We start from the raw sequence: 267,071 nt of genomic DNA, 5'->3' as shown, positions 1-267,071 counted from the left end.
TATTGTGTCCACCACAGGCCATGTGATGATGTCACTTAACGTCTCAAGTGGAGGTGACACCTCCCTCTCAAGCACTGTGGTGAGGGTTCAATGGCATTGTGTGCATGGAAACAATTCACAAAATACTCTAAAAATGTTGGCGAGGCATTCTGGGCAGAACTGTGTCCCCTCGAAATTCACATGTTGAAGCCCTAACACCCAGGAACTCAGAATATGGCTATATCCAAAGATGGGCTCTTAAAAGGATGAGTAAGTTAAAAATGAGGCCATTAGGGTGGGCCCTAATGCATTCTGACTGGTGTCCTCTAAGAAGAGATTTGGACACACACAGAGGAAACACCTTGTGAGGACACAGGGAGAAGACGGCTGTCTGCACGCCAAGGAGAGAGGCCTCAGGAGGAACCAATGCTGCCCTTGATCTTGGACTTCCAGACTGCAGGCTGGGAGACAATAAATTTCTGTGGTTTAAGGCACCCCATCAGTGGTACATTGTTATGGCAGCCCAAGCAAACTAATACTAGAGTCAAGTAGAAAAAAAAACAGAAGTAACGACTCTGAAACATCCATTTATTGATAGGGAGCTGCAGAATGATGCCATAGAAATAGGAGAGGCTGGAAATCGGAGCTATTTGTTTCCTGCTCGGCCACCGAGTTACTTGGTGACTCGCGAGTCTTAGGACCTCTCTGCACCTCAGCTTCCTCGTCTGGGGTCTCGGGGTTGGATTAAAGGCCTCATTCTCTGATTCCAATCCCCCAGTCCTCTATTTTACAGTCATATTGGTGACATCAGGGAACGAGGGGAGAAGGGTTTTGTCTGTCCTGAGAAGTGTGCACAGCCGGCAATTACAAATAAGATGGTTTAGTTTGATCCAATCTCCAGCTGCCTTTATAAGTGGGGTTTTAGAACAAACACCAATCCATTGCCAGGTCTGCACCTCAGAACAGAAGTTCTCTCTCCTTGGTTGTTTCTAAGGCAGGATTCACGACCTTCTCCAGACCCACCTCTCTGGAGAAATGGGGGCAATCTCACATTTTAACCCAAATATCACTTTCCAGCCTGCTCACCTCAATGTGCTGAGCTCATCCACAACCAGAACCAGTTTGGATAAGAAGCCATGGAAGACACGCTGACAGTTGCTGAACGAAATTTTTCATCTTCTCCCAGAAAATGCTGGTGGGCCAAATCCTCTGCAGCTAAAACACTGATGGTGCAAAGTCGGGGCCAGCCCCTAGAGCATGTCCATCTCTCTGTGCCGCAGCCAACGCCATTCTGATAAACCAGAATTCCGGTGCAGTGAAAATTACTTGAAAGTGGGTCATTCCTGGGGATTGGAAGGCTTTCTTCTCTGTAGAGATCTTGGTTTCACTCAGGGATCAGGTGCAAAATACTTAAGCACCCTCGGGGTCGGACCGTGGCCACGCGGCCACGGGGAGGTAGGATGTCAGCCCCGCCTCTGTGAGGGTCAAACCACGTGGCTCCCTGGACAGCTGGTTCAGCTCCTCACGACAGAAACCCAGTGTGCGCTTTCTGAGCCTTCACAGAGCAAGGGAACGTACTCTGTGTGTCTGCGTACTTTGTACACGTGCTTGTGCACCTTGCACGATGCTGCGGCAGGAGGGGGGGGCATGGAAGGGATGGCTGGCAGGACTTCATAGGCTCTGGTTCTTCACGGACAGATCGGACAGACGTGATAGTTAATTTTATGTGTCCACTTGACTGGACCACGGGGTGCCCAGATACTTGGTCAAACATTATTCTGGGTGTTTCTATGAGGTTGTTTCTGGATGAGATTCACATTTAAATCAGTGGGCTGAGTAAAGCAGATTGCCCTCCCCGATGTAGGTGGGCCTGATCTGAGCAGTTGAAGGCCTGAACAGAACAAAAGTCTGACCCTTCCCCAAGTAAGAGGGAACTCCTCTTGCCAGATGGCCTTCCAACTGGGACCTCAGCCTTTTCCTGCCTTTGGACTTGAACTGAAACATCAGCTCTTCCTGGGTCTCCAGACTGTCAGGCTTCAGACTCAGACTGGAACCGCACCATCTGTTCTCTTGGGTCCAGATGGCCAACTGCAGCTCTCAGGACTGGTCGGCCTCCGTAATCACGTGACGCAATTCTTCACAATTATTGTACAATCACTCTTTCTGTATTTATATGCACATCCTGTTGGTTCTGTTTCTCTGGAGGACACTGGCGACTGCACAACCTCTGAGGTTGTTTCTCTCAGAGCTCGTCCTGGTAGACAATAGAAACTTTGGACACATTATTCAGGCTCAATTAGATTTTAATTTCTTTTTTTGTTTAAGGAAAAAAAACACACTGCCTCTAACTTAATAGTTAAATAGGTTCATTTTATTTGGCACTCCTTGAATAAAACGATTCTCCTTCACACAGAATGGTTAGTAATTCTATTTTGTTTTTCTGCCTGGAGGCGGCGGGTGAGTGAGCAGTCCTGGTTTCTCAGGCTAGGTTCCGCATCCCCTTGTGGTTTTTGCCTCCCTCGAACAAACTTTTACACTTCTTTCTTCTTTGCTGGAGAGAATTTCCTGTTTGGAAAGAGGAGATTTTCTTGAGAAATTCTAGGTGTCCCTATGAGCCTGCATTGCCTCCCTGCATAGGCTCCCACGGTTCACTCACCCCTGTGAGCCCCAGTGAGGCTGGGGAGTGCGGGACCAGGGGCAGCGCTGATCCCCTCTTTTGTGGTCCTTGACTCAGAACAAATGCCTTCCTAGGGCCGCTTGAGGTGCGGCCCTCCCACAGGTCCGGGTGGGCGGGTATGTGTGCAGATCGTGGGCTCAGCACTCAGCTAACATCACCTCGTTCAATCCCCTGCACCCCAATGAGACGGGTGCTCTGAATACCTCACTTTGAGGACGAAGACGCTGTGCCTTAGGATGTGCCCAAGGTTACCCCAAGGTCACAGAACTCACTGGGGGTCCGATGGGGATTTGAACCCAGCTTGGGGCGCTCTAAATCCTGCACTCTCAACTGTTACCCAGCCCCACCAGCTGGGAGTCAGAACAGCACCTTAGTGAGTCCTTCTCAGTTTCCCCAGAGGAGCCAGGGGACTGGAAGGACACGGGAGAGGTGGGCATCCAGTGGGGGAAGGAGGCCAGCCGGGGAGTTCTGAGTTTAAGGTGCTGGGCCTCACCCTGGTCGGGCTCAGAGGATGCTAAAGACGCAAGACAGGGCTTCCCTGGTGGCGCAGTGGTTGAGAGTCCGCCTGCCAATGCAGGCGACATGGGTTCGAGCCCTGGTCTGGGAGGATCCCACATGCCGCGGAGCAACTAGGCCCGTGAGCCACAGCTACTGAGCCTGCGCGTCTGGAGCCTGTGCTCCGCAACAAGAGAGGCCGCGATAGTGAGAGGCCCGCGCGCCGCGATGAAGAGTGGCCCCCGCTCGCCGCAACTGGAGAAAGCCCTCGCACAGAAACGAAGACCCAACACAGCAAAAGTAAATAAATTAATTAATAAACTCCTACCCCTGCCCAAAAATTAAAAAAAAGACGCAGGACAGAGCCCCAGGCGACCCGGGCGTGTTTGCATGGAGGGAAGTGGGGCGCGTGGGCTGAGGGGAGACGTCCAGTGAGCCAGGAAGGGAGAGAGCCGGCAGGGAGGTGGGGGGCGCCCCAGACGAGTTCTGGCCCCAAAGTCCAAGGCGGGGAGGCCCCACTTCAGAGCAGCTGGGCCTGTGCCTGGTGACACCTTGAACCCCTGGGAGGTCCCAGCGCCGAGCCTGGAACCCCGTTCCCAGGGGCGTTGAACCGAGGACAGGATGGAGGCCCTGCTGTCTGAGGATGATGGGGGCCTGGGGGAGCAGCCGATGGGAAGCGTCAGGACCCAGAGGCTCCCACAGGCTGGGCCGCTGAGGCCCCCTGAGCCTCCCCAAGGCCCTGGGACGAGAGCTCGGCGAAGGCGGGGCCCTGGGTCGGGCTTGGAGGTGGTAAACGCCGGGAACTGAGACAGTGCCTGGCGTGAGGCAGGTGCTCGGGGCTCGTCAGGTGAGGCCGGTTGCGGGTGACAGGTGCGCTGGAGGAGTGGCCTGGAGCCTTCACGCGGCTGCCAAGTCTACCTCGGAGAGGCCGGGGGGACAGGAGGCCAGCCTAGGGGACAGGCTCATAGGAAGGCTCCGGTGACAAGTGTGGGCCCAGGGCAGGAGGCACGGGGGAATGCGGGGACCGACTTCAGCGGTGAGGGGGTCGTAGCTGGAGAGGCCTGGGGGGGGGGGAAGCGGGGTCCCAGGCGGGGTGGGGGGCGCCTGCAGAGGACGGCACATCCGACAGGCCGCGCGGGGCCTCCCTGGGCACGTGGCTGTGTCGTGGGGCCCCGCGTCCCAGTTCTTCCTGGGAAAGAGGCACGGCCTCGCTCGGCTCAGCGGGAAGGGAGGCGATGCCCGCAGGTGGCCCAGGACTCCTGCAACGCGCACGTGGTAGGCCAGGAGACCCCTGCGCGCCCACGCTGGTGCCCCCGGGACGGCGCCGCCTGCTCCTCCAGAGCTGCTCTCAGGGCACGCGGGGCCCTCCAGTGGACGCCTTATGTCCCTTCTCACCAGGGAAGAGAATCCCAGCACAAGGACTCGTCCTCCACACTTATCCATCGCCGGGTGGCCCCCAGTTCCCTTTACCTAAAGCCTTCAGAAGACTTTCAGTGATTTTTTTCCAGAGCTGCTAGGCTTTTAATCTGATAAAGTATTTCTTGGTCCTCTTCTGTAGGAAAAATTAAGCACAATGATCAAGATCAAGAATCACACACAGGGCTTCCCTGGTGGCGTAGTGGTTGAGAGTCCGCCTGCTGATGCAGGGGACATGGGTTTGTGCCCCGGTCCGGGAAGATCCCACATGCCGCGGAGCGGCTGGGCCCGTGAGCCATGGCCGCTGAGCCTGCGCGTCCGGAGCCTGTGCTCCGCAACGGGAGAGGCCACAGCAGTGAGAGGCCCGCATACCGCAAAAAACCCAAAAAGCTGACTCGGGCTGTGGGAGGAAGTAGGAGGTGGTCAAGCAGTAACTGCAGGTAAAAGGTCCCCAGGGGAGGTGACACTATGTAGCTCAGGCTCCATTTTGTTGGCACTTTCTCATGGCTGGAAGGTCTGCATTTCATGAAACTTTAAAAAAGCCCAAGTGGGAATTAGGTATCCTCTTGGTGCTCTAAGTCCTGTGTAAGGTCTGTGTCATCTCTCCCGACGATCACAACCGAAACCTCCGCAGAGTTCACATAGGAACGACCTGAGGCTTTGGAGAAGAGAGCAGGTGTGGAAACATTACCCACGAGGGGATGAATTTCATGTGTCTGTGTTTATTTCTCTCCTGGCTTTGCCCCAAGGCTCAGCCTCAGTGGTGGTGAGATGCTGTGTCATGCGAACCAAAACTCAGATAGAAATCCATCTTCCTGGCCGTAGGAAACAGGCTAGGAGTCCCTGGGAGCAGAGAGTACCTGAGGGAATTCAGGAGGGGAGAACGCAGGAAAAGTGGATTTCCTAATTCTATGTACGGAACCCCGCAAGTCCCAGCCTCATCCTCGAACTTGTATATACACAAGACACTCAAACCACCAGAGCAAACACTTTGAGAAGTGAAAGATTTGTGGGACTTCCCTGGTGATCCAATGGTTAAGACTCCGAGCTTCCACTGCAGGGAGCACGGGTTCAATCCCTGGTTGGGGAACTAAGACCCCGCATGCTATGGGGCCAAAAAAATAAAAAAGTGACAGATTGAACCACCACCCACGCATGGCAAGACAAAATATACCATGTGAACCTAATCAGGTGGAATGATGGCTAAAATAAAAACATCAATGGTTCTCCAGAGGATTAAATCAAAACAACATAATATTTACAATGTCTAGGCTTGATACCCGACATATAGGGACCAGGAAAATATCACCTTGTTATCACAAACAGCACATTGTTAGGATGGGAACAGTGTTCTTGGTAGCTTTCTGTAACCTCAAAGTAAGAAAAAGTTCTGAAGCATGCTCATTCTACACTGTGAAGTTGTTCCATTACCTGAGTTTCCTGTCTGAACCTGCTATTTTTACTCTCCCCCGTGGTGCACTGCCTCCTTACATGTTTCGTATGTGAATTATAAGCTCATCTCTGGTGGTGCTTTTGGCTGAGGAAATCACGTGTAGCTTGGTTGAGGCTGTTTCTTCAAAGTAGTTTTGCATTTGTTTCTACCAAGTGTCTCAGCAGTGTCAATGCCAGGGCTCTAAAGCTATGTTTCCCAGCTTGACCAGAACATGCTGAAAGGACCAATTCAAACCATAACCCCCCCACACAAGCCTGTGTTTATAAAGTTTCAGGCAACATCAAAAGACAATTGACCAACTGGGAGAAAATGTTTGCAACGTACATCACAGACAGAGACCAATATCCCTCATGTATAAAGAATTCTTAAAAACGAAGGTATAGAAGAATGAGAAAAAGATGTCAACGGATAATTCACAAAAATATATAAAAATGACCCATGAACATGAGATGTTCCCACTCATTTATACTTAGAGAAATGTGAATTTAAACAACTCCGAAGTACCATTTCTCACCTGTCAGGTTGGCAGAGATGGAAATGTCTGATGATTTACTCTGCAGCCCAGGCTGTGGGGAAATAGGTTCTCGCATATGTTGCTGGTGGGGACACAAACCGGCACAGCCTCCTGTGGGCTGTTTGGTGGTTCAGACACAACCACACACGCACTACACTCATCTTTTGACTCAGCAATCCACTGTAGCTATCTATCCTGAAGATACCATTCCAACAAAATGAAAACACACACGCTTCAGTTATCCATCTCGACACTGTTTGCAAAATATTGGAAATAAGCTGAAAGCCCATGCACAGCAGGGTGGTTGAATAAACTGTATTAACATCCACACAGTGGGGAGCTATGCGACTGTAAAAAAAAATCATGAGGACGCTTTCTACAAACTAACATGGAGCGCTTTACAGTATATATTGTTAGGTTAAAAGAAGGAAAGTACAAAATATCTACAGTGTGCTACCTTTCATGTAAGAAAGGAGAGGTTATGAGAAAACATACATGATCATAGCTCAATAAAGTGGCTTAAAAAACACTGGATAAGAAGATATATACTATGATGGTATTATGCTAAGTGAAGTAAGTCAGACTGAGAAAAACAAGTCCTTTATGATGTCATTTATATGTCAAATCTAAAAAACAAAACAAACAAACATAACAGAATGAAAATAGACTCCTAGATACAGAGGACAAATGGGGGGTTGCCATAGGAGAGGGGTGTGGAGGATGGCAAAATAGGGGATTAAGGGGCACAAACCCCTCGTTATAAAATTAATAAGCCACAGGGCTGTAATATGCAGCATAAGGGATATGGTCAATAATACTGTAATAACTGTTTAGGGACAGATGGTTAATAGACTTGTCCTGATGATTGTTTCATAATGTACTCAAATGTCAAATCACTATGTAGTACACTTGAAACTAACATAATATTGCCTGTCAACTGTATTTCAATTAAAAAAGAAAACATACAATATAAAACAGTAAACAGAATAACCTTGTACCCAAAAAGGAGCATTTTCATGCACCTGCTCATTTGTGTCCAAGACAATACTGGAAGGACAAGCCAGGAAGGAGTGAGGCTGCTTAACTACAGGAGGCAGGAGGGGACGGGTGGAAAGCAGGGGGCGGGGTGGAGCGAGACTTCCCAGTGTCCTACGTTTTCTGTTAGAACCAGGGTCACGTTTCACACACTCCAGAATAAATAAGTGAGATCAACCATGATGGAGAGGGACCCAAAATGGAATACAAACCCCAGATGGAATATTATAGGTAAATAAGAGAACCCCATGGAAGGGGATGGGAAGAAAGGAACCAGTAAGGAACTTTGGAAAGCAGTACATGACGGTATACTGTAAGGCTGGGAACAAAAGTCTGTACACAGCTCTTGTCTGATAGGAAATTTGTTTTTCACAGGGGTGGGTATACGCTAGGACGTCAGCAACTATTTCCTGTGATTCTAGGACTGAGCAAGGGGGTCAGCTCTTGTGACGTCTGAGAGCCAGGTTTCTGGCTCAGTTCAAAGGAGAGGATGAAGCTCAGAATTGCCCGGTGGTACAGGCCTGGGGTCAGCGGGCTCATCTGAACAGATGGATGTAGGATAGATGGATCTGTACGCACAGAAATCTTCCTGGCTTTGTCCATTGGAAGGGCCTGGAAACAATGACACGCCAGGAGCAGTGAACACTCCCAGCCCCAGATCTTGACTTCTAACTACCATTCTCCAATACAAGAGACCAGGGCTCTTTGGAGACATGGCTGGTCCCAGGGCTGGGCCAGGGAAAGTGAGGGAGGGGCCTGGAGTTTCTTGTGTTGCCAGAAAGCCAGAAAGTACTCAGAAGCGATGGCAGCATGCCAAGCCCCCAAGAACCAAATCTGAGAGTCCAAGAGACTAAATATTAGTGGTTTGTTACCCACTATCAGTATCAACTATCGGTAAGTTCACACTGATGTAAACACATAATGGAATAAACAAGTAAATAAAGGGAGGAGAAAAAACAGTTCTTCCTTACAATAGAATTCTAACCAATAAATGTAGAAGGAGAGATGACAACAGAAAATCACCTTTTGGCAAATACTACAGTGATAATTTTTGCAGGTAAGAAGCAAAGGATGCTAAATAGGTGAAAATAGGATGAGAAATAAGATATTTTCACAGTCTGAAAGTATCTCGCCACAAGATACAAATTATTTACAAACGCAAAAAATATTAATTTCATTATGGAGAAACCTGGTATTCGCCACCTTAAACAAGTGATGAAGTGAACATCCCTGGTAATGAGATATGTCTGCATCACATCTTTAACATTCTTGACCAAAATGCGTAACCTGGATCTAGTCTTGGGGAAATTTCAGAGAGACTCAAATTGAAAGAGATTCTACGAAAGAACTAGCCAGTTCCCTTCAAGGTCATGAAGGGCAGAGATAGACTAGGGAACTTCCCAGATTGGAGGAGGCTAAAGGGACATGAGAGGTAAATGCAATGTGGAATCCTGGATGGATCCTGGAGCAGTAAAAAAAAAAAAAAATTTAGTAAGATAATTGGCAAAATTTGAATCAGGTCTGTAGGTTATTCGATAGTATCACATTGATGGTAATGTCCTGGTTTTCGTGATTGTATCTGAGTTGCTTAAGATGTTCACAGCAGGGGATGCCATGTAAAGGGAGCACAGGAAGCTCTCTGTGCACATTTGCAGGTTTTTTATGTCTAAAATGATTTCACAATGGACACTGTTTTAAATGCTCGCATTGTCCTTGTTTTACCCACGCTATTGTTCCCCAGACACGCTGCCGCGCGTGTCTGTACACTCGGGATTACGGGCGCGCACACAGCAGCAGCCCACTTCCATTTATAAATAGCTGGAGACAATCTGCCTGTCGCCGAGAGCACTCTGCAAATAAATACCTTTGCTCAGATGCACCATCATAATCTCTGCTGAGGGTGACAGCCCTCCATCCTGCTCAGCAATTTCCTTCTGTTTCCGCTCCAGCCAGGGGGCTCTTCCATGAGCCTCGGAGACCTCACCTGCACCCAAGGGTCACCCATACCTCCTGCCCAGTGTCACCGCGCCCTTTTTGGAGCTCTCCAACCAGGCTTCTACTGTGACCAAACTAAAATGTTAATAAGGCTTTTATCTCCTCTTGCAAACCTCCAACTACCTCTTTGCACCATCTCCTGTCCTGCCTGGGGGTCAGTTCCCCGTCTACCTATACCCGCTATGGATACAGGGTAATCCCTCACTGAGCAGTGCCTCCTCTTCTCCACCTGAAAAATTCAGGATACAACTGAGTAATTTTATTCTCTAGCTGGGAGAGGTGCAGTCTACCTTCACCACACCCAAGCTCTTGCTAATGTAGGAGACCTTCACTAGCTGAATCGCGCTTAAAATAGTCTAAACGATGAAGATGAAAATGCCGCCATGAACACGATGTTCGGGCAACCTTGGTGCTTCATCTGATCTGCCCTCCACCAATGCAGGACTTTGCTGTCGTGACACCTTTCCTCACGTCCTGCAGCTTTGGGCAGGGGGGCAGGACATGGCGTACAAAGAGGAGGGGCAGTGGCTAAGGGACGGCTCTGCCTGCGTGACGGGGAATCACCAGCGCTGCCTGTGTGCTTCTAAATCCATCACCTGCACCTTGCAAGTGGCCACTACATGCACGCGCTGTTTGCTCGCTCCAAGAAAGCCCTCATGCCGTGGACACGGGTCCTTCGAGGATCACAAGCTACAAGCCTTTCCAAAGACCAAGGGATGGACCCCTTTGCCATCCAGTCCAAGCAAAAGCATTTCCAATGTGAAAGGAGGGGCAGGCTGTTGACCCCGAGGTGCCTGACTTGCGGTCCCCTGGCCCGAGCATTCTTTTAGGAGCCAGAACAACAAAGGTCTAGGTACCCAGCCTTGTAACACGAGGAGGCTGTTCAAAGCCAGTGTCTCAGAACCAGACGCGCCATGGCAGCTCTGCCGGTGACAGCATCACTCACTGGAACCTGGCAGAGGGACACGGCGTGGCAGGAGGGGGACGCTGGGTCTGGCCCCCTTCCATTTGTCGTACGTGGCTGTCTGTCTCACGTACACGTCACAGCTGGCCCGGGCTTGTGCCAGTGAGCAGTCCCTGACTCTCACGGGACAGTGGCCATTTGTCAGGAAGCTTGTGGACCCAACAGATCAGTGGGCCACCAGCTGCCGCTGCTCACGGGGAAACACCTGAAGGGCAGCTTCAGGGTCTTTGCGCAGCAAGCACAGTGAGCAGCCCTGAAGTCGCAACTCAGAGCTGCTGCGGGGATGGATGGCCGCCCCCCGTGGTGCCCTGGGCCCTGGTTCCATCGGGGGTCACATGCCAGGACAGAGTGGAGCGCTTCTTCACAGTGTCAGCCCAGGGCCCTGCCCTCTGCCCCCACGTTCCCTCCTAGGCCAGCCTTTGCCTGCCCTGCTCCAAACTCATAACTTATCTCCGTCTTCTCTCGGTCACGCTTGGCGGTTAGGAGCAAAACAATTCCATTAACAGATCCGCTGGCGGTAAAGCCTGGCACCCGCCTCAGGGTCTGGATGAATCTACTGTGGTCCCAGCAGCTCAAGGAGCTGCACAGGGGGGAGGGCCCCCCAGGTCCTCAGGTTGGTCTCAGGATTGAGGGGCGACCAGGGATGAACACAGCGGGGGTGTGGTCCCCTCTGCAGCCGTCCGCGCCGCGCGACGGGTTTGGGAAGTTCATGGTCGCTCTGAGGACCCTGGTGGGCCTGCGCTTCCTCTGATGCAGACTCCCTCACCCCGTCCCCCCCCTCACTCCTGACCCCGACTCAACCCCTCCCTCGACTTGATCTCAGCCTGTCCCGGGATGTTAGGTCCATCCTCACTTCCTCCCACTTCTTCAATGAATTCGATGCGTGTGATGCAGAGACGCTGTGTCCCCAGGCCAGTCCAGCTCGCGGCCGGACCTGACTCACCCTGTAACCTCTCCCAGTGTGGGCCCACCACCAAAGACATCCAGCTGTATTTAATTTATACCCATCGGGCTCTTTGCAGAAGTAACGGAGCGGGACGCACCCAGAGGTGTTAGGAATATTAGCTGGAACTGGAACCCTATTCCTGCCCAATCTTCCAAACACCAGAGGCTGGCTCACTGGAGAGACTGGGGAACAGACTGAAACGCAGGCTCCCGGGCCCTGCCGACGGAGAAGCTCGGGGGGGCCCGGGAATGAGAAGCTGAGCCAGCTCCCCTCCCCCGTGACCTGGTCTCGCCTCCATGGCCCAGCTCGGGACCCAGCCGGAAGCCCCAGGAGCTGTGCCGTGCCCCCTTTCCTGTGCTTGGTCTTCAGGGCAAAGGGAAGCTCTGTTATCCCGCAGGATGCTGGCCCTGCAGCCTCAGAGCCTTGGCTCCCCAGCAAGTTCATTGGTTGGGGAGACGCTTTTCCCATTCCTTGGGGGCACCCCTGGGGGACACTCTGGGCTCTCCCTGTCCCGCCCACTCCAGGGAGGAGCAATGACCGGAGTAAAAGTCTGGGGAGGAACGGGCAGAACCGCAGCACCCTCCTCGGCTGGGGCGTCCACCTGCTTGCGGGACAGTATGTCTGTCCAGTGGTCCTGGGTCAGACCCACAGGCAGGAGGTGGAGGCTTGGGTCCCTGAGCCCCGACAGAGGTGGGAAATCTGCCCGACCCGGGGGAAGCAAGCTCGCTCTCTAATCATGTGTTCATCCCCAGTGAGGGAGGCGTCTCTGCCTGCATCCTCCTGTCTTCCCACCTCGTCTGAGCTCGGGGCCGGGGGGACCTGCCCGGCTGCATTTACCATTAAAGAAGAGTTCATTTTCTTTCCTGGCAGAGAATTGATCTTCATGTTGCATCGTCTTAGTGTCAGTCTGATAATTAATTCTAATACGGGCTTCTTTGATGAACAGCATGGGAAAAAAATGAGGGAAAACATAAATGTACACTCCCGCGAAAGTTTTCATCCATACTGTACTTTAAAGCATTAGCTTGGGATGCTAACACAGTTTTCAACTTCTACTGAAAACGTGCTCTGGCCACCTAGTATGTAAACAGTCAGGCTTCATCTGACCTCCTTGAACCCAGCTGTTTAGCAGATGTTCCATGAGGTATTGGAACTTCCATCTGGATGTAAATTTTCAAGAAAATGCTGAACGTCCCTGCTGCTGAATGCGTTTTCACGCGCTGCATGTAGATTTCTGCCATGCTGCTCTCTCCTGAGCAAGGGTCAAATGCTCCGTCTTGGGTCTCAGGGTGCTATTTGACTTATCTGTGTGCATTTGGACCACAGGAAGCTGCACTTTGGGAAAGCACATTGTTTTGTTCACTACTAGCTCTGGGGCCTCGGGCCAGTCCTCTTCCAGACCTTACTTTTAGCCCCTGTCGGATGGGGTCGTAGTCACTGCCCTGCTCTCAGAGGTTTAGGTGAGCATCAAACGTGCTGGGTGGTCGAAAGCTCCTATTTCCGTACGCCCCGGGTTCCCGCAGTGGCTAAACCCCACCTGCATCCCAAGCACGAGGCCCTTCTTGCACGTGCACCCAGAGACCAGCCGGGATAAAGGGACTTGTCTCTGCCTGTCTAGGTGTGACCTCCCCAGTCTAGGGAAGATTACAGCAGATGTTTGGGACGACTGTTTCATCCACATTTCCATCTGCTTTTGCCCCAGAAGTAGCTGGCCTCAAAGAATGCGACCATGATGGGATTGTGCATATGTACCACAGACCTCTAGGAACACATGTAATTAGGCTTTAAGAAATGTGTACTTGCTTTTTTTCTTTGTCAGAGTCTTTGTCGATGTTGGTGGGAGTCTTTGTGTTTGAAGAAATGATGATTTATTTGGCTCCAACATCTCTCGGACCAGAATTTCATCTTGGAAAAAGCACACAAGGACAGTTAAACCAGCAATGCAAGACCCTACCTACATGCTTCTGCTCTACGCAGACCTAAGGCAGGCGGCGAATGCTGGACTGGACACAGGGACTCAAGGAGCTCCGTGGAGATGGACCTGGTTTCTAAAGAACCTTGTCTCGGGGGGGAGACCACCGCCTCCCTAAATAAGTTCTGAAAACCTGAGATCATCCAGGTACCCTGGACAAGAAACAGGCCCCCGGAGATACGATGCTGGAAACCCGGCCCGGGCAGCGTCGTAATTCTCCTTCCCGCCCCTGCTGCCGTCTGTCCCCTCTCTGAGACTCCTCCCTCTAGCTGTCCCCCGGCAGGCAGGCACGAGCATCTTTCCTGATTTCTACCTGATGCGGCAGGGTTTCCTTTCTGTACATCCTCTGACCTCTGCCAGGGAGCTTCTAACATAGGCGTCCTGGACTGTGTCGGGCAGCCCCGGACCACACTCTGGTTCTGCTCTCACTGGCTGTGCTCTTACACATGTTTCTCTTGAACCTTGGGTTTTCACGTCTGTAAAATGGGGTCTGTGCTTATCTCATCGGGACTTTTACGAGGTTCAAATGAAGCAGGGCATGTAGGGAGCACTTAACATGGACTGGGATGGAGTTGAGGCTAAATGAATACACGGCAGCGCTGAGCCCCAGCTGTGAGCCCGGTGGTCATGTGACCGGCCATCCACGCGCTGGGTTTGTATTGACTCAAGCCCTGATTTTCCTGGTTCAGCGTGAAAGTCCCAAGTCCCGGGAGCCCCTCAGTCCCAGCCAAGTTGAAGCTGTCAGCTGGTGCCCCGGTTCCAGCTCACGTGGAGACACACGGAAAGGGGAGAAGCCCGCAAGCACCACAGGAAGCAGAGACTTCGCCCCACACACGGGGCCAGGCTCTCCCAGTTCTGTGGCTCCCTCCCCAGAGAGCCTGAGCCCGGCCAGGGCCTGGCTGTGTGCACCCAGGGGCGCTCTGAGACCCCTGCAGCCGCGGTGGGGGGTACAGGATGTGCGGAGCGTCTGGACCTGCAGCCCTGCTTCTTTCCGACGACCTGGCGGCAGCCCTGATGTCTGGAGCTGTGGACGCCCCCCGGGACCCCGGGGCACAAGCTGGAGGGCCGGCCAGGGCGACCTGAGGGGCGCGGCCTCGTGGTGGGGCTGCTGGGGACACAGGAAAGGACCCCGCGGGGCAGGGTTCCCCACCCCCCATCCCCCCACCCCCGGGCTCTGCTCGAGCGGACGCTGCAGCTGCTCCGCAGTACCTCCCCCACCTCGAGCCGGCCTCGGCCCCTTTGCTGGGAGCTACTGTGCAGAAGGACCACTGCTAAGTCCCGAAGACGTCATGGCGTCAGGCTAGACCGGGGGTCACGGGGAAGAGTGGACACTCAAGGGAACCACAAGCATTTACTGAGCACCTACTGTGTACCAGACACGGTCCAGGTGCTGGAGGGTCAGGGACGGCCCAGCCCTGGTCCCTGGTCTCTGTCGCGAGGCATCCAGCCGTGTGTGAGGGCAGGACGAGGTGTGCACAGACCTCCGGCTGTCACAGGGCCCCTACCCGGGGCTGGCGCGGCGGCCAGGCAGGGGACAGGGCTCGGCCGACCAGCGCAGAGAAGCGAGGCCTCCTGCGGTCAGTGTGACGCGCAGGACGCTGGGGTGGCCTCCGGGGACCCCCCGCGCCATGACCCACAGACATCCTGAGAGGTCCCCGGAGCGGGTGGTGACAGCCGAGCTGCAGCAGGACACACTCCCTGCCGGCGGGCAGGGACAACCTTGGGTGAGAGGGGCCGAAGTCGCCCTCAGGGCTGGGGGCTGGGGACGCCCCAAAGGTGGGCAAACCAAGACCAAAAGCTGCCGGAAACTTCCACACCTCTGTATGTTGTGCGTATAATCGTAGCTGGAAGAACCCTCAGGTAGACATGAGCCGACCAGGTGTGCAAGGTGAGAAAGCTCTGTGGTTTTAAACCTTGTCCTTTTCTACTTAAAATTTTCCTTTTTGAGAAATGAGATATTGAACGTGCAATCGGACGATGACCTACATAACATAGAAAACACTCTGGCTGCTGCGTGAGCGCCCTGCAGGGCAGCCAGCTGGCCACCCAGACATCACAGGAAGCTGACGCTGGAGGCCAAACACCCGCCCGCAGGGATCGGCGCCCCCCTGACAGCCGGCCGGGCCTCATCAGTGACTGATGGCTTCCCGTGCTCCTCCCTGCTTCCAACTCAGGATGCGAGAGAGTCAGACGTGCTCCCCTAACCCATCACACGGAGCCGCTTCTGGTCAGCACCTCCCCCAGGACACCCCTGAGTTGTCCCCCCAGCCCCTCCCCCAGGACACCCCTGAGCTGTCCCCCCAGCACCTCCCCCAGGACACCCCTGAGCTGTCCCCCCAGCACCTCCCCCAGGACACCCCTGAACCCCCTTTCCCACCATGAGCTCTCCCCTCCCCATCTGCCTGAGTCTCTGCCACACGCCAGTGAAGGTGGCTGACGCTGCGCAGCGAGCTCTGAACCAGCACCTCTGCTGTTCTCATGTGGGTCCCGTGGCTTATTTCCAGACACAAGGATTTTCCACTTCTAAGGCTCTCCACTTTCTGCCTGGGATGTGAGGGCGGGGCAGGGGCTGCAGTTCCCCTGCAGGGTTAGCTTGCTGAGCCCAGAAAGTCATCAGAAATCCCGGTGACTCCATTGTTTCTGACCTTTTCCCAAAGGTTGTCTGGGGCTCTGGGTGGTGGGCCGCCCAGACAGAGCGGGTGCTGGTGTCGGACTCCAATTCTCCGCTACAGTAACTGTCAGACCCGCCGGGCAAGTGTGAGTCCTCGTCCCAGCCACTCCCTGACCTGGTGGAGTCGGATTCTCCCTGAGAGCTCAGCTGACCACCGTCCGGCCCCAGAGCTGCGCGTCCTAACCAGCAGCATCCTGAAGGGGGTCTCACTCCGCCGCAGCTCAGGCCTGCGCGGGCCGTGGGAACGTGATCCTAGCCTCAAACCAAGTCACCTGGCTCCACCTTGCGCGGCTGCCCCAGCTTATCTGGGACACACCCACCGACGGTCACCCACCCGCTCCAGGCATGGACCAGATGTGTGATAAGAGGACCCTCCTTACCAAATCCTGTATCCACATCGTCATCCAGATTTCTTAAATCTGCTGGCTGTTCAGTGCCTGAAACTGGGGGGGAAAAACCCAATAGTTTAACAACGTTCCCTGAATTTGCACCGACTTGTCCGTCGGCCGACTGGCTTTTGCGGGGCCGACCACCTGCTCGAGGGGGAGGGGCCCTGCACGGGGCTCCTGGGACTCGGGGCCCGCCGGGAGGGAGGGGTGAGGACGGGTGGCGCGCCGGGACATGGAGGTGACACCCGTGCTCCCGGGCCGCGCTCACTGGCGCCGCCCCTCGCGGGGGGAAGGAGCTCGGGGCGGGTGAAGAGGGACCCGCACGTCCTTCCGTAAAAAGTCCACGCGGCTCCCGTATGACCGGCGGGCTGAGGATGTGACGTGCGGAAGGGACACCATCACGGCCACCTGCCCTGTGCCTCTCTGGACGGGGGGGGGGGGGGGGGGCGCAGAGGCACTGGCCCCGCCGGCTCCTCTTCCGTAAGCGAGAAGGGACACCGTCACGGCCACCTGCCCTGTGCCTCTCTGGACGGGGGGCAGAGGCACTGGCCCCGCCGGCTCCTCTTCCGTAAGCTCCTCTTCCGTAAGGCGGGGACTCTGAGTGCCGGCCCCCCGGCAGCACCGCCCAGGGCTCCTCCACCTCTTCTTAGGGCTGGGTGTCCGGCTCCAGGTCCTCCATTCAAGGTCAGGGTCGGCCCCTTCCTCCAGCCCCTGCGGAGAGCAGAGAGCAGACAGCCGCCCCCAGGGGCCGGCCGGGCAGGGCCCCCGTCCCCTCGGGGCGCACAGAGCGTTCAGGTGGCGCCTGCAGGCGCTCAAGTTCCAGCACTAAAGCAGGGACGACGCTGATTTTCCAACAGTTTTAATGATGGGCAATCTGCATACCGATCGGCTCATCTGCGCGCCCGCGGCTTCGAACAACACAGGAAACCGGCATAAAGAGGGCCGTGCTGTGATGACAATGGCTTCCCAGTGTGCTGACCTCCGTAAACGCAGCAAACAAAAGTACAGTCCTCTTTGGCTGCGACACTAACGAGTCATTACGAACGGGCACAGCTGCTCGTGCAAGCACTTTGTTAAAAATATTCTTCTCATTTTGTGTCTGTCCCCAATTATAGCGGAGCCATTGTGCCAGCCAGCCAGCGAGCGCAAGCAGAAGAATATTTACGTTCTGTGGTCTCGGCCGGTTTGCGGAGCGCACTGTCAAGTGTAGCCGCCTCGCCGTGTGGTGCCTGTTGACGCCTCCTCCCCCTGACATTCTCAGTTTTCCACCCGCCCTGTGCCCGCGTTAGGATGACAGAGCTGGGACGCACTTGACGGTCACCTGCGGACGTCTCTGTCTGCAGGAGGAGACGGACCGACTTGGGGCTGCGTCAGGAGCGCTTGGGTCAAGCCTGTGTGGGAGCAGCTCCCGCGGGCACCGGGGGCCCGACAGTCGTGAAAGGAACGGGCAGCCGGGGGAACCCAGCGGTGTGGGGTGACCGCACGTCCCCACCTGTCACAGACCCTTCGACACCCCAGCACCCAGAGGATGCCGTCCTTGGTCGGCGCCTCAAAACTCAAAGTTTCTTGCAGGAAAGCAGCTGGAAGCAGCAGCTTCTTCGTGACGAGGTCAGGCAGGGTGACCTCCAGACCCAGGCTGGGCTGGGCCGCCCCCCTGGTAACTCTGGGCCCGGCCTGGGCCACGTCCTGCTCTCAGGGGAGCCGCATGGGCCCTGTGCTGACTCTCCAGGGCCTGCTCGTCCGGCCTGGGAGCTGGGCCGGGGGTCTGTCGGGACCCCTGTCCTCGAGCTCGCCCTTGGTGACCTCTGAGGGGGGCAGGAAGGGGAGGGGTGAGCAGGGGGCCCGGGTTGCAGCCTCCTGCCAGGAAGAGGGGGTCGGGGAGCCCCGCCCCTGTCTGCACCTTCGGCCTCCTCGGCCAGCGAGTCACATCCCAGCAAGGGGGGCGCGTCCACTGTCCCCTTCCTCAACTCAGAGGTCAGGACACAGCAGCCGGAGCCAGGTGGGGCCTGCTTGGGTGGGGTTCGAACCAGCCACCTGTAAAGGACATTCTGAGACCTGGGGGGAGGCCTGAGTGTGGGCCAGTACTAGCCCTGCACGGGAGTTTTGTTAATTTCATTAGTGTTTCAATGACACTGTAGGTATGTAAGAGAAAAATGCCTTTATCTTAGCAAGAAGGCGTTTGCATAAAATCATAAGACATCTTGGACGATGCTAAAATGCTCCAGTAACAACTAAAGTGTGTGTGTGTGTGTGTGTGTGTGTGTGTGTGTGTGTGTAAAACAAGATGGCAAAACGTATACGATTGAAACCGGGTGATGGAGTTCCCACGATTCCCCCACTTTTGGGTGAGCTAGAAATTTTCCATAATTAAAAGTTAGAATATATAATGTATGCTACTCTCCCATGGAGTATTGGATCTGAAAAAAGCTTCAAATATAGAACAACACTTCAACTTGCTCCATTCCCCCGGCAACAAACGGTAAATCTGGGGAGGCATGAAGGGGAGGGACCCCAGGAGAAGGCCATGGCCAGCCTGACTCAGCCCGGGGAGGCACCCGTGTTCTCCTGCCCACAGCAACGCCCCGTGACTGTACCCGTGGTCATGTTTATCGGCTGGAACTCAGCTCCCTGCCCGCAGCAAAGCAGCAGGACGAAGACGGCCACTCCTGTATTAGCCGCCATGTTCCTCCAGCTGCAGAAGGAGGGCGCTCTCCTGAGGTCCCCTCAGATTCTCCCGCGTGGTCTCCAGGACACTGTGGAATGTCCAGGGTGTGTGACATCACGGCAGGAAGCGAACCTGGTCCTGCCCTGCCTGTATGGGGTGACAGAGAGTTGTGCTCAGGGTCTGTAACTGGGAAGGAGATGGGAGGCTGGCTGGGGCCTTGATCTAGTGGAGATCGCCTCTACTCACACCTGTTTCCTGTTCTGGTTCCTTCTTCAGTCCTGGAGATCATTTGGCTATTTCCACAGCTCATCTAGAAGCTTGTTAGAAATGCAGAGCCTGGGACCCAGCTCAGATCTCCTGAATCAGAATCTGCATCTTCACCAGAGCCCTGGAAGATACATGTGCACAGTGAAATTCTGCCTACAGGCCATCTTTTTAAGATGCTACTATGGCTCTTGTGGGCGAGGAAAAAGGTTTCTTCCACCCCCTTAGGTCTGAAAGTTAAACTGGGTCTGAAAGTTAAACTGACAAAGACAGATGAATGAGACAAGCATACACATTTATTAAATATATTTTACATGAAATGGAAACCTTCGTAAGGAAATGAAGGTCCGAAGAAACAGTTGGACCTGAGTGTTTTCATGCTGTGTTTGATGAAGAATGGAGAGTCGTGGAGGAATGTGGAAGGTCAAGGGGTAGGAGGTTAAGTGTCATGAACAGGGAGACTCAGCAAGGCCCGTTCGTTGGGATTCTTCTTGGGATCCATTTGTCTTCAGAGATGAGGATGCTCCTTTCTTCTGGGTATGGGGTGGGCCCTGTTTCAGGGAGGGAGGGTAGAGAGGAGCTCAGAAAAAAAAAGCTTCTGCCTTTCCCTCAAATTCCTCAGCTTAAGCTATGCAAAACGCCATGGTGCCGTGTTTTAGAGTAGCATTTCCCAAGCCCCATCATTCTCCCATCTGGAACTTTCCCAAGAAGACTCGTAGTCCAGAATAGATTGTCCCCTGCACGATGACCCAGTCTCTCAGCCCTGCGCATGTCTGTGGAAACAAAACAAACCGAGAAAGGCTAACGGTCAGAATAAGCTTTAAATTCGCGTCCAGAGGACAGTCACTGGAGAAGATTCTAGATGTCGGGCTCAAAGCATCTTCAGATGGAGGGAAGGCAGGCAGCCCTGACAGATTTTCCTGGTTTGCAGTGTGAATGTCTCTGATGATGTCATCAGATACTCTGGCGAACTTGAACTGAGTGGCCCCCAGAGAAACAGGCATGGAGGTTGTCCACACGTGAGCTGCTGTGGTGAATTCTCTGAAGTTTTTATCAAATGGTCCAGCTTCAGCTGGCGGAGCTTTAGGAAAAGGGCCGTTTTTATTTTAGTGATTCAAGTTTGAGGGATGGGAAAAAATTGGAAGCATTAGTTTGGAAAGTTGTAGCCAGATATTGGAGGAAATGAGAGGAATTTGGGATCCAGTCCAGTTTTTATCTTTTCCAGCTCTGTCGAGATATAACTGACATAGAACGTTGTATAAGTTTAAGGTGTACAGCATAGTGATTTTATATATGTGTTTAGTCCAGTTTACAGGTAGGTAACAAAACCTTAAAGACAGTAAAGTAATAGAAGTTAATACCCACAGGGGTGTGCTATAGTTTTCCACTGAAACATAATTTTTCTTTCTATAATCACCCCCGTGTCTATCAAAGAAAATCAAAGTAAGACTAATTTGTTTGCAAGATAAGACTAGTCTCATTAAAATTGGCCTGATTACTTGCAGAAATACAGCAAGAAGAGGGATTTTGAGTTTACCTCCCTGGAACTTTTCACAAGGGATCTCCGATTGGGCTGTGAATAGTCTCTTGAGGCTAGTAAGCGAAGCCAAAGGTCACCATCCAGTTTTGCCTTCAATATCTATAATTTGGGTGAATCCTTTCTTCTAGATGTCCTCCAAACCTTCTGAGTTTCCTGGGCCTGCGAGGAAGTGACTCACCTGGTAAAGTTGCTGGAAACCCTGTAAGAAACTCACAAGGCTTGTCTTCCAAGGATGTGTATTGGCTCATAAAATGAGCCTCAGTTCCTTAGAGCCGTCCGGCTACATCTGATCACGTGTATAGCTTGCATCAGTCTCAGCGTACTGAAAGTGATGCTCTTGGCTAGAAGTGCCTGGGGCACTCATCTGAGCCCATATTACCTGTGGCAAGGACCCCACAGATGGTCTCCCGACTGGAACCGATGTTGCAGCTGGACCGGTCCTTGTGGTTCTTATTATGATTGCAAGATGCACTTTAGCAAAATCCATGAAGGAACTTTAAAAAGACAAAGTTTATTGCTCGCAGGTCCTGGCGGGTACATGGCCACACGTGGTCCCCCTAGGACCGCGCAGTGAGGTTGTGGGTAGAAAGGGAGAGAGATTGAGCACATGTGAACCTGGGGCTCTGCCTTTGTTAGGGTCCAAGGGTGGAGTGCTTGGGGTTTCATGAGTTCACTCTTTTTTGGTGAATTGAAACATAGGAATCAGGACACAGGACGGGAGAAGCAGGTCACTCACATGGTCAGCTATCCAGGTCACGCAGGACTTTTTAGTAGGGACACTTGATGGGCGGGATGGCCTGGCCCCTTATCTAGTTGTTTAGCTAGTGACTGTGTCATATGGCTGGTAATATGTTTATTTGAGATGAATGTCTTTGAAGTGGATGCCTTGGCAATGAAAATCTCAGTGTCATGCGCTTACATGACAATCAAAAACCTTAATGTCAGTCACTTACACTACAGTGTACATTCTCAAATACTACATCCAGTCGATGCTTTGTAATATAACCAGTAATTCCTACTGTGTCCTGTTACAAGGAGAACAGATTCTTTCTTTCTTAATTTAAAAAATATTTTTTGGTCATGCCAGGCAGCAGGTGGGATCTTAGTTCCCCAACCAGGGATGGAACCCACGCCCCCTGCATTGGAAGCTCAGAGTCTTAACCACTGGACCACCAGGGAAGTCCCAGGAGAACACATTCTTACTGACCTTATGCAAATAACCAGATTGCCATGAAAATAAGAATACCCACGAAGAGTTTCAGATTCTGGAGAGATCAGGTAGAAAGAAAAGATAAATGATTCAACTCTCTTTACAAAGGTATACTTCATCAAATTGCTGTAAGGTATAGATAGCTTAAGAGAAAAGAGGAAAAGGTTTCCTTAAATCTGGAAAAACAAAACATTAAAGAACCTGCAGTTTCAAACAAAAAAAGCCATAAAAATCATAACCACTGTTCATCGATTCATTTAGTCCCACGTAATTGATTCTTGTTCTGCTTGATCTTGGGTTAGAAGTTTTATGAATCTGTCAGATTCTCCATTAGTTCTGAAAATTTTTACCCAGTCCAATGGTATGATCTTAAAGTTATTTAAGCAAAGGTCACTAGGAGCCTGTACTCCCAGAGTACCCGTCCTTTCCACAAGTCTAAAGGATGGTGCTTTTTTGTTCAAGATGAACTTTGGCCTGTAGTTGATTGCAAGAGCATTTGGGAAAATATCAGAGTAAAAACTAGCGGCCTGTGAATGACAAAAGGCTTAAAATGACCATAGTTAGAGATGTGATGAGAGTTTGCAATTGACAAGGCAATTTGGTTGTTCCTGCGGTGTACAACATGTTAAGATAACTGGAATGACTGATAACATTATTTTAGGACATACCATGGAAAGCAAGGATATTGACAAATTTCTAGGAACTTCACACAATTTCTGAAACAAACTTTTATCCGTATAAATATAACCGAAGGAAGACTAAGCATCACTTTGTTTTTTTTTTTCTCCTTTTTTGCGGTACGCGGGCCTCTCACTGTTGTGGCCTCTCCCGTTGCGGAGCACAGGCTCCGGACATGCAGGCTCAGCGGCCATGGCTCACGGGCCCAGCTGCTCCACGGCATGTGGGATCTTCCCGGACCAGGACTCGAACCCGTGTCCCCTGCATTGACAGGAGGATTCTTAACCACTGCGCCAGCAGGGAAGCCCAGCGCTAAGGCTTTTTTTTGTGTGTGTTCTTCTTTCAGTCTGATCCATAGGGACCAATAGAACATTTGTTTTAGGGCGAGCTGTCACTAAAAAATCTTTTTAAATATAAAAGCTTTTCCAATTCCAAGTATGTCCTCTAGCCATTGATAATTTAAGACCTCCAGAGATACCTGTTCCAAAATGGGACTCAAAACCAGCGAGCCTTCTGATGGCTTAATCCTGGACGCAAGAGGTGTCCTCACAGAGGCTGCAGGAGATGCGGGCCCCATGATCCAGGTCCCTCCCAAAGAGCGACCTTCTTTATTTCACGACAGGCAGTGAGAATGGTGTTTGTGAAATCGCCTGTCTCTGGTCGGCCACAGAAGTGAGAAGGGACAGCTAGTCTGTGATGCTGGGCCAGCAGCACTGAGATGGTACTTGCAGGGCTGACAAGGGAAGGAGGGAAGAGGCAACAAGGCGACCAGGGCTGAGAACTGAGTTTAGACGAACACCCCTGAGAGCGGGCACCGTCGGACAGAAAGTGCTGCTGTGCGCCCAGCGTCCCGAGGCCCAGCTGATGGCTCCTCTGCTGCAGGGGCAGCCCTGACAGCCTGTGCACCCCCGCAGGTGGAAAACCTGAGAGAGCGTCCTCTCGCGAGATTCCAGCCGAGCTCTCAATACACTAAACGGGATGGAAGGAGAAGCTGCTTCTGCTTGTGAATCGCAGCAAAGTCTATCCAAACAGGTGCTGGTGTGGCGAAAACCGTAAACTCGCTGGCCTGTGAGGCTGCTTCCAGGACCTATGTCTATGTCCTTCCCTATGATTCTCCTTCTTACGACAAACGACACAAAAGACAGAGACTAAGGAAAACGATGGCTCTCCTTGGGAGGGAAAATAGCAATAACAAGAGTGCTGAAACCCTAATTCATAAGACATTACGCTCCAAGGACTAATTACCACAGACGTGTTCTCTTTCTGATCCAGATTTGGAAAGGAAAAGACAAAGGGTGGCTCTTGTCACCCACACTCGACCAGACTCTGAGCAGGAATCCGGGATTCTTACTTTGCCAGGTTTTTCAGATGTCCCACGATCTCAGGGACTGCCTACAGAGTGATGGAGAAGTCCCAGCCCATGCCAAAACTGTTGGGGAGGAAAAACATTTCCTCAACCCTCTTAGGAAATGTCACTAAGGTCTGCAAATTAAACCATCAAAAGACAGACCAACAGGAGGAAAGGTATGCAATTTTTATCAATATTTATGTGCACGGGAGTCCACAGAAAAGGAGCAATACTCACGGAAGCAGTTAGCCTTGGGGGCTTAGATACCATTTTAACAAAGGAAAGGGCGTTTGAACATCAGGGGATGATAAATCATGGAGAAGCAACTGGGAAATATTGGTACAGGGCGGAGTGAATGGAAGATGACGGCTTGTTCTTTTTAAGATTTTTTTTGATGTGGACCATTTTAAAAATCTTTATTGAATGTGTTACAATATTGCTGCTTTTTTATGTTTTGTTTTTTTGGCTGTGAGGCATGTAGGATCTTAGCTCCCCGACAAGAGATCAAACCCACACCCCCTGCATTGGAAGGCAAAGTCGTAACCACTGGACCACCGGGGAGGTCCCTAGATGAGGGTTTCTATGGTGAAGTCTCCAGTATGATTCTCTGCCTCCCACGATAAGAGTGCTGTCCTCTTCCTGGTATGGGGGAGAGAGTTACCTTCACAGAGAGAGATTTATGCCCTGACTTTAGGGACTTAAGGAGAGGCCGGAGAGCTATTCCTGCATCTGCTGATTCTTGATCGTCTTCAGCTCAAAATAATCCTTCTCCGTAAGTGGCATGTTCTGCTACCCTTCAACCACTAGACAGTATGTCTGTAGGTCACCAGATTCATCAATTAAAGACAGCTCTCAAAGCACATTTGCAGTTGTTTTCACTTATGAAAATGTCCAGTGGGTCCATAATTTGGCAATAGCCATATAATCAATTGTTTTAAAACAGAAGTGATGCTGGCTATTATAATGTAAACTGTTCTCTAAATGAAAGAATTAAAGGACTGCAGTTGGAGAAGTGCACGAGCAGCGGTTAACACGCTGCTTCTGGCAAAGACGTGTCCCAGCTTACAGCCTTCTTCCGGGTGTGTGTTGCTGTGTTTAATCAGGCGCGTGCGTGCGCTCAGGTGCTGGGCTGTCGTCCTATCAGCTGGGACGCTGCCCTGTTAACTGCTGAGCTGTGAACTTTCCACTGTGGTTGTGTCTCTCCGAGCTTCTCTTTCTCCTGCTCTTTCTCTGGTCTCCGCAATCTGTATAATTGTCTTCTTACTTTTGTCCTCAGAAAGCTTTAAACAGAGTTGCTGGGAAAGATGAACTGTCAGAGTCACCAAGTTCTGATGCTTCACGGATTAACTGTAGGGACTGGTTATGTGGATGCTGTAAAGGCAGGAAGGGACCTGGGTCTTGCACGGAGGCCACGTGGGCCGTGGCCAGTGGCCTTTACTACCTGGGGAGGGTCCACGGGAGGCGAGTCCGAGCAGACCAGCCCTGCGACTGCCCAGCCCGAGGCTGCTGGTGGTGCCAGGCGCTGCATTTGGGGACCCCAACCTTGACCTCAATGGGCCAAAATAGCTCTGCATTCCCAGGACCCCTCTACAGGGAATTCTAAGCGTGGGCGAGAAAGGTGAAATGCCCAGGGGAAATGCCACCTCTGCTGAGGAAGCAGCAGGGAGGATTTGCCTGAGTAAGGGGACCCCTGAGAACACCGCTGTATCCATCCATCCATCCATCCATCCATTCGTTCATCTGTTCATTCATTCATCTTCTTTGTCTCCACATGGGCTGCATTATCTGAGAGGATCGTGTTTCAGTGTTGCTGTTAAGGAAATCAGATTGGTTACATATTTCTAATCACAAGACATCAGAGCCTCTGGCCCCTCCCTTTTGTTCTCAGCAGCTAATCAGCTAAGAAGCTCAGCTTTGAAACGAGTGGCATAAAATTGCCAAGCAGTTTAAGAAAGCCAAGACTTGCCCAAGTTAGTGCCAGTGTGTTGGCCAAATTCAGTGTGAGGTTTTCAGATTCTGTTTTGAATCGGTCTCTTCCCGTTAACGAAAAAAAAGGCGATAAAAACTGAACAAATTGGTTTTTTCTGCAAAATGGAATATAATACATAGAACACATTTTGAGGCAGCTTCAAAATAAAGGAAAAAAGAAAGAAAAGCGTTGGAAGAATTAGGCACTAATTAGCACTAGGGGCACAATCACCAGGGTCAGGTATAAATCTTCTAATATCTGGCCAGGAACATTTCCTATGTTAACCCAATTCTTTCTTGTACATCTTTGTGGCTAAATGAGAAAATCATGCATTTAAAAATCACATCACAGTAATGTGATGACCTGGAGCAGAGAGAGGAAGCTGAGACATGGTCACAAATGAATCTTTTTCAAGTTGAAATCAAACACTTAAAACCAATTTTGAATTTTCTAATTTTTTTTTTTTTTTTTGCGGTGCGCGGGCTTCTCACCGTTGTGGCCTCTCCCGTTGCGGAGCACAGGCTCCGGATGCGCAGGCTCAGCGGCCACGGCTCACGGGCCCAGCCGCTCCGCGGCATGTGGGATCTTCCCGGACCGGGACACAAACCCGTGTCCCCTGCATCGGCAGGCGGACTCTCAACCACTGCGCCACCAGGGAAGCCCGAATTTTCTAATTTTTTTATCTAGTAGTTCTTGGAGGTCAATAGGCCAAATGATTCCATTTTAATAGACCTTGTCATTCATGTCTGCTCATAAAATAGCTTCGTTACATTCGTGGCCTGAAGCGGGAGTGCAGAGTTGTTCTGGAGTCTCCAAGTGGTCCAGAGGGTCGATGCAAAGCTGCTTTGCACAAAGCGAGCTGCAAAAATAATTCTGGCCTTTTCGTTTTGATTTCCTTTCTATTGATTTACACTCAGTACATCTGATTCCAAATCTTATTGATGGCCGAGTCATTCAGCTGAAGTTTTGTAGTGAAGGAACCATTAAGAAAGTGGAGAGGGAAGGTCATACAATTTCCACCTGGATGAGGAGTCGAGGGATAATTTTATTCTGAGATCAAATTCATGCCGAAAGCTTAGCAGAGCGTTGGTCAATGCCATCGTTTAAGTATAAAGAGACTGAAGTTTTAGGCAGGAGAAGAAAGATGCTGAAAGGGTCCAGATTTTGCTGCCCCCAAATATGCCACTTTGGCACAACAATTATTTCGATTAAAGGCAATTGAGAATCGTCATACACAGGAAAATTTCTCTGCCCTCCCGTTTTCTGCCTAAAAGCAGGGCATAAGTCTCCCTTGGTGAAGGTGGCATAACTCCCCGCCCCATCATGGACCAGGACAGAGGGAAGCAGCCCTGTCACCAGAGACAGAGCCACCGTGAGACGAGTCTGCACAAACAGGTCTTGCTGAAGTAACCCCTGTCTTCCGTTAGTTCCCCATATATCTCCGGGTCACTTTTTCACAATTTATCACTCTTTGTTCAAAAGATATAGAAGCTCCCAATTCTAACCACTTCTGTGACTTTTTTAACTTCCTTTTTGCAAAGCCCTCGTGCATGTTAACTTAAAAATATTAGTAGAATTTGTATGTCTTTTCTCTGGTTAACCTGTCTTTTGTCAGTTTCGTTTGCCGGCCCCAAGCCCTGAACCTGAGAGAGCTCCTAGAAACACAAACTATCAAAGTGACTCATGGGAAATAGAAAATCTAAATAGACCTATAACAAGTAAAGAGAATAAATCAGTGCTCTAAAAAGCTTTCCAGAAAAGAAGAGTCCAGGGCCAGATGGCTTCACTGGCGGATGTGACCAGAGTGGGGCCGGGGCCATGTCTGCCCCTGTCTGCCTGGCGGGGCTCCTGGACCTGCTTTCTCTGGCCCGCCGTCCACTCCTCCCCAGTAACTTCCCTGCGTGCAGCTCCTGTCGGTCTTTGTTGACGGCTCTGCAGAGCTCACTTCCTGTGTAACGTGGCTTCATCCTGTGGTCCTTCCAGGAAGCTCTTTGAAACGCCCATGTTTACCTGGTTACCCGGAGGCTTTTCTCTCCCCCTCCTGCTGCAGAGCGACTCTCAGTGTCCCACCGCGGCTGCCTCTGGGTTTGATTGACTTGCAGCCCAAGGATGAGTTTTCAGTCCTTTTATCTGAAAGAAAACTTCCAGGTGGCCTCTGAGCTTTGCTCTTTCTGTGGCGTCATTAAAACTGCCTCTGCGTCCACCAGTTGGGATTTTACTTTTAATTGTTAAAAAGATATGATCCTTTAGTCCAGTGGTGCAGGGACTGGCATGCAGCTTTTATTTTATCTTGTATTAGGTTGAAATGCAAAGGCAGGCAAGAAGAGTCCCCTGTAAGAATTCACAGATGTCCTGAACCATTAGTGTAGAAAGTGCTTGCAATGTTTGGGAAGAAGTTTCCAGATAGTTTTGGTAGGAAAAGCAATATTATATAAGAAAGCTATATTTTCTATCATTTGTTATTAAATACCCAGAGAAACCATATCCTAAGGCTTCTTTTAACAGGGCTTTTAGCCCCACAAACTGACGGAGGTAAACAAGTCTGCATCCTGTGGGTGAGAACAGGTGCGCTCAGTGTTAAGTGGATGGGAGGGTGGAGAGGTTTTTGGATCAACTAGCAAGAGCTATAAAGGATCTGAGCTTCACACAGGGGCAAAGAGAAGGGCACAGTTAGGATAAGCATGCCTGCTTTCCAATTAGAAAATTCTCACTTGCTTCAAATGTTAGCTGAAACGCTCTGCTGAGGCTCCCAAACCTGCATCCTCGGATCGGAAGGTCGGTGCCCTAACTAGAGAGAATGCAGGGGCTGCTTTTTGGACTATCTCTCTGGACGCCTTCAGCCCTCTCCTTACTTTGTTCCGCTTACACTTTTGCTGGGAATTACTGGATTTAAAGGTTGACTGTGTACCTGTCTTACGCTTCGGCACTTTGACGCCCGCCCCTGAAAGCTGTCGTCTGCCAGGCTGCCTGGTTGGCTCCAGGGCCTTCCCCTGGTCCAGAGCCTCCGGCTTCTCTCCGCGTGGCCAGAGGCGGGTCTCTTGGTGGCGGCCTGCCTGTTGACCCGTTGAAGTTGGGGTCCTTTGTGGTCTGAATGAATGGATCTGGTCTTAGAAGATAAGTCGCTTGCTGAGGAAATTACCCTCTTTATTTCTCTTCTTAGCAGGAAGACCTTGGCGTTCGTCCAGCACTTCATGAGAAATCATGGTTCAATTATGCTTTATTTTTCCCTCACTTCTTTCTGTGTTTGACATAGTGGTGAAAATTAAAGAACCTTGAGTGGAAAGTGCATCAGTAAAATAAAAGCATATTGCAATTATATTCTGACCTTGATTCTTTTCCTCCGTAGCTATATTTTTCGCAAGATTAATTATATCCTAAAGTATGCCCAGGTCTCTCGGTGTTTGCTTCTAGATGTTTGCCAGTAGGTGATTGAGTGCTGCTTTGCCCTCGGATGAAGTGATGCTTTCATAACTTCTAAAGGTGACTGAATGCCTGAGACTTTATATATTAAAAAATTAAATTTTCTTGTTCATACTGATAAAAATCTGGCTGCATTCCCATTATCAGGATAAATTAGTGTGTTGTCGGTAGAAACCAGATCTCCTGTTTAAATGAAGAGCAGATAAAAACTATACATGCAATTCATCTACTCTGTTCAGTGAAGATGACAGAATGATGAGGCTTAGCGTGGTGGTGAGGTAACCTTTTAGATCATTCATGTTGCACTATAAAATGTTTGGTTTCTATCAGAAATGTTTTCATTTAATATTAAAGGGATGATAACCTCATTCCAGTATTTTTTTTATTCCTCAAAGCAGTCATTAGTTATATGTTTAAAAATTAAAAACGAATGTACACCCAGTAGTTACAATTTTTAAAAAGAACATCAGCTAATAATTTAATAATTTTAATTGCTCTCTAAGATTAGATACATTAATTGAAAGTAAATGTAAAAATCTCTTCCCTGTGGTCATAAAAGTTTTGACGTTTATCCATATGCCCACTGATAAAGTAGGTTGATGGTACATAGTTGATAACATCCAGTTCTTACTTAAAAGATCGAATGTAAGAACTTGACATCATTAGTTCTGGCTGAACACACATAGCATCTGCCACTGTGCACGCACACACACACACACAAACACACACACATGTGCACAGACACACACACCTTCAGAACGTTTCTGGATGAATTGACCCATCTAAAGTGGCTTCTCCCCACTCTCTCTGTGTACTTTCCACCTGATTTACTAAAGCGTATCCCTGGGTAGTGCTAAGTGCATCCGTTGTTTATGTGTGGGTCTCTCTCCCCTCTCAACAGACGCTTCACAGGACAGGGACTGTTCCTGAGTTGCTCACCTCTGTATGCCACCGAGGACACAGAACAATGTCAGCATGAAGTACGTCATTTGGGGAGTGAAGGAAGAGTGACTTTCCTGTTTGCAATCAGGTCCTTTCTCTGAACCTCCGCGATATTTAGCTTTCACAGTGCCCATCACCTCGTCTTATTGCCACGATTCATGGGTCCACTGCATCTCCTGGGGCTCCTGGGAGTGGGTACCGTGTTAGATAGATTTGTTGTTCTTCCGGCCCCCAGCTCAGGCCCTTCACCATGGAAGGTGCTTAAACATTACTGACAGGATGAGTTCCCCTACCCAAGTCCTGTTTCCTACGGACTGTTTTAGGGCAGGCTAATGTGTGAAGATGTTCAGATGTAGACTTGTGTGGCTGTATGCTTGGTTATAGCCAGGAGTCTGTGGCCTCATGGGAGGGTCCATTCACGAGATCCGTACACGTTTTAGTAAAATCAGTCCTGACACGCCCAGTGTGTGTCCCAGGAGTGGTGGTGAGTGAGATCTAGCCTGCTGCATTGCCCTAAACATCTGCCCCATTGTCCCAAACGGGGAGGCCACCTCATATTCACCTCGACTTCTCAGGCTAAGTTCTCTGTGTCTCTGGAACTTAGATCATTTTAGGCCAAAGGGAAAAGATGAAAGAGGCAGAGTTTCTCTCTCTCCCTTTACTTGCAAGGTGTTTCTATTTCAATGGTGGTGTCGTGGGGATACAACCTTAAGCATTGTCTTCCCTTCGGATTTACATCAACTAAGAGGAGAGAGTGACTCTGTACGGCCCAGCCCCGGGGGAAGTGATAGGGCAGGCTGGGCCTTCCTGCATCCTTCAGCTCACCCTATGAATCGCCTCCCTGCTGAGCAGGTGTCTAGGGAATTCCGTGGTTGTACAGCAAAACTAATTTTGATAAATTTGAAAAGTGTCTTATGTCGCAGGTTGTTTTCTAGGAGGGATGTGGTGAAGACGGCGGTTTCATTAGAACGTTAATAAAGTCCTGTGTGATGTGCTGTGTAGTTCAGTGTGGTGTTTTTTATGGTTCTGTGTTAACTCCCTAGATTTCAGTAGTAATTTTAAATGTAGGGTAATCATAATACTGATTTCTGTACCAACCAGTAATTTTATGTTAACTTGGGTTGTTTTTTTTTTAATCTCACATCATGGAGACAGTATTAGATAGTTTCAGAGAATTGACCATGAGGCCAAGAAAATGAAAGGCTATTTTTTGAGTCATGTTTTAAGGAAACTTGAAAGAAAACAAGTAGACTACTAGATCCATTTGGAGCAAGTGTCCTGTGACTTCTAAGGTCATAGAGTTGGTCTCAGCTTGGAGAGGTTGACGTGCTGAAGGTGACTTAGATGTGCACAGGGCCAGTCTGCTGAAGATCAGAAAATGGTACCTAAATTTTGGATTCAGTGGCAGCTAACAAAATTGTTAAAGAAAGGCCTGGGTTGATGGACCCGGAATGCAACACTTAGTCCGCTGGTACCCTAAAGTTAAGATGTAAGACTCCATTTTCTAAACATTTTTAATCCATGTAATCATTGTTTTGATCAAAATGTCTTTATAATTGAACCTTACTTTAAAACATTTGTTTTCTTAAATATTTACCATAGATTTCTATGAAAGAAAATAACTCTCTTCTTCTTGGCTGCCATTGTTCATTTCAATTGTGGGAAAATCATGTTAATTAAAAGAAAATTGATACCATGGTTCTCTGGCACTATGAGTTACTATGTTTGACTTACTTGATTTAAAATAACTTTTTCCCCTAATTTTAAGATACTGTGCCTTTTAGAAATTTTCAAATATAATAGAAATACAAAAGAAAAATTTTAATTCACCCGAAATTCCATGACATCACAGGTAATCTCTGTTCGTATTTTTGTATACGCCCTCCTTTTTTCTGGGTCTATAACATTTTTAATAAAATAAGATCATGCTGTGCAGAGTAAATATGTAGTGTTTTGTAAGCTGTATTATTTTCAAATTGAAGTAGTTAATGAAGATTATTTCATGCCATTGAATGTTATTCTTCTGTATCAAGGCATCACAACACATGGTCTATGAACCCTGTAAGGAGGTGATGTGGCCGCACTCTGCCCGCCCTCGGGGGTAACCACAGTCCAAAGCTCGCAGAGGCACTGGGACTCCGAGCCATGGTTTACATCACGTGTCTGTTCCTGGTGTTCTCAATTTGTCCTCCCGTCAGGGCTTTATGATTAAATACTCTTTCATAACTCATGTGAAAAATGAAAAGTGTCACACTGAAGTTATCTATTCAAAATTTTAAAAATAGGGGCTTCCCTGCTGGCGCAGTGGTTGAGAGTCCGCCTGCCGATGCAGGGGATGCGGGTTCGTGCCCCGGTCCGGGAAGATCCCACAGGCCGCGGAGCCATGGCCGCTGAGCTTGCGCGTCCGGAGCCTGTGCTCCGCAACAGGAGAGGCCACAACAGTGAGAGGCCCGCGTACCGCAAAAAAAAAAAAAAAAAAAAAAAAAAAAATTAAAAAAATAGGAATGTTTTCCCACCAGTTGCTTTGCTGTTTTGCTAATTCTTATAGAACTTAACGGCAAAAAGGAAAAATCTGTTGGTTAGTTCTTTTCCATGAAATTACTGTTGTGAATTTGCGTTTGTGGAAATGAGCATCTCTTCCCCGTGGGGCTGCCCTTGACTGGGTGAACTCTGGTCCCAGGAACAGCCGCTAGGGTGGGTGTTGGTGGAAATAACCCCGGAGGGGGTTAAAGGCGGGGCGGTGGTGTGGGCAGCTCCTTCCTGGACCTGAGATGGGCGTGTGTCCCCCGCGTCTCTCCAGGGCATCGTGCAGCAGTTCCTGGTGTTGCTGACGACCAGCCCCGACGAGAGCCTGCGCTTCCTGAGCTTCCGGCTGGATTTCAACGAGCATTACCGCGCCCGGGAGCCGCGGCTCCGCGTGTCGCTGGGCGCCAGGGGCCGGCGCAGCTCCCACACGTGAGGCCCCGGCCCTGCCTCCGGGCGGCAGGTACCGCTGCAGGCGTCGTCATGGAAACGCTCGCATCGCATCCTCGGGGACCGCCTGCTGCCCTCGATCCTGGCAACCTCGACAGCCCGGCGTCGGGCGGCGGCAGAGTCGTGCTTTCCTACGTTGGAGTTGAATATATTCGTAATATCACTACGTTAAAGAGGCTGGCTTGCACTATTCAAATTTATTTTTTAAAGTCTTCATATTTAAAAGATACCACACTTTGTTGAGGCTTTTAAGCTCTCCGTGATATAATTCATATTTGTCACTTTTTGAAAAAAACCACAGTTTCTTTTAGAGAAAATGAGGGTGGTGTATATTCATCAGTTAGGGTGGTAACATCGTTGCTGTTTTCTTGGCATCCTCTTCAGAAGGCTTTTTTGGTGATATAAAAATAAACTGAAATACATAGAAAAATAGAGAGCATTTTATCATCTTGGTAGTCAAGTTCATCAACTGTTACCTGTATGAGAACCTTGTAGCTTAATGCACCATGTTTACATAATTTATTCTTTTTTCTCTTCTTTCAAGGTCTACATTTTCACAATTAACTGTTTTAGATAACTTCAGAAACTGTGTAGAAAAAGAGCAGGAGTGATATAGAACAAAACATCCTTAAGCCTAGATTTCTTGAACCATCAACTGAATCAACATGTAAATATGGATGACTAAGAAAGGTAATGAAGTATTTTATTTTCAAGATTCTGAGAAGCATTGGAAAGAAATTGTCTTGAACCATGAAGATTTCCTTTTTCCTTGCCTATGTTTTCATTGTAAATATTTATATACTACTGCCCAGATGCTGGGGGGACATTTTTTGTAAAAATGTCATATCAAGTCGCATAAATCTGCCTTTATCATGTTGCGTAAGTGAAAACTTAGAAAATTAAAAGCGATTATCTTTCCGATGTGTTGGTTCTTTCCTGATTGTCTATGAAGAGACATAGTTCATTTGCCAGGTTCGGGGGCTGGGGGTTGGCAGAGTTCGTGCTTCACTATATGAATTATTGAATCAGTGAAACCAAGACATCAGACCGTGTGCAACTTCCGGGGCAGATCCAGAGGGAACGCCCCCCTTGCCGCTTGCGTGATGCGTCCTCTCAGTTTTTACCCACGTCCGATTCCTTTGGGTGCAGAGTCCCCGTAGAAGAAAAGGGGCATCAGGGGCGCTGGCTGTGCAGAGATGGACCCAGGGCGAAGGTCGGAACTTCTTAGGATGTACGTTTAACTTGAGTTTAAAGATTCATACGATCAGAATTTTGAAGCAGGTTTCTGTACTGCAGAGCTTCCCAGAAATGACGATGTATCGTGTATCTCCCGGAGAAACTGCCCGAAGCTTTTTGACCTTGGAGCCTGCTTTTAATTTATCTGAAGCGTTTCTCCAGAGATGACTCCTCAGTAGAAGCCACTCTAGAAAACGCCACTCTAGATTTGGGGACAGAAATGCCCTTTGACGTAGGAGCCATCAGGTAATCAGGCCGAGTCGTGGGTTGTGGAGTCGCTTCCGACAGGAACCCGGGCCGGGCCGGGTCGAGGGGCTCACTCAGGAGGGGCTGTGGGCCTGGAAGATGGGGGCGCTGACTGCGGAGGGTCAGGCAGCCTGTCACCCCCGAGCAGGGTCTCACCAGTCAGAGTCGGCAGCGGCTTCGGGGAGCGGGGGGCTCCGTGCTGGGGTGGGGAGGGGAGAGCCCACTGCAGGCTGAGCCATCTCTGGAGGCAGGTTCCCCGCGCAGCCCCGGGAGGGCAGGGCCGCCGTTTCACCCAGAAGATGAAGATAATACAACACATGACTCCATATTTGCCAGTGAATGGATGGATGGCTTAGCCAGGATGACAGTTCATGTGTAGGATGATAGTCTCTGTTTCCCTCGCCTTGATGAATAGGGCTGTTAACTGTCCGGATGTAGGGCTGGCCCTGGGATAAGGACGATTCTGGAAATCACTGTCTGTCTCTGCCCTGAAGTGAGCTTCCAGGGGAGGCTGGAGAGATGGGGTGCAAGTGTGGCGGCCCAGGGGGCTTCAGAGCAGTCCCCTCGCTGCCCCTCTCTCTTTTCTTGTAAAGGTGCTTGATCTGCACTGAAGGCACCTTCTTCCTTTTCCAGAGTGATGGGCAGATAACCCGAGCCCTGGCCTCGTCCTGACCAACTTGGGTCTTTATTAGGGTTCTCAGCAAGGACCCGCCTGGACCAGAGCATCAGCATCTTAGAAGGAAAGCCAGGGAGTGGTCCCTGTCCCAGGGGAGAAATGACACAGCTCCGTGAGAGAGCGGAGTGGTGGGGACACGCCCCGAGCGCCTGGGACCAGGGTCCAGCCACCCATCAGCCTGCCCTGCCCATGGACTCACAGGGGAGCCCAGTGTTCCCCCAGGACCCCCCTTCTGCTTCTGCTGGTTGGGGATTGCTGGACGTCACCAGCAGGATGTCTGACAGATACGGCTCTGGCATCACTAAGATTTTGGGAAGGGGCAGAGCCTCATGTAAGCCAACAGGCTCATTCTGAACCCCCAGAAAGACCCATCTGTGTTGCAGCAGGAACGTGCGCCCAGGCTCTCCTGGGCATTTCGCCACTAAAGCTGAGGCAGAGCAGAGCTGGGTGGGAGTCTGGGATTAAAGGACAGGAAGGGGCAATGAGCTGACCCCTGCTTTGGAGAGGTCACTGCGGCCGGGAGCAGGGTCAGGGCGAGGCCTTCACTCCTGCGCTCACTGGGGACCCCGAGGGGAGTTACTCCAGTGACCCTCTGGGGGAGTCAGTTTCAACCACAGATCTGCACATGGTGCTAGCCTCTTTTCCCTTCCTATAGGAAACAGATACAATATAAAAATATAGGGAAAGTTCAAAGGTAAACATTTCCAGTTAAAAGTCCCATAATATGGAAAGGATTCCAAAGTCCATCTCCGGCCTGGATTTTTGACTCTCTTGTACCTTTCCAAATATGATCCTCTGCACATGTACACACACACACACACACACAGAGGCTTCCCCACTGTGGGTGACTTTTCAGAGTTTCACAGGAAGGGAGCACACCTATTCCTGTCAGAAGAATTCAGGTGACATTCATTTTCTTTCTTCTGTGTTGGTGTCTGAGGTCTGGTCTCTACCCCGTCAATCTGTTGGTTTCCGGTTTCCAGGTTTCTTCCCTTCAAGGCCGTGTCATTGTTCACCCTTGGACCACAGATGCTGCTTACAAGAGAAAAACACAAACACCAGTTCTGCTGCATTAAATGTGAGACTGGGTGATAATAATCCCAGACGTTCCCCGCATAGCTGCTTCCTGATAGCTGGAGTTGACCGTGGATCTGAACACATCCCCAGCTGCCCCATTTCTACCCTGAACTTCGAGTGTTTCAGACTCTGAAGAACTTGCCAGATATTAAAACTTATTGCTAGATATAAACTTTCTTTGGCTTTCCTCGAAAGTCAAACAGAATTAGACGATAACTTTCATTTTCAGAAGTAACTTTCATCGGCCCCCATCCATCCTTTTGGGTTCCTTTGTCACTACTTTCAATTTCTCATCTTTCTTGGTGTCATCTTTCTTTGGGGGCATAATTCTTCACAATGAATGTATTGAATCCAAGTTTTATTTGTACAGATTTTGACTAATTCAGGGACCAGGAGGTTGTATTTACAAGGATAATTCCTGTCTCATATTCCAATGCCATAACCACCGAGTTAGGCTGGATTCCTTATAAAGAAAGTGTTCCTTCTGATTAATGACAATTTGCTTAACTAATAATCTTTTTATAGTAGAGCCCCATTGAGAATAATCAGTGTCTTTTGCACGTGTGACATTGTGACTCTGGAATTCATTAAACAAGCACTAATTTGCTCAGCGGCACATGTTGGTGGAAGGCCTACCACGCCCCACACGTTGGTTTCGGCACTTAGTGCAAACGCACACAGTTCCATTTAGAAGCCAGTAGGCTAGACACCAGCTCACTGTGGTTTCCTCCCTTGCTCTTCCTTTCAGTTGCTTTGTGCATTTCTCGAGCAGTTATAATCATTCAAATTAGGTGGCAGTGGATTTTCTTTAGCTCCGGGGGGCCAGGGTCTGTATCTGTCCTGTCTGTAATTATTTCCACGGACCACATGACCCTCATAGACACGCCCGCCTCCCTCCTGCCCATCCTCCCCTTAATCCCCAGCAGTCATTCATCGTTCTCCATTTCTGTACTTTTGTTGTTTCGGGAACACTTGATAAATGGAATCACGCGGTGTGTAACCTTTTGGGATTGGGTTTCTTCACTAAGCATCGCTCTCGGAACATTTCACCCGGCTAGCTGTGTGCGCTGGTAGCTTGTTCCTGTCGATTACTGATGACCCTTCCATGACGCGGATCAGCACGGTATTTAACGTCTGGAGGATACCTGGGTTGATTGCAATTTAGGGCTATTCTGAATAAAGTTGTTATAAACATTGGTGTATGGGTTTTCTTGTAGACACACATTTTCATTTCTCTGTGGTAACTGCCCAGGAGTGAAATTTCTGGGTCACATGGTAGTTGCATGTTTAGTTTTTTAAAGAAACTACCAAGGCATTTTCCGGAGTGGCTCTGTCTAGCATCTATGTAGCTATGTATCCATCTATCTTTATTAAAATATAAGTCATATGCTGTAAAGCTCACTCTTGTAAAGTTTACTGTTCAGTGTTTTTAGTATATTCATCAAGTTGTGCAGCCATCACCACTATCTAATTTCAGAAGATTTTCATCCCCCCCACAAGAAGCCTCACACTCATTAGCAGTCACTCTCCACTCCCCACTGCCCCCCAGCTCCTAGCTACCACTCACCTGCTCTCTGTCTCCATGATAATGTCTCTATTCTGCCCATTTCACGTAAAGGAAATCATGCAGTAGGTGACCTTCTGGGCCTGACTTCCTTCACTTAGCATCATGCTGTCAAGGCTCATCTAGGATGCAGCAGGTGTCAGTACTTCACTCCTTTTTCTGGCTGAACAACATTCCTTTGTATGGAGGGACCAGCCGTGTCTATCCATCCATAAGCTGATGACATTTGGGCTATTTGCATTTTTTGTCTGTTATGAATAATGCTGCTGTGAACATTAGTGTACGCATTCTGGGTATGTGTGTGTGTTTCAGTTCTCCTGGGTCTGTACCTAGGAGTGGAATTGCTGATCGTATAGCTGTTTAACATTTTGAGGAGCTGCCAAACTGTTCTCCAAAGCAGCTGCACTATTTTACATTCCCACTCGTGGTGCACAAGGGTTCCGATTTTTCCACATCCCCGCCAATGGGTTACTATTCGTCTCTTTGGTGATAGCCGTCCCAGTGGGTGTGTAGTGGTACAGTACCTCATTGTGGCTCTGATCTGCATTTCCCAAATGGCTCAAGATGTTGAACATCTTTTCAGGTGCTTACTGGTCATTTGTGGATCTTGTTTGGAGAAATGTCTATTCAGATACTTTGCCCATTTTTAGAGGAGTTATTTGCCACTTTATTTTTGAGTTGTATGAGTTCTTTATTTTTTTGGATACGCATCCCTTATCAGATATATGACTTGCACATATTTTCTCTGGCAGTACCTTTTAAAATTCCCAGCAGCAATGTATGTCTGAGTGGTCCAGTTTTTCTGCTTCCTCACCAGCATTTAGTAATGTCACTATTTTTTTTTTTTTTTGCGGTACGTGGGCCCCTCACCGCTGTGGCCCCTCCCACTGCGGAACACAGGCTCCGGACGCGCAGGCTCAGCGGTCATGGCTCACGGGCCCAGCCGCTCCGCGGCACGTGGGATCTTCCTGGACCAAGGCACGAACCCGCGCCCCCTGCATCGGCAGGCGGATTCTCGATGCGCCACCAGGGAAGCCCCAGTAATGTCACTACTTTTTTTAATCTTAGCTATTCTAACAGGTGTGTTGTAATATCTCATGTGGTTTTAATTTGCATCTTCTACAGAGACTAATGATTTTTGAACATCTTTCCACGTGTTTATTTGCCATCTTTTGCTCATTTTTTAATTGGATCGCTTTTTCACTGTTGAGTTTTGAGGGTCCTTTATATGTTCTACTTAATCCTTTGCTATATATGTGCTTTGCAAATATTTTCTTCTTCCACTCTGTAGCTTATCTCTATCCTTTGAACAGGGTTTTTCGTAAAACAAACATGTCTAATTTTGATGAAGTCCAATTTGTCAATGTTTCATTTTGTAGATTGTGCATGTGATGTCAAGTCTAAGAACTCTCTGCCTATCTTTTGATCCCAAATATTTTCTATGTGCTCTTTTCCCTGAAAGTTTTAGAGTTTTCTGTTTTATACTTTGAGTGAATTTTCATACAAGGTTTGGGACTTCAGCTTCGTTTTTGTTGGTTTTGGGTTTGTTTTTTGCCTCCGGATGTCTGGATGCCTACCGATGTTTCGGGGGGCTCTTCACGTGGGAGTATTCCTCGACTCTCCATTGGGCTTGCTCTGCTACATATGTCCGTCCCCTGCCAGAGGGGGCTGTCCTCATCGCTATCTCTACCTAAGAAGTCTAGAAGTTGAATAGGCTGGGTTGTTTAGTCACTTACTTAGTTCCTTGTCCTTTCCACATACCTTTAGAATAATCTTGTCTGTATCTACAGAAAAACTTGCTGGGACCGTGATTTACGTTTAAAGTTACTCCAAGTGTGCTTTATCACAAAAGGCACCTCTTCCCAAAGGAGGGAGGCCCTGCGCAGTGTCCGAGACTCACCCACCGGTTCTGGCCCCGCGATGCCACACTTACCACCGTCGAGATTCCAATCGCTTAAAAAATGTGCGTCCTAGTTAACTGTCTGCCTGTGTGACTAAAATGAAAACTCAAGGCAACGCCTTGTTTAAGGAAGATGGGAAAGAGTGAATAACTGAATGAACTCTGGGTAATTAGCTAGGATGACAAGCCAGTCTTTGAAATAGATTCATGAGAAGTAATATTGTCTTTCTTTCTTGCCTGTGATGAATTGTTTTTATTTTTTAATAGAAAAATTCCTAACTGTATTTAACTTTTAGGCTATTAACTGGAATAAGAAAAAGGATAGAAATTTTTAAAAAAGGTCATTAAGTAGATGATTATATAACATTTGAATTAAAATTGCTTCTTAAAAACTCTACTCCTAGGCTTTAAAAAGCCCTATTACCGTAGTTTCTTTTTTCAACCTGTACTTTGAAGGGAGAAGAATGAATAAATATTAAAAGATATTTTTTTTACACACCAGTTTTTTAAAAATTAAACTTAGAATTCCTGCTTCTATATGCTTTCTAGGTAACTTGTTCCACACCTGTGAGTAATTCCAAACATCTAGTAACATTTGGGAGAACAACAATATTGCACTTTAATCCTGGCCTAGTCCCCGTGGCGGCCAGTTGTCTGTAGGGGGCGCATGGCGCCAGCCCGTGGGCTCGTGTTCTGCTGCGGCCTTCGCTTGGGCCTCTGAGGCTGGAGTCAGGGCAAGAGCGTTTGGGAGGAAGGAGGAGGTGAACTCCATCCCTCGCCCTCTCAGCTGCTCACCTATGAGCACAGGTGCACGGTTAGCCGTGGAGTCCGCAGGCCTCGGGCTCTGCCTATCGCCTTGCTCTCTCCTTTGGCTTCCTGGCCATGTGAGCGGAGGGCCCTGGGCGTCGGCCTCTGATGTTCAGCAGATACAACTGTCCCTTCTGATGGGGGTCCCGATTTCTGGCTGAGCCCTGGTGGTGGGTGAGCGGCACAGGTTGGGAGCTCAGGCCACAAAGGTGTGATGGGGGGACGCGCCCGAGTGTGGCGGAAGCGCCGGCGCTGCAGCTTCTCCCCTTCTCCCGCCTCTTCTCCCCGCCGACTGGGACGACTTAACTCCCCTTCGCCTCGGTTTTCCTGCCTGTAAAGTGATGACAAGTGCTGTCTTGTAGAGCCGTTGGGAGATTTAAGCGAGGAGACAGGTGTCAATGCCTGGCACAGGGTGTCCTTCCGGGGGACCTCCTACACCCCGCCTCCTTTCCTCAGCTCTCCCCGGGCCTTTTAGGACAGGTGCCTTAGGAAGCTGGGGTGGACCTCACCAATACCCTGGGAGAAGCTCTAGGGACTGTCACACAGGCGGTCATCCCCACGCCCTTGGAGGGCACCCGGAGAGCTCGGGGAGCTAATCTGAGGTGGGAGAGGGGCTGGGTTCCAACAGCATCTTCAGTAGCCTCTGGTTGGTCCTACGTTTCCAGCAGGAGCAACAGTGAGGGCAGCTGTCACTTACTGATCAAGTCCAGGCCACTGGGGGCTGATTGTCCCAGAGTTTAGCCTCCTGGTGTCACAAGATGTGGTTGTCTGGCTCCGGTGGGTCTGCTGCACAGCAGGCTGGCTTCCCGGCTGGCCGTTTGCAGACAGGGGGCTGGTGTTGGGCCACTGCTGCAGGTCACGGGCCAAGGTTCTATTTTTGAGTACGTCCTGGTCATCGTCCATCTGTCTATTCAGTTTCTCAGTGTGTGTGAATGACATAAACTTCTGAAGCTGTGACTAAACTGCTTTAGGAGACCAACGCTTCATATTTCTTAGTAGAGTCGTCCTAAAGAGAATCTCCAAATGTGACCTGAACCAAGCAGACATGTTTCCAGAAACTTCCCTGAGAAAAGCAACAGCTGCTGCTATTTAAGGGTTTCCTTTAAACCCACTGCCCGGAAAGGTGAGTCGGTTGAGGCGTGGGGCTCTCTCCCCAGCTCCTGGCTCAGAGCAGGTGGAGGGGGCGGGGCGGGCAGCTGACCGGAACGATGTCCCCAGGCGCTCTCTGCTCATTGCCTAGTTTTTAGGTCCAGAATCACGGAACTGGAAGGGGCTCCAAAAGTGAGTTGTCCAGCCCCTGCCCTGGAAGAACATTTGTAAACAGTGTTTTCAAAAGTTTAGCTGAGACTGAGACACGATAATCTTACTTGGCAGCAGCTGAGCCAGGATTAAAACCTCCAAAACGTCAAAGGAAAAAGCAGCCACGAAAGGAGATGGGAGGCCGTGACGTTACAAGGAGGAGCACGCAGCTGCCTGAGGCCGACAGCCTGGTGTGGACAGCGGTGCTGTGTAGGGGGTTTTGTGTAGATGGAGGGAAGTCAGTGAGCCACTCGTTGCCGGCCGCCAGTGCCACTTTTCCGAATTGGCCAACATTGCAGCTACATTCAGAACCTCTTGGCTAAAGACTTTCATTCCTAGCCTCTGTTTGAGTTTTCACTCTCTTAGCAGCAGGCATCTCCAATTATTCTTTAAAATAAAAGAAACCTTAAACCTATGTAAAGATTGCGAGAATCAGAGCAATAAGCATTTTTCCTGTGCCATCTGAGAGTAACTTGAGGTCGCGATACTCCATCACCCCCGAAGCGTTTCATTATGTAGTTCTTACAAATGATACCTACACAACTGTAAAATACCTATCAAAATCAGGAAAGTAGCATTGATGCATTATGTGTTGTGCAATAACACATTCCTTACAATTACCACTATCTAACCCTCAAGCCCCATTTAGCATTTACCCTTAAACTTCAAGTTTACAATAGTAATACAATCAAATAAATAGCTTTTCTGTATCTTAGTAATAACCAGCTATAAGATGCGGTAAAAATATTCTTCACGTTATAGCAAAAACTATACTAGATGAGGGCTGTAACCCTAACACACTCAAACTATACAGACTATTTTGTATATACAAAAGATGTCTGGTGTGGGGAAAATGTAATAAAGTTAGGTATTTCCTTTCATTCATCCAGAAATGGTCTCAAAGTTGAAAGGAGAATAAGAAACAGAAATGCAAACTCCATCACATAAAATATGAAGACATTTTAAACCCTAACGCTTTAAACAGGAGAAAGTGCTACTAAAAGTAGTAAAGGTCTCAGGAGGTGTAGGGATTAGAGTGTGCTGTTAAAAAATAAAATACAAAGGGACATTACAGAACCTTTTCTATCATACCATTAAGTTTATGTGTTTAAAAAAACCCACACAAAGCAACACTACATAGTTTAACCATACTATGCATTTTCTCTGAGGACGCATGCATGGAAATGCATAAAAGATCTGAAAAAAACCCAAACATATCAGGGCTTCCCTGGTGGCGCAGTTGTTGAGACTCCGCCTGCCGATGCAGGGGACACGGGTTCGTGCCCCGGTCCGGGAAGATCCCACATGTCGTGGAGCGTCTGGGCCCGTGAGCCATGGCCGCTGAGCCTGCGCGTCCGGAGCCTGTGCTCGGCAACGGGAGAGGCCACAACGGTGAGAGGCCCGCGTACCACAAAAAAAACCAAACAAAAAATCATATCAAATTGATAAGAGAGTTACTTTCAGGATTAGGAAGTAGGAAGGGTGTGGGCATTGATCTATTATGTTTTACTTTTTTGGAATTGTTTAAAATGCCCTTGTATCGCTTATATAATTAACATTCGATTAGAAAGATAATTTTTAAAATTACTGATTCTTTCTTTCTCCTGTTATCAAGCAGTAGAGATCAGAGCAGGCCAAATTCTTTTCCTTTCATGTGTCTCCTGCTGGCTAAAGCTTGCAGAAATGTAGTTGAAGATGGTCTGAAGCTATTAAATGACTCTGGGGAAAATAGAAAGTAGCTATTCTCTTGTTACTGGAGGAATAGTTACTACGGCTACATCCGTGTACAAAGAAGTTCACGGCTCAAATCACCGTGAGACACAGGCTGGATGCCAAGGAACTTTGGTAAGGATTTAAAGCACGGGGGGCCAGTCTGGGCTTCCTCACACCATGGTGGCTGGGTGCCCAGAGCGAGCGCCTCAAAAGAGCCAGGTCAAAATGCAGGGTGTTTTTACGGCATCATCTAGCCTCAGAGGTCACCTCACATCAAACCAGACACGCTCTGTTGGTCGAGACTGTTATAAAGTCTGCCCAGATTCAAGTGGAGGAAACTACTGACTTGACAGAAGAAGTGTTGAGGTCGCATTTTTTGGGAAAAAAGAAAAAGGCCGTGGAATGGGAGATATGTGGCTATTCTTGGAAATGACAGCCTGCAGTTGAACCATAGGCAAAAGAGCATTTGCAGAACATTCCAGACATCTGTGCTTCCCAGAGAGCGGAAAACGCGAGATTATCCTTGTGAAGCGAGTTAGTAAACCGCAAGACATTTCAATGTATGTTTAGTCGTCGGCTAACTTAATAGGCAATTAGAAATCTAGAACAGCGTTCACCTATCTGGGGCCCTCGCCCCACTAGAGGTCCTTTATGTCGGTAATAAGGGTCCTCTAGATATTTTTAATATTTCAAAATGCCAACGAGAAATTGTACAGTGATTGGACATCAATGCAACTGAAGTGTAACTAAAAGGTTCATTCCTTTTTTTTTTTTTAATTTGAGCTAACTTGTATCGAAGTTGTGCTTCTCAGTTATACATGTTTTTATTAAATAGGAAAACAAATGATCACTTAATGAATTAATTTTATTTGGTAGGTAAATATTCCAAAACACGGTAGCCCATGAAAGAAGGGCAGGAACTGGAAAGAGAAATAATAAAGGGTACTTTGTGATGGAAAATGTGCTGAGATTTTCTTTGGTTAGTCGAGGTGACTGAGCCCAGGAAGGAAGACAGATTTAAGAGCTGTCTGCATAGTGAGGGTAGTTGTGAGGTGTCAGAACAAGAAAAAAAGATGGAGTGAGGACCTTGGGGGAAAGTCTAGTGGGAGCCAGATTGCTGTATTTGCCTGGAGATATCGAAATAAAAACAAGAGAAAACAAAATGAAGTCATCAATTATAGTTCAGTGACTTTTTCAGATTTTACAAAATGGGTAAAAAAGTTGGGGGGTGGTAAATAAAATATTGTTGTGTTACTGCAGTTAGGACTTCTCAGGGCTCTGCTCGCCGGCCCTTTTCCCTCTGCCGCCGGAGCGGGGAGGGCAGCCCCCAGCCTGGGTCATCTCTCTGAGGTTCTCAAGGGCTCCAGGGAGGGCTGACCTCAATTTAACAACAACGTAGGAAAAGCTACAAAAACGTACAGGCTCCCATGTTTAGAATCTGGCTTCGGTGGCATGAAGAGTAAAGAAAATACCACGTTCTGAAACAGATACCAGTATTGTGCCCGTTGCTACATTAGTCAGTATGTAACACACGCAAAAGAAAGAGTTTCTCTGAATACAGCGACCTGGGTGTGGGGAAGACTGGGGTGTGGTCTACTTTCAGATTTGTAGCATGTTAACGCTACTCATTCCTGCTATATGCCTCTTTGCATTAGTTCAGTGTACACCGTCTGTCCCTCCGCTGTCTCTGTCCAGCTGCTTCTCATCATGGGTCCGGCTCTTCCTTTTCTTTGACAAAATGCTCACTGGCTCCTCCCTCCCTGACCTAGAAGTTGCTTTCCCACTCTGTGCCCCACAGACCAGCTCTGCAGGCTGTATTTCTGTAGATGAAATTTGGGCTAGAGTCCTCTGGTGGCATCGAGGTCACACGCCTAGATGCGGACTTTGTGCCTTTGCCTCCCAGCGTCTCTGTGCGGCTGCCTTCAGCTGCCGGGACAGTGGCTCTGCGTTCTGCTCGCTGTCATGGTAGATGCTTGCCCCCCACCCCTCCCGCTAGGACCTCCGTGTGTCCTCGGCCAGGGGCTCCACGGGCCCCCACTTTGTGAAATCAGATTGCAAGGGTGTGACTGGGGGCAGAGAGCATCCTCTGGCCAGTGTGCGGGGGAAGCCAGGTACCCAGCTGATCAGATGCCATCTCCGGGGCTGCCTCCTTGCCTGGCTCCCAGGCCACAGGGGTGACCAAGATTTCTGTGGGCACGGTGCCCTCTCTACAGAGCCCAGGCCGCCCAGAGGACGCTTATGGGCCAGTGGCATTTGGGACAGACACTCTTGCTAGGCCTGGTTGTTAACCTCTTCTCTTCTCTGTGTGGGGTAGAAAAATGAGCTGATCTGCCCCCTGTCCGGACCACTTTCAGAGCTCAACTCTAGCCTCAGAAGCATTTCTGAAGCACCCTCAGATGATGCTGGTGTAAAGACTGAGACCGTTAGGCACATGCTCTTTGAAATCCTTCGCACCTTGCCCCCGACCCCTTTACGCTAATGACAGCTATGGCCCCAAGACAAAGTCCTGCTCTGAATGAAGCAACTGATTTCGGCTTCTGAAAACTGACAGAAATTAGGACTCTAGGATGAATCACTCATTAGACCCAATGAATTTACATCAATCACCTTTGACGGTAGGTGTCATTTTTAGAGAGAGTTTAAGTTTACATCTGTCGTCTTCTCTTGATTATCCAGTTTTTCAAGTTCTGTACATCGAAGCTTTAATCCCAGAACGAGCACAGACTGCTCTGAGGCTTCTCCCCAGAGATCACCCTGTGCCCAGAATGCAGGGGACCTTTCCAGCAGGGCCTGCTGTGAAGTGATCACTCTCACCAAAGCCCTTCCCCTCCATTCACAGCTGTCCTCTGATGAGAGTCCGCTTTTGCTGAATGACAGACCGCACAGCTGTGCCCCTCATGCTGGGTAACGCCAGGCGCCGGCCCCGCTGGAAAGGAGGCAGAGTTGCTCCCAGAGGCCCGCTCCGGCTCTGGCCTTCCTGGGTGACCAGGGTGTTGGGATGGACGCAGCTGTCCCACAGGAAGTGGCAGAGATCCCAGCTCACTCATGTCCTAACTCGGTCCTCGGCATCACAGGCCCAGCTGTCCCCAGTCCTGATCTGAACCAGTGACCTCAAAACCAGAGTCTTGTCCCGGCAGCTGGAATGTCCTGTCACATGGCCTTTTTATTTTAAACTTTGGCTTCCCTTGCAGAGTCCTGCACGCTCAGACGACCCCGCCATGGTCAGAAGGCGGAAAGCACCCGACTGCCCAAGGGCCTTGGTGTCATGCCGTTCCCACTGTTCGTCCAAGCCAGTGGGCGGGCACCTGCGTCGCCTGGGAGAACGACCGCCCAGCAGTCCCAACTTGGGACTGGCCGCACCTCACAGGCCTTGGCCTGGAGACTGTCGGGGCTCGAGGAGAGCTGCCCTTTCCCCCAGCCTTCACCCAAGGCTGCTCCTCAGCTGGGCCCGCCTGACCCCTGCCCAACCCGCCCTTCTGCCACCCCCCAGGGGGACTTGGGTGAGAACCGTCAGGACAGCAGTGACAGGAGGGGCTTCCAGCTTGCTTCCCTCACACGCTGTTCCTTCCACCTCTGGTTGCGCGCCCATGCCCCCCTCCAGGCCTCCCATTAAGGCTAATCCCTGGCCCTGGAAACTGGTCCCATCCTTAGGGCCCTGCTCCCAGGGGAGATGCTTCAAGGGCAAGGGCAGGCCTGCTGGGCTTTTGGAATTCTCTCTTTGCTGTCACGTCCTTCCCCTTCCGGGCCCCAAATCTGAGGGGTGTGCACAGGAGTCGGACAGATTGTGTTACTGGCCAGCCTGGACTTGAGGCCAGGGCTTGGACCTGAGCCCCGATCTGGGCTTCCTACACCACCCCGCACCCTCACCCCGGCTGAGTCACGGGCGAGACAACGGCAGGGTCAGCTTGTGGGCATCCTGGTGAGGGAGGGGCAGACACATGTCTGAGACGGCAGATCCCTCAGACCAAGAGCCCCTAGCGCATCCATGGTCTGGGATTTCTTTTTTTTCCAATGTTACTCTTCCTCTCTCAAGAAAGAATGACCAAGAAGGGAGAGAAAGCAGAGGTTTCTTCCCCCAGACACCTCAAGAAGGCAGAACTTCCTACGTCACAAGCTGTAGTGGGTTGAATAGCGTCGCCCCGTTTCATGTCCACCCAGGTCCTCTGGACGTGTCCTTATTTGGAAATGAGTTCTGCAAGGGATCAAGAGATGAAATCTCTGTGGAGTAGGGTGGCCCTAAATCCAATGACAGGTGCCCCTATAGGAAGAGGAGGACACACAGACACAGAGGGGAGACGGCCGTGTGAAGAGGGAGGCAAAGATGGAGGGATGCGGCCGCAGCCCAGGGACGCCTGGGGCCCCGGGAGCTGGAAGAGGCAGGAGGGCCCTCCCTGGAGCCTCGGGACAGAGCGCAGCCCCACCGATACCTGGATCTCAGACTCCTGTGCTCCACACCTTTCAGAGAATAAACCTCTTCTGTGAAGCCACCTAGTGTGTGGTTCCTTATTATGGTGGCCTTGGGAAACTAATATACAAGCCAAGACAGAAATAAGGACAGGAGAGAGGGACACAGAGACAGAGAGAGACAGAGACAGAGAGAGAGAGAGGAACTGTGTCCCCTGTCAAACCTCAAGGACCTGCAGCCTGGGTCGTCAGGCCAAACACCTCCAGCCACGTGGACACACAAAGGTCATGTGACCCTCGGTGGGCTTTTGGGTCTAGTGCCCACGCCTGCCCCTCCTGGAAAACTTGTCTTGCCATGTGTCCCACAGGGTGGCTCTGCGGAGGGCGCCGGGCTGGTCACTGCAGCCTCAGGCCCCCTCCTCAGGGGACAGGAAGAGGGAGGTGAGTTGTGTCCCTCCCCGCCCTGCCATGTGAGGTCCTCATTCATGGATCCACGGGGCCTGCCAAGCCCTCAGAATTACTTCCAACAAGCAACCTAAATGCCCATCGACAGACGGATGGATAAAGAAGATGTGGCACATGTCTACAATGGAATATTAGTCAGCCATAGAAAGGAACGAAATTGGGTCATTTGTTGAGACGTGGATGGATCTAGAGACTGTCGTACAGAGTGAAGTAAGTCAGAAAGAGAAAAACAAATATCGCATATTAATGCATATATGTGGAATCTAGAAAACTGGTACAGATGAACTGGTTTGTAAGGCAGAAATAGAGACACGGATGTAGAGAACAAACATATGGACACCAAGGGGGAAAGCAGGGGGCGGGTGGGATGAATTGGGAGATTGGGATTGACATATATACACTAATATATATAAAATACATAACTAATAAGAACCTGCTGTATAGCACAGGGAACTCCACTTCGCTGTACAGTAGAAACTAACACAACATTGTAAAACAACTATACCCCAATAAAAAAAAAATTAAAAAAGAAAAAAAAATACCATATGGTATCACGTACACGTGGAATCTAAAATATGGCACGAACCCATCTACGAAACAGAAACAGACCCACAGACACAGAGAACAGACTTGTGGTTGCCAAGGGAAGGGGGAGGGGGGAGGGATGGAGTGGGAGTTTGGGGTTAGCTGATGCAAGCTATTACATTTAGAATGGATAAACAACAAGGTCCTACTGTAGAGCACAGGGAACTCTATTCAATATCTTGGGATAAACCGTCATAGACTAGAATATAAAAAAGAACGCATTTATATGTATGACTGAGTCACTTTGCTGTATAGCAGAAATTAACACAACACTGTAAATCAACTGACTTCAATAAAAAAAATTTAAGAAAAGCATTATTTCCAACAATCTGTTCCATGAAACTGTTTTCCCTGTCAATCGTGAGTCATAATACTGAGTCACAATTTTTATTAAACTTCTGATTTCTAATTCCAAAATACTTGAAAGTTTAGAAATCCACCCTTAGAGCTGATCTGAGGTTTTTCCCCGTAAGAATCCAGCTCCAGGACGACATGACTGGCATCCTGGAGGCGATTTATCTTGGTAGGAAAAGAAAAGAAAAACTCAGGCAGAACAACTTTTTCAGGGAAGCGTTTTCTTTTTTCTTTTTCTTTTTTTTTTAACATCTTTATTGGAGTATAATTGCTTTACAATGGTGTGTTAGTTTCCGCTTCATAACAAAGTGAATCAGTTATACATATACATATGTCCCCATACCTCTTCCCTCTTGCATCTCCCTCCCTCCCACCCTCCCTATCCCACCCCTCTAGGTGGTCACAAAGCTCTGAGCTGATCTCCCTGTGCTATGCGGCTGCTTCCCACTAGCTATCTACCTTACGTTTGGTAGTGTATACTCTGGTTCCCATCAGATCTGCCCCTTGTCCTGGGCTGGTAGGAAGCGAGAGGCCCCCCTGCTGGTCCGGGGGGACAGGAACACTTTGCCGTGAGAGGTGCCGGGGAAGGGAGAGGAGCCCATGGATAAAGGGAGGGTGGTGGGGGAGTGTCACGCATTTGTTGTTGTTGTTTTTTGTTTGTTTGTTTGTGGTACGCGCGGGCCTCTCACCGCTGTGGCCTCTCCCGCTGCGGAGCACAGGCTCCGGGCGCACAGGCCCAGCGGCCATGGCCCAGAGTGTCACGCATTTTAAACAAACTTAAAACTGTGAGCGTTGTTCATATCAAACAGCGTTTTCCCTGTGACTGACACTGTTCATGTTTACGTTTGATCACAAGGCCACCTGCGTGGGTCTGTGTCGTGTCTTACTTCTTGCCACGAATGAGCTTGTATTTACCTGTTTACTGCTCTGCCTCTCCCCCTCCACCTCGAGAACAGGACCCTGGACCATCCTCTCTCCTGCAGCTCCTAGAACAGAGTAGGAGGGGTGCAGAAAATACCTGTTATCCAAACGTAACTCATGATTTTAAAAAAGCTATATAATCAAATCCTGAGGAATTGATTGAGGGAATATGAAAGCATTATGAGAGAAATTATTAAAGATGCTAAGTTGTGCTATTCACACGTGAAGGTAGACTCCATGAGGGACAAGACAGACTTAGATTTAAGAAAGAATTTATTCCATAAATTATATTTAAAACCAAACAAAAGATTGGAAGGAAAATTACAAGGACAATATAATTAATACCTAAAGATAAATAAAAAAGACAAATGTACCAGTAAAAAAAGAGCAAAGGACGTGAACAGACAATACACAAAAAAATACAGAAAATTCATACCCAATAAGCCTATGGAAAAAAGTTTGTTCTCACAAGTAATCAAATTAATGAAATTAAAATATTAAGTCTCTCCCAATCAAATTAGCAAATATCAGGTAATTACTAACACACATTGTTTGCTAGGCTGGGATTCACACACCAGTGAGAATATATGCCAGTGTACTCTTTGGAAAGCAATTTGGCAATACTGTAATAGTCTTGGATCCATAATTTTCACTTCCAGGAATTCATCCTAAGGAGTTATCATGGATGTCTACATAGATTTACCTATTGTTATTTTAATATGCATATTTAAATTAGTAAAAAGATGAAAATTACCTGTATATTCTACAGGTTTTTAAAATAAATGATGGTGGGCTTCCCTGGTGGCGCAGTGGTTGAGAGTCCACCTGCCGATGCAGGGGACACGGGTTCGCGCCCCGGTCCGGGAAGATCCCACATGCCGCGGAGCGGCTGGGCCCGTGAGCCATGGCCGCTGAGCCTGCGCGTCCGGAGCCTGTGCTCCGCAACGGGAGAGGCCACAACGGTGAGAGGCCCGCATACCGCAAAATAAATAAATAAATAAATAAATGATGGTATATCCAGAAGATGGAACATTGTGTACCAATTTCAGAAAATAAATATTTTAATCATCCCAAGAATGTATTTATTGATATGGGAAAATATTTACTACATATCATTGAATAATAAAAGGCAGATTATAAATCTGTATTTATAGCATGATCCTATTTTTATATTAAAAAATTCTGTACGTCGAAGGTAAAGTTTCAAAGTATATACCTAAAATCTTTGAATAAATAGGCTTATGAATGTTTTTATTTTATACTTGGGCTTTTCTGTGTTCTTAAACTTATAAACAGAGAAGCACTATTACTTATTAACAGATCAAAACTATGATTAAAAAATTAAGCTATGACAGTGTAATAGTAAAGGAAATAGGAAATAGAGTTATTATTTAGTGATATTTAGGGAGGTGACTGAGCTAATAGAATGTTCAAGAACATTCTTTTGTTCCCACGCTAATCAGTGCTTATTCTTTCCAAAGCAGTTTCACAAGGTGTCCAGTCTTGAGTCCTGTATTCCCCTAACTGGACAATAGCACGGCTCTAGGAAACTTCCACCTTGGTTCCTTAAGCTCTCTGGAAGATGTACAATTATTGGGTGATTTAGAGCTTTGTAATTTTGGACAGTTTTGAACAAGGATGATTGCCTCTGCTTAAGTTATGCAGATGAGCTGTTCGCTTCAAGTTCTGACGTAATTATCTCTCAGCCAGTTAACTTTCTAAAGCAGGGTCTCTCGACTATTTTCTGCCAGGTCAGTCTCTGTCCTGGGGCCGTCCTGTGCACCGTGGGCTGTGCAGCAGCGTCCCTGGTCGCTACCCACTAGAGTGGTCCAGATCCACGGCTCTAAGAGATGCATTGTTTTTACTAAATAGAGAAGCTGGATTACCCATCTTTACCTAATTTGCATATTCCATTTTTGAAATTGCCCCTAATTTTGTTATACTTTTACCCACAGACATTCGACACAGGAAACATTACATGTGTAGAATCAGATGGAGAGTTATATAACCTCACTGAACGTATATGAGTGAGCAGTTCCATCCCATAATGATAAAATGAGGTTAAGAGTATTTATTGTACTTAAGGTGCCCCAAATGCAAGAGTCTTTTGACAAAGACTTTTCTAGCAAATATTAAAACTCAGTAACATTCTACTACCAGTGTTTTTATAAAGCCCAGACGAACGTCTCCTACTCTGGGTCTTAACTTGAAATGCAGCCAAGATAGAGTGATTCTTTCTTCCCATTTGAAAAGAGTGACGAAAGGAAGGACCTGCGGCCATTAGGAAGGCCTGCTGCCCATCTGCAGGTGTTACTCGTGGGTAAACACCCAGGTGGAAGAGGACAAGGGGCCCTCGTTACCCCGTGTAAAGGGAAGCACCTCTCTTTTTTCTTTCTTATTCACCCAGTAAACTCCCTTACATGGACATGTAAGTAAAGGGCTTTACAGAAGCAACCGTCCACCGGAAGGGCTTGCTCCATGCTTGCTTTCCACCTGGGAATACACTTCTTTGCAGGACTGTCATTTGCTCTTTCAGGCTTGTAGGTTTTGACGTTGTCAATTTAAAAGAAGGTGACAAAGGCATGTAGGCCAGGGGTTGCCAGTGGCACTTGGAAGTCGGGGGCGGGGGGGCTCCTAGGCCGCGTTGGTGACGGGGAGTTTCGACACGGGTGCCGGCCCAGTATTGCCAGATGACTCCGGTTCTTCAAGGCAAACAGAAATCCATATCTTCCGTGAACTCTTCCTGTTTTTAAACATGACCAACCAATTGAAAAGAGCTTAAAAACACTGTAGTTGAAACAAAACCTTTCCTCAGGCCTGACCTAGTCCGCTTGGTGGGCGGCCCCATCTGTTCGATAGGAAACCTACCTTCCCTTTGTCTACACCAGTTAACACCCTTTGGATGGAAAGGCCCAGCATTTGGATACATGAGCATCTTGCCAACGTGACGTCTGAGAACTCTGCAAACTCAGCCTGTCTAGAGGCGCTGATGTAGACCTGCCTTCCTACTGTGCAGGTGTAGCTCTCTGCTCAGGTCCCACCTCCATAGCTCACCTGGGGCTCTGCCGGCTTTACCTTGACCGGCCCAACGAGGCGAGCCTCCCAGATCCACCCTTGGTGAAAGCCCAGGGCTCTCTGCCAACCCAGGAAGCTGGGCTCATTTCCTGCCATCGAGAAGAAATGCTGCAGCCGGACGGGGCGGCCACAGGCTTGGCCCGTCTCCATGCTTGTTTGCTTCCAGAATTCCTCGGAGACACCTTGCAGGGAAAGCTACAGCTTATTAGCTGGTGTGGACATAACTGATGATTGACATTCACATTCGAACCTTGAGCCCTTCAGAGAAGGACAAGAGCATATAAAACCATCAGCTACCTGGAGTTTAGATTCCGGGCCTCGGCTGGGACTCAGGTGTGCTCAGATCTCGTTGGCTGGTGAAGCGCCCCGTCTTCTGGCAAACATCCGCTTCATTCTTTACCCCGAAGTAATTTTTGCCTGAAATATGTAGTCCTAACCACTCTATTTTGTCTTATGCATCTTACCCTTGCCCACGAATGGTTGTAGAAGAGCTTCCAAAGACAGCTGAATTTATAAAAGCTGCTGAACTTCTGGTCAAAAGTGACACGTTATAGGGAATGTGAACTCTAAGCCAGACAGGAGCAATGGGTTCGGAGCAAAAATCCGAACTCTCTGGGTGTTTTGTAAATGCTTTCATGTCAGCATGTGCATGAGACACTATCTCAAAGAAATACACTTGCTGCTTGTTAAATGCTAGTCTGATGGGGTTTTCTATTTGAGATATTAACTGCGCCATCCAGTGGAAAAAGAAACCGCGCTCAGTAACCTCTACAGCTTTAAAGATCGTGTTCCCCAAAGGGATTATGGTAAGACCCTCCGACCTCCTTAACTCTGGCTTGAAATGTTCACAAGTGTGACATTATCGTGTTCATATTTTTATTTCTATACCACCAGTAATTTGAACGAAATAAGTAGAAAGGGTGGGGTGACAGTGAAGCTAGTGAGAGACAGAAATATATGAAATCAACGACATTTTAGGCCAGGCTTTCTCAGATGAAATCTTGTAGGGAAACTGGTTGATTCTAGTCAAACACCTAGACATTTAAAAGTAACCAATTAACAATTCATTCCACTTTCAAACTTGTTCAATATATTTTAACATTAAAAAAAATTAGTTTGAATGATATAAACAAATGAATAAACATATCTCTGGGGAAACTCTCAAAGTAGCAGGAATAATGGAGTGAAAAGTTCATGTCCAACCATCACCGTAACCAGGCCGGTGGGTCAGCTCGAGAAGTTGTGGGATATTTATCTACTCTCAAAGTACATCCCCACAAAATAGTTATCGATTACAGAGGAAGAAAGGAATCTGGCAGACACCCTCCTGACCAAGTGACCAATGTTCACGCCACGGCAACAGGACAGACAGAACCATGTGCCACCTGAAGGAACACAGGTGCAGCACTTCTGTGAGTTACCTGCCCAAGAAGCCTAACCTAGCGTCAGGTCATGAGGAGTGGGGGACGTCCTACAAAATGACCCGCCCATAATCTCCCAAAATGTCAAGGTCATGGGAGTCAAAGACGATGAAGGAGGTTCCAGGCTGAAGAGATTAAAGAGGCATAAACCTGGGTGTGACACTACTATATATAAGATAGATAACCAACAGGGACCTACTGTAGACCACAGGGAACTCTGCTCAATATCTTGTAATAACTTATAATGGAAAAGAAACTGAAAAAGAACATATATATATATATATATATATCTGAATCACTGTGCTGTGCACCTGAAACTAACACGATATTGTAAATCAACTATAAGTCTGGATCCTAGATTGGGTCCTTTGTCATAAAAAGCCATGGGGCAACGGAAGGAAATCCGGACAAGGGTCTTGGGTGAAGAGTCAGCAGGAACTCTTGTACTATTTGTGCAACATTTCTATAAACTCGAAACTGCTTCAGAATAAAATTTAAAATAGCACCGAGACAGCAACGACAACAAGGCTTGGAGCTGTGGCAGCGTCGCACAGAGCCCCCGCCTGGCCGACCAGGACTCACGTCTCGGTAGCGCCCCTGAGTCCCCTTCTTACGCCTCATCTGGAAAGTAGGGATAACACTAGTACCTCCCCATAGGGCTTCAGGAGGATTAAGTGTGATGACCTACATAGCAGCTCAGCTCCCACAGAAAGCGCTCAGTAAACAATGACCACGGTAAGCAGCATATTGGTTTCCCAGGGCTGCTGCGGCAAAGTACCTGCCACACGCTGGGCGGCTTCAACAACAGACGTTTAGTGTCTCTCAGTCTGAGATCAAGGTGTGGGCACAGGCAGATCCTTGTGAGGCCACGAGGGACGATCTGCCCAGGCCTCTCCCAGCATCTGGTCATTTGCCGGCAACCTTTGGCAGCCTTGGCAACATCACCTGCTGCATCCCCTGGATGTCCGCCTTCAACCTCATGTGGTGTTCTCCCTGTGGGAATATCTCCTTTGTATAAGGACACCAGTCACATTGGATGAGGGCCCAGCCTGACCCACTATGACCTCATTTTAACTAGTTACATCTGCAACCATCCCACTTCCAAATAAGGTCACACTCTGAGGTGTAGGGGGTTAGGGCTTCAGCATACGGATTTGGGGGCAGGATTCAGTGCATAACAAACGGTATGATCATGTAAGAGAGATCCAGTCCTTCCTCCCTGGATCAGTAACTGCAAGAAATGTCTGGAGGGGTGAAAGTTTGTCACTCTTTGTTTGACTTTGTAACACTTTACAAAACACTCTAGCAGGCCAGTCTGACCTTTCGACAAAAGTAAAATTATTTGTGTTTCAGAGAAGTCTGCAATGGTCATTTGAAGTACCACGGAAACACCATGAACATCCCACCAGAAACAGGTTTGTTCTCCTGAGAAGAGGGTCAGTTGGGCTCTTCCAGGCTCTCTCCTTGGAGAAGTTTGCTTCTGTCTTGGTCCAGAGTGAGAATCTAATCAAGGAGTCGGGGCCGCCGCCAGTCCTTGAGGTCTGGACGCTGAGTGGTCCTGATGCAGGCGGCCCTGGGCTGCTGCATCCACACAGAGGGAGAGCAGAGGCTCCGGTTCTCCAGGAGTTCTTGGGTGTCTCATTTGGCCAAGAGCCGGAAGCACGGCTTCAGCTAAACTATGCTCTGGCCTAGGCACACTGGTCTGTTTGCACATCCTGTGGGTGGACACAGGTTCAGCCTCCAAAAATGAAGCCGCAGGACAGCCATGGAGGAGACTCAGGTCAGTTCCCCAGACGCATTTACCCACAAGTGGGAGGGGTAAGCCGGTGGTTCTCAGCCCTGCCTGGGAGCGTGTGCGCGTGTGCGTGTGGGTGTGCTTGAGCACTTGTGTGCTTCCTGTGACCTTTTAGTTCAAGGTCACCAAAAAAGGACTATTCCCTATCGATTTCTCTTCCCTAGCCTGTTGACAATCCCTGACAGTTTTGCCCAGAGCAATGTCTTCTCTGGGATAAGCTCTCCCTCTGAGCCTGGGAAGGGCGGCCCATCTACTTGCTCATCAGGCATTACCTGAGGTCTCTTCCTGCCCTTCTCAGCTCCCCGTCTGGACGCCGTCCTCCACTGAGACTCTGAGGCCAGAATCGTCAGGCAGCTGACCTGTCGCCTCAATTTTCTCATCTGGAAAATGGGTCTGACTGATTTACAGCAAGAACAAGAACCCTTCGGGGTTTTGTGAGGGAACATGAGTTAATACGAGTGTGTTCGATTTATAATGCTGTTTGGTATCTTATGGAAGCTCCATTAGTGAACCAGTTCAGTCTCAGGATTTCTTGCCTCATAATTTAAACTTTAGCAACAATAGAAACACTTGTCTGCTCCCCAGGAGTCCTGGGGACTCCTGGACTCTGGCTCTGAACTGACGCTGATTCCAGGAGACCCCAGACTCAGCGCGGCCACCCGTCAGAGTCGGGGCTTCTGGAGGGCAGATGGCCGATGAGCTTTAGCTCAGGTCCCTCTCACAGTGGGCACCGGGTCCCCAGACCCGTCCTGTGGTTATCAGCCCAGGTCTGGGATGCGTCCGTGGAATAGACACTCAGCCTCCAGCAGAGTCCGCAGCTGGGCTCACCCAGCACGATGCCGTGCACGTCACGGGTTCTCAGAAAATTGTGGGACAGAAGAGAATCAACAGGGCTATGATGTTTTTGAAACGGTTGAGAGCACAGGGGCCTGTCACCCCTGAGTTTTGCTTGCGGCTGGTGGCTCAGTGCTGAGCGTCTGTCCTGGCTGCGGTCCTGCTTCGTCTCGCCTGATCCGGGCGCCACCCTCAGCGAGGCATCCGTGGGGCCTCGGCGGCTCGGGTCCACGGTGAGGTGGGCTTCCTTCCAGAAGCTGCAGTTGCCACAGCTGCTGCCCTACCCTCACGTCTAACTGTCTCATTCATGTCGTTTGGATTCTTCACCGTGTCCCCAAACCACCCCCGTTAAATTAGGTCATCTTAGAACATTTGCTGTTCTCTATCAACCACTTGGGAAGAAAAGATTCTGAGGCTGTGACTTCACTTGGGTTCCATTTCCTCTGTTTACTGCTCCCTCTATCCTGATGTGGGGATGTCACCCCATATTTTTAGGACACACTCCTGCACAACAATGACACGTCAGTTTGAACTCCTCTGCAGTGGCATGGGGCTGAGACTGAATTCTCCTGTTTCATCTTAAGGGCTTGCAAAGAGTAAACAGAAACTTTAAACTGAAAGATGGCAGGTTAGCAGTTTATTTGATATTTCTTGTTCCATAAAATGGAAACCATCACATTTTATCTCTTTACTTATTATATACGTACTTTTCCAATCTCCTATAAATACGTAAGCAACTTCATTATAAATCAAATATGAACTTCATGTTTAGGGAGAAAAGCCTCCAAGATGTTCTGCATTCTGCCGTCAGAATCAGAGAGCCTGAGGCCAACTCTTGTATTTCAACAAATTGAAAAGCAGAGAAGTAGGAATTTGCCCAAGATTCCATAAAACGTGATGTCACGTCATTGATTTTAAAGCACTCAGTTTACATAGGAAATGTGTAATGAGACCTGAAAAGGGTAAAAGCATGAACAACAATGTGGGTAAAACACGGGCACCATGAGGACACAGACCACGTCCCGCTGGTCCTCAGGATGCGCCCAGCCCTGGCACCGTGCCTGACACGTAGCAGGTGCTCAAGAAAGATTTGTTAGATTGTTACTTAATAGACACCAGAGAATAGCCCAGTCACCAGCTCAGCTGCTATCGCTCATCTAAGTGTTGACTCTGCAGAATGGGAAATCCCATTTCTTGCCCACAAGAAAACGCTGATTTATTGCGATGATCGGTTATAAAATGGAGATACGAGCTGAGAAAACGCAAAGCACAGCAGGATGCATCTGGAGCGCCTTGTGTACACCTTCTGTGCTCTGCTGTTTAAAATATGTTTTAAAAAGCCTTTAGCTTTCTCTCTTTGTTGGGAATAGAATTTAGACCTCAAGATATCTACAAGGTGGGAAAACTCACCTTCCACGCCAGTCACATTGGACGAAGGGCCCACACCGCTCGGATATGAGCTCATCTTAACTCATGACATCTGCGGAGACCCTCTTTCCAGGTAAGGCCATATTCCCAGGTATTGGGGGTTGCGACGTGAACACATCCTTTTAGGGACAGAGTTCAGCCCATAATTTGCATCATGAGGGCCCCTTACCCCTCCCTTGGGTTGTGCGGGGACCTCAGAGGCTCCCAGCTCAGGGCAGCCCCTGCCCTCCCTCAGGACCAAACTGGCCTCAGGTCCCTCAGTGCCCGCTTCTCCCCCATCCTCCGGAATCTGCCGCTCCCCACCCGCCAAGTGTTGACCTGGGACCCCTTCCTTCTTCGCAGCCCCGGAGGGTCCCCTGGGACCTGTTGCTTTTGTCTTGTCTCCTTGGAAAATAAAAGATGTAGTGGCCTCGGTGAGGTGTCTTCACTTTCTTCAAGGTATCTCCTCCCCCTCCGCTCATGCTTTTTTGTGGAGACATGAAGGGTGACTGCCCCCTGGGGGTCAGGGGGCACTGGCCAGTGAGCCCTACAGTGAGAGCTGGCACTGACCACTGGGGGCGCCCGAGGATGACTACCCCGGTTCCCCATGAGTCATCCGTTACACATGGTTCCTTAGAGTTCCCGCCCAGTGATGTCGTGGAAAATGGGAACGAGGGGAAACCGGGAAAGGGAGAATAAAATGCACTGAGAGCAAGAGGTAGGAAGAAATAGTAGAATAAAGGATTTAAGCAGAGGGGAAGAGAAGAAATGTCGCAAAGAGACAGAACAGGGGAAGCGTTCATGAAACTAATTATACGGGAATAGGCAGAGTTTATTAAAAACTCCTGCAAGGCTTTCTTGTTAAAAGTGAACATAAAACAATAAGCCAATCACAAAAAGACAAATCCTGTATGACTCCACTTTTATGAGGTCCTGTAGTCGCTAAACTGAGCAACTGACGCATGAGCGGGCGGCAGAACAGAGAAGGATGCAGCCACGGGCTCCCCTCTGGGGCGACCGCATCGCGTCCAGCGTGGGGGCTGAGGGGTTTGGACCATGACCACGCAGACGGTGAAATGAGGGAAATAGACGTTCTGAAACGAAGATGCAGTCAGTACAGCTCTTTCCACTTATCAGATATCATTTTTATAACCCTGACCTCTTTTCCACCTTTTCTACTAAACTCTAATGCTGATTTATAACTCCTACGAGCAAAGATGGGTGTCAGAGCTCCCAACCATTGATCTATTCTCCTGTATTGATTCTACCTGCACTTACTGCTGACGGCCAATAGGGGGTGTTAATCAACAGCTTTATTTCTAGTCTGCTCATTGATATCTTAATTAAAAAACATAGATATGTGTCAAATTTCAACACATTTATTAAAACATAAATATTTAACTCCTTGAATCGCATGGGACTTTTATCACTCTCATTAAATTCACTTATGCATTCTTTAGTCTCAAAACTAATTTTCCTAATGTCTACAAATACACTTTGAAGGATATAGATGTATTTTAAAGTCAACATTTAAATGGAAACATAGCATGTGTACAGAAAAGTTCACAAATCCCAAATGTACCGCTGGAAGAATTTTTCCAAAGGCAACACATCTGTGAGACCACTGGGGCAACATACAGGATGCTACCTGGCAATCCCCTCATTACCCCTTCCTAGCCATCACCCCCTCAAAGTGCTCTTTTTCTTTTTTTGGCCACACTGTGAGGCTTGCGGGATCTTGGTTCCTCAGCCAGGGATTGAACCTGTGCCCTCGGCGACGACAGCGCAGGGTCTTAACCACTGGGCCGCTGGGGAATTCCCAGAGTTAGTGATCTTCTGATTGGCTTCATCATAGGGTAATCTTAAACATTGAATGAAGTGTATTATATTGTGTGTCTGGATTCTTCTTAATATTATGTTCATGAGATTGTCCATGTTCTGAGTGAAGCAATATTACATGGTAGTATGTATGTAGTATACAGGTAGTATGTATGTAGTATACAGGTAGTATGTATGTAGTGTGTAGTGTGTTCATACATCATTGCACTATAGCGTTCTTCTGTCTGAATATACTGCAGTCATTTATCCGGCTACGGCCAGCAGGCAGCTGGGCTGCCCCCAGGCCGGGCTGTTATGACTGACGCGGTTCTGAACATTTTGCACACATGTTTCGGTGCACGTATGTTTGCATTTCTGAGAAGTGTATATTTAGGAGTAGAACTGCTGAACAGGTTTCCAGAAAGGTGGTACCGATTTACATTCCCACCGGCTGCAATTTCTGTCTCTCCACACATCCTCACCAACATTTGATATCGTAAACCAATTTTATTTATTTATTTATTTTTTTATTTTTTTGCGGTACACGGGCCTTTCACCGCTGTGGCCTCTCCCGCTGCGGAGCACAGGTCCCGGACGCGCAGGCTCAGCGGCCATGGCTCACGGGTCCAGTCGCTCCGCGGCATGTGGGATCCTCCCGGACCGGGGCTCGAACCCCCGTCCCCTGCATCGGCAGGACTCTCAACCACTGCGCCACCAGGGAAGCCCAAATTTCCTTCCTTTTTAAGGCTGAATAATACGCCACTGTATAGATGGACTACCTTTTGTTTATTCATTCATCTGTTGATGGACACTTGGGTTTTCTCCATCTTTTGGCTGTTGTGAATAGTGCTGCTATGAACATGTCAGACAAGTATCTGTCTGAGTTCCATCTTTAAATTCTTTTGGATACATACCCTCAGAAGTGGAATTGCTATGGCAATTCTGTTTAATTTTTTGAGGCACCACCATACTGTTTGCCACAGTGGCTGCACCATTTCACATTCCCGTGTTAAGAATCCTAATTGTGGGGTTTCCCTGGCAGCGCAGTGGTTAAGAACCCACCTGCCAATGCAGGGAACACGGGTTCGAGCCCTGGTCCGGGAAGATCCCACATGCCGCGGAGCAGCTAAGCCCGTGTGCCACAACTACTGACTGAGCCTGCGTTCTAGAGCCTGCGAGCCACAACTACTGAAGCCCACGCGCCACAACTACTGAAGCCTGCACGCCTAGAGGCCGTGCTCTGCAACAAGAGAAGCCACCGCAATGAGAAGCCCACGCACTGCAAGGAAGAGTAGCCCCCACTCGCCACAACTAGAGAAAGCCTGTGCGCAGCAACGAAGACCCAACACAGCCAAAAATAAATAAAAATAAAATAAATAAATTAAAAAACAAAAGAATCCTAATTGTGTTCCCAGGGCCTTTCTTTTCTTTCTTTGAAGGTTTTTAATTATAAGTTCAATTTATTTGATATAAGGCTATTCAGATGATTTTTTTTTTTTTTTTTTTTTTTTTGCGGTACGCGGGCCTCTCACTGTTGCGGCCTCTCCCGTTGCAGAGCACAGGCTCCGGACGCGCAGGCCCAGTGGCCATGGCTCACGGGCCCAGCCGCTCCGCGGCACGTGGGATCCTCCCGGATCGGGGCACGAACCCATGTCCCCTGCATCGGCAGGCGGACTCTTAACCACTGCGCCACCAGGGAAGCCCTCAGATGACTTCTTGAATGAGTTTTGTTAGTTTTAGTCTTTCATGTAATTTGTCCGTTTAACATACATTATCTTTGCATATGACTCATTGCTGTTTCTTTCTGTGAACAAGGTTCTTCAGCCCTCGCACGGATAAAATTAGTGCTTGCGATGCCCACTAGGGGGTCTTGGGCGCCACAGATACTTAGACTCGTGAGGGTACCCGGGGCCTCGCGCAGAGGACGCGGGCAGGAGCGCATCGACACGGGGGCCCAGAGCAGAGTCTGGCACCGTCCCTCGGGAGGCGTCCTCGCGGTGGCCCACGCAGCCGTCTGGGGACTGTCCTCTGCCCCGCCCCACCCCCCAAGGCTCAGTTCAAGCGCGAGGAAAGAAGACTTAGGCAGGCGGGACGTAGAGCAACGCAGATCCTGCACAGGCACTGCTGTCTCTGTAACAGCTTAGGGGTAGTTTCCAGGGCGTTCTGATCACCCCCGGGTCACCTTGTTGGTGAGGAGAAGACACGTGCCCTAAACCCTGGGCAGCGGCTCACGAGTCAGCGATGCTCCCAGCAGCGGTGGCGGTGGGAGTGGGGGGAGAGCACACAGCCGGCAGGGCCCCATGGGGGCTTCACGAGGGAGCAGAACGAATCAGGGGGCTGGGAGAGGCAGACCCCGCAGTAACAAGACGCTGGCGACCCCTGGTTCCCGAGGGGGACGCGACTGACTTGTTTGAATAATCCCAGGGGCGGGCAGGGAGGTTGAGGACCGGGGCGGGGTGCAGCTGCTCCAGCTGGTGGGGGAACTAGCCGGGACGGGGGCCTTTCCTGCCGGGGGGGGTGCAGGGGGCACAGCTGGTGAGGACAGGGCAGCTCATGATCAGACCTTTGGGGCCCCGTGAGGCTCAAAGGCATGAAGGCAGCACGTGGAATTTTAGGTCTTGTAATACACAGGGCGCCGACACGCCCAGTTAGGTGTCACCCCGCTGGGGCCCCCAGTCCAGAGGCAGGGCAGTGATTTCCACCATAAGCGATGTTACCTGGTGACACAGGTGACACCCGGATAAAGCTTTCAGGGGAGCACAGCTGGGAAGTTAACCCAAGGTCACATTTCCACAGCAAGGGAGAAACCTTTAACAAAAATGCCCTGTGTCTCAGGCTGGCGATAGGAACTATCTATACACAGATACGTAAATTAATCGAAAAGTAAAATGGCCCCATCCATCTCCATCATTTCCAGAAGTATTTTTTTATACTTAATACTCAGTTATAAAAATTGGTACGCTGCGTTGTTCTCATCAGTTGTGAACTAAAAAAAATTATAATGATACAATCTAGAATAAATGTTTTTGACACCTACAGCTTTTTGATCACATTTAATAATATGTATCTCTATTTATATCTGTATTTTGTATGCAGAGAAGTCTACTCGAGTGATTAGTAAAAGTCTTTCTAATATACAAGTATATTACATTAAGATTAAAAGTGTATTACATCAGACAAACGGCAACATCAGCACACATTACACTTTGTTGTACAGCCTGCCTGTTTCCCTTATGTTTGGATATCGTATCCGGGCATTTAGTGTTTTTCTCTCTCTCTTTATTTTTTCTTTTTAGGGCTCCAAAGCAATTAATTATTTCTAATTTTTGTTATTACAAATAATGCTATAATAAGTAACCTCTTACATATGTTATTTCACATTTGGTGAGAATATATCTGAAGGTTAAATTTAAAGTCCTAGAAGTGGAATTACTGATTTAAAGTGTGCTTTTGTAATTTTGAAAGACATTGCCATACTATACTGGTCAGAAGTTGTGTCAATATACTCCACTTTCTGTGGAGAAAGTATATTAAAACATACAATTTTAAGGGGAAAAAGTAAAATTAGACTTTTAAAGAACTTGTCAGTGCATTTTTTTTAATCAGTGCATTTTTTAATGGATATGGTGGGTGTTTATCTCTAACTATAATTTTTATTGTTAGAGATTCCATTGAATACCATTAAAGGAGTGACCTGATTTTATTTTTAAGCCAGTGTTTACGACACACTGAACATTACACCCTTTGCAACAATTTTAACTTACAAATAAACTTTTAGAAATCAAATTAAAAGTTTGCAAGGCTATACTAATTTTTCATGAGTAAAAGTATATGAAAACCACTGCTCCGAACCCCAGCTTATACCTGGTGTGGTGGCTGGGTTTTGGGGTGTGACAGGGCCAGTACCAAACACTTCAGCAACCAGCCGTGTCTGGATACAAGTGCTTCACCTTTTCTCAACTAGCTGACCCAAGGGTCTCCCGGCCTCAGGACGGCTGTAAGTGCACCTGTGCTGGACGCATCTGTTATTTTGTAACAGTAAACATTAGCTTAAGGACAGAACATTAAAAACTATTAAGCTGTAAGATATACAGGCACATGGAGAATAATTTACTGTGCCAATGAGAATCAATTTCAAGTCTCATTCCGTGAGTCTGGGTTTTGGACGTCTAGGTTACTAATAAATTCCTTACGTAAAAATGGGTGTACACATCTTAGCTTTGGTATATCCTCATTATGAAGATTGCCCACATAGCTTGAGTTTTCTTCTACATAACAGAAAAGTCACTGAGCTGACCAGTAGGTCAATCCAATACGTTTACCCATCCTATCAGCTTGTTCAGAAGCTGCAGTCACTGCCTCGTACGGAATAAGGTAAGGTGTTGCTAGGACTGAAGATAGGTTCTCTTGCTCTTGGGTCTGCGTTGAAACACGCGCCCCTGCCTCTTTCCCCGACACCCTCATACCCACCAGCCACCCTGCCCTCGAGGATGGAGGGGTTCCGTGGTGCCCAGGACAGGCGTACTCCCCCTGGTTAATGACAAAGAGCCGAGAGAGGCCAGACGCAGGGTGTGCGCCGCTCGCCACCACTGGCTGCAAGCCCGCCGGGGGGTCCCAGTCTCCCCCACCCCAGGCCAGTGTCGAACTCTTCACAGGAGAAACAAGAGGGCGGGGCCCGTTTTCAGCCCAGGGCGGGGCAGAGCAGTCTTGGTTACTTACCTGTAGAAACACTCTGAAGCGTGGACCCAAACTTCCAGGACCAGAAACCAGACCTTGGCCGTGGGCAGAAAGGGGGGCTCCAGCCGGCCACACCTGCCAGGCGCACACTCGGAACGCCAGCTTGTTCACTAAGCTAGAAGGTGGCGCGTGGCGTGTGGGGACCAGCCCTCAGGTCTCCTCGCCGCACAGGAGTCCCCTCTTGGGAGCACGACCCTCGCGCCCAGTGGCCCCTCGGTCCCCTGTCCCTGGCCACGCCCACCCCTCTGGTCCCGAGCCCAAGACAGCTTCCTGCTCATGCGCCCACGTTCCAGCTTCGTGCTGACCATCCCATGTTGTCAGAACGTTCTCTTTCACGGAAGAGAGTCTGCAGTTTATTAATAAGTTGGCTTCAGTAGGATGAAAAAGGAAAGAGCCTTTATTCCTTCTCTCCAGCCCCTTTAAGCCGCTCTGTCTGCCCTCTCTTTGCGGGCAGCCCAGAAACACGCTGCAGGAGATCTAGGGCAGAGGGCGTCGCTTTTCTGGTCCTTGTCAGGTGTTAACAAAGGATCACATTTTTGGGGCATAAAAAATTCCCGGTCCACTCTACTATGAAGGCTTCCACTTCTTATTCAGCTAGAAACCGCTCTCCTCCCCCAGCCTGGTCCCAACCGTGACCCAGGATGCAGAGGGGTAGAGGCGCTGTGCTTCTAGCAGGTTCCCACCTGGATCCCCTCCCCTCCCCTGCCACGCGCTTGCAGGGGGAGTGGTATCTCCTGCCAATAGAAGGGCCCGGGTGGGTCCTTTGAGATGGCCCCGAGGGAACCTCCTGCCTACAGGTCCCTGGCGTGCACCTGGCCTGTTCCTGAGCCTCAGAAGGACCCCCTCCTTCCGCCGAGACCACACTTTTGCTGTCACCTCACCTCTCCAGAGGTCTGCTTCAGAGGTGAGCCTCTCTGAGGCACCAAGTCCGGACACAGGGTCCTGGTCCACCGCCGGTCTCACCACTCAGATGAGTCAGCTTGGGTGCCTGTCGCTACACCCCCCAACCCGGGGAGTGGATGAAGCTCTGAGTGGCCCCAGGTGCCCTTTCTTGCCTTCAGGCAGAGCCTCGGCCCCCCCTTCCAGAGGAGGCTCCCCAGCTCTCTCTGACCCCCCCCCCCGATTCCCGGCCTCCCCTTTTCGGCCGGGATGAGGGGGGCTGGCAGCACCCTGGCTCCGGGCGCCCCCAGCACCTTACTTTAGAATGTGGGATCCCTACCAGGCGTTTCTCTGCAGCAGCACAGCTGCCCTTGTTTCTTCCCTTTGCTTGCCGACGTTTCCAGTGGGCTCTTATCCTACCCCACACAGCCCTGCTCCGTATTTCCTGTGGAACCGTCCTCAGCTCCCTGCGTCTACACCACCCTAGGCCTGACTTGGACTGGATGTCTCACTCTCCAGGATCCTGTGTCAGCCCGGGTGCTGCAGGAGGATGAAGCCACACAGGCTGTCCGAACGGACAGGATGAGTCTACGGGATGGGCTGCCGAGTAGGAGGTGTGGGAGGATGGCCGAGGCACAGGGGTGCTGGGGGGAGGGGCAGGGGGGCTGTGAGAGGGACGCGGGAGGGACGCGGGGCTGTGGTGGGCGGCCCAGAGGCTCAGCCCTCTGGCCGGGGTCTGCCCAGCGGGGTGGTGCCCGGACAGCTGGGAGTGCTGGCAGAACTGAAGACGGGCAGCAGCCCACGCCTGGGGTAGGGGTGGCAGGGGCAGTGGGCGCAACGTGCCACCTTCCAGCCCTGCTGGGCCAGCCGACCAGGGTGCACTGCAGGTGCAGCAGCCCCGGGGCAGGGAGGATCCCTTTCTAGGGAATCAGGCAGTCCCGCTCTCTATCCGCGTGTCCCCAGGCACCATCCACGGTGGCAACACCCGGGCTGTCTCCCGACCTTGGGAATGATTACACGCTCATGTACTGCATCCCAGCTCCTCGGGAGCGGTCCCTGTGGCCCTGTCCCACTGCTCAGCAGTCACGGTGGCCACAATCTGGCTTTAGTTCATACACACTTGGTTCCCACTCTTCGCATTTCCTATCTCATGGATGTTTGCCAAGCTCTTTCCCAATCATGTGAACATCTTTCTGCTTCTTACGTTAATAGACGCTGCTGCTATGAAAGCACGTGTGTCTGTGTTATGTTCCCCTCACTGGACGTGTATCCTAACCCTCACCCTTTACTCGGAGGCCATCTCCACCTTCCAGTGAGGTCACCTGGTACCCAAACCATGTGTCCCTGCAACATCCCTGCCAGCCTGTGCTCTGGGCCTCTCCATCTGCCCCACCACCATTCTTTATTTATTTATTTTTTTTGCGGTACGCGGGCCTCTCTGCTGTGGCCTCTCCCGTTGCGGAGCACAGGCTCCGGACGCGCGGGCCCAGCGGCCGTGGCTCAGGGGCCCAGCTGCTCTGCGGCACGTGGGATCTTCCCGGACCGGGGCACGAACCCGTGTCCCCTGCATCGGCAGGCGGACTCTCAACCACTGCGCCACCAGGGAAGCCCCATTCTTGATCCTTGTGGTTGATTCCTGTTCTACTGGACTCGTAATTCCAGGCGTATTTTCTCAACTCTGCTGTGAATCCACATTTTACTTCATCACCTTCCTCTCTGCTTGGTTTCAGTGAGCTAAGAGGACCTTCTCCATCAGAAACTGCTCTGTGGGGACTGAGGCTTTTCCACACCAGGGTAATTCGCTCACTGTTCAGGCAGCATCTTAATGAAGTTTAGTAACTGGATAAGCACGTAAGGACTTGTTCCCTAAGGGACTTCTCTATTTGCAATCTTCAATAATTTGTGGCTTCTAAAAATTGGGTTCCAATTAATCAAACCCATGATTCATTTGAGGTGCTTTTTTCTGCAATAAGTCAAAAGGACAGAAAATGGGGCAATTAAAAACGTTTCCAGGCTTCCCCGGTGGCGCAGTGGTTAACAGTCCGCCTGCCGATGCAGGGGACACAGGTTCGTGCCCAGGTCCGGGAGGATCCCACATGCCGCAGAGTGGCTGGGCCCCTGAGCCACGGCCGCTGGGCCTGCGCGTCCGGAGCCTGTGCTCCGCAGCGGGAGAGGCCACAACAGTGAGAGGCCCGCTTACCGCAAAAAAAAAAAAAAAAAAAAAAAAAAAAAAAAATTTCCTTTTGGAAGTAGACTTTACATCCAAATGGATGAAACCATTTATAAAGCAAAAAATGTTCATGTAAGATGGATTTTGTTGCGCTCGTATAAAATATGACAGCAGCTAATTACGCCACCAAATATTTATTTGTTGGCTTCTGTTCTTTTTCAAAAAGTACTTCTCCAACAGAAAAATATTTTTAGGTTTTGCAGGAAATATAGGTTAAAAAAAAATCAATGGGTATTTTAAAATAAAAATCAAAGCACCGCCTACTTTTAGGGTCACTGTTTATTTCAGGCTTATAGCAGATTCAAAGAGCCCTGGCACCCAGATCTACTCCTGTCTCTGGTGTTTTGTATATATTTTATATTTTTATATAATATCCAGGCGGGGGCACTGAGAACGATACCCACTGGTATCCCCAAAGTAACTTCACATGAGGGAAGAAACAGATTTGTGAAACATTCTGTTTTCTAAAATCCTTGTCTATTACAACCTCATCACAATTTACACAAACAAAAATGACTGGAATAGTTTAATCTTAGTGCCTGTTGCTTTTGTCTAAGTAGGTTTGCTCAGCCACAGAAGCTGTTAGGCGTGTGTGTCTTCTGCTCACAGTTGCTCTCGAGCCAGCATGGTCTTGACCTGAGGCCCGTGGACACACTCCAGGGAATCCCACAGCCCTCTGACATTCCCTGCCTCCAAGGAGGGTTTCTTAGTTTCCATCAGATCTCAAAGGGCTTCTTAACCCCAAGACCTTACAGAGCCAGTGTGAAAAGCCTGCCTGAGAACCTCGGATTCATTCTCCTCCTGGAGATAAGAAAGGTGTGGAAGTCTTTCAGCTCCGGTGAGGTTCTGATACCAGCCAGAGAGTTAACTCTGTGCCCAACATAAACTGTGCTTTGTTTCCATGAACCCGTGACAGAGACTCACTCAGTGCAGGGTGACGGGGGGTGAGGGATTGGTGCAGGGAAGGAGATCACAGGACAGTGAGGTGAGGGGAGGATGGGGTGCTGGAGGGATCCCTAAAGGCTGGGAGTGCGGTGGGGGTGATGGGTGAGAGGGTGGGGAGAACCGAGGATGTGTTAGCGGAGGACAGGAAGGGACCAGTGGAGGAGAGAGGAGATGGCAAAGAGGGGGAGGTTAGCAGAACACCGTCCAGAGGACGGGCAAGAGCTCAGTGTGACAAACAGACTGCAAATCTGAGTTAGTACGACACGCACGTTCCAGGAAGAAGGGAATGCAGAATCAGAGTGAAGCGTTTGAACAGGGCGGAAATACCAAGAGTGGCTGTGAAACGAGAAGAGAGGGCTGCCAATCCCCAGGAACCTCCTGAATCTCCCGTTAGCTCTCTGCTTGGGCCACAAAATCATGCAACAATCATTTTAGCCACCATAGATCCCCTTATTGTGAAGGGGAGTATGTTTCCTCTCAAAATATACTTTCTTTCCTAAAATGATAAACATGAGACAAAAACAGGCTTAAGGAGTTTCAAGTACAACACAAAAATGACTTCCTGAATCTAAAAGAAAAATGTAATTGCTGAATCGGAGGAGAAGAACACCCACATTGTTGGACTAGAATATAAAATGGAAGACATACCTCAAAGCACAGAGGAAAAATATAGAATAGAAATCACGAGGGGAAAAAAGCAACATTGAAAATACGTAAAGAAGGGTTAACCGGAAAATAAGAGAGGCTCCAGGATGTTTAAAAAAAAAAAAAAAGAGGAGATGAAGGAAAGGTATTAAATATAAGTAATTTAAGAAGATTTCCCTAAGCTGCAGAGAGATGCGAGTCAGGAGTTTGAAAAGGCCATCAAGGTCCAGGCAAGAATGAGGATAAATACATGTGTGTGTACACACGCACACACACACACACACACACGGGGAGTACACACACACACGGGGAGTACACACACACACACACACCTTGATCATATCCTGATGAAAATCCTAATCTCTAACAATAAAGAGGAAAATCCTACAAGTTTCTAGACCAAAAGAAAAAGTTACCTACGAGAATAAAAGGATCAGACTAGCAGACTCCCGCTCTGCAACACTAGAAGCTGCGGGACAATGGGAGAGCACCTGGATGGGATACTTCCACCCTAGTATTCCATCCAGATACTAGGATCAAAAGAGGACTCATCCTAGTAATTCTATACCCAGCCAAGATCCCATTCACTGTTGGGGGATAAAGGTATTTTTACATGCATGGGTGAAATAAAATAGTCTATCACCTGTGCCCTGTTAGAGGTAGATATCTGAGACATGACACCAACAGCACACAAACCTTAGAATGCATGAAGGGAGGGGTAAACAAGTGGTGATGAGCAGTGACATATAGACACAAACGCACACACGCCCATGTGTGTAATACAAGTGCTCAATAAAGACTCCTGGAAAAGAAGGTATATCCTACAATAGATAGCTAAACTGATTGCAAAATATGGGCATTTGGGGTAAAGGAAGGGGAGCAGGCAAAGCTCTCCAGTGGTTTCTGTGAAAGCGCGGGGTTGAGGCAGATGAAGAGGATGTGGCACAAGCATTATCCGAGTCTCATCTTTAAAAAAAAAAAATTATTTATCTGGCTGCGCTAGGTCTTAGTTGTGGCACACGAAATCTTCATTACAGTATGCAGGATCCTTAGTTGCGGCATTCGGGATCTAGTTCCCCAACCAGGGATCGAACCGGGCCCCCTGCACTGGGAGCGTAGAGTCTTAACTGCTGGACCACCAGGGAAGTCCCCCAAGTCTCATCTTATGGGGCGGGTGGTGAGCAGGTAGAAAACAGAGAGTGTTGGTGGGGAAATAGTGTGTCATGGCATCTCACCGTAAAAGGTAAGGGTATACGAGCCTGACTACAAGCCAAGATAGGAAAGATGACCATTTGTTAAATGGAAAACGATGATGCAATTTTGAATTTGAAAACAATGGACAAAAAATGGAATGAAGAGCCATTTGGACACACCAGTCAACACATAGAAGAGGAAAAGTAAAGTAAAGTAAAAAATAATTTATTTAAAATAACAGGGACAAAATAAAGTCTGTCAGTACACTAAACATGAATGGACTTATTTTCTTATTTAAAAAAACCAGACACTGTCAGTGAGGCACAAAAAATAAACCCATTTATGCTCTTTACACAATCTAACTTAAAGTGACAAAGTAAGGTTGAGAATGAGGATATAGGTAAAGAGTCATCAGGTAAGTATAAGAAAACAGGAATGGAAAAATATTATCAGATCCAGGGAAAATAAGGATAAAAGAAATAATCAAGAGAAAGATGAACATTATGAATTGACTTAAGGCATAATTTGTAAAAAAAAGATAAACGTTTTCAATTAACCTGTGCTTTGAACATCTCAAATGTGTGACTTGAGATTTAGGGAAAACTTGATCTTAACGTTTATGTCTTTGACAACTAGATGTATCTCATAGGAAAGGCGGGACAAGACTCAACAGTTCAGCGGGGGAGAGTGTGACTCCAAAGGGACAGCGGCAGGGACTTTTGCTGCGGTAATGGATCAGTTCTGCAGCCCAATTGTGGTGGTGATGACACCACCTACACACGCGGTGGAGTTGATAGAAGTACATACAAAAAATACATATAAAACCTGGTGAAATCCAATAATGTCTGTAGGTTAGCTGATAGTCTTATAGAATGTCAACTCCCTTGCTTTGAACTGTTCTCTGGTTGTGTGAAATGTTATCTTTGAAGGAAGCTGGGTGAAGCTACCTGGGAGCCTTCTGTACTATTTTTGCAACCTATTGTGGGTCTAAAATTATTTTGGAATAAAAAGTGCTTTTTAAAAAAGCACAGAAACCTTACATAATACATATAAGTATATAATCTCTTGAACAGAGAATATGCATCCTTTTAAGTTCATGGGACGTTTAAAATCTTAGCACATTTTGAAAAGCAGAGATTCATAGGCTCAGCTGACTAATCACAGTCAATGGCCAACAAACTCTCAATTTCTTGGTAATTAAGAACCATATTCCTAGAAAAGATTTGCTCAAAGAGGAACTCAAAAGGGAAATTGCAAATCCTCTTGGGAGCAATGAAAAAGAAAGTACTTTCTAATAAAACTCATGGGACACAGTGAAAGCCATATTCAGAAAAAAAAAAGGGTAATTGATAACTAATCTTGGGAAATGAGTAAAAGCACCATAAAGAACTATAACGGATCTGGGATTTTTAACCTACTCAAAAGCTAACACAGTTAAGCCAGAGTTTCGTGGCGCTGGCAGAAGACACAAGACTCCCGGGTCAGAGACAAAGGATACGTGACTTGGCAGGGCAGACAGCATAGGCCTCAGGTTCTCACCAGGGCCCCCTGCTCCCAAGTCCAAGGCAATGCACGCTGGGCTCAGGTGGGCGCCACACACACGGTGGGCTTGTGTCACAGCTGAGGAACCCCAGCTTAGCAAACCCCGATCTTATAGGGACTGCAAGTGAACCTGCCTGAACTTCGTCCCGGAGGAGACCTTACTTTTAATCTACTGGTCAGCAAGCAGATTTGTCCTCTGCCCAGGAGGGGACCATATCTCTATCTTCAAAGGGCTTGGTACTTGGTCTAAAACACTCTTGACAAGATAGAACAAAAGCTATCACTACTTCTGCTCAGATATTCAGAAATGTGAGAGACTCCCGGAGAAGCATCTCCCAAACGTACAAAAAAGAGAACCTAGGAAGAGGGAGATAAGCTGAAATGCATCAAGTATGTTTTCCAAGAACCATAATTCATAATGAAACTTACAAAAATCATTGGTCTCCTCGGCAGGGTGCTACAGCACCAACCCATGACCCTGAAAACTGGTAAACGCAGAAAATAAGCGTTTATCTTCTCTGTCCTGTAGGAACTATCTGTATAATAACAGGGCCTCTTTACAGAATTCCAGCTGATAAGTATCGGAGGGACGTCAAGCCATGGCAATTCCAAGTGAAATATGGAATCTGGGAGGGAATTATTGACAGCTACTGCAACGAGTGACAGGGACGGGGAGATTCATCATGGACGGATCGGGATGACACCACCAGAATCTCCCATGGATCCGAGCATCATGTAAAGAGAGATTCTGAGAGTTCGTACTTGCTTTGATGTCACGTGATAGGAAGCTTGGCCTCCCCTTCCTCTGGTGGGATATGTCTGGGGCAGGCATGGTCCTGGTTTCTCAAAGGGTACTATTGTGGGTTGAATTTTCTCTCCCAAAAGATATGATCAAGTCCTAACTCCCAGTACCTCTGGATGTGATCTTATTGGGAAATAGGATCTTTGCAGACGTAATCAAGTTAAGATGAGAATGGGCCCTAATCTGGTGACTGGTATCCTTATAAAATGAGGGAAATTTGGACACTGACACAGAAAAAGAGAGAATGCCATGTGAAGACAGAGGCAGAGACTGGAGGGACGGATCTACGAGCCAAGAAGGAAGGTCAGGGATGGCCCGCCACCACCAGGAGCTGGAAGGAAGGTCAGGGATGGCCCGCCACCACCAGGAGCTGGGAGAGGCCTGGAGCAGGTCCTCCCTCACGGACTCGGAAGGAACCCACCCTGCCCACACCTGGATCTCAGACTTCCAGCCTCCAGACTGTGAGAGAATCCATTTCTGTTGTTTTGAGCCCCCAGGTTTGTGGTGCTTTATTGTGGTCACGGCAGGAATCTCATACAGGGCCCCAGAGGGACCCACATGCCGCCAGCGGTAGCCAGCTTGTTAACACGCCCCTGGCACCACAGCTGGGTGGGATTACCGTTTGAATTGGTACACTGAGTAAAGCAGATTGCCATCCCCAATATGGGTGGGCCTCACCCAATCAGTTGAAGGCCTGACTAGAACAAAAACACCAGTCCTCCTCCAGGTAAGGGAAGACTCTCCAACAGATGTCTTCACGCTTGATCGTCAGCTTCCTGCACGTCTCCAGCCTGCAGGTCCACCTGCAGATTCGACTTGCCAGCTTCTGTAATCACGTGAGCCGATTCCTTGTAATAAATGTCTTTATACATATCCTACTGGTTCTGTTTCTCTGGAGAACCCTGACTGATACAGCATCCACTTTGCTTCTCAAGGCTCCCGGGGGAGCTGAGCCCCGCTGCTCACTGCACACCTTTGGGTCACTTTCTCCTTTTCTTCACTTGTCCTCCCTGGGATCACTCCCCAAGTGAACTATGTTCACCCAAGGTGGCGCAGGATCTGCTCCAGGACCCAAACCAGGATACGTGTCTTGTTGACACTACGTGTCATGATTACTATATCTGTAAATGTCTTCCTGTCCTGAGTAACTTCTCAGCTATATATGTTCAGAAAATATTTTTTCCTGCCTTGCATCTTTAATTTTTAGCATTTGACCATATATATGCCAAATAAATTGTACACTGCTTGAGAAACTGAGGCCGTCGGTAATACTTACATTAGATAGAGTGAGCTTCATAGAACTGCTTCTCGCTGCATTTTTCAATCTAGCTGATGGTCCAATTCAACAAAAGCGACTCTACGGGGTTTGATGGCCAGGTAAACAGCCATCTGTCCGTCTGGCTTCAGGCTGGGGTAGATTTTAACATCTTTGTAACACCGTCCTCCAAATGAGTTAGCACAGTTCAGCTGAGCTTTGGGTAGCTCCTGGTTTGGGGCTATGTGTGGGTGAATCCCTAACAATGGCCTGCGCGTGGCCATCGGGCATTAACAGCTGGCCAGGCTGGACATGAGGCTGACGTTCCCTCGTGAGAAATGAGGGAAGCGAAGGACACACGCCTGACCTGAGAGCCCTTCCATGATCCTTAGGTGTGCCAAAGGGCCTCCAGAGGCAAGGCCAGAGTCCTCCGCCGACGACAACCTTCACTCGTGCCAGCCCACCAGAACAATGAGTTCTCCTCCACAGCACGTGTCCTCTGTAATAGGAGCTTGGAAAAATGTTAAGTTTAACCAAATGCTCACCTTGGATACTCAGCTCAATTAAACCCTTAAAAACATCTAGCTATTTTTAAGATTTTTTTTTTTGATGTGGACCATTCTTAAAGCCTTTCATTGAATTTGTTACAACATGGCTTCTGTTTTGTATTTTGGTCTTTTGGCCACAGGACACGCGGGATCTTAGCTCCCCGAACAGGGATCGAACCCGCACCCCCTGCACTGGAAGGTGAAGTCTTAACCACTGGACCACCAGAGAAGTCCCCCAAACGCCTAGCTTTGAACAATGTTACTTTCTAGAATACCTTCCAAATAAGCTTTTTTGAAATAAATGTACATCCAAGGTAAAAGAATGCCACTAGTCGCTATAAAGCATTAAAACGTTCAGGGACTTCCAAGACCAGTTATAGCAGGTGGCCTCTGGGTCCCCCTTCTGACAATGACTGGCTGCCAGGTTCACTGGCCACCTAAGGCCACTCCCTAGAGCTGCCTTTCTGCAGGACCATTTCCTTGAGTCAAGTTGAATCTTACTCTTGTTTACCAGATGATAAGCGCCAGACCTAATTTAATGGAATCTGGAATTGTAATGACTGTATTCTAAATCACGTGTCCAATTCAGCAGGAATGAAAGTAAACAGGAATCTCAGTGAACAGCTACTCTTGGGTTAATACCCTTCTGTTGATAAAGTGTCCTTGGGCACAAAACTTGACGGAGCTGTGAATCGTCCTGTTTCCCAGAAAGTGTATAGGGAAGCGGTCTGGACAATGGGCGAGGCGGGTTGGTCCTGGAGTTGCAGAGCCCAGGCTTGAGTCCATCTTCACCACTTGTGGGATGTGCAACCAGTAAAATGGGGACGATGAGAGAGACTCCCTAAGGCCGTCGTCGTGATTATGCCACACGAAGCAGGGAGCAAGCGCTGGGAGACACTGGGAGCTCAGGAAGTGGGAGCTGTGACCACCGAACACGTGGCCCTTATAATCCAGAGTTTGTACTGCTCTTCAAATCACTTTGTGTTCTCACGTGGAAAGGAAACTGGACCGCTTAACTCGAAGCTGGAAATAAATGCAATTCACGATTGCAAAAGCAAGCAGAGGAAGGGGAGAGTTAAGCCTTTGTTTTTTGAAATCTTCACGTTTTCTAGCTTTTGTCACTAATGAGATTAATATATGCGCCCGGCACACAGTAAGCTCTCTGTGGGTGACTGCAAATGCTGTTGTAAGTGGCCAGGGCAGAGTCACAGCAAGCAAACAGGAAAGGCACTCGGGTACAGGGCAGAGCAAATGGACACACGTGCACACCCTCGCGGTCCTTCTTTAAGGAGACTCTCTCTCCCTTCCTTAGCATGTACATGTGTCAGGGTCATTCCTGGTTCGAAGAAGCTTCTTCTTTGCCTGGCGGTGGGATGTCTGAGCGCTTTATGTCTGGCCCTCGCGTGGGTTCGCAGCCGGGTCTCCAACTGCGCATCTCTTGCCCACCGTGCGATCTGGCCAAGCGGCCTGTTAGGACTGGGCTGTTCTCACAGTCCTTCCTTCCCCATCATCACCCAGTTCAGGCGCTGCTGTTTTCCTGACCTTCCTCTGACAGTGTCTGAAACATCAGCATCAGTTTAAAGTGGAGCCGCTCCAAGGTTTCTGGTCCTGGAGAGTGGGCCCGCGGCCCCCTCCCGGCCGGGGAGGTCACACGCGCTGTGGACCGGCCTCCCGGCAGGGGGCACACGCGACACTGGCCACGCCGCGCTCCGGGGCGTCCACGTCCCCACGGATCGCAGCAGTATCAGGAAAATCAATTCCTCCCCGAATTAGACCCATCTGGTTACAGACTTAATTATCACCGTGTTCTGTAATTATTGGCTTGCAAGGTAGCGGAGAGAAGGAAGCGTCTCGTTTGCAGCTCCCCTCACCCCCTACCTCTTGAAATAAAACCGGCAAAAATAAAAAGAGCATTCTGGGAAGCACTTAATAATTTAAACACTCATGAATTAAGAATACAAGGAAAGGATTCCAAGTCTTCCAAGGAGGGAAGAAGGAAGCAGAAGGGACAGGACAACGAGAAGAGCCTGGCCGGGCGCTCGCGTCCCAGGGGGCTGCGCTTGGGCCCAGCCAGGCGCCATCCGTTAAGGGCGCGCGCGGCCCGCGGGTTGGGAGGCCCGTAGAGCCCTCCCGGCCGGCAGGCTGTCGCCTGCTGGAGGTCATCGGGCCCTTGGGGCGGGGGCCCGGCACCCGGCGGCGCAGGTGGGGACGCGCGCGCACAGCCGGCCGGGGCGCGGAGGGCGCACGGCGGCGGGCCCGAGCGCGGGGGCGCGTGTGCGGCCGCCGGGTGCCGGGGCGGCCGGGGGTCGGGGTCCGGGAGGCCCGGGGCCGCTCCAGCGCGGCGTCTTTCTTCTCCTCTCGGTGATGTCATCGGCGGCAGCGGCTGGGAGCCGGGAGGCGGCGGCGGGGGCGGCGCCGGGCGGCCGCCGCAGGTTCATGTGCATCTAATGAAAAGGCACTTGACAGTCGGCCAGGACGCACGCGAGGGAGCGCGAGCCGGCCGGACCGCGGCGCCGCCCGAGCCAATCGCCGTCGCCGGCCTCTCCATGGGCGAGCAGGAGGAGGGGGCGGTGGGCGCAGCCGGCCGGGCCGCGGCCGCTCCGAGGTGAACGGCGCCGAGACGGGCTCGCGGCGCGGGGAGGCCGGGCGCGCCGCCGCTATGAATTCCGCCGAGCAGACCGTTACGTGGCTCATTACCTTGGGGGTGCTGGAGTCGCCCAAGAAAACCATCTCGGACCCGGAGGGCTTCCTGCAGGCGTCTCTGAAGGATGGGGTGGTCCTCTGCAGGCTGCTGGAGCGCCTGCTGCCCGGGACCATCGAGAAAGTGAGTGCCCCCCGGCCCGTGCCCCCGCGGCGGCCAGGCCCGGGGCGTTGGGAGGCCCGGCGGCGGGCGCCGCGGGCGGCTGGAGGCCCCGCGCCCCACCTTGCCCCCGCCGCGGCCCGGGATGCGCGGAGGCGCTCGGGCGCGGGGTCGCTGGCGCCGGCACCTGGTGGCCGCGCGGGCCGGGAGAGCGCGGGGCGCGGAGGAGCCCACGCGCCTCCTTTGTGCGCGGACCCGGGAACGCGGCCCGCGCGGGGGGCGCGCTGTTGGCGCGAGGACCCGGTGGCGGGATCCCGCTCGGGGCGCCATTGTGTGCGGGGCCGGCTGGGGAGGGGTCCGAGCCGCGTTCAAGGGGAACGGCCCCGGGGAGGCCGGGAGGGACGGGGAGCTCCGCTCTGCCCCGCCCGAAGGAGGAGTCGCCCCTCTCTGTGACCTGAGCAGAAAACCGCCGTGCAAAGCGTCCTCCCAGGCTTTGTTTGAACAGCTTTTGTTGGTGGTATCGTACGAGAGTTTCGCCCTCTGTTTAATTGACCAATTGCTATGCATTTTTAAAGGATGCATGTATCAGTAGCTGAGGGCTGGGTTGTGAAATGATTTACTGCCCTCCCCATGAAAGAATGCTCATGTCTCCAAGCCCAAAGGATGGCAGACACAGGGTTGGAAAACCCTGGCATACTTCAAGCCTGGCTTAAAGTCCTAGATTTCAGTTTCAGGTTCGTACCTGATTTTGAACAGAATCCCTAGTCCTACAGACCCTGCTTCTCCTCTTCGTGACTTGTGGTTTCCTCGGGGCTGGAGGGTGAACCTTGGCTGCAACTCCTGAGTGATTCAAGTTTGCTTTCCTCTGGCTCAGCTGACAAAGCAGGGGCGAGCGGAGAGAGCGCTTTTTAAAACGGTGGATCCCTGTATCTCAAAGACACTACAGTCTTATCCCAGTTTTTTTGCCAGTACATAATCTTAGGATCAACAATTACTTAAATGGTGTTAAATGTAGAAATTAAAGTGCACCATAATTAGGAAAAACTATTTAATTTTTTAAATGGGGTGTATTGGCCCGAAACGCACAGTATCAATTTGCTAATAATAAAATGTTAATTAGGTGACTTTAAAAAGTAAACTGTTTAAACTTTTAAGTTGCCCATGTTCTGGCACTACATTGAAAAGGTCAGAAAAGATTTTATTTAATATGAATTGTGTACGCCTAGTAGTTTTAGGAACACATTTATGAAAACAGAACCTGCATTTTAGAGTGAACAGCTGCCTGTCTGTCCAGGAGATAAAAATGTTGCTTCTAAATGAACCTGATGTCACAATAAAATTATGATTTCAGACAAGAATAAGGAGCAGCTCTATCTTTCCAGGCACTCAGAATACTCCGCTGTCATCTGGATATCAGGACCTCCGGTAATAAAAGACAGATGTTGAAAGGCACTGAAAATGCATGCTAAGTTTACCAAAATAGGCTTATGTGAAAGACTTCCATTTCTAAAAGTGAAGCTTTAAGAAACTTCAGAGGCTGTTTGACAAAAACATGTCATTATCAATGCATATGTTACTTGGCATATTAACTGCATTCATACTGACCGGCAGACTTCAATAATCGCTTTCTTTTAAATGTAGAAAGATTTTCTTAGAAAACTGTAGCATTCCTTTCATCTCGGAAACAACAAAGAGAGGAATGATTAACATGTTTAATTTGCAGAAGCCAAACTGAAACAACCCAACATGTTCTAAAACTGTGGTCATTTGAAACTTCTTATAGCGTAACTACCCTTTTATTCCCCCCGGGCCCCAACTGGTTTGTTTAGAGGGACACAGTCACAGTGAAAGTTCAACGTCAAAGTAGCAAATTAGAGACAGAGCTACCGATTCTCTGTGGTATGAATGTAGGTTTGGGCAGTAAACTGTTAGCCATTCTCCACCTCTGGAAACCCTGGGTTTTAGAAATGTCACGAGCATTTTCCATTTCCCAAGAAGAGTTATTTAGTTGAACTTTCCGATGTCTGCGTGCACACCGAATGACGTCTGCCACAGAGCTCACACGCTGAACAGCCTTCACCGAATGTGGGAATGTTAGTCTGAGGACGTTTTTCCTTAAAAAGGAACATTTGGGAACTTCACCGAGTATTCACATGGAATTGAAAGGCTCTTAACTTTACCCCAGTTTGCTACGTGAACGCACAGAAGACCGATTAACGAGATGTAAGCAGCCTGCAGCGTAACTTTTGCAAATTCACAAAATGTAACACGACCCATTCGGCCGGCGATAGCATAGTGCAGAATGGAGAAAAGTGTCGAGGTGGCTTGGGTTTCCCATGTGCCTTTTATTAAGAAAACATGTCGTAGTGTGTTTCATGCATTCTGTTGGTTTGTTCTGTTTTAGGGCCAGCGAAGAGGGTGAAGAACGAAGGGCAGGTTCGTTTCAGTTCAGATTGTTCTGCTCATTTTAAAAAGCGTTCTGTTGAGGGTCCCCTCGTGCTTCTGTTGAGGTTCCCCTCGTGCTTCTGTGGAGGTTCCCCTCGCGCAGCCTGCTTTTCTTTAGGTGGAAGGTCAGCCAGGGACGAGAGGGGCTGTGAAAAGAGACACATTGAGTTATCGCCAACGCTGTGTTCTGATACGTCCTCTGCCGTAGGGGAGAGAAAAATGGGTGTTACAAGGTCTCCTGAATCTTCGTGTGTGAGGCTCCGCTGCTTTGATTTTGTCTAGTAGTGGCCAGGATGTTTTGCTGACCTGCCCACACTGTTTGCTTCGTCATTCCTCCCGTGATGAGAAACACACGAAGGCTGGAGACTCCGGGGAGGCGTGTGAGCCCTGAGCTCGTGAGTTAACGCTTTAAACATCCCTGGGCTACTTAGTCAGAGGCGGTGAACTTGAGGGGCAGTCATGTTCCATCCTCTGCAACTTCCTTAAGACTAGGAAGACACATTCAGATGATGGAAGTCATGAAAGCCTGCTTGATTTAGTCAGTCAGTCAGTCAGTCAGTCAGTTAGTCAGTTATCGGCCACACCACGTGGCTTGCGGGATCTTAGTTCCCCGACCAGGGACTGAACCCGGGCCCATGGCGGTGAAAGAGCTGAGTCCTAGCCACTGGACGGCCAGGGAATTCCCAAGGCTGCTTTAATTTTACGTGTAACTGCAGCAGATGAAGTTTCTTGGTTCACCACGAAACACTCAAGGAACCTGGTTCTCTCTCTCTTTGCCCAGGATAACAGAGCACACCGTAACCCGTAAAATGCTGCCCAGGAGACACTCCATCTGTCAGTGTTTGTGCAATGCACAAATCAGGTGCTGCTCTCCGGCCCTGCTAGATGCCCTGGGTGTGCGTGTGTGTTCAGACTGGTTTAAGCTGTTGGCTGTGTTTTAGCTTCCTAGGGTTGCTGTAACAAAGTACCACAGACCAGGCACTTAAACACAGAACTCCATTCTCTCACACCCTGGGGACACAAGTCCCGGATGGCGGTGTGGGCAGGGCCGCCCCTCTGCAGGGGTGGGGAGGGTCTGTCCCGGCCTCCCCGAGGCCTCTCGAGGTTCCTGGCTTGGGGCAGCTCAAGTCCAGTCTTCCCATGGCGTCTCCTGGGGTCTCTTCTGTGTCCAAACTTCCATTTTATAAGGACACCAGTCATTGGATTAGGGCCTCCCTCCCCCAGTATGACCTCAACTGATTACATCGGCAATGACCTTGTTTCCAAATAAGATCATGTTCAGCAGCCCTGGGGCCTAGGGCTTGAACATGTGAATTTCAGGGGGTCACAATCCAACCCATAACAGGTCGGATGATATGTTGGAACCAAACCAACTTATTAAGTGTTTACCTGTCTGCAGGGTGCAAAGCGCTGTTGGAGATAAAAAGACTGAATAACAAGTTCTTAAGCGTCCAGGAGAAAACGTAACTATAAAAACAAGAGCAGTAGAAATAGAGACACAGATGTAGAGGACAAACGTATGGACACCAAGCGGGGAAAGTGGTCGGGGGTGGTGGTGGTGGATGAATTGGGAGATTGGGATCGACATGTATCCACTCATATGTGTAAATAGATAACTAAGAAGAACCTGCTGTATAAAAAATAAATAAAATTCAAAATTTCAAAAAAAACCCAAAAAAAACCCAAGCAGCATGGGGCAGAAGGAACTCAAAAGTCAGGATGTCAGGATGTCAGGATGTCAGGATGTCAGGCAGAGGGAACGGGCGCTGAGGAACGAAGGCCTTGGAGGGACCTGCGTCTGGGCTGCCCAACCTCCGCTGATTTTTCTGACACGTGGATTAGAATATGGTTTGTATTTCCCCAAACTGTGATCTGGCAGTCCTCGCTGATCTTCCGCAGACTTGCAGAAAATCAGTGAATTCTGATGCAGCACGGGAAGGAGAAACTGCTTTTTCCTAATTGATTCCTGACTTGCTTTCTGCTCTGTCCTAGGATTCTGGGGCTGGGCAGGGTGGGGTGGAAGAGAAGTCCCAGTGGCCGTCGGACAGCAGTTCTGAGTGTCCGCTGAGAGCAGTTTGCCTTTTCTAGGCCCTTCGGCCCTGAGAAGGACGTGGTCAGCAATGGCAGTGTGGTGTGTGAGGCCTCACTCAGGACCAGCCGGTTTGGAAGCCGGCGCCCTGCCCTGTAGCTGCCGTAAATACCTGCTCAGCAGCGCGGGTGAAGCCCGCAGGGGGAAAAGTTATAGAACACGTGACCTCCTGTGTTTTTTAAGGAGGCTTCTTTAAAGTTTGCAAACTGAATTATTGGCTGTACTAAGGTGCTTCTAATGAAACTGCTTAAGGTTTCAGAATGGCTCATTTTGTCATGATGAACATCTGCCTTTGAAGCATGTGACTTCCAAGTACCATCTTGACCCTGCACCAGGGTGATTCTTGTTTGGGTTTTAGGCCCCATGTAACTGCATTTGCGGGCTCATTCAGAACAACCCCACCTAAAATCAATTTAAATCGGGACTACCTCCAGAGATCTCCCGAGAGCCACGCTGGAAGTGCTATGGTGTGGACGCTGGCACGCACGCACCCCCCCTCCGCATGCACGCACACACACACCCGTGCGCACTCACACACACACGCGTGCACGCACACACACACACACAACCCCCGCACGCACACGCACGTGCACGCACACACACACACACGCGCGCACGCGCGCGCCCAGGGTGACTTGGGCTTGCAGGGCAGGACGCTGGGGGAAGGGCTGCAGGATGGCCTTTCATCAGGGGCAGCTGCCTCTGGGAGCTCTCCGGTGGGAGGACTCAGCGTCTGTGCTCTCCCAGGACCGCATTCTATTAATAGAAGTGACACCCGTCGTGGCCTTCTTCCCTCATTTCTTTGAGCACTGCCCGCCTTTAGTTACTTCTCTTTTAAAGAAACAACTGTGGGCGCCCTGAGCTGCAGGCACCGTGCTAAACTGCTGTCCCGCTGTCCTCCCGGGTCTCCCCGTGTCACAGGTGAAGACAGTGAGACCAGCAGTGTGCCGAGCCCGGACCCCCAGCTGGCTCAGGGTGGAAGGCTCCGCCCAGGTGTGCCTGCTGCCCTGGTTGGGGACCTTTCGGGCTGCCTTAGGGAGCACCTGCTGGGCACCCCACTGCGCTAAGTCAGGGCTGGTTCCTGCTTCAGGGATTACTCTGCATTTACTGGGAATCTATCTAAACCAAGATCTGAAACAATACTGTGTGTGTGTGTATAATAAATTTTTTGGTAGGGCTGTCTCTAGACTTTTGGACTGGAATCACATGGGAGCCGGAGTCGCCCGTGAGTCTGTCACTGTTGGTAGAAGGTGGCAAAAGGCACACCCTCCCTCTGGGCACTCACCTCCGCCACGGGCAGCACGGGGGGGGGGGGCTGGGAGGTTTAGCGGTCCCTAAGACCGACTGGCCGCCCCCCCCGGGGCCACTGTAAAATGGGGTGGTCCCAGTATGTGCTCCAGAGTCATCCAGTTGCTGTGTGACCTTGGGCAACCTGCCTCACTTCTCTCAGTTGCCTCCTCCTAAAAATAAGATTAACGATTCCTGTCTGGAGGGAATGGCCTATTGGGGCAGTAGGGTCATTATGAGGGGAAACACGTAGATGTGAGGGGTTTTGTGCAGTGCTGGGCACAGAACAGGTCCTCGTAGATGGAAGTTATTATTATTTTATGGATCAACACGGAAAACTTCTCCTGCTATGTCCAGGAAAACTCTAAGCCCGGATCTGAACCGGAACGCTACTCGAATCCTGGAATATTTCCTTATTCTCACAACTGGGCAGATTCTTGCAACCTCAGCGGGCTGGTGGCCCCTCCCTTCCCACCCTCCCAGACTACCATCGTCTGGGGTGGTGGGAACACGGAATGTGGCTTCCTGAGCCCTCTGCTGAGCGCACGCAGCTGCTGGCTCGCGGGGCCAGAGGGCCAAGCTGCGGGCTCAGGTTTCGTGTAGATAGAGTTTCACACATGGGAAGGGCCAGGAGTCACAGATGGGCAGTGAGGGCCCACCAGCCCGCCCTGTGTCTGCAGAGGGAGGGTGTTGGGGCCACCCCTCGGCCCTGTGTATCCTGGGTTCGACTTCTGACTTTTCCCCCCCTTCTTCAATTCTACCAACTGAGGTTAGGAGAATTTGTTTCCCGATGTTTTTATATTTCTAATGTTAGCTCTGAAGTTTTAAAGTTTTATGAACCAGTCTGGTAGTTCTCAGCCTTGCTTCTGTGGGATAGTGTGCTGTGTCTGCTGCAGTCTAAAGGCAGGGAGATAGGGTGGGGACGTTTACACATTTCCAACACAGTTTTTCAAAATAGTTAAATCTAACTGATGTATTTATCACCTACTGTGTGCAACCTAGTGTACGCGTCATATACACAGAAACACATGCACACACATACATGTGTTCTGTACTGACTTTTCAGTCAAGTCATAAGAGAAGCCGTCGGGTCTGAAGTGTAAAGCATTTGTGAATTCTCAGTGGAAGGAATACTCAAGACGTCATGCAGCCCAAACTCATCATTGGGTTCACTGAGGGCGGCACCATATGGCTGTGTAAGTTGTGCACTGCACGGTCTAGGGAGAGTCATTCACACTGTAGACTAAGTGCATGGTGTCTCCAGGACAGTGCTGGGGGAAGGCTCTGGGGCAGTGGTGCATAAAGGTGAGCCTCTATGGAGGTGAGCCTCCTAGGGTACACAGCAGATTAGAGGAAGGTTGTGGTAGTTTATGGAGGTGGCCCCAATTCTCCATCCTCTCTGTAGCCATGCCCTTGTAGCGTGACACTGCAGCTCTTCCCATTGAGAGGTGAAGCCTGTTTCCTCACTTCTTGCATCTGAGCTGACCTTGACTTGTTCTGGCCAATGGGACGTGGCAGAAATGACAGGTGTGGGACTTCCCTGGTGGCACAGTGGATAAGACTCCGTGCTCCCAATGCAGGGGGCCCAGATTCGATCCCTGGTCAGGGAGCTAGATCCCACATGCATGCTGCAACTAAGGAGCCCTGGAGCCACAACTAAGGAGCCCGCCTACCACAACTAAGACCCGGCACAACCAAAAAAAATTAATTAAAAACAAAAAAGAAGTGACAAGTGCTACTTGCTAGCCCAGGCCTGAAGAGGCCTTGTGTGTTTCCATGCTCTCTCAGACCCTGCTTCCACCCTGAGGACCAGCCCGGGCCCCGGATGCTGAGGGATGCAAGACCACAGGGCAGAGAGCTCAACTGTCCGTGCCGAGGCCTCCTGGACCCACCTGCAGCCCACCAACCCCAATTGTGAGAGAGGCTAGCCAAGGTCGGCAGAGCTGCTACCCGGATCAGAGTTCACTGCTGCGTGAGCGAGCTCAGGTGAGCCCAGCGCTGCCCGGTGGACCTGCAGCCCCACGGACAAAACGCAAGCTCACTTCAGCTGCCACTGAGGTTTCGTGGCTGCCTGTCCTGCAGCCTCACCGTGGCAGTAGACACGGTACAAGTCTGGAGAACGGAAGTGGTGTTTTGTGCATAACTTTAATTATTATTACACTTAGAGCAGCTTTTTTTAAAGGGACCGATAAAGTTCCTATCTTTTCTTTAAAGAAGGTGAATGTAATTCAGCGCCAGAAAAAGTGTAGCACTTGAAACCTCTTCCAGTTTCTATCTAGTTTTAGTTTAAAATGGGAATCCTCATTTCCAAGTTTGCTTTGAAGTCGCAGTTTCTGGCAGTGAAGTCATGCTCTGGCAGCATGTTTTTTTTTTTTTTTTTTTTGCGGTACGCGGGCCTCTCACTCTTGTGGCCTCTCCCATTGTGGAGCACAGGCTCCGAACGCGCAGGCTCAGCGGCCATGGCTCACGGGCCCAGCCGCTCCACGGCATGTGGGATCTTCCCGGACCGGGGCACGAACCCGTGTCCCCTGCATCGGCAGGCGGACTCTCAACCACTGCGCCACCAGGGAAGCCCTGGCAGCATGATTTTTTAGCAGTCTAACAAAAATCCTTACAACAGTCTGGTTTGGGTTATTTGTAAACACCCTGGCCTGTGGTGGCCTTTCTCCCTCAGTTCTGAGTGTCTCACTGCTATGCTTCTGCCAGGAAGACACTTTCCCACCGATTTCCTGTGCTTGAGACAGTTTAAGTTCATAAGAGACTTTTAAGTTCCATCTGAAGTTAGCAAATTTGTTCAGAAGTCTTTTGTCAGGAATACAGATTATCTGAAAAAGCCTGTTACTTTCTGAACGCATGCCAAAAGGTTATGACTGTCATTCACTTTACAAAAGAAAGTTAGAGGGGTTTTGACAGAAAATTAGGAGTTTCAGAGAGATCATCCTGGCCCATAGCCTCTGTTGCTTGCTCTCAGGAGGTGTAAGAGGCGTGGGAACACATGGAATCTTCTTCAGGCGATCTTTCTGTGGTGCTGGAGAAATTGCCTTGTTCAACGATGCTCATATGACATTGGTGCTGGTAACAGATTTCTTCCCACGGAAACATGAAATTTTCTGGTCTCAGTTCTCTTATTTGTTAAGGCATTTTTGTTTCTTTTGAAAACAAGCTCCATAAATAGAATGGGGTTAAATTCTCGACAGCCTTGTGTCAAAGGTTAAGCTTCCAGAAAGTACCACACTTTTAAGCCTTGCTTTTAAGTGATGAGAGACTGGAACTGAGTGTCTCCCAGACTTAATCAGTGGATGAGAAATGGAGAAGAAGAGTTTGTTTCTCCTTCCTCTGGCCTCTGACCAAGCACATTTACTTAGTTCGGATTCAAGTAACTGCCATGTCAGCGAGCCAACGCTGGTTCTTCAAATAACTAACAGTAACTATATTTTGTTGGGTGTGAGTCTTTTTTTTTTTTTTGCGGTATGCGGGCCTCTCAGCGCTGTGGCCTCTCCCCTTGCGGAGCACAGGCTCCGGACGCAGAGCACAGGCTCCGGACGCGCAGGCTCAGCGGCCATGGCTCACAGGCCCAGCCGCTCCGCGGCATGTGGGATCTTCCCGGGCCGGGGCACGAACCCGTGTCCCCTGCATCGGCAGGCGGACTCTCAACCACTGCGCCACCAGGGAAACCCGGGTGTGAGTCTTAAGCACCCTGATTATAAATTGTTAGTTCAAACGATATTCTGGGAGTGAGAGAGAACTCACCCCGCATATGATTTAAGTCTTTTGTTGGCTGTAATAGAGCTTCTACCTTAGGAAGATAGAAAAATATGGGCAAAATTAAACCCACAGCAACTAATAGACAAAAGAGAACAATAAAGGACAGAATGGGAATGGGTGACGTGGAAAACAGAAAATTACTAGAGAAAACCAACAAAACCAAGAGCTTGGTCCTCTGAGAAAAATCAGTAAAGTTGATGGGCCTCTTAAACTGGTCAGGAAAAATAGAGAGAAGACAGAAATGACCAATGTGGAGAATCACTATAGATTCTACAGTTATTTAAAGGGTAATAACGGGATATTATGAACGTTTTTATGCCGATACATTCTATAACTTAGATGAAAAGTACAATTTCCATGGAAGACACAGACTACCAAAGCTCGTTCAAGAAGAAACGGATAACTTCAGTAGCCCTGTATCTATTACAAAATTTAAACTTGTAGTTTAAAAGCTTCTCATAAAGAAAATTCCAGGCCAGATGGCCTAACTGGTGAATTCTACCAAGTAAGACTTATATCCAGAATGTATAAGGAACTCTCAAGACTCAATAATAAGGAAACAGTCAATTTAAAAAATGGGCAAACGTTTTGAGCAGATACTTCACCAAAGAAGATATACGGATGACAGGCACATGAAAAGATGCTTGACATTATTAGTCACTAGGGAAATGTAAATTAAAGCCACAGTGAGATACCACTACACACACCTATTGGAACAGCTAAAACTGAAAAGACTGATCCTACCACGTGTCGGCAAGGATGTGGATGGGCTGGAACTCTCATCCACTGCTGATGTGAATGAAAATTGTACAGGCGCTTTAGAAAATGGTGTTTCTTGAAATATTAGATACACATCAACCAAATGATTTAGCAATTCCATTTCTAGGTGTTTACCCAAGAAAATGAGACTTTCTTTTTAAATAGCCACAAACTAGACACAACCCAGATGTTTTCAACTGGTATATGGATAAACAAAGTATTGTATTTCCATAGAATACTACTCAGCAATAAAAGGGAATATGCTATAGCGTGGGTAAAAATTATGCTGAGTAAAGAAGCTAGAAAAAAAGTTCATACTGTATGATTCCCCTTATGTAAAATTCTACAAAAAAGCCATCATAATCTGTAGTGACAGAAAGTAGACCAGTGCTTGCATAGAGACACTCTGAGGGCACAAGTAGTCCTTTGGAGGGTAGGGGTGTTCATTACCTTGATTCTGGTGATGGTTTCACAAGTGCACATGTGTTGCAACTGCTCCAACTGTACACTTTAAGTATGAGCAGTTTACTGTATGTGGATCACATCTCAGTGTGTGTTACATGACAGTTTCACGCTGCGTGTTGCACAGAGTGGAGCTTTAATTCATTTTACTGCCAGCCCTCTACTTCTGAACCTGATTGTTCAGAAAACGTGTACGGAATTTTAAAGTGCAAGTATACTTAGCCTCCTTGCCCAAGAGCTCACTTATTTATCTGTCTATCTTCTCATCAAATCTGTATCAGGTGTCTACTGTGGTTCAAGGATTGTGCTGGGACACTTAATGATTAACAAAAATAGACTCGCATACCATCTAGTGAAGGAGAAGTACGTTAAAGTTACTGTTTGAATTTGCTTTACAAATTGAGATACATGCTCTGAAGGCAAGGAACAGATTTCTCAAAGTGTGTAGCAGAGGAAGCTGATTTACACCTGGCAGATGGGACAGGTGGTGTCTTAGGGAAGGTCTCCTCCAGAAGCAGTACATGAGTGGGCTCTGGCGTGAGTAGAGGGGGTGTGTAATTAGAGGAGCAGTGGGGGACTTCTGGGTAGCCACAGTGCTGAGACCGAGGGAGAGCTCAAGTGCTCCTGGAGAGAGAGCCACGCGCCAGGCCCCACAGGACATTGAGTGACTTTGGGTTTTAAAGATTTTTCAGAGTTTTAAAGGGAAGGATGATGTGATCAGTTGCAGATTTTGAAAACAATACTCCAAACTTCCCAGTGTGGGAAATGGATTAGATGGGGCCCAGAACGGATGCGGAGAAGAGCGTTATTAAGTTCTTAGTGTGGTCCATTGAGAGCCAGCGGGAGCTGGGATTGGGATGGACACCGTGCTGCAAAAACCACGAAGATGGCGGGGGAGAGGGTGAGGGAAGGCAGTCAGTGGGGCTCCACGGTGGGTCCACGGTAACTCCCGGGATTCTGGCTGCGCACCAGGATGGCTGGCAGAGTCTCCTGTGTGAGTGGGAGCCTGGCCTGGGGCCTAGGCTTGGAACAAGAAGGTCATGAATGGATTCAGTGCTGAGGGTGCTGAACTGGAGCTCAGAGAGGACATTTGGGCTGGGTGTAAATTTGGGAGTGACACCATAGAGATGTGAATGCAAGTGTGGGGTGGTGAGGTTTCCCAAGGGGAGATTATAGGTGAGAACTCCAGAAGGCCTTGGGGACTCAGACGTGGCTGGCCAGGCAATGCGGATGAGGCTGAGGGGCTAAGGAAGGTGGTGGTTAAGTCCGGGGGGGAGTGTGGTGACCTGAAGTCAGTGGAGGAGGATGTCCAGTAGACTGCAAGAGGCCAAGGGAGTGGGCTTCAAAACCCCACACCCGAAAAGCGTTGGCAGTGTGTTTGAAGGGAAGAGGGCTCTGTCACTGATCATCCTGGGACAGCGGGCACGCCTGGACTGTGCTGCGCAGGCCTGGCTGAGCGCTCAACCCAGTCATTTGTGATCTTAGCAAGGGCGCCTGTGCTCAGGTAAAGGGGGGGAGTGTGAGCTCAGGACAGACAGAGGAGCTGGGGAGGGGGTGTTGGAACGGAGGCAGCTGCGGACACGGAGGTGGGGAGCAGAGAATGTTGGAGTAGAGTGTGGAGCGTGAGAGAGTGGGGGACAGCTGGGCGCCCACAGAGGGCCCGCTGGACGCAGGGATGTATGAATTTACAGCGAGTTTTCACATCATGATGCTCAGGAACTCGGAAATTCTGTTAAGAGGAAGTTGACCTTCAGCTGCTTTTTCTTGATAAGGAGACTCTAGAAAACTCTGTTACTTTCAGTGGCTTCAGGGAAGTATATCTATGGTGTTTTTTCCCTCATTTCCTACCTATTTTAACATGTGTTCAAGTCCAGAGTGTGTTGAGACTAAACAGTGGTGACTCTGAGCCATCTGAGGTTTCCGTCTTGTCTTAAATGAATTAACGTCAGGTGTTTAATCTTCCCCCTTTGATTCATTTTACATTCATGAATGGCTTTAAAGGTAAAGATGGGGACGTGGCTGAGAACTCACTGCTCTAGGCTGTCTCTGTGTTTTGCCGCTGACATTTGAAAGCCCAGATCTGATGGAGGTAAGGCCTTTTAGGGATGTCAACGTATAATTTTTAGAAAGTTCAGGTTCAAGTTGAGGACTATTTGTTTTATAATTTTATGAGTATACACACATCTCTCCTGGGATTTGCTTTCTCTTTCTCATTTAGAAAATGCTCACAATTAGTTACATATCATAATAAAAGAAGGGAGATAAAGGTAAATCAAGTAGTGTTTATCGGGAATATTGTCCCTAAATAACCACAGTAAGTGTAAGCAGTGTTTAGCTTTTGGGTATTATTTTTCCCAGTCAAAGCAATAAAACCCGCACTATTCAGCCTGTCTCCACGTGTGGGGAATGGAAGCTCACCAGTTATTTTTTCTCCTTAATCCTTCTTCTTTGAGAGGATGGTGGGGAGAGTATTATTGGGAGCAGGGGTAGGGAAGGAAGAAGTCTCTCTCTCTCTCTCTCTCTCTTTCTCTCTCATTGAGGAGCTTATGGCTTGAAAATTTCTGGGTTGGGATGGTTTTCTTTTTCTTACAGCTGGAAGTGGCATAGCTGCCCAACAATTAATTTTTTGTATAAAAATGTTTACAATTTTATGTAAAAATGTTAGTGAAATTACCTGATATCAGAGTTAGCAGTACCTGCATTTCAAGTTGTTTTCAAGGAATGATGGGTTTTTCATCGCTTTGTGCCTTTGGCTTAGGTGGTTATGTGGTTCTTACACTTGAGTGTGCCCAGATGCGCCTGGACGGCTTGTGAAAATAGACTGCCGGACTCCAGCCCAGAGTCTCTGATTCTGTAGGTCTGGCTGGGGCTGAGGATCAGCGCTTCTCACAGGTGTGCAGGTAGGATCAGCGCTTCTCACAGGTGTGCAGGTAGGATCAGCGCTTCTCACAGGTGTGCAGGTAGGATCAGCGTTTCTCACAGGTGTGCAGGTAGGATCAGCGCTTCTCACAGGTGTGCAGGTAGGATCCGTGTTTCTCACAGGTGTGCAGGTAGGATCGGCGTTTCTCACAGATGTGCAGGCCATGCTGATGCAGCTGGTCCAGGGGACACATTTCAGCACCTCTGATGGCCCACTGAGCTCCTCAGCCCAGGAGTACCGTAACCTGGGACTAGCCAGACTGCATGCACGGCAGTGCATCTTTAAGAAGACGGGAGACCGAGATGTGGTCACCTGGGAGCTTTTCCACAGGTGAGCACAGGCTGCTCGCCTACCTGGATGTGGCCCCCACCCCCATGCTTGGGAAATTTCCTAACCTAGTGCCTTTTAGTTCAGGACAGAGCAGACCCCATGCTGCTTCTCTGTGGGCTTTTGGGGCATTGAAACATGGAGGTAGAGAGCCTGGAACGAATCCTGCCTTGGATTGGAAGGGGCACTTGGAGTTTATCTGGAAAATGGGATTCCTCATGTTTCTTTACATCTAGAAAATTGTTGCATAAAACAGAAGAGAGGGACTTCCCTGGTGGTCCAGTGGCTAAGACTCCACACTCCCAATGCAGGGGGCCCGGGGTTCGATCCCTGGTCAGGGATCTAGATCCCACAGCCGCAACTCAAGAGATCCCACACGCTGCAACTAAAGATCCCACGTGCTGCCACTAAGACCCGGCACAGCCAAATAAATACATATTTAAAAAAATACATAGAAGAGAAACACCATCCGTATTGAGGCCAAGCTCAGGAGGTTTGTATGAGATTTAATAAATGTATTACTTAAGTTGAGGCACTTAGGAGGAATCCTTGAAATATTCATATTAGGGTTGGGAGGAACTCTAGCTAAATAAGATGATGAGTCACTAAAAGCTACCAAAAGGTATGGAGACACCTGTGGGTAAGGGTTCTCTTTGAAACTACAGCTTTCGGGGGAGGGGTAAGTCCCCCGCACTGCTGAGCTGTGGGCGGGGGGCATCTGGGTCCAGCGAGTAGGTCTGCTGAGCTGTGCCTCCGTCCCTTGCTGCTCCCAGGGGCCGTGGGCCTAGGGTCCTTAAACTGGGGCCCTGCTTCTCCGCAGGTCTGCAGGGTCTGTGGCGCATGCTGGCCTTCCACCGCCACCGAGGACGTGCGTCTTGAGTTCATTCCAGTCTATGCTTTTCAATTCAGTAGCCAACTAAGAATTCACTTTGTCACTGAATACGGAGAAAACAGAGATGGTTTCTGGCAACCTCCCAGACCCCTACCCACGTCTGGTCACAGGACCTGCTTTTCTAGGTGTCGTGGCGGAGACGAGCTTCAGCGACCGTCTCCTCGCAGTGAATGAGTCTGGAATCACCTGACAAGGGTTTTCAAGCCGCCATCATAAAAAGGCTTCAAAAACGATTACAGATTCTCTTGAGACAAGTGAAGAATAGGAGATCGCAGCGAAGAGAGAGGGCTTATGAAAAAGAAACATACGGAAATTACAGAGCTGAAATACAGAATAACTGAAGTAAAGCTCACCGGCTGGGCTCGGAAGTGGAGTGGGGAGGACAGAACCTGGGGACAGAGAGGAAGCAGGCTGAAGGAGGGGGATGCGGTGAGCGCTGCGCCTCACCGGGGGGACGGGGAGACGAGCGGGGAGACGAGCTAGCGGACCAAGGACAAGCGGCAGCGCTGGCGGCGCCCTTCCTCACTGCTTTCCCTGTCCCGCTCTCCCCGTGTGTCTCTCAGCTCTGAAATGTCAGAATCACGAGAGGGCCTCATCAGCTTGTTCCGGCCCCTTTGTGAAACTTAGGACCCGGCCATAAGGCAAGCCTGTCCCCACGCAGGTCTCGTGGGCGGCTGTACAACATGCCAGCCGCCGACAGGAGCCGAGGCCTGGGGGAGCCAGCCAGCTGGTTCCGGGAGCCCCGCTTCGAGGCAGCGATCTTCCTTAGTGACAGGAGACGGCGCTGAAACCAGAGTGCTGGCTCTCAGCGGCGCCCGGCTGACCGACGCCTGATACCCACAGAGCGAAAACGGAGCCCTGGACGCCGAGCTGGCGGTCCTCGGAGGGCTGGGCAGCAGCCGGGCGGCCGGCCTCAGACGGAGCCGGTGGTAACAGGATGCATCCGTCAGCCGTGACAGACAGGGCTTAGGGTTTATGGTAAAACCCAAGAGCGTCTTTTATGTCTCTGTAATGTTTTGTCTACGGTGATTATATTTCCAAGTGTTTTTCAGCACAGTTCCTGTCTCAAATATTCAATTCTCATATGAGACCAATTATATTACTTTCTGGTTCTAGGTGCTGTCAGCATCACACCTTCACTTCAGGTGGCTATAACCAAGTGATTCTGGTACTGAATTAGTGTCATAGGCAAAGGTCCTTAATTAAACCATTAATTCACTGAACCAATAATATACTAAGTGCTTGTATGTGCCAGGTGTTGAGATGTAACACTCATCAAACAGACTGCCTATGGGGCATATATTTCACGGCACAGGGAGGTATTCTGGACGCGTACATAGTACACAAGTAGATTGCACAGCACGTTAGACAGTGATAGGGCTATGGAGAAAAATGGGGGGGATGCCAGCAATTAGGGTGACATTGCAGTTTTACTTCTGGTAGGTAGGGTAGGCGTTACAGAGAAGTGACATTTGAACAAAGACTTGATGTATATGAGCAAGGCGTGACGTGAATATTGGGGAGAAGGGAATTTCAGGTGGAGAGACTAGGCTGTGCAAAGGTCCTGAGGTAGGAGCCTGCCTGGCAAATTCTGGGAACAGCAGAGGCCACTGTGAGTTGGGGGAGAGTAGCAGCTGGCTGATGATGAGGTCAAGGAGGGAACGAGGGAACAGACCGTGCAGGGCCTGCTCAGCCATCATAAGGACTTTGACTTTAAAAATAAATGAGTAGACTTTATTTGCAGTTTTAGGTTTCCAGAAAATTTAGCAGAAAGTACACAGACTTTCCATCCACCCCTCTCCACTTTCCCCTATTATTAACGTCTTGTGCTAGTGTGGGACACCTGTTACAGTTGATGAAGCAGTACCGATACATTACTAAGTAAAGTCCATAATGTACATTAGGGTTCGCCCTGTGCTGTGCAGTCCGTGGGTTTGGACATGACACGTATCCGTCATCACAGTGTCACACAGGATGGTTTCACTGCCCTAAAAATTCTCTGTGCTCTGCCTGTTCATCCCGCCCTCTCCCCTAGTCCCTGGCAACCATTGATCTTTTTACTGTTGCCATAGTTTTACTTTTTCCGGGATGTTACATTGTTGGAATCATATGGTGCGTAGCCTTTTCAGATTGGCTTCTTTCACTTAGTAACATGAAGTCTCCTCCATGCCTTTTCGTGGCTCATCTTCTTTTATTGCTGAATGATCTTCCATCTTCTGAACCGACCACAGTCTATCTGTTCATTCGCCTACTGAAGGTCATCTTGATTACTTCCAGCTTTGGGCAATTATGAATAAAGCTGCTATAAACATTTGTATTCAGGTTTTTGCGTGGACACGTTTTCAACTCATTTGGGTAAAGCGAATTTACCCAAGAAGCAAGATTTTTGGACCTTATGATAAGAGGATGTTTAGTTTTATAAGTAAGTCTCTTCCACGGTGTGGACCAGTGTGTATTCCCATCAGCAGCAGATGAGAGTTCCTGTTGCTCCACGTCCTTGCCAGCATTGGGTGCTGTCAGTGTTGGATTTGTGTCATTCTTTTTTTTTTTTTTTTGATGTGGACCATTTTTAAAGTCTTTATTGAATTTGTTACAATATTGCTTCTGTTTTATGTTTTGGTTTTTTGGCTGCGGGGCATGTGGGCTCTTAGCTCCCCAACCACGGATTAAACCCACACCCCTTGCACTGGAAGGTGAAGCGTTAACTGCTGGACTGCCAAGGAAGTCCAGATTTGTGTCATTCTAATGGGTGTGCAGCAGTGTCTCACTGTTCTTTTAATTTGCATTTCCCTGATGACATATGATGTGGAGCATCTTTTCATATGTTTAGTGGCCTTGCCATCTGTATATCTTCTTTGGTAAGGAGACTGTTCAGGTCTTTTGCCCATTTTTCCATTGGGCTGTTTTCTTATTGTTGAGTTTTAGTAGTTCTTTGTATGTTTTAGATAAAAGTCCGTGATTGGATGTGTGTTTTGCAAATGCAGTACTTTCGTTCAGTCTGTGTCTTACCTTTTATTCTCTTAAAGGACTTTGGCTTTTACTCTGAGTGAAATGGGGGGCTTTTGAGGGTTTTGAGCAGAGGAGTGATGTGACAGGCAAATTATAAATGTGCAGGGAGATGTTCCAGCTATAGTAGTATGGAAGAAATAGAATTCCTGAGTATGCATTGGCCGCCTTATCTTTAACTAATGAAGCTCAGTTTTTCTAAGTGATCGTTTGAAAACGTAGTTTTGAACTACATACTGCTCCACATCTTACAGCTACGGCCCTATTTCAGCGGGTACTCTGCGGGTACTTAAGAGCTCGGGAAGTCTCGACTGGCTTCTTTCTCGCAAGAGGCTTTTACAGCACGAGTGCTCCGAGCTGTGGTCGCCTGCTTCCCCTGCCGTTCCCTCTGGGGAGGGTCTTCGCTGCTAGTTATAGAGAGGCACACTTGCCACTGAGCGTCCTCCGCTTTTTCCTCTCCCCTTATTCACGTTCCCTCCTCTGGTGAAGGCTCCCTTTTCGCTTCCAGCCTCTCTCCAAAGTCAGCCAGCCCTCTCTGCGCGCCTTCAAGCCTCCCACATGCTAACGTGTGGGTGAAAACAGAACTTTCTCCAAGGTGGTCAGTGTCCCGTCTTCTGGCCCAGAGCCGTTAACTTGCCTTAAATGCAGCTTCTTGGGCTGTTTAGAAATGAAAGACGGGTTCTTTCACCGGGAAGGCTGGTCAGGCATGAGGCAGGGCGCTGCTCCGAAGTTCCCACTGCTGCCCCTGGCTTCACTGCGTGGGAAAGGGCAGAGCGTGCACAGCGAGGTAAACCAATGGGGTGGCAGGCCACACAGGCCCCGCACAGACATCTGAGGACACAGGTTTCATCGGTGCAATCCCAGCAGTGGCTGCGGGGACAGGACTTGACATTCTCCCTTGAGGCGTCTCGGTCAAAGATAGGGGGTTGGGTTGTCCGTGAGGCAAACAGCAGACCCGTGAGACCTGCGGCCACCAGTGCCTCATGCTCCTGGGGGGCGGGGCTCCTCTCCTGGGGGTATTCTCGCCCCTACCTGCTGCACTGACACTGCAGAGGTACATGGCACCCTCCCATCGGAGACCACGAGCCTCTCTACAGGCTTTTCCACCAATGGACACAGGCAAAGACATCGGTAGCCATTCTGAAATGTGCTCAGTAGGAGAGGAGATGGATGTCAAAGGACCAGAAACACTGCAGAAATTGAGCTTAAGAAGAAAGTAAGCAGTGGCTCAGATTTACAAAACACATGTTTCCGTTGGGCTGAAAGCATGAGAATGAGACGAAAAAAGGGATGATTATTCCATATGAACAGGTAAAACTTGTTAAGTTAATTAAGTTAAGAAAAATCTCTGATTTTTAAGTTAAGAAAAATGTCTGATTACAAGGCCCAATCTGAGTTGTCTTAGGAATTCGTACTCCTGTTTCCCTGTATCAAGATCCTTCTGAGGTGTAAGAAATGGCGTCTGCTTAAGGAAGGCACAAGACATTAATGACGGTCTGGCCCGTGCACCTCTGCGTCCCAGGTGTCTGATCACAGCCACCACAGGGCATGTGCTGTTTTCAAGACTGCTCTCATTTGACGATTACTACACACCTACCTGTTTTGATCTAACATTACCGGGAGAGCAAAACACAAATGCAGTGGAGAAATTTAACCTAGGTAGTCTGGTGAAAGCTTATGCCCACATTTTAAAAAATCCATTTTTGGCATTGGTATCAATTTGGGACTGTCGCCACCATCTCTGAAGGACTTAAAATGTGCTTTTGCAGCTTGTGGGAACCGAGCCTCGGGGGACACCCGAGCTAATTTAAGCCACGCAGTCTTGCTGGTCCGCCTGCCCCTGACATCCCCCATGTCTGGGATGGCTGAACTCAGTGCATTCCTATTTCCGATCACCCTTTATGGCTTGCCTAGCTCCACACTAATGGATGACATCTTTATTTTCCCCCAGATGACCATAGCATCCATACAGGAGCTGGGCTTTGGGATATAATGAAGAAGGGAAGCCAAAGAAAAATGCACTTTATTGAAGTGTCTTAAGTGTCTTCCAGTAAACTACTTGTAACCCAGGCCACACACTTTGGGAGCGAATTTACTATCTGGTGTTTAGCTGCCAAGTCCTTGAGCTCTCTGCTGGATGCGTCACTGTTTTCCATGGATTTGCAGGAGGAGCCCCGTAGCCTCCAAGTGGGCTCTGCAGACCTCTGCCTTTACTCCCCTGAAACTCTCTGGCTGCAGAGTGAGCGGAGAGCTATGGACAAGTGTGGTCCCTGATCAGGAGACAGCTGCACTCTAGTTAGAATAAAGCCATGGCTACCAGGTCATTACATTCAGTGCTAATTATTAGGTGGTGAATTTAGGATTTTAAGCATAGTGTTGCATATTGGCATGGCGTGGTGGAGATCTGCCTCACGAGGACCCCAACACACTGAAAGCTGGGCTCTCCAAAGAGGACTGTTTTCTAATGGGGAGGCACCTTGACCTGTGAGAACATTAGAATGGAGTGTTCTTTTTAAAAATGTATTTATTTAATAATACTTTCATGTGGTAAAAAATTCAAAGGGTACCAAAAAGTACAGAGTGCAAAGCAAGTTTTCCTTCTCCCCCTCTGTCCTCCAAGCCCCGGGTCCTCTCCCTGGAGGCAGCCCCTGTTATCCGGCATGTGCTTCCAGAGACAGGGCATGCATTTCTTTTATTATTTTTAAGATTTATTTTATTATATTTTATTTTTGGGTGCGTTGGGTCTTTGTTGCTGCACGCGGGCTTTCTCTAGTTGCGGCGAGCGGGGGCTACTCTTCGTTGTGGTGTGCGGGCTTCTCATTGTGGTGGCTTCTCCTGTTACAGAGCATGGGCTCTAGGCATGCGGGCTTCAGTAGTTGTGGCGCACGGGCTTAGTTGCTCTGCGGCATGTGGGATATTCCCAGACCAGGAATCGAACCCGTGTCCCCTGCATTGGCAGGCGGATTCTTAACCACTGCGCCACCAGGGAAGTCCCAGGCCATGCATTTCTGAACACCCAGGCACATCTTCTTCTTGCTTTTTTCTTTAAACACTAAGGCAGCATGTCCTGCATACTGTTCCCCATGTTCCTTGTCCCACGCCTACTGTAACCAGGAGGTTGTGACATATCAGTATATAAAGCTGACTCTTTTTAAATGCTGTGTGGTAGGCTGGTGGTCTGTTCTGTGGCAGGACTGTAATTGACCTAATCCTTTCCCTAAATTGTTTCTCATCTTTTGCTGTGACACTGTTTTCTATTTTTAACCGTACCACCAGGAAGCTCACTGGGTTAGGGTCCCAGCAGGAAACAGACGGCATGCTAAACAGAAATGGTTGAAGAGAGTTTAACAAAGAGACTATTTACAAAATGAGGGCAGGGATAAGGACATGGAGGCACCCTGGGAAGTCACCAGTTCAGGCCACCACTTCTGGGAACTAGGCTCCTGAGCAGCTGAGTGTTTCCCAGCTGTTACAAGCTGCAGCGGTTTTCTGTACTCTCCATCTTAAGTGTTGCAGTAACACTGAACCTATGTTAATTCTTTGCTTGCTAGAACTGCCTATTCTTCCTCAAGCAGTTTTGGAAACTAAAACTCTAAACTCCTTCAGACTTGGAGAGAAGGCAGCTCCTCTAGTTGGCACTTTATTTGGACTGAGGGTCGAGCTGGCTGTCCCCGGCGTGGAGTGGGTGGTAGAAAGGAGTTGAGAAGGTGGGAGCTGGGCAGCTGCGGAGGTCTCTGAAGTCTGGCCTTAACATTGCCTTGTGATTTAGTTTGTAGCAAATTCTCAGAGTGTCAGACACACCCCTTGCCAAACATTGAGTACAAAAGCCATATTTCAAAGGAAAATCACAATGGTTTGGGGGCTGTCTATGCCTCTGCCTGATTAGAGGTTTTGGCGGGAAAGCCTGGAGTTTATTATCGTGGCAAGTTTGGGAGAGGATTTCTGGAAAGCACATGGGGCAGCTGTTGGTCATCTGAGGCCAGAGCTCCTCTCTGAACACATCTGGAGATGCACTGAGCGGAGCTCGCCTTCAGGTTCTGAAGGCTCTGGTGACTGTAAATAAAGCCGCTGTAAACATTCTTGAACACGGCTTTTTGTGGCCATATGTTTTCATCCCTCTTGGGTAAACACCTAGGGGAGGAATTGCTGGGGCTTAGGTATGTTTAACTTTGCAAGGAACTGCCGGTTTCCCAAGCGCACCACCTGACACTCCCACCGGTCACGCGTGGGAGCTCCAGTTGCTTCCCATCCTTGCCAACGCTCGATACTGTCAGCCTTTTCCATCTCACTGCTCTGGTGGGTGGGTAGTGTTATCTGTGCTTTTAATTTGCATTTCCCTGATGACTAATGATGCTCAACACTTTTTCATGTGCTCACTTACCATTCATACAGCTTCTTCAGCAAAATATGGTGGGAGGGGGAGCTTTTAAATATCTCCTTTTGTATCATCATCACTCCAATGCATTTTTTTCCATTGCAGCTTCACCCATGATCTCAGTTGCCCTGATTATTCACCACCCTTGAAAACATGATGGACTTTTCAAGTGTCACACCCTTGATAATGCAGTCCCATCTGCCTCTTCACCCTTTCGTCCCCAACTCGGTTGTCACTGTTTGGGGTGGCTAAGCCTCTGGCCTGCCCTGTCTGTGCCTCCAGGGTCCTGAGCATACACCTGTGTGGCTGCACTTGCCACACTGTGAGCAGTTCTTCCTCACCGAGGGCAGGGGCTGTGCCCCCCTCTTCTTTGCAGTCACAGTGCTCATCACATGACCTGGCAGGAGTCTAGGTCCAATATTGTCAGACCAATTTATTATGCATCTGATCCTCCCAACAGCCCTGTTGACAAAAGCTGAACGTGTCAGCCTTAAACTGGAGATAGAGGTGTAGACATAGAGGGGTCAAGTGGCTTGTTTGCGGTCAGTATGTGTGTTACAGTTAGGAACTACTTACTATAAAGTTTTGACTCTTTTACATTACAGTTCTCCAAACAGGTATGTTGCTTTAGGTAAAGTTCAGGATAGTTTTAAGGAAATCCATTTCCATTTCTAGGTCCTCAGCTTGCATCCATGCTCAACTAAAACCAAGGAGCCAGAGCAGCCGTCTCTGAGCAAGGAGAGCATCACACTGGTCCGACTGTCCCACCTCCCCTTTCACAATGGCCTTCTCCCACTTCACCCTTTGTTGTCTTCCCGAGGTGCACGCTGCCAGGTGGAAGGCCTCCCAGCTGTCACAAAGGGTGCCGGTGCTGGGAGGGGAGTGACTCTGATGACTGCATGTTGCAGCTCAGGGTTGTACTTCTTAGCTTTCACAGAAATTGAAGGAGACCCCAATCAAGCTGTTGGCTGATGATTTTAAGTTTTTATTTATGACAGATTATATCTGGACTTTGGCTATGTAACTCAGAAGGCTTCAAAGAGGCATCCTAACAAAACTCCTTTCCATTTCCATGTGCTTATTTTTATGAACAAGGTTTCTCAGTTTTTGCATTAAAAAAACCCCAAGATAGGAATAGAATTGGCGCTGGTCCGTATCTCTTTCCAGCAGTAAGTGATGATTATCCATGGGTTAATGAACTAATTAAAAAAAAACCCTATACATCTCATGAAGATATATATTTCCAAATAAAATTTGCAGTTTATATTTAATAATTTTTATCAAGAACTGTAACATATGTTTCCATCATTTGTGAACTCACAGTAGCTGTATTGACTCAATTCAGAAGAGAAATAATAACAATTAGATCCTTATGGATCAATAATTTTAAACGTAGAGTTGATTTCATTATTTGTGGTAGTTACATTCTACAAGGGCACCATGACCACTGAATTAGCAACTACTGAACCACTGTTCATGGAGAAATACAGGGTTAGTTTCCTTTGAACCTCTGGTCACAACATCTGGTCAACCAATCAATACATAATCTTGTTTTTAGGTGTATTTCTGTTTAAAGATAGCTTATTTAACATATATATATATATTTACAAATAATTACATGCAGTATATCTTTATAATAAAACACCATCTCAATTACAGCATTATGTAATGTAGTCTACCATAGTGTGACTTGTTCTAATTTAGCTCTTCCATTCAGTCACATACACAGTACATATGTTCACCGCTCACATACACACACAAATACACACTGTATATTGGATACTACAGCATAATGCAAGAAAGAAAGCCCCCCCCCCAAAAAAAAGCATTAACCAAAGATCAAACATTTAAAATTTATGGAAACCACCTTACTGTTGATGGAGCCATGGGACACGTGATGGGGCAGTGCACGGTGGGGTTAAACCTGGTGACCTCGGCTTGCTGTACGGGAACGGAGGGAGGGTCAGGAAGGAAGATGTCAGGGAGGGTGGCCTGTGAGATCTGGCAGCTCTGCCTCAGGAGTCTGGCTTTCCCAGTTTGGTGACGGTGTCAGCAACTTGCCCTCCCAATCTGGCTTGAAAAACTGCTTCAGCCTCACCCGCTTGGCTTTTTGCCTCAAATCTTTAAGCGTTTCAGCATAAGGGATGAACGCGGTGGAGGTGAGGCGCTTAAACGTGAGGCTGCGTTCGGGCACAGGGTCACACTTTTCCATGTCATTGAAAATTTTTTCCAAGGCAGAATTCCATTCTGCTATTTTGGCTGCTGTGAGAGGGACGATTCTTGGAGTCTCAGGCTGACTATCACCATCCTCATCATCACTAACTCCATTGCCTTGCTTTGCCATCTCGTCCAGGTCTTTGTTGGTGGGTTCTACTGCCACTTCTGCCAAAATTTCCTCCACATCACCCTCCCTCATGTCACTGAAACCTTCTCCACTTATCTGTTGTGCAATATGCATTATGTTTTTGACACTGCTCGTTATATTTTCTGTAACACCTTCAAAACCTTCAAAATTTTTCACACAGTCTGGCCAAACATTTCCCCAACAATTGTTGATAGTAGCCTGCTTGATGCTGTCCCAGGCTGTGCTGATATAACCAATAACATTGCGTATGGTGACTGACTTCCAGTAGTCCATCATGGTGGTCTCCTCATTGGCATTGAGAGCCTCAAAAGCCTTGCTATAAAGCTCCCTGGTGTAGTTTGCCTTGAAAGCTTTTATCACGCCCTGATTGAGGGGTTGGATAAGAGATGCTGTGTTTGGGGGCATGAAGAGAACTTCTATGTTGGGGTGGGCATTTTCGAGTTCTTCACGGCAATGAACTGGGGCATTATCCAAAATTAATAAAACCCTGAAAGCAAGGTTTTTGCCATGGAGATAACGTTCAGCTTCTGGGATGAAGCAGTTGTGGAACCAATCCCAGAATATTTTGGACGCCATCCATGCTTTTTTGTTCCATCTCCAGTGGACTGGCATACAGTTCAAGTTTTTCCCTCTAAGTGATTGTGGGTTTTGTGCTCTGTGTACCATGAGGGGTTTGCACTTAAAGTCACCCTTGGCGTTTGCACATAATAGCAAGGTTGCACAGTCTTTGAATGATTTAAAGCCAGGAGTTTTGGAGGCCATTTGCATTACATAGGTTCGTTTGCCAACATTTTTGTAAAATAAGTCAGTTTCATCAGCGTTGAAAACCTGCTCTTCCATATAACCCTTTTCATGTATAATGCTTAGCAGGTATTTTTTAAATTCTTCTGCAGCCTCCTGATCTGTAGAACCTACCTTGCCTGCAAGTTTAACGTTTTTCATGTGGTATCGCCTTTTGAATCGTGCAAGCCAGCCTGCACTAGCTGAGAAGGGTTTAACATTTTCTTGACCCTGGGTAACATGACCGTAAATTTCTTTGGCTTTCAGCCTCACAACAACGCTGTCCACTACACTCTTTTTATTGCTTGTCATCTCATGAATCCACAAATTTAGTTGCTTTTCCATCTTTTCCATAGCTCCATCACGCACTACAGAGGTTACTTTAGCACTTTCTGGAGCGGCTTCACGTACAGATCTGCGAATATCCTCTTCCTTTTTCTGGATGTACCGTATTGTTGACTCATTAACATTGAATTCTCGGCCAACAGCACTATAACTCAGGCCTGAGTGAAGCTTATCTAACACACGTATTTTCTCTGTAAGGCACATTACAACCTTCTTGCGCTTAGGAATGCCAGACAGTGCTTTAGCACTACGTTTGGGGGCCATTTAAAACAGTGAAATCACCAAGAAAAAACAAAAAAAAAAAAAGTGAAAAATGTGGCACCAGTGGAGTGAAAAGGACATTTGCTTACATTATGAGCTACAAGAAGATGGCAGAGCATGGCCTTGTTCAAATTCAGGGGGGAACGTGTGCATAAGGCAATTCAAATATTTTGCTGCTTTGCACACGTCTATAAATGAGAAAGTGCCGCAAATACAGATTTTGGGGTTACACATAAATATTATCGAGTAGGCAAATTTGCAAATATAGAATCCGTGAATGAGGATTGATTGTATTTGTATGCAAAAACAGTGTGAGGGAGGAGTAAAATGGACTAGAAGGCAGCTTTGGTTTTGCTGTTCCACTCTCTCTCAAGTTCCACCGAAAAAAACAAATCTGTTCAGTATTTGGAGGGAAATATGCTGGCACTCCTAAGAATTTTTAAACTGTAGAGAAAAAAAAGTGTCATTTCCTCCCTCTTGGCACTGCTCAACACCCTGGTTTTCTTTTGTAGTTTTAGAAGACCTGACCACTTTGAAATGAAACTGTATTCCTGAGAGAGGCCTAATGGAATGTCGTGATTTCCCCCTAGAGGACAGAAGGACAAAATGTCTTGAACGTCCCCAAATGCTAGAATTCTGTACGATACTTTAGTGTACAAAAGTCTTCACATGCTGTTCAGAACAACAACAAAAAGCTCTTCTGAGATCTCAGGCTTCTCCCTTGATAGTTCTGTGTAACCGGTGCCGTTCCTGGTTTCCTTTGTTTCTTGCCCTGGGAAGCTGTAACTGCTTACACGTGTGGCTGTGGCCTTTACAGCTCTGCCTCGGACCAAGCACCAGACAGTCTGCAGGAGCCCTTGCTGCTCTTCACCTGTGATGGAGGCTGCATTCGCCACAATCTCTCCCCAGCTGACTTTTCGCTGACGAGGGACCAGCTATTTTGGCTAATCATTGATGAAGCACACGGTCTATATGTAGTAAAAGAAAACACTGCACTCTAATCCCAGCCGGCATAATTTACGTCGCTAATTGTTTTAAGTCATCGTATTAGAATTCCAGCTCCACTCTCCCCGAGCCGGGGGCAGGGAAGAACTGAGAAAACAACAGGTTCTCAACAGTCCCTTCGTGGTTGCTTCAAGCGGAGGAGGCCAAGCTTTCCCGGGTCCCTCCGGGCGGGGCGGGCTGCGCCCCCTAGGCCGCGTCGGAAGGCGAGCGCCGGGTGCAGGGATGGGGAATCCGCGCGTGAGCCGGGCCACGTGGGCCGCGTCCGAGGGCGAGCTCCAAGTGCGGGTAGGAGAAGTCCGCGCGTGGGCCGGGCCAGGTAGGCCGCGTCGGAAGGCCAGCGCCAGCTGCCGAGAGAAGAGACCGCGCCCTCACGGCGGGGGACCGGAAGAGGTTGCGGGCGGGGCCTGCCGGGGCGCGGTCTGAAGACGTCACTTCCGGCGCCGCTCCACTTCCTGGTGAGGGAAGGGGCTGAGATTGGTGCATCCCGGAGGAAGGAAAAAGGGTGAGGAGAGGCGGCGGCCGAGCGGGCGGGCGCCGGGGGCGGCCGGGCTAGCTCCGGGCCGCCGGGGCAGCCCGCCCTGGTCGCTCGCGCGGCCGGCACGCCCGCCGGGGCCGCGTCGCGTTCCCCTCAGGGCGCGTTCGCGGCCTGCCCGCGGCGCTCAGCGCCTGTTCTCTGTGTTGCAGGTCTACCCGGAGCCCCGGAGCGAGGGCGAGTGCCTGAGCAACATCCGCGAGTTCCTGCGAGGCTGCGGGGCGTCCCTGCGCCTGGAGGTGAGTGGCGGGGCCGGCGGGGCGCTGGGGCGCGAGGCGGGCGGGCGTGGTAACGGCCCGCAGCGGCGGCGCCCGGGGCTCGGCTCGCGGGTTCCCCAGGGGCGACTGCGGGCTCAGGGCAGGGAGGAGCCCCACATTTTGCCCGCTGCGATGGGGACAGGTGGTTACAGTAGCTCGTGGTGCAGGTGACAACACGTTTTCGACAGCCGTTTGTTGGGCAGGGGCGCTTTCTGACTCCTTGGTACTTGCCTTAGCTTTAACTCTGCCCTAGGGATTCTCGGGGGACGCGCATCCAGGTCTGGGTCAGCCGTCAGAACCCTAAGCAGGTGATCAGGCGGAGCCGGGAGAAAGAAAATGGGCCCCCAGTCCTCCAAGTGTCACTCCCTTTAGGTGGTTCTTACTCTGACAGTTGATGTTTAGGTTAGGGACATGTTAATCTATGTCTTGGGGCGTGGGTGTCATTTCCATGTTGCTTAGAATTTTGTCACTGTGCTAAATACAGTCTTTCAGTAGCAGCTCTCTGGAAATTTCTTTCTTTTTTTTTTTTTTTTGCGGTACGCGCGGGCCTCTCACTGTCGTGGCCTCTCCCGTTGCGGAGCACAGGCTCCGGACGCGCAGGCTCAGCGGCCATGGCTCACGGGCCCAGCCACTCCGCGGCCTGTGGGATATTCCCGGACCGGGGCACGAACCCGTGTCCCCTGCATCGGCAGGTGGACTCTCAACCACTGCGCCACCAGGGAAGCCCTGGAAATTTCTTTTTCATCTTATGTTACCACGTGTGGTTTTTCTTAATCCTGGGATAGGACTTTAGATCAGAAATGTAGCTGCTTTTTTATTTGGAAATTACAGACTAATGTGGTTATAGTCAGTTGGGGGTTTAAATCTTGCCTTTTCTATCTGCGGCTTTACCACTCTCTGCCTTTGTTTCCTTATCTGAGTACTGAAATGAATTATACCAGGCTTCTAGGTAACAGTATATGAAAGCATCTGCAACAGAACCATTGTATCCTAAAAGAACCGTCTCTTAGGTTTCTTGGGAAATAAATGTAGAAGTCATCAGATCTGTGAGGAAGGCTATATGGAACGCTTATCTCTTGGTTGAAGTTTGATAAGAGTAAATTACTGTCTTTATGAATATGATTGGAAACACTAAGTTGGTAGCATTTGATGTCTGTGAGGAAATCATGTACAGATAAGTGAAAATGCTCAGAGGAGAGTCCAAAGTGGAGATGGTGGCTGTTTAGGCGTGGGAGAGACATTGTTTCAGAAAGGTCTTTTCCTCTGCTGGATGGGCTTTGTCGTTTTATCATTGAGTTTCCCTGTTAGGCTGTGATAATAAATGCTTGTAGCAGTTTTTGCTTTTTTTGACCTTTGTTGAGGAATTTTATTATCCCCTTCAAACTATTGAGTTTAGTTTCTCATTAGACTAAATTTGAAACTCACTTTGCAAGAAGGTATTGTTTTAAAGAATGTTGAACGTAAAAAAAACCAAAACACCTCATCCTTAGTTTTCCAAAGGTTGCTGTTGAAATTTTATATAGCTACTATTTTTGTTAAATTGAGTTTATTTAAAGATGTTCTAGAAGAGACTTTGTTCACTAACACATCCTAAGTATCTAGAGCAGTGCTTGGCGTATAGTAGGCCTTCAGTTAATACTTGTGATTGCCTGATGACCTGGCAGTTGTAGTTGGTAGGAAAGGTTTCCTTTTATATAAAGAAGTCAAGTATGACTTAGTTTGTGGTATTTAAATATCTCTTCCAGTAAATTTACAACAGAGGCAAGTTTAGTTAACATTCTTTCAAGCTCAGTTATAAGTTAAACTTTAAAACTTTCAATTACAGAAGAGGTAACAATTTAAAAAAGCACATCAGAAGGCTCATACATTTGTTAGTCACTCTGTACGGTATGGACTCAACTTGGGCTTCCAGACTTGTAATCTGTGATGTGAAGGGACAGGCTTGTTCACTGAAAGACAGCCTCACACATGGAACGCAGTGTGGCGGGTGGCTTCCCAGTGTTTTTAAAGAAAAATACATGGAAAGGGAGTGAGGAGGGAAGGACTTGGCTCTTTTGAAACACTTTGTAGCTCTACACACTTCATTTTCACAAAATGCTGGAAGACAAGAGACTGACAGGAAAGCTTTTGAAATTACAAACATGAAACTCAAGATGGATAGCTTGAATTCTAGATTAGCTTTTGTTCTATATAAGTGTCAAGGTAGGTTTTTCCAGGGGTTAGTTTAGACTGCATTGTGTTTGTAACAGACTGCCTGTCTTTGGTATATGTATTTTCTTGTCTACCACCATTATAAACTGTCTTAAGGGGCAGGGGACACGGGTTCAAGCCCTGGTCTGGGAAGACCCCACATGCCACGGAGCAGCTAAGCCTGTGCGCCACAACTACTGAGCCTGTGCTCTAGAGTCTGTGCTCCGCAACAAGAGAAGCCACGGCAATGAGAAACCCATGCACTGGAAGAGTAGCCCCCACTTGCCGCAACTAGAGAAAGCCCGCGCACAGCAACAAAGACCCAATGCAGCCGAAAATAAATAAATAAATTTATTAAAAAAAAACTGTCTTAAGATTTCTTAAAGGAAGAGAGGAACTGAACGTCATAATTACTTTATCAGTTATTTTAACACATACACACCTTAACTCGCTGTGGAAAATCAAGTATTATTCCCCTAATGAGTTCTGATTATGAAAGGAGTTTTAATTTTAAAGGAGTATTGTACGATTTGCATTTATTGTTAAACTTTGAGAAGCAATTTAAGTTTTAAGTTGGAAAACATTTTTAAATTCGGAAAATTTAAAAAAACTTAAAAATTGGAAAACTGTGTTTAGGAAAACAGCACATATATCTTGGATGATCTTTTCATCTTTCATATAATGTTTGCTTCCTAGCAAGCATCTTGTTTGACTTTTTTGTTTCCTTAAATAGTATGGAATTTGATAAGAATTTAGGTTTTTTCTCATGTTCCTAATGGTGTAATAAGGATGTAAGATGACCCTGTTTAGAACTATTATGTCTTTTTTTTTTTTTAAACTATTATGTCTTGATAAATAAAGTTGGAACTTTTCTAGAAAGTTAAGTTTACTGATACAAGGAGCCAGGCACCGTGATTGTCTCCAGCTTGGGAATATTGTGTTTGGAAACCCTCGTTTGCCTAGCACGTGTAGCAAGGACAGAACTTGTCCTGGACATGCAGGCAACGTCGTGTGTGAGAGAGAAGGTTGCTCATGCTGACCAGGTCCTGTCTTTGTGTAGTTTTCCACAGTTTCCATCTGACCCCTGATATCAGTTCTCAATAGCACGCTGTTTTTGGTTATTTGTAACACTTTCTAAAGGACTTCCACGTGTTGTCTTAGTTTGCTCCTTCGTCTTTTGAGTTATTACAGTCCTTGTTTTACAGGAAGGAGACACAGCCTGACTCGTCAGTTCTCACTATTAACTGCCTGAACGTTAGCCACAGGGCTGCTCTTGGGCTTTTTAAGCAATACTGATGTGTGGACCCATCTCCAGAGGTTCAGCAGGTCCTGGGGAGTGGGGGTGGATGTGAGAGTCTCCATGCTGGCAGTAAGCAGAAAGGCCAGCCGGGGCTGTGCAACCCGCTGAGGGGACTGGGGGTGCGGAGCTGGGGCACGGAGCTGGTGTTTGGCCCTGAGTGAGGGGCTTTTCCACTGCTGCAGGCAGCCCTGCTTCTTGGACCCTTCCTGGAGAAGCAGGTGGTGTCCGGTTTGGGATGCAGCATTACTCACTTTATACTAATCTGTGTGGTTAGGTAAATCGTCAGCAGTTGCAAACTAATGTATGTCTGTAATGACCACAGGTAAGCCGGAACAGGCAGATCTATGTAAGGGAAATAATGCCGTAGTCGTTTATTAGTGCTTAAAACTGTGAAAGAAAACTGTTCCCTTGACCGTGAGACTGTCGAGGAGGAAACGCTCTGACTTTCGCTCTATGAGACTGTTTTGGTGGCGCTTTGGTGTTTGTTTTGCAGGGTGAATGGTGGACTTGTTCACATCACAGATGTGAGTCTTTGCTGGCTTGGATGCCGTCTTATTTTTTACCTGTTTTTAACAACGTTATATCTGTTCGCTGAGTTATTACTTTCTTAGGCCTCTCCACCTGTATCACCATCAGTGGCAGTTGGCCACTTCACAGAGTAACTTTTCACCGAAAACCCAGTTTGTCTCACTTCCCGGGAATTGTGCACATGGTGCTGAGCAGCTGCGAGCAGGTCGTGCTGGGGCGGCGCTGAACAGTCAGCTGGGCGTGCTCTCCCACTGCGATTTGGGCCTTCAGTAAAAGCGCCCTGTGTACTTGCAGGGCCTTGCTCACCTCCTGGTGGTTGCCCATGAATATCAGCTTTCTGCTTCGCAGGGCTGGTAAGCACATTGGCCTGAAGCCCGCTGGGTTTCTGTCCCACTCTGCCTCTTGCCAGCTCTACCACCTGGATAAGGGGCATCACCACGATGCAGGCCCTTCATATTTGTTGTAGGATTAAGTGAATTAGCATAAATGAATTAGCATATAGCACTTAGAACAGTGCCTCACGTGTTTTTGGTGCTAAATAGACAGTGGCTGTTACTGTTATCGTTTTCTTGTAGTTTGAACGACGTTGGTATGTATTTTTGAAAAACTTTACCCCATAATCCATATTCAGTTATACAGACTTCAGGAAATGGAGAAATGTAAGAAGAAAATAATTATATAATGATGCCATCTAGAGATAACCAATATGAAAATTAGTGTATATTTTTCAGTCTTTCCCCCGCTTTGCACATACGTAAATATGCTTTTAAAATATCCATGACATCATAGTATAAATGTTTTATAATGTGCTTTAACTTAACGTAGTGGCTGTTCTCTTGTGTTCAATATCTGTCGAGTTATCTTTAATGGCTTCTCCGTAGTTCGTGGTGCTAATCCCCACTTTTGGATGTAGAGGTTGTTTCTGAGTTTTCATTGTGGTAGACAGTGATCTGTGTGATGGCCATTTCTGTACAGAATCCTGCATCTTTGATTATCTCTGAAGGAGAAATTCCCTGGTAGGGCAGTGCATAGGTCAAAGGTAGGGGCTTTTAAACATTTAAAGCACTATTGCCCAATTGTCTCCAGAGACATTTTTATCCTTCTGCCTTGCCCGTAGCAGTGTGTGAGAGCACGCCTTTGCAGTCAGTCCTGTGACTGCCTGTATCAGTTGCTTCTCTTGCCCTCGGGAAAATGGAAGCCCCTTGGGGTAAACATTTTGGCTTTTCTTTCTTCTATCGTCTGCAGTGCCCGCATTTCTGCGTAAATGGTAAACAAAAGCAGATATGACGCAGTCAAGGTTTCCTCCATTGGACTCGCAAAGGAGGATGTGAAAGGAAAGCTGCTAGCCTAGGAAATCAAAGTTGAAAACTGTAGACGTTGGCAGAGCTCCTTCCAGCTTTCTGACAAGTAACCTCTGGCTGTTTCGGGGTTGCTCTATAAAGGGGGAACTCTGGCTGGAAGCACGGCTTGAGACTGTGTGCAGAGGTGCCGATTTCCCTCTGTGTGAGTGATGAAGTTTTCATTTTCTGTCTTTAAAGTCGGGAGAGAAGGGAAAGGTATTAGGCGGGCTCTCCAGTGTTGTAATCAGCTAGGCTGATGGGCTGATGAGTTAGGGAAAGAACTTATCTTTCTAAAACGTTCGTCTTCTTTGTGTATTTCCGACAGATAGATTCTTTTGTTAAACTTCTTTGTCCTCGTGCTCAATTCTCTTCTAGATTTTTAACAAGGTTATGATTGAGATTTTCTCCAAAAGAATATTTAAAAATACTATTGGAATAACTAAGCCATGCTCATGTGAAAACTTGAAACTTGTTGATGTAGGCTTCAGGATTAATTGAAACAAAGACAAAGGTATATAGTCCTTTCCCTGGGAATGAGATGCCCCACCCAGGTGTTCCCTTCGACCTAGATTCAGGTAAAGTTGTTTGCTACAACTTTGTACTGAAGGTGTGTTTGAGGTCACACAGCAGTCTGTCATCTTAGCTGGTCACCTGTGCTCCTGACTCCATGGTGAGCTGGAAGTGGTAGGTAATGATGTAGTATTTATTGACCGACTCAATTCTTGAAGTCAGTTTATTCATGTTTTTGCCAGAACTTGCCGTTTAAAGAAGTTGAGACACAGTAAGTAATTAAAAAGTCATTTAGGAGATGAATAACTATTCTCTGAATATCTTGTAGGTACTTATAAGCAGAGAATGTCAAATTGTACTCTGATATTATGATTCTATTTAATTTTTCCTGGCAGACAGTGTCTGCGTTCACCCTCTGTGTTCCATTGTAGAGCCTGGCCAGCTGTCCTGTGGGCGAGTGGTTAGTCCCTTCTGCATCCAGGCTGCTTTCCACTGTGGAGAACTAGACTTCCCTTCAGGTCTTCGGGTGTCTCATTGTCTAGATCAGCACCATCCAATAGAAATATAATGTGAGCCACATTTGTTTTTTTAAAACTTCCTGGAAACTACATTAAAAAAAAGTGAAAAGAAACATGAAGTTATTTTTAATAATACATTGTCTTTAACCCAGTGTACCTATAATGTTCTTGTTTCAACGTGTAGTTAACATTAAAATATTATTGACGTTACTTTGTCTTTTCACATTAAGTCTTTAAAATCTGGTGTGTGTTTCTCACACTCACAGCACCTCTCACTCTGAATCAGCTACACTGGAAGCGCTCAGCAGCTCACAAGGCAGGCGGCCCCACGTTGGACCGCGCGAGTCTAGGTCACTGGAGAGGCTGGGGGTGGGCAGTCAGCTTGGAATTAAATGGGGTTAGCATTTGTCAGGTACAAAGTAGGTGCCTAGGCGTTTCATATGTGCTGTATCGTCTAATCCTCCCAGATTAGAGGAGGATTAGAGGTGGAGCCGAGGAGGTGGAGACTTGAGGTGGTGAGGAGGTCTCGGGTCACAGCCCAGTGGGTGCGAACCAGCGTTTGCATTCTGCCGGGCACCCTGTGCCCGGGCTGGACTAGGTGAACTGAGGATCGCAGGGCAGTCCTCTTAGCCTGACTCCTAGCGGGGGTTCTCAGGGGAGCTTGGTTGGTGGCAGGGCTGGCCTCGTGGGCATGCCACCGAGTCGTCACGCGGAGCCCCGTGCTGGGTTTAATGCTCTGCTGTCCCCCTCTGACGAGCTCTGCAGCTTCAGTTTGCGCTGGGCCTCCCCTGGTGGCGGTGCTCTTAGAGGAGCCCGAGAGGTGGCGAGAATGAGTGGCGGCCCCTGAGTGCCCACTGCATCCTGGGCCCTGCCCCGTAGGCGCGGGTCAGCTCGCTCGGTCTTCAAGCAGCTCTCTCAGGTTGGATCGTCCTGCCCGCGCTGTGACCAGGAAACCAAGGCGCTGGCTTGGTTTAGGGTGCCTGCCTACGTCCGCAGCTAGCGAAGGTGGAGCAGCCCGCCGTCCCGCTCATCAGAGGCCTCCTGAACAGTGACACCCCTTGAGAAGCTTCCCGAAGAGGTCCAGGAACAGAGCAACGTGGAATTAAGGGTGAAATGGGAAAAGTGGAGGTGGCTCGGATATTTTAAGCTCCTGTCACTTGTCGTATCGATGAGGCTAAAGCCCCAGGCTGGTCCCAGGCAGGCTGGGTGAGCCCAGTGAGCTGTGTCCCTGATCCGGGCTGGAGGAGACGGAGGAGCGAGGCTGAGATGGGACGCGGCAGCTCGGCCCGCGTCCGTCCCCGCCGCGAGGGCACCTCCTCGTCTCGTGCACTGAGGTTCAGTGCAGCTTCCAAGGCAGCCGCCATTCCTCCCGCCTGTCAGTAGTAATGACAGGAAGCAGCACATGGACCTGGGGCTGCTTTTCCAAAGGGTCCTTTTGAGGACTGTTGACCACTGTTGGGTGGTGGAGGGTAGGAGGCAGGAGAACTGTGGAGTGAAAGCGGAGGACGGCTCTCTTGGAGGAATTGGAATCATGTCTCTTCACTTTGTGTCTGACTCTTCGGAGCCTCCAGGAAGGGGCTCGGCTAGAGGCTGGGTGTTGGGCTGGGCACGTGTCCACGTCCTGCAAAGCCAGGGTTGCAGTCTTCAGTGAAGCTTCTCCCTCCTCATCCAGCCCACTGGCCTGGGAACCTCGAGGGCACTGTGAATACACGTGGGTCCCAGTGCTGGCACGCATAGGCACTCAGGTCAGATCTGTGTTGAATGCGTGAGACCAAGGATGAACAAGATGGACGGGACAGCAGTAAGGTTTAGTCCGTTAACGTTCACTTTATCCATGTGAACGATTGTGCCTCTACCCTTTTAGCTCATGTTGCAGGGTTCTGATGTGTCGTTCAGATGCTCTTCATGGGAATGGACTGTCCCTTGCAGGAAGGATGGTCTCAGCCGTGGCCAGCTGCCGAGGAGGTGCCAGCATACAGGACAGGTGCGTTCAGGACGCTCTGTAGGGCTTTGAAGGTAGACACCCTGCTGGTCTCCGCTCTTGGGTCAGACCTCAGTTTGGATGTCCATGAATTGGGTTTGTATGAGGGCAGATCCCCAGAAGATGTCTGGAAACGTTCGGGGCAGATAAGGACCCGTAGCCCCTTTGGGACTCAGTTTCTTCTTCTGTAAAATGCGACTTTGAAAAGGATAATCTGTAGACCTTGGAATGGGTCTGTGTGATCATCTGAGAGGCAGAAGATGAGACACCGCGACATCTTTACTTCAGTTTATTGTGTTGATAATGGTTAGCTTGTCGCTTTCGAGGGGCATTTATTAGTAAAATTCTAGTTGTTGCATCTTTCCACAGCTGCTCGTTTTGTCAGAGCTCCCTCTTGGAGCTCCTTCACGCAAGGTGCTCATTTAAGACGGAGGCTACCTGGCTAATGCCCAGCCTGTGCCAAAGATGGTGCTTTAAAATGAGGTCGTGCTTAGCTGAGCAGTAGCTGCAGCATCGAGGCATGCCAGCGGGTCTGTTAGCTTCACCTTGTGACCTGAATTGAGCCTGAAGGCAGCTTCGGATCCTGTGGAGTCGTGTGTCGGTTACTCTGAGTCATTTGGAAGAGTATCTGGAGCAGCTCTTGTGTATCCCAGGGAGTGATATCCGGCTGCCAGTGCGGCTCCGGTTCCGAGGCTAGGAGCCCACCGCCCACTTCACTAAGCCGAGAGGGGAGAATTGATCCCGGAAGTGCTTTCTTTAGTACTGCAGGGTAGCAGATGCATCTCCTGACTTGTTTAAAACAAAAACAAAAAAACTTACATTTTTCTAAGATCGATAAGAGTACTTTCATTCCATTCACTATTGTTTGCATTGTTGCACTAAGTCTCCTATCAGCTGGAATGAGAAAGGTGCCTCAGTTTCTGCCAAAGGGAGAACTGAGTTGAGAGTCTAGATCTCTTACAGAAGTTTTGGTTTCAGTGGGTTTATAGCTACTCTGCGGTAAAATTGATCTCAGTTCTTGCATCTTATTTGTGAGACAGCTGGTGTCGTGTGTTGGTTTTCTGTAGCTGCATAACAAATGACCCCAAATGTAGTGGCAGAAACACTGCCATTTCCTGCCTCTCAGCTCTGCAGTGAGGCTGGCGGTCCGGTGAGCTCGGCTGGGCTCTGTGCTCGTGGTCTCACAGGCCCTGGACGGGGTGTCAGCTGGGTGGGCTCTTGGCGGGAGCCTCGGGGGGGACATTTGTTTCCACGTGCCGAGGTGGCGCACAGGGCTGCGTTGTTGGTCCCCACCGTGTCCTCTGGCCGCACCGTGGAAGGCCGTGGGAGGGCCTGGAGCAGGGCGGGCAGCAGTGTGTTGGAGAAGCCCACGTGCCGCTCTGCCGTGTGCCCTTGTCCCTCTACACGCTCTTTCTCCTGTTGCAAACTGGTCACGGCCCAGTGGCCTTTGGGAAGCGACTCAGGTAGAGCAGCTGCTGTTGGACGCTGCATTCTGCCTGCACATGGGGAGAGTCCTGAGCTGGTGCGACCGCCTGTTTCTCTGGCCGTAGGAAATTCTAGTCGCTTGGGGTCCTGCCTTTTGACCTCATTCCCCTCTTTTACTTCCTATTTCCCACCTTTTTTAAGTCTAGTAAAACAGACTTCTTTGAATATCTTTTAGCTGTCACTTTTCTATTGATATTTTCATTTTAAAACAAATCAAGAAAATCCCCATTGGTCTCTCAGGAAGGGGACCCCTTTTCCTGACAGGCATTTCCCCGTTGGTCTCGCAGGAAGGCGCAGCCCCTTCCCCCCGTTGCCCTAAAGCAGTTTGTGTCCCTGAGGAGTTCCCTTAAGTCCTGGGAACCAGCGAGCAGAGAGATTCCCAGTGAATAATTACAGAGCAAAACAAATCTCGAGGCCTTTCAGACCATGTTTAGATGTGAAGATCTGCATTTTGTATGTTTTAAAAAATGAACTTCCTAGCCAGAATATGCATTTCTGACCTAATTTGTCCCAAATTTTGGACCCAATTTATTTGGTGTGTAGTGGGTATTTTCCCTGGTAGTTTAGAGAAAGTGCCTGGTCCTTGAGCTGAGAAGGGAAGGGCCTCGCTCCCTCCGACCGTTAGCATCTTCCACCGTGCTCTGGGGTTAATGATGTGCGTGCACGTGCTCTTCAGGAAGACTAATAGGTAGATCGTGGTGCCCGCTTGGGCTGTAGACTGTGGAGCTTTTAAGGTAGTGATTCCAGCATCCCCTTGGAGAGTATCTGATTTAATTAGTTCGTGTTTAAAGCTGACCTGGCAGGCCCTTTAAATGACGGTTTGGTGACATCAGGAGCGGTCTGGCCGGGAGAGGGAGCCGTGTGTTTTCCCCAGGCTTGCCGAAGGGCCAAGGGGCCTGGCCAGCTGAGGAGACGGAGAGGGAAGTCTGCTTTCCTCCGGACTTCTTGTGGCAGAATGAGGCCAGCCTGGCTGTGCCGGGCATTTGAGGGAAGTTGGTGTGGCCGCGATTGAAGTGACGGGGGCCTGTCAGGTCGCTGGTTTGAGTCCTTGTTCCATGAGACCTTTACAGGAAAACTGTGGATGGTGAGTGGAGTCTTCGCTGTCTACTTAAAAGTGAAGCCAGAGTGGCGAGGGGATGCAAGAGAGAGCCTCGTAATCTGCCCCCCCCACCCCCCCCTTTTTTTTTTTTTTTTTTTTTTTGCGGTACGCGGGCCTCTCACTATTGTGGCCTCTCCCGTTGCGGAGCACAGGCTCCGGACGCGCAGGCTCAGCGGCCATGGCTCACGGGCCCAGCCGCTCTGCGGCATGTGGGATCCTCCCAGACCAGGGCACGAACCCGCGTCCCCTGCACCGGCAGGCGGACTCTCAGCCACTGCGCCACCTGGGAAGCCCTGCCCCCCTTTTCTTTATTTTGAGAGGTTTAAAACTAGCAGAAAGGCAGGAAGACTAGTGTAAGTGCCCTGTGCCTTCACTCCATCGTTGTGCAGACATTGCTGCACTGACCATTTAACCGTGTGCACACATCGTGCCACTGGCCTCTTCGTGCTCTCAGCACGTGCATTTGTACAACGGGGACCTCCTGCTGTGCAACCATGTCCTGCTGGCACAGCCCCGACACTGTACACTGTTCCAGGGATGCCGTCTCAGACGCGGTCCCAGTGGTCTCCAGGTGACCTTTGTGGCTTTTCTTTAAACACAGGCACCAAACAGAGGTCTTGTGTTGCATTCAGTTTGTCGTGTCTCGTTGGTCTCTGTAGTTTCCAGAACGGTTCCTCCACCGTTATCCTTGATGACTTGCACGTTTTTGAAGAATCTGGGATTGTTATCATGTAGGCTGCCCCACAGTCTGGACAGGATCTGATTCAGGTCAAACGTTTTAGGCAGGAATTCTGCACAGGTGCTGTTCTGTGTTCCGGTGGGTCGTATCAGACCTACGATGTTGACGTGCTCTGTGCTGCCGGCGCTGAGTTCCATCACTTGGCTAAGGTGACGTCCACCAGGTCTCTCCGTTGTGAAGGTGCCCTTTCCCTTTGTACTAGCCATGCTGTCTGTGGGGCGGGGCCCCAGAGCCCTTTGCCCGGGGCTCCTTCCTCTCGGGGTTGCCCGATGGGGACTTGTGGCACGAGGCTGCCTCTGGGACCTCAAGCTCTGGTCAGGAAGGGACATTTGAGGGAGGTGTTGGGATCTGAGCTAGAAAGTTGTGTATATTTTGGCATGTGGGAGAGGAGAAAATGTTACCTCTGCTTTCCAGAATCTGAAGACCGGTACTGTTTGTGAACTTAGCTATTCACTTCTGAGCTCCCATACCTGTGTACAAACTTCCCATACTTTTGTAGATACTGTAGTTTTTACAAATGGAAGGTTTGTGGCAACCATCCGTGGAGCAAGTCTGTTGGTGCTGTTTTTCCGACAGCATTAGCTCACTTCACGCTCACTTCATATCTGTGTCGCATTTGGGTAGTTCTCAACGTATTTCATACTTTTCCATTATTATATTTGTTATGGTGATCTGTGATTAGTGATCTTTGTTACTATTCTAATTGTTTGGGGTTGTCACAAACCACACCCACATAAGACGGCAGAACTTAATAAATGTTGTGTGTGTTCTCACCACCCCACCAACCAGCCGTTCCCTCTCCTCCAGCCTCCCTGTCCCGAGGCACAACAATATTGAAATTAGGCCAGTTCATAACCCTACAGTGGCCTCTTGAGTGTTCAGGTGAAAGGAAGAGTTGCACGTCTCTCACTTTAATTCAAAAGCTAGACATGATTAAGCTTAGGAAGCTGTGTCAAAAGCTGAGATAGGCTAAAAGCTAGGCCTCTTGCACCAAACAGTTAGCCAAGTTGTAAAATGCAAAGGAAAAGTTCTTGAGGGAAATTAAAAGTGCTACTCCAGTGAACACACAAATAAGAAAGCAAAACAGCCTTATTGGTAATATGGAGAAAATTTTAGTGAGCCGGATAGAAGATGAAACCAGCCACAACGTTCCCTTATGCCAAAGCCTAATCTAGAGCAACTCCCTCTCTTTAATTCTATGAAGGCTGAGAGAGGTGAAGCTACGGAAGAAAAGTTTGAAGCTGGCAGAGGTTGTTGCTTCATGAGGTTGAAGGAGAGAAGCCATCACCCTAACATAAAAGTACAAGGTCAAGCAGCAAGTGCTGATATGGAAGCTGCAGCAAGTTATCCAGAAGATCTAGCTAAGATAATCAGTGAAGGCGGCTACACTACACAGCAGATTTTTAATGTAGATGAAACAGCCTTCTATTGGAACAAGATGCTATCTAGGACTCTCATAGCTAGAGAGGAGAAGTCAGTACCTGGCTTCAAAGGTCAGACTGCCTCTTTCATTAGGGGCTAATGAAGCAGGTGACATTAAGTTGAAGCCAGTGCTCATTTACTATTCTGAAAATCCTAGGGCCCTTAAGAATTATGCTAAAGTACTCTGCCTGCGCTCTGTAAATGGGACAACAAAGCCTGAATGACAGTACGTTTGTGTATAACATGGTTTACTGAATATTTTAAGCCTACTCTTGAGACCTACTGCTCAGAAAGATTCCTTTCAAAATGTTACTGCTCATTGACAATGTACCTGGTCACCCAAGAGCTCTGATGGAGATATACAATGAGATTAATGTTGTTTCCATGTTGCTAACACTATATCCTTTCTGCAGCCCATGGATCAAGGAGGAATTCCAACTTTTAAGTCTTATTATTTAAAGAGTGCATTTTGTAAGGCTACAGCTGCCACGGATGGTGATTCCTCTGATGGATCAGTGCAGAGTCAGTTGAAAACCTTCTGGAAAGGATTTACCGTTCCGGATGCCATTAAGAACATTTGTGATTCATAGGAAATGGTCAAAATACCAACATTAACAGAGTTTGGAAGAAGTTGATTCCAACCCTCATGGATGACTTCAAGGGGTTCAAGACCTCAGTAGAGGAAGGAACTGTAGATGTGGTGGAAACAGCAAGAGAACTAGAACTAGAAGTGGAGCCTGAAGGTGGGACTGAATTGCTGCCACCTTACAATAAAACATTAACGGACGAGGAGCTGCTTCTTATGGATGAGCAGAGGAAGTGGTTTCCTGAGATGGAATCTGCTCCTGGTGAAGAGGCTGTGAAGGTGGTTGAAATGACACCAAAGGATTTAGAATATGATGTAAACTTAGTTGATACAGCAGCGGCAGGGTGTGTGAGGACTGACTGCGATTTTGAAACAAGTTCCACTGTGAGTAAAATGGTATCAGACAGCACCGCATCCTGCAGAGAAATCGTGAAAGGAAGAGTCCGTCGACGTGGCAGACTTCATTGTTGTCTCATTTTAAGAAATTGCAGCAGCCACCCCAGCCTTCAGCGACCACGAACCACCCTGAAAAGTCAGCAGCCATCAGTGTCGAGGCCAGACCCTCCACCAGCAAAAGATTATGACTAGCTGAAGGCTCAGATGATGGTTGGCATTTTTTAGCTATAAAGTATTTTAAAATTAAGACATGCACCTTTTTTTCTTAGACATAATGCTGTTGCACACTCAACAGACTGCAGTATAAACATAACTTATTTGCTCTGGGAAACCAAAAAATTCATGGGACTCTATTGTGATATTCGCTTTATCGCAGTGGTCTGGAACCGAACCTGCAATATCTCCAAGGTGTGCCTGTCAAGGCCTTTAAAGCCGCATAGCAGCTTGCTGACTGGCTCCTAAGCACCGAAGCAGCCACAAGGCAGTGTTGCCAGGTAGCTGCAGTGAGCCCCGGTACACAGAGGAGAAATGAGATGTGGGGAGGTGAGGGAATATGCCTGATCTCTAATAGTCACTAAGGGGCAGAGTTGGTACTTGAATCCAGGTTTACAGAGATTCCAGAACTTATACATTTAGAACTAAAGGTCAGCTGGAAGAAGGGGACAGCGGCCCTCCAGTTGGTGGAAGCTCCGTTAAGAGGGAAGACGGTGGGCACCTGGGCATTTGATCTTCTCTAGGGAACCACTGAATGTAGTGTCTATAATTCATGCAATTTGAATTTGTAATAAATGTGTTAATGTAGTTATAAATAATCTGCACCATGCAACTGAAGAGGGAATTACTTAAGATTTAGGGGGTTTAGTTGCAGAATGTTAATTTTCTACATATCCCTCCATCATTTTGGGTGTAATATGTAACTCAGTTAAAGCCATTCAGTGTAATGAAAGATTTATAACTGGAGAATAAAGAAATTAGAACCCATGGCTCACTAGCAACTTTATTTAAAGCCTGAATAAATTCCATCCTTGTTGCATTTGTTAACCGCTTATCTCTTACTTAGTGGTGAATTTATTAAAAATTCAGATTGCACAACAGCTGTCTGGATTTTGTGTGTGTGTGTGTACTGGTTGTGATGTAAAATGCATTCTCTATTGAGGATCGTGGTCAGGAATTTGAAGCCCATCAGTCAAATGGCGATGTTTGGAGGACCAGGAAGGACAGGGCAGCTCAGGGGATGGGATGTATGTATAGGGAGAGTCTCATGTTGTTCCAGCTTCAGATTTGACACCTCTTTGCCAAGAGAAGACCTGGAAACTTCCCTTCTCGTTTTCCAGCATCTTGTTGGCATCTTACTTTAGAGAACCGGCCCTGGGAGAGGAGAGTTTGAATTCTCATGCGACTGGAGCGTTCCTAGGATGACTGGTACACAGCTCAGATAGGATGAGGTGGTGGATCCTTCAACCAGAGCATTTATTGGGTAGAATGTGTTATAGGAGACTGAAGAGTAAGTTTCTATTTCATTGTGCGTGTAGAACAGGGACGTGTTTTTCCAGGTGCTGTTAGTCTGCACAGGATTTATGAGGACATTCCCTGAGCCTTGTTCTGAGGAGACACAGAGGCACAACATGTGTCTGCCAGAAGCATCGTGGAGCGTCGTGTGGCTCATGAAATGAATATATGTAACTGGGCTACAGGGCAGTGACTGTAAATCCCGCAGGAGGGACGGTGACATGGGGTTGGGATTTAGAGAGAGGAGACCCTCCAGTTGGCCAGGTTGGGTGCCCCTGGGTGGGTGGGGCCTGCCGCTGCTTCCTGCTTCCTCCAGGCTTCTCAAGTTGATTTGTGGAGTTGAACCAACAAAACGTCCTAAAATTGATGAACTGTCCTAAAGAGAAATTACAGGGGAATTGTGGCGTTCCGGGTCCTAACTGCTTGGGGGTATGTGATAACCTTGAACTTTGATGGGAAAATTTTAGCGTTCTCTTGGAGATCATAATAGGCTTGGAAGGGAGTGCTCAGACTAGATAGACAAGTGCCCAAATGTTTGAGAAAACTTCTTATTAAGAGAAATTGGGCCCAGCACTGGGGACTCAAATATAGCCCTACAAGGTGGAGTTAAGACCAGTAAGTGGCGAAGAATTCTGGGGAGACAGCGTGCCAGTGGCCACGTTGTCCTCATATTAGCGTCGTGTTTGTGCTGGCAAGCTTTAGTAAACAGTACTTATTTTGAAATCAGTGCACGATGTACACGTACTGGAAACAGGAAGTTAAATAGAGAAAGGCAGAGAGAGATGTAGCATTTTACTGCATTTAGGTAGAAGTACTGGCCCCTAATTTTCAGAAAAAAACAAAGATGTTCTGAATGAAAATGTTTGGTCACAGCTGAGTTTTTCTTGGCTTTATTTCTGTATGAAATGGTCTGAACACCTCCACCTGGATGTTTTGATCTCGCATCTACCCTGAAGTCTCATGTCAAGCACCATCTACGATTCTCACTTTTCTGGTCACTCAAGCTTCCTTTGAACGTCTCGTGTGTGTGGTGAAAGTTAAACTTGCGTAGCGTTGAATAGTTTGTGACGTACTTGTACTTTCTCATTTTCTCACCGTAATAGCTCATTCTTTCAAAGCCCTTTCGTTTTTACCCGTGAAATCCTCTTGTAAGCCGGCTCCTCCTGTCTGTCCTGCTCTGGCTTCCTTTAGATCCGCATGAAAGGACAGGACTTGGCACCCGTGCCCTGAGCCCTCGCAGCCCCTCTGTGTCCCACATTTTACTAACCGCGCTGTTCGGTGATTCTTAGTCTTGCAGTAGCTCCCTTTATAAATAATGAGCCAGAAGCCTGCACCTCTTGATTTATCGTCTTAGACTTTACTCCTGTCTGAAAGCTGAGGAACTCAGTGTGGCTCTGCGGGCTCCTGTAGGCAGGGCCGAGGGAGGGTCTTTGTTAAGGCCTTGGTAGGGTGGGCCGTGTTTCCTGTGGGCTTTGGTGGGGGGTTGGTTACTGTCTACAAGTTTCCTGTCTGCTGGGCTGCTCCTGTCCTGGTGTTCTGGCCGGAGAGGGCAGGCTTCTCCCGGCACTTTGTTAGTCTGCACCCTTTGGTGTGTCTGGATTGCAGGCTTCTCCAGCACCCAGTCTGGGGGTGCAAAAAGAAGATGCAGAGGACCCACTGCCATGTTGTTTCTCAGGTCTTGAAGCCCGTGGGCAGTTGGCCTGTCGTGTCCAGCACTGTCTTGTCCTACATTTGTTCTACATGGACGCCCAGGGCTTTTTGCTGCACTGAGGCGGAGGAATAGGAGAGTGTGTCTGCTGCATCTTGTTCGGAGCCGGAACTCACCTGTCCTCCTCTTTACTATTCTGTCAAACGTGGCCCTGGTTCCTCTTCCTGTTTGTGAATACAGGCCCAGTAGCTGATGGGAGTGTAAAGCCACGTAGGCGGTGGGATGCCTTCACCGTAGGGGCGTGGCTGGGAGCAGGCAGGGGAACTGTGGGTGATGCCCATGAGCAGGGTGGAGGGGTGGACTGTCTCTGCATCCCATTTCCTTGCCCCCCTCCAGCTCTGGGACAGTTCAGGCTTTATTGTGGTTAGAGCTCCTAGGGTATTTCATTTTTGTTTCCTCCTATCAGTGCCTGTTACGTAGGTCTAGCGGCACCTCAAGTTTGTCACTGACGTTGGGAAGCCAGTGCAGGCAGTGGGCTCTCCTCGGTGGGGTCTGGAAGCTTGGCCTCTCCTAGAGGAAGGGGCTGCTGTGCTGCGGTTTACTGGGTGCTGTTATCCTGCCATCCGCACTGTTCCCCCAGGCTCCTCACAGGTGCTGTTTAGAGCGCTTCTTGATCATGCAGAGCCCGTCTATTTCCTGTCCTCAAGGATTCCCTAAGCCTCACTGCGACTGCTCATGGCCTCTCCGCTACCCCCTTTAGCACTGCAGTGGAGTCTTTATTACTGTTTTTTTTTTTTTAATACTTAATCATACCAACTCGTCTCACGTTAAGTTCCTGCCCTCCAACCTCAAGTGCTGTTGGGCATTCATACTACATCAGACCACACTCCTTAACACACTCACTTTCCACTCACCCAGATACTTTTTTTTTAAAAAAATAAAGTATGTTTGGTTATATACTAGATATATTTTTAAAATTTTTCTTTTTATTTATTTATTTATTTGGTTGCGTCGGGTCTTAGTTGTGGCACTCAGGATCTTCATTGCAGCATGCGGGATCTTCTGGTGCAGCATGCAGGCATGCGGGCTTCTCTCCAGTTGTGGCTCGCGGGCTCCAGAATGCGCGGGCTCAGTAGCTGTGGCTCGCGGGCTTAGGCCCCATGGCACGTGGGATCTTAGCTCCCCGACCAGGGATTGAACCCATGTCCCTGGCATTGGAATGCAGATTCTTAACCACTGGACCACCAGAGAAGTCCCGTTTATTACTATTTTTTTTAAAGCCTGCCTTTTCTGTTATTTCAGTGGAACCTTGGGAGGGATGGAAGGTTATGTATGTGTGCAGTTTACTGTCTTGAAATGTTTCTCAAAGTTTGGGTTTTATAACTACTTGTTTTGAGTATTAAAGTTAATGCAAGGTACTCATTGCCCTTTTGGCTCTCTATGTTAGCACCTAAACTAATTGTCAGCCTAAGTAGTTGTTGTGACCTGCCCAGACCCTCTCTGTCTGGCGACCGTGTGGCTGTCCTCTGCAGGCTTGCCTCACTGTCCCTAGGAGTCAGACTAGGAGCCCACGGTGGGCTGAACGGGTGCTGCGCCTGTGCCAGCTGGCTCTGGGACCCGTGGGCCCATGGGTGCTGCCCCACTGACCCATGTGTGTGGCAGGGGGAGCAGCAGTGACTGATCAGGTTCAATTCTTTGCTCTCCTGTGGAACCTGCCATACCGTGTTTTGGAGCCTCATTCTTCCCCTTTAGAAAATAAGATTGCCATGAAATCTGCAGCATAGCACCCAGGGGATGCTTCATCCTCTTCTTCCTCACCTGGTGATGTCTGTCTGGGATGATTGCTCCTTTACGGTGGACAGAGACGTAGCAGCCCATTCATTGCATCAGTCATCTTGCCTCGCTTCTCAGGACTTTGTTCTCCCTTCCGCCCCAGCCCTTCCTGGAAACTACCTAAAATATTTGGTATCTCTTTTCTTGTATAAGTGGTCCCTGTCCTACTGTTTTGGCATTGATACAGTGGAATCCACAAAATTGAATATGATTTAATTGTCATTTTAAACTAAAAGAAATGGGGGGCACATTGGGTGAAAGTGCTGTGTATTGATAGAATCCGTCATCAAACTTTAATTTTATCCCTAGGGCGTAGGAGTAGGTGGAATTAAGTACAAAATCTACAGAAGCCAAGGAGGCGAGAATTCCCTGCTGGATCCCTGTTTTCCACATGTCTATCCCCAACAATGTGGACCATTTGCATTAAACCTAAATAGCACAACTTACTTAAGATTCGTCTTTACTCATCTTGTTCTAAAATCACAGATTCCATCTGACAATGTGATAGGACAAGATTATATTTTTAAACTTCGAGAACCACACTCCAGAACTGTGCCCAAAGTAACAATTTCTTGTGTCAGAAATAGCTTCCTCATGAACTCTTCTGAGGAGCTGACCTGGCTGCTTGCATTTGGAATATTAAGGCTGCATGAGCTGAGAAAGTGCTTGGTTGGTCTGCCTTGCGTTGGTGAGGGGTCTCTCCATTAGTACTGGGGTGGGGGAAGGAAGACTTCTCCACACTGCCTGGTATGTTCTCCTTGGGTACACCCAGGGGTGTCATCAGCTGGTGGTGACATCATTAAGGGGTGAGTCACCTACTTCTGCGTTTGTGTCAGTGTGGCCGGCTGGGTCAGAGTCCGCTGTGGTCGTGATGTCTGGGTTCTGTGAAGGCCAGGTCGCTGTGATTGCCGATGAGGCTCTGGGGCGGTGGTGGTAACAGCTCATTACTGCCGTGTCGTCCTTTACTGGATCCGTCGGTCCGTGCCGGTGCTGCACAGGGCTGCCTTACCGGCCTGCCCCAAGTCGCACGCGTGTGCAGGTCGCCAGGAGGCTGCTGCACGTGATCGCCGGGGCCTTGCGCAGCTCGCCTTGCCGCTCTGCCTCTGGCCGTGTGGCTGTGACTCAGGCAGGGCCAGCCAGGTGCAGCGGAGGTGGTGGACTGGTTGGCTGTGGCCTGGAGCTGCTGGCAGCCGTGTTACCTCCTGAGCCAGGACGTTCCTGAAGCTGCAGCCCACGCAGAGGCAAGCCGAGTCAGGAGGTGGCCTGAGGCTTCTGACTTCAGTGCTTGTGGTCCTGCCGTTCTTGACTTGTTAGTTATGAGAACCAGTCATTTCTTCTGTTGTTCAAGCCAGTTTGAGTTGGGTTTCACTTGCTTACGGTTGGAAGGTCCCTGACTAACAAGATCTTTGTTACGTGGAGTATAACACACTCTATTTTGTGAAGTGAAGTTGGCTTTTCTGCTGTATTGTGTGGAAGGTAGTGCTGATTTCCAGTGCCACCTGTGCATTTGGACTCCAGGGTGAAGCAGCTAACTGATGCTGGGGTTAGGGGAGCCTTTCAGACGGAAGTGTTCGTCACTTCCCGTTACCCTGCCGGGGCGGGGGTTTGCCCCACTTCTTTGTCAGGAATGCCAGCACTCTGCCAAGTGGCTGTGACATCCGATGGGCCCAGTTAGAAGGGTGGCAGCTGGACTTGGGGAGAAGAGTGTGGCGCAGGAAGCAGGACTCCCGTAGGGGTGGGCAGGCGGCTGGTTTCCCAGCAGGGCCACCCCTCCCTCCTGAAGGTGGGGCGTGGCCCCTACCCCCGAGTGGAGCGGTCTGGAGTGCTGGCCACGCCATTCCTGCGATGCAGGCCCCGGGGCTTCCTTCCCTCTCCTGCTGTCGCTGCCCATCACTGGCTCTAGGGCCTTGTCCGTGCGGTGAGCCGCCGTTCCAGAGCCTCAGCCCCGGGAGCTGTCAGGCTGGCCGTGGACACCTGGGGCCTCCCCGTGGGAGACTGAGCCACGTCCCCGCCAGGTGGCTCTGGGCTCCTCTGACATGCAGACCACCTGTGCTTAGGCCTCTGAGTTTTAGTGTGACTTGCTATATGGACGGGATGACCTGGAGTTTACAGGTGGTGCTGTGCTCTGGTCTCCTTCCATCTCCTGAGCCCGCCATCCTTCCTGGCTCTCACGGCACCTACTCAAGTTTGCTGATAAACGGGGAGGGGAGAGGAAGTCTTCTGAGCGAGAATGAGCTCTTTCAGGGCGAGCACGGAGGCATTTGTGTCTTTTCTTGGAGATTTCTGTAAAGCAGCAGCCTTTAGCAGTTACGTGATGACCGTCTTTAGAATTTGGGAGGGAGGGAAGAACTTTGTTTGCTATGGAGTGATAGGTACTTTTTGGGGAGCAGTCTTCTTTTGAATAACGGGGAATTCTGTGACTCAGCCTAAGAGGTTTTAACTTGTACCATTTAGTGTTAAAATGGTCCAACTTTACATGAGCTGACTGCTTCACTTTAATACCGTTTTGTTCCTGCTTGTTGTTTGGAGATGTACTCTCCCCTTCAAGAGCCAGTTCAGTTAGGGAGAATGTGGGATGTGGATGTATCGCCAGCTCTTGCCAGGGGGTGCTGTGTTAGCCAGCAGCCCCCTCGTCTCCGCGGCTGACAACACTGAAGGTGTATCCTGCCCGTCTTGTTGGCTGCAGAGACGGGGTTGCTCTGCTCCGAGTGTCCTCTTTATTCTCGGGTCCAGGCTGGTGGGGCAGCTCCAGTGTGGGCCTTGCCATGCTCACTTAAAGGAAAAGACCGGGGAGGCTGGCTGAAACGCCTGAAGGCTCCTAAAGCTTCGCTTGGGGCCTGGCACGCATTGTCCTGCTCAGAGCGGGTACGTGTGCTCACAGCTCGTTGGCCGGAACCCATGGGAAGGCGTGGCAGTGGGTGGGGACGCACACCCCTCTTTAGGGGTGACCTGGAGTTAGACAGAGGAAGTTGGGGGACTTCCCTGGTGGTGCAGTGGTTAAGAATCCGCCTGCCAACGCAGGGGACACGGGTTCGAACCCTGGCCCAGGAAGATCCCACATGCCACGGAGCAACTAAGCCCGTGTGCCACAACTACTGAGCCTGCGCTCTAGAGCCCGCGAGCCACAACTGCTGAGCCCGAGAGCCGCAACTACTGAAGCCCGCGTGCCTAGAGCCCGTGCTCTGCAACAAGAGAAGCCACCGCAATGAGAAGCCTGCGTACCGCAACAAACAGTAGCCCCTGCTCACCACAGCTAGAGAAAGCCCGCACGCAGTAACGAAGACACAATGCAGCCACAAATAGATAAATAAATAAATTTTAAAAGAATAAAAAAAGGAAGTTGGAAAATAGTGTGATGAACGTGAACTTTCTGGATTGACGCATCAGTTCATATCTTGTGCCTTGGAAACCTCTTTATTTTACAACATTATTGGTGACGCTTCGCTGAAAACCACGGCGGCTCTTTCTGCCAAAGCACAGTCATCCTCTTTCTGGCTAGAGGTTTGCACGTTTGAGAGCTCCGGCCCATGCATGTGGGTCACCCTGATGGCCTCGCCCTGCCAGGTTGGTGCTGGTGACGGTCGACATACGTGCAGCCTCATCTTCCTTAGGTGCAGATGGGTCCTCCTTATTTCAGGTGTTAGTTCTGGAACTAAACCTGAACATCTGGAAATGTGATATTAAGTAGAAGTAAGGAATATGTCAAAATAGGATAATTTAGAGGGCTAGCAGAAGTGAAGGCTGGGAGGTTGAGTTTGGGCCAGGTGCTTGACGTCAGGCTCAGCCCTTTTGGTGGTGTGGCACTGACAGTGTTTTCTGAGGGTCAGTGGTCAGAGCGTTGGGTGCTCTGAGGACCTGGACCTCTGCTGGACAGACGCGGAGCGATGCCGGTGGTGGAGCTGCTGCCGCCTCTGGTGTGCACAGAGCTCTGCGGGGAGCCTTGGCGTTGCGGCGAGTGACGTGGCCACCCGCCCAAGCGCGAGCTGGGGCGCTGCTGGGGGCCCGTGGAGGGCAGCGCCTGCCGCTGTGCGGAGCCGTGTGGTCTGTTCTCTGCACAGGCTCTCGAGTGTTCTTCTCCATTCCCGAGCACCCCACCTTGAGGAAGGTTTCTTTGTTTTGTTTTGTAGTTGTTTGTATTACAGAAAAAGAATTTTCCTTGGTTGAACGTAGTTATCAATGGGTCAGTTTTTTCAGGAGACCTTGAGGTTTGGTGTACAAGATTGAGTATCTGTAATTTCACTCATTTTTGAACTTGGGGGTCATTGGCACGGTGCTGCCTCCCGCCGTTGGCGTCCTCATCCTCAGGCCTTTGTCTGTTCCTTGTTCCGTCTCAAGGATGCGAAGCCGAGGCCCAGAGGGCTTCAGTACACGGAGTAGGGCCGTAACCACGGGGGGGCAGCCTTCAAGCTCGGAAGGACTGTCCACTGTCCACCTCCTTCCCAGCTCGTCCCAACCTCGCTCCCCTTTGTGGGTGACGACAGACACTTCTCAGAAAGTGTTTTTATGTCCCACTTTAAATACTCTGGGTCCCTTCTAGCCTGGTTTCCACATGGTTTGGTATTTGTTGTATTGCATTACGTAGTATTGTTTCTTTTGAAAGTAAGATATTAAAAATGAACTATAACTAATACATTTAATATTATGAGTTTCTTTGGTAGAAAACTGGTAGGATAAGTTTGAGAATATTGGATTAGTCTACTGTACCTTTAATTCACTTAAATATAAAAGTGAGGGTGAGTTTTTGGAAATACACGTTCCCAGTTGGGTAGATTCCAAGATCTTTGGGGTATGTGTTCCCTCTTCTCTGTGCTTATAAGGGATGGTCATGGGTGCGAGGGAGTGAGCCTGCCTGGGGAGAGGGTTCCTGACACCTTCCCTCTCTCTCCAGGGAGGGGCTTCTCACCGTTGGCTGCATGGAATCACCTGACGGGTGTTAACATTCTGATTCGGGGTCCCTTTCTTGGAGATTCTAATTTGTTGATAATTAGTCTGGGATGTGGCTTGAGTGTCTTGGTTTTCTAAGGTCCTGGGAGATCCTAACGTGCGGCCCCTCCTGAGAACCCCCTGAGGAAAGGCATGGGAGCGTGGACCTGAGGGGCGTGGAGGGTGGGCGTGTGTGCCCTCAGGTCCACGTGGCAGGTCCACGGGAGGGGCAGGCTTATCTCCTAAGCATGAGCGCCCCGGGGTCACTGTGTGCCCTGTTAATGAGACCGTCCTCTATTCCCACAGTACAGACTTTCTCTGTACCCTAAGATTTTTCTGTTTTTGCTTTTTGTTGAATAGATTTCTATTTCAGGAAGTAGTCAGTTTTCTTTCTCTAGAGAAGCACCTTAGTCAAAACTTTTTATTGACTCAGAATGTGCATTTTTTTCCCTCTCAGTGGCAAGCGTTTGTCTCATCTCATTGTGTAGCTTCCTGTTAAGAAATGTGGTGTGTGTGTGAACTCACTTAAGTTCTGATGTCACTTTGGAGCCCATTGGTGGGCCGTTTCAGCCAACCAGACGCTTCCTGGTATCCAAGTAAGAAAGATATATAGCTCTGGAATAACAGGAAATTTCAGTTTTCAACATCCTGTTTTTCTGGGTTTTGTGACTCTCTGCCTCACCACAATGAAGGTTAGTGGATGTTTTCATGTATATTTCTTTTTTTGCAGAATACCACGATTTGAATTTTCCAAGCTCTAGAATTAGAACTTGAGAGCTGAGATCACCTGCTCCCACCTTTTATGAGAGAAGGCACTTTTATGTCCTGCGCAGAAGGAAGCTGAGGCCTGTTGAGGGTCCTACTTTTGATAAAAAATGCAACCAGCCCATTACAAAATGTAGCTGGATGTATCAGCCTAGATCATGCTCTCATCTGACTTGGAAATTTCTTTTTAAATAATAGATATCAGAACAAATGAGTTAAAGTCTGTGCTATTAGGTGATTCTAAAGACTGTTCTAAGGGGATACTCCTTTTTACAGGCAGGATCTGGCAGCATGAATTGTTTTATTTTTTGCTCCATCAGATGAGAAATGCGTGAGTGACATTCACAGAGGGCTTTGGGTGTCTGTGTTTACGGCTCGCTTCCCGGCTCTGTGTCTGCAGCTCCTCTCTTGACTTGGATTTGATGGCCTCCTTCCTGGAGGTGGTTTTTCAGCTTCTGGATTTGTCTCTCTCTTGTTCATGTTTAAATAAACATACCTTGTGATGATTTCTACTCATCTCAGAAATTAAGACTGAAGACTTTTGTGGAAGATAGCAGTGGTTATTTAGATTTGGAATGGCTCTTCTCAGCTGCTCTTTATGTGTCTGTCCCATGGTGACATTCAGTGCCACGGGCTGGGTTGGTGCCTTGTTACCCATTCAGCGAACATGTGTGTTTTTACTGTGGGCTGGCCATTTTCTGGATGTTGGGTGTTGTGAGGTCTGCTTGTGTAGATTTCACGGTCTAGGGCAGCGCGCACACATAGACCGAAAGGTTGTGGTGATGAGTGTGCCGGGAGCCTGGCTGGGCCCTGCTGAGCCTGGTCGGGGGGTGAGGCTGGCGGGAGCCGGATGAGTGAGAGGTAGCTGTGCAGGGGGAGGGAGAAGCAGGAAGGGGGGAAGCCGGGGCTCCTGGCAGGGTGTGGGATAGAGGAGCCGCCGAGTCGGGGGAGGGGTGACAGGCGGCCTGCAGAGGAAGTCACTCCTGGGATGACTGGTCACCATAGTTCATTTTTGCCCCAGTGAGAGAACCTTTGAAGAATGTTAACACAGTTTTCATTTGGGCATCTAAACACATCTTTCTGTTAACTGCATCTCAAAGAATTTTTTTCATAATTTTTCTGGCACAGAGTTGTGGATGATTTGACTATTAGATTTTTGGGGGGAGGGAAGGAGTTATTCAGTGATCAGAAGGTGTATGTGGTCTTCAGACAGTGTTTGGGGATGAGCCGTGTTTGCTTTAGCGCGTGTGTTTGCGCACACATCGTGGATCAGCCGTGCTGTGTCTAGGCAGCCTGATGCGCAGCATCTTTCAGCTCCTGGGTGTTGGAGGGTGGGCGGGGAGGGGACTAGCTTGGGCGCGTCCCCGGTCTCTAGGCGGCTGAGATTGCAGCGATGCAGACTAGACGGTCCTGGTCTGGCCTCGTGCTCTGCCCCGAGGGTGGCGGTGTCCCCGCTCCCCCTCTTCTGGAATCGGCCTCTCCTGCCTTCCCTTCCTTCCCTCTCGTATCCTCTCTGATGTCGGCGTTTCCCTTTTGCTGCTGTTGGTTTTGGCATCGGCTGTGGCCAGGAGAGGAAGTCTGTAGTAGGCCTGCCCTGAGGCCTCAGCCTCAGTCTAAGGAGAGGAGCCTTCACGGAGTGCCAGCAGTGCCCCAGGTTATGAAGGAGGGTGAGGCAGGGTGGGGACGTGGTGGTTAGGAAGCTGGACTCGGGCCCAGAGCGGCCCCAGTAAGGGAATCTGGCCTGGCCTCCTGTTCCGACCGGAAGCCGAGCTCCCAGGTGTGCCACCTCCTGGGGTCTCGCCTGCGAAGCCTACTGTCTTCCTATTACTGCGCAGAACTGCCCGACACTGGACTCTGCTAATTCTGCTTGTTCACTTTTCCCTTTCAGACATTTGATGCAAACGATTTGTATCAGGGGCAGAATTTCAACAAGGTCCTCAGCTCCTTAGTGACTCTAAATAAAGTAACAGCAGGTAAGTCTCTTTTTTACTGAATTTGAGGGGAGGGGAAGAAAGAGGGGCAAAAACCTTGTTGCTTCTGTGTTAGTGAGGCAGAGTGAACATTATTGAATTTAAAAAAGGATTGCATTAAAATTCTGGTTGTCACCTTTGCTGCGAGCAGAGTCTTCCTCTTTAGGTCCTGGTAGATATCAGTGCTTTCCTTCCTGTGAGCAGAGAGGAAAGTACAGCAGAGGGGGAGTGCCTTGTTCACAGGGGCAACGCATGGGCTGTCCTGGAGCGTGAAGCACCTTGCTCTGGAGTTCATGCTGATTAAAGCTCAGATCTCGTGAGCAGATCTAGTGCCTGTTTTTGAGGTGCAGCCAGTGAGCTGGTCTCTACAGTAAACACCTACCTGGGCCAGGTTTCCTGAGGGTGACGAGGGCACCTGGGCTCTGTGGGCTGTGGGTTCGAGCCCCAGTTGCACCTCTAGGGAGAGGTGGGCTCCCCGACCGCGGAGAGGACAGCGGGGTCTGTCTGTGCTCCTGTGGGGCTAGCTCGGGCCTGGAGGCTGCCTGAGGCACCAGAAGGGCTTAGAGGCTCTTTTGTTTTAAAGTCATGTTTGTTTTCTACTTACCTTTACGGACTGTAGTTTCAGATCCCTGGGAGGGGCAGTTAGCCCTTGATACTGTCTCTTTTGATCAGAAAAAGTAAGTTTCTCTTGTCAGGGTCTCCTCTCATTTCGCCCCTACCCTTCCTCACTGTGTGGGGACGGGATGGGGTTGGAATGCTCGGGGCTGCAGGAACCGCTTCCGGGGCCCCTCACGCCACTCGTTTGCTGGGAGGGCTGTCTGGGCGCTGCCCCGCTGTCTGCGCTTGCGGACGTGCACCCAGAGCAGCCTGTGCTGCCCGCCGTCCCGGGCAGGGCTTCCCTTTTCATAGCTTGACTTCGGGCTTGAAGTTGAGAATGTCTTGGGCTGTTGAGGTGACAGCACCTGAGGACACGCTAAATTAGGACCCAGGTGAGCGAGTGTAGGAAAGCGTGAGGGTCCAAGTCCAGGAGGAGAGCGAGAGGGGGCGGAGAAGTGGGGGCATCAAGGCGGACATAAGGACATGCAGCCATCGCACCCTCCAGACAGGGGGCTTGTGGCGTTTTGTCAAGCTCGTGCTGCCTCTTCGATCCCTCCGGGGAGAAGCGATAGACCTAACGTGAGCAGACAGATAGTAAAGGAGCCGGCCTGCCGCGGTCGGAGCGTTGGCAGTCGATGAGTGGGCTTCACAGGGGAGGAGTGCGTGCAGGCGGCGGGTGCAGCGCGGGCGCCTCCCCGGCCCCGGCCCGCCTGCAGCACTTTGCCGGCGTCTGGGCCGCAGTTTGACACTCACTGCCCTCCGCTGGGCTCGCTCTCTGGCAGCTGGGGCGAGAGCGGCTTTGGTAGACACAGTCCCCACGTGTGAGGCCGCGGGTGGGAGACGGCAGGTTTGCTCTCGCTCTGGGTGTGTAAGTTCCGGTGGGTCGGAAGGAGAGGGGGAGCGACGAGGGCGGCTTTGCTCCGTCCACCGGGCCGCGAGACCCTCGGTGATCGAGGCGGAGCCCCGCAGGCCATGGGAAGCATGGACACAGGCCGGGAGCTGTATCATCCGGGCATGTGTTACCATCGTTCCCACCCCCATCTGATGCAGAAGTGTTTCTCGTGTGTTCTTGACATCATTGGATATACCCTGGACGCAGAGCATCTAGCGCTGTTCTTTACGAAGACCTGTTTGGAAGTTCTGAAATAAACCTGGTACTTCTCTCTTCAGCTTTTAAACAAGAGGACTGAGCCTTCTCAGGTGAAGAGAACTTTCTGCTTCTGTGTTTGTTGGCTGCTGCTCTTCATTTGTGTTTCTGAAGTCAGCGTGAAGGAGGTGACGGTGCCTTTTCAGCCGTCGGCTGTAGGGGCTGACGCAAGTGTAAGATAGGTGCACCTGCTGACTCCAGGGTCGTTGTTGGGGTAGCCCGTCACTGTCTTTCCTCTGCTTCCGGCACTTCAGGGAGACCCTTCGTGTTCTCCAGGCTTGTGGAGGAATACTTGCCTTTTACTTGGACAGAGGAGAGATTGGAGGTGGGGAAGGAAGGGATCCTAAACACTCCCTGGGTACGGCAGGCGGCCACTGGGGCAGCTTCTTCACGCCTGTCCTCTGGGCGCTGTTTGTGCTCGCAGTTGCCAGGCCTCTGCCACACGGCGGGAGCAAACACTGGCCCTTACTGCCAGCACTGAGCAGGGCCTGAGAATTGGAGGGGCTTCCACACCGAGACGTCAAGGTGGTTTTAGGACAGGGGTTCCGGACGCCAGGTCCGTGGAGCCCGGCAGGCAGCATGGAGGAGCGAGGGGGGCAGAGGGCAGCGGTTGCTCTGCCCGCGTGGGCCCTGCTCAGCTCTGGGTCAGTCAGGGAGCGCAGAGCCAGAGACGCCAGAGCCCCGGTGCTTCAAGAACAGCTGGGAATGCCGGTTTCCCTGGGGAGTCCCCAGACTTCCAGTTGTTGGTACCTAATTCAGAATGTCATAAGACGCTGTGTAAGCCAATCCAAAGGGATCTGCCAGAGAAAGAGGACCTGGAGACCCCCAGTTTCAGGACATTTTTATAGAAGGCCCCCCACATAGCTGTAGGAAATTGCTAGGCGCGTGCATGTCAAAACAGTGATTTCCCTAGAAAACTCTCTCGTGGCCTCATTTTAAAAAAATCACATCGCTTCTGCGAAGTGGGCTGCTGACATTTACGTGCTGGTGGCCTGAGTGGGGTGTGCGATCTTGCAGCGACTCCAGAGAGAGATCTGAGCCGTTAGTGCTGTGTGGTCTCTCGTCCTTTCACAGCCTTGTGAGGTGAGTGAAGTGCGCCTGCCGTCGTGCCGAGGGCATCATCCTCAGAAGGGCCTTTCTGGACGGAAAGTGCCAGGGGGTTCTGTTTGTTTCAAGTAAGAGAGTCTTTTCCGTCTCTGGCACGATCAGGCTTGCGGCTCGCCCACTGCGCGAAGAGCGATCCTGGAGGAGTGGGCGTGCGGGGGGGACGCGGGGGGAGTCTGTCTGCTCAGGAGTCGAGTGTGAGGGGCTTCTTGTTTCCAGGTGAGGGGAAAGTACTGAAAACAGTTACAAAACACGTTGTAAACTCGGAACTTAGCTGGAGAAGGACTGCTAAATAGTTCTGTTCACCTTCCCGGGAAGGTGCCTGGGGCGCGTGCGGTCGTTCGGTCCCGTGGCGGGGACTCTGCTCCTGGTCTCCTGCGCGGGTGGCCCCCTGACCCTCGGAGCCCGGTGCGGGGTGTGGGCGCAGTGTCAGGGGACTCAGCTCGCTCTCTCCCCTGTGACGACCTTGCAGACATCGGCCTGGGAAGTGACTCCGTGTGTGCCCGGCCCTCCTCTCACCGGATCAAGTCTTTTGACTCCCTGGGACCCCAGCCTTCGCACGGTCGGACTTCAAAATTGTTCCAGGGCCAGTATCGGAGTTTGGTAAGTGTGAGAGTTGGTCCCTGAGAATGGGAGTGTGTTGGGGAGCCGGGCGTGTGCAGCGTGTCTGGAAGGACACACGGGCCTCCGGGGAGTTGCTCAGCCAGAGGGTGGTTTGCCTTTGCTGCCGTTGCTCCTATTCTCGGGTCTGACGTTTGCCCATCACCAGATTATCCGCGTGTCGTGCTTCATGACGGCTTCTAAGAAATCTGTGTATTTGGGGCGCTCTATTTTAAGATATAGACCTGTTTATCTGGAGGGATGTGACCTTTAAAATGTTTTCCTGGTCACTTGCATCATATTTTCTTATCTACTCTGCACAAAGGTACGGAAGTTTGGGAATAAGAAATCCATACCTAGTACTTAGATGATGAAGAAATGGCTGGAAGCCGAAGAACCTAGAGGGTTTTTTTCTCTTTATGAAAGCGTGACAGCACCCTACTGAGTCAGGATGCAGCTTGTGAAGGAGGGACTCTCTTATAACGGTGCTGGTGAGGTGGGGAAGCCACCTGAGATGAACAGTCCTCCTGGAAAGTGAGGAAAACCCATTTGTAAATCGTCAGGAGACAGGCTGCGAGCACAGGCTTGGAAATGAGGACCTGAGAAGGTGAAGTACAGGGCCGAGCGGAGACCGTGGGGAGGGGCCGCCCCATCTGCCAGCCAGGGCGCGTGTCCACCTGCCGAACAGCCGAGCCCGCTCTGGACCGGATGGTGGCCTGGTCCTCAGCTCGATCAGCCGGTGCTGTGACTTCGCTTCATGCGACACTTTAGTAAATTATTGTATGTTAGAGAATCAGGGAGCTCGTCCTGTGAGTCTGAAGAGAACCGACCCCCCTGGAGTCTTCAGAGACCACCGCTCTCTACTTTACCACAAGACAGTGTTGCCCAGTAAGCTGGTGTGATCCTCGGAAACGGAAGTTAACCTCGTTGGAGCTGTGTGTTGTAGAGAGAAGTTAATTTGAGTTTGGTCACGAAGCAGCGGTAAAAACAGAGCTGTAGAAGGGATATAATTTTTATGTGGTTTTGAACTTTTTGAACTCGAACTAACTCTCCATGCTGTGTGTCTGTGACTGTTCTTCCTCTCTGAGAAGTCCCATTGCCCTGTTTCAGGCCTTGTGAACAACACAACACACCTGAGCGTTTTTTCTCTGTGCCAGCTCTGGCTGGTTCCGTGTCTCACCTGGACTGACTCATGTGACCCTCATGGCCACCCCGTGAGGCTGGACGGACTTACAGGGTCCCATTGCAAGCTCCGTGGTCCAAAGCAAGGGAAGATGCCCAGGCCACTTGAAAAGTAGTTTCAATTAGCTCTATGAAATATGCAAGGAAAATGCAAGAAAAACCAAGCTTTGGATAAAGAAACCTTTGCTGTCTGACCCATTCGCTTGTGGCAGTTGTCGGTTTTTTTGTTTGTTTTGTTTTTGAGTAAATGAGGACTGGATTGCAAAGGAATAATTTTAGTAAGGTAAAGTTAAATGTTCTGTTGCGATGAATGTTGCTGAGATCACGGTAAGTATAGCATTGGTGTTTCATTAGCAAGAGAAAGTTCAAGTTACATCAGAACTAAAAAGCCCCAGCCACCTTGCCTGTGCCGTGGACCCGGTGAGCCACTCACGAGGCGAATGCGGTGAGACTCCTCTTGACCTGCTAGGTAAGAATAACGATTTCGGACTTCCCTGGCGGCACAGTAGTTAGGAATCCGCCTGCCACTGCAGGGGACACGGGTTCGAGCCCTGGTCCAGGAAGATCCCACATGCCGCGGAGCGACTGAGCCCGTGCGCCACAACTACTGAGCCTGCACTCTAGAGCCCGCGAGCCACAACTACTGAGCCCACGTGCCAGAAGTACTGAAGCCCGCGCGCCTAGAGCCCGTGCTCCTCAACAAGAGAAGCCACCGCAGTGAGAAAGCCCACGCACCACAACGAAGAGCAGCGCCCGCTCGCCGCAACTAGAGAAAGCCCACGCGCAGCAACGAAGACCCAACGCAGCCAAGAATAAAATAAATAAATTTATTTTAAAAAAAAAAGGGAATAATGATTTCTCCACCCCTCGTTTCAGGGGAGCTTTTAGAAAAGAGAGGAAAAGAGCTGAAGCGGTAAGCTAGTGACTGAATACGCCCTTTCCAGCCTCCCAGGGCAGCAGCAGCGGTGGCGGTAGCCCCCCGTGCGGAGGGCTGGGCTGTCTGCCTGGTGCGTGGTCCTCACCCCGCCTGGGCTCGCGCCCGCTCACAGCGCTCCTAGAGCCCATCCTTGAGTGTAGGCCGTGCTCCACGGCTGGGAACCTGTGGCGTCAGAATGAAGGGGTCCAGCCTGGCCGCCTGGCCCTGTGCAGACGTCACCCTGTCCTGTGCTTAGTGGAGTGTCCCTTTCTGAGGTGGGGAAGGCGTCCCTGGTGTTTGCCTGGCCTGCAGCTGTAGGGAGAGTGTAGGTCACCGCCTCGGCAGCGTCCTGATGAGAGCCCCGTGTGCCACCTGGATGCCGCCCGGTGTGCGCCCAGCAGTAGGGGGACAGACAGGCCGGCAGCAGGGCTCCCAGGGCAGTTTGACCTCCTTAGGGGCCTGCTCTGCACCTGTGTTTGTTACGTGTCATGTTCGTTATTGGAATTTGTCACCCGAATCGGCTCTGCAAAGCCAGGGGAAGTCACAAAAAGGAGAATGTCATGGAGATCAGAGTAGACGGCTGATGAGTGATGACAGTGGTCTGCAGAGAGAGAGAACCTGACACAGTGTATGAGCGGGTCATGTTTCTCTGAGCAGAGTGAGGACAGCGTGTGTGTGCTGTGTCCCGGCTGTGACGTGAGCCCTGTCTGGCCCTCACCGCTCAGGTGCCCCTGCCACCCCGCGTTTGAGGGGACAGTGGTCAGCCAGAGGCTTCCTGCCAAATGTGGATGAGAGATTGCTTTATCGAATATTCTAAGTATTAAATGTGAAGTATGCATTAAATGTTTAATCCGTTAGATATTTAATGTATTAATTTGAATTATTAAATAAACATGATTTATAGCAGTTAACGTATAAACACATAAATAGATAAACACACATGAACTATTTTAGGCATTCTATCAGCTCCTCTTCTTGACGTTCTGCCTGAGCACTGTGTTTGTGCTTTATCTTTTTCATCTTGCTTAGTGATACATGAACCTAGTTTAAAGACTCAGGTAACTCTGCAAGACTTGCTATTAGGAAACAATCAGTAGAGACACAACCGCTTCCCATGTTTTCTCTGTGTCTCTCTAAATAAAATGCCTTATATAAAGGTTGGTTTGGGTTTTTTTTTTAAAATAACACAGTGTTGCCACTGTGGACGTCCCACAGTGGCAGGGGGCATCAGGGCTCTTCCACTTCCCCTGGGCCTTAGCTTCACGGGTGCTTCCGGGCCTCCCTTCCCCGTGGCTGAGTCCTCTAGTGGCTTCGTTGGGTGGGTGTTAGTGCAACACCATCATGACCCAGACTCACAGTGGGGCCACCGTGTGCTGGGACTGTGCTTTCCTGATGACCTTCTGTTGCCTCTTTAGTTTTCTGTGCACCTTGTGCAGATTATAGTCTGGTCTGTGGCCTTTCTTGAAGGAATCTTGTCTGCGCATTCAGACGTGTTAGGGTTTTTCAGTTTCCTCTTCCTGGGGGCCGTTGGTGAAGTCTTCTGTCTCTTGGTTGCAGCCAGGACGTGCCAGCTGCCGCCTCTGTGCTTCCCTCATCACCTGCAGACTCCTTTGACCCGAGTCGACTTCCTCCATGTCTTTCTGTGTCTTCACTTTTTTCGTGGTTAATTCCCTGTTTTGGAGGAGTGCATCTTATACTAACTTCTTGAGCAAGGGTGCAGGGGAGGTAAAGTTGTTCAGATCTTGCATATCCGCAGACGTCTTTTTCATCCTGAGACGAAAGTTTTTTTGTCTTTAGTTTTCTGCAGTTTAGTTACAGTGTGACTTGGTCCAGATTTCTTTAGGTGTGTCCTGTGTGGGGTTCACTCAGCTTCTTGACCCTGTGTGTTTGTGTCTTTTGTCACATTTGGGACATTTTTAGCCGTATTTCTTAGACTCCTTTTCAACTCTGTCCTTTCTCCTCCAAGACTTCGATGGTTCCAATCTTAGATCTTTGTCATTTCCCCCAAGTCCCTGGGGCTCTCAATTTTTTTTCACTCTGTCAGTTTGAGTAGATTTTGTAAGTTCTGTTTCATTTCTGGGATTTTCTATTTTGTCTGTTTTGAGAGAGCTTCATCTTAGTGTTGGGATCCATGTCTTTTCTCAGTCAGGCTCCGATTTTCCTTGTTCTTGGAATAAGGGGTGTCTTCAGTTCTATCCTACACACTTGGGAGAGTGTGTTGGAAGATGCTGGATCCTGCTGAGATCTTGCGTCTGCGGCTGCAGCCCTGGCTGATGGGGTTTTGTGTGGCGGTCCTGGCTGAGGGTGGTAGACCGTGGTTCTGGGGACAGCTTGGTTTCCTTGCTGTGGTGTCGGGTCAGATTCATTGACCTGGTGTCACTGGGGTTTCTCTTGGACCCCTGACAGTGCTGCTGGAGGGGGGTCGGGGAGACGCTGGGCCTGGCTCCCCCCACGAGGCTGGGTGGAGGGCAGGGGACACCTGTGTGGGCATATGGGGCTGCCTGCTGCCACCTGGGGGGACTGGACGCTGGACTCCCAGCCTCATCTTGGCTGATGTCACTGGTGCTGGAGGAGCTCTGGGGCTTGGTGGGCCACGGGACGTCCTGCCTGGTCCCCTTGGACACCCGCGTGCTGGCTGAGCGGCCCATGTGCTGTCCCTTTCCCGCCGCTTTGGCCAGGAGAGCAGACTCTGCTTGGGGATTTTTGTTTGTCGACTTCCGTTGGCAGTTCCAGGTTGCAGGCCTCCCCAGCACCCGGTCTGGGATAGATGGAGGCAGACATTCCAGCCAGTCTGCCTTCCTCTGCCCACTTTTCAGAGATCTGCAGTTAGGCTTAATCTCTGAGAAAGATGCAGGTTAAAATGAGGTACCCTTTCTTCCTGTCGGTTTGGCAGTATCCAGTGTCGGTGAGTGTTTGAAGCAGTCAGACGTCTTAGACGCTGCTGGCGGGAATGTCTGGGACCTTTTTGGAGGGCAACTTAGCAATGGGTGTTAAGATTTAAAATGTGTCATCCGTGTTCTCTGACCTGAATTTAACGTATCGGCTCATTTACAGGCGTGTGCAAAGACATGTGCAGACAGTTCTGATGCAGCCTTGTTTTGCAGTAGAAAGCAACTAGACATGGTCTCAAGTCTAGTAGTGAAGACTTGGTTAAGTAACTAATGGCACTGCCGTACAGTGTAATATTAAGCAGTTAGTTAAGACTGAAGTAATTAAGGACTGCTAGGAAAATGCTCACAGTGTATTAACTTGTTGCAAACTGTAGAGAAGTGTGTAGCGTGTAAATGTGTGTGAAAGTGTGTCTCTGCTCATGTAGGCACCACACTGGCAGGAATAAGACCTTTGCAGCCATTGAGGGTTTCCTCCGGGACTGGACCTGGGGCAGTGGACAGGGCCGTGGGGACTTTGGTGTGTCCAGCGCTCCTCTGCCACATGAACGGGGTGGTTACGCCCTGTCTGTCCAAGCGAAATCTGTTCGTGTCATCACAGTGTAGAATGTGTGTCCTTCATGACGTCTCCTCCCTTCTCCCCTTTTTAGGACATGACGGATAATAGCAACAATCAGCTGGTCGTAAGAGCCAAGTTTAACTTCCAGCAGACGAATGAAGACGAGCTGTCCTTTGCGAAAGGCGACGTCATCCACGTCACGCGGGTGGAGGAAGGGGGCTGGTGGGAGGGCACGCACAGCGGCAGGACCGGCTGGTTCCCCAGCAACTACGTGCGCGAGATCAAGCCCAGCGGTGAGTGGCCGGTGGGGGAGCAGGAGGCAGGGCACGTGCCCCCTGTCCTGGGCGGGACCAGTCTCCCGTGTCCTTTCTGCGAGGGGGAGTGGTGTTTGCCCCCGCGCTGGGGAAAGGGCTGCACGGTCACAGGCTAGCTCTTCATTCCGTTGCGACATCAGCACTATAAAATAGAGGCTTACTCTGTTATTTTCCCTTTGTAAGGAGAAACATCTCAGATCTGTTGGGGTTTATTTTTGTGGTTACGCTTTTACATAAGGTAAACCTTATCGCCCTTTGTAGGGCTGCTGTCAGGACTGAGAGCTGGCTCTGTCCCGCAGGCTGTGGCGGCTTCTTGCTGTGGTGGGTTTCTTGCTGTGGGTGCTTTTGCCCGTCATGTACAGTTAAGTAATTTCTGTCCTTTTCTTTGTGCTCATAATAGCATTTTAAAATGCATCGCTTTCCTTAGGTTTTCTGCAATTGCTTAACATTACTGAATTTAAAAAATCACTCAGATGCTTATCTTGTTTTGAAAGGGAATAGTGAGTGGTACTGGCACTGTTTTCATTTCTGCTTAGATTCACGTCGTGGAATCGCGGTTCTCTCTGCGGCCTGGGATCTGTGATTTGTGTCACTCCGGTATGGGTGTGGAAGTTCAGGCGCATGGCCTCTGCGTGTGTGTGTGTGGTGCTGTCCTGCGTGGCGTCACGGGGGGGAATGGCAGGCCTCCCGAGCACGTCTGCCCAGTAGTCCCTCGTTCCCTGAAGCAGCGTTCATTTATCGATAGAGACTGCTGGTTTTATCAGTGCAGTCATGTAGTCCTTGCCTTCATGGGTTCATGTGTGTATGTGTATATGTTTGTATTCATATGGAGCTGGGGTGTAGGCGCTCTGTTGAGTGAGATTTCAGAACCAGCGTCTTAAAGGGAAGAGTGGGTGGCCGGAGACGCAGAGGTGGGGAGGGATTTGCAGGCCGAGTCTGCTGTGACTTGACTTGCATGTCGTCCATTGTCTGGAAAGGCCTTGCTGTGTGCTGCGGTGTTCTGCTTCTGCCTGGGGAGAGTGGTGGTGGTCTGCGGTGCGGGTAGGGCCGCGTGGAAGGAGTGTGATGGGAGCGGCTCCGCGTGGGGAGGAGCCCCAGGGCCCACGGGCGTTTCAGGTTAGGGTGCGGGGACGGCGCTCCCTCGTGGGGTCAGCGGGGCTCCCTCGTGCGCGTTGGTGCAGCCTGTGGTGCGGGCCTGGTGGCACAGAGCAGGAGCCCGGGGAGCACTAATTGCTGCTCTTTGACTTTTTGAGGTAGCAAGAAGAAGAGCTGTCTAAAAGTGAACGTGACAGTTTTGATAAAACGAGTATTTTCCTAGCAGTGACGCCAAACCAGAAGTATTTTAATAAGGCAGCCTGCAGCCCTGATTGGTAAAGGTTTCGGTGTTGGATTTTGGGGGGGAATAACACGTGCTTCTTCTGTCTTTTTTAGATTGTAGTAAAATTGACCATAATGTAAAATTGACCGTTTTAACCGTTTAAAAAAAATGTTTACGGGTACAGTGTAGTGGCACTAAGTACGTTCACACTGTTGTGCAGCCACCACCACCATCCGTCTCAGAGCGTCCTCATCTTCCCAGATTCTCAACCCATCAAACAATCCCTGTCTCCCCTGAGCCCCTGGCAGTCCCCTTGCGACTCTGTCTCGACTGACGTTTGACTCCTAAGAGCCTCATGTTAGGGGAATCATACATGATTTGTCCTTTTGTGACAGGCTTATTTCACTCAGCATGTCTTCTGGGTTCACCTGTGTTGTAGTGTGTGTGTCAGAATTTCACTCCTTTTTAAGGCTGAATAATATGCCCTTGTACGGTTATGCCACTGATAAACCCTCACACCTCTGTGTTTCTCCTCTGTTCTCACACTGCCGCCACACTTGGAGCACTTCTTACACCAGTGTGTGGGCTTTCCACACATCACGCCACTGGATCACACCAGCTAGGTGTCCTGCAGTTCAGTTCAGTTCTGATAGCCATCTGCCTGGGGTCAGTGTCACAGAGGTTGACGGCTCAGGCCCACAAGACTGACCCCACTTCATACGCCACCAGCCCCAGGTTGTCACCTGGGCTTCTGACCAACTGGCTGTAAATCGGGGTTCCTGTGACCCTCTCCTAGAGTTTGATAATTTGCTGGAAGGGCTCACAGAACTCGGGGGGAGCGCTCCTCAGGTTTCCTGGTTTATCCCGGAGGAGAGGACACAGATGAACAGCCGGATGAAGAGGCACAGGGGGCGAGGCCCAGAAGGGTCCCAGGCGCGGGAGATTCTGTCCCCGTGGAGTTGGGGTGCCACCTTCCTGGCACGTAGGTGTGTTCCCCGACCTGGAAGCTCTCTGAACCCCACGCTGTTGGGATTTTACGGAGGTTTCATCACAGAGGCATGACTGATGGTTAACTCAGTCTCCAGCCCTCTTGCCTTCCCGAGAATGGAGCGGGGCTGGAAGCTCCGAGCTTCTAATCACGGCTTGGTCGTTGTGGTGACCAGGAGCCACCCAGAAGCCCCCCTGGAGTCGCCTCATGAGAACAAAGGACGCCCCTGTCACCCAGGAAACTCCAGGGGGTTTAGGGACTGTGTGTCAGGAACAGGGTCAGAGACCCAGTGTTAGAACAGAAGATGCTCCCAGCGGCCTCGTCAGGAGTTCCGAGGGCTTCAGGAGCCTCGTGCCAGGAACCGGGGGCAGAGACCAGTACATATGTGTACGTGTTTTTATTTCACACCCGAATTTTATTTATCCATTCTTCTGTTCCTAGACTTTTGGGTTGTTTCTAGCTTTTGGCTCTTGTGAATAATGTTGCCGTGAACATGGCTGTACAGATGTCTGTCCTGAGTCCTTTCAGTTCTCCTGGGTATATTCCTAGGAGTGGAATTGCTGGCTCATACAGTGACTATGTTCGGTTTTTGAGGAACTGCTGTGCTGCTTCCACAGCAGCTACACCATTTCACATTCCCATCAGCAATGCACGGGGATTCCTATTTCTCCACATCTTTGCTGACGCTTGTTGTTTTCTGTTTTGTTTTGTTTTTTTGATAATGGCCATCCTAATGGGTGTAAAGTGGTATCTCATTGTTGCTCTTTTTCTATAGTTGATATCGTTCTATTGTTGATAATAAAAGCAGTGTATTTTCATTATCATAATAACACAGTTAGCAATAATAGCCAAGTTTTTATGTTCTGGTTCCTGTAGAAAGTGCTTTTCATCTGTGACTTCAGTCCTCACCACAACTCCAGAGGATAAGTACTGTTGGGATATTCAGGGCATAGGGTACACATGTCCTCAGGGGTCACAGAGCTGGTGGTGGGCACGTCATCAGGGGTCACAGAGCTGGTGGTGGGCACGTCCTCAGGGGTCACAGAACTGGTGGTGGGCACGTCCTCGGGGTCACAGAGCTGGTGGTGGGCACGTCCTCAGGAGGTCACAGAGCTGGTGGTGGGCACATCCTCAGGGGGTCACAGAGCTGGTGATGGGCACGTCCTCAGGGGGTCACGGAGCTGGTGATGGGCACGTCCTCAGGGGGTCACGGAGCTGGTGATGGGCACGTCCTCAGGGGGTCACGGAGCTGGTGATGGGCACGTCCTCAGGGGGTCACGGAGCTGGTGATCGGCACGTCCTCAGGGGGTCACGGAGCTGGTGATGGGCACGTCCTCGGGGTCACGGAGCTGGTGATGGGCACGTCCTCAGGGGGTCACGGAGCTGGTGGTGGGGCACGTCCTCAGGGGGTCACGGAGCTGGTGATGGGCACGTCCTCGGGGTCACGGAGCTGGTGATGGGCACGTCCTCAGGGGGTCACGGAGCTGGTGATGGGCACGTCCTCAGGGGGTCACGGAGCTGGTGATGGGCACGTCCTCGGGGTCACGGAGCTGGTGGTGGGCACGTCCTCAGGGGGTCACGGAGCTGGTGATGGGCACGTCCTCAGGGGGTCACGGAGCTGGTTGTGGGCACGTCCTCGGGGTCACGGAGCTGGTGATGGGCACGTCCTCAGGGTCACGGAGCTGGTGATGGGCACGTCCTCGGGGTCACGGAGCTGGTGGTGGGCACGTCCTCGGGGTCACGGAGCTGGTGGTGGGGCACGCCATAAAGAGTGGAACTTGCTGATTGTGCAGACGTCTGTTGAATCTGTGCCTCTTGAATTTTGCTGTGCACAGCTCATTTAAATGGGAATTCTGGTCTGATTTTGAGTCACCATAGTAAGAGTGCAAATGAATTTTTCCTTTTCAGGTATTTCTCCAAAGTTAACCTTTGAAAATTACACTGCAAAGATAGTCCCAGAGGGTTGTTTTCAGGTGGATGAGAGTATGGTCAGTGTCGTCTATTGTTTTCAGGTGGATGTGTGAGTGTGGTCAGTGCCATTTGTGGTGGCGGGTTGTCACAGCTGTTGGCCTCTGAGCATCTAGCAGCCTGGCATGAGTGTTCTGCTCTCAGCCCCACTTTTGGAGGGGGGTTTTGGGGCTGAGAGCCGGGGGTGGCGAGGGGGGCAGATGTGGCTCTAAGGAGAACCAGCCATTGCATGTTTATGAGTGTTTACCTGCATCAGGAGTGACTGCATCACTTTGTTCTGCCTAAAATTCCTATTTCTGTGTCTTAATCCTGTGTTTCTGTGTGTGTGTGTATGTGTGTGAGAGAGAGGGAGAGAGAGAGAGACCCCTTTTCATCGTATGTGCGTAACTGCATTGTTGTCCAAGGGCTGTTTGCAGGGGTCACATGGAATCCCTAGTTTTCATACCAAACTGAGACCCAAGTAACTTTGAAAACTTTCCTTTTTTTCCTGTTTGTTTTTTAAAATAATAGGGAATAACATATTTGCTTAAATTGGTGATCTGTTAATGCTGAGTATTCTTTATTTGACTGTTGAACCAAAGGAATAACCTCTTTTGGTAAGTTTCTATCCCGGGTGTCCTCAGGTTACTCTCCAGTATATTCTAAGGAAAGCTGTCCCCGTCTGATTTTAAACGTGGGCATTTGAGAAGGAAAGACGTGAAACCATGTTTTTACCGTATCACTCTGTAACAGTTGAGAGTGAAACTCTAGGATCACAGTAACATTTCTGTATTGCATTTTTTTTTAGTAATTAATGTGGCTTTTTGATTTTGGAATAGGTTTCCTTTTTGAAAGGGCAAGTTTAGCATAAGTGTTGTAATTCACAGTGTCATTAATGCTTAATTTTCTGTAAAGAAAATGTGCCAGGTCCCAACATACAGACTTCTCTAACTGGCCATCATGTCAGGGTCATTTCCTTACGAAAGACAAACAGCGACTTCCTTTAAACAGTGAGTGTCTCTTCTGCGTTAAATTTTGATTTGATTTACTAATATTTCTATCGAATAAACAAAGCTGAGATTACTTCTCCGTGATATCCCCTGGGCTGCACGTCTCCGGGTGAGTTCTCGAGTGTCCAGCCTCCGTCCGGCTTCTCGGGTGGGGCGTGTGCGCGGCCGCGGCCGCCTGCCCCCTTGTGGCCGGAGGTGGCAGTGCTCTGGTCAGGCTTCACCCCGCGTGTTTGTGTCTTGGACCTGTGTGTGGTTTCTTGTTTGAAATACTCCCTCCTTGAAGACAGATCTCTTCCAAGAGTCTGCCTGAGGATGCTTCACGTTTTGCTGCAAACGCACTGGATGTTCTTCCTGAATACGTGAAACTCATTTTATTCACACAGATGTATATGTGTATTTTGCACGCACGCGTGATAGTTTCTTAAATTCGAGAGAGATGGAAGGAAAGCAGCCAGGAGGCCGGCTCTGTAGTGAGCGGCGCTGCTGCTGCCCTCCTTCCGGGAGCGCGGACGCGCTGGGTCTCCCGTGGGTTAGAACGTGAGCACTGCCGTGGCCGGGCTGCTGCTGGGGGCACCCGTGGGCTCGGGATGCTCCCAGGTCCCGGTTCACGTGTGCACCTCGTGCACCGGGTTTCTGTTAAGCGGTCATTTCTGATGCGCTGAGTTTTCTCGTCAGCGAACAGTGAAGGCACTTCTTGGAAGTGTTCCTTTAGGATCGGGTGAGCTTGGGGCGCTGAGTCATGAGCCGTGCTTGGCAGTGATGTGGGAACTTAAATGGCTCTCACTTGCTACTCTCACTTGCAGCGTGATGTTTAATGAGCATTCACACTGCCATTTCCTAAGTTTCTCATTTTCCAGTATTTTCTGTTTATTTTTGGCATACTAAAGTGACATGAAATGCAAGCTGGATTTTGGACGCAGTTATTACTCTGGCTGTGAAAGAGCAGTGTTTGATAGAAATATAACCTGTGCAGGGAGAGGGACGGGGTGACACAGAACCTTGTTTCATTAGTGTGGCAGGGAAAAGCCTCTGCCCTCACCCCCTTCTTTGGCGTGGAATGGGTTTGGGCGTGTGCATGCACACATGTGCACGGGTGCACGTGATGCTGTGTTTCTGAAGGCACCCGGGATGGGGCTGTGCCTCTCCATGCTCTCTCTTCCTGATGCACATTTTTTGGGTGGGGAGAGTATAAAATGTAAGCCTGGCACCTCTGGGGCATGTGGGGAACCTCACATATGTACAGAGCGGCCTGTGGTTAGGGGGTTGGTAATTTGTTCTGGAATGTGGAAGTGAGTGTCTCTCTAGAGTAACATAATAAACGCACGCTCACACGAACACCGATGTTACTGGGCACTGCAGGGCGTGTTCTGTGAGCGTGGCCACGTCCCAGTGACCGTGATTAACACCCCCTGGTTCAAGGACACGCCCATGGGTCAACTGTCCTGTAGCAGTTTGGGGTCAGGGTCCATAGTCTTCAGTAATAGAGATGCTCTTTTCAAAAAAAGTTTTATTTGTGAAATATTACGTTAAAAGTAATCCAGGCATGTGAAAACAGAGCACGTGGGACAGAAAAGCCGATGGGGTGACGGGCAGAGGTCGCTTGCTCCCCCCTCCCCCTCTCCTGGCCCTCGCCCCGGGAGACCCCGGCCCCCGCCATGAGCTGCCTTCTCCGCGCAGCCCCTTCTGTGTGTGGTGGGACTTCTCTGCCTGATTTGTGTCCTGCAGACTTTCTCTCTGACTTGTCCTCCCTTGCCCTGTCTCCTGTTGGTTCCCTTTATCAGGAATGCTGACTAATACCGTTTATTTCATGTCCACGGACATTGACAGTCATGTCTTGATGCCCCTCTTTGTAACACGAGGACTTGCCCTTGACCTTTCCCACCTTTGCGTCCTGTTTTTCATACTCCAAGGTTCTTAACGATTGCACTGGTTCCAAAATCGCAGCCAACGTCCATTCAACAGATATTTACTTCAGTGGCCACTGTTGTGGGAACTGGGGGACAACAGTGAAAAACAACGGACTGTCTACCCATAAATCAGGAAGCCCACCTGAGGTCCCCTGAACAGAAAATTGGGTAGCATGGGTGATGGGGAAGGGGGCGGTGCCCTGTGCTCCCTGCTGGCGTTAAGTAAAGAGAGGAGGGGCTTTGAGAGGATAAAGAAGGCTTAGGGCAGAGCAGCCCCCATGCACGGTGTAGATCTCATTTGGTTCCTAATTCAGATAAGCCAGCTACAAAAGCCTTGTTGTAACCGACCGGGAAGTTTGAATATGGACTTGCATCAGATAATATTAAGGAATTGTTAGGAATTTGTCAGGTGTGATAAGTGCCTGATGTTAGGATTTTAATTATTAAGAGGAGAACCCTCTGAGTAGGGTGGACACGGAAGTGTTGGTGGGCTTTGCTGTGAGGCTTCCAGGAGGAAAGAGGGTATGAGAGCAGCCGGGGGCTGGCACCTGTGCAGGCTCAGCAGGGGCACACGTGTGTGGGGTTCTCCCCACTCCTGTGCACACTTGGAGATCTCTGTAACAGAGGCTCAGACCGAGGTTCAGGAGAGTCCACAAGGACAGATTATGGCTAAATGAACCAGGAAGATGCTCAGCAGTTGAAAGCCAATAGGAAGGAGTACAGGGTTGAGGAAACTGGCAGCACAGAAACCAGTGACCGTGGGGCTTAACCCCTGGGGAGCCTGACCGGGGATGGGAGAATGGTTTCCAGGCCGGGTGACAAACAGTGGGGACTCAGAAGCGGGAGCCAGAGTTGGAGTTGTCCTCAGGGTTGAGCGTCGCCCGTGGGCTCCGAGGGGTCAGTGCACACAGCCTGGCGGGAGGGCCGCCACCAGCGCAGAAGGCAGGGCTGTGAAACCTTCGGACAGGAGAGGCAGAGGGAAATGAGGGATGACGAGAGGGAGCCCTTACCCTTCCAGAAAGAGGCGGAAGAAAAGCCACGATAGCTGGGCCCTGAGGTGGCCGGGGTGTGACTGCCTTTGCCTCTGGAAGCATCGCCAGCGGCAGGGCCACCCCCCGGGGGTGGAGGGGTGACTGTGTAGGGCTGCCGTGCTGCCCTAGCCCAGGACGCGAGAACTTGCCGTTTCTGGAAAGTCACGCTGCCTGCTCGTTTGCTTTGTTGTCTCCTGAACATCCGGTTAGCTTTTACCTTCCGTGGCTTTTAATCCGCTTTTCATGCTTTCGTTTCTTTGCTTCACTGGACCACACTTGGAGTCCATTCCTCAGATCTTTCCCTTCCCCGTTCCCTCCTCACTGCCCTGTTTACCTGTCCACCAAGATTTTCGTTTTAGTGACCATCGTATTCATTTCTAGAAGTTGTTTCATTCTTTTCCGGATGCTCTTCATTTTCATGATGCCTTTTTAACTCATTATGGTCCTGATTTCTTTCCAGGCATTTTACGCACATTTGCTGTACAGCCTCCTAGATTATCGTGTTAATTTCTGCATCTCGGGGACTGGTCCCCTAGTATGTTTTCTGTTTACACTCCCTTGGTGGTTCACTCTTCGTGAGCTTGTGCTCTATTTATGGATTGCTCTTTGATGGATGGCTGTTCAGTGGGTACCTCTGCACCCTGGGTTGCAGAAGTGCCTACGGAGACGGCTGACATTGGCTTCCTCCGGGCCCCGAGAGCTTTCTTGCCTTTGGCAAATCCTGGTGGTCCTGCAGGAGATGGTGTGGCCTTGGACTGCACGCTTGGCGGGGTCAGCCTTGGTTTGGTTTCTCACAGGCTGTGTCCCCCATCCCTGAGTGGCCAGCACACTTCCTAGCTGCTTCTCTGGCCGGCGGACAGAAGTCTCTAGGCTTTCTTTCATTAGCCGTGCGGGTCACCAGAGCTCCACCCGGTGGGACGGGGCAGTCCCGTAACAGCACTGGTTGCAGCCCGGCCCCAGGGCAGCTCCCACCACTGCCGGTGCTTTGCGGCCTCCTTTACTTGGGGCACCTGGTGGGGGTGGTCCCCATCCCCCTCTTCGTTTAGCACATCTGTGTTTAGCTTCTGTTGTTATCGGCGTTTTTGAACATTTATTGCGAGAAAGGGGGGCACGTGTTGCGTCCGTCGGCCCTGGAAGGTGGCGCTGTGCTGTCTTCCTGGCTCCCCCACCTCGTCCCAGCGAGTGCAATCTGTTTTAGCCATTGGATGGGCCAGAACAATGTCTTGTTTTTCTTAGGATAGTGGGAAGGCTGAGTATTTTCTAATATGTTTCCTGTGCATTTTCCTCTGTTATGCGTGCCCATGACTTGGCCTCTGTTATGTTGCACTGACACTTCAAAGTTTTCTCTGGTGGAGGCGCTAGAGGCCACCCGAGGCTCGCAGGGGTCCTGCGCTTCTCCTCGCCCCGCCACCACGGACGACTGTCCCTGGAGCCTGGGCCTGGAGCGTCAGCCAGCGCTGCCCTCCCGGGTCTCCCGCAGGTGGCACGGCGGCAGTTGCACCCTCTGCAGAGGGCGTGTTGGCGGCTCCTTCGTGTGACAGCTCATTGAGCGTCTGGACTGAAGGCTTCGGGCGTGTGTTCGTGATGCCTCCCAGCCCAGAAGTTTCCGTTTAGCGACCAGCACACTGTGTGCTTCCTTTTTCTGAGGGCGAAAAGACAACCTCTTTGGACTTAAACCTTGATTTGTCTGGGTCTCTTCTGCCTGTCCCTTATTTTTATAGAATATTAGTAGATTGAAGCTTGCTTTTGAAAAAGCTTCTTCCTTGTAGTTCTCATAGTAAATCGACTGAATTTTATTAACCGTGATGTTGTGAGGTATGTCTTAAGTTTAAGTAGAATGAGGCAGTTGGCAAGTTATTTGCGTTTAAAAAATCTAAAGCAGATTCAGGTCATTCTCGTGAATTAACCTTGCTGCACCCGTGTTGCTGTGTGTCTTCCTCCACGTGCTGTGTATGGTCCCCGGGGCGGTAATTGAGGCTTCAGCCACCTCCCTTTACTGTCGTCGCATATGCTTCCCCCAAACTGCAGATTTTAAAGATGAAAAGGCATTTTTTTCTTCGGATGGAAACGTCGTAGTTTTTTCTTCCACAGTTAAATGCTTAGCTGCAGATACAAGATTGGGAAGCAAAGTGTATTAGCTAGACTAGATTGGTTTTCCTCCTTGTATTTCTCGTGGTTTAGAAGTAGTTTATTTTCTGTGGAGTTCTGCTTCCGTCCCATGGGCAGAGAGAATTCTTTCAACTAGGAATAACACCTGTTTTGCTCGTTATTTTCAGCTGTTTGGAAAGCCCTTACAGTGAGGCATTGAAAGAAGATTTAGGTAAACAGCTCCGTAGGAGGAGGGGGACCCACAGCTAGAGACAGTGCGTTTTGCTTTGGGCATTTTTGGGGTTTCTGTTGCTGAGAAGATAATGGAGCTATTGAGCAGTTGGAATTAGGGACCCGGAGCTCAGGAGTGTGTGGGGTGGGAGGGAAATGCTGCCTAAAGAGAGAGATTCTGGACAGGTGTGTTCAGCATCCTTCTACCTAACACGCCGGAGGGGCCCCGGCAGCCGTGTGTACAGCAGGACCCTGCAGAGGGGGCAAGGGAGGAAGGGGGTTGTACAGACCGAGGCCCCCAGGCCGTGCTCATCACAGTTTCTCCTTTCCTCCCCACCAGCCCCACTCTGATGTAGCCTTGGAGAACTAGTGATAGACGCACCCCGCGGAACCTCAGTGACAGACACACCCGCCCCACAGAACCTCAGTGGCACACACACACACACACACACACACACACACACACACACACACACAGTGCCAAGGAATCAGTTGGCAAGCGCTTCTTCAGTACCTATTCTGAATAAATCTCTCTTGAATTGGATGAAAGCCATGTGATGTTCAGTGCTTGAATCCTTGCAGTAGCCGTGACCGCTTTCCTTGTCGTCCCTGGTGTGGCGGCTCCGAAGGCAGTAAGGTTTTTCCTTGTTGCCCTGTGTGGGGTGGCTTTCCTTCCTTGTCTGTTGCCCTTGTTTAGAGGGACTTCTGCATCCTGAGTGACCTGGATCCCTCCAAATACAGTCCAGCCTGTGGGTCTTGATGTGTTAATATTGTTACGTGTCTGCCAACGTTGTCTCTGATGCTCTGGGCCTAGTAATTCACCCGTACTGCACGCCTGAGCTGCATGTGTAGCGTATAGATTAGTTCTTTTTTGTTTGTTGACAGCAGTGGTGCATAATCTGTCAGATTTTCAGCCTGGGCTAGGAGGACGGGCTGGAGGCACGGCTGTGGGGGCCTCTGAGCTCAGGGAGCCGACCGTGTGGTGGAGATGGGGCTGGGGGCCTGCTGGCTGCATGGGCTTCTGTCCCGCCGCCCGTTGGACTGGGGGCTCATTTGGGCCCAGAAGCTGGGGTCGTGCGGGGCTGCCGCGCGTGGTCCTCTCTAGGGTGGAGCCGTAAACCTGCCCTACGTCTTTATTTCAGAAAAGCCCGTGTCACCCAAATCTGGAGCCTTGAAGAGCCCTCCCAAAGGATTTGATACAACTGCCATTAACAAAAGCTATTACAACGTGGTGAGTAATCGCAAAACAGTTTTGAAGAATAACTTGTTTTTTTGAATGTCTCTAAAACTGAGCAGTGTAGAATGTAGGTAAACTGCCTAGAGAGGGAGGAAGGATATAAAAATCACGTATCGTCCGCCACACAGATACAACCACCGTTACTATTCTGCTCTGTTTCCTCCTGACCTCTACGTGTTTCTATAATAGTCTTATAGTTTTGTATGAATGTGTGGAATAGTACCCTGTTCTTATTGCGTAACTGGGTGTTGTGATTATTTCCCCATGCGGTTACAGCTCTTCAACACTGGGATTCTAAAAGGTGCGTAATGTGATTTACAGGTTTTATGTGCGTCAGAGGCCATTATACGTCAGAGGCCATATACTCCATTGGGAGTAGACGGTCAGTTTTCCAGATCAATACAGTTTCTAGTTCATTTTGTATGTTAACGTAGTCTTTTCTGGGATTGATATGTGTATATATATCAAATAGCATGAAATTCGAGGAGAGTGTCTAGACATTGTACATAGTGAAGGCAAGGGTTTCAGAATCCTAAAATTTGCTGCATTTTGAAACTTGAGCAGTTTGTGAGCTTAAAAAGTACCTGTGGCATTAAATCTAATATCTAATCCAAACCTCCTTTTTCCTGAACCGTTCCATCTGCTGGAAATGGGAAATGATAGTCTAGATTTGGGTAGATTTTATGTTGCCGGTGTATATCTACCTGGTGTGATAAGCCAGCAAGGTGAACTTTCTAAACACAGCTGTTTTGAATTCTGTGGGAAGCGTGCACTTACTTAGTTATTCCTTTCCTCACTCCCAGTCTTCTTTATTTTCTCGATTGGAGATGTAAATCTGCGCCACGAGACCTTTGAGGATCTGGAGTAAAGTAGCGCCTGCTGAGCGTTTCCTGGCAGCAGCCCTTTCATCACGAGCGTTCCGTCTCCGGTGCTTTTATGAAGAGATGGTGCAGAGTCGTGCAGACCTGAACCAGTGACCTGGGGCTGCGCGCTCAGCTCTCTCCTACGCATTTGCCCCCAAATCTTGCAGCGCAAGTTGGCCTTGGGGACCCTCGTTCATTTCTTAAGGATTTGTCAGGGGCTCGCTCTGCCAGGCCCTGCTAAAGGCGTTGCTTACGCAGCGGTGAAGAGAACGGCAGGAAACCCTCCTCGTCGGTGTTTCCTCTCACCACCTGCCCCCGATCCGTGGCCTCCTCTTTGCAGGACTTCACTTCTGTACCTCTTCTGCTGCCCGGTCTCCGTGCGCCAGGCTGCTGAGCGCACCCCTGGTGGCCCGTGGCCTCCCCTCTCCTCGTGTTGGTCACCTCCTTCCCTTGAATCTCTCCACCGTCTCGCTGGTCTGTCCCAGTTCTCGTTAGCGCTCTTCACTGGCCTCATCTGGACTCCGACCCCCACTGGCAGAGCACACCTGCGTCCCGAGGGCTCAGGGCGCCTGCCTTTCCTGGCCGAGCTCTGCTCTCCAAACCCTCCTCATTCGAATCTTTGTCTCTTCGGGGTTTGTTCCTGGGACGTGGCTCTGCCCACATGTTTGCTCTTCAGTGCATGGAATGTGTTATGTGTGGGATCCTGTGCCGCTTCAGCGTTTGTTAGGGGGAAAACTTTCAGCTTACGGAGCTGCCTTTTCTTCGTGCACGTTCTCAGGTGAGGCGTTGCTTTCTTTTCCGGGGGAGGCTGCAGCGAGCAGCGCACTCCTCATCCACAGTGACGTGCCACAGCGGGAGAGCCTCCTCTTCACTGGTGTGCGTCCAGATAACTGTATCAGAGGAAAGCAGCCGGTGCCGTGTGAGCTGGTGCCGGCAGCACTGCGCTGGCCTCCGGGGACCCTGCTTCCACTGGGTGTTTTGTAAAAGTAGGTAGCCGTGCTTTCCTAGGAACCCTGGTGGGTTGTTTTCTTCGGCACTGTGTGTCGTGCAGTCCTCTCTGGACTGAAACGTAACCAGTGCTGCTTTAGATTTCCTTCTTTAACTGCGCTTACACAGGGAGAAGAGCCTTTGTGTCACATGTGCTGTTGTCTTGGAGTCAGCCAACTCTTTCATTCTGGATGATGGGGAAACGCCTTGGCTTCAGAATCACATCCAAACGGTTGTTTACATAAAGCTCTAAGAGTGAACAGCGCATGTTAAAATTGCGGTCGTGACGGACATCGATGTATAGAGCTCGTGGGAACCATCTTTCGGCATATAGCACTCTCACTTTGCAGTGAACAGAACTGGTTAGTGACGAAGCCAGGAGTCAGTTTCAGCTTTCCTGAATTGCATATTTATAAATTATACAGAAAAGTAAAATGTGGGCACAGTATGACACGCAGAACAAATAGAATAGATAATGTGTTAAACTTTTCACACTTCCTTGTGTAGTTTTGTTTTCACAGAAAACTGCAGAAGTACAGATATCTTTAACGCCACTGAGAGATAAGAACACTTTCTAGGAGGTGAGACCAGTGTGGGCTGATGATCTGTGAAAGATTTAGGTCTCCACTTGGGGTCAGTGGGGAGCACGGGAGAGCATTCTAGGTGGAGGCCCAAACACGTGGAGGTCAAGAGGCCGTGAGGAAGCTCCGCCGTCACGTGATGGTCAAGACCGGGGAGCAGGAAGTGGCTCCTAGTGACTTCTGGCCGTTCGTCACCTCTCTCTCCTCCCCTTCCGGGACCATGCCCCCCGCCCCGTGCACTGTTGGCAGACATGCTGGCCTTCTGCAGGTCTCTGAGGTGCTGTTCATTTTTCTTCATTCTCCCCTTCTGTTCTAGGGAGTTTTTTGTGTTTGCTAATTATTGCTTTTGCTAGCTCAAGTCTGATCTTGAGCGCCTACCTTTCAATTCGTAATTTCCATTTGATTATTTTTATAGTTCAGTACAGACTGTATTTGAGTCATTGTTCTTATACTTTAAAAAATTCTTTAAGCATAGTTTTCTTTAGTTCTTTGGACACTTTGTTAAACAGGACTTTTATTATTTTAGGGCAGTTTTAAATTGACGGTAGGCTTGAGAGGGAGCTAGACTACCCACGTACCCTCTTCCTCCCACCCCGCCACACACACACACACACACACACACACACACACACACACACACACACACACACACAGCCTGCCTCATTACCAGCATCACTCACCAGATGGGACATTGTTCACCGAGGATGGACCTGCACTGACACACACACACATCCAGACTCCCCAGTTTACTTTAACGTTCACTCTCTGTACACGCGTGTATTCATCATTACAATGTCAAGTATGTCACTGCCCTAAAAATCCTCTGTGCTTTGCGGCTTCTTTCCTCCCCACCCTAACCCCTACCCCTGGCAACCACTAATCTTCTTACTGCCTTATAGTTGGAATCATCCAGATTGTCGACTTTTCTCTGATATTTACTTTGGGTACCTGGTTGAGCTCCTAGAGGTAAATTTCCTGATACTGGGGGTACGGGTCCCCCGTGACTGTGTCCCCCCAGGGTTTATAGCTCAGGCTGGTCTGCACTGAGCCTCTAGCACATCATCAACTACAGCCCAGGTCTTCCCACCCCAGCGTCTCTGCTCCAGGCAGTGCGACATCTTGGGGCCTTGTGTCCCCTCCCCTTATGGACTCGAGAAGAGTTGTCGATTTTCAGTCTGTTCAGCTTTTTACTTGTTGTTAGGGTGGAGTGACGACTTCCACGTTCCTCACGTGCAGAACCAGGAACTGTTTCTCAAAAGTAATATGGCAGCTGTTCATGGAATTCTAAAAACACTCAAGCCCTTTAATGTGGTAATTCTGCTGCTTGAAGTCCACCCCAGAAAAATTACCTGAAAGGTATTCAGAGATGCTTGTTCAAGGGTGTTTTCATAGGGTGCTTTGTTACAACAATAAACTGCAAGCAACCTAAATATGTAGCAGTACAAGAATGGTTAAGACACCAGCAGTACATCCATCTATAATTCTTAAAAATGCACTTGAAGCTTTAAAAAATGTCAAATATTCATTTTAGGTGCAGTAAGCAGAACATAAAATTACATAGATAATGTGATGTAATTATGTAAAAACGTTGTCCCTGCAAGTAGAAGGAAGTGTGCCAGACAGTGTGGCAGAATCCCATTACTTGATGATGCAAGTAATAGAGATGTTTGGAGGATTACTTTGGCACCAGAGCCCAGACTGTGCTGGAAATGTCAGCAGGGCGTTAGAGACCTCAGGTGGGGGAGTCCGGGCCTCAGACGCGGAGAGTCATGATGGAAGAAAAAACCCATAGCTTTGCTTTAAGTAAAGAGTTGATTAGTTTTTGTGACAAAGCCAGCCAGCACTGTTAACTTTGTTTTCTAATGTGAAGGTGTTTGAGGTCAGTCTGTCTTCAGGCTTAGGTCAGTGAATGGTCCGGAGAGCCCTTCTTTAGGTTCTGGGGGGAGGGGTGCTCCAACTTTGTGTGTAGTGTTTGGGCGTCCTCTTGGGGGACTGGCCTGGCAGAAGCCCCACAGCTGCTCACGCAGTCATGTGTTTGTAAAAGGACGTTGGAAATGCTGGCCTTGGCCTTGTAGTGTTGTTGCGAGGATTAGCAGTGGGCCTTAAGGTGCCTGGTGAGATGCTGGCCCTTAAGAGGTTTTCACGGTTGTTAGGAGGAGGGTTTAGAAGCACTGGGGGCATTAGGCCCATTTGCCAACAAGCATCCCATTTGAGGATTAATTACCTGGGAGGGCTGGAGTCAAGGGCGACAGGATCATACAGTGAAAGGGAACATGTTTGTCACCTGCCCGAGCTTGATGGGTTTGACAGTGAAAGGAGTTGACTGCACCTATGGCCTGGTAGCAGACGCCTTTCCTGGTGGAGATCAGAGAAAGTCCTTCTCTTCTAGAAGCTAGATGCCACCCCCAGAGGGAGTGAACGGTCTTTTGACACCCCTTTTAGGGGATGTCACCAGTAGAGAACGAGGTTTCTTAAATATGTCCATCTGGGAAGATATGGGTCCTTATGGCCTTCCGTGTCCTGTGATGCACTGTGGCTTTATTTTCCAGGGTTACGTCGGTACTCCTTATCTATGGACAGCAAATGAGGCATGGTTTGCTTCTACTCCCCGGAGTACAATGAAAAGGCAAGGTAGCTTTGTCTTTGAAAGATTGCAAATATAATAGGTAGCAATCAATGGTTTTAATAAATGTTCAGAATAGACGTGCATCTTGCATAAAATGCGGTAGGAAACCTCCACGGACCTTTCCGGTGCTCCAGAGCGAATCTGTGCCCGTCCGTCCCCTTGGCTCCTGGAGTTGCCTGGAGCCTCTGCCTGGTGGCCGGAGGTTGGCCTAGAGCCACACTGACCTCAAGCACTGCTTTGGCTTCTTTTATCCTTTATGGTCCCTTTACCTCGTCCACCTTAGCCAAGACTGCTTCTCAGTCCTGACATCTGGTGTCTCCGCCCGGGGCCTGTACGGGCTCAGGCCCATTATGGCTCTCACCCGGGACAGGGCAGCTCAGCTCCCTGCGCTCTCTGAGGAGCTGCGCCCTCCTCTCCTGTATCCCACCCACATTCATACCGACGGCGAGGGGCCTGCTGGCGTCTGTGACAAATTCTGCTCCCACTGTTTTTATGTGATTTCCTTGTTTTATATAGATGGAGATTTCCCGCTGGTAGCAGGAGCTGGGTAGAGTAGCAGCTGAGGCTTGGCCTGTGAATGAAGAAAGAGTTGAGCTGTTCAGTCGTGGGAAAGGCCGTCTTGTGAACTAGTCACGTCCTGAAGAATGGAGTCACGTGACGGAGCTCCAAGTAGGACTTTCGCGGGTTTGGGCTGGAAGGCAGAGTCCGAGGAGGTTTGTAAGATGCCTCCTACCTGAAGTCAGGGAGTGGACTCTGAGTATCTGTCACAGACCAGTAAGAGCCCTTTGGTGAAGACATGGCAGAGCTGGGACTCACGCCCGGGTCTGCCGGCTCCCAGGGCCAGCCCCTGGCCGGCACAGACCAGAGCGGCCCTGCAGCTTCTGCTGGAGCTCTTGCGTAGTAAACCTTCAGCATTCGGAAGAAATACATCCCAAGACCTCATGAATTCCCAAGTTTAGAAATACTGAAATAACGTAACTCCTTCTAAAAGGCACAGTAACATACACATTTTGCGTGCCCCGCCCCCCAGACTTTCTGCGAGTTAATGTCGTGAAGTGCTAAGAGCACGCAGAAATCAGCACGCTGCGTTACATCAGTGGCTGCCAGTGGGGGTGGGGAGTGGGCTGCAGCCCTGTCCTCATGCCTCTGGCTCTGCGGGCGGGCAGGGCTGCAGGCACAGCTTCCTGCCCTGCCTGGCCTTCCTTCCTCTCCTTTCCCTCGGGGCGGGTAGCTATGAGCCGCTCAAGTCCTGTCTTACTTTTTGAAACTTTAACCCCTAAAATACAGTTTAAATAGACCAGGCTGAAAGGAAACGTGAGATGGTTATTTTTCCTTGTGGTTCATGGGGCTAGTTCGGTGGGTGGGAGAGGGGTAAGAATAGCTGTGCCATTCTTGAGTGTTTCCTACTGTGTTTCTGAACCAGGCTCATGGTTTTGAAATTGGGTTTTAGTTTGCAATGATAATCTTTTATTGTATCTGGATCAGATGACTTAATGTTACTGTTTATTTCTCTTACACGTAAATCAGTTATTTATTTATTTATTTATTTTATTTTATTTTTTTTTGCGGTACGCGGGCCTCTCACCGCTGTGGCCTCTCCTGTTGCGGAGCACAGGCTCCGGACGTGCAGGCTCAGCGGCCATGGCCCACGGGCCCAGCCGCTCCGCGGCATGTGGGATCTTCCCGGACTGGGGCACGAACCCGTGTCCCCTGCATCGGCAGGCGGACTCTCAACCACTGCGCCACCAGGGAAGCCCAGTTATTTATTTTTAAAGGACTATCAGTGACACATAATATAGAACATATGGCAGCTACCAAAATTTGCAGTGGAAGTTGTGACTCATTTGTAAAATGGGCGCTGCTCTACGCTCCTTCGCCGGCAATAATGAAGTGAGTTTCTGTGGTCTGCAGGGTAATGAGTTGGTCCTTTGTTTTGCTTTGCTGTAACGGCTGACAGTTCAGGGATTGTCTGTGTGGCTTGCCCAATGTCGTCCTCCTGTGTGGCACCATTGTTTGACCCGACTGGGCTCTCCACGCCTCCCGCCTCGGGGAGAGCTTGTGTCGGCTGGGCTCAGCCCGGCTGTTCCTCACGGTGCCGAGTAAAGGCTGCTCTTCCTGTGAAAGCTGCTCGCGTTCTCTGGAGCAGCCTTTGTGTGATGGAGCTGTGGCAGCCGGGCTGTGAGGTCTCATGGGGTCCTGCAGCAGCCAGAGTATGCAGAAGTCAAGAAGGGGGAGACAGGTGATGGCCGGAGCACACAGGCGTGCCGCCGACCTCGGGGGGACGTGTGGCCTCCTGGCAGCGTGGGCGGCCGGCGCCAGCATGCCTCACTTAGCAAGTCTTGGTCGTGTGTTTGTGAGAGGCTAAGTGTAACTTGGATGGTTTGGGTGGGATTACTATAGAGCTTGACTTGAGCACTTATTTGGAGATCATGTTTACAACTAGTAGTTGAAATTTACCAACTTAACTGTCACAATCGCTGCAGTCTTTTCTTTGGCATTGCTTCTGGTACATTCTCTGGGAAGCTTTTGTATCCGCTTGCTCTGCTTCATGCTGCGATGGAAGAAGTGCCGTTTTCTTCTTCTCCTCGTGCCCGCGCGCCTGATGTTGCCACGCAGGGATTTTCCTCTTCCCGCGCACAGGAGCTGTTTTTCTGTTTTAGAAAACAGGTGTAGAGGTTTCCGAGCACGTCCTAAGCAGTGCTGCTAACAGTTCCTAACAGTTGTAACTGAGACGTGAAATCATAGTTTAGTGTTCACGTTCACATCCAGAAAGGGCTTTTTGTCTCGCGCACCTGTGACAGATTTAACTTTAATCGTTTTAGCTCAGGGACTCATTACGCTTGCTTGTTTGCGTCACGTCATTTTGCAGGATACAACGTGGATTAAAGTGTATGCTGTGGGCATGCAGTGGCAGGGCCACACTGTTCTCTCTGTTCTCCAGTCTTTGGACCCTTGGGTCCACTGAGTATTTCTTTGAGGGGAGGCGTTGTAACTGTAAGATCAGCACCCACATTTCCCCGCAAAGGGAGGGTCTCCTGGAGAAACCCCTCCTCCTCCGCCCGCTCCACCAGGCATCTGTGAATAGGTCCATTCAGGGGCGAAACCAGAGCTGAGAGTCAGTGAAAGAGCCTGATTCTCTTCATCTTCCATAGTGTAGTATGCGAGTTATCTAATCAGGGTTGCATTTACTCATGAATGACTGTGCTCTCCTCGAGAATGCAGAAGACAGCAGTGAGCAGAATAATAATCCGTGTTGCTTGTATTAGTGTTGAAATCTAAATCTAGCTTAATGATTACTTTTTTCTTAAACGTTTAGACATGCATTTTGATTATCAGAAATCGTGGGAGAAAACCGAGCGTGTTTGATACCTTTATTCTGTATAATTTCTTTTGCAGGATTAATTTAGGATGATGTGTCAGTTTTGGAAGACGGACAGCACATTTTAGCGCATGCAGTAGGTCCTCAGAAAATACACATAGTATGATTTTCTGACTGAGGAAGATGCTGGCTCGCTAACAGAGCGGGATGGAAACCATAGCTGAGGAAGGGATCTTACTTGCTTCCACTGCAGCCCCTAGCCTGTGGCTGGAGAAGGCAGCGTGGGGCAGTGCAGGGTCAGCTGAAGGCTCACATTCTGGCTCTGGATAAGTTACTTAACCTCTCTCTGCTTTTACTCTTTTCCTCTGTAAAAGGAAGGTTTTTGCGAGGATTGGAGATACTATGGGTCGGGCACCTTGCTCCCTGCCCAGAGTGTAGCGTGCGTCGGGAGTTAGTAGAAGGCCACCTTGGCACCTGGGCTCCATCAGACTCCACCTGCAGACCCGGAGCCGTCCCGCTCTGTCCAGGGAGGAGAGTTGCTCTCGGGGATTGCTGATGGAAAGGGGCACGTGTTTTAGTTCAGCTGTTTTGTACTTGTGTTTATGTTTTTAAGAGTTGTTAACTGATTTTGGCTATATTTGCTGTAGGGTATCAGGAAACATTTTTATATTAAGGTTGATTTATAATTATCCTCTTATCTTTAAATACAATAGTGGCTATATAAAGGTTGCTTTACACTGGTAGACCTTTAATTTTTAATGTTTATAGGATGATCTGAGTTGATCATCTTCTCTAATGAAAGTCTGAGGTTCCCAGAAATGGACTGAGATTTACTAGACGCCGTATAAAGGGTAAACTTCATGTTTTTTTTAGTTGATAGACTTTCCATATGTCAAAATGCATAGATTTTAAGAATACAGGTCAGTGAGCTTTGATAGTTATATGTATCTGTGTCACAGCTACCCAAACCATGATGTAGAACTTGTCCATTACTCCAGAAACTTATCTCATGCCCCTTTCCCCTTTGTCACCTCCTCCCACCCCCGCCTTTTGATTTCTGCCATCATAGGTTAGTTTTGCCTGTGCTTGGACTTACCGTAGATGGACTGTGTGGAATGTCCTTGTTGTGAATGGCTTCTTTTGCACAACACAGTGTTGTAGAGAGTCATCCACGCATCCACGCTGTTGCGAGTATCAGTGGGTCCTTCTTTTTTTCTAAACGGACTCTGCATTACTTATCTGAGGATGAATTCATTCTGGCCTCATTCTAGGTATACCTGTGTCAAATGTGCTTGGCGGTGAGATGAAGTCAGTTGTGTAGCCTTGGTAACAGTTCATTACATGGATTTAGTAGTTAATCACAGGGAGTGACTGATGATATTAAACAAGTTAGTATTACATAGAAGGAACAATGTGAATTGAACAAGGTGATGAACTTGCCAATGCTTAGACATCTTAATGTCAAATGATATTTATTCATCATTTGTTGTAGGTGCTACAGAATATTTTGGAAACAGAAAATGAATATTCTAAAGAACTTCAGACTGTGCTTTCAACCTATCTACGGCCACTGCAGACCACTGAGAAGTAAGTTAGATAATTGTGCCAAGTGTGAAAGAGTCGTCACCTTGGCTGTTCCTTCGTATTTTCAGAGAACAGAGGCTGAGCTACTGGGACAGAATGAGCAGCAGTTTCCTACAGACATGAGCACTTTGTTTATTAGACTTTTAATAGGGTGCTGGGCTGGGAGAGGAGAGGAATGTAAGTACAACTGCTCACTTATTTCTCCTGTTGTTTTCTCGGCTCTAGGTTAAGTTCAGCAAACACTGCATATTTAATGGGAAATCTAGAAGAAATATGTTCTTTCCAGCAAATGCTTGTACAGTCTTTAGAAGAATGTACCAAGTAAGTAAGATGCTAAAAGTTGCAAAATTCAGATTGATATAAATGGCATTTAAAGGATCAGGTTTAGCATAATTTTAGAATTCACATTTCTAAAGGTGGAAACTAGGTTATTTTATTTATTTAGTTTTTTGATGTGGACCATTTTTAATGTCTTGATTGAATTTGTTACAATATTGCTTCTGTTTTATGTTTTTTTTGTTTTTTTTGTTTTTTTTTTGGCCGCGAGGCATGTGGGATCTTAGCTCCCTGACCAGGGATTGAACCTGCACCCCCTGCATTGGAAGGCAAAGTCTTAACCACTGACTGCGCCTGGGAAGTCTCTGGAAACTAGGTTATTTTGAATCCTTGGGGTATATCAACTTTTATAGTAAAAGCTGTGTTTTAGACTATTTTCACAGGAGGGATCTACTGACTATTCAGAGAAAGAAGAAAGGCTTCCCCTGAGTGCTGATTCTTTGGCTTGGGGCCAGCGGGGTCGGGGAAGCAGGGCTGAAGAACCCTGAAGAGGGAGAGAGCACGGTGTGTAGCAGGGCCTGGGGTGCGCATGGCTTCGTGCCTTACGTGCCGCCGTGTGGGCGGCCACGTTGCTCCCATGCCCTGCCTGGGGACCACCCTCCCAGCACCTTCATGTGTCCAGCAGCCCGGAAGCCCCGGGGCCCCGGCGTTTGGGGGTTTTACGGCAGTCTCGTTGCAGAGCCGAGATTGATTAAATACATCGTTGGCCGCTGGCGATCCTCCCAGTCTCAGGCCCCTCTACCCTCCGTGGAGGTCTGGGGTGGGCTGAAGTCCCCACCCTCCAATCACGTGGTGGGTTCCCCCGGCAGCCCCCCCACCATCCTGAAGCTGTCTGGGGGATCAGCCCAAGCCCCGGTGTGGTTAAAGGGGCGCGGTATGGGTAACAGAAGATGCTCCTGGCACTCAGGAAATGACAGGGGTTTTAGGAGCTCTGTGCCAGGAATGGGAGCCAAGCCCAAATGTGGGATTAGGGTTCTAGAGGGGGAGAGATACCGGAGGGGGGAGTGGGCTGTGGTTGAAGCCCTGAGGCAGGAGGGGAGCCTCAGGGCAGGGCTGGGCCGCCCCGCCCTCAGGCACCTTGTAGGATGATTTTCAAAGAGTAGTTAGAAACCCTTCCTGTTAGTAAAATTGACTTCTCTTTTGTAAAAGTTACTTTAGACAGAATGTCTCCACGGTTGGGTTTTCTAGGATCGTGTTCCCGAGGTCCCTGCAGCTTGTGCCAGCTGCCCTTGTCAGGGGGTGGTCCAGCCTGTCTCATCACTTACTTGTGTGCTCATTCATTCGTTCGTTCATGCATTTGCTATTTCTGTTCCCCCTCCCTCACGGGTCACCCCACGCCCAGAGCTCTTGTAGCTGGTATTCTCTTTCCAGGCGTTCTTCTGGCCTGAAAGGAGTTCTCTTTCTTGTGGTAGCATCTGCCCTGCCCTTGTGCTGACACTGCCCTGGCTCAGGCCGGCCTCGTCCTCCCCGTGTCCTGCACGGACTCCTGACCAGGCCGCGACCTCCAGGTGGCCCCTGCGTGTCCATTTCTCCACCAGCCTCTGGTCAGAGCTCTGCTCAGGAGCTTCGGGTGGCGCCTGGTTCCTCATGTGTTGCTTCACAGCTGCGTTTTACAGACTGGCCTTCGAGGTGCTTGTACAGGCCGCCTCGTGGGGGGAGAGCTAAGTTAGGGGATGAGCTCCCGCGCGGTGGCAGTCTGACGGGGTCCCTCCCCGAGGGGCTCCCGCCCGTCTCTCCCGCTCCTTCCCCGCCTTGTGCCGGCCTCTGTCACTGCCCGCCACCCTTGGGGCAGGGAGCAGGGCTGCTGAGAGGTGACCCCCCACCCCGCCCTGCCTGCTGTCCCCTCCGTTTGGATCCACTTCCTCCTGCTGTTCCTCTTACTGAAACCCCACTGGTTCCTTCAGCCCAGTGGACACAGTCAGTCCGTCCCAGCCTGCCCTCTCCCCGCGTTTCTTCACCTGCACGTTGCGCCTTGTTTACTGCAGACTCCTCTTTAGCGTATCGTAGACTGAGTTCCCGTCAGTTCTCATGTATTGCAGGGCTTCGGCTTGTAGAAGAAAGTATTTAATAAATAAGCATTTAGTGTAATTGCTGTGGGTTAAATACACACTGTGTATTGATTTTGTTCAAAAGTTAATTATAAAGTGTATCTTAAGATATAAATAAATTCATTTTTATAACGGACCATTACTGTAACATTTTCACAGTAAAATAGTATTTGTTTTAGATTATTATCAAAATACAAATTTGAACGAGAGGATGTAGTTCATTTTGTTTGAAAGTTGTTTTTTTGAACCATCCAAATCATAGCAGGCATGGGTGACCCAGAGATAATATTCGACTCTGTAGAATAGACGGGCTCAGATGCGGAGCGCAGGTCTGGTTTTGCCTGGGCCGCGTCCTTAGTAAAGAGCAGAGCGTAGGACTTGAGCCTATTTGGAGGTGATTTGGGGTTGATGGCGCACTGACCCAGGTGATTCCGATCATGGGAATCACCTCTGACCTCAGTGGCGGAGTCTCCACGGTGGACTCAGCGTCAGAAGCTGACCTTCTGCCCCTGGCCCGCCATGCTGTCACCTGGGAGGCCCCTGAGTAGCTCTTGCCATAATTTCCTTACTTGTTGAGACTGCAAGCTTCCATAGAAACGTGATTTCAAAGCACATGTCCAGCACTAGAACCTTAAGAGTCTAGGGAATTCAGAAAGTGAGGCAGACCAGTGGCGTGTGCGGGGACTCGGGCAGATGGCCCGGGGCGGGGAGCCTGAGAGAGCTGCTGGCTGGTGGGAAGGGACTCCTCCCGCCAGAGCCTCAGATGCTGCCCCTTCCCAGGGCTCTGGCACCCTTAGGAGGGTCGTCCACGTTTAGGGTTTGGGGTTCAGCAGGAGAGGACTTGCCGGGGGCTGCCGGCGGCCCCTGAGGCTCCTGCGAGTGGGCGCTTGTGGCCACTCGTGTAGACACCTCTCTCGATGCTGTCTGCGAACTGCGTGCTGAGGCTCACCTGGCGCGCAGCCGTGCCGTCGTGCTGATCTTCGTGTCCCCTTGGAAATCGGTGGTTACCGGACTGTGAACCCCCTGTCTGTCCAACTGGCATTACCGGCAGGAATAAATGTGCTCTGCGGGGGAAATGGTGTAGCAGTTCTGATTTCTCAGGTTTTTCCTGGGATTCATTCCTTTTTACTCTAGGGAAGCAGAAAGGCCCTTGGCTATCCCCTCTTGCTACAGAGACGATTGGCTGGACTGTTTGTGTCACCCCGCCTCTTATTATCAGACCATTGATAACGCCTCACCTGTTATCAGATCCTCGGTTGATAACACCCCCCTTATCAGACCACTGATTGGTAACAACCACCTGTTCTCAGGCCATTAGTAACATTCCTCCTGTCATCAGGTCAGTGGTAAAACCATACTTATCAGACCACTGCTGACCCCGTACCCATGGTCAGAGCTGGGCGTTGGGCCACCAGGAGGCTGCAGGTAGATGCGGCTGACAAGCAGCCCTGTGGCCTCCACAGCCATTGGGGGCCCTGCCTACACGTTGTCATGCTCTAAAAACCACCTCTAGAAGCACAAGAGAGAACCACAGTGAAGATCCTCTGTTTCAGTTCTTAAGTCATATTCCACGTTGATGGTCTTTGTGAGTTTTGTGTGCCCCGTTATTTCAGTGCTCTAGGCGGTGTTACGTGTGAGGCGTGTTGGCACAAGACCTGGGCTCCGTGTTAGGACTGCCCATGTAACCTTTCTGAGCTCTGTCTGCTGATGCCTTCTGGCGAGCTGATGGATTATGAGGGCTCTATAAACTGATGGGGGGCAAGTGTAGTGAATTCCTGCAGAACTGGTCCAAGAGAGGTCATAAAACTCTAGGACCAAGGCTCAACAGGTCAAAAGAAAGAAAGAAAAAGGAAGGAAGGAAAGAAAAGAGAAAGAAAACCTTGTATAGTGAAGTCATTGTCCGTATATAATCCATGGACATGTAAGAAATGAAAGTCCCTAGACCTAGATTTTAACTACATTCTCCTTTGAGTGCATCGGGGCTGTGGTGTTGGACCAGGTGGGAAGTGACGTCACGACAGCGTGTAGCCCAGCGCTGAGCAGTGTGTATGCCGTTGCAGTAACTCCATCATGTAGATAGTGCATCTCTCGTCTTCCTGTGCCCTGTCTCCGGCAGTGTTCTGTTTTTGTTGGCCACACTCTGACGTCCCATCATTGCCGTTGCTTTCAGTCCCCTCAGCTGGGCAGTCGGGGTTCCCTGCTGGATTTCTGGTTGTAGAAGCCAGCCTCCTCCTGTTTCACTGTGTCTGAGTATGACCATCGCCTGCTCAAATGCAGTGTGTCATAGTCTCGATAGATGTGTCTTAGGTGCCTGGACCCTGGTAGCAAGCAGGTAGCCTCAGTGTGTCTTTGAGGAAGGCGTGCTTGGCTGCGTGTGATGCCTGGTCCTTGGTGACTTGGAAAGGACGCCAGTCTTTTTCCCTCTCCTGGAGGTGTGTACTGTCCTCCTCTGAGCGCTGCTGCAGTTTGCGTCTCAGAAAATTGAGACACCATCTCTGTCTTATAGTCAGTTCATTTTTGAACTTGTTTTGTATTCCCCTAAAAGACTGCAGTCACTTTTTAGGTAGAGATCATTTCTTTCTCTGTTTTTAATCTGTTCGCAGTGCCTGAATGAATGGTTGAAGTTAATTTGTTGAGTCAGTGACTGTTTCTCCTGCAGATACACGGAACTGTGACTAATCCCTGAAGGCTATTAAAAACCCACTTAGGGCTAAGTTCATACTGGAGAAGAGTCTGCTAAAAGTGCAGGTGCTAGCTAACTGTGGCTTCAGGTCTGAGTCAATGAACTGAGCAGTGAAACTCGCAAGAAGCAGCACACGCCCGGTCAGGGTTAGGCCGCTGCGTTAGGGAAATGCTGTTGACAGCTGGCCGGTCCTCCCCCAGGATTAAGGTGCCTTTCCTGCTCTGGACGCGTCTTTTTCCCACGTCAGTGATGATGATGATGATGATTGCCTGTAGGTTTCATTGGCATGCTTGTCTCTCTGCCTACCACTGATTCTCTCCAGCCTTTGCCCAAAGGGAAAGAGGGCTGTTGTATTTTCTCATCTGCCTGTCGTGATGCTCCTTCAGTAGAAAACCTTACCGACCAAGTAACCACATTATATTTCTCCTTATTTTACACACAATTTAAGGCTTCATGACATTATTTTTCTCACTGCCCAAGGAATCCTGGACTTGTGCACAGGTCCTGGCATCTGGACGCTGGAGAAAAGGACGGGCTTGGTTGGCTGCTTTATGGCAGAGCGGCTTCCAAGGCAGGTCTCTCCCCCCGCTGGCTCGTGTTCAGAGCACATACAGTCTGGGACTCGTGTGTGTCGTTTCTGTGGGGTGGTGCACAGGCCCTCCTCCCGCATGGTTCCCACGTCCACCACTGTCTGTGGCACTCAGGATGGTTCCCTTGTGCCTCTCCTCTCCAGGATGCCTGAAGCTCAGCAGAGAGTCGGAGGCTGCTTTCTAAACCTGATGCCGCAGATGAAGACCTTGTACCTTGCGTATTGTGCCAACCACCCGTCTGCAGTGAGCGTCCTCACGGAGCACAGGTGCGTCTCCGGGACTTGCTTCCCCGAGCGGGGAGTGGCGCCATGGGGTCCCCCCGGAGCAGCTAGTTTCTGTCAGATATTACGTGCAGTGCAGTGCGAACATTCACGCGTTTATTCAAAGATGATCATTTTAATTACCCTCGGAATTAGTGCCTGAGAAGTACTGGTTGGGAGTCTTTGAAATCCTGCTTAGTGCTTTTATAATAGAAAAGGATGTGTTTTGAAGTCTCCCCTTCAGCTCATACCCTTTGGACAGTGGGTTGGAGGAGCTGGTAAGTGTTCTGGAACGTGGCTGCAGGCTGAGTCCGGGCTGCTGGAATCGCGTTCCTCAGCGCGTAAACACCAGACCACGTGAGACAGAAGTACGCTTGCTGTAGGACTAAATGTGCATTTACAGTGAGGCCTGGATTTCTTAGGAAAACGTGAAGCTGGGGGCTGCTAGCTTTGGCTTTTCACCCCGAGGCAGCGGTGAAACGAGTGAAACAGTGGACAGGTTGACCTCCTGCCTGTTTGGCGAGACAAGGCCGCACCTGTGTCCTGGAGGAGGGCTGGGCACCCTGGGCTGCGGCGAGGACCACGGGCTCGGCCTGCAGACGGAGTGGGTGATGAGGCTCTGTTTCTGCTCCCAGAAGGGCACACGTTTGTATTAAGTGTTTTAGAAGATATTTATGGTTTCTTCTGAAAACGGCAGTTCAGCCATAAATAGCAGTTCAGTCATTGTTTAACCCGTAAGTGAAGAAATTGTGTTAGTCGCATCAGGGTACACGGCACTGTGCTTGTGATGTAAATATTTAACCTCAGCTTACTCCTGAGTATTTCGGTTGAAAGCTTAGAAACTGTGCTGGGAAGCAGGCATTGCTGAGATTGAGCTGAGGTGGCAGCGTAGCATCCCTGTGTGTGCGCCTGGGTTGTGTGGGCCTGGTGGCAGGGCCTCTGGGTCCGTCAGACCTGGTTTGAGCCCTCACTGCCTCTCTGAAGCAGATGGGTCTCAGGAGGTCACCCCTCTTCTCTGAGAGCGCTGGCCATAGGGTACTGTAGGCGTGAAGCAGAACATGTAAACTGTCAGGACTGAGCATGATGAAGGCTCAGTAATGCGATGAAGGCTCAATAATGCGAACTGCTTTATTGTCTTATCTGGACTCTGGGTGTTTACTGCTTCTCCGTGTGCTTAAATACTGAACCTCCATTTGTAGTAAAGCATTTCCAGTTCTGCAGCGAAGCAAGCAGTCTTCGACACGGTGATGGAAAGAAGAGAGATTAGGATACACGGCGACCACAGAAATGAAAAACCCGTCGGGTCTTCTTCTTCCTCACGCTTCTGGGAGCGTGGGCAGTGTTAGCACGTACCTTCCTAGTTAAACCGTGAAGCATGGATGCAGTTACATGCTCCGGCATCCACTCCTGAGAACGACAAGTTAAATGGAATTTCCACACCGGTGAAATGCAGAGATTACATTTGTGTCTCTGAAAATTCCTCAGGAATTGCTGACACAGCCATGGGGGAGATGAACAGCAAATAGAATGTTAGGGTAAAATTGCACACCTTTTCAATTTTGCTCTCTCCTTCCCCCTTTTTGGTCAGGGGTTGATGCCCTAGGGGTGGGTTGAAAGTATGAAAAGAGGGTGGATGTGAGGCTCCGTGCTGAAGGTGACATTTAAAGCAGTTCAGACTGTTGAAGTTTCCTGAAATGTTTAGACGTTCAGGGGGAATGCTCGCAAGCGTGTGCTCTCTTCCTCTCTTCTGTACTATTACGTTAATGACTGCTTGTGTCGTAGCTGAAACCTCAGTGGAGCTTTTCCCCAGAATAGCAGGGAGAGAATACAGATGCGGTTCTGAGTGGGGACCTCTGCCCTCCTCCACGTGGCGAGTCCCGGAGCGGGAGGCGGGTGGACTGAGGTCAGGCTCTGGGCCTGTGAGCCCGGAGACGGCGGGAGAGCGTGGAGGCCGCAGGATGCGCTGCCTGTGTGCCCTCCTGAGGTCCTGGGGCAGCGAGAGCGCCCACTCCGCCCGCACGTCAGACCCTGCTTCTGAAGCGTAAGTCGGGGGGTTGAGAGGAGGCTCGCGGCGGGCTGGTGGCCTCTGTCGGCCTTCACTTTCCATTCTGGGACCCTAGCTTGTGGCCTCTTTCCCGCTTCCCTACGTTTGTTCTAGTCTTAAAAGCCGCCACACTTAGGGGTAGATAAATCTGTTTTTTTGCTTGAATATACTTTTTTCTTCTTAAATTTAATTTTATTTTTTTATACAGCAGGTTCTTATTAGTTATCTATTTCATACATGTTAGTGTATATATGTCAATATACTTTTTCAGCATTGATTTAAACATAGTGTTTAGCAGTTTTAAAGTCTTATTTACAGTCTTATGATCCTTACATTGTGTTAGTTTGAATTCTGAGTATGAATCTTGAAAATGTATATACAGAACCATCAGTTCTGCTCTGTGACATAAATCACAGCAAGATTCTTTTTTTTTTTTTTTTTTTTAAGATAAAACACAAGTCAAACTTATTATTAGATTTGTCCACAGTCAGCAATGGTGATCTTCTTGCTGGTCTTGCCATTCCTGGACGCCAAGCGCTCCATGGCTTCCACAGCATTCGTGCCCTCTTTCACCTTGCCAGAGACCACATGCTTGCCATCCAACCACTCAGTCTTGGCAGTGCAGATGAAAAACTGGGAACCATTTGTGTTGGGGCCAGCATTTGCCATGGACAAGATGCCAGGACCCGTATGCTTCAGGAGGAAATTCTCGTCATCAAATTTCTCCCCGTAGATGGACTTGCCACCAGTGCCATTATGGCATGTGAAGTCACCACCCTGGCACATAAATGCCGGAATTATTCTGTGAAAGCAGGAACCTTTATAACCAAAGCCTTTCTCCCCAGTGCTCAGAGCACGAAAGTTTTCTACTGTCTTTGGAACTTTGTCTGCAAACAGCTCCAATCTGTTAACGTAGCTTTCTGGATTGGATGAGCAGTCACTTCTTGGTTTCCAGGTCCCTTACCTCGAAGGAGACGCGGCCCAAGGGCTCGCCGTTGACGGCGATGTCAAAGAACACAGTAGGGTTGACCATGGTTGGGCAGCGCGGGAGGTTCTGGGGTGGCAGCGTCTGCAAAGCCAGCAAGATCCTTTTTGACCCACCTCCTGGGGTAACGGAAATAAAAACAAAAATAAAGAAATGGGACCGAATGAAACTTAAAAGCTTTTGCACAGCAAAGGAAACCATAAACAAGACAAAAAGACAACCCTCAGGATGGGAGGAAATATTTGCAAATGAAACAAAGGACAAAGGATTAATCTCCAAAATATACAAACAGCTCAGTATCAAAAAAACAAACAATCCGATTGAAAAATGGGCAGAAGACCTAAATAGACATTTCGCCAAAGAGGACATACAGATGGCCAAGAGGCACATGAGAAGATGCTCAACATCCCTAAGTATTAGAGAAATGCAAATCAAAACTACAGTGAGGTATCACCTCACACCAGGTAGAATGGGCATCATTAGAAAATCTACAAACAACAAATGCTGGAGAGGGTGTGGAGAAAAGGGAACCCTCTTGGCACTGTTGGTGGGAATGTGAATTAGTACAGCCACTATGGAGAACAGTATGGAGGTTCCTTAAAAAACTACAAATAGAACTATCATATGACCCAGCAATCCCACTACTGGGCATATACCCTGAGAAAACCATAATTCAAAAGGGTCATGTACCACAATGTTCACTGCAGCACTATATACAATAGCCATGTCATGAAAGCAACTGAAATGCCCATTGACAGAAGAATGGATAAAGAAGATGTGGCACATATATACAATGGACTATTACTCAGCCATAAAAAGAAACGAAATTGAGTTATTTGTAGTGAGGTGGATAGACCTAGAGTCTGTCCTACAGAGTGAAGTAAGTCAGAAAGAGAAAAATACCTTATGCTAATACATATATATGGAATCTGAAAAAGTGGTACTGATGAACCTAGTTGGCAGGGGAAGAATAAAGACGCAGACGTTGAGAATGGACTGGGGGACACGGGGTGAAGGGGAGGCTGGGATGAAGTGAGAGAGTGGCATGGACATATATACACTACCAAACATAAAATAGATAGCCAGTGGGAAGCAGCTGCATACATAGCACAGGGAGATCAGCTCTGTGCTTTGTGACCACCTAGAGGGGTGGGATAGGGAGGGTGGGAGGGAGGCTCAAGAGGGAGGGGATATGGGGATATATGTATACATATGGCTGATTCACTTTGTTACACAGCAGAAACTCGCACACCATTGTAAAGCAATTATACTCCAATAAAGATGTTTAAAAAAAAAAAAGTTCAGCTGCCCTTGGATGGCAAAAAAAAGAAGCACCAGCTCTGTTGAATTATAACTGACGTGTACCTTTTGCATTATCATATGATAGTAAGCTCATAGGCTCATGGCTGCCTGTTTTGAGTGAATTACGGGTTTCGTTTTTTCCAGCACTTTAACTGTGGCTTTTTGCTGGGCTACTTGATGGCTCTCTGTGTGTTCCCCTGGTTGCCGTCTTGCGGCCCATGGTGTCATTTCAGTAAATATGGAGGAGGTACGCTGTGTAAGGATCGCCGGCCTCAGTAGAAATTATGCTGAAAGAGCCTTTGTTTTGTCAGAAAAGCTGTAACCAGCCGTTTTGTCTGGTTTTATTGTAGTACTAAATTTGTTTTTAAAACTAAAAAAAAAACTATTTCAGTGATCTATAAAGATTTATAAAAAGTTCAGTTTCCTTTCTTAACTGTGCACGTGTCTGGCATTGCAAGGCTGTCATGTGAATATTAAAAGAAGTTACTTTTGCTTTTGCAAAAATTTCACATGAATTTTTAGTTGTAGGGAATTTTGGGGGGTGGGTGATGAGGATAACTTGCTTAGTTTTATTCATTATTGTCTGCCATAACTATGGTTATGAAATTGCACGTATAATACTGAAATATCAAAAATGGCCTGAAGAGACTTTTTGACGATTTTCCTTGTGGTAGAAAAGGCCCCAACTGGATTATATTTAAAGGAGTCGAAATGTACTGTTAGTATCATTAAGCTTCATTTTTATGGGACTGTGCTTGATCCTTTGTTCAGCATTCAGAGAAGTGCTCGTAAAGTATAAATTTCTCCTCCGTAAAGCCATCATTTCTCTCTGCTCACATGTTAGGGATGGGTGGGCTGATCTGAAGAGGCGCACGTTTCCGAGTGAAAATGTTTGAGGGCTAGGGCTTGCGTGGTGGGCACAAGACGTGGAGCGGCCGCGCGTGGGTAGGGGGCCCCGCCTGGGCTCGGCCGCTGTTGGCAGTGGCTCCCGTCTGCAGATGTGCACGATGACCCCTGTCTCAGGCCCGGGGTGGCGTGGGCGGGAAGGATGCACAGTGCGTGTCCGGTGCCGTTGCCCCTGCTCTGTCCCTCTCCCTGACCTGCGCTCCTACCTGTGCGTCTCCTCTGCCCGAGCTTGGGGAGGTGGGCCAGGAGGCAGCCCTGAGGGTCGGGCTTGGAAGACCCAGCCCTGCAAGGAGGGGAAGGCAGGGTGATGGCAGAGCATGGAACCGTGCACAGCGGTGCCAGCGCCAGGCTGCCCCACAGCAGGGTCCCGGAGCATCGCCTGCCTGGCTTCGGAAGCCCAGCCCTGTGGTTTTCCGGGAAAACCGTTCTTCGAAAGCACAGAGTTCTGTGCACAGAGGTGTTGGGTCGTGTTGCCTATGCAAGCGCGTGTGCACATAGAGCCCTAGAAGTAGTTAGGCCGCTTCTGTGCTAAATATTTTAAATTGCACCACCGTGGCAGGCTGTCTCGCAGGAAGGAACTCGTCATGAAGCCTTCCTTCTGATGGAAGTGGGAAAAATGTGTATTGTATATGCTGAGTTGTTATAACGAGGACTTTGTGAACATTTTCCCGTTTTATGATTTGCTTTGATTTTGATCATAGCTCCTAAATGTGTATGTATATTTATTTAAAAGGTTGATTTTTGAAGAAAACTATGTATAGGTAGGTAGGTAGATGGCAGTGCTGTTAACTATGCTGTCACTCTTCGTACGCAGCCAGGACGCGCTCCGGCTCAGGCCACCCACGTTGTCGCGAGCCCCAGCACAGACAGGAGCTGTCTCCGAGAGAGGTCTTACTGCTTGAGAGACATAAGGCTGATTTCCCAGGGGTTGATGAATTTGTTTGCAGCCTGACATTTGGAGCTTTTGTTTCTGAGCTGGTTTAGTCGGGTCAGGTACCTTCCCCTTTGGATATGTCAGCAGAATCGATGTGCAGGGTTGAGAGTAAGAGGTGGGCAGTGCCAGCACCAGCTCTGCTGTCACGCCTCCCACAGAAAGTCACTCTAGGTTGTACCGTAGGAGACTCTCGTGTTCACCGCTTTTGAACTAGCAGTTTCAGACGGTTTAGCCTGAATACCGCGCGTTTTTCGCCAGGAGCCATCAGTGGGGCTGCTGGTCCTAGGAAGCTTGGGCGGGCGGCCACGTACAGCTGGGGGTGAAGGTGAGGCGTGAGGCGGGTTCAGCTGACCGGCGCCCAGAGGGGATGGGCTCGGTGATTCTTCAGGACCCCGAGGTTGTCCCGCCCTCCCAGTGGGTGGGTGCCGCCTCTTCTCACAGCCTGCATTCCAGGTGACCTCCGTCCCCCGGTGTCTGGAGGGACACGTCTCGGCAGCAGTGAGGGGCATAGACTGGCTTCCTCCCATGGACCCTTTATAAACGTCATCTGTCCCTCAGTGCAGAGACAGAAGCACAGAGTTTCAGTCACAGACGTGAGCCACAAATGTGTGGGTGACAGAGCTTGACCCACAGCTGCGCCCCTGATCTTCCTGGGGTCTTCCTGAACTGGAGACCCCAGGGCGGCACAGGGCACGATGTGGGGCAGCTCAGGAGGGCGTTGCCACTGGAGCGTTAGGTGGAAGGTGGTGAGGGTGAGGGTGACAGAGGAGGAGTATGGTATTGAAGACGTGCTTTTAGAGCTGAGTTAGCTTCTGAGCGTATACTAGGTGTCCTCACCTACAGATGCGGAAAACTTTCTTCACACGCACTGGGAGGGTTAAATGAAATGATGATGCGAAAATGCTTTTGAAAGTTTAAAGCCCGAGGATGTGTGAGTTACTTTATCGTGCTGCATCATGCAGCCGCCTTCGGGGACTAAAGCACCTGGAGGGTCAGCGCCATGATTCAGTTGGTGGTAGTTGGGACGCATCTCCTGACACGTTTTACTGTCTTGAGGTTCCAGGTAACGGGGCCCTGTTCTTGCGCTTAGGAGGCCACTCATATTCACACTCTTCCACAGGAAAGTGCCTCGCTGAGGTGGCCTTTCGTGATGGGGGCTGGGTGGGGGGGTGGTGGCTGGGAAACCACAGGTGCTCTGTGTTACGCACACGTGGTTTTGCTCAGACTGAGGGCGAGAACGTGAGCTGTGTGGGGATCGCCCCTCTGGTGTTTGGAGATAACCAGCACGTGTTGGGCTGTGACAGCGGTAGCCTCTGAACCGTCGGGGACACCGCGTGGTACTTCGTAGTCCTGGTGGGACTGGGGCGGGGGCGCGGCCCTTCTGGGCTCTAACGGTGGCCTCTTCTCCCTCCCCGCGTGGCTGCGCGTGGTCAGTGAAGAGCTGGGCGAGTTCATGGAGATGAAGGGCGCCAGCAGCCCAGGCATTCTCGTGCTGACCACCGGCCTCAGCAAGCCGTTCATGCGCCTGGACAAGTACCCTGCGCTGCTCAAGGAGCTGGAGAGACACATGGAGGTACGTGTGCCTGCCCCGCCTGCCAGCCAGCCACGCCCGGGAGAGGGCTCCTGGGCCAGAGCCTGCAGAGGGGGTTTAACCAGCGGCCGTAACTCAGGGTTTTCAGAATGACATTGTTAAATGTGAACTTGCTTTCCCTTATCTCAGCTGTAGAAAAGGGTCTGCTCCTTCAGTTCCTCTCCACCCACTGCTGCTGACGGGGGATTTTCCCGTCGCTAGAAAACGCTCATAGTGTTGAGGTGTCATGTCAGGAATGCGTACTTACAGTGTTGTGAAGTGCGTAAGGCACAGAGCAGTAACAGTGACAGAATCAGCTAATGGTACGTACTTATTCTGTGTTAGGGTAGCAGGCTGTGGGCCCAGGAGAAATTTGGGTTCAGGTTACTGGCTTGGTTAGGCCGTAGGGAACCGTTTCCCAAAGGGCAGGCCATCCAGTCTTCTTCACAGCTGTTCCCTCTGTCCTCTGGTGCCAGAGCAGCAGAGGCCCGTAAGGGCTGGGCATGGCCGTGTGCCGGCCTCCCTCCCCAGGGCAGGGTCCAGATCCCTCTGCTGCACGATCCCCTCGAGGACTAAGAAACGGCGCTTTAATGCTGCGAAGAATAGGACAGGTTCCAGGTTGAAAAGTCTAGGGAAGGCCCGCGCCAGTCTACAGAGCGCCTTTCTAAGGAAAAACTTCTCATTATGAAAGCTAATAGTGTGCTGTTTTATTCAAAGGATTATCATCCAGATAGACAAGATATTCAGAAATCCATGACTGCCTTCAAAAACCTTTCAGTAAGTGATTAAGCATATCACGTTTTTTTTTCCCCGTCAGACATTATTATGGCAAACGAATGCAGAAAATTACTTGTGAAGTATAATTTGGATTTACTCTGATGAAATAAAAATAAATATATAGTAGTTATGCCATGGCTGGTAAACTCTCAGGCTTTACTGGACTGTGGACGCCAGGAAAATGAAATGATAATTGTTTAAATTTTAAAAAGGCACCACATAATGCTAGAGCTACTTACAGTGATTCAGAACATGTTTTTAACCTCATCCCACAGTGTCTTTAGTGACTGAGTGTGAAATGGAATGCTGTTGGTTTTTTTAATCTGTTGTCATGCTGTCTGACTGACTTGAGTTTCTGGAATATGTGTCTTATTTACAGCACAAGTGGAACTTACTCTTTCTTCCCCTCTTCTCAGTCTTCTCTGTTGCGTTCACTAGTAAAAGCAGAAAATACTTTTCTTGCCCAGTCCACGTTTTTTCTTCTAAAAGTGGCAGGAATGGCTATATTTTTCTAAAAGTGTTTCTCGTTCTAGAGCTGTTGCGTGTTTTGTCTCTCTTGACTTGATTCCGTACTTGTGAAGTAAGCAAATTGTTCACCAGGTGATCTGTCTTAAGAAGTAAGATACAAAGCAGTATGGCCAGAACCTAAGGTTCCAAGAGTCCCGTTTCTTCTAACGGTGTTCTGTGCTTCTCAGGCGCAGTGTCAGGAAGTACGGAAAAGGAAGGAGCTGGAGCTGCAGATCCTGACGGAAGCCATCCGGAGCTGGGAGGGGGATGACATTAAGACCCTGGGCAACGTCATTTACATGTCCCAGGTCCTGATTCAGTGCGCTGGGAGCGAGGTACCGCAGTGCGCGAGCGCCATTCCCAGCACGGCTTTCTTAGGGCTCCTGTGCGTGGCCGGTTTGGGAGGCGCCTGCCTGGGGCACGGCTTCCCAGCAATTCCTTCACTTTTGTGAGCAGTGTGTCGATGGCGGCGCGTGGAAGCGCTGCCTGCGTTTCTCTTTCTGTGTCTCCTTTTAGTTTCTTGGGAATGTTTGTCCTTCGCTGTGGGGCTTTTCTTACCTATTGAAGCAAATGAGTTTTAATACATAAACAGTGCTTTTAGGTCTTTCATGTAGATTGGGTAAAGTTTATGGGGTGGGTGGAAACATTGAGTTGACGTGTTGGATTTTAGGTTAGTGCCAGGGTCTACCAGTGGACTAAATCCATCTCCGCATTTTATCCCACCCTCCTTCAGCCTGAAGGGCCCACCTGGTCACCCACTGCCCCTAAAAGCTTACAGGTTGTTTTCCTCCATTTTCTCTCAACCACAGAAAGAAGATTTTACTAATTAAGAGTTAATGGCAGAGCTAAACTCCTTAATCAAATTTTATAAACAGATGTTAACGTGAGCTACTTGTGAGTCTAAGAATTTATCATAATTTTGTTTCCATTTAATTTAGCTCATGAAATTTGGTAGAGAGAAATATCTAAACAGGAAGTATGATATAATATTTCCTAAGGCCTACTGTAAATATTCTCACAACTGTAAAATATGTGTTTTTAAAACAATTATTTGAATTTGCTCTTTTACATTAGGAAAAGAATGAACGATATCTTCTGCTCTTCCCAAATATTTTGCTAATGTTGTCTGCCAGTCCTAGGATGAGTGGTTTTATATACCAGGTAAAACACATTTTAAATTTGTATTTAATTGTTTATTGTGGATCTGAGAATCATTTCCAGGCTTGTTTTGAGTTTTGTGTTCAATACTACATGCATCTGTTTGTGGGCTGCGTGTAGTGTTGTATGTATAGTGTTACATTCAGATACGTGCACACAAGTCCTGTCTGTGCATTTCGATGTGACTGTGCAAATTAGGATACTTGTGTTAATCCAAAGCAAAAAAAGAAGGAGACTAAAATTTGTGGAGCTGCCCCCCAGGACACAGACTGCTGAGGTGCGGTGCCAGCCCGTCGCCACCAAGTCGTGTGCCGCTTCTTTCCTGGCGGCTGGTACATGGTGGGCACAGCAGCGGGCTAGCTGGAGGGGGACCCGTGGCCGAGGTGGGTCTTGGGCACACGTCGGGTGGTGTACGTGGTAGTGGACGATCGTTTAGCCTTTCTATTGTTGATCATTTTTCTGATTTTCTTTGAGAGAATATGAGAGCTGATTTAAGAAGAACACGCAAGGGGAAATGTTTTCTTTTTTGTGCGCTAATTTCAAATGTGGTATTAAGTGCTTTATGCTTTTTCTGTCTGTCTAGTAGGAGCTTCTAGCAAGGTTTACTGCCTTCTCTCTGTGTAGTTACAGAAGCTTCTGCCTTTCCCATCAGTTTTTCGAGGCCTGGCTAGTCACCAGATGCTGTTTCAACAGAAGTCGGCCTTTGTTTTCTCCGAGCTGCGTTTCTGCATATGCAGCACATTGTTTGTTTTGTCCCTGACCAGAGCTCTAGTGGGTCCTGAGTCCAGAGTGTCCGTGGCTTGTTTGTACCTGCACAGAAAGCTTTGCCACCCGAAGGGGAGTGTCATCGCACACTCCACAAGGAGCACTTTAAAATTGAGGAAGCAGCTGTACACGGGCAAGCCTAGAAAAATAATACCTCTTAATCTGTAAGCCTGCCGCTGACTGATGTCTGGCTGAGGGAGCACCTGCTCAGGTTCCCCCAAACTGGCGGCTCCCGCTTTAAGTGGCCTTGGTCCTTTTCCATCAGTGTTCTCCAGCTTCGTGCTGTACACCCAGGAGGCTGAGTCGGGGCCCTGCTTTGACCTGCAGGAGTTAAGGTTGCCGTCTGGGGCAGGCTTAGGCCCCTAGGATGTTGGCATTGACATGCCACCAGCAGAGCACTGTTCTCCCGCCCTGTGCACGGGTTCCTGGGGGCTTTCTCTCCAAGTGCTGTGACCCACAGTCCACGTACTGTCAGTATTCATTTCTGGCTCTGAGGGATGTTAAAAAGCGCTACATCCAGCAACAGTGAGCACGTCCTGTCCGCCGGGGTTGCCGCTGCGCTGAATGCAGCCCTGCAGCTCTGTTTCCTGGAGAGTTCTCGGAGCTGTTGGTCACCCCTGTGCCTTAGGACTCTTGGAAGGGCGTCTGTAGTGTCTGCATCTAACCACGGCTGTGCCGGTGCTACCCTGTCCCGCCTGCTGAGCCCCGGTGGCCCGTGGCCTGGATGATACCTGTCTCGGGAGGGGAGGGGTGGGGAGACCACCTTGTGCCCTGTGGGATGCTCGGCGTCACCCCTGGCCCCCGCCCTGTAGACATCAGGAGGCCTGTGGGCTGTGGCATTGCCGGCGCGCCCCCTGCAGGGCAGGACTCCCGCTGCCACCGCACTGAGAGTCCTGCTTCTCGGGGGCAGCTTGGCCCCAGTCCTCAGGGAGAGACTTTCCCGGAGGACTTGCTTGGCCACCGCGTTCCGTGGTGTGTTTGTTATTTGTGCTGGTCCCTTCCGGCCCATTTCCGACCCCTCTCCGTGGGCGTCCCCACTCCCCTCCCCAGGCCCTCTGTTGTCAGAGCGGATGGACTGGCTGCTCTTCTCTGCATTTTGTGCAGCGCTCAGCACAGCTCTCGACTTCCCGTCTGGTGACGACCACGCACAGCTACCGTCCAGTTCCTCTTGCTCCAATTTCCTCCTTACTTTGCTTTCAGACGTGGAACTTCCTCTGCATTTCTTTAAGGCAAATCTGTGCTTCCTTTGCATAAAGAACATCATTTAAAATAGCCACTGTAGGCTCTAGTTTTTTTATCACGATGTGTAATGTTTCTGTGTCCTGCTGTTGATGTTTAGAGTAACCCATCAGATGAAATTTTTTTTTTTCTGGTTTGCTGCCTTGTACCTTTTTGCTGGCTCATTTCTTGATTCTAGTATTACGATTTCTTGTTTGAGATAGAGGTTCATATTGTACATGCATTCGGTACAAACAAAAGAGCATTTTTGCGTTACAGAGACAGTTCCTCTGCCATTTCTAAAATCATTTAATATTTACTTTATTAATGGTATCTTCTTAAGCACTAATTGTTTTTTTTTTGGGGGGGGTCTTTTTTAGGGAAAGCTACCAACGACAGGAATGACAATCACAAAGCTTGAGGACAGTGAAAATCATAGAAATGCATTTGAAATATCAGGTGATAGGCACAGACTCTGTGGATGCCCTCTGTCCGGGTGACCAGGCAACTGGCCCTCTGTGTGCAGGCCCTTGCCGACCCTTCCAGGGGGCTGACAGGGCAGCGCTGTTGGCCCTCCTCGGGGGTGCGCGTGTGCGTGTGTGTGTGTTCCGCCTGCTCCCCGTTTCAGCTGTGTTTCTCTCTTCCAGGGAGCATGATTGAGCGGATCTTAGTGTCCTGCAGCAACCAGCAGGACCTGCACGAGTGGGTGGACCATCTGCAGAAGCAGACGAAGGTCACCTCTGCGGGAAACCCCACCATTAAGCCTCACTCTGTGCCGTCTCACACCGTAAGGGCCCCCGTCCCTCTCCCGCCTCCAGACTCTGGGGTCAGCCTTGGGTTCGGTTGCCAGCAAGTGATCGAGTGCTTTAAGCCATAGTCAGCCTCTGGGTCAGGAAAGCACAACATGTGCGTTGTGTTTCTCTGCAAGCACTTGCTCATTGCCAGTGGATGGTGAATCGCTACGTGCACGCACGCATGTGCACGCGCGCACACACACACACACACACACACACACACAGAGTTCATGGCCCCTGGCTAGGAAGCTGCGTGCGCGCGCACACACACGCGCGCGCGCGCGCGCGCACACACACACACACACACACACACACACACAGTTCATGGCCCCTGGCTAGGAAGCTGCCTTGCTCAGAGTGGGTCGTGTAACCTAAGTTGGTTTCAACCAAAAGCCTGAGAGCCACTGGTCCATAGAGGGCTTTTCTGAGCATTTTAATTGTATTTATTGTGTTTCATCAAAAAAACAAACAGTGAATACTTACGATGACAAAAAGGACCAGATTCATGTTGAAGGCGTTAAAATGTAATTTTTGACTCATTGTTTTGATTGTAAGAAATCTGTATCTTCTACTTTTAGAAAAGCTCAATAGCTCTTTAAGTTTTTAGATACTTAAAGATTTCAAGATATATCAGCACCAAAGTGTCAGTGTTTAAAACTTCTCTTTCCTGGTGTTTCATGCTTAAGATACTGGTATTGAATCATCTGATCATTCATCATCTTTACCAGATAATATTGAAGAACCAGGCAAGAACCTTCTTACAAATGACTAGGGTCTCACAGCATTTCTGGCTGGTGGGTTCTTCTTGCCATCCTTGCCAGACTGTGACGATCTTTACTGGGAGTTTTCTACCCCCTGTGGTCGCCATCCTTGGGGTTAAAGTTTTAGCTCAGGGACGGTGGCCATGGCACAGCGTGCTGGTCACAGGTGCAATGTCTTAGGCCATTTCTCAACAGTTTGGGGGTTAAAACTGCTCATTTGCTTCAGCTAATGTTTCATTTTGAATGGCTCCACCATTTATAACTTTTCCATACTTTTAAAAAATACTAAAGATGCTTAGCTTTCACGGGACTAAATTTATCCCAAGGACATATGTGCGTCCACGTGTGTGTTTATAAGGAAAAGGGAAGTGCCTTCTCGCTCAGACTGTCTGTAACAGCCTGAAACTAACCTTTATAAGGTCACATCAAGTAATACTGTGCTGTGTATCGGGACGCTGGCCGCTCTCGTTCCTGTTCTTGTCACATAGTGGCAAGGGAGTTACAGCCCCGCTGTCTGGAGGGCACTGTGCCCCACACGCAGGGTTGTCAAGTGTTGTGTGCTCTTCTTACGGAGGTTCTCTCTGGGGGTGTCTGTGTTCTCCCTGTGATTGCTGTGTCCAGCTTGAATAATACTCTAACTTTAGCATAAAGCTACCTCTCTTGACTTATACAAGCAAGGAGAAATAAAACCAAATGTTACTTATCGTGACATTGCTAGAAGGGATGTTTTGCGCAATTTTCCCCTTTTGTGAATTATTTAGTTTGAAAAAATTATTTTGTAGTGGTTGTATTAACACGTTACAGCACACACACACACCCAGGACAGGTGTGTGGTCACTGCAGAGAGTCCACTGCTTCTGTCCTTGGACACCCAGCCTCAGCTAGAGCCTGGGCTTCCCTTTAAGCCTGTTTTTCAGATACTGTTCAGTTCTTTCGAATGATGATCTCACTCAGGTTTCCAGCTCGCAGAACCACTCAGCTCTTTCTCCTGTTAAGCATACTGTATTGTTTTCAGCTAATTTGAGTTCTTTAGCTAATTTTGAATGTTATTTATTTTATTTAACATTTTCTTATTTAATTGTCAGTGTGATGGAATACTTTTGGGTTTTCTAGGAATATAAACCCCATTAATAAGGTCCTTCTGAGAAATTAGATTTATATAACTTTGTTTTGATTAAAGCTGATTTTTCTGAGAAAATGTTTTATCCCAGGGATTGGCAAAATTTTTCTAATAAAAGACAGGCAGTAAATATTGGGGGTTTTTAGGCAATATGGTCTCTGTCACAATTATAGTTTGTTTTTGTAATACAAAAGCAGCCACTGACAGGAATAGGCCTGACTGTGTCCCAGGAGCATTTTTTTTTTTTTTTTAAACAAAAACAGGGATCAGGCCCTAGTTTTGGCCACCCTTGAATCACCAGGCAGTGAGTAGTACAGCTGGGGAGGTAGTCATTACCCTTGCCATAATCACATTCTCAGTGCAGGGAATGCCCGTTCTGTCATACAGTTCTGGTATCTGTACTAAATGAAATACCTTTTTGCAAATGTGAGTCCATGGCAGTTAAAGGTGGTAGGTGGAATTTCCGGGTCTGGACCCCCAGCGCCCCGCTGCTTCCTGACCCCAGCTCAGCTGCGGCCTGCGGCCTGGAGCAGCAGCTCCCCGCTCAACCCAAGTGGCCCAGAGACTGAGCACCTGGAGAGTCCAGAGCACTGCCCACAGGCTGGGGCTGCCCAGCGGGGGCGTCTTGGTGGGCCGGGTGTGTTTGCTCAGGGCTCCCCTGACACTGAACGGTGTCTCTGCTCTCTCCCGCCCTGTGCCCCGCGCAGCTCCCCTCCCACTCGGTCACCCCGTCCAGCAAGCATGCGGACAGCAAGCCCGTGCCGCTGACGCCCGCCTACCACACGCTGCCTCACCCCTCGCACCACGGCACTCCACACACCACCATCAACTGGGGGCCCCTGGAGCCTCCGAAGACCCCCAAGCCCTGGAGCCTGAGCTGCCTGCGACCCGCACCCCCTCTCCGGCCCTCAGCTGCGCTCTGCTACAAGGAGGTGAGCCCCGACTTGACGGCTGGGCGTGTTACTTCGGCCGTTCCCTGCTTCAGTCCAGGGAGTTCAGAAACGTGGGCCATCCCGTGTGTCTGTGACATAAAGCAGATCGGCCTCTTCAGAACTGTGAAGGGTCTGCCTTTGTTCTCTTGTCACTCCTTCCTGTGGTCCCGGGAGCCCTGGGGAGACCCTTTTGGTGGGGCCCTCTCTGTGCCCGTCACGGAGGAGCTGTTTCTGTGCCCACCTGACCTCCGTTCCCTCTGCCCAGAGGCCACGGAGCTGGGAGGCTTCGCGTGGTCCCGGCCTCTCACTGAAAGAACTTTGAACTTGGTTGTGATGGGTCTCAGCTCACTGTGTGCGTGCCACTCTGCCACACCGTGTGACCCTTGTCAGGCTTGAGCTCTTGCCCGGGAACCCTGCGTCTGGTCACCTGTGTAAGGCGGGGGGAACGTTTACGGGGAAGGGCAGCGCTCCTCATGGCGTGGTCACAGCGCACCCGCTCTCCTCCACTCGGACAGTGTTTGCACGTGTCTGCTGTTCCCTCCCTGCCCTGATGAGAAAGGGAAGGGGCTCGAGAAGTAGGATCCAGGAATATCTGCCCTTGAGGAAGCTGGTGATGGTGTGAAATGATGAGTGTGAGTGGAGTTTGGTTACCATAGGCGTGACTGTGAGTGTGGCGGGCGTGGCCTGGCTGTGAGCCTGGTGTGAGCCTTTGCGTGTCCATGAGGCTGCATTTGCAGAGGCCCTGGAGCAGACACCCCCTCCGTGCTTGCTGGCAGCCCTAGGTGTTTTAAGATCTATAGAAGAGTACAGCGTAAGTTGTAGTTAATCCTTTATGTTTCTGTTAATGAATTTTGGTTTTTGTGACGTGTACCTTGCGGGTGTCCCTGTGCCCAGGTCGGAGCGTTCCTTGCCCTGGCAGCTCCTGGAAGAGTGCTGATGTCTGTGTTGCAGGCGTGTGGGCAAGCCCTGGTGATCTCATTGCTGGGGAGGGAGAGTGGGGCGGAGGAGGGAGAGGAAGGCGTGGAGGGGTGTGGCCGTGAGCACGTCCAGTGTGCTGAGCACGCAGACCGCCTGGTGGAAAGTGGTCACAGACGAAAGGCGGAACAGAGCACTGCCAAGTGGGCGCTCTGCCCGGCTTCACCTCCATTGCCCAGGACTCAGGGAAGCCACAGGACACATGCTGGCTTCACCTCTCTAGGGACTGATTTCTGCTGCACTTTCAGGAGCTTTAAAATTTTCGTTTTCACGGGGAAGATTTTGAAGAGACACCTTAAAAACTCAGGCTCCGTTCTCTCTGCTTTTCAGTCTGATCCATCCCATAGCACGAGTCATGTTCCGAGTCTTGGATTCTCATCGTAAGGTTCACCAGTGGTTTATATAACTTAAATGATGCAGAAGTCAGCCTTTCCTGACGTGAAGATTCAGTATACGCTTGACATCAAAACCTTGCCCACCGCGTTGGGCTCGGGCCTGCTCTGTCTTCCACCTTCCCCTTCGCGGGGGGTGGGGGGGTTTCGGGCGCTGTGTTGCGGGGGAGGGGTAGACCCTGAGGCGGTGAACGTAGCTCGGGGCGGTGGGAACGCGAGCGGGGCTCTGTCTTCTGCACGCCTCTGCCCTCGAGCCCGTGGGCTGCTCTTAGACCCTTTTCTTCTCCCTTGAGGCTTCAGGCGCTCTCCTGAAGGAGTTGTGTTTACTTGCCTTTATTTTAATGGTGGCCTTCGTTGCCCCTCCCTGGCTGGGTGACTGCAGCGGGGGGGCCTGCCGCAGAGTTAGCAGCGCGCAGCTCCCTGCGCAGGCCTCGGCCAGCTGGCCTTTCCAAGCCAGGCGTGGCTGTCGTCCCGGTGCCCCCGATCCAGGTGACACGAAGGTTCCTATCAGAGTCTGCGCCCTGTTGGCTGTAGCTGATGCCCAGCAGCCGGCAAAGAGCGGTCAGAGCTCGAGGGGAGCAGGCGCCCCCGCGGTGCCGGAGCGTTTGCTGCTCCACACCTTCACAGCGGCCCTCCTCGCGGACCCGCGCGAGTTCCTACCTTGGGGTCTGTCAGCCTTTCCCCCTTTGCTTCCCTAGGATCTCAGCAAGAGTCCCAAGACCATGAAAAAGCTGCTCCCCAAGCGCAAGCCCGAGCGGAAGCCTTCGGACGAGGAGTTTGCGCTGAGGAAAAGTGAGTATACCTGTGGGGACGCGGGGCTCTCGGCGCGCGGGCGGGGAGGCGCCGGGCTTTCCAGGGCCGCACGCGGGAGCCAGCGCCCAGCTGAGGGTCCCCTCTAAAGGACGTAGCTGGAGCGGGGGAGGTGCGGGTCCGCGCGACCCGCCCGGCCTCCCCTGGGTGGGCCTTCCCTGGGTGGACCTCTTTGCGGGGCCCCTCGACCCGGGGTCACCCTCCCTTGGGCGGCGGCTGCGGGTCTCCGCCGTGGGACCGACCCTGTGCTCGGAGGGCCCCCGTGCTCCGTGAGGACTCCGGAGATGCCGTGGGCGGCGTGGACGGCGCCTCCAGGCCCTCGGCCTCCCGCGTGGATGCGTGGCAAGAGCGACCCGGCACGGCAGGCGGGAGGGGCTCTGCGGGCCGCCTTTGCAGCTCCCTCCGCCCCGAGAACTGCCACGGGGCTCTGTGACTTTCCGGACCTTTGCTCCTTTTGCCCACACCCATTTGGGAGCCTTTGGGGATTCACTTCCAGAGGAAGGCTTTTAGACTGGAGCCGAGTAGCCGGCGTCACCCCGAGGAGGAGGTGGCTTGGTGCAGTGGCTGCAAGTGGGGACCCCCCCCCCCGTCCTTGGCGAGGGTCATGGTGGTCCTGGGGAAGTGGGCGCAGGGATGGCCCGGAGGCTGCTCCCGGGTGAGCTCCCTCCGCCCGGGCCACCTGACGTCCCCTGCCACAGCCCCGCTCGTCCTGCTGTCCTGCGGTTACTTGGTCACTTCCTCAGTTAGTGAGCGCACCTGCGGGACACCTGATGGAGCGGGGGAGGCCGAGCACCCCCGTGCGGAGGGTCCACCTGTGCAGAGGGTCCGGCCGGGGGTGGACACCAGTTCCTCATGTGCAGCTCTGACCCAGGCCTGGTAGGCCTTCACCCACAGCGCTTGCCGGGCGCCTTCTGTGCGCGGGCGCTGCGCTTTGCGTGCCGCGAGCGCGCTGACCCATGTCTGAAGATGGCGGCGTGCTTGCATCAGCGGGACAGGCAGCGTCACTTGTGCGGCTGCCCTCCTGTTGGCAGAGGGGAGCGGCCTGCCCTGCCTGTGGGCGTTACCTCCCAGCGTGTCCTGGAGCGAGACTAGTTAAACGTTGTTCTTGCGGAAACCCGTTAACAGCCAGTCCCAGTCAGCGGAATTTAAGTCGGCTTTTCAGCCGCCCCTCAGCTCTCTGTGCTGACGCTGACTCTTAGCAGCGAGCATGCGGCCCGCCTTGTGTGTGTCTGTATCATACGATGGCATGCAGGCTTTTTGATACAGCTTATAAATAGTTTAGTCTTCCATTCTTCCCACATTTTTTTGTTAGAGTAGTTGAGCCTTTTAAAATATATTCTAAGTAATACCTTAGAAGATGCAGAAAAGTCTAAGAAAGCAGAAAGCAGAGTTGAACCACAGGATGGTATGAGCTATGCTGGGTGCGAGGGTCTGCGCCCGGTACCAGGACCTTTAGGGGCCCTTGCTCTGCTGGCTGCACGCTCCACGCACGTGGCCTCCTGAGTGCAGAGGAAGCTGGGTCTGGAGCCCAGTTTACGGGAGAGCTCTGGAGCGTCCTAGGTTAACTCTCTAGTAGGAACTTGTGGATTGGAGGAGATGCTCACTTTAAAGCCTTTGGTAAGTAGGGTCAGATGGCCTTGCCAGGGGCTCATAGCTGTCTTCACTCCCCCCTCCCAGATGAGGATGGAGGGAACTTGTCCTTTCTGATGTCCGCATCCACACTGAGAATTCTCGGGCATTCTGATTTTTGTCAGGCTGACATGTGAAAACATGTTGTGTAGTTTTAATTTTCACTTCTTTTCTTGGTGAGAAGGAACATTTTTTTCTTTCTGACTGTTCTCTTGTGAATTGTTTGTTCCTATTTCTTGCCTTTTTTCATCTTCAGGATGGGGGATACTATCTTTCTTGTGGGTTAGTAAGACAACTTATATGTATATTTAGGATATTAGCCCTTTGCCAGATATGTTGCAGGTAAAAAAATAAAAATCCTTCTGCATATAACTGTCTTGTGAATATCAGAGAACATTTATCTGGCGAGAAAACAAAAGGAGGGATTGTTAGTTGTCACCATCGTTGGTTGAGTTGATGGTTTGTGTTTGTCCGGTGAACTGTACTTGTCACTTCTGGGCTGTGACGGGTTGTGTGTCCCTTGCAGGCACGGCTGCGCTGGAGGAGGATGCCCAGATCCTGAAGGTCATCGAGGCTTACTGCACCAGCGCCAAGACGCGGCAGACGCTCAACTCAAGTAAGTGTCGTGCGAACCCGCTGGGACTCTGGTGGTTTGTTTTGCTTTTTAGAATCACGACCTGAAGGACACAGCTGTGGGCCCTGGGCAGGCTCGTGGGCATGGTCCCCAGTGAGGGCGCTTCCGGGGCCTGGCCCAGCGTCCCTCAGTCAAGGGAAGGAATCTGAGCTGTCAGTAAAACAGCTGGTTTCTAGAGAAGGTTCCGCTGGGAGACCTGGAAGTGTAGGGCACTGCCAGAGTTTATACAGCTCTCTCGGGTTGGAAGACAGCGGGGGCTCGCTCAGCTCAGTTGTTTAAGCTGTTTGAACTACGGGTGTGGTACTGGAACTTGGCGGGGGCGCTGCTTCTTAGAGTTGTTGTCAAAAATACAAGCCTAGAGTAAGAGTTCCTTTAGCCCTCCCCAACTTTTACAAAATGATTGCACTTAAAAATTTTTTGAAGTAGACACACCAGTGATGTTGGGTAGATTTCAGTACCACTGAGTTTACCTGCATCTTATGCATAATGTCTGATGTGAAAAAAATCTTAATCTGTTGTGTGAACACTACAAAGATGGGCTCTGTTTTTTTTTGAAACTTGCCCAGCCTTTGAGAGTGGAGTGCAGGGTGGTTGCAGCAGATGTAGTCAGGATGTGGTTTGTCCAGGAGAAAAGGGGCTGAGCTTCCCTTCCCCTCCCTCCCTTTCTTTCACACTGGATGACATATATTGCTTCTGGCATGAAAACTGGTTTCTGTCAGATTTTGTCTTTTTGGTTTCCTTTCCACCTTGACTTTTGGCAAATTGCTCAACTCACTTCCTTGGCACCACTTGCAGTGTGGTGGTTCAACTCAGTGTCACGTCTGGTGTAAACCATTGATGGGGAGAAAAAGAAAAGGTGGACAGACAACCGCTTGAGCTTCTGTTAAAGATGACTACAGGTATGAGGACAGGGCCAACGGGCTTAACCCCGGCTAAATCTGCAGATGATCTAGAAACTTCTTTATGGCTAGTAGTTGACGTGTCCCACCTGTGACGTTAGGACTTTCGGTCCGTCCTCCGTCTGGTGAAGACGCCTGTTTGTAGTGACTAGTCAGCAGAGCAGGAGAGGAATGGAAGGGCCTGCAGGTGACAGAGCAGTAATTTGTCATTTACGATATTACAGTTTCCTATATTTGTTAAGAGATTGTATTTTTAGGTAATAGGCTATATGTGGCCATTGTTTTTTGGGTTTTGAATTTGAGATTTTTAAAAAATTATACATCTCCACTTCAACTATTTGAAATAAAATTTAAACCGGGCCATCTCAGGTGAACGGACCTGGTGATGTGAGTTTTGTGTGAGCTTTTGTGTGAGCTGCGTTGCCTCATCCAGGAGACGGGGCCCTGCTCTGCTGTGGCCCTGGTATGTGCAGGTCTCATCGCGTTGCCTGTGTTATGTGTTTCCACTTCTATGCAAGAAAAGCACTGGACAATACAGTGTTTTTTGTTTTTCACTGATATTATGGACTAACCACTCTGGGGCCTCAGAGGTCTTACAGTCATAGATGACCTTAAACTGAACGTTCTCAGGAACAGGTAGGATGGGGAAATGGGTCCTTTATGTTGGACAGGTAGTGTACCTAAAAATCTAGAGATGGGGTCAGGTGCATCTGACCCCAGAGCAGCTCTGTCCATATTAAATGCATAGTAAGAATAGTTGGGACGATATATCTCACCTAAAGCTCAGTTCTGTTCAGTATACGTTTGGATGCCAAGAAGCCTTCACCATCCAGACATCTTTAGTGTTGATTTCCTCCCCAAGGACCATAGGGATGTAGTCGAAGAAAAGGAGCTGAGCCCACTGCTTCCTTTTGTTTTGGTTTGGGAATGGGTTTAACTTTGCCCAGAGCAGGAACAGGACGGAGCCCGTGGCTGCTGTGCTGAGCCATCCCTGGTTCCCATCAAGCGTGTGTGTCCTCCGGCCCCTCCGCGGGCCCGTTCCAGCCTGCGCGTCCCACTCGCGGCCGCCTGGCCAGCATCACTGCTCACGTCGCCAGCCACTCATGGGCTCACTCCTCTTCTCCCATTTTGTGCCCACTTCCTTCTGCCGTCCTGCTTTTGACACAGGGGCATTCCCTGTTCACGTCTCCCTTCATGGCAGCAGGAGGGTCTGCGTCCGGGTTGATGGCGTTTGAGCAGACGTGTCTCCCCGCCATGTCCATTCCCCTGGCTGAGTGGGGGTGAGCACCCTGGGGTGGCGGGAAAGGGGAGCGAGGGGGAAGGGGCCTGTGTAACCCTGTTCTCCGCCTGAAGTTTTCTCAGTCACTACAGTGTGACAAGGTAAGTTTTGACCCCCATTGTTCAGATGGTGATTTAGAGTCTGGTGAAGAGATAGCTGAAGAAGTCCACCAGAAATCCTTGGAAAGTATTTTGCATTCAGTATATCCGCATTAAACACATGAACGGTTCCCTTCACAAGTGTCCCAAGTGAGACTGTTTGTTAATCGAATGTGTAGCAGAATTGGTTACTTGTTAGATGTCTTTAGAATTTGCTTGTGAACATGGGCTTAATCTGTAAAAGATTTCGTAAGTGAGGGCTTAATAGCAGTAGCTTTTAAAAGGAACAGTTTGGAAACAGACTCGTGAGCTAGGTTTGTTTAAATAATAGTTGGTCTAGTTTTAGTCTAAGGGTTGTGCTAATTAATAAGTTCGTAACTAGAACCCAGCCATAGATAAGGAGAAATGAACGTTGTTGCCGTTTTTTAACAGTATTTTCTCTTTCCCTTCTCTTCCCATCACCTTTTGCTTTTGTTTCCATGTTTTCGGTTGTGGCTCTTCCTGCCGTCCTCCTGCTCACCCACCTCTGCCTGTCCCCCTCCCCCTGTCGTCCCACTCCCACCCCGCCCCGTCTTAGCATGGCAAGGCACTGACCTGATGCATAATCACGTCTTGGCTGATGACGACCAGTCAAGTCTAGACTCCCTGGGTCGTCGCAGCAGCCTTTCTCGTTTGGAGCCTTCAGACCTCTCGGAAGACTCTGACTATGACAGTATATGGACAGCCCATAGTTACAGGATGGGTTCTACATCTCGTAAGAGCTGTTGCTCATATATCTCTCACCAGAACTAATGCACTTCTGAGCTTATCTTAACAATGCTTGTTGTACCGCAGCCTGCTTTTCTTAGATGTTTTCTTGCTGTTTCTTGTCTCTTTTATGTGATATTTTAACAACTTTTGAGAGCGTTTCTGATATTTCCCATTGTACTTTGTGGCGGTTTAATTGCCATTTGGAGCATCCACTCAAGTTACTGACTGTTGAAGGAGACGGTGCCCACACAGCCTGCACCCGAGGGTCCTTTCTCAGCGGGCAGTGGTGGCTTTACGTCTCCAGATGGTTTGGTTTTTTATTCTCAGTGTAGCAACTGTCTCATTTCTTTTTAGATACAGCCGTACGAACGCTTTTGTATTTTATACTGAAACCACGCAGGTTTGTGGTCTAAGTGCCAGCGACACGGAGGAGACCCTGGCCTTCCGTACAGGGATGTAATTTTGTGTGTGTACTGGACGCGGCGACCCAGTAGCTGTGGAGAGATAAGAAGACGACCCGTGCCCCGAGAGCGCCGAGTCCAGATCAGACGGCCGAGTGCCGGGCTGCCCCAGGGCCCTGGGCGCCGCGAGGAGCCTCTGTCGGCGTGGCGGCGCGTGGGGGCCCGGCCGGGCGGGAGCGCTAGTGGCGAGTCCGCACGCCACAGGCGGCCGGCTCCGCAGCCCCGCTTCTCCGCGGGCCGGGCCCCTACGCGCCGCCACGCCAGACTTCCCTTAGTTGGAGGAGTTTCTCTTGAGAGGCACGTGGCGAGCCTGTGCCACCGCAGCAAAGGGTTAAAGCCCAGCCCCCTAGCGCGTGGGTCAGGCTGTGTCCGGCCGGTCGGTGTGCCGACCCAAGCAGGCGGTGCTCCCGGCATCCACGTCCGAGCCCACTGCCCGTGACGGGCGCATGGCTTCTTTTCAGCAAGAGCTGCCGTGAGACTCCCCTGACGGCCCCCAGTGGAACGTCACCCTCACTCTTGATCGTAACGGGGTTATGAGTCGCCCGAAAACCTGCTGAGTTGCCACGTAACTCACTTGCAAGAACGTCTCAGATTTGGAGGGACCCCCCCCGCTTCCCTGGGATTCGTTGTAAGGAGACCTCACTGCCCTCCCTCAGACCGATTTCTGCTTCAGAAAGAACTGAATGCGCCCTGTTGCATTCGGTGGCAGCACTCAGTCCACACCCGGTCCACACTGGAGAGGAGAGCGGGGTCCCTCCCGCGCACGCCTGGCTTGGTGTTCAAGTGGGACCGGAGGTGGTGTGTTAAGGACTCCTTGAAACCAGTTTCAGAAAACGAGATGCCGTAATAAGTGGGAGGAACATTTTCTCCTCCCTTCAGGGTGGCCGGGACCCTCTGCTCCCGCCACACCTCCCCCGCCAAAACCATGTGTTCGGTGTTCTGACCTTGTCTGCACAGAGCGGCTCTGCTGTGCTCCGCCCTGTGTCGGGGGGCTGGTCCCACTGCTCACAGCCCGAGGTGCCCTCCATCCTTCCCGGCAGGAGGCCCCCCCCATTGTTTAGGGAGCCGGCACCCTCAGAACTGCGTGCAGGGAGGTGGTTAGGAAAACCAGGAAATCCAAACGTCTGTCTGTTGTTCCCAGGTAGCTACTCAACTACTTATGCCATCTGGAGGTTTCAAATTTTTGTATCAATTAGTATGAATAAGAAAGTTGAGGAGCAATCTTTTAATATTCGTCGGAGCCCAGTATTCACCCGTGGTAGAGACGGGCTTATATACATACGTTCATAGCAAATGGGATTGTGGGAGAAATAGGATAACTCCAAGGTTCACATACTTAATATCATGCAGTGAATTTAGAAGCGTTTTGTTTTACTTTATATCACATCAAGTAATACATTGCAGCTTTTCTGATACTCACAGTAGAGGGTCTTTTGTTTGCTTGGAGACTGTGATAACGTGTGTTGGCTTACACGCCTCGACCATGCCTTAGTGAGTCTGGGTTGTCGTGTCATGTGCTGTGTGCACCACAGCTGCTGCACTTGGGTTTCTCTTTAACACCAAGTGTCATTTGGGTTGTCCTGATGAGACATTTTCGTTGATATTCTGTACACCAAAGTTTTGACATTTTCTCATCATTCCTTTTTGTGCCAGTTAAAGCCATTTTGACGATGATTTTTTTGTTGATGCTAAGATCACTGCAGAATAACAACCTGGCTATTTGTTTGTTTGGATTTGTTCTGATGTCTGGCACCATTAGCTCTTGTGACCTGGTTGGAAGTATTAGTGCCACTGGCTTGAAAACAGTTCTCATGTGGCAGTAGTGATGTGGCATCCCAAGGCCAGTGTTTCTACTTTTGTGGAACTTTAGTCATGCTGAAATAGTACCTTACATTTATGCAATTCTGTAATATCTATGTGTACAGTTAGTATTATAACGAAAGGGTGAAGAATCTGAACTAGAAGGTAGGTTTAAGCCATTACCAGGCGCTTTTGCAAATGGCCTAAACGGTGTTCCCATTGAATTGACACTTGCCACAAGTATATAAGCTATATTAATTATGTGTTTTGCATAAAATTGCAAAAACACAGTGATTTGTATATAGTGGTATAAGACCTTGAAAAAAATCTATATATTGTGCTTTTTTATTTGTGAACGGGAAAGCCATTTTCACTGGGTGACTGCCGTTTGAGACTCAGTGGGATGTATACCTGAACGTTGCATTGTACTGTACAGTATGCATATTGTTTGTGGTTGCATATGGCAATGAAGTGTTTGTTTTATATATATAAAAAAGACATCTGTTATGTACAGTTGAAATAAATTCTGCATTTGCTAGCCTGTGGCCTTTAGTATTTGTTACGTGGGGCGGAGGGCGTAGCAGAGTTTGCAGCTTGACGCTTGCTGTTTGAATGTAGCCTCTTCCGCAGGGAGGCCGGGCAGTAGAACACCTCTTATCTGCCTTGATAGCAAAGCTTGCACCTTCTTAGGTTAAGTGTGTTCTGGACGATGCAAGGTGACTCTTTGTATATTTTTATTTCATCTGTTCTCCTCGAATTTTTTTTAAAACAAGTTTTCAATCACTGGGATGTTTGTTTTCAGAAAGAAGAGTTCTCTCTTTTTTGATAGGGGTGGGGATGTGTGCATAAACGGAAAAAAGCCCCGACTTGAATGTTTCTTACCGAGACTGAGATCAGTTTTTAATCTTTGTTTGGTAAAGTGCATGTCCAGCTGACTAGGAAAAGCAGAATGAAAGGAAAACAAGTACCTGTGGCAGGTATGGGGCCAGGACAAGGTGCAAACGATAAACAAATTCACATCCCTCTCTAAAGAGGGTCCTCGTGTTTTTGTTTTTTAAGAAAAACGAATTAGAAGCTTATCATAGCCATAAATAACAAAGTGGCCTTTCGGAGAGATTTTACTCAGTAGACTTTTTTTTAAATGTAACATTTTGTTTCATTCTGAAAGTTACTTCAGTTTCTGTTGAGTATAAGTAGATGCAGATTTCAGAAAGATTACGAATTTAAGAAGTCATGGGAATTTTGCTACAAATGTGCTGGACCGCTGGCTAGATAAGCAGATGTTCTCTCCTGACAAACCTACCCTGTTTTTAGGCTCTCAGTGCAGGCCAACCCCCTCGCAGGGGCAGACGCACCACATGCGCCCTGGGTTTGAGAGCCGCAGGCCCTCTGATGAGGCACCAGGTGGCAGTCTGACCACCACAATGGCACCTTGGGTTGAGGCCCTTGCTGCCTGGGCAGGTCCTCTGTCCAGGAGGTGGGAGTGCTGCATGCATCTGTGTTTCTCAACCTAAGGTCCACAGTTCTCTGGCGACCTGTGACTGTTTTAGAGGACAGGGTTCTGACCGTGTCTCCAGCTTCTGGATCACACATCTGAGTGAGTTCATGGCCCCCAGCACCTGCTCCGTCTCCAGCTGAGGGCACAGAGCGGCCCCTTCTGGTGGCAGTGCAGAACTGCCGCATCCCTGTCAGCGGGCGCTGGCGGCTGGATTGGCGCTAATGATTATTATTTCATTGTATTCATCCCCATCCTGAACAACAACAAAGCCACCCAGCACTCGTGTGTGTGTGTGTGTGTGTGTGTGTATTCATAGACACAGGCGGGATTATAGGCCAGTCCAGCACTCCTCAAACTGTTAACCAGAAAACTGCAAAATGTTAATATTGATGATGGGGGGGGGGGAGTTCAGCACTCAGACAAGCTTAGGAAATGCTGAATTCAAGTTAAATGGGTATTTTTCCTGAAAACCTTCAGCATGCTAAGTGTGCACTGTGAATGTCCAGGAGGTGGCTACAGCACTCAGAATGTCCCAGTTACGTGTTGCAGAATCCCAGTTATCTCTTGGAAGCACAAAACTTCGTGTTTAGTACAGAGTTTGGGAAACACAGATCTTGAGTGTGTTGGAACATCCGTGAACACACTCATCTGTGTCTCGGCCCCTTTTAGAGGATTTTAAGTAAAGTGAGAGAGCAGTGTCTGGTAGTTCTGCTGTTAAATGGTTTTTCCAACCTAACCAATTCAGAGAAAAGGTGCTGTGGTACCTTTAAAAATACTAAAATGATCTTTGAGAGAGCTTGTTAAATCTATCTACTCTCTAGAACTTTGTTCTTATAGAAATAGTCAACTTATTTATAAACCTGGCTGGAGAATATTCCTTTGTTGTTTTACTGAAAGACTATCAATTTTTTTCTGTTTTACAAAACTATGTTATGTTGAAACTAGGAGGCCCATGGATTTCTGTTCAGGCTGATAAATAATCTTCCTTTACCAGCCTCCTGGCTCACCATCAGATCCATAAATGACATTTTCCACCGTGGCACGTTTCAGGAACCCAGCAGTTAGTACATCCTGTCTATAACGTAACATTCTCATACTTACATTTGTCGCCTCCTTGTGTGCTTTAAGTGTATTGGCAAAAATAAGAACAACATCTGTCTTGCTTGGGCAGTTCTTGAACCAGTTCCCACACGTTTAATAAGTTCCCCTGATTCAGTCACATCGCATAGTGGAGTGTAAGGCTTTTATATTTACGAACTCATCTGGTAAAACATATCTATGAGATGCAACTTTTAAATTAACCCCCAGAACAGCTCTGCAGAGGTGTTTGTTTTGTTGTTCTCTCTTACGGGTGGTGGAATCGAGGCTCCGCGGATCGGTGACAGGCCCGAGTTTATCGAGACCCGCGGACCCGTGAGAGTGAGTCCCTGCAGCCCCGGGCCCTGCACGACAGCCCGCTGTGCTCCGACCCGCGCTTCACAGGGCGGACGTCCCTCGTGATTCTATTTTATGTGTTATTTGAAGAATTTACTGCTGCAAACACGTAATGTAAATAGGTTGCCTAGGAAGCTAGAAGATGCAGAAGTAATTGAAATACATGGAATTTAGTCTTCCCTAAAGCACTGTTACATTTCCAGCCTGTTGTCTCATTAGCTAGTTCACGGGAAGAAATGTTGTGTTAGAAACCGAACGTGACAGATACACCACGGGTAGCTCTTGATCTGGCGGTAACACAGCAACGTCTGGGTGCAAAGCAGGTAACAGCGGGAACCCTCAGGCGCTAAGTGGTCTGATGTCACCTGCCTGCTTCTCTTTACAGGGAAAACTAAGTGGGCCCCTTCACTGTCCGTCCGTGTGGTACACACCTCTGAATCTTTAGGAATCCTTGTCTGTTTTTAAGGAAAATAACCCGAGTTCACGTTTCCTGATAAAAACACGGGTAGCATTTGCGTTTGTGTGGGAAGCGCAGGAATTTCTCGACCTTCAGAATTCGTCACCTGGCAGCGTCCCTGTGCTTTTCCTCCGTCGTGTGTTTCACGTGCGCGTTTCCTTCTCAAGCAGCACGTTCCCACACGGCCCAGACGTCCCAGGAGCACTTCCCGTTTACTGAGAAAGGCCTGGGAGACGCCGTGCCCACAGCCCCGCACGGAGGCCCCGGAGCAGCCCACGGCTGTCAGCGTGACGAAGCCTTTCATGGTGTGTCCCTTCGTGGGCCCATGTCGCCTTCTGTCTGAGAAGTCACCCCCTGGCCGCGCAGGTCACTGTGCTGGGTGGGGTGTGAGCCGGGCACCACCCTTCCCTCGACAGCCAGAGCTGCAGCTACTGGGGGCCCGCACCTCGGTGTGAACACGAAGGCACTAGCGGAGGGTCGTCTTTGAAATAGTAATCGACAGACTTAAGTACAGATGTGCTCCGATACGCCAGCTCGTTACGGCTTGTGACAGAATTCTAAGTACTGCCTATGATTATAATACGGAAGTTCTGCTCAGGACGCATAAAGCCCTTCCTTTACTGGTGTGAGGTACCTATTTATCTGTCTAGAAGTTCGTACTGTGTAACGTGGAATTGTCCTTGCCCACCCAGAGCTGAAGTTTCCTCTGCCTGAGACAGCAAAGGAGAAGGAGGTCGGCGTCCAAGCAGCCTTCCCAGCCTGTGGGGCGGGGGTGGAGCCGGGCCCTGCAGACGCAGGGGGCATGTGGGAAGGCTCCCGGGGCAGGTAGACGGCGGTCCTCCTCTCCATGTCATGAGCTGCCCTGGGGGTGACGGACGTGCTCTCTGGATGTCAGGAGCATCGAATGAGTCTCTTGTCATCAGGCTTTGACAGTAACCACCAGCCCTGTTCTGTTCAGAGGAGTAAAAGCTTACAGTAAAACGCTGGTGAAACCATTAAGTCCTGTCCTGAAAACGTGTGTTATACGCAATGTCCCCACGACGTGAGGATGCACAAGTGCCGTCTTACAGTGTGACAGACCTCTGGGAGGGCAAACTAAGGGTAAAGCAGGAAAGAAACAAGACCAAGCAAGCCGAGCCGCCGTCTCCGTGATAATGAGCATGTATCCGACGTCACGCGTATTTTAACGGAGAGAAGCTGCGTTTATCACAACACCAGTCGCAGTGGGTCTGTGGTGGGTTCTGTCCTTCCTCGAATGTGCATCTGATGTAATTTTACAAAAATATAAGTGATATATGTTAGTGCTGTATAGTATAACGTTTTAAAAAGTTTATTTTCTTCCTTGCACCCTTAAATAAGATTGGATTCTCGTTTTTCACCTTTTATAACATTTGGGTTTCCCAGTAATTTCTGAAGTACTTACTTTGCAGTAAATGTTTATCAGGCCTTTGTGCTGGATCTTGGTTAAATGACGTAAACATTCCTCTGATATTGTAAACAGTTTACTTCCTTCCTTTTGGAAAAACGTTTATATGCCAGGGAATGTAAATAAAGTTTTCGTAAGAGAACCAAGTAATAAAATGCACTTTTCTTAACCACGTGCTGTAACATTGTTAGCCGTTGCTGGGGAGTTAGTTACGTGTCATAAGGGCCAGTTCATTGACTTGATAAACAGTTGGTACATGTCTCCTGCATGATCCGATGGGTCTTTGTAAAATTCCTGGAATAAAATGGCACAAAATTTGGTTGATACGAATATCCCTAAAGAGTTCGAATATTTCCTCCAGAATATCCCGGGCAAGACGGTCAGAACCTTCTGTTGAAGGTTTCAGGGTTTAAAAGATCCATGGTCCAGATTAAGAAACTGAAGCTTAATAGATTGCCAAAAAAGCCAATGTTTCCTTTCCTCTGTCATGCTTTAGGCATGAAGAAGGCTGGGTCCAGTACACAGAGGTAGAGGGAGCTTTTAAAAGTTGCCCGTCCCTGTTTTACCTAGAAAATATATTTTTTAACATACTGGAATTAACACCTGGAATTTAATATTAATAATTAAGTAGTGTTGTGTAGTCAAGTTCTCCTTTTAGTTCTGCCATGGTATTTACCTGAGGGTGTTTTGTTTTGTTTTAAATGATGATAGGTTCACGCAAAGAATCTGCGCCACAAGTTTTGCTTCCAGAAGAAGAGAAAATTATAGTTGAAGAAACTAAAAGTAACGGTCAGACAGTGATAGAAGAAAAGTAAGCTGTATCCCAGTGCTTTAAAGCGGGCGGGGGAAGGGGGTTGTCGGGGGAGGGGTGGCACCGGCTTCAGGATGGTTCCAGGAGGGCCGGGGTGTGGACTTCCTGGCTGGGGTCAGCGCCCCTGTGCGCAGAAGTGGGCCTCCCCGGACCTAGGGCCTGGGCGTGCAGGGCAGGTGGGCAGCATGTGCGTCCGGGGAGGCTCCGGGCGTCCCCTCTGACCCGGTCCTTGTTCAGGGCGCCTTCTCTTCTGCCTAGGAGTCTCGTCGACACCGTGTATGCACTAAAGGATGAAGTCCAGGAGTTACGACAGGTGGGTCGTCGTCCGTCATTAATCTTCCTTTTCACGGGGGAAGAGAGGGAAACACGGCGTTAGAAGTGAATCCAGCTGTCCGTAAGCGCAGTAATGCGGAAGAGAGAGCCTGACTCTCAGTATTCAGATTTCAGAAGCAGGACAACAGCTGGTCGTCTGTAAATGGGATAGACCAGGAAGTGAATCTTCAAAGTGGCTTTCTTTTCACTGCACTGTTTTTGACATAAGCCATCCCAGATTCTGCTGGAATAATCAGGCAAGAGATCTAAAATTCCATCCAGTTAAACAGTTTGATAGGTCCCCGCTGTGACCGTTCGCTTCCACCTTCTGGTGCAACAGACACATGGTCCTTGTTCCTGAGAAGCCACATGAGCAAGTCAGTTAACTCGGCTGACTAGCCAAGCGTACTGCGTGTGTGTGTGCGTTACTTGTTTGTATCAGTGGCTTTGGTGTCCGAGGAGGGGAGGCCGAGGAGAAGCCTGAGGACGGCGTGGCCTGGGCTGGGCAGAGGGCGGGCGCGCCAGCCATGTGCTCAGAGCTGCCCTTGGCCGTCCACGTACTTTCTCGTCCCCGTTCGGGGGCTTCCTGGTTCTCAGCAGCGGCATACGTCTGTGTGTGCGGGGGGTGACGGGTCCTAACTCACTCACTCTCTGTCGCCCCCCTTCTTATCGAACTCTGTAGATGGGTCATCGCAGATGTGGAAGGAAGTAGGAGGGACACGAGGTGTGCCTTCTGTTATTTTCAGCCGCTCACTTACTCTGTTGTTCACAGTTACAAGTGGGGGCCCTAGGCCTGCTCCGTCTGTGATTTGTCTTGGTGCCCAGGAGCAGCTCTGCATCCGTCAGACACTGGGGGGTCCTGGTCACCGCACCCCTGGCCGCGGCGCAGGGCGGTCCCAGCCCAGGATTTCTTCCAGTGAGGCCCCAAGTCTCCTGGGGGAGGGGGTCCGCTTCAGCACCGAAGGCGGTTAATACCCGCTGGTCTGCTTCACTTACAGGATAACAAGAAGATGAAGAAGTCTCTGGAGGAGGAGCAGAGAGCCCGCAAAGACCTGGAAAAGCTGGTGAGGAAGGTTCTAAAGAACATGAACGACCCCGCTTGGGACGAGACCAACCTCTAAGGAACGTTCTCGAAGACCGGTTACGAGACCAAGCTGGAGCCCCGTGACCACACCCGAGGGACTCTCAGGACCACAGAGCAGGGCTGCACGGGAGTCTCTTGCCTCCTGTGCGTAGAAAAGCTGCAGCTGATCACGGCCGTGGCGTTCCTGAAGAACCAGTGTGAGGTGCAGACGCCGAGGCCAGACTGCGCTGCCTTCCTCTCAACATCTCAGTACCTCATTCTGCAATAAGTGCAGTGACTGCGTCTGGTCTTTCAGGCTTTGATTGAATATATATAAATGTTATATATACGTTGCCTGTAAATGCTCCCTTTTGAATGCGTATCCGTGGTTGCTGTGTCGGGGCTCATGCCTGTGCTGCAGTCTCCCTCCACTAACCTCTCGGGTTCCGTGCACTGGGACGCGTGCTCACGCACTCGTGGAAAGCAGAGTCTGGAGAGCGCACAGGTGTTTCTGGGAGATGCCTGCTCTGTTCTCCGCCACCGCAGTGCTCCGAAGACACCTCCCACTGCAGTCTGCCTAAACAACTCACCTTGTTCGTACCTGCAGAGACACCTTCATCCCGCTGGAGAGTCTCCTGGTAAAGCAGTACCGCAGTCGCTGGCGTGCGGCACTCTGGCTGAACTCGGGGGTCTGGGCCTCAGCCCCGAACCCGAGGAATCGCGTCTGCTGCCACTGTGTCCAGCGACAGTGTGCACGCGTCCGCTTCTTGTGAACACCTGAGCGTCGGAGGGTATCCAGCCCGCTGGGGGGGACTGACGTGTAGGCTGGTTTCATAACTTGGCCAGGTGCACTGTTTTGTCCTCCCCCCGAGAGAGCAAGCTCACTAGAGCCTGTAAATAAAGTGTGTTATTTATTACACGTCGCCGCAGCCCGCGAGGGTGAGCTGTCCTGCGGGTGGGGTTTGTGTGAGGCCGGTCTAACCCCGAGACCTGCTCTCCCGTTGGGTGCAGCAGGCAGGCCTTCTGTGCTCGCCGGAAAGGCAGTGTTGCCACTGTTTCAGCAAGAATGAAGCAATATACACCTGAGATTCCCCTAAGGGGTGGGAGCTGAAACGTGCCCCTCCCCCGTCCCACCTCCACCCCGGTGTCCAGACAGCAGGGGACACAGAGGAGGAAGCCTGTCCTCTCCATAGCCCCGGCCTCGGGTCCAGCTGATTCCTGTGCTCTGCCCCCTGCTCTTATGAAGAGGCCGTTTTTAAAGTGAGATAATCTTTTACTACAGAGAACAAGTGTCGTGTCTTTAAAAACCAGAATCCCAGCACCTTGCGTCGGAGACAGAAATGCCCACATAGCGCCAGATGTGACTCTGTGAGCTGTGCCCTTCCACTGCATCGGACCGTCCGATGTCCCCGAGCTGGGCGGCTCGGGCCTCGTGGCCCCCATGGTCCTCGGCCCACGGCCTTACTCTCAGGCTCCCCGGCTCGGCCGTTACCTGCTCAGCGGGTGTGCCTGGGGCCCGACTTGAACTGCCCACACTCGACCTTGTTACGAGAACTGCCAACTTCCTGTACTTAGCATTGTGTTCATTAGTGCTAGGGCCAGAAAAGATTGTCTCTAGGGTTTTTTGGTAAGCCCTGTTTTTACAGTAGTATCTTTCGATGATGCGTAAGACATTGCAGTGGGAAGCAGTCCAGTTCGAGCGTACTGAAGTTTGCTGTCTCGAGCAAATTCTAACTCAGGAACCATTCATCACCTGGTCTCTCCAGCACTTTGTGGCGGCAGTGTTGCCGCCAGCGTCCTGGGCCGGGGCTCTTGCAGAGCCTGCCTTACCTATTGGTTTTAGCACCCCTTCTCCTGAAGGGGTGACTGGTGACATGCTTGTGTAATGCGTTACCTTTTCTTCTCGTAGATCCAAGGTTTGACTAAGCTTTTGAGGGAGCAGAGAGGATGCGTCTGAGCAGCTCTTTCTGAAAACCTGTCCTGTCGTAAATGGACTGCACCCGTTTCTCCGTGTGACCTTCTGAGGGGCTGGGGGGTGGATGGGGACGTCAGGAAGGGGCCACCTGCCTGCCGGAGTCACCTCTGCTCCCACCTTTTGTGGATGAGGAGACGAAGCCATTGCCTCGCCTGGGACGGGAAGCGCTTGGAGGCGTGCGCGGCCCTGGGACGCGCTCTGCGGTGGGATGCTGCGGCCCACGTGCGCCTCCGCTGTGGACTCCCGATGACCCCCCCACGCCCTGCCCTCGTTGCTCGGACACGCGGAGTCCCCATTCACAGCTGTGGGGACACTTCGCGAAATGCCACAGGCGGTGTCCTGGCCTTGACTACTCATGCTACATTGTTGTAATTATTAAACTATTTTTCTTATGTTACAGACATGTCACTTTATCTGTGATGTGTTTTTTTCGTGTGTGTGTTACCTTTACACTTTCTTTTGATTTTTTTTTTATATCTTAAAATTCTGGTTTGAATTTCTGACACTGGAAAATACCACATTTGCCTTTAAAATCTAGGGTTTGGGAACACTGGAAGATAAATAAAAATAGAAAACAAAGTTTGGGGGCAGGAAGTGGAAGGAAAGGCTGCCAGGTGCGGCTTGCACTTCGCCTGCCGTCCGTGGACTGCCGGCTCCTGTCCCGGGAGCTCCCAGCAAACCGAGCGAGGGGCTCGAAGGCTGAGCACCGCTTTCTGGGTTCTGTGGGTCCTCCTAGGAGTGTCGCGTGGCAAACGAAGTGTCCTCTGTGAGGCAGCCTTGCCCTTCTCCCACACGCCACCCGGTTTAAGGAGGCCAGAAACCTGTGTTCAGGGGAGAAGCCAGGCGGGCGAGGCGGGGCAGAGGGTTCCCGGCGCGCCTCCTTCCCCAGCGCTTCCACCCTCGACCTGAGGACGGAGCCGGTGGCACGGTTGTCACAGTCACCGTGGCTTAAGGGAACGTTCGGGTAACTTGGGAGCCAGGGTTTGTCACGTTTCGGTCGGATCTCAGGGAGACGAGCGGTGGACGCGTGTCTTGGCAGACAACCCAGTCTGTCTGTCCCTGTGTGTGCGTGGTCCTCAGGGTCCTCTGGTCAGGCCCCGGCCCTCCAGACGGCTGGCCTGCAGGGTGGCGAGGGCAGACCGCAGGTCCCTGCAGCTGCGAGCTGGCGCCGCCCCCTGAGGGCCCGCAGCCCTGTGACGGGGGCCTAGAAACCTCCTCTGCGTTCTAACGTTTCCATAGAACTGGCCAAGTTCCTAGGGGGAGTGTTAGACGTGATGTCCTTCCCAGCTTTACGGTTCCAGTTCCTCAGGAAGGGGAGGGAGGGAGGTTTAAATGCGGCCTGAAATGTCCTGACATGTTCACGTCGACGCCACGGGCTCCACGATGAACTCGCCAACCGCTGGGGTGGGGGAGCCGGTGGCGGCTCCCCCACCCGCCCCCGTGATGCTCGTTTTGTCCAGTCTATCCGTCACCGAATTTCTCCTTTATCTGGCAGTAGTTAGAAAGCAAGTGAACTCAGCCCGTAGTCTGCCGTCCCCACCCTGCAAGGTTCCTCTCCAGCAGAGGTTCCCAGGGCGCGGTGGATGGGACTGCCCCCCGCCCTGCTCCCCGGGGCCCAGGGAGCCACCGCGCTGGCTGGGGGAGGACGGAGGGCAGGGCAGCGGGCACGCGGGCTGCTGGCCTTCCATCCCGGGAGGAGCCGCGCCAGCCCGCCAGCCTCCCGGTCCTGGACGAGGCCCTTCGCCTGGCCGCTGCTGCTCGCGTGGCGTGACTTTATTGCGGAAAATTGAAGTCCGTGTAGAAGTAACAGGTGACCATTACTCCCCAAGATTCAGGTGTGTGGCCACCACCCGCCGCTCCGCGGGTCACACGCCAGCAGTTTGCCGAGTGCTTCCTGTGAAGGGGCTGCACGTTACATCACTGTAGGGTGGTCCTCTCTCATTTCTGGGTTGGAAGGTGCCAGGAGTTTCCAGTGTTTTCTGGAACTCCACCAGAGGGAGGGGGAGGCGCTGGACAGTCTGAAAACTGCCCCACAGGACAGGATGGGGGCAGTGCTGCTCTTTGAAGGTCTCCTTGCGTGCAGGTCACGCGAGGCTGCCTTTTCCTAACACGTGGCTGGAGGCTGATCACCTGGGCTCCGCGGGGGCTGAAGTTGCGCCGTTTTAATTTCTCCCTCACATGCGGTATTTGACGAACTCGATTTTACTCGTAAACAGAAGTGGTTGGCGCTTAACTGGAAGGAGGCGTGAAGTGGCGGCACCCCTGCAGGAGCGAGCGCTGAGGAATCCGGTCAGATTCTGTCCTGGCCGTGAGGGCCGAGCACGTGGCGGGGACCTGGGGCTCCAGCCCTGGGCGGCGTGGCCCGCGGTGGCCGACCCAGGCCCGCCCACCTTTAAGCCACTGCCCTTGGGTTTGTTTTGTCCCCTAAGAGCCACGTTAGGTGTGCGTTAGGGTCCGGAGGCTTCCTTCTCTGGTTAGTGTCCCAGCAAAACTGATGGCACGGATGCTGCTTTCCCAAGGCTGCTGTGACAGGTACCGTGAACTGGGTGGGTCCTGCCTATCGGGGGGCCCGGGTCCCTCTGGAGGCACTGGGGGAGGCCCCTTCCAGCCCCCGTGGCGCCCGTCCCAGAGGCGCCCGGCTCTGCCTCTGTTGGCACGTGGCCGTCTGTGTCTTCTCGGCGCCCTTCTCCCCGTGTGTCTGTTTTCTCTCCTTGGTGGGACACCAGTCATTTTGGCTTAGGGCCATGGCAATGACCTCATCTTAGCCCAGTGACATCGGCAGAGACCCAGCTTCAAACAGCGTCACGTTCACAGGTACTCGGGTCAGGACTTGAACGCATCTCGTGGGGGCACGACTCAGCCCGTCACGGGCACTGGCCGGTCCCCGCCTCCAGCCTGGGTGGGGTACCTGCCCTCCCAGAAGCCGGCCTGAGTGTGGCCGCAGGTCCTCAGCTAAACCCCACCCTGACGTTAACCAGGGAGGGGAGTCGCGCAGGGTCCCCAGAGGCTGCCGTGGGTCCCAGCAGAGCTTCTCCTGTTCTAGAAAAGCCAGGGCAGCTCCCACCGTTCCCAGGGGAACACCACTCGGTCCAGGACAGCAAGTGTCTTGCTTTTTAGCTAAAACTATATCACAGGGGAACAAGGCTCGGCTGATAAAGGGAGACCTTAGTCCAGGTCACGCTGGAGCTCCCGCTGAAGCCTCCATCCTCCGCAGGCCTGGCCAGTCAGGGAAGTGGACAGCAGGTCACGGGCAGCCCAGGCACCGGCCACCACCCCGATATGCCCCCAGGGTCTCCGCATACAGCATGCTTGGCTCTCGGGTTATAGCCGCCCGGTGTCGGAAGTAGCGGCGCGTCGTCCTGGGGTCCCCGGGCAGTGGGTTCCTTTCTCTTCTTTGGGTCCTCCCAGCACCGCTGTGACCTCCAGAGCCCCAGGGCAGCCCCCACGCTGCTCCCTTGGCTCCCTTGTCTCCACCTGAGTCAATCCTTTGAAACTTCAGATCCCATCTGGCCTCGCCCCAGGGGGCCCGATGTGACCCCCGCACCCCCCATCCCTGGGCTTTCTCAGCCTCCTGTGCTGACCCCGCCTTCACATGGCCACACGTGACCGTCTCCACCGCTTCCCAGAAGCTCGTTGATAAACGCACTTGAACCCTCTCCAAAGTGGTTTGAAGTCTGAAGTCCGCAGGAGGGGACCCGGCTGCCTACACTCCTGGTGGGGACCGCGACCTGGGGCGGCCGCTCTGAAGACAGTCTGGCCATTCCTCAGAAGGTCAGCCTTGAGTCTCCACCTGACCCAGCCAGGCCACGCCCAGGAGTGTGTCCAAGGGAGGTGGAAACACACGTGCACACAAAACTCCTACGTGAAGGTCCACAGCAGCATTCCACTTAACAGCCCAAACGTGGAACAGCCCAGATGTCCATCACCAGAGAAGCGGATCAGCGAGACGTCTGTCCACGTGGTGGGCTTCCTTCAGCCGTGGAAGGGGCGGGGCTCTGGCACGCGCTGGCACGCGGGTGTATCTTGAACACGTCAAGCGGGCGAAGCCAGACCCAGAGGCCACGCATCGTGTGACTGCACTGACGGGACGCGTCCAAAGGCACGAGTCCCCGGCCTCGGGGCGGGCTAGTGGTCACCGGGAGCGGTGGGGAGCGGGGCTCCTGCGTACGGCACGGGGGCTTTGCCCAGGCTGCGAGGGCGCCGTGCCGGGAAATGCAGACCGTGGGCGCCGAGCGCCACTGCAGCGCACGCTCCAGACGGGTGAGTTGTGCGCAGCGGGCGGCAGCGCAGCCTCGGGAGCTACTGGACGCCCACCCTGACCTTCCAGGTCTCCGGACGTGGGCGCCGTTTACCGGGCAACAGCCACGCGACAGTCACGTGCCTGTGCGTATCATCACCTTGGTTTCAGAAGAGGAACCCGAGGCCCTGGGAAGCTTGCTCACGTGGTCACGGGGAGGAGCCAAAGCCACTTCATCTGGCACGCGCGGAAGAGGGGCGCCCAGCGTGCTCTGCGCCATGCACCGGGGTCGGGTCACTCCCGCGGCTCCACCCCGCAGGCTCTGACCTGCCCGCTCCCGGAGGAAAGGGTATGGAGGGCGGCGGGTCTCCCTGGAATCCCTTAGTCTGAGAGACCAAACTCCGCCCCCCAACCCGAGGAAGACGGCGTTCCCTGGAGACTCAGGAAAGGGCGGGCCCTGCTCCACGCCCCACCCGGGGAGACCGTGTTTACTGCTGATGGGCACCTGCTGAGAGCTGAGACCCTGCGGTCCTTCGCCCTCCGCTGCAAGGCACGTGGCTTCCTGGCACTAAACTTTCCGTCCTTTCGATTCGACTTTTAAATTCTGAAATAATCCTCACGTTGGTCATTTTAACTCAGTCTGCGCTTAAATGTGGATTAAGAACGTGTTACTGCCCGAACTCCCAGACACCCATTGTATGAGGTCTGTGTTTCCCAATTGCTTTGTGGAGCGCTGAGCCCGGCTCGCTGGGATGCGTTCTCTCCTTAATCCCTAGGGGGCCCCGCATTATTCTGTGGGTGTCATCAGCTTGACATTGTCGTGTTCAGAAATCTAATTTATTCCAGATCTGAGTTTCCAGGTGAGATGTGTACGATGCACAATGAAAACTGTAACAAAACCCACCACGCAAACCCGCGAGCTCCCCTCGCCGCCCCGCGCTCCTTCGAGTCAGAGGGCGCTGTGTATCAGGGTCACGTCCGTGTGTGTCTGCTTTGCAGTGTGCGACATCCCTCTGTACGACATATGTGACTACAGCGTCGCCAGAGATCGGTGCCAGGAACTCGGGTGCTGCTTTTATAAAGGCATCTGCTATGAGGAGGCCGTTCCCAGTAAGTACCCGGCCAGGCCCGCCCTGGCGGACAAAGCCGCGCGCGCCGGGAACGGGTCTCCGTTGCTGTTCGGGCCTCTTTCTTTGTTCCCTGGTCACATCGCCCTGCTCGGTGCAGCCGCAGGAGAGACGGCTCTGAGGGCCTGGGCCTGGGACTTCAGCCACCGGAGAGAGTCCACTCCCGGGTGCTGTTGAAGAGACTTATTTGAGATCCCTCCATCCTGGGGGGGGGCGAGGGGGTGTAGAAGCCTGCGTTGGATGAGGCGGCTCTGCAAAAGCAGCTGGCTCGGGGCGGGGCCCCCGCGGCTGTGCGCGAGGGCAGGCCTGACCCAGGCGGGAGCTGGAGCCCTGAGGACCCAGGACAGACCCCCGACTGGGGTCAGGATGAAACTTAGACCTGACACTGAGCTCTGCGGCCGGTCCCTGAAGCCCAGGATGCGCCTGGGGAGGTGGAACTAGTAGGGGGGCCTGGGATGGGGAGGGGGCCTGAGCTGGGGGGGAGGCCGGACCCCCACAGTCAGACAGCAAGGGAGGCACCTGGCACTCAAGAGTGCAGCAGGAGGGGCGAACGGGCAGGAGGAGGTGAGCTGGGTCTCCTGGCCCAGAAGGGATGACCTAACGATGCTTTTTCTGGATACTTCCCCACACTTCTGCCTCTGGAATTGTCTAAATTAGTATTTCCAAACACTCAAATTCTACTTGACTGTTGATGCTTGTCCTTGCCCTGTATGCGTCCCTTTTAGAAACGGGGGTGAGGGCTCTAGGACTTTGGGGAAGGGGTAAACACGTCCCTGGAACAGGACAGCCTGCTGGGGACCTCACCAGGGAGGAGGAACGTGTCCCCAGATACAGAAAGCTGGCCGTGGACCCTCAGCTCCGATGCTCTGGGAAATGTGTCCTGTACCCTCCTCCGCCCTCAACCCCCGGGGGTCAAGGGCGCAGCTGTGTCCTATGACTTTCCGGGATTTCTTCTTCCCTTGTTTCTCCTTTGTGATCTTAGCCGGGCTCAGCTGCCCACCCCCAAGGCCTGCCTTCTCCTTCCTGGACACGGGAAGTCAGAAACATTACCCTCGGGGCAGCCCCATCCCACAGACTCAAAACCTTCCGCCAGCTCCTTCAAGAAGTGATATTCTGAGCAAAACAAGAAGCTAAAGCATCGGCAAGATCTGGGTTCAGCCAAAGGGAGAGATTGTCTTCCTTGATGTGAAGATGTGGTGTGTAGGGCCGAAGCGGAGGCAGTTTAGCTCAAAACGAGGCCGATGAGAGGCCACAACGAACACTCCTCATAGCTGGGAGGATTTGCTGGGAGGTGACAGCTGGGAGGTGACAATTTCTCCTTCAGATCTTGAGGTAGAAGACTTGGGACCAGATCTCCTTACTCATCCCACCTGCCACCTCCAGGGACCCCAGCGCCCCTAGGATCCCACACCCCTTCCCCTGTACCTGAAGATAGAAGCAATTGGAAGTCACCTCCTTCGGTTGTTATTTTTACTGAGATGGAATTCTCATGCCGTAAAATTCACCCTTTTGAAGAGTATGATTCAGTGACTTTTAGTATATTCACAAAGTTATACACTATAAATTCCAGAACATTGTCATTATCCCCCAAAGAAACCCGCACCCATTAAACCGTCACCCTGTTCCCCTCCCCCTCCAGTCCCTGGTAACCACCAATCTGTGTCTATGGATCTACCGTTCTGGACATTTTCATGTAAGTGGAGTCATACCATATGGGGTGGCCTTTTGTGTCTGGTTTCTTTCACTTACGGAATGTTTTCAGGGTTCATCTGTGATGTACCATGTGTCAGTACTTCGTTCCTTTTTATGGCTGAATAATATTCCATTGCCTGGATGGACCGCATTTTGTTTATCATTTGTCTGTTGATGGGCATTTGGGTTGTTTCCACTTTTTAGCTATTATGAGGGAAGCTACTATGGACAAATGCACACACAGATTTTGCATGAACATGTTCTCAATTCTGGACCATATATTAACTCTATCTTAAAATTTTGAGGAAGTGTCAAACTAGTTTCCAAGTGGCTGCACCATTTTACAGTCTAAACCAGCAGCATATGAGGGTTCCAGTTTCTCCATATTCTCACCAAGGCTTTTCATCCGTCTTTTTGATTATACCCATTGTAATGGGTGTGACGTTATATTTCATTGTCATTTTGATTTGTATTTCCCTAATGAGTAATGACGAGCTTATTTTCCTGTGCTTATCGACTGTTTGTGTATCTTCTCTGGAGAAAAGTCTATTAAAATCCTTTGCTCAGTTTTTAACTGGGTTCATTATCTTTTTATCGTGGAGTTGTAAGGACTCTTCATATATTCTCGTAGACCCTTTTCAGATACATGATTTCAAATACATTCTCCCAGATCTGTTGACTGTCTCTTCACTTTCTTGATAGCGTCCTTTGAAGCACAGAAACTTTCAGGTTTGATGATGTCCAGTTTATCTATTTGTTCTTTGGTTGCTTGTGCGTTGGGGGTTTTTATCTAGGAAACCATTGTCTGATTCAAGGTCACAGATTTACATTTAGGATATCTTCTAAGGGTTGTGTAGTTTTATCTTCTACATTTCCGTCTTTGATCCACTTTGTGTTCATTTTTGTACGTGGTGTGAAGCAGGGGTACAACTTCATTCTTCTGCGTGCAGATGTCCAGTTTTCCCAGAACCATTTGTTGATAAGACTGCTCCACTGAATTGTCTCCACAGCCTTGTTGAAATCAATTGCTCCTAAGTGTGAGGGTTTATTTCCAGACTCTCAATTCCATCCCATTGATCTATGTGTCTATCTTTAATCAGCACCACAAGGCTTTGATTACTGTAGCCTTGTAATAAGTATTGAAATATGAGTCCTCCAATTTTGTTGTTCATTTTCAAGATTGTTTAAGTTATTATGGGTCCTTTGAATTTCCATATGAATTCTAGGATCCCTTGTCAATTTCTGCAAAAAGCCATCTGGCATTTTGATAGGGATTGTGTTCAATCTGTAGATAATTTGGGGAAGGTGTAAAGGGGTATTGCTATTTTAGTAATATTAAGTTTTCTTGTCTTCTGAATAGTGGATGTTTTCCACTTTACATTGTTTTAAATTTCTTTCAATCATGTATTGTAGTTTTCAGTATGCTAATCTGTTTTTCTTTTATTAAAGTTACTTATTTTATCCTAATGTTATTGTAAATTGAATTGTCTTTTCAATTTTATTTTCAGATTGTATATAGAATCCTAGGTATAAGTGCAGTAGAATTGAAAGGTTGCTAGTGTATAGAAATAACATAAAATTTTTATGGTGATCTTGTATCCTGCAACCTTCTTGAACTTGTTTATTAATTCTTGTCATTTTTTAGTTTCTTAGAATTTTCTGCATATCAGATCATATCATCTGCACATAGAGATAGTTCTGCTTCTCCCTTTCCAATCTAGATGGTTTTATTTCATTTTCCTGCTAGGACTTCAGTACAGTGGTGAATAGAGGCAGTGATACTGGACATCCTTGTCTTCATTCTGATATTTGGGGGAAGCTTTCAGTGTTTCACCATTAAGTACCATGGTAGCTTGGGTTTTATTAGGTATCATTTATCAGGTCAAGGAAGTTCCCTTGTCTTCCTAGTTTTTTGAGTATTTTTATCATAAAAAAATGTTGGATTTTATCAAATTCTTTGCATCTATGAGCACCTCAGGTGTGGTCTATTTTTTTTTTTTTTGGTGTTATGAAAAGCACTTTTAATTCTGTATAGAATTTAAAAGACAAAAGCATGAAAATAACTAACTATAAAACTATGTTAATGGATACAATTTATATAAAGATATAATTTGTGACATCAATATAAAGTAGGGGAGGGGAGATGCAAAAGAGGTATTTTTTTTGAATTTTATTTTATTTTATTTTTTATACAGCAGGTTCTTATTAGTTATCTTTTTTTTTTTTTTTTTTTTTTTTTTTTTTTTTTGCGGTATGCGAGCCTCCCACTGTTGTGGCCTCTCCCGTTGCGGAGCACAGGCTCCGGACGCGCAGGCTCAGCAGCCATGGCTCACGGGCCTAGCCGCTCCGCGGCATGTGGGATCTTCCCGGACCGGGGCACGAACCCACGTCCCCTGCCTCGGCAGGCGGACTCTCAACCACTGCGCCACCAGGGAAGCCCCTAGTTTTCTATTTTATACATATTAGTGTATATATGTCAATCCCAATCTCCCAATCGATCCCACCACTACCACCACCCCCGCTCAGGGGTGGTCTTTATTACTTATGTAGATCTGAGTTACTATCTAGTATCCTCTTCTTTCATCCTGAAGGACTCCCTTTAGTATTTCTTGTAAGGCAGGTCTGCTAGTGCTGAATTCTCTCAGTTTTTGTTTATCTGGGAATATCTTAATTTCTCCTTCCTTTTTGAAGGACAAGTTTATAAAATTCCGAGTTGACAGTCTGTCAGCACTTTGAATGTTTCGTCCCATTGCCTCTGCCCTCTGTGGTTTCTGGTGAGAAATCTGCTGATGATCTTAAGGCTTCTTTATACACAGCATGTCCCGTCCCTTATGCTGCTTTCAAGACTCTCTTCTGACAGTTTATCGTGTGTCTAGGCGTGGATCTCTTTGACTTTATCCTACTCAGAGTTCATGAGCTGCTTGGCGATGTAGATTAATGTTTATCAAATTTAGGAAGCTTTTGCCATTTCTTCAAATATTCTTTCTGCCCTCTCCTCTCCCTCTGGGACTCCCATCCTACATATTCGGTACACTCCATGGTGTCCCGCAGGTCTCTGAGGTTCTATTAATTCGTCTTAATTCGATTTTCTTTCTGTTACTCAGACTGGCTACTCTCAATGGACTTATCTTCAGGTTTGCTGATTCTTTCCTTTGCCTGCTCAAATCTACCATTGAGGTCCTCTGGTGAGATTTTCATTTCCATTATTATACTTTCAACTTCAGAATTTCTATTTGGTTCTTTTTTTTAAATTAAATAATTTCTGTCTTCTGTTGATATTCTCCATGTGGTGAGATATCATTCTCATACTGCAGTTCTTTAGACATGGCTTCCTTTAGTTCTTTGAACATATTTAAAATAAAGTCTTTGCCTAGTAAGTCTAACATCTGGGATTCCTGGGGGACCATTTCTATGGATGGCCTTTTTTCATGTACATGGCTATATTTTCTTATTTTTTGCATGTCTCGTATTTTTGTTGACAGTAGACATTTTAAATAATATAATGTGGCAACTCTGAAAATCAACAATTCAACCTTTAACAAACACCAAGTTCCCTTCAATAGTTCGTTTCCTTAATTATCCTGCATCTTTTCTTTTCAGTATGATCCAATTTTGCAAAAAAGAAAAAGAAGGCTTTCCACATTTGTGATTATTGTACCCATTATATTTGAACTATCTTTTCATACTGATGAGGCCGATAAAAAGATAAATTTTAAAGGGCTCTTCTTTCAGAGACGGGAGACCTCCTGTGTAGAAATTCTCATGTCCTGTGGCCCTTTCTCTTCCACAAGCTCATTAACCCAAACTTTATATTTGCTCTCGAGGAGAGAAAAATCTTGCATATCATTTTTCCCCAAATTGTCTTTATTTCCTTCTATTTTCACTTCTGTAACAATGTATATCTGTGTCCTTACCTTAATTCTGCTTTTACTCGATTTCTGAATAAAATATCAAACTCAGCCTGGTGCCTTGAATGTCGCTGTGTCTTTCTTCTTTCTTGGGCTGTGAGCTGTGAGTTGACAGCAGTGAAGTTCATCTATGGACTTGCCTTCTTCAATACATCTAGGGTTACGTTTACACTAACCTCAACTCAGACGGTCTATATTTCCCAATTTCCAAAATCATTCCCAGATAATTCAGAATAAATCGACTTTTGTGGTAAATCCTTTGTGAAGAAATTGCTTTCGATATTTTAGTAATAAAGCATCAACTTTGGAAACTAAGATCTGCAAGGAGATGTCCAAAACATTTGCTTCTGCAGAAAAAGTAGCCTGTAAAATGCATTGTATGGGAAGAAAATACGGAGACAAGAGACTTTGCAGTGACATGTGATGAGGGTGGACACACCTTGGTATAGAAACTTGCAGTATGGAAAAGTATGCAGTATAATAATAAAGGAATAATTCACAAGGAAACATGCAACCTTCCTGGTGGGTGACTGGAGAAGCAGAGGGGTAGAGACTTACCGTCCGAGAACATCTGGGAGAGTGGAGGTACTTCCCCCGAGGTACGAATAGTTGGAACTTGATCAGGCTTAGGAGGTGTCTGCTGATTGGAGGAGGCTACCAGGAAGAAATTCCACGCGTGACAGAGTTTCTGGTTGTTTGGGGAGTGAGGCTTTGCAGCGTTTCGCACATCTTTAGAACGGAAGAGGGAAGTTGGCTGGGTGTTTCATTGACATCGATGTGGCTGTGATGCCAACCTCGTGGGTCCCCAGGCTCACACGGGGCTCTGGGGCACTCACGTTGGCATCAGCCCCGCTGGTCACCTCGGGTCTCCTCTACGATTAGGAGCCACAGCGATTCCCCTCCAAGCTGGAAATACTGCGGTGTTTTATTTCCAAGATCTCTTTGCGTGGAGCGCACGCCACGCCGACAGAGGCATCAGCTCCACCAGGAGTGCAGCGTCCTGTTGAGGAAGCCGAGTCTTCGGGAGACGACAGCTTAGCCCTTGACAGCTTAGCCCTCCGGTCTTTCTCTGATGTGGGAAACGGAAACAAGGTCCATTTGGCTCTAGAGGCTGGAGTGAGCGCTCACAGGCGCCTCTGGGGATTTCATACGCTCTCCAAGCGTGAACCGCAGGAAGCGGGGAGGAGTCAAGACCGGCTTGCGTTGCTGGGCTTATAAAACTCAGAACTGCATGGCAATACCACAAGCAACACAAGCTGGAAAGAGTTACTGCAAAGCAACGTGGCGGTCAGAACGAGCTCGGTGGGGAAGAGGTTTCTGATATGGAGAGGACTTGTCAGCCTCCGTCACTGCACAAGGCAGTTCCTTAGAATCACTCATCAGTCTCCTGTTGGTTCTGTTTCTCTGGAGAACGCGGACCAGTACACCCCTGGGCAATAGAGAAGTCGGCCTCAGCCTAAAGAGAGATCTGGTGCCTGGGAGGTAACCTTGAAACCCCCAGAGCTTCCCAAGGGGTAGGCGTGTCTGTGTGACCCAGGAGGGGGAGCCCACTGGTTTACGCTGACACAGGGGCTTAGGGTGGGAGCTGGCCGCACCAGAGAGACCGACCCTGGGATGCCAGCCCGACCTCTGGGAGGGAAGAGGTCTGGAGATCCAGGCGATGATCAATCATATCTGTATAAATGAAGCTGCAGAAAACACTCCGGACATTGAGGCTGGGCCGAGCGTCCCCGGGGGGTGACCCACATCGACGTAGCGGGAGGCGGTGCTTCCCGAGCGCACGGCAGCGTCACCTCTGGGACCCTCCCACCTCGCCCTGCGTAGCTCTTCTTTTGGCTGGCTCTGGTTTGCATCCTTCTGTGATCATGAAGCTGTAATCATAAGAACAGCGCTTCCCTGAGTTCTGTGAGCTGTTCTCACAAATTACGGAACATGAGGGTGGTCTCGAAGAGCCCCGCATTGGCAGCCAGCTGGCCTGAAGGGTGGGCGGGCGGTGTGGGGACCCTGACTCGGGGCTGGCATCGGGGGCGAGAGCTGGTCCCTCAGGCTGCTGGGGTACATACTCTTGTACCCCTTCCTCACTGCAGAGCTTTTCCTGCTGGCCCCCCGCTGGCCGGGGTGGGAGCTAGACTTACACGTTCCTGTAAAGATCTGCTCTGTTGCTCACTGGGGACAGGAGAGCCCTTGCCCTGCTGTGAGGGGCCAGGCCTGCTTTGCAAACGCACAGAATGAGGCGTCTTCGCCAGGGTCGGGCAGAGGTGGGGAGACCGAAGCTCTGATCTTGGGGTGCCTGGGACGTTCTGTGCTTGAAGGAAAACTGCCGTCCCACCGAGAGCATCCCGTCTGAAACCCGGGCAGTAAACGCTCTCTGTTTGCGTCCTAAATCTTTCTGGAGTTGTTTTGTTCTCGACCGCTGAAGTCCACTTCCCTCTGTAACAGGGGAACCCGAGAGCCCTCACTGCAAGGAAACGATTCCCTTTCACAGTTGGCCTGGCAGATTATGCAATGCTTTTCATTGTCCTTGCTTGTCTAAGAATAAGAACATTTTATTCCGAAAGTAAGGCGGCGTACACTATAATCTAATCTTTTGATGAAGCAGAGAAAAGCTGATTTATGTTTAGATGCTGAACTTGCTGATAAGTCCTAATTTGGGTCCAGCGTGTGCGTGCGCCCGATGCCGTCAGCCTTCTCCCCGTTCTCTGTGGGCACGTGGGTGTCTCGAAGCCACCCGCCGGCGCACAGCACTTTCAGAGTCCGATCCACACGGAGGCTGTTACTGATTCTCCACAAAGAAGAGAAATAAAGTCAGGGCTTTTGCTCTGGCTCGAAACGCTCCCTGCCCTCCCACGATGATTCCAGGCTGGCTTTTCTTTTGCTTGTTTCTAGGTTGCAAGCACATGGATTTAAAAAATGAATCCCCATCTCTTGCCTTCGTAGAGTGGCTTTAGGAATTAAGTGGAGGGCTTAGGACAAAGGTCAGGCCTCTCTGCCGCGAGCGAAGGCTTTGTCCTCCCTCCACGCGGGGGCCTCTGCTTCCCGGAGCATATGGCTGGGGACGGGTTAGGCGTCATCTTTTCACGTCACGGGCACGACTGGACATGGAGAGGGAACAGAGCAAGTGGCCGAGGCTCGGGCCCAGCATGGGCCCCCTCGTCTGGACGTTCGTGGCATCACTGGGGGCAGTGGGCGAGGCAGAGGAGATGCTGGGCGGGTTGGGGGAGCCTACTGTCCGGCCCGGCCGCCGAGGGCAGAGCGTTTCATCCTGTCTGAGAGCAGCACGTAATCAGTCCTTTCAGATGAATGAAGGAACCGGTTTCTATGAAGCGTCTGCATGTGCCAGGTTCTGGGTGAGATGGAGTGAAACAGAGCTTGCCCAGGGATGCAGGCGTGGGACAGAGCTGGCCCGGGGGACACGGGGGTGGTGGTGAAACTGCCAAAATCCTGTGCAGGAAGCACCATCCTCAGACGGGAGACAGGATGGGAAAGAGGCAGGAAGCCGGCCCCGAAGACGTCCACACCCTAAGCCCGGATCCTGTGACTCTGGGACCTACTTCACAGATGGGCTGACGACCAGGGGCCTTGAGGTGGGGGGACGGTCCTGATCGTCCACGTGGCCCCCACTAACCACGTGGGTCCTGAGAAGGGCAGCCTCTCCGGGGGGGTCAGAGGGCAATCCCAGCACAGCGAGAGGCAGAGTGGTGTGACGTTGCCCGCTGTGAAGGTGGAGGGGCCGAGAGCCGGGGAGTGCGGTGCTCCTGGAAGCTGGACGAAGGCAAGCACGGCTTCTCCCCGGAGGCTCTGGGAGGGGCAGCCCTGTGACACCTTCGCTTGGGCCCAGGGAGCCTCGTGCTGGACTTCTGGCCTCAGGGTCGTCAGATAACACATTGTGTCGCGTCGTGCCCCGACGTCCGCGGCAGCAGCAGCACGCTAGGCGGTGGTGGAGGAGGCCTGGGGAGAGCGGGGCCGCTGTGAACTTACCATCTAGGACCCTGGGTACCGGCGGTATCGGCACCGCCTGGGAGCTCGTTAGAAACGCAGGCCCCCGTGTCCACACCAGCCCGACCGAGGCAGAGTGTTCATTTAACAGCATTGCAGGCGCTGCCTGCCCGAGCCCCGGACAGCAGGCGCGGATGGACAGAGCCGGGTAGGACCTGGGTCGGCACGTCTTACCCTTAGCTGTCAGGCCCCTGTAGACTTCTGTCCGGAACACTCCCCAGGCTTCCCTGGACGATCTGGACGATTACAGCCCAGTCACCGAGTGTGACTTCCTTTGGGCTCGTGTGATGTTTCCTCATGACCAGACACAGGGAGGAGGCCTGGGTCTCATCACTGCACCCCTCGGGAGTCACCTTTAAGTAGCCTCATGGCAGGCGTCCGTCATCGTTAATCACGCGATGAAGTTGACATCTCCCAGGTGTATCCGCTTTATGTTTCTCTTCTCCCCATCTTAGCTAGTATCTTGTGTACACGCACGTTGAAATTATGTGCGTCCTCATTAAACTTCCCGCTTATATATTCATTGACTCATTCATTCATAACCGCGTGGACTCATGGTCCCATGGTTTAAAGGACTATCATCTGTTGCTACCATTACTTATTTTGATGTGTACATTCTCTCTAGTTCAGCCAGGAGCCCCTGCAAGCCGGCTCTGCGTCTCTTTGGCACGTCACTGTGGTTCCGTGAGAACCTTCCTGCTTTCTGACACAACACAGTATTCCAGGTCCAGCGCTGGGAGCGGCCGTCTCCCGGGAGCCCTGGTTCCTTTAGTGGTTCCCGCTTTACTCTTAAATCTGAGGTCACGTCTACAGTCACACTTGGCCGTGAGGGGAGCAGGGCAGGCTTCCCTCGCCTCTCAGGAGGAGGCTGCTTCACTGACCCCTCCACGTGGACCACCTTTGTTCCTGGCAGCTCCTGGGACCCGCCCAGGGCCTCCTTTCTTCCTGAGCAGAGGTCTGTGCCCATTACCAAGGCCCCGCTTGTGCAGCACTGTGCTGCTGCTTCTTCTTCTTTTTTTTTTTTGACTCCTAAAAACCCGCTTATCTATTCTGCTTCAAATTCATCCCCAAATGCTGCTTTAGCAAAACCATTTGTTACTGCAGTTGCTTATGGAAGTGCATCATTTCTCCCCCAGCCTTTTAAAGGGCCAATCACTATGGTAACCATATTACGGAAAATTGCTTTGTCTCCTTAAAATACCCTTCAGAAAAAGGTCATTTGGTATTAACATATTCTGACTAGGACTAGCAGTGTGAGCAGTGCGTAGAATACCTTCCCCCGTGCGTGTGTTTTCAGTCATGCAATTTCAGGAAACTCTCAAAACAAGACGAAATATCGAGAGCAGAAAGAGTTCCAACGCTACGACGTGTGTGTGTTTGTAACTTTGAGAAACGATGTTTACTTGGGGTCTGTGGTTGCTGTGTGAGCCTTATTAGCTCTTGAGGATGACACCTTGCTGTTTCCCAGTTCCGGGTGTGGGTTGAGATTGAGAGAGACACCCTGCTCCCGTTGGAACTGGAGGATGCCTGGAGCCACCGGGAAAGATGGTCCTGGGGGCAGAGTGGCCCCAGAGACCCGCATCCCACAGGCTGTGCCGACGGGTGAGGGTGGGCAGACTAGCTAACTCTGGGTGTCGCGATAGAGCCCGTGGCGGGTCAGGCAGTAGGACGTTTTGCTGTGGTTGTCCGTTTGCCCTCAAGACTTTTATATAACAGTTCATTGGCTGTAGGTTTACTTATTTCAGAATAAGAACCACTTGAGCTGTATGCTGGTTGCTCAGTTCTACCTTTTCATTTTCCAGGAGGAAACGGAAGCACAGAGGTGTGTGCGTCTCAGAGCTGGTTCCTATCCAGACGGTGTTAGAAGTTGTACCTTGAATCCTGTGCTGCTTCCTTCTTTAAAATTACCCTCCATCAGATTCCTTCAGGAGCAGAGTTTAACATGCACATAGTCCTACGCAGTTTATAACTAAATCAGCTTCCTGCCCACCCCCAGATCCTCTCCCCAGAGGTGGCCACTGCTACTTGTTTCAGCGGTGACTTTGGGAATTTCCTGCATATTTCGAAACAATCTCCTGCTTAAGTAGCTGTTTCACCAGCGCTGTTTGATACTTTGTACCAGGCACTCTTTGTACCACGCTTCCCAGGTTTTAACTCCTGATTTTCTCAACAACGCAATGACGCAGGTACTGTCCGTAGACCCATGACAAAACAGACACAGAGAGGTTAAGTAGTTGGCCCAGACACACAGCGAGGAAGAGGCAGGGATGGGCTTTGACCCTGACGTCTTGGCTCCGGTGTTGTTGGTGTATCCGTTTTGCCTCCTGTTCACTGACTTACCGTCATGGAAAGTCACGGCTTATTCTCTCACTTCCTCCACTCCCACGTTTCCCTTACTTCCAGCTTCCCATCTGCACCACTGGTGGCCACGTTCACGTGCATGCTTTCTCTGTCTCTGTCTCTATCTCTGTCACACACACACACACACACACACACACGCAATTCTTGACTCAATTCTTGACCCGGAGGTGCTTCAGCACTTACTTTCCAGGAACGAGGGTACCCCGACTTGACAGTGCTGTCTCATCCCCAGCAAATCAGAAACACTCTGTATTCCAATTTGCCCCATTGTCCCCCAAATGTCTTTTACATACTTTTTCAATCTAGGAACAATCAAGGGTCACACATTACGGTTGTTGTAACGTCTCTCTAATTTCCTTTAATCTAGAACAACACCACTGCCTTGTCCCTCCCCTCATGACGCTTACACCACGGAGTCGGGGCGAGTTGTCTTGTGTGCTGTCCACGGCGTGGATTGGGTGCTTGTTTCCTCGGGATTCAATTCAGGTCAAACGTTTTGGCCAGACGGCCACGTGGGCGATACACGTGGGTGATCGCATGGGGAGGATGCAGCAATTGGTGGGATGGAATCAGTCGGTTGAGATGACTGACTGACAGATATCTCCAGCGTACGTAGTGTGGCCCTTTTTGAAACTGGTAAGAAATCTGTGGGATGATAAACGGAAGCCACGTGAATATCCTGCACCCCCAAAATGTTCACATGATGATGTTTATTGCGATCAACTATGGTTGCAGTATTCTAATTCTATCATAGCTCCCACATTTATTAACTGACTTTCTTTTGTAAAGAATAACTTTACCTCTCTAGTCTTTTTTAAAAAAATAATTCCCTATGGACTCAATTATTCTTTTTAATTCAATGTATTATAATCTATTACCATTATTATTCTTTTTCATGATCAGATCGTTCCAAGTCCGGCCAGTAGAAGCCTCTTCCATCAGGTGCCCCATTCGTCGTTAAGTGGTTCTCTGCCTTCTGACATGAAAAGTGGTCCATGCTTACTGTACTTTCTCTGCCTGAGACCTGGGATGAGCTAGTTTTCTAAGGAGCCTTGGTTACTTTTCGTGGGGAGTGGAGTTTATAAACAAAGACCTGGTGGTAGGAGTGCTAATTGCTCCTGGGGTGTCATTGCTTCTGGTCCTTCGAGTGGACAGGACTAGAAGTTATATATTCACACAAATGCTCCAGTTCAAGTCCAATCCCACAGGGTTGTACCTTGTCCCATGTTTGTATTTCCCTTCTCTTATGGTAAGACTCCGGGTTTCCTAAAGGTTAATATACCCCACCTCTTTGCTCTATGCTACACCATGCACAAATACACCCCAGAATCACTACAGCAACGCCACTGCCAAAAACAAACTTGTGAAGAAAAATTCAAGATTTCCTTACAATAACTGTTGTTGTCAGACTAGATCTCACGAAGTGTGAATAATCTGAGGACTGGGTTAAAACTTTGTTTGTGTTACTTCTCCTTGCTGTGAGGCTGTGTCGTCAATCCGATATGATGTTACGTTCCTTTCTTTCTGTGAGTTACCAACTTTAGGGTATGAGGTTTCTCATCATATTTGACTTTTTAAGAAGTATGCTAAACTTTTACATGCTTCAACAACAAAACTATAGGAAAAAAGTATAGTCAGAGAATTCTTATTCCCATCTACATCCCTTTTGTTTATTTCCTATTCACCAGCCCCTTGGGTAATAATTTTTATTAGCTTCTTGTTTATCCTCCTGTCTACATGTGTATGTATGTGTGTGTCTACATTTGTGGGTGCATATATATATAGTATATATATATATTTCTTATTTAACCTTCTTTTGTATGTACACAAAAGGTAGTACACTGTATATACTCTTTTGCATTTTGCTTTTTTAACTTAAACTATATTCTGGAAATCACTCTATATTAGTTTATAATATTTTCCTATTTATAACTGCATAGTACATTATCTGTCTGTCCTATGGTTTATATAACTAGCTGCCTGTGGATGGGCACTTAGGTAGTTATATACTGCAATTACAAATAACATCACAATGAATAGTCTTGGGCATGTCATCGTGAAGATGTATTTTTCAGGGCTAGTTCCTACAAGTGGGATTTTTGGATCAAAGGGTAAATGCACTTTTTTCTCAGGTATTGCCAAATTCCCCTCCATAGGTGGGTACCATTTTGCATTTCCAACAGCAACGTACACCATGCCTGCTTCTCCCACGATCTTGCCAACAGGGTGTGTGGTCAGGCTACTGAATTTCGCCAGCATGAGAAGTGAGATGTCCTCACTGTAGTTTTAATCTGTGTTTATAAGCGAAGTTGAGCATCTTTTCATACATTAAGGGACTTTTGTTTATTGTTCTCTGTGAACTGTTCATGCTTTTGTCCATTTTCCACTGGATTTTCACGCTTTCTTTTCCTCTGTTTTTGAGATGCTATGTATAAAGGAGATTAACCTGCGAGAGTGTTGCAGACTTTTGGCCAGTTTGTCTCTTGTTATTCGACTTTATGGTGCTTTCCAAAAGTTTAAAAGAGTTTTCATAGTCAAATTAATCAACTATTTCTTCTACTGCATATAAATTATGTCACAGTTTTAATAGTTTTCTTCACCCCTTTCATATACAGATTATAAAACAATTTACCCATATTTTCTTCTAGAAGTTTTCTCATTTCGATCACTGATCCATTTGGTCTTTATTCTGGTATATGGTGTGAAGTATAGACCCATTTCTGCCTCTTTTAAACGGCCATCCAATGATCACAATGTCGCCGAAAGTGGGGTCCAGCTGCTCGCAGCCCAGAAGCCAGTAAAGAGGCCAGGTTGGTGGAAAGGAAAGTTTGCTGTATTTCGGAAGCCAGCAGCCGGGGAGACAGGGCGGACTCCTATCCAAGGGTCGACTCCCCACTCCCCTCCCCACCCCAATCAGGGGGCAAGAGCTTTTATAGGCTGAGGCAGGGGGCTCCAGGCACAGACAGCACAGTCAGCTCTGACCGTCATCTTGAAATGAGTCGTCGGTGGTCTGATCAGCGTCACCCTGATGGTTTTAAGTACAGTTAGTCTTCAGGTCCATAGCCCGAAGCTCCCTGGAACTGCTGGCTATGGAACTGAATGGAAACCTAGTCAGCATGTTTCCATTTCTTTGAGGCCAGTTCTCGGAATTGTGGCAACTTATGTCATGGCTACAGTCTGGTCATCATGTGGTTAACTTCCCCCACCTGGTGGAGTTTCAGTACCTATAAAACAGCTCAAGAGTTATGGCTCAGAATATTACCTATAGCCCTTGAGGAGGAACTAAAAGTCCTTGACTTTGCTGAATGACTAAACTAGTATGATTTAGTCTCGTTGGACTGTTTTCCTTTGTTTCTGCATTTTCTCACTTCTCTGATTAAACTTATTCTTTGGCTAAAGTTTTTCCACAGACAAAAGGCAGGCTGAGGACATGGGGGTCGGGGACCATAGGGTCCTGCTGTGGTTCAACAACATCCTGTATTATCACAGAGTCTATCTACTCCCCGTGGGTTGAGCTGTCACCCTTACCCTCTACTACATTCCCATATACTCTTGGGTCTCTGCCTAGATTTACTGTTCCATTGGTCAGTCTATTCATTTGCCAAGATCACAGTTTAATTATTGAGCCTTTTTAGTATGTTTTACTATCTGGTAGGATTAATCCTCCCTCACTGCTCTGCTTTTAGAGTTTTCCTAGCTAGTATGGCATTGGAATAATACGCAATAATAATTACGTTGAAGGCTTAATTTTTCATTTAAACTTTAGAATCAACTTGTGTAAGTCCAGACTGAAAACTTACTGGGAGTTTTATTTCAATCTTTTAAAATTTGTCTAGTACTCTAGGAGGATTGATGTTTTTATGATGTTGAGCTATCCTGTCCAAGAAAAAAGGATGTTTCTGCATTTGTTCAAGTCATTTTTCTGTTCTTCTTTGAGTGGTTTGAAATTATTTTCATACGGATTTTGCATATTTCTTGATAAGTTAATTCCTAAGCTAAGCACTTTATCCTCTTTGGTAATGGTGACGTTCTCTTCCGTTACACACCCACACACATGTGCTATTGATTTTTGTAGATTCATTTTACATTCTTCTATTTTTAAAAATTCTTTTATTGTTTTTGTTATTTTCATTATTGAGTCTCTTTGGTTTTCCAAGTATATTATTACATCATGTGCACATAAAGTTTTATTTCTTTCCAGATTTTTAACACTATAATGGCTTTTCCTTATCCAATTGTATTCATTATATTTTCAATACAGCGTTAAACAGTAGTGCAGATAGTGGGAATTCTTGCCTTGGTTCTGACCTTAGTGGGAAATACCTCTATTGTTTTCCTGCTAAGAAAGATAATGACCTAAAGGCTGATTTTACATCTGTGTGTGTATATACGTGCATATGTGTGTGTATAGATACAAATGTAGATAGCTCCATATATGTGTGTAAATATGTGTATGTATTTAGAGAAGTATCCATGAATTCTTATTGAAATTATTGTTGAATCTTGTTGAAGCCTTTTTTAGTATTTTGGAGAAAATCATATCATTTTTTCCTTGCAGCTATTATTAATGTGGCAAACAATATTAATGGATTTTCTAATATTGATCCAGCCTTATGTTCCTAACAAGTTCTACTTGGACATGATGTACTATTTTTTCAATGTGTTTTTGGATTTTATGTGCTAATTTTTTTAAGGATTTTTTGTATTGATATTTATAAAAATATGGATCTCTGGCTTTCCTTTTGGTGCTGTCTTTATTGGTTTCTCTCAATATTATAGTTGCTTCAAGAAAGAATTTGAAAATTTCCAGCTTTTTATATTCTAGAACAATTTAACTAATGTTGAGATTACCTTGTATTTGCATAATAGATTCCCTATGAAACCATCTTGGTTTTCTTTTTTAATGAAACAGTTGTTTGATAACTTTCTGTATTTTGTCTGTGGAAGTAGATCTGTTTAAGCTTTCTATCTTTATTTGAGTCAATTTTAGCAAATTGTGTTTTCCTAAGATATTATTTGTTTCATCTATATTTTTTAATGAAGTTGCATGGAGTTGTACAAAACAGTTCTTATGAGTTTTTTATGTTCATCTTTTTCATTGTTATTTCTCCCTTATTTCTTTTGTTTTCTTTATTTTCTTTATTAGGCAAATTATAGAAGTGTCTGTTCATTTCTTCTAACAGAAATGGATTTTGATTTATTTAATAGTTCTGTTTAATAGCCTATTATACTCTATTAATAGTTATGGTCAATATTACTAAGTAAATATTAAGTAAATACTAATTTAGTTTCTATTCTGTCACATTTGCTTTTAGCTTTATTGTTTTTTCCTTCTGTTTTTCTCTTGGTTTATTTTATAGCTATTTTTCCAGGTTTTCAGTTGGGAACTTATTTCCTTTATTTTTATCCTTTATTCTATTGGTATAATATATTTTTAAATGGAGTTGTCATCAATCAAAGTAGCTTTATTTTGTTGTTTGTTTGTTTGACAGTGTGAGGAGTTTCAGAAGTTCTGTTTTGAACACAGTGAGGTTTTTTTTTTTTTTTTTTTTTGCAGTATGTGGGCCTCTCACTGTTGTGGCCTCTCCCGTTGCGGAGCACAGGCTCCGGACGCGCAGGCTCAGCGGCCATGGCTCACAGGCCCAGCCGCTCCGCGGTATGTGGGATCCCCCTGGATCGGGGCACGAACCCGCATCCCCTGCATCAGCAGGCGGACTCTCAACCACTGCGCCACCAGGGAAGCCCGAACACAGTGATTTTAAAAAATATTTTATTTTATTTTATTTTATTGGCTGTGTCGGGTCTTCGTTGCTGAACGCGGGCTTCTCTCTAGTTGTGGTGTGTGGGCTCCAGAACGCGTGGATCCAGGAGTTGCAGCGTGTCAGCTCTAGTTGTGGCACACAAGCTCTGTAGTTGTGGTGCATGGGCTTAGTTGCCCCGAGGCAATGTGGGATCTTAGTTCCCCAGCCAGGGATTGAACCTGCATCCCCCGCATTGGAAGGCAGATTCTTTACCACTAGACCACCAGGGAAGTCCCATCTATTGCTATAATTTTTTAAAGTTACAAACTTTTCCCTGATCACTGTTTTAATCGTATCCCATAAATCCTGATATGCAGCATTTTTATCACCACTAAATTTTAGTAATTCTACAATTTTTATTTGTACTTTTCAGTCAATTGCTGTTTATTATAGAGATTTTTTTGTTTTTTTTTTTAAAAACAGCTTTATTGAGCAAAATCTAACACATCATACAAATCATCCTTTTGAAGTGTACAATTAACTCAGTGTGAATCAATTCTTTTTAAATAATTAATTAATTATTCAATTTACTTATTTTTGGCTGTGTTGGGTCTTTGTTGCTGTGTGTGGGCTTTCTTGAGTTGCAGCGAGCAGGGCCTACTCTCCATTGCGGTGCACAGGCTTCTCATTGCAGTGGCTTCTCTTGTAGAGCACAGCCTCCAGGCATGTGGGCTTCAGTAATTGTGGCATGCGGGCTCAATAGTTGTGGCTTGCGGGCTCTAGAGCGCAGGCTCTGTAGTTGTGGCTCACGGGCTTAGTTGCTTCGTGGCACGTGGGATCTTCCCAGAGCAGGGCTCGAACCTATATCCCCTGCATTGGCAGGCGGATTCTTAACCACTGCGCCACCAGGGAAGCCCTTTTGTTGTTCTCTTCAAGAGAAAGGCTTTCTGGTATTTTGATCGTGTGTCCCAGCTTTTGGGCATTCCTAATGGAGGTTTATGTTTGTATCCTATTACTAAACTCTTACTTGTGGCTAAATGTGATAGATTTCTGTGGCGGCTTGTTGCCTCTTCCACCCCGAAGGCATTTAGTTTTCGTCATTATTTTTCTCCGTCAGTTGCCATTGTGTATCTGCTTTCCATCTTCCCCAAACTCAGTGATACCTTGACTCTGCCAGCAGCGCCTTTTCCGTTCCGTTTGGGGAGCACCTTTTCCGTTCTGTCGGGGTGAATTTAGTGTCAAGGGAGCAGAGATAAAGGATGTCCTAGCTGCTGAGTTCAACTGGAAGCTTCTTTCTGTGCTGCGGTCAAGCTGTTATTTATCATTTTGGCCTCAACAACCCTACCTTTTTCTTTCTCGACATGTCTGCAAACATGTTTAAATTTGAAAGGTTGTCGTTTGTTGTTACAAAAATGCTTCCTATCCGGAAAATTTGGACCTTTCTCAATGAAAACAAAAATAAGTTGGTAGAATTATTTCTCGAGGCATGAGTGTGTGTGAGTGTGTAAGCGTGTGAGTGTGTGAGAGGGTGTGAGTGTGTGTGAGAGGGTGTGTGAGAGGATGAGTTGTGGGAGAGTGTGTGTGAGTGTGAGAGTGTGAGTGTGTATGAATGTGTTGGAGAGTATGTGTGAGTGTGTGTGAGAGTATGAGAGTGTGTGTGTAAGTGTGTGGGGGTGTGCAAGGAGCGGAAGGCAGAATGAGAGTGGGGAGTCCAAGTACAGGAGGACCAGATAAGTTCACAGAATCCCCAAAGCAGGGCTGTAGCTTGGATGCTAATTTGCTCAGAAGTGTGCACGTCACTGATAGCAAGTTGTGCCCGTGACATTCTGACACTGTCTCCCAGGAAAGAGAAGGACCTGCAGGATGCCCCTGTAATTGGAAAGCCAGCTGAGATCTGAGGCGCCTGGGGACGAGGACCACCATTTCTCTGCACAATGGCACTGGTGGAAGGTTGTACATAAGGTGGCCTTATTAAAGTGACAAGGCAATTTAATTCCTTTGTGCACGATGATTCTACTTCATTGATTTACAATGGGAAGGATATAATTTTGCTAGTGTTGGCAAAAAGCTCAAATGTCAGCCTTTCAAATTGCTATACTTGCCTTGTTCAGGATGAATAATGAATAAGTCACCTTTTGTCTGCAGTTAAATATTCCTGAATAAATACAAAGAACGTAAAAGACATAAATGATTGCCTGATTTATATTTAAAATAAAGATCAACATTGTGATAAATGGTTGAAACGCTGTGTGTGCAGTGTATGACTCTCCTGCTAATGACATTATCAGTGAGGGGCACCAGGTGTAGACTGTGCTCAGGTGCGACCCCCTTACCTGGGAGCCACCTCCAGCAGCTCCATGAAGGGAGCTTGGGTCCCCACGGAAGGGCCTGTGCTCCGCAGAGCCCTCCCCACCCTGCACCCGAGGCCAGCGGAGGGCAGGGGAGCCCAGCATCCAAGGGCCTCAGCAGGAGGAGATGGGGCTTCGGAAGGGCTGGTTCTCACTGGGCCACCATTGGAACGGGTTGTGTAAGAAACATTGGGGAAGAGGAGGAAAGCAGATTCAGCTGGAAAATCAGCAAATCCTTGGTTGAATCACTGGCATATCCGTAGAATTCTATGCAGCTACTGGAAATGAGCACGACAGGGAGACCCTTTCACGATGAACAAATCTATCTGCCCTGCTCTCAGGTGAATAAAACAAGGTGTCCGTCACTATGAAGATGAGTTGATTTTTATTAAAAATGTGTATAAATACATGTATCAGTCAGGGACTAATTTTCTGTAGTTTGCTGGAGAAAAAAATCAACAGAATGTGTGTGTGTGTGTGTGTGTGTGTGTGTGTGTTTACAGTTATATATATATATAACTGATATATATACACACATATACATAGAAAAAAGATTGAAAGAAAATACATCAAAATTCTACCAATGCTTATCTCTGTGTGATTTTTCTTTTCTGTGTATGTGCATTTTCTAACTGTTTTTGCAATGAAGGCGTTTTATTTTGCAGTGAGAAATAATACAACATAATATATATATTTAAAATCTTGAGTCCCAGATCTACTGTGTGAAATCCACTTGGCGCTCAGTGTTTCCAGGACCTCGTTCGACAGTGATACACTTGAGCGATGGACCTTTTCCCTTTGGCCATCAGGGGTCTCCCCCTCTCCCCAGTGTGTCACTGGAGACGACCCCACAGAGGACTTGGAGGGTGGGCAGACCTCAGCGCTGCCTCTGAGGACAAGTCACTCATTTCCGGGGTCTGTGTCCTCACACTGTCAGTGCAGGCTTGGGCTACATCAGTAGTTCCTCCTGCAGGGGCATCTTTGGGGTCTTAATGATTGTGGGGTGAGCTGAAATGGCCTTCAGTGGGTGTCAGACCTCTGACAACACACGGAGCTGAAAGCCAGGTGTGGTCTGCATCCCACTTGTCCTGCCAGCCATCCGCGTTGGCGAGAAAACAGGCGGTCATTGGCTGAGCTTAGAAGCCAGCCCTGTCTTACAAATGTGTGCAAAGCATTTTGCACACTTTTAAAATTATTATTATTATCATTATTGGCTGCGTTGAGTCTTCGTTGCTGTGCACGGGCTTTCTCTAGTTGTGGTGAGCGGCGGCTACTCTTTGTTGCGGTGCGCGGGCTTCTCGTTGCGGTGGCTTCTCTTGTTGCGGAGCACGGGCTCCAGGCACGCGGGCTTCAGTAGTTGTGGCTCATGGGATCAGTAGTTGTGGTGCACCGGCTTAGTTGCTCTTCAGCACGTGGGATCTTCCCAGACCAGGGCTCGAGCCCACGTCCCCTGCATCGGCAGGTGGATTTTTAACCACTGTGCCACCAGGGAAGCCCCTTGCACACTTTTAACATACACTCACTTTTCCCCCGAGAATGCAGCTACAGTGGAAATGGAGGTTCTGAGGCCCCGTGGTAGGCAGGCTGTGTGGTTCACAAGCTGTGCCCCTGGGAACCCAGCGACGAAAGACTAGAGGTCTGGGTGCCCACCTGCTCTCGCCCGCCTTCCCGCTCACGTCCCGGGGCGGCGTCTCCCCGGAAAGCAGCGCTGGGGACACGGATGGCCAACGTCGAGTCTGCAGCCTGGTGGGGACCGGGGACTGTGCCCGGTCCTCCTTCCCATCCCAGCCCCTCCCAGCAGGCTGGAATCTGGGTTTGCGGAAGGGCACGCGAAACCCAGGGCTTGCGGCGGAGAGAAAACTGGCTGCTCTTAATACGCCACGGGTTCCGTTAGTTAATATCGCTGTCGCTGCTATTGACTTTTAGGGGTCAGAACAGCATTTGCTCTCAATTCTTAACCCATTAACAGGGTCATCTCCCACCATCACCAACACATGCTTTTCTAGCTAAGAGGCGTCAATAATGAGGTGACAGGACCCTGGGAAGCCAGCACAAAAGCTCGGCGGCCGGGCCCGGGACCCTCCGCCAGAGCCGCTCGGTCTGCGCCACCTCGAGGGCCGGGACCTGCTCAAAGCCCCGCGCAGCCCCGCTCAGGATCCGGAAGGAAGCGCCTTCTGTACGGGCCGTGCCGCCCCCACGCCTGGCGCGCATGCGCTCGATGGCCCCTCTCCTTTCTCCCTCTTTGTTCGTCATCGTCTCAGTTACTTAAGGTCTCTCCTGGGCTCAGTCCCGTGGCTGCCGTTTGTGGTCCCTGGCGGGCACTCGGTTCCGTGCCGGGTCCCAGGGGAGCGTCCGCGGACGACACTGGCTGCTGCACCTCAAGTCCAGATGTGAGCGGCGGGCAGGCCTCCGGCTCCATCTGCTTTCAGAGTGATTCCTAGTCATCGCCAGCCACGAAGCTCCCGCTCCGACACGGCCGTGCGTGCAGCCGGGCACCCTCGGGAGAGCAGCGGGTCGGCCTTTGCAGGTCTTGGGGTAACTCCTCGGCCCAGCAGTAGTCATTTGCTCGGGGCCCCCGGCGCCCACCAAGCCCAGGGAGAACAGGGGAAGCTTCCCCAGCAGAAGCGGGTGCTGCTGCGTTGACTGGTCTCCTCCAAGTAACAAAAATGTGTCCTTGGAAAATAGAGACTTTGGGGCGCTGTTTCTTCTGGTTAGATTACGGTGGAAACGAGAGGCGGGATGGATGCGTGAGAGCTTCGCAGGGGCGGTCAGGGCCACAGTGAGTCAGTTTGGTCAACCGTTAGAAAGGACGCATGGTTTCTGAGTAGTGCCTCATCGACCTCAGGACGCTCAGGTGACAGACAGGTGAGTCAATGTTAGACTGTGGAGAATGTAACCCAGGACTGTGGGATCTGGCCCGGCACACTTTTCCTTCTCTAGGGAACCAAGGTTCCTCGTCCCAAAGTCTCCTACCCCTTGCACGTGCGAGTAGAAGCTGCAATACACTTAGCTCTGAATTCGTAGCAGAAAAGAAGGGTGGTTCTAGAATTCAGAGCGTGGGGCTGGAGCCCAGGCTGCATGAGATGCTGAGATGTTAGGTCTTGAGGTGTGGCCACGTGCGCTTTCAGCCACCTTCTCAGCTCATCGGAGACCCACGAGAGCAGCTGGCAGGGCGGGAGGCCTGGCCCAGCCTGAATCACGGGGGGTTCAGGAGGAGAGAGGCTCGAACCGAGCCAGGGCGCTCCCAGGGGGACGAGACGCGGTGCAGAGATGGGTCCTCACTGCTTCCACTACAAACGTAAAGCCCAAGCCCGTTGCACGTGAAGTCGATACCTTCTGCTTCTGTGGCTCTTTTTCTTCCCCCAAACGTCGAGCTGCTGCGCAGACGTGTTTCATTCTGGTTCCATCTCTGGGAGGACAGGTATTTGGCAGGAATGATGTTTCTTTCACAGACAGAAAATTTGGGACATAAAGAAGTGAGGACGCATTCTGTCTCTGTCCATTTAGGCAGAGTCTAAATGGACAACGGGCGTCCAGAACCTGGGGGGACAGAGTCTGTCAGCAACCATCCCTGGGGTGCAGCAGGCACGGGACGGGGTGGCGTGCGTCCTACAGAAGGCAACAGGGAGGTCCTGGAGGAGACGGCGGGGAGACGAGAGCCACGACAGAGGGCCGGTCACTGCAGCAGCAGTGCAATCGGGGAGCTGCCCGGGGAGAGCAGTGGCTCGCGACAAGCCCTCCGGGCGCGCATCAGCCACCGGCGTGTTCGTGGGCTTCCATCCCCCTTTTATTCGTTTATTTATTTATTTGGCTGCACCAGGCCTTTAGCTGCGGCATGCGGTGTCCAGCTCCCCGACCAGGGATTGAACCCAGGTCCCCTGCACTGGGAGCGCAGAGTCTCAACCACTGGACCTCCAGGGAAGGCCCCGGTCCCCTTTATGACGTCATTTAATCCCAACCACAAGCCTTTGAGCTAAGGCACAGCAATCGCCCCACTTCCCAGCCGGAACGTAAGGAACAGAGAGGCCAAGACACTTCCCCACAGTCACAAAGTTCAGGACTCAGATCCCAGCGGCCTCCAAGACCCGTCCCGAACCACTCCGCTGTGAGACTTCCCAACTGTACCTGTTGGAAACGCGCCTCCGCCTGTGCCCGTCGCTCTTAATTCCCTCCCCGGGCCAGCGGAGGTCCAGGCTCCAGCCCCAGCCGGGGGTCTGGGTGCAGTGGCCCATCTGAGCGTCGGGCAGCTGAGGAAAGTGGACACAGTGTCTAGTGGGAAAGGTGTGCTTGAGAAACCAAGCAGAGGGTCCGAGGGGACCCTCGCCCAGAGAGGCTGGGCAGAGAGGGCCGGGGCCAGGCAGTCTGTCGCCTGAAGGAGAATGTGGGTGGTCAGGGGGCTGCAGGGCTAGCCTGGGAGTCTAGCCCTGAGATTAGGAGCCCTTCCGGGGCTGTGCTGTGGGTAAGGAAGGAGGTTGAGCCTTAAGGTGCCAAGCCTGAGGTGGACGGTCAGGTGGGGAGAGGGAGAGGCACACCCTGGGGTCTCCTCCGGCGGGGCTGGTCCTGGACAGGGCGGGTGGGGTGATGCAACGCCTCGCCTCTCCCAGCCTCCAGGAAACACTGTCCTGTCCTCCCTCCCTCTTTTCTGTCACCTCTCCTCCTCTTCTCCATCCTCTCCTCCTTTCTGTTCACGCTGAAGGGGGGGTAAGGCTCACGTGCACATCAGGCACAGTTGGGAGGGGCAAGGCAGCCCTCCTGGCCTTGGCGATAGTGGTCGGGGGTTGTCAGCGCCTTCGGCAAAGACCCCAGGACACACCTGAGCTGGAGCACACCTGCCGGGTGTCCCAGGGAGAGCAGTTAGAGGGACTCATCGGAAGGCCCGGGTTAGGTGATGTGGGGAGGGTTTAAGGAAGCGCTTTGCTCTGGGTTGGATGCAGGGGCAGGTCCGTGGTTGGGCATCTTTGTGACTCTGGTCTGGGGGGAGGGCGGCCCCGAGCGGGCTGAGACCCGGCTGCTGAGGAAGCAGCCAGGATGGGCGGATGTGTCCTCGTGGCGGCCCCCGCTGGACTGTGTGCACCTTCTGTCTGGGCTCGGACACAGGCCCGGGGTGGTCCAGGCGTGGACTCCCAGGCCTCCACCCAGCAGGAGACTACCCTGTCAGGCCACCTTCCCCATCCCTTCCAGGCTTCAGGGACATGCATCTGAAGGTGATGACTCTCTACTCAGATGACAGGTGTGCCTCCTTGTCCAGTTCTCTCTCTCCAGTTGTTCGCAGAGGTGGACTTACCACAGAAAGCTTCCCCTCCAAGGCTTCTGCCTGGCTCTGTGTTTGCAATTCTGGATTCTTTTTTAGCAAAGTGTTCCCCAAACTATATGAGCTTCAGTCCCCTGCTCCTCCACCCCGTTATCTCCCTGCAACCTCCATCTCTCCTGATTCAGCGTCCAGGGTCCTCTTCGAGCCCACAGACGCTCTGCTCTTTATGTGGGCGACCCCCCACCCACCAGGAGATTAGAAACATCAGACCAAGGCCCCTGAGGCGCCCTCCCCCAGGCAGACCGGGAGGGGCCTGGTGCAGAGTAACAGCCACTGGCCAGGCTCTTCCGAGCTCTCGTCTGAGGACATGGGCCATTTTACTAAGCCCTGTCGCCTCTCTGAGCCTCAGTTTGTCTAGCCAGGATGGAAGAGACTACTGAATACGACCCCGCCCACAAATGCTTTCAGTTCTGGGGTCTAAGAAAAACCCTTTGAGAGATGTGTTTCCCTGCGACTAATAATTTCAGAGGAAGTGGTCAGGATAGGTGTTGGCATCCCTGGGGAAGAAAGTCCCAGAGCAACGGGACGGAGACGGTTCTCTCGCCTATCAAGAGACATGGGCTGAGAGGTGTGAAATGACTTCTTCTAAACCAAATCCTGCAGCTTGTCGCGGATGGAGCTAGATCACGCAGTAACTCAGCTCTGCTGGGCCCTGGTCTGGGTTGCCCCTCCTGGGGGTTGGGGTGGGAAGCGAGGCTCAGGGGGCTGAGCTGCGGGAGGTGCAGGTGGGGCAGCTCCCTGGGTGTGGAGCTTCCGTCTCTGGGCAGAGCTGGGAGCTGACCCAGAGCAGCCCAGAGAGAATTTTAGGGTAATGCCTCATGGAACCAAACCGGAAAGGAAAACAAGTGTTGCTAGGGGACATTCTGGTTAAGTGTCCTGCCATGGTATTCTTGGTACTGGTGGGGATCTAGGTCTGGGAACGTGGCAGAGCAGCAGTGGTCGGAAACACACACATCACGCTACACGCACACCTGCGCACTTTCTGGGACTTCGGGGCGTCTCTGGGTTTTGGCGTTCTGCTCTGCAATCTGGAGCAGACGTGCTCTTTAATTGGGGTCATTAAAACACTAATAAAAACCCGCATCCCCGGCATGCCAGCAGGGTCCCGACTGCCCTCAACTTTTTTCCTACATAAAATGGTCAGTCTCTCATCACAGTAAAATGTTCTTTTTAAAGATCTGATTCATTCAGATTAAATGCAAAACAAATCGATAGAAGAATTTTGTTTCATTTAGAGAAAAAGGAGCTTTGCCCACTGTCGAGGGTTTCTGGTTTCACTAGGATGAACAGAGAGCAAACAGTCCCTTGCTTTGGTCATAAAGGGCTTGAGCGTTTGCAGAATCAAGTGGAATCCCCAGCACACTTTGTGTCTCTCAGCCTTTGCTATGGGTGTCCTCTCTGGTCTTTTGTACACCCAGTCCTTTCTTCTATTTTAAAAGTCCTCCCCCAGATCACCAGCAAATGTGACGGCATTAAATACAAATACATCCCCCCTCAATTGTCTGCACAGCTGTGTGCAGAGGTTTTGCCAGAAAACGCAGACCCAGGGCACAACCTTTTAAAGCCTTGTTTGAAAACACAGAAGAAAATCACTCTCAGACTCAGTTGATTTCCTAAATAAGTAAAAGAAAAAATAACTTAAATATACAAAATGAAAACTGACTCCGTTGGCCAAAGCTTTTATTCCTGATCTGCAGGCAAACATACCCAGGAGAGCCGGCTCTTCTCCACTCCCTCCGATGCTTTGAATTGAAAACCCAACAGCTCTCCACATCGGGCCTGTCCCCACCTCTCCCTGGCCACTGAGCCCGGAGGCTTGGGGGTATCACTGGTCCGCAGCGCCTTGTGGCAGACGGCAACATGCCTCTCCTCCCACCAGAGCCGGGCTGGCTCTCTACCCCGGCACCTGGGCTGACACTGGGTGTGCTGTGGGCAGCACACGGAGTAAGACTGTCCTCGCCCCAGTCCTCAGGCGGTCTTGTGTCTTCCTGCCCCTCCCGGCGCTGCTGCTGCCCCGTGAACACACCCAGGCTTCCTGCTGGAGGCTGGCAGTAGGGACCCAGCCACACCAGCAGAAGCAGCGCCAGCTGGTGACCACTGTGCGCAGAGACCAGACGTGCCCCAGCCGAGCCTCGCTCAGAGCCCCGGCTCCCAGAGCCCAAATCGAAACCAGCAGCTGTTGTGCAAGCCGCCAAGCGTGGGTGGCTTGTTTTGCATCAAAAACACGTTGTCACATGTCGCCTGCTGTGTTATTGCAGTGTGATGACCCAGGTGCAGCCGTGCCAGTGGTCAGAACACGGAAAGGCTCCTGCAGTGGTTGGTGATAGACCCTCCCTCAGCCTCCTGAGTCCCACTCCTCTGCCGCCAGGCCCTGGGCCCCCCGGAGCCACCGGCACAGGGGCTCAGGGCTCGCAGGCCCTTGTCTTTGTACGACGTCTCCCCTGTGTGATTGGCCGGCACCCTGCCTGCCGGACGGTTAATGAGTGTTTTGATTGTCTCTAGTGAGTACTGGGCGGGCTGCTGTCTGCACGGCGGCTGGCAGGGTCCTGCTGGGCCGGCCCCCATCTCTGGCCTGGGGGCTCCCGAGCCTAGGCCGGCATCCCTCCCGCCCACGTTCCCTAAAGTGACCCACATGGGAGACAAAGAACACGGCGACCCAGCTCTAGAGGAAGCCCCTCGCGCTGGCGGGGCCAGAGGCGGGTGCAGGGCGGGCTTCTCTGAGGCGTCTCGTGTGTTGACAGGAGTCTGGAGATCTGACTTGGAATCCTGCTGTTGGGCTGTGCTTTGAGGCCGCGGTTCCTCGCCTGTGAAAGGGGGCGATGCTTCTGTGCCTCGCAGGCCGGGTGCTGGGCTCCCAGAGGACAGAGGGCAGCCTGACCGTGAGCCTCAGCTGATGGACAGGCGATGAGGCGAGTCGGCTGACTCATCTGGCCGTGAACCAGCAGGCGGAATTTGTCTAAATCCCTCCACGGTCCCTCACTCAGCTTTCACTGGGTTCCTGGCACCACGGCACCCGCTGTGCCCAGATGATCTTGGAGCCACTGTGCAGCCGGGCTCTGCCCCGTCCTCCCAGCGCTGCCCTGAGGCCTTCGTGGAGCCCGCTCTCCCTGTGTTTCTCGAGGACCTTCCACACGCACGCCTGCTACAGGCACTCACGTACCACGGCCTCTCCGAGCCATTCTTTGCTTTGCCTTTTTCTTCTTCTTTTCTCTGGAACGTTCCTCCCTCTGACAGCTTCTCTCTCTCCACGTTGTGAAGCGGCTTGTGCTCTGCGTTTCACCCTCCCTCACGGCGTCACCCCCCACATTTAACAGCCTTCAGCAATACTTATTTCCTTCGCTCTGATTTGGATACACAGGAGCAAGTCTGGCACTCTCTAAGCCTTGTTAGTGTGCGTGAGTGTGTGAGGGTGTGTGTATGTGAATGTGTACCTGAAGCTGCATTCACCCATCATTCCAGATGCTTCCACACCAGCTAATCATCGACCCCTGCTTTGCTTACTGTAAGCGCGGCTTACCAGGGTCATCTTGGGTTTGGGGGTAATATTTTGATTTCCGCAGGAGAAAAGATGTTTTCATTTAGGAGCGCTGCGTCCTCCTTTCCCCACGACCTCCCCCCCTCCTCTGGTCTGTCGCCTCTCATGCATTTGCGGGATGTCCCGTCTGACGCCAGTGTTTCTTTGTATCGGACCTGTGTTTCTTTTTGCCTCTTCTTTCCAAATCATTTCCTCCTGTTTCCCTGGGTTTACTACCTTATCTAGACTTTTTCCTTTTCCTTTTTTCTTGGGAAAAGAAAATGTCTGTAGCTGCTCTTGATGTACCAGCTGATCATTTTCAAATCGGACGTATATTCAGATATAAGGAGAGTCTGAACCAGATGTGGCCTGCAGGACCAGCTGTGTCCACGATGAGGTGCATTTCTGGAGGAGGGTGAAGCCCCGATGATACTGTGGTCCACACCCTGCTTCTCCCACGGGGGAGGCTCGAGGGGGATGGAGTCTGCGCTCAGTTTGCTCTGGGTGAAATAGGTGAGAAGAATATGTGTTGACTGAAGTGCCGGGGCTCCATCCCCGGGGCAGGGACACGGGATGAGCCAGGAGGGGACACGACAGACCATTCCCCTGTTGAGGGTGCCTGGCCTGTGGGCGCGCTGAGGCTGCAGGGCCAGACTCAAGGCGGCTTCTGTCTGCCACGGCTGCCGCTCCCACCCCCCCTGCTCTGGGGGGACCCCGCCTGCCTGCCCGGGGCCTGTCCACACAGTTGAAGCAGGTGACCCTCTCCTGACGCCAAGCCAGATGCCGCAGTCACAGACACTGACCCCTCCCGTGGTTCCCTGGAGCCTGTGGGCATCAAGTCTGACGGCTTGACCTGACTGCAGGTGGCCCCCTCCCGTCCCCCTGCCTCTCAGCCAGCACGGCCTCCCGCCTCCCTCTTGAAAAGCTGCCCTTTCCTCCCAGTGTGGCTGGCTGCTCCCCCAGCCTGTCCACCCCAGCAGGGGCCTCCCTCGGCCCTTGGCCCAAGCGCGGCTGCAGGAAGCCTCAGAACCTGGAGTCCCAGCAAACGCGAGGGCAGCGGGGGCCCCCGAGGGCAGGGTGCACAGCCCCCTCTTGGAGTCCGGCCGCAGGTGCCATGGGCTGGGAACAGAGCCGACGCCCAGGGCAGGGGGTGTCTACCCGGAGTCTGCGCAGCTTCTCAGAGGCACAGCTCGCCCTGTGCCCCAGACCCGCACCCATGACCTGGAGCTGCGTGAGTCGGGATCCAAGGAGCAGGTGTAACACAGCGTGGGCAGGGGTCCTGGCACCAGAGTCCAGATCGCGGGTCGGACGATGCTCTGGTGTTTCTGTGGCGTCTCCAGATGGGGCTGGCATCTGAGTCAAGGGTCACTCTCCCCTGTGGGTAGCCCTGCAGCCGTAGCCGGTCTGACAGAGCGAAGGAGGGGTGGGTGGGCTTCCCTCCCCCCCGCAGCTGCCGGGCTTTTCCCCTCCCTCAGCACCTGTTCCTCGGGCCTTCAACCCAGCCTGGGGGCTGTGTGGAGGGCTCTCCCGGGTCTAACACGATGACCTTGGAGATGGTGGGACCAGCAGACGGTGGGACCTCGCAGCCTCCACAATCATGTGAGCTAACGGCTCTCAACAACCCTCTTCATAAATACAGCCTATTGGCTCTGAGGGGCCTTGACTAACGCATGACAGGACTCACCCTGTGGCGCTGCTGAGGGTTACTGGTCTGTGGTCCTGGCCTCAGGTCCCGCCGTCCCGAGGCCTGTTCAGCTCCACTCCGTTCTGACCAGTATGTGACAAGAGTGCCCAACAGGAAGACACGTCAGCTGAGATCTGCACTGGGAGGGGATTCTGGATTTCATGTCGCCACCCACCCAGAGGCCAGGCATCGTCCCCACGCCCTTGCGGGGACAGGGTGGCTTGGCCCGGGCCAGCCACGCTGGGCCTGCAGGTGCTGAGGGGACGGACCCACCACCCAGGAGAGGACGGTGAGAAGGAACCCCCAAGGCGGAGTGGCTGCTACACCAACTCGCTTCTGCTTGTTACACCTTCAACCTCGTGGAACAGAAACCCCAAGCTTAGTCCGGGCTTCTCCAGCACAGGGAGGACCACAGACCTGCCCTCGGCCTGGAGCCATCCCGAGCACGGGGCTGGGACACTCCCCGAGGGGTGGTGTCAGAAAACGTGAGTGTCCCCACCCCCATTCCCGTCACAGAGCTCCTCAAGCCCTGGGGGTTTCCTGAGTGTCTTGCTGCTCGTAAGGAAGTTTTGGCTGTACCTGAGTTTATGCTAATGAGATGCCCCCCACCCCCTAGGAATCCACCGCAGCATGAGCCGCTTCAGGACTCTCAGCCCCACCCCTCTGAACTCCCGGGAGGGGAGCGGGACAGGTGAGCGAGTTCAATCCATCATGACTGCGTGACGTGGATTGAATTACAGGACCCGGGCATCCTGGGTAAACGACTGCTCTGTGGCTGGTGGACGCCATGCTTCGCTTGCCCGAAGTCACAGGTGTTCTTCATCTTAAAGGGATCATCGCCTCCGAACCCACCACAGACCAAGCTGGGCTTCCCCTCGGAGAGGAAGGCTGCCAGGGTGAGTGGCTTGTCCTCGGCACCCACTTCCTTCCTGAGCCCCCAGTGTCCGTTCTCCAGGTCGTTTCGGTGCACCTTCTGGGGGAGGGTCGGAAGAGGACAGATCCACTGCACATTTGGGGGTGGGGGCCTCCCCTCGGGGTACAGCTGGCCTTTGAACTTATCAGATGGCCATGCTTGTCCCCAGGCACCACCTGAGAAGCCTTGGAGACCGTAATGCCCATCACTGGAGCAAGTGCAAAAGAGTCTTGTCGAAATCCAGGAGGATTTTAACTTGAAATTTCCTCAATGAGGTAATTTGTCCTCTGGGTTGAGCCTGGCTCATTTTCTTACTGCTTTATATATGGAAATAGAGGCTAAAATGGCTCATACCCATCTGGAGTCTAATTTTCAGATGTGCATTTATTGTAAGAACTTGTGAGCCAACTCCATGAGGCCAGAGTCTCTATTTTTTGTTAATTGGAGGAGGGAAAAAAAGAGGAGAGTGGGGCGGGGTAAGTACGCCATCAGATCACAGACTTCAAGTGTCTGGATCAGGATTTTGAAACATCAAGTGGGATAAGATAAACGCTGGACAATGAAAAAAATGGAAAGTGATTTTCAACTTAGTGTGGTGTTTAGATTTTCTTCCTGAGCAGTGGACGGCTATCAAGTTAAAAGGCAGCGTCCTCTGCTTCTTAAACGTCTAGTGACTGAGTGTCTCCTCTGACACCGTCAGACTTGGGGAAATATCTTCCCAAGGCACTTGGAGCCTTGGGGGAAACAGTGAGATTTGTTGTCACGTTCCAATAATGGCATGAACGCCTGTCACTGCTTGGCGAGGGTTAATGGGGCCACTCAGGGCTGGGCTCAGGGATACTTTTACCGCTTAGATAGCATTGTTCTGCATTTCCGCAGCCTCCTGACTTAGCATCTGTTCCAGGGTTTTGCTTCTCAGGGGACTTGACTTTGCTTGAAGGGATGAAACGTAAGGACAAAGTATCACGGGACATCCTGGACCCCTGGAGATCTGGTGAGGCTTTCTGGAACCCAGATGACGTGGTTATTGATTTCAGATGGTCGCAGGCCTGTGTACAGGGGAGGTGCTTTCTTACTGCGCAGGGCTTCTGTTTCTTGTGTCTGGATCCTAGCGGTCAGGTGAAAGCTTTCAGGTGAGTGGGATTCACCTGTGTCCGGATGATGAGTGGCGGGGGCAGGAGACCACTCGGTGCAGCTGAAAGACGTTCTAAATTGTTTGAAAATGTAAGTGGGGCCTCACAATTTTAAAGATCCCTCTCTTTTCGGGAAACTAGCTCATAACGTTGGACTTCTCCGTCACCCTCTCCACTTACATTAATTCTTAGCGCTTGACCTTGGCCGATGTACAATGAAGGCCTTGGATTCCATCCTATAATGTTTAAGGCGTTTCATCCTAATGCTTTATCGAGCACTGATTATGTGCCGGCTCCGTGAACCCAGGACAAACGAGGGGACCTCCTGGTACTTGAGGAGCTCAGAGTTTAACGGAGAGGCTGAGGAATTGGCCCACGAGAAAGTGGCAGGTCTGCCTGACACTAGAGCCAGAACTTTCTTGGTTTTCTGGACACGACAACAACACGGGGAAAAGCTTCATTTTCAATGTCCGCCCCCCCCCCCCCCCCCCCCCCCCGCCGCCGTGTTTGAGGCTGACGTCATTGATGAGGGAGGCTATTTCCTGCCCATTCTATGCATTCCTTTGCCCCTCGAAGTCAGGAACTGTTCCTTAGTTAAGCCTAGGCAAGTGCACCTGAGGGCAGGTTTCCGAGCCACGCTTGGCTGCCTGGTCGAGGGTCTGCAGACGCGCTGGGCCCAGGTCGCCATCCGGACGAGAGGGGCTGCAGCTGCGGGGGGCTCTTTCCAAGACCCTGCATTGATCTGCTCTGCCTGGCGGTTTCCTTCTATCCTTCTCTAATCTGCTCGACTGATAGCAATGTTTTTCTAACTTAATGAGGTTGAGGGGTCACCTGGGCTGGTGAGTCAGGAAAGCGATTCCCAGTGCCCTACAACCAGGTGGACCCCAAACTTCCTCTCCTGACAATGGATGGTGATGTGATGTCAGGGGTCCAAGGCCACATTTCAAAAAATTGCCCCCCTGTGGGGTGGGCACCCAGGCCCCATGGGCTGGCCCCAGTGCTCCCAGGCCTGTCCCCTGACCTGGGTGCTACTCACCCCCACCCCCGCCCCCCACCAAGGGCCTCCTCCCTCAGGGTCTCTCTGAACCCCCGCTGTCTCCTGTCCTCACTGCGGACTGGAGTTGATATACAGTAGGTGCTCACTAGTGGTTACTGGCTGATGAAGTGTCACATCTCTGCTCCACTTTTCACTGTGTCTTAGTCTGCTCAGGCTGCCACAACACCACAGCCCGGGTGGCTTAAACACAGGCATTTATTTCTCCCAGTTCCGGAGGCTGGAGGTCTGAGACCAAGGTGTCAGTGGGGCTGGTTTCTCCCAAGGCCTCTCTCCCTGGCTTGCAGGTGGCCACCCTCTCGCTGTGTCCTCACACGGCCTTTCCTCAGTTCGTTCAAGTGGAGAAGGAGAGGAAGAGCTCTCTTCCTTTTCTTATAAGGCCACCAATCCTATCAGATCAGGGCTCCATCCCTCTGACCTCATTTAACCTTAACTAGGTCCTAAAGGTCCCATCTCCAAATATGGTCACATCAGGGGTTAGGGCTTCAACACTTGCATTTTGGGGGGACAAGTTCGGTCCATAGCTTTCTGGACACAAATGCAAACGGCCTTACGTCAAAAAAAGAATGGAGTTGATTCTCTTTCATGATTCTATATCTTCAAATTCGCCTACTTGCTCAAGTCTATTTGTAACCCCAGATCCATATTCGCGGAGCTTGCAATGTCACTCATGGACGGGCGTGTACAGTGTAGCACAAAATATGTATCAACCAACATGAGGTCCCCAGCTCAGGCCAGATGAGATGGTAACCATTTCTTGTTCTAGTTTTCTCACAATAAACATCTTCACAGTCTTAGAGCCACATTTTTCAAATTTTTGTGATTTGGGGGTGGTTTTGCTGTTATCAAGGCCCCAAAGCGTGGTGCTGAAGTGCTGTCTACTTTTCCTAAGTCCAGGAAGGCTGTGACGTACGGAGAAACTACGTGCCTCAGATGAGCCCCTTTCGGGCCCGAGTAAGCGGGCTGCTGGCTGTGGGTTCCATGTTAATGAATCCATGGTAAATATTAAGTAAGGTGTCTTTAAACAGAAACATACATGAAACAAGTTCGTGTGTTGATTGGTCAGGGAGCATGTAGTGACCAGAGGCTCGCGGGAACCTCCCCGTGTGTCCATGGGAGCCGAGGTCGGTATTTGCTAGTTCAGGGTTCACAGTGACTTTATAGGACAAAATTACTGTGAATATTTGACCTTCGGTCCCTAACGCCAAGAAACCCTAGGGAAGGTGAAGCTGGCATCAGTTATTTGGGTTTTTGTCGTCAAGCCAATGCTGAACGCTTAGATATCTGTGAGCACATGAATGCTTGGCGGAAGCTCGGCCTTTTAATTATGAGCTTTGACATCACCAATGTACGGCGTCAGCAGTCACACATAGTGACAACAGGGGAAGTCTTGGAAAATGACTTATTACAACTGGAAGCCCTCCTTCCTAGTGAACAACGAGGCTCAGATAGATGCCTGACTCAAGAAGAGAGAAAACACCTGTATTTCGTGTTCAAATTCAACAGTCTTTGAAAAATGTAGTGGCCAACTAGGGTCGTCTTACTGTTTTTGGTTAGTTTGTTTTTAAATGTCAATGTTGTTTTCCGGTAAAACATTGAACATGATACATTCTTCACCTGTAAAACCGGAGGGTGCCGTGTAGACAAGCAAGTGCAGGGATTGGCCCGCGGGCTAGTAAGCAGATTCTTAAGCGCATCTTTTCAGTTTTGGTTGGCCCGATCCCCCGGCGGCGTCCACGTGAGCAGGGCCAAGTTATTACACTGTAGACTCTATTTGCATAATGTCAAGTGCAGGTTTCTTTGGCAATCCCACCAGTTTAGCCATTATTGCTCAAATTTCAATGAAAAGAGGAGTGCTGTGAGTCTGGAGAGAGACATGGTAGCAACAACCTGTGTCATTTAAACGTTTACCTCCAAACCATATTCTTGTGAGCAGCTGAGGCCTTGCAAACTTCACGCTTCCCTGGGGAATGGAAACCGACAAGCTGACACACAGAGGGCCCCCCTACAGGCACCCTCCAGGGAGACCCCAGGACAGACAGTCCAGGTGGGAAGCAGGCATCCAGCCTCTGGGGCACTGGGCCATTGTTTGCAGCTGCGGACTTTTCCCACTTTCAACTGTGAAGATGAACAAATGTTCTGGTGGGGAGTGAACATTCCCCCCACGGAGCCCAAGTCATGGATCTACATGCTAAGAGCAATGAAGCCCCTTCACGGACGCCCCAACTGCCCTCAGCTCCTGCCCACGAGACGACAATGCCTGCATGAACCTAGTCCCTGGGTGTGTGTCTTTGGAGCGTGCCGGGGTGACATTCAGTCTCTACGTTCGTTTTTATGATAATTCCGAGTAAATTGTGGTGCAATAAACTCTTCAAGCCTGTCTTTCTTGTGAAAGCCGTGAATCAATCAGCTGTGGGCTTTTTTTGGGGGCTTTTCAGCGTATGGTGATCATTTAGATTTGACGTGCATTGTGAGACGTTCGCTCTCCTCTCTCTCTGGTCTGTCATTAATTCCAGCCTTTGCTGTTCTGAAGTACAGTGAAGGGTGGCTGGGAAATCATTGCCCTCTTCAGCTCTGTTATTGCACAAAACAGCAGCGCAATAATTTTTTGTCAATGTTTTACTCTAAAAGCTTTCTGCGTCAGTTTTGAAAAGGAAGCAATAAAGCCCATTCAATGGTATGAATAAAAATCCTTTGAGGGTTAGGAGCAGAGCTTCTTTTCTTCAGCTGGTAATCAAATTGGAGCTAAAATGAAATTGAGTTTTCTTATGAAAATAGCCTTTGTTGCTGGGAAGGCTGGTAATTCATAAACAATAACCCGCTCTTTTGTGTGGATAATAATATATTCATGTTCTTTCAATAGGGTAAAAGCCAGACCTAGTGCATTATGGTACAGTAAAGAGAGCAGAAGGAGCTGGCTGCAACGGTCTTGAGGAGGAAATGTAGCGCTCGGCGGCTTCGGCTTTCAGCGCCCTCCAGAAGCGGCACTTCGCTTGATGTGTGCGCTGCTTTTCCCGGTTGGTTTGTTGCTGCCGTACAACATTTGACTCATTGTGGACTGTCTCCAGCTGTGCTCGTCGCTGCCTCGGCCTCCGCGGCTGCGGAGACCCCGCCTGCTGCCCCAGGACGCTGGGATGCTCCGGAGCAACCTCTCAGTGCCACGAGGACCAGGGAGTCCCAGAGCCCCGGCCCAGACAGGCAGCCGGACGCCGGCGCAGGAGGTATGCTGCGGGGCCCCCCTGCCGGAGGGGGTGTCCTTGGGCGGCATGGGGAGGGGGACGGGTGGGAGCACAGCCGGCCATGCCTCTTCTGCTGTGTTGGGGTGCGGGGGGAGGGTCTGGTCGTCTGTACTGCAGTGACTGCCCCCGGATCACAGGTTGGGCCACAGCAGCTCTGCCCTGGATCCGGCGTGGGATCCTTTCGTGGGAGCCCTGGGGGCGTGTGTGCTGGCCGCTGGGGTCGCGCTCGGGGTCCTCGAGATCACTGTGTGACCAGGAGGCAGAAGGATGCTTTCTCCTGGGCAGGAGTGACCTGCCGTGGGACTCAGGTGGGGCTGGATTTCCACCTACGATTCATTACGGCTGTTGCTACCTGGGCAACGGAGACTTTTGTTCTCTCTCTCAAGTTGGTGAAAAGTTATGATCTGGGGATTGCAGAAATGTGTGCCAGCCCCACCTTTAAGTGTTTGCTATGCTTGTGAAAATAGCCATGGTGCTCCTGGACCCAGACCTAGGGGCCGGGGCCAGTCAGGTGAAGGGATGTTCCCTGGAGGTCATTTTCTGTTACCGTCTCCCAGGGACTGTAAGAGTGACCAAGCGTGAACACTTCCATTCTCATAGGATGCCCTGGCTGTGCTCTGGAGAATCATTTCTGGTTGCTTTTTATGGTCCAATTTCTTGGCTCTGAATATAGTTCAAAGGGCAAACAGAGAAAAAGAAAGGAAGGAAGGAAGGGAGGGAGGCGGAGAGAGGGTGGGGGGAGAGAGAGAGAGAGAGAGAAAGAAGGAAAGAAAGAAAGAAAGAAGAAAAAGAAAGAAAGGGAAAGAGAAAGAAAAAGAAAGAAGGGAAAGAAAGAAAGAAAGAAAGAGAAAGAAAGAAGGGGAAAGAAAGAAAGAAGGGGAGAGAAAGGAAAACCCTTCTGAGCGCTGAGAAATGTATAGGGTGGTGTGGGCAGCATCTGCCCTGGTCAGAATAATGTCATTCTCGCTGGGTTTTGATTGTTTGGTGGACAGCGGCAGTTTTACTCTGGGTTACCGTTTTTGTGAGAATCCTACGAAATAATGAGTATTTTCTGGCTTAGCCTGAGGGCTCTGCAAACTCCATCCTTGGTTCAGAACTGAAGGGAGAAATTGAGATGAAGACCATGGTGTGTAATTTTAAACTACCAAACTTTGAGCTTCAGGGAAGCTGAATCAATAATCAGTGAGCTTACGCCACGGAAACGAACAGAAAAGAGAAAAGGAGAGAAGTCTAGAGTGTTTATTGGCACTGAGGTAAGGCAGGGGTGTGTGCTAGGTTCAGAGCTGGCTACCAGGTATTTCTGTGTTGTTTTGGTATTTTAATGATGAATTTGCGTGCTTAAGAAAAGGAACTTTTAAAGGCACAGTGGAAGCTGACAGCTGGGATGATATATGTCATTATCCAATTAGTTTACAGGAGGGCATGTTTTGCTGCCTTACTTAACACACCTCTATGTGTTTTCAGCTGTAACGAATATTACTTTCTTTGAAGTCTTTCAGAATGAGGATTCTAATTGTATGTATTTCACTCTGCTGCAGTTAGTGTTCTGTGCTTTTCAGTATCGTGAGCACCTGAATAAATTCTGATTTTTAAAATCTCTTTCACATTCATTTGGGGGGGGGAAAGGCAGGATTCTTTTGGCGTTCATTATATACTTTGTCAGAAAAAACCTGACAAGTTCCTTCTTACTTTCTCCCACTGACAGAGCTGCATCGCGTGGGCCTTTATTCTTATGCTAAAGTTAAATTGATGCAAAAGGAAAGATTGCTAATTGTCAAAGAATTACCTTTCAACTTCATGTAAGGGAACTGGTAAAGAAAAGTTCATGGAGTATTTTCACTGTGGAAGAAATGATGAAAAAGAGATTTTATTCATGATGGAAACCGCTGATCACGTATCACAGCAAATTTTCAACCTGAAAATTATAATTTCCTGCATTTTAACTATTTGGTGGCCTTGATGAAAAGTTCTTCTCTATAATTCCTGTTTTAACATGCTGTGGCTTTGTTCTCTCCACCTGAGATGTGCGTGGTAAAGACTGGGGAGAAGTGAGGGGTTTCCGTGGGTGGTGAGCTGCCAGCCGGCAGGCACGTGGGCTCCGGTTTTGAGCCTGGTTTCTCTTCAGTTACTTAAAAGAGAGAAAAGCAAGTGCTACATCTTGTCCCCTGCTTGGGAAGCCTGGTGTGTTTCCTCTGGGGATGCTGTCACGCAGAGACGGTTACAGGTGATTTCCCCAGGCGCCGCGGTCACCGCTGTCACCGCACAGCCCCTCCCCCGGCCCCGGGCACCGGATGGGCGTTAGGAGCCTGGTGGGCATTCGGCTGAGTAGGCCTTCAGACGGCAGCCGCAGCACGGGTGCTGCAGGAGGGTGAATGCGAGGTGTGGTCTGTGGAGTCTCTAAGACACAGCGATGTGAAGGCGCCCTCCCTCCACCAGCAGTGGGGTCACCGGGGTCACCGAGGTCACCGAGGTCAGGCCCCTCCGGCTGCCCTGCACCCACCCTCCCGACCTGGCTCTGGGCTCTGGCTCTGCCTCGGGCTGGTGACAAGGACAGACTCTCCCCCGCCTACGCCCGCAGCCCTGTGGCAGCCTCACACCCCAGGGCTGGGCATCCCTCTTTTCTTTCTAAATCAGGTCTCCATGGTGGACCGGGGGTGAGGGAATGAGGGGAAGTGAGCAGCTGGGAGACGCAGCGGTGGGGGCCGGCGGGCGGACACTCGGGCCAGGAGGATCTTCCAGAGCTCTCTCAGCTCAGGCCCCAAACCTGTCTGCACAAAGCCTCCAGCAGCTGGTCGGTCCCGGCTCTAAAGCCGCCAGCTCCTCCCTGGGAACAGCCCCGGCTCCCGCATCGCGGCCACAGCGCCTTTATCCTGCCTCGTGTGGCGACACCGAGCCTTTGGTCTCCAGCCTGGAGAGCCACCAGGACTGAGGGTCCACCGCAGCCTCGAGGCCCCGTCCCGCTGAGGCCGCCTGCTGCTGACCAGTGTGCGCGGTTGTTGCTTCCATTGGTTTCCATGGAGACAGGGAGGCTGACCCCGCCCCCATGGCAAGCTCACCTGGAACACAGGTAGCAGCTCACCTTGGGAGAACCCGTGTCCCTCTGGGCGGGTGACCTGGATCCTGGGGTGCAAGACCGCACGGTCCGGTCAAGCGTGCGCTTTCTGACAGGTGTGAAGGTGACTGGCTTAGTTTCCTCCGATGACTTTTGATGACACTGTAAGCTGACTCTAGAGATGGAGGAGGGAGGGATAAAGAGAGAGGGTGAATGTCCGCGCAGGAGAGCGTCGGCGTGTTCCGCTGGGACCCGTCTCAGCCATGCATGTGGCCTCACGCAGGCGAACCCACCCTGTAAATTAGGAACAAAGTAACCTGGATTTACTCTAAGGCAGATGTCGATGGAGCCCTAAGGCTCTTCGTTACTTGTTTTTGCAGGACTCTCCGCCCATTAACATCCTTTCAGTCTTTTAATCCTGGACTGTCAAGTGACGTGTGGTTACCTTGGCCGGTCTAGGTTTTCCACAAGGCAAGGAAGGACGTATTAAGTATGTAATAGGGATGTTTGAAAGTACGTTTTTTATTTTTTAGGGAATCAGAATGTAGATTAAACCTAATGGCTTTTGATCGTTAGAAAAAGATGACATATAAAAGTTAGGTAAAAAAAATAGGCAGGTTTTTTTTAACGCTAACAGCCAATGTCACCATTTCAAAGGACATTATGCAGATAATTGTCAAGAGCTGCATCTCATTTCTTTTTTTTTTTTTCTGTTTTAATCTGTGCCAGTTGACCTTCCTCTCTTTGGAACTTTGGGGCCTTGGGTTAAATGCTTTTCTACTGCTCTATGCAAATCACCTCTCCAAAGTTCACCCACGTGGTACGGCGCTGTCCCGACTTAGGGGATTCCCTTTTGTCTTGTGCTATTGAAAATTAAATATAAAATTTATATTGAAAAGTAAAAGCTTGTTTGCAGGTGGCTGTTACCTGTCCACTGCAGACACGTAGGGTTTTCAGATCCTACTTAACCTGTGCTCTCAGTCCAAGCACACATTTCATAAACCTAATGGCCGAATCTTCTTCCAGCTATTACTGAAAATTTTCACATTACTGAAAGGCAAACCTGGAAATATGCAATTATATATTTTACCCCAGCTTTAGTTTTTCCTTCGTGTATACTATTCAGAAGGCCATCTGTCAGGTATCTGGGATATTTTATCTTGAAAGTGAAAAAATGTCTCTAGCATTCTTTGGAAAGTATTGGATACATCCTCAAAATATCATTTCTCTTCTTTTTGAAAAGTTAAAATAGTGTTTTAGGATATAATTATTACATCCAAACTCCTAGCCCTAGGAGAAAGCATTTAGTCAGCGGGAGTCTTATGATTCTAGAAATATCCAGTGTGTATTTCCAACGTGGAGAACATTTATTTCCCGCATCGTGGTTTGGATGTCCTTTGGGATTGATGCCTGAGAACTTACGAGTGCACTTATTTCTGGAGACGATGGTTGAAATTATTATTAGAGTTCGTTTTCATTCTTTTCTCAGTATTACCTTATAGTGCAGGTACCTTTAATTTTAAAGAAAGTGTACAATAAAGGCATGTTTTATAACATGAATCATCTATCCAATTGGTTTTACTTACAGTAGAGTTCTGCTAGAAAACATTTTTGCTTTTATTCTTGGGTTTGAAGCAAAGATTTTGAAAACATAACTTTAAAAGGAAAACAATGGACTGAGTGAGGTCTGACAGCGGCCGCAGTCCCATCGCTGGGCATTAAGTAAGAGCAGTGCAGCAGGCGGTGACCCCAGGTCATGTTCGCTCTTTAAAAGTGGATTAGCACCTTTGCATGTACACGTCTGCTTTCTCCTTCTCTTGGGTTTGGTGCTTATTTGAATCCACCCATCTTTTCCATTCCTGACACTGGCTACTTCGCTGGGCCTTCCGTCCTTCAGCTGAAAATAAAGGAGTTATTTGTTCCCGGAGTCATTTAAATCCTTACATTCTTGTTTTCAAGGAACACACACACAGCAGGCAAACAGCCAAGCCCCGAAGCATGTAGAGCTGGGCTCCCAGCCCTAATATCTGTGGAGCCCAGGGCGAGAGTACAAAGGGAGGCCCGTGGACCGCATGTCTGGGTATTTCAGTTACAAAGCGAGCTACCGAATGTGGGTCCTGCCCCTCCTTGACGAAATGCCTTCCTGGTAACCTGTGGGCCTGGCGTGCATGTAGAATTCGCACCTCCGGGGCCTCAGCTCAGGACCCTGGTAGGTTAAGGTAAACTGGCTCCAGAGCGCCAAGCGCCCCACTCCTGCCTCAGGGAGACAGCCCGCGCAGGCCCAGGAAGGGGGCTCGCGTCCGTCCGCACCGGGGTGCTGAGGTCCTGGCACCCTGGCGTGGAACGTGGCTCCAATCCGGGTGAGCCTGTCCGCTGGCCACTGGCCACTGGGGTGGGGTTGACTGGGGCGCGGCTCAAGCAGGAACCTGGGAGGGGTAGGGCTCAGGCAGGCGCCCCCCAGCCCTGGTCCAAGGACAGGGGACTCAGTGGCCCCCCAGTTGTGCAGTTCTCAGAAGATGGGTCAGAGTGTGGGCCCCGTGGGCTGCACTCTATTGGGCAGTGCAGTCTTAACTGTAGGGTATATTTGCTCAACTCTTGGCAAGTCCTGCCCTCGTCAAGAGCTATTTGTCTTTACAGTGGGACTTGTTCACGTTAGCCAGCAACTGGACTTTGTTGAACCTTAACTAAAACAATTTAGGCCCAACTCGCCCTTAGAGGGTGGACGTACCTTCAGTTGGATGCAAGGCGACAGTGGCGAGACCCAGGGGCCACCTGCCTGGATACAGCCTGCATCAGCCACCCTCGCCTCCCCGAGGCTGGCTCTCCCTGTCCATGAAACTGGGACAGTTAGATAATGAGATCTATCCCCTAGGGCCATGCTGAGGATGAAGTGAGGTAATATCAACGCATATGAAATGCTGGGAGTTCGCTGAGCGTGGGAACGGCTCTCGGTCCATGGTGGCTGTTACTGCTGTGTCTGAGAGTTTTTTTGGCTGTCGCGGGGCATGAAGGATCTTACTTCCCCGACTGGGCATTGAACCCGTGCCCCCTACATTGGAAGCACAGAGTCTTAACCACTGGACCACCAGGGAAGTCCCTGCCGTGTCTCAGATTCTAACATGAACTTTCTTACATTTTAATATCTGTGGAATCAGGATGTCTGTATTGTAACAGCTTGGATTTGGTGAGCTATGGTAATCAATCCGATCGACTCTTCAATAATTAATGAATTATCTGAGGATTTGCTGAATTTCTGAGACGGAAAGGATATCTGGGTGGATTATTGATGAAAATCTGTCTCCCAGAATCTTTTTCCCTGAGATGCTCAAGTAAAGAGGAACCACAGCGTCAATGTTTAGATTTATGTTGGTCAAATTTTTAAAACTGAGACCTGGAACACACAGCATCTTGAAGCAATAAGCCCTGTAATCAGCACCAGAACACTGGGTGTTCAGAAAGACACAAATTGCCCTGTTTTGAAAGGGACAAAACACTTTGCCTTATATTCCGGGCACACACAGTCTTTACAGAAAGAAGATAATTGACTTGAAATCTTTCGCCCTTCCCTTGGAAGGAGGTCAGCTCTACTCAGGATCTAGTATTAAATCCAAACCAAACGTTCTCTCAGAACTGTCATCTTTCCCGTTACTTTTGTAAAATGCCTTGTGTCCTAACTTGCTTCCAGACACACTGACGCCCCAGGCCAGACCTCAGGGCAGCCTCTCACGTCCCCCTCAGCTTCCTTTAGGACGCTGTGCTCTCCGTGGCTTCTGGCTGTACTCACCCGGGTGCTAAGCAGGGCTCTCGGGACGTGCGTGCGCTTCATCTCCCTCCAGAAATGCAGACCAAGCTGGTCTGGTTTCTGCTCCTCCTGCCCTGGCATCGTCAGAGAGCCTGCTTCCTTCCCTCCTATGAGCCGGGTTCTGTTACCGAGGAAGCTCCAAAACATGGTTTTCCCCGAAAATGAGACACGGGTGCTCTGTGCGCGGCACCTGAGAAAAGAGGGTGGCGCTGCGTTTTCAATTTGGGTCAAGACTCTGTGGCTGGGATGCTGGCCGGACTACAGGGGGTGTCCTCACTGGGGGCTGGCATTCGACCTCTCGGTGTCGGGAAGGTCGCCTGGAGGGGGTGGAGGCCCGGTCTCCTACTCCATCCATCACCTCCCTGCCTGCCAGGTGGTCCATGGGGGCCTTAATGTACTTTCTTACCTTCACACACTTACGAGACTCTCAAGGTCACCTGGATAGGAGAGAAACCCTCGGTGGGGGGGGGGCGCTTACGTTCACCCTGATCGAGAAGTTGATGATCTAGAGCATATAGACGCCTTATGGAAAAGGATTTGGTGCTCTCCTGATACATGGGTGTTTGTTCTCATAAGCAGTGCAGGTGTTGCTGGTCTAACACATTGTGAACATTTGCTGGTGGCGTCCTGGCACGAAATTCATGGCAGATTCAAAAAGGGCAAGTGAGGAGTTTCCGGCGAATACTCTATAAAGAAGCAGGCGGGGCTGAGGGGCCAGGAGTGATGGGGCAGCCCCCCTGCCCGGGGCTGTGGCCACCCAAAGCCTCTGCCCTGGAAGAAGCACCAGACACTGTGGATTCAGGGGGAGGAACGCAGCCCCCACTGAGCCGCCACCTGTTTTCGTAAATAAACACCCCAGACGCTCTCTCTTCTGGAATACTCAGTTTTCTCCAAATGTCTCCCATTGGCAAGAAGTAACCAGGAGCAAAAGAACCAGGTGATGGAGTTTATAGGTGACAGTTTCCGAGGCCCAGACGGAGTGAAGAGGGGGGGTTGCAGAGGAGGGGGTGCCGAGGAGGGCCAGGCTGAGAGCACCCAGCAAGGGGCTCATCAAAAAAACGCCTGCAAAAGAAATAGTTTAAAAAAAAAGATGAAATAAAGGGAATCCAAAAAGTGTAGATTTAGGGCTCTCCTAACTGTCTGAAGTCAACCTGGCAGCAGAGAAATTGTCAGGCCAGCGTTTTCTCTCTGCACCCCAGGGCACTAGCGGGGCCGTGGGGAGAGAATGGAGGATGCCTGGCGGGAGGGGCGGCACTGGGGAGGTTGTGGAAACCCAGCCCCACCCTGCAACCTGGCGGTTCTATCCCAGACCAAATGTAGAGCTAGCCCGTCACCTGGAGCTGATGTCATCCTGAAAAGTTCCTGTCAAGCCTCCTCAAATGCATAATTAATTGGTTTATCTCTGCCTCTTAGGGTATTTGTTTATATGGACAAATCCACTCAAATAGAATTAGCAGCATGGCACGAGGGAACAGCGTACAGTGGAACCTGAGGGACAAAAATCTAATCAGCAGAGTCTCATGGTCTTTTTTGTTTTTTAAGTCAGATGTTACCTTACGGTTTCTACATGCTTTGAAATTGCCATTAAAACTTTTTTTGCCATATAAAATCTACCCTGTAATCATTAAATTTCACAAGTCTATTTTTCTTTATAAAGGTAATATAAGCTCATTAATGCAATTTAAAAAATACTCGAAAAATAATAAAAATCACCCAAAGGCAGTTGATCTTAATCTCTGGTGTGATTCTTCTGGTCTTTTTTTTTTTGACCTGAAATCTCTTTGCTTCCATATGAGAAAAATCAGAAAAACCCCAAACTAATCAGACTGTGAAGAAGCAGATATTCTATCTGGATCTTCTTTGGCCTGGATTTTCTGAGCACACAGAAGACCCGTCCTGTGCCTGCTGACTGTCCCTGACCCGTCCTGAGTCAGAGAACGCGGACCCGTGCGGCCAGCTTTATAGAAAGGAGAAGCCGTCCTAACCATAGCCAGAAGGAAAACATCCCTCTCCCCTTCGGCTGAGGACTGAAATCCACACTTAGAGCTTCACTCCTTTGATACAACCCTGCCACCAACATCTCACTCCTCAGCGGCATGTTTGCATGATGAGTACCTCGTATCTTTGCAAAAAGAGCTGATTTTGCATCAGGGGAAATTGAGGTCACAGTGAATGGAGGCAAAAGCTAAAGGATGTTGCTACTGACTGTTGGAGGAGGTCATCGAGAGGGCGTGACCACCGGATGACCCTCCTGGTCGTGGGCAATCAGAGGCCCGTCACCCGCTCCCCGGCCTTGGCATGTAGGCTCCGCCCAGTGTTCCCGCAGTGGGAACTGTTCCAACGATGCAGCCTCGAGAGAGCAAGGTGTGCCTGAGATCCCCCGGATGGTGTACATGCCTGAACCCTGCTAAGGCCTCTCTGAAAACCTTTAAGACTCTGGCGGGCGGGGCCGAGAGCCCGGCAAGCCGCGTAGGTAGGTTTCCTGGTTATGACTCCTTCTCCGCGGATCCGGAGTGACCCCCTTCCTCGGGCCCCTCCCTGCCCTCCGCGTGCGGGCCCCGCACAGAGGAGGCAGGAGGCCCCGGACAGCGGACTGACGAGGCCACCACGGGCCTCTGTGCGTCTGGAAGGTGCCAGCCCCCGGAGCCGGCTCAGAGCTGGCGTCTGTGCTCAGCAGAAGCGTGTCTGGCTGCAGGTCTTCAGGTGCCGTCTTGGTTGGTACCTTTTGTACCCGCGTAACGGTTATCCTGGGGTGAGTCCTGCCATCTCTCCGCACTTGTGGGCGGTGAGTCTGTCTTCTCAGAAGTGTCCCTGGGAAGGAGGACACGGACTCTCCCCTGGGAACTGCGTCCCTGCACCTGAGGGGCACCGGTGGAGGGCCCGACCCCAGGCCAGCGTGGTTGCTGTCCTCCTGCGCCCTCCGTGCTGAAGGGACAGGACACGGCTGTCACCTGAGCTCTGCCCCGAGCACCTCCCTGGCTTCATCTGGCAAAGGCTCCCCGTGACATTCATTGACGTGTATAAAACACAGGATTTGTCTTTATGACTCAGCTTCCATAACAGGGCCGCTGGGATTGCTAACGGAGTGAAGAATTCCTGACCCTTCCTCAGGAGGCCTGGCCATGCAGGGGGAAGTCAAGGTGAGGTGGACCGGGTCAGGCTGGCGGCCAGACGGGAGTGCGGATGGTCCCAGCATCCTTTCTTCCATCTGGGGACTCCCTGCGTGGCCGTAGCCTGGAGTCATACGTCAGCGGTGCAGGGGTGAATCCTGCAGGCGACGTGCTGGGGAAAGGACTCCGGAAGACGAGGGCAAGGGGTAACGACGAGAGGGCGTTTGCCAGAGAAAGGGGGCTGTGGCCCTCGTGCCCAGGTGGGGCTGCCGGGCCGCGAGGAGGGGTGTGGGGTTCGGCAGAGCTGAGCGGGTTCCTGCTGGTGGTCCAGGATGCTGGCCCTGAGGGAGAGCTCGGGAGCTCTGGACGCTGGACTGGCCGAGGCATCAGGCACCCAGGCAAGGCGCTGGGGCTTCTTCTCAGGGGCCGTGTGAGTCCCCACTGTTCGGGGGTTGTACGTGAAAGGCCCTTCTTAGGAGGGACTGAACTTTGCCATGCGTCCTTTTGACGAAGATGCTTTTCCGGTATTTCCTGCGTCCGTAGCCTTACTAGGTCGGGGGGCGCAGGGCTGGCGATGGGGTCTGGACTGTTCATGGAGGCAGAGCTGGCTAGACGGGGATCCGCGCACAGCCAGGTCGCGATGGTGCGCGCAGCTGAAGCAGAGGGGTTTTTCCGAGAGTCTGCGTTATTCATGCCAACCCAGGTACCGTACGTTCCAGGGACTCCGCTCAGCGCGCGCAGGCAGACCTCAGAAGTCAGCCTGGTCTCTGCCCCTGCGGTCTAGACAGTGATCCCGTCCCACCCACTCCCAGCTTTCGCATGGGGCCCGGCCCGGCCCGGCCGAGCTGTCGACACGGCCCCAGACATGGCGCCGGGGGCCCAGCCCGAGAGCTGGCTCACTTCCACAAAGGCTGCAGGCGAAGTGCTCCCAAGGCCTTCGGGCTGTGGACGCTGCGCTGAAGGGTGAGCGGTGAGGGCTTCACATGCACAGCGCAAACACCTGGGCATCCAGGTGAGGGGCAGGAACCCCCGGCCCCTCTGCCGTGGCCCCCTCCCAGGCTGTGCCGGCCAACGGGCGGCCGCCTCTCCCCGGCCTCGACCTTGACCACCTCGCTGCGCGTCCAGCCCCTCCCACTGGCTCTGTCTTGGCCCCAGTCTCAAGCCGGCAGACCAACCCTCCAGGGCCCTGGGGACCCAGAGAGCCTTGCATTCAGCGGGTTCCCCTCACCCCAGGGCAGCTGTGCCCTTAGGGAGCCGTCGGCCCCTCTGTCCTAGGCTCGTGGTGTAGCGAATGCCTCCACAAATGCCCCAGGGAGCAGGTTTTGATTCCCTTTGTGTGCAGACACAGCAGCTGGGGCCGGGGTGCTCACCAGCTCACCCAGAGTGACCCCACTGCAGGACGGAATCGCAGGACAGGATCAGCACGGACTTCCATCTCCAGATCACACGTCTCGAGGAGGTTTCTCAGCCAGGCAGCTTTACAACATGGCCTTCTGTTGAGCGAAAATCGTCAGAAGTCACCATTAGTAACGAATTCCTAACATGCCACCGTGAACAGGCTGAAGTCAACGTTGGGAAACGTCCTTCAGACGCAGAGAGGAGCGCTTAGACGGACGCCAGGCGCTTGGAATTGGTTGCCACCTGCCCCTGCGTCAGACACAGCCCCCGCCTCACAGTTGGTGCCTGGTAAATATTTACTAGTTTGCATTCTTTCTTGTTGCTTTCCAAGGAAAACAGTAAACATTCAGGACACATGGGACTAGCAATTTTAAATAGAAGAGGTGAGAGATTGGGACTGACATACATACACTACTATGTATAAAAGAGATAACTAATGAGCACCTACTGTACAGCACAGAGAACTCTACACAGTGCTCTGTGGTGACCTAAACGGGAAGGAAAAACAAAAAAGAGGGGATATATGTGTATGTATAGCTGACTCACTTTGCTGTGCACCTGAAACTAACACAACATTGTAAAGCAGCTATACTCCAATAAAAATTAATAAAAACTGAGAAAAAAGAAATGCACTAAGGGAGAAGAATGTGCTGTGCTGTACCTGGTGTTCGGTCTAGGAATAGTGATTTCATACCGGGGTGAGTGACCACAAGTTTGAGGAGAACGTTATCTATCAAAGACCCAGTGCAGTCAAAAGGGTTTTCAGGAGCGTTCATACACCTTTTCAGTCTGCAGTGTATACTTTGTGTCCATGTCAGCAAGAGAATGCACAATTTTAGGCATTGAGGCAAATTCTGGATTTTCCGTGGATGGAATAACCATGAAATTCCTGAGTGATGGAAACCAACTGGAAGCAGGATGAGTAAAACATCCCACAGAATCTCCGTTTTTCTCCGACAGTAATATAATTCGGTTAGGCGAGTACATTACTAAAAATCACGTTCCAGACTTGGCATAGCAATGAAAACAAACCAATGACCACCCTTTCCTAAGAAAGAGCCGATGAGAGTGTTTAGGATCAGTTGAGGAAAAGGCACAAAAAGTCTCCAGCGCTTCTTTCCTCCGCCTGCGCGTCCAGCTCTTTCCCTGTGGAGGCTTTTCCTGTTAGAAGTTGGTTGGATGGCTGAGGGATCAGAAGACTTGAGGTGGTTACACAGAGAGAAGTTAAAAGAGTCGTTAGGGATCAACAGCGGAAGACAACAACCGCCCTTAGAAGATCTGCCCATCATGCCACGTTCCGTCCCTGCCAGTGTAAACAGAGTGGGTCGGACCCTTCCCTCCGGAGGACGATGGTCACGTGGGCGAGGCGGGGTGGCAGAGCCTGTGTAGCAGGTCTGGGTAGCAGGATTCTTCCTTTCTGGGAGGCCCGTCTCTACTGCCAGCTTGGTTTGTACTGCAGAAGAGCATGTGCCAGGGACCCTGCTCTCAAGGGGTGAGGCAGGAGGTCAGGACCCAGCACAAGAGGTGGTCGACCTCTGCAGGAAGAAACTGCCCCCCAGGGCCCAAGCCCCTCAGCCGATGTCCAGGAAGGAGCCGTTCTGACGATGTCCTTGTTGCCAGACCCCAGAGAGCAGAGGGCGCGGCCGATCTCTTTTTCTCCCTTTCCATCTTAAACCTGAGGAGGAGCAAATACGATGGGGCATTTTGGGAGCAAGAATGAATGAATGAATCACTAAAGCCAGAAAAGAGTTTTGCTTCTGGTAAATTTCAGGCTGGGCATGTGGCCGTACGTGTCATCCCATGATTTGCCACAGCTGACAGGATGGATCAAGGTACCTTTTGGGGGCGGGGGTGTCCCTCCTGACAGCAGACGGACGTGAAGGGGATGTACAGACCTGTGCTCCACACGGCATGACTGTGTCCCAGGAGACCCCTCCTGGTCTCTGCAACTGAAAAGTCTTCAGTGGTGGTTCTGGTGTCAGCAAATCTGGAAGTCCTCTGTCCTCTGTTGTAGGACTTACCACGAGGAGCTGTGATTTCCTGTTTTGTATCCTTATTTCTCCACGACCAGAAACTTGGTGAGGGGAGGGACGGGGTCTTAGCCAGGTGAGATTCCCATCACCAGGTGCAGGCACCTGGCGCACTGTAGGGGCTTGAATGGATGATTGAGTAGAAGCAGGATTAACGGATTTTGAAGGGAAGAATGGGGTAGAGTGGGGGTAACACCTGAGCTGTTTCCTGAGCTCAGCACCTTGTGTCTAGGAGACTGATTTCATATCATGGATTTGGTTTTCTTTCTGCGCAATTCATAGGTTTGCTTGGAGGATCTGACAAGGGCCTTTGAGCCGCGTGGACTCCTGCTGCCTTTTGATGTTCAGTGGTAGATAGTTGATCCTCACTAATCCTCACCGTCTGGGGATTTGGTGTTTATTTGCAAATCCACCTGCTCACCCAAATGCCTTTGTAACCCTGACGTCAGTACCAAAGGGGCCGGGGGGCTTTCCCTGGTGGTCCTCGAGAAGCACAGGAGCGGGTCTTCCGAAAACACACGCTCCGGGTGGGAGGGGAGGCCAAGCCTTCTGGGCTCGGCTCTCACAGTGAACGAGCCCTTTTGTTGTCTATTTAGTGCCATGTTTTCATTCACTTTTTTAAAACAATTGAAGTCTAGTTGATTTCTGGTGTTGTGTTAATTTCTGCTGTACAGCAAAATGATTCAGTTATACATATATATATATATATATATACAGGTTCTTTTTCATATTCTTTTCCCTTATGGTTTGTCACAGGATACTGAACAGAGTTCCCTGTGCTGTACAGTAGGACCTTGTTGCTTATCCGTTCTGTATATAATAGTTTGCATCTGCTAACCTCAAGCTCCCAATCTGTCCCCTTCCTCCCCTCCCCCTCTTAGTGCCATGTTTTCTCGTGTTTGTGGTTTTTGTTGGTGATGTAGTCACCTGAAATGGTCCCCAAGCATCACTCTGAAATCCTGTCTGGTGTTTGTAACTGCAAGAAGGCTGTGACGTGCCCAGGTGTCAGTGCCGATGGCCGTGAGGTCCATGTCAATGAATCAGCCGTATATAGTGAATGAGGTGTCTGAAGTGGTCAGGGTTCTCCTGAGGAACAGAACCAACAGGATGGATGTGTCTATATAGACAGAGACTTGTTATAAGGAATTGGCTCCTGTGATTACGGAGACCGAGAAGTCCCTAGACATGGAGTTGGCTAGTTGTGACCCAGGACGGCGGTTGTTTCAGGTCACGTTTGAAAGTTGGAAAAGACCAACGTCCAGGCCCAGCAGGGAGGCAGGAGTTCCCTCTTACTCGGTCTTTTTGTTCTGTTCAGACCCGTATCTGATCAGGTGAGGCCCTCCCACACTGGGGAGGGCGATCTGCTTCCTCAGTCCCCCAACTCAAACACTACTGTCATCCAGAAACACCTGGAATAACGTTTAGCTGAATAGCAGGGCATCCATGGCCCCGTCAAGCCAACACACAGAATTAACCATCACAGTGTCCTTGAACAAAACCACGCATAAAACGTGGTTAAGTAGCGATCTGTTGATGAAAATGTTGTGATCAGAGGCTCTTGGGAACCCCACAAGGCAACTTTACAGAACACAATGCCCACAAATAAAGAGAATCACTGTGTGAAAACACATGGCCATGGCGGACCCTCAGAAGTTTCCTTTATATTCCATTACTTTTCTGACCCTACAGAAATAAACGTGCACATGAGATCTACTCACATTCCGATGGGGGAGAGAGCGGGGAGAGGAAGGAGGAAGAGGAGAATCTAAACCCACCCTTATTCTGGTGGCCACACCTCCTTACTCCCCCGTGACGCCCCAGTCGCTCCAGCTGGGCCCCGTTCCACATGCTGTTTTGTGTAATTTTGTGGACCGCAACCGTGCCTCCCATAGCGCTTTCTGCAATGGCGGGGATGTCGCTACATGCGCCGCCCACGGCAGCAGACACGGCTACACGTGGCCGTGGGTGCTCACAACGTGGCCACCGGGACTGAGGGACTGAGGGTTAAACTTTAATTAATTCAGGTTGAATTTGCCGTGTGTGGCCGGTGGCAGCAACACAGGACAGTGCAGATTGTAGGTCCGGTCCTTGGCCAAAGTTCTGCGACGGGCGTGCTGTGGACTCACAAGGTGGCGTAGTTGTATGAGGAGTGGGTTACAGGCTGGGAGCAAGCTGGGAGCAGGGGGCCTGCCAGCCCAGAGGCCATGCACCCTCCTCCCTTCACTCCCCTCTGACCTCCCCACAGCTCTGCCTGCGAGTCCCGAGGACCCAGACGCATCCCTGTGTCCTCAGCGCCCGGCTGACAGCGTTGTCTGCGGCCCCTTCCTCCAGCCCCGGGGCCCTGGTGGGGGACCTGCTCTCTGGCACCTCCGGAACCAGAAGAGCTTGCTCTGCAAGCGGCTCCCTTCTCTCCTTCCCCACCTCGCCCACAGAACTGCCGACCTCAGCTTGCTGCTACGGCATTTGAGAAAGGACCCTTTTATCCCTCGGTTGTTAAGATTTCAGAGTTTCTGACCAAGGGAAGTGGAGAATCTGTCAGAGGTGCGTATTGCGGGGTGGCGGGCCCTCTGGTCGCTGTGGGGTATTTACCTGCACGACTGCAGAAAGAGGTGCAGCTGCAGTCGGGGAAGAATGGAGGGAGCCGTGGTCAGTCCTGCCTAGTTAAAAGGTTAACGTGCCCCTGGCAACTGGCTAAATGCTGTCTCCTTTAATCCCACCACTAAGTGGTGAAGCGGGGCTTTGTCACCTGCATCGCGTGGACGGGGAGATGGAGATCCTGAAGTTGCCCATGGCCCCAAGTTGGCAGGTGCTGGAATCAGGTGTGACAGCCGGTCCCAGGATGCCACGGGCTTTTCCGATGGAAGGGACCGTGGCGTGTCCCAGCCAATGGTCCCCTTTCCTGCCCTAAAATCACACTCTTCTAAAAGTAACCCCAACCATTATAGGAAAGAGCCATTTTGGGGGAAAAGGGTTTTTCAGCTCCAGACTTTCTCTTTATCTAAGAAACTGAAGAAAAGTGTAGGTGAGGAAGAAAACCCGCCGGTGACGTAACCTGCGGTGGGTACCGTGAACGGGCTTAACCGGCACTTGAAAGGTGTCTTTAAATTGTCGAAAGGCAGAGCTGCTCATGACGGGGAGGACTTGGCCCTGCCCTCAAGTGTCCCCGAGTACAGTGGGAAGACGTCTGGAAGCCCCACACGCCTCTGCTGGGAAGGTAAACGACCCCAAGAGAGAACTACATGGATCCCCCGGCCAGGTCTGTGGCTGCGGACTTCACCGACCACCTTTAATTTCCATCCAGCGTTAGTACCGGATTTTGACGTGCAGCTGTTCCTGCTACAAATGTGCCCACGTTTAATAACATCATTTCTCGGCCCGCCAGGTGCCTCTGATGTCCGCAGCAGAGAGAACGTGCAGAATTTTCCTCGCCGCGGGGGATGGGGGCCAGGTAGTTTGTTCATATAAAAATAGCAGGATTTCTCTTCTCTATGGCTAGCAAAATAACAGGGTAGGTAATTAATGGGTTACGTCACGATCTGGGGCGGGTGTAAAGTGGAAATCACTCCCGACTGAGAGCTGCGCCCCCAGCCATCCCCTCCAAGTGTCTGACAGCCCCAGGCTGTCAGGGAAACGGAGCCCCTGGGAGCCCCCTCTGTGCCCGGCCCCGGGTACCGGCAGGAGAGCAGCCGTGTGTGTGTGATTCTTTCGATGGTTAGAGCCGGGCTGGGTGATTTGTGAGGCTTTGTGATACCGAGTGGGGCGTGTGGAAGGAGTGGTTATTGGAGCAGCAGAATCTTTTAGGCGCTGACTTCCCTCTTTCCCAAGTGATTGTGGAATAGACTGGTCTGTGCATCACCTAAAGACACGTGAGTGAGGGCTGTGGATGGCAGTTCCTTCCCCGGACCGCGGGGATCACCTGGGGAGGACCTTGAACTACGTCACGTGCTCAAACCCTGCGACCTGCCCGACTCCGCGCGGTTCAGCGAGTCCTTGCCCTACGTTTCGTATACTCGTCATTCACCGAAACCTTGCTTAGCTGTTTGGATTTTCACCTATGGAAGGGGAGTCTTTGCTTTCTCCTTGGTGTACAGGGGCGCCCTACCTGGGGGTGTTCTACGTATTTAACAACCAGCAGGACCCAGGCTCCCACCAGCTGGAAAAGGTGATCCCCGTGAGCTGCCCTTCCAACCAGGTCTTGCTGAATCGAGTTCGGAGCACAAGGAAAGGTTATTTTTGCTGAGATTGCACGATATTTTTCTGTAGTGCAATCATGCTTATATATTTTTCTCCAGTGGTTCAAAAGCTAATGACCCTCTCTCCAGGAAATGGTGTGCACACACCCAACTTTGCTCACAAAGTGAGGGGTTCAGAGACTTGCTGAAGTTCTCACTCATCACAGAGCGCTTTATCTGCCTTGGTGAGATACTCAAAAATTCTGCTACCACCCTTGCAGGCATTAAAATCCGTGTTAGTGGAGCCAAAGATAGCAATCAGATTTCACGGCTGGTAAGACCTGCAGAAGGGATTATATTTCATTTTTAAATATTTTTGGCAAATTTTAATTTTGATATAATTTCAATCTTAAAGAAAAGCTGCAAGAATAGTCCAATAAACTTCCACATACCCTTTAGCTAGGTTCATCAGTTATTTACCTTTTGCTCCATTGTTTATCATTTTCTCTCTTTCTCCACACACACACATGCACACACACACAGACACACACACATGCATGTGCACACACACACATGCACACACACACAACTTTTCAAACCACGTAAGTTGAGATTAAGTCAAGACCCTTCACCATAGTGTGTATTTACTAAGAACGTGACGTTCTTTCACATACATAAGATTTAATTATCAAAACTGGGAAGTTTAACAGTGACCCTGGTATATCATTAATCTGGTGGCTCTCCAAGTGGGGTCCCTGGACCAGCAGCAGATCCTGGAACCCTGTCAGAAATGCAGACTCCCAGCCCTGCCCCAGCCCTTCTGAGTCAGGAACCCTGGTGACGGTGACGGGGCAGGAAGCTTCGACAAGCCCTCGGGGGGAATTCGGACACGCAGCGAGGGTCCTGGAACCGCTGGTCTCATTCTCAGGCAACATCGTTTGTTACCAATTGACTCGACAGCATCGTTTTCGGGTGTTCTTTTCCCATCAGAGTCTGGTCCTGGATGAGGAATGACACTGAGCTGTCACGTCTCTTTAATGTTCTGTCCGGAACAGCTCTTCAGCTTTCCTGGTCGTCTTGACCTTGACGTCTTTGGAGAGGATGGGCTGTTATTTGAATCGATCGGTGCTTCTGCGCGACTGGATTCAGGCCCTGCACCTGGGGCGGGGCTGTCACCAAAGAGTGTTGTGTCCTGACGTGTCATCAGAGGCACTGATGTTGGGGGCTCCGACCTTGACCATGTCGGCCTTGTCACCTCACATGTGGTTAGGATGGTGTCTCTACTGGAAAGTGACGTTTTATCCTAATTAATTAGTAATTTGCGGGACATACACTGAGTCTGTGGAAATACTCTGTTCCTCATTCAACTCTGTCCACTGATTTTAGCATCAGTTAGTGCTTTTCTAAGCCCATCATTTCTTCTATTATTATTTCTACATCTATTATTAGATATTATTGATAAGATATAACACAACATAACAGAACATAATATAATGGAATATCATATTATATAGAGACAGACACAGGCATTCTGCTGTAAGGAAGAGCTCTCTTTTCCTTTTTCTTTTTTGGGGCAGAGAAAGGTTTATGGCAGGACCAAGCAAGGAGAATGGGTGCTTGTGCTCAAAAGCCCAAAACTCAGGAAGAGCTTTCTTATTTCCCCAATTTATTTATATTTATTTATATTTATTGACACTGGCCATTCCGACCCCACCTCTAGGCTCTTTCATTCAAAGGCTCTGTCTGCCTTACAACACCAGTGACTCCCCAGGTAAGATACCCCTTCTGCTAACTTCTGCTTCCCCTTAGGGTGCTGTCCACGACACCTGTCCCCATCTGCCTGTGAATAGCTACTGACCAGCATGGCCACTTCCAGGCCAAGCCAAGCTTTTCCTTTCTGTGACGCAGTGGGGGTCGCCCCCTGTCTGCCCTCCCCCCAAACATTTGACTGCTTTTTGGTACTGACCCCTATTAGGCCACGCATCTCGCCAGACTTTCCTCACCTGCTCCCGTGAAGTCTTCCCAAGTAGACTGTTAGCAACATGAGAGACTGACTTTAAATCATCTTTAAATCTGTCCCACCTGGATTAGTACCTGGTGCACAGCAGATGTTCAACAAAACTTCGCTGGATGAAAATGTTATGACCCCCGGCCTGACTGAAAGAAGTCATGTAACAGGATTGAACGCAGAAAGTGTCAGCTGAATGACAGCTGTTACTAGAAAATCAACCACTTCCAATAGGCTTGAAAAGATCCATTCTCCTACCTTTATGGAGGACCCCATACAAGTCGCCTCCAGTGGAGGAGAGGTTTCTGTGATTGACTTGTGTTTATGCCTCAGGCACTCTTATATACTTAAATAGTTTAGAACCACCACTGTTAAGTCTGAACACACTCTTTTGTTTGTTTCTCATAGACAATTTGCTACAACTTGAATCTTAAATGTCCTTGTGAGACTTTAGGAAATCTTTTCCTGTAGTCATGTTAGAATGTGAGACTGGACGCAAAGGGAAATCTTCAGGGGAGATG

At 50.1% G+C, this 267,071-nt stretch overlaps 2 protein-coding genes and 2 long non-coding RNA genes across 16 annotated transcripts; 2 read left to right on the top strand and 2 right to left on the bottom strand.

The window, feature by feature from the left end:
• Nucleotides 1-2,417: 2,417 nt before the first annotated feature.
• Nucleotides 2,418-16,728, bottom strand: LOC125961971 (uncharacterized). The gene is made up of 3 exons (XR_007473193.1): nucleotides 16,498-16,728; nucleotides 12,312-13,379; nucleotides 2,418-2,544 (listed from the first exon to the last, which is right to left on the bottom strand). It is a non-coding gene; the product is annotated as an uncharacterized LOC125961971 (long non-coding RNA).
• A 61,717-nt stretch (nucleotides 16,729-78,445) lies between these two features.
• Nucleotides 78,446-246,986, top strand: ARHGEF7 (Rho guanine nucleotide exchange factor 7). Of its 12 annotated transcripts, XR_004485231.2 has the most exons (23): nucleotides 78,446-78,713; nucleotides 106,457-106,543; nucleotides 133,222-133,306; nucleotides 136,624-136,754; nucleotides 142,388-142,589; nucleotides 154,273-154,361; nucleotides 164,236-164,330; nucleotides 164,553-164,648; nucleotides 170,128-170,250; nucleotides 177,850-177,988; nucleotides 178,703-178,762; nucleotides 179,458-179,604; nucleotides 180,344-180,430; nucleotides 182,791-182,869; nucleotides 183,058-183,197; nucleotides 185,793-186,017; nucleotides 188,083-188,176; nucleotides 190,350-190,439; nucleotides 193,311-193,487; nucleotides 201,271-201,370; nucleotides 201,629-201,683; nucleotides 202,455-202,598; nucleotides 202,681-205,121. XR_004485231.2 is itself a non-coding variant. In XM_033435028.2 (22 exons), the coding sequence occupies exons 1-22, from the start codon at nucleotides 78,549-78,551 to the stop codon at nucleotides 202,801-202,803; spliced, it is 2,589 nt and encodes an 862-aa protein (XP_033290919.1). In that variant the 5' UTR covers nucleotides 78,458-78,548; the 3' UTR covers nucleotides 202,804-205,121. The 12 variants fall into 12 exon arrangements, 11 of the variants coding, with proteins under 11 accessions (XP_033290920.1, XP_033290924.1, XP_049557238.1 ...); XM_033435028.2 differs by lacking the exon at nucleotides 202,455-202,598 and having other exon boundaries at nucleotides 78,458-78,713; XM_033435036.2 differs by lacking the exons at nucleotides 78,446-78,713; nucleotides 202,455-202,598 and adding an exon at nucleotides 106,174-106,274.
• On the top strand, nucleotides 111,835-113,157 carry LOC117202774 (uncharacterized). The gene is made up of 2 exons (XR_004485232.2): nucleotides 111,835-112,082; nucleotides 112,861-113,157. It is a non-coding gene; the product is annotated as an uncharacterized LOC117202774 (long non-coding RNA).
• LOC101279062 (peptidyl-prolyl cis-trans isomerase A-like) lies at nucleotides 172,710-173,555 on the bottom strand. 2 transcript variants are annotated; one of them, XM_004273600.4, is made up of 2 exons: nucleotides 173,253-173,555; nucleotides 172,710-173,185 (listed from the first exon to the last, which is right to left on the bottom strand). In XM_004273600.4, exons 1-2 carry the CDS (start codon nucleotides 173,472-173,474, stop codon nucleotides 172,760-172,762), a joined length of 648 nt encoding a protein of 215 aa, XP_004273648.2. In that variant the 5' UTR covers nucleotides 173,475-173,555; the 3' UTR covers nucleotides 172,710-172,759. The 2 variants fall into 2 exon arrangements, with proteins under 2 accessions (XP_004273648.2, XP_049557249.1); XM_049701292.1 differs by having other exon boundaries at nucleotides 172,710-173,545.
• Nucleotides 246,987-267,071: the final 20,085 nt, after the last annotated feature.

The sequence above is a fragment of the Orcinus orca genome, chromosome 18, assembly GCF_937001465.1.
Source record: "Orcinus orca chromosome 18, mOrcOrc1.1, whole genome shotgun sequence".
Lineage (NCBI taxonomy): Eukaryota > Metazoa > Chordata > Mammalia > Artiodactyla > Delphinidae > Orcinus > Orcinus orca.
This window is presented reverse-complemented; position numbering and strand designations above follow the sequence as displayed.

Excerpts from the sequence above, each read along its gene's own strand:
- LOC101279062 (XM_004273600.4), bottom strand. The coding sequence starts at position 173,474 with ATGGTTTCCTTTGCTGTGCAAAAGCTTTTAAGTTTCATTCGGTCCCAT. Across the intron at positions 173,186-173,252 it reads TGGGCCGCGTCTCCTTCGAG|CTGTTTGCAGACAAAGTTCC; the intron begins GTAAGGGACCTG and ends AACAGATTGGAG.
- ARHGEF7 (XM_033435028.2), top strand. The coding sequence starts at position 78,549 with ATGAATTCCGCCGAGCAGACCGTTACGTGGCTCATTACCTTGGGGGTG. Across the intron at positions 164,331-164,552 it reads CCACTGCAGACCACTGAGAA|GTTAAGTTCAGCAAACACTG; the intron begins GTAAGTTAGATA and ends TCTCGGCTCTAG. Across the intron at positions 201,371-201,628 it reads CAGACAGTGATAGAAGAAAA|GAGTCTCGTCGACACCGTGT; the intron begins GTAAGCTGTATC and ends TCTTCTGCCTAG.